Here is a 229,060-nt window from a genome sequence, read left to right as displayed (position 1 = left end):
GAATGTGTTCATGGCACATTAAAAAGGTAATGCACTTTTACAGTTAAATTACATGTCTTTACTATGAAACCCATACAAAATAATTGTGCATGCATACACAGGAGGAGCGGGGGTGAGGTCTCAGATTAGCCTCTGCCTGGGGGACTCCAAATCACTGAGTCCGCCCCTGCCTAAAGGTTTATATAACAGAGCAGCATGCAGTCTTTAAGGTATTTGAAATTATTAAAGTTGTATAATGTTCTCTGACAATATGCCTAGTTGATGTTTCCTGGATTTGAGTTCAGTATACTTAACACGGTATAAATGTTGTTAGTGTTGCTGTCTCACCAGAGTGAACCACCCATGAGTAAAAGTTCAGAGTAAAACCTTTCAATCTGATCCAGCCCTGAGTAACACTGAGGACAGCAATCTGGCACTGAGAACCAACATGTCTGACTGATCAATGGGCTTCCATGCATGGCAAGGGAAACTGTAGTCACTAAACGTGGTCGACGCCTACAGTTGTGTAGTTGCACATTTACATAGAAAAAAGCCTAAACGTCCCTTGTCTGTCACGAATGTTGAATAAAATCATATTTGAACATACTCTGCCAATTGTCTGTGGCGTTGATGCTTCAGCTGGTTGAAATTTAAGACAGAACATCCGTAGGAAAGTATTGTTAAACCGACTTCAAAACACAGGTCTATGTGTGTGGAAATCAAGATGTGTTTGCTCATGACCGAAGGCTTGTCCACAAGACGGCAGTATCCAACCATGTGTTTACATGGTTTTGCTCATATGCCAGGTGATAGACATTTCAACTTTAGTACCGGCGCTCTAAAAAGTTTGGTAAACAATCCTTTCCTGTGGATATTTTGTCACAAATTTCAAGAAGCTGAAGAACCAACCGCACTAACAACCAGTAGATTGAGTTCAAATGTAATTTTACTTAGCATTCTGGTTTGTAAGGAAAATGTCCACAATTTTGCAGTGCTTTGTTTGAGACTGTATACCAACAATCGTACGCAAAGTAGGGATTCACGAGGAATGTAGAACTCTTTAACCTTTTCTGCAGTGTATCTAAAAATGTGACAGTATTATTAGACAATATTATAATGACTGTCTAACATGTATCCTTATTTTGAGAATTGTATTTCCTTTATTTTTGAAGTAATTCATTGAGATGCAAAATTATCTTTATTTGAGGCACTCTTTTACTTCACATTATTTGCTTGTGCATTTTCCAGCCAAAGTCATTCTGTTTTTTACTTTGCCCTGAATCCCCATACCGGTAACTGGCTTTGATTGAATATGACCCAAGGTTATTTGGACAGTTAAGTACACAGTGCAACCATGTGTCCAACAGACTATCTGCTTTTTGTCCAATCAGCTAACCTCCCATCCCATGTGCTGAGTGTAGTTTGGTTGGATTGATTAAGTGAGTTGCCAAGTGAATGAGTGGGGTACGTTTTATTTTAGAAAGAAGTGTGTATGGTCAGAATCAAACAAAATATTAATTATTTGAATAACATTTGGCAATGTATCAAACAAACATAGGGGGTCAAAATACATGTCTAACACTTAGAAATAGTTTAGCTTAATTTGATTTAGTGTTCTTGGTACAATTGGCAACAATGGCATGCTCCCAAAAGTGCAAACTCCAAATAAAAAAAAACAAAGCCAACTCAAATACTTTTTGACATATATTCACATTTTGACATGACCCAGACTTGGTATCATATTGACAGGCAGTCCTCACTTTTGATTAGAACAATTAATTTAAAGTCAGTTTTGCAGTGGCTGTCCAGTCCTAGCACTCCAGTATTGAAGGTGTGGGCAATTCAACCTAACCGGGGAAAATTCAAACTTTCTGAACGTTGCAGTAGAACCCCGTTTGGGTGATATTACTCTAACAATTGAAATACATGTCACATCAGGTGGGGCCATTCTAGCCAATGAGAGGGAAGATACATGTCAGAAGAACAACGTTTGTTTTTGCCAGGATGTCACGTGTCCTATATCAGTACACCCCTAACAACTACGAAACAAATGTTAGATTAAATAAGCCTCACGTAGCAATTAAGCAATTCCATTTATTTGTAGACCAAATTCGACACTCTCTTTGACCTCTATACTAAAACTCCTCGCTGAGTGAGCGGAAAAAACGAAACATCGCCACCTGCTGGAGAAGATAAATTTCGTGCCCAGTTATCCCTCTCGCATCGCCTCTTCCTCATATTGCCGTTCTTCAAGTACAGCTAGCATTAATTTCCCTCGTCGTGGTTCAAACTAACCTGCTGCATCGACTTCAACATCATGCATCGACTTCAACACTTGGCAAATAGATCATTGATTGCTGGTGTTTTTGACCAGTCTCCAGCCCTTGTGCGGACAAAGGCTTGGGAGACCGCATGTTTAGTGCAGTCCATACGACTCAAAACACAAGGACCGGTTGAACAGTATGGACTGAAGCGATTCAGTACAGCTGAGGCAACCGTGATTTTGAGAGAGAACGGCAAGATGCGAGAAAAGACTCTGACCATGGACACCCTCAATCCGCAGGTGAAAGCTGTGGAGTACGCTGTGAGAGGACCCATTGTCACGAAGGCTGGGGACATCGAGAGAGGCTTGCAGCAGGTGAAAACACATTGCCCACCACTTTAGCTACATAGCGAGGTGGGGGATCAATGGGTGAGCTTGCTAGCTCATGCTAACCAGCATTTACCGGCAACTAGCTATTTACGTATCCGTAACGTTGGCACATCCTCCACAGCATATTAGCTAGCTAGCTAGTCATGGATATGTGCTCTCATGCTTTATACTATCAACTAAAATAGCGTATGACAGTTGGGGAAACGGGCAAGTAACGTTAGCTTAGTAGCTAGTTTATCTCGAAGGACAGGTGTAGCGTCTTGGCTCAGTGCTGATACAATGTTGCATCATCATCCTCCAGTCGCGATGCATTCCATCCCGTTGAAACGTCAGGTGTGCGATAAGGAACCAGTCCTGACTCGTGATTTCCTCAGCCATGGTGGTCCCTCGTGGACGTGGCAGTGATGAGCTTTGACAGAGGGGACCAACAGATAGTGAATTTCTAAATCTACCGTCTGGGATTTTTTCTTAGTTTGATTCTGGCAACGGAACCTCAAGTCTGAATGTTGACTACAATTACATTTGAAGTCGCTCTTTCTGTTGTCTGCGTGGTTGGTCCATTTGCAGGTAGGACTTTCGGACGATCCACAGGAAATAATTATTAACAACGTTTCATAGCACTGGTAGTGTGTTCACATGCCTTGCCGAACATGTAGGGTGCGCATGTTTACATGGTTTTACGGCTGCTCCAGGTGACATAATTCTGAACGCAACTCAAGTGCTTTGAACAGTTGGTCTAATAATACGTTCCTGTGGATATATTGGCTGAAACTCCTTCTCGCAAAATAACCAACCACACAGACAACCAGTAGGGTAAACATGTAATTATATTCAAAAATGTTTGACCTGGGAGGACCATTTCCAGGATCAAACACTCAACAACAACAACAACACAAAAAGCTCTGACGAAGGCCTTGAGGCCGATACATAAAGATCAAAAAGTACAGTGATACTAGAAAGAGCAGCGGGCGTGGCTTCTATTTTCTCTCATGTTATTCAATTGTTACCATGCACCTGCACCAAATATAGCTCAACTCTGCAAGTACTTACATTATTTTTTTTTTTTAAATCGCAATCAAACACTGAAGAATCCCAGAAGGCAAAATCTGATTCCCAGGCAATGATGAGCTTAACTAGTGAAAGCTCAACCAAAGATACTGAACTAACCCTTCAATCAGTGGCTCAACTGCTACTCATGTACACATTGTGCTGTTTAGCGATGCCTTTATATTAATATCAGGGCAGAACTTGTGATCCAGACTGTTGTGTGGGGAAGTCGAGGCAAGTTTACTATCATGATGGAGATGAGCAACAGCACAGAGATCCTTTTATTTACATGTAATTCTATGAACGACAAGATCAGTGTACCGGAATTCATTCATTCAGACTAATGCTGTGACTGACCTATAGCCCACACTCCACTTGAACAAAAGTCACCTTCAGATATCTATTCACACTACTCTTCTTTCACTTTAGTCTTGCACTCACTTGTTTCTCTGTCACGTTGGATAAGTTGATTGATGTGTGCCTCGGGCACTGGCAGTTCAACTAATAATAGCCCTGAAACAGGTGCCTTCCTTGGGGTCGGTAGGAGCACGTGATCCTCGTACCACCCTCACAGATACAAGACCACACTAGGGTTGGTCGCTTTGTCATGTCCCCTGCATACTCTTGTCCAAAATATGATTTAGATGTTGGGCCACCACAAGGACATTAACATGAAATGGTAGGCCTACAGCACTTGGGTTAGGCTAATACATCATGTAATGGATGGTGTCAATCAATCACAAATTTGTTTACATCCCTGTTAGTGAGCATTTAATCCATTGTCAAGATAATCCATCCACCTGACAAGAAGCTGATTTAAACAGCACGACCATTACACAGGTGCACCCTGTGCTGGGTACAATAAGGCCATTCTAAAAATGTGCAGTTTTGTCACACAACAAAGCCACAGATGTCTCAAGTTTTGAGGGAGCATGCATTTGGCATGCTGACTGCAGGAATGTTCACCAGAGCTGTTGCCAGAGAATGTAATGTTTATTTTTCTACCATAACCCGCCTCTGCCTAGTGGTTAGAGCGTTGGGCCAGTAACCGAAAGGTTGCTAGATCAAATCCCCGAGCTGACAAGGTAAAAATCTGTCGTTCTGCCCCTGAGCAAGGCACTTAACCTACTGTTCCCCGGGTGCCGAAGACCTGGATGTCGATTAAGGCAGCCCCCGCACCTCTGATTCAGAGGGGTTGGGTTAAATGCGGGAGACACATTTCAGTTGAAGGCATTCAGTTGTACAACTGACTAGGTATCCCCCTTTCCAACGTAATTTTAGAGCATTTGTCAGTACATCAAACCAGCCTCAACCGCATACCACGTGTAACCATGCCAGCCCAGGACCTCCACATCGGGTTTCTTAACCTTTAGGATCGTCTGAGATCAGCCACGGGGCTGATTGGCTGGGCCTGGCTCCCCAGTGTGTCGGCTTGGCTGCGCACCTGCCCAGTCATGTGAAATCCATAGATTAGGACATAATGAAATTATTTCAATTTTCTGATTTCCTTATATGAACTGTAACTCAGCAAAAACTTTGAAATTGTTGCATTTTATATTTTTGTTCAGTATAGTTCTTCATATATGCAGGGATATTTACAAAATTCTAATGTTCTCTCAACATGTATCTAAATGTACCTTTCTTCCCTCCAGGGTCAGAAACATCCCTTCACTGAGGTCATCAAAGCCAACATTGGAGATTCACATGCCATGGGGCAGAAGCCAATCACGTTTCTCCGTCAGGTGAGTGGCAGGGATGTGTCAGGAAAAGTGTGGTCTTGCGAAGTCATATTTATATCACCTGTCCTACCACCATAACCACAACAAGGTGAAATAGACTTCAAATAGTATTCTGGCAGGACGGCTATCTGTTTATTCCCAGTTACTAAGTCAGTCATCCTTGGCTGGGAATCAGTTTGGCCGATGAGGCTGCACATCGACACATCGTTTGTTTAGGCTACTATTGGCACTCTGAAACATTAGAGGAACGTCCTCGGCTCATGGAGAGGTTGGAAACGGGATCACCTTTATTAATACTTAATAATACAGTAATCTCTTAACAGCAGCATAAAATGTGTTATCTATCTCTATCTGGTATTTTAGAAGAAATGCCTCTAAAAACTACTTACTGTTGTATTTCACCCAGCAAATGTGTATTGGATTGGCTAACTGGGCATGGGCAGAATGTGGGGTGTTCTGGTCTCTCCTAGTGAAAGTGCACATTCCAGAGATGGGTCAAAATGATGTCCAGTCTTGTGCTCCACATTGTTATAACAATCACCTAGGGCTGGGTGATATTGAATTCATTTGAATTTATGTTTTTGCGTTATCTTCTTTAAAAAAAAAAAATATGAGCGTTAATGTCTGCTTATTCTCATGTTGTCTTTTTGGTCTCGTCTCATTTGCTCCTTCTGTGCTGTGTGCAATGACTTGTAAGCTGTGCACCTTCCAATATACACACACACACCAAGCCCCTGCCAATCACAACAACAAAGATGAGCGATCACTCCTTCCTTTCTGACAAGCGGATTCAGACAGAATTAGTCAATATAACCTTACCGTGAAATTCTTACTTAGGAGCCCTTTACCAACATTAAAGAGTTTTTTTTTTTCTCCTGCTGGCTCACCTGGGTGGGATGCTTATATAATGCTATTTACATAATATGTCAAATAAATTGGCATATTAAATTGTGAAGGTGTCTGTGTGTCTTGATGTGGTTGAAGTTAACATGGAACACCTCCTGTCTGTATGTTTAGGTGGTGGCTCTCTGCTCATTCCCAGAGCTGTTGAACAGCCCTAGTTTCCCAGAGGATGCCAAACAACGTGCCCGTCGCATCCTACAGGGCTGCGGGGGACAGAGCTTGGGTGTGTACAGTATGCCTGTCTGACTGCGCTGCACTCACATTCCTGTGTTGAAATATAGCCTAATAATATAGCTTTAAATGCTGACCCAAGTGGGAGCTTTGGCCTTCTGTGCACTGTTGATGGGTTCAGAATTGTCACACTGACAAATAACAGGATGCTAGGTTAAGTTCTAATGATGCTGTGGCCTGAGAAATGCAGAACCTAGCAGTGTTTTGGTTACAACAATATGCTTTTGAAACATTATTTCTGTGGCATACCGTTGCTGCAAGATATGGCTAATAGTTTATTTGAAACTGCATTGTACGGTGGAGCTAGAAAGTGTATGCAAGTTGAAGTTATCTAAGCTCTCATTTATTCCCTGAAACAGAACATGAAAATACAATCCAGAGTTGATACCATATTGTGTGTGTTTCAACTCCAGGGTCGTACAGTGCCAGCCAGGGAGTGGACTGTATTCGGCAGGACGTTGCTGTCTACATAGAGCAACGGGATAAGGGCGTGCCTGCCGACTGGGACAATATTTACCTAACCACCGGAGCTAGTGATGGCATTGTGGTACGTCTTTAGTTCTCAATAATCCTCTTACAAACAAAAGGGTGTTAGTTGGTATTTGTTTAATCTGAGCAGTCACTGAAAGTTCATTGGATTTATTAGGTATTTTCATGTTTTTGACAGTGAGTTATTTCTCTTATAACGAATATCGTTTTAATTCTGGATGCTTTCCTACTAGTCGTTGATGTTGTGAAACGATATTCTCATCTGACCATAGAGCATCTTGAAAATGCTGGTGTCGGGCCAGGGCCGGTCCAGGAGTGGTGTGATGATCCCCATCCCTCAGTACCCCCTGTACTCTGCAGCCATCTCTGAGTTGGAGGCCGTTCAGATCAACTACTACCTGGACGAGGACAACTGCTGGGCCCTGGATATCAACGAGCTCCACAGAGCCTACCAGGCTGCCAAGGAGCACTGTCACCCCAGAGTCATCTGCATCATCAATCCAGGCAACCCTACCGGTGGGTCTCACCAGCCAGAACAATGAGATTAGGCTTATGTAATCCATCCTTATGTAATGTGTTTGTCCAGTGTTCAACACATCTAATACCAGTATCACACACATCTAATACCAGTATCACACACATCCAAGACCAGTATCACCACATCCAATACCAGTATCCAAGACCAGTATCCACCACATCCAAGACCAGTATCCACCACATCCAAGACCAGTATCCACCACATCCAAGACCAGTATCCACCACATCCAAGACCAGTATCCACCACATCCAAGACCAGTATCCACCACATCCAAGACCAGTATCCACCACATCCAAGACCAGTATCCAAGACCAGTATCCACCACATCCAAGACCAGTATCCAAGACCAGTATCCACCACATCCAAGACCAGTATAACACACATCCAAGACTAGTATCCACCACATCCAAGACCAGTATCTAAGACCAGTATCCACCACATCCAAGACCAGTAGCCAACATATCCAAGCATGAGCATCTCACATCTATATGTTGCAAATGTTTCCCATGTCCCATAAGGCCAGTAAACATGATGATTATCTTTTAAGAGGTAGCTATGTTGATACCATTGAAACAAGCAACTAGGCCAAGGGTCATGATGTCATGTTGTGTAAGATATTATATGTGGAACCCCCTCTACTCTGCTGTGTCATGTAGGGTAGCTGATGGGTGTTTATAGACCGGATCGGTCTTCACCAGCTGACATTAGGGTAAAGGAATCTGACTCCCTCTTACATAGCTGTAACATAACTCGGTAAAGCTGTAACTTAATAGTCTGCCTGACACCTAAGTCTTCCTGACTTCAGAGTCTCCACTGTTGTAGGCAAGATGTGTTGATAATGAAGTGTTTTTTTCTTTCTTCTGATTCTCACGCAAACAGTCACATTAACAGCCACACAATCAAAGCCCAAGCCAACTTCTGTGTGAATACTGCACTAACAACGGGCTCCTGTCCACACCAGTGTGTCACAGTTCTCCCTCGCTGTGTTCCACGTGAATCGTGTCCGCCAGGCTAGTAACCGTCCGTGAGGCAATACTGTGGTCCTCTGGTTTCCAGCGGCCTCCATAGTACAGTACATTCTGTCTTTTGTAATCATGGTGTCTACATGTACAGATGGAAGGCACATGTAGAGTTGCTCATGTTCTCAATTCCAGCACCTGTGGTGACCGCTCTCCCTCCCCCTCTCTCCCCCTTCTCTCCTTTCTTTCTCTCTGGCAATATTCAGGTCAAGTGCAGAGTAGGAAGTGCATCGAGGACGTCCTCCACTTTGCATACGAGGAGAATCTGTTTGTTATGTCCGATGAGGTAATTATTTGCTACCATAGTGTATTGAACTGAATGGACACTGACTATTTCTCAACTTTTCTAGTCCTATTTTTTTTTTATATATATATATATATTTTACCTTTATTTAACTAGGCAAGTCAGTTAAGAACAAATTCTTATTTTTAATGATGGCCTAGGAACAGTGGGTTAACTTCAGGGGCAGAACGACAGCTCGGGGATTTGAACTTGCAACTTGCAACCTTCCGGTTGCTAGTCCAACGCTCTAACCACTAGGCTACCCTGCCGCCCCTATCAATTCTCTGTTGATGTAATCCTCTTGTGTGTGTGTGTCCAGGTGTATCAGGACAACGTGTACTCCCCAGACCTTCAGTTCCACTCCTTTAAGAAGGTGCTCTATGAGATGGGCCCTGAGTACTTCAACACTGTCGAGCTGGCCTCATTTCACTCCACCTCCAAAGGATACTCAGGAGAGTGAGTATTCACATCCACGGGGTCACTATTTCCCTCAAAGTACCCTTAAAACACCACGCGCTGTCTGTGCTCACTCTGAATTCTCTGTCTGACCCCCATAAGTAGTCACTGACGTACATTACACTTTCCTATGTATCCGTAACCGGCTGTCCAGCTCTTATAGCCCCCTCAGTCTCATGTGTTTGATCTACAAGAACACTATAAAATGTTAGCCGTGTTGCCTTTGCGCGACAGATCTGCTCTCTGCTTTAGCCAACTCCTCTGATTTGCCTTGTCGTGCTTGTGTAAACGTCAGACGGGTTGGCTAAAATCACAACGCGGACTACCAGGCCCACAGAGAAACGACGCCCTTTGTATGCAGACTGACTGGCTCATCAGATTGTCCTTGCCATGGTTTTGATCTAGGATAAAGTCCCGTTTGGTTCTATTGCGTGTGACTGTGTCCCCAACACTAACGCTCCCCTCTCCTCGGTCCTCCTCCCCTGCAGGTGTGGGTTCAGAGGGGGATATATGGAGGTTCTCAACCTCGACCTGGAGGTCAAGGCCCAGCTGGTGAAGCTGCTCTCTGTGAGGCTGTGTCCCCCTGTCTCTGGACAGGCTGCCATGGATGTCATCGTCAACCCTCCTCTGCCACACGAACCCTCCTACCTCCAGTTCCACAAGGTCTGTCACTCAATGTTCGGGGGGCAGGCAATGCTCTAGGTTTAATTTGTTAGTGTTCAGTTTCGATTGTCATCCAAGACCCATATCTGACCTCTGTGTTGTGTATGCGTGTTGTCTTTCAGGAGAAGAGCGCTGTGCTTGGAGCTCTGGCTGAGAAGGCCCAGGTGACCGAGCAGACCCTCAACACGGTGCCTGGGATCAAATGTAACCCTGTGCAGGGAGCCATGTACGCCTTCCCACGCATCTTCATACCCCCACGAGCTGTGGAGGAGGCCAAGGTCTGTTCACCTAACACCCATTGAGAAACCTGCTGAAATGTGATTCCACTCTACTCCCATTTGTCCATTAGTGAATTTGTCACTTCTCAGCTCACTCATAAAACTTGCGTGGTGTAGGTACTGTGCAGCTGACCACAAATTGGCATCGGTTTATAATTGTATGCCTCCACACCTGAAACTAGAAAAACAGGTTTGTAGACTTTGTCTCTCTTCTGCAGTCCCTGGGAATGTCTCCTGACATGATGTACTGTCTGAGACTGCTTGAGGAGACTGGCATCTGCCTTGTTCCAGGCAGTGGCTTCGGCCAGAGGGAAGGGACCTATCACTTCAGGTAACTGTTCAACTAGCAGAAACATTGCTGACCATCATACATTTATAGAGACATAAGAATTTAGAGAAGCCTTTCATGAAGATTGTCTGTGACGACAGTGTTTTGTTTGTCCTGATACACCAGTTGTATTCAAATCAAATTATGACAGTAGCTAGTGAGTTACATTGAAGCATTGTAACCTAACCATTACAGTGCCACATCTACCAGGCTCAAATTGTTCGGCAGTGACATCTCGCTTGCATAAGTAAACTAAAAAGATTTAACTGAGCTGGAAATTGCAAATATTACACTAGTCGGAGAGGAGCTAACTGAATAGCTGGCCTCCATTTATTCTAGCTCTATTTTTATATCTTACAGATGCTGTGTTTACTTTGCATTGATATCTTCCTTCCTGTCTGTCTTTTGCCCGCTAAGGAATCTTTCATGGACAGATTTACGTGTAGCAACATTCGTGAGATTTTTTACTTCTTGCGTAACCGAGATGACCTACTAAATTGTTTTTACATATGATTTCCCCCTAGAATGACCATTCTGCCCACGACAGAGAAGCTGAAGGTGCTCCTGGAGAAGCTCCGGGATTTCCACATCAAGTTTCTGAAGGAGTACGCGTCACTGGAGGAACCAAAGAGATGAGAGTCCAGAGGATGACACTCGGGACTCACTAGAACAGTTCAGATAGTCCCAGTTTGAGAACGTTTAACACGCGTAACAAAAACAGCGTTTACGGAGGTATCGACTAACGCTCATGTAAAGAAAGTAACCCCTTTTTTAACTATACTAGTGTAACCTATGATTGCTTGACGTTTTATCTGATTTTAGGAACAGTACTTGTGTTTTTAAGAGACATTGTGCCTTTGTCAGACGAGGTAAAAGTGTGGGGAGAAACGATGCCGTCTGTACAGAGATGTTAAAGGGGCAATCTGCAGTTGCCACAAACATCTTAGGGCTTATAAATGAAATTGTAAATCGATGTACCCATTTGATTCTTGAAGAATACAACTTGGGCATGCCTCATAAGCTGTCGTACCCGATCATAACCCAAAATATAAGCTTCGTAAATGTAAACAAACACTATATAGCCTTAACATGGTTAAAACTGTAATGTTGATATCATGGATGATCAGTCCTTGCATCCATAGCTCTGGCTATGAATTTGGTTACAATTCTCCAATCCCATCCCTCAGATTTTTATTGAAACTGGCAGTGAGGACGTTTTATTGTAACTACAACTGATTGCCCCTTTAACACTAAAGCAATGTACTTTGTGATGTACTCAAAGGTGCTCTATTATAGAGGAGGCACTGGGAAATGGGACACAATGTTCTGATGACATTTTCTCTAGCACTCCATTTACTTGTTTTTGTGCCCGAGAAGTTTACACTGTTTTGTATTTTCTATCTGTCTTGAGTCTTTTCTGTCTCCTTAAGAGGCATTTTGTGTGAGAGCTCGACGCAATGGGGCACTGTAAAGTGCAAATATTATCTTAGAACCAGCTGTACCTTTTTCAGTGTGCCAAATAGAACAGGGGTTGTTTATGTAGGTCATGGACTCCGGGACAATGAGTGCTGCTACATCAGCTCTTGTCCAAAACCCATTTCTAACATAACATCCTATCAGTCCAAGTCATACAGCTTTGAGCCTGCGTAGCTTCCTGTTGGGCACATGTTTACCCACACAGTACACTGATCTGAGGTGTCTGTTGCACTTGGATAGTTTTTTTTTTTTTTTTTTTTTTTTTTTTTTTTTTTTGGAGGGTGAATGTCTGTACTCTCGGGTGCCTAGTTGGAAGGAAATGCAGTTGTTTTGTGTGCTACTAATTGAAGAGTTAAGGGAAATGTAGGTTCTGGTAATTCTGTATATCGGCCTTGTCCCCATATTAGGCTATTTATTGCATAGATTGTTTACGCTTTTTACTGACGGTGGCTGTCACTCACATTTGTATCACAACTGAGAAAGGGAGTACGGTTACATCTCAGATGGTGGGTTGAATGCACTTTTGTTTTTTTGTTTGTAAAATGTTTGTGGGAAACCTTCTGCCCGTATCTATCTTTCTGCAAACTGCAGGAAATGTCATTGTGAAGTGAAACACTACAATTTAATTTTTTGTAGGTGGGAGATGAGCGCAGTGACCCACATAAGGCTGTCTAAAAGCTTCAGTTAAACCAATGAATTCAGGCAACTTTTATTCTGACACCAAAACATCTCATTTCTATTTTTGTATGCAATTTAATGCTGAATGACCTTGGCAGCCATTCAATGTATCAAACTCGACTGACCTCAAAACATGAATTGTTTTTAACCATTTGACAGCAATGAGGTGCCTTCAATGGTGACAAGCTATAATTTACATTGAGTGGCTTTTGAGAATGTCAGCAAATTGATATTTTATGAATGATTTAAAAAAAAAAAAGTATGCACATTCTGCTATATGTTTGTTTTCATTTGTTTGCCTGGTTAGTATTCATCATTCTTCATGAGCTGAAAGTTAACTGCAACTGGAAAAGGTTTTGGGTTCAACATCAATGTGCTTATAAATATCATTTGAAGTCGGAAGTTTACATACCGTAGCCAAATTTTAAACTTAGTTTCACAATTCCTGACATTTAATCCTAGTAAAAATTCCCTGTCTTAGGTCAGTTAGGATCACCACTTTATTTTAAGAATGTGAAATGTCAGAGTAATAGTAGAGGGAATGATTTCTTTCATCGCATTCCCAGTGGGTCAGAAGTTTACATACACTCAATTAGTATGCATTGCCTTTAAATTGTTAATTTTAGCCCATTCCTCCTGACAGAGCTGGTGTAACGGAGTCAGGTTTGTAGGCCTCCTTGCTCGCACACACTTTTTCAGTTCTGCCCACACATTTTCTATAGGATTGAGGTCAGGGCTTTGTGTTGGCCACTCCAATACCTTGACTTTGTTGTCCTTAAGCCATTTTGCCACAACTTTGGAAGTATGCTTGGGGTCATTGTCCATTTGGAAGACCCATTTGCGACCATGCTTTAACTTCCTGACTGATGTCTTGAGATGTTGCTTCAATATATCCACATCATTTTCTTCCACAAAATAGATGGCATCATGAGGAAGTGCACCAGTTTCTCCTGCAGCAAAGCACCCCCACAACATGATGCTGCCAACCCCCATGCTTCTCGGTTGGGATGGTGTTCTTCGGCTTGTAAGCCTCCCCCTTTTTCCTCTAAACATAACAATGGTCATTATGGCCAAACAGTTCTATTTTCAGTTTCATCGGACCAGAGGACATTTCCCCAAAAAGTATGATCTTTGTCCCCACGTGCAGTTGCAAACCGTAGTCTGGCTTTTTTATGGCGGTTTTGGAGCAGTGGTTTCTACCTTGCTGAGCAGCCTTTAAGGTTATGTCGATATAGGACCCGTTTTACTGTGGCTATAGATACTTCTGTACCGGTTTCCTCCAGCATCTTCACATGGTCCTTTGCTGTTGTTCTGGGATTGATTTTCACTTTTCGCACTGAAGTACTTTCATCTCAAGGAGACCGAACCCATCTCCTTCCGGAGTGGTATGACGGCTGTGTGGTCCCATGGTGTTTATACTTGTGTACTATTGTTTGTACAGATGAACGTGGTACCTTCAGGTATTTGGATGAACCAGACTTGTGGAGGTCTACAATTTTTGTTTCTGAGGTCTTGGCTGATTTCTTTAGATTTTCCCATGATGTCAAGCAAAGAGGCAATGAGTTTGAAGGTAGGCCTTGAAATACATCGACAGGTACACCTCCAATTGACTCAAATTAGGTCAATTAGCCTATCAGAAGCTTCAAAGCCATGACATAGTTTTCTGGAATTTTCCAAGCTGTTTAAAGACGGTAAACTTAGTGTATGTAATTTCACTGGAATTGTGATACAGTGCATTATAAGTGAAATAATCTAATCCAACAATTGTTGGAAAAATTACTTGTGTCGTGCACAAAGTAGATGTCCTAACCGACTTGCCAAAAATATAGTTTGTTAACAAGAAATGTGTGGAGTGGTTGAAAAATGAGTTTTAATGACTCCAACCTAAGTGTATGTAAACTTCCGACTTCAACTGTCGTTTCTAACTGAAATAAGGCTGTTAACCCCTGTTTTTCCTTGTTTTGGATATGCATAATTTTTTTCATAATTCCAGATTTGCATTTTTTATTTCTGTTTTGTACAATAAATACTTTTGAGATCCATTTTGAGAGATGATTAAATATAATTTGTCTGAAACGAAGGATGCATTTACACAGGCAGCCCAATACTGATATTTTTTATCTGTAAAAAGAGATTGTGATTAGTCAAAAGACCAATTAGTGGGAAAAAAGATCAGAATTGGGCTGCCTGTGTAAACGCATAAATGGTCTCTGAAGATGTATCCAGAGATTCAGTTTCATGCGATATGAATTTAATTTAATGATTGTACTTGTGGAAACTACTGAATCTAATGTTTTGCCATTTACCCAAACATCAGAAACTACAATGACACAGTTCAACAATAAACAGTCTACCATCTAATATAGGAGGACAATTCACTCTCCACCAGTCATTGAATACCTGCATGTCACACTTCCACCGAAGAGAACACCAGCTTTCCAGTACTGAGTGCTGAACTGTTGATAGATCTTAAACTTGGCTATATTTTAAATGTATATTAGATTGGTGCACAGTTTTTTCCTAGCCCAGCACTAATGGTTAGTGAGTTGAGTTATTAGTGGCCTCAGGTGGATTCTAGGGTTAATTTAAGGTTAATTGACTGGTCAGGAGCACCTGGTGTCCTTAAGGTTATAAATCAGTGTTCAGGAGATGTGGTAGCAGGGGGAAAAAAGGCACACTGATGAAACCATGGCACCAAGAAGGATAAGGAAAGTCAGCAATCAGTCAGATGGGCAAATTAGCAAGGAGATACGCCAAAAGCAAGGGGTGCTTTTTATTCAACAGTTTGAGAAAGAAGGTACTAATTTCATAGTAGGCCCATCCCTACCGTCCGTTTTCCTCAAATTAACTGAATTCACTATGTTGCCACTTTACAGCACAGGACCGTATAAATGAGATGGAGGCTAAATTGGAGCAGACTCTTGCAACAGTCGATCGGGTTTTTAAAGTGGAATTGATGAAAATGCCACCTGCGCTTCAAAAAACAGTGATAATAGATTTAATTAATGGTGTGATTTTCCAATTGTATTTTAAATATTTATTGGAATGAATGCATGCATGCGTGGTGACTTTATTTCAGTTGTTTCCCCCCCGTCCTTTCCTAGCGGATGACATTTCTGCAGGTGAAGTCACCATCGCCATAAAGGTAGGACTAAACATGGATTATCAGACCGGCTGTAAATGGGTTAATGCTGCTTCCTAGTGGTGTACTGTGGAAATGTGAGCAGCTAACTTTTTAAATTTTATTTCCAGACCGAATCACCCGAGATTCACCAGCCTCTCACTAGGAAGCTTAGTAAAGGTAATGGTTTATTTCCTCTAGTTAAAAAGGATATGAACTTGTCGTTAATTATAAATTTTTCTTATTTCTGTAGTGAAAGTGAGTGAAGGTGCATCGGCTCATAAAAGGAAGGCTACAACAGAACCATCAAAGGTAGCTAGCAATTCAAAGGGCTTTATTGGCATGGGAAACATGTTTTACATTTCCAAAGCACGAAATGGATAAACGATTAAAGATGCAGTAAACATTACTCAAGTTTCAAAGGAATACATTTCAGATGTCATATGGCTATGTAGTGTTATAATGATGTGCAAATAAAGTACAAAAAAGAAAATAAACATGGGTTGCATTTAGAATGCTGTGTTCTTCACTGGTTGACCTTTTCTTGTGGCAACCGGTCACACATCTTGCTGCTGTGATGGCAAACTGGTATTTCACCCAATAGCTAGGGGAGTTTATCAGAACTTGATTGGTTTGAGTTATTTGAGGGACTGTAATGAGGGAAATGTCTATGGTCATATATTTGGTAGGAGGTTAGGAGGTGCAGCTCAGTTTCCACCTCGTGTTGTGGGCAGTGTGCACATAAGCAAACCTGGCTCTCAAGAGAAGACAGGCTATGGCGGCCTCTCAATAGCAAGACTGCTCACTGAGTCGATACATGGTCAAAGCTTTCCTTAAGTTTGGGTCAGTCAGTGGCCTGGTATTCCACCACTGTAGTTAGTTTAGGTCCAACTAGCATTCTAGTTTGTGCTGTTTTTTTGTTAGTATTTCCAATGTTAAGTAATTATTTTGTTTTCTCATGATTTGTGTGGCTGAAGTGGTCTTGGGGCTCTGTGGGGGGTCTGTTTTGTGAACAGAGCCCCTGGACCAGCATGCTTAGGGGACTCTTCAGGTCAATCACTGTCGGTGATGGCTTTATGGAAGGTTTGTTACTTCCTTTAAGGTAGTTGTAGAATTTAACGGTGCTTTTCTGTATTTTGATAATTAGCGACCTAATTCGGCATGTGTTATTTGGTGTCTTACGTTTGTATGTGTTTTTTTGCAGAATTCTGCATGCGGACTCAATTTGGTGTGCTGTATTTTGTGAATTTGTTGGTGAGCGGATCCCAGACCTCACAGCTATGATGGGCAATTGGTTCTAACTGAATGAAATATTATTTCTGCCCAATTCTAATTGGGATGGTAATTTTATGTTCTGTTTGATTGCGTGGAAAGCCCTTCCTGCCTTGTCTCGGATCGTTCACGGCGTTAGGCAGAGCTAGGTATAGTTTAGTTTGACTTTATTTGCGTGTCATTAGGCTGTGTGAAAAGGTAAACTGGGCATTTCCACTTAGAAAAAATTGACTAAATTGTGTATTTTTGTTCACAGGGTTCCAAGAAAGCCAGGTCACTTGCCAATAGCTCCAGCACTGGAAGCCTACGGTAACTCCCTATATTAATCATTCCTGGCGAGCAACTGGTGGTTGCTAGTTGTTCCAGTCCACCACTCAAACACCCGATTTGAACTAATTCAGTCGTGTTCGCTGAAACAACGTCTTCTGGTTGATTCTGCTCATTTGTTCTTGCAGGTGTGCCACACCCACAAACACAAAAAGAACCAAAACTCGTCTTGCCAAAATCAGTGATCAGTCTCCACTGACTGGAACGAAACCCAGGTTTGTCTTCACTTATCAAAATCCCTTATGGAAAAAAAGATTGCAGTCAGTCTAGTATAACTGCAGTTTATCTGCAATTACTGGGTCCAAAATACCAGTTGTCGACTGCAGTTTACAAACTCATCTTTTTAAGGTATGCTTGAGTTAATCAAACTAATTCTGTCCTAAATTCTCCATGTTTCTAGATCTGTTTTGCGCTCAGCCAGTGACGACTACCTGTATTGCTCCCTGCCTGGATTGTCTCCACATGTAATGATCTCTACATCCCATGGAGAGGTAACGTTTCATATTGAGGTTGTTGGGCTTTAAGTTAGGTCGAGCAGTCTAAACCAGTCTCTCATTTTCTCCCAAGACATTGTGCCTCTCGGATGATACTGTTGAAGATGTCGACATCGGGTTACTGGATGACATGGCTGTCCTCCAGATGCAGAAGTTGATGGTAAAATGTGTTCTGTTCATTTAATCTTGAAATGAATCATTTATCACCTGCAATTAATTCTCACTGATCTTTCTCAATTAGAAACTGATGGACTACCTTTTCAACAAAGTCAAAGCGAATCAGCCTCTGAGTGTGCAATGATACCAACACAGCTAATATTGAGCCACTAATGCCACCTATGCATGTTTTACTTATTATAAATAAAGATTTGTATATTCGTCTTGACTGGCTGGTGAGCAATATTTAGCCCCACGAAGTTGGTTGTGAGCATCCTATTGAATGTTTTGTATTGATAATGGCCAAACTGAATGATCTTGCAAGCAGTGCTCGACTTGGGCAAGAGGTCACCTAAAATGTTCTGCTTGAGCTCCTATTCCTCTCAGGTAATTTTCTATAGGGTATTGTGGCACTCCTGCACCGGCACTAATAAGTCTAGCACTACTTACAAATACATACAGCCCAACTTATTGTGCCTGAATTTCAGTTTATGGTAACATCTGCTGGGTGATAATAATTAACTGACCACTCATTTTCTGACCCTAAAAGGACAAATGCTAATACAATTTACGACTTGCTAATCATACGCTGAAGCAGTCCCACTATGACACCGAATTAGATTTTGTGTACGCAGGGGAGAAATCTAATAGAACCGGACAGTTTTGGGTTACTAGAGAAACTGACTTGATCTGATGTTGCAAGCTACAGTGGGGCAAAAAAGTATTGTCAGCCACCAATTGTGCAAGTTCTCCCACTTAAAAAGATGAGAGGCCTGTAATTTTCATAGGTAGACTTCAACTACGACAGACAAAATGAGAAAATCCAGAAAGTCACATTGTAGGAATTTTAAAGAATTTATATGCAAATTAAGGTGGAAAATAAGTATTTGGTCACCTACAAACAAGCAAGATTTCTGGCTCTCACAGACCTGTAACTTTAAGAGGCTCCTCCACTCGTTACCTGTATTAATGGCACCTGTTTGAACTTGTTATCAGTATAAAAGACACCTGTCCACAACCTCAAACAGTCACACTCCAAACTCTACTATGGCCAAGACCAAAGAGCTGTCAAAGGACACCAGAAACAAAATTGTAGACCTGCACCAGGCTGGGAAGACTGAATCTCCACTAGGTAAGCAGCTTGGTTTGAAGAAATCAACTGTGGGAGCAATTATTAGGAAATGGAAGACAACTGATAATCTCCCTCGATCTGGGACTACAAGCAAGATCTCACCCGTGGGGTCAAAATGATCATAAGAACGGTGAGCAAAAATCCCAGAACAACACAGGGGGACCTAGTGAATGGCCTGCAGAGAGCTGGGACCAAAGTAACAAAGCCCACCATCAGTAACACACTACGCCGCCAGGGACTCAAATCCTGCTGTGCCAGACGTGTCCCACTACATGTCCAGGCCCGTCTGAAGTTTGCATTTGGATGATCCAGAAGAAGATTGGGAGAATGTCATATGGTTAGATGAAACGAAAATAGAACTCGTCGTGTTTGGAGGACAAAGAATGCTGAGTTGCATCCAAAGAACACCATACCTACTGTGAAGCATGGGGGTGGAAACATCACGCTTTGGGGCTGTTTTTCTGCAAAGGGACCAGGACGACTGATCCGTGTAAAGGAAAGAATGAATGGGGCCATGTATCGTGAGATTTTGAGTGAAAACCTTCCATCAGCAAGGGCATTGAAGATGAAACGTGGCTGGGTCTTTCAGCATGACTATGATCCCAAACACACCGCCCGGGCAACGAAGGAGTGGCTTCGTAAGAAGCATTTCAAGGTCCTGGAGTGGCCTAGCCAGTCTTCAGATCTCAACCCGATAGAAAATCTTTGGATCGAGTTGAAAGTCCGTGTTGCCCAGCAACAGCCCCAAAACATCACTGCTCTAGAGGAGATCTGTATGGAGGAATGGGCCAAAATACCAGCAACAGTGTGTGAAAACGTTTGACCTCTGTCATTGCCAACAAAGGGTATATAAAGTATTGAGAAACTTTTGTTATTGACCAAATACTTATTTTCCACCATAATTTGCAAATCAATTCATGAAAAATCCTATGTGATTTTCTGGATTTTTTTTCCTCATTTTGTCAGATATAGTTGAAGTGCACCTATGATGAAAATTACAGGCCTCTCATCTTAAGTGGGAGAACTTGCACAATTGGTGGCTGACTAAATACTTTTTTGCCCCACTGTATATACGCTTAACATGGGAGGGGGAGAGCATACAGTAGGCATCCATGCCCAGGGGATGTTTGGGGCCCTAGTAGTTGCCTTAGACAGTCCAAACAGTGTCACCACGAGCATGCCCAGCAGTGGTCGGAACGTTTGTTCCTTCAATGCATTCAACTGAAATTGTTACAGAAGAATGCTGTCCACGCACTATTATACATGACATTACAAAGTGACATTGGCTGTGGTGTGACAAGTGCACAGCGCTGACACTGAGCCATGGTAAGGAAGGCTCTTAATCCTTGTAGGCTCAGGGCTGCGGTCACACATCTTGTGAGGATCCAGGGAGAGACCGAAGGGTAAAATCGCACTTATGCCTGGCCCTGGAAGGCAAACTGCAGAAAACGCCTGTTCCGGTAACACAGGGATGGGAACCATTCCCTTGCGGCTAAAGTCTAGAGAACTTTTTTAAACATTAAATTCTGAACTGGACAAAAGTGTCTGTTTAGGTTGAGTAAAAGCCATCTTTAACTTCTGATCGCGCCCTTCCCCAGGAGTAGGTCAGGTGCTGCTGGGTAAATCGGCCGACAGCCATTCCGTTTCGTGGGGGATGGCGGCATCGCTGTCTGGTACTGGCAAGCACCTGTGTTGGGCTGAGTGTGTGGCAAGGTTCACACGTCATGCCTGGGATGTGGGTTCCAGTGAGTAGCCTAACTTCATTCTACGTTCGATGGCCCGCTCAGCAGGGCTGAAGAGCAGTCCGGGGACCACTAGGAGCTTTCTCAGCGTCCGTCTAGTTATCGGGTTTGGGCAAGCCACAACAAGGATGGACAGTCTAGCTCTCTGGTCATGAAAGCAAACACTTGCAGAGGTCCAGCTGGAGCATTATGTTCTGTGCTAACATGAGCACTGAAGAATTCCTGATGCGGGACGCTGTGTCGTAGGCCTGTGACAGTAGCTCATCTGTGGCCCTGCACTGAGGTCTGTGTCAGCGGGCCATGTTTTACGTTGCTCATGGCAGAGCGTCCTTGCTGCAGGAGCTGAACAGCACCTGCATAATGTATTTTTGCATGAGCCTAGCTATGACCAGAGCTGGAGCATGTTTAGACTTATTTATGCAAAACATGCACGAATGGCTGTTTGGTAAGCAACGCTAACAGTGGCAGCTGTGTGTGTGGGGGGGGGGGGCTAGAACATACCTACCGTCTGTGACAGCATGGGCAATGCCATTGAGGGTACAACTCAGGAAGCATGTTGGAAACCCTCAATGGTGCTGCCCATGCTAAAACATCATTTTGGCCACTAGAGGCCTCTATCATTCTTTATGATATATATCAACATTAATGACAAAGGACTGAGGCGGTAACTAAAATATAATTTTCCTGACTGATTTCCCAGACAAGAACAAGACAGAATCACAGACATCCAGTATTGCTGTTTGAGATTTGAAGAACGTTTATTTAACAACTTAATAAACCTTGTTTCACAGAAGTTATGCTGCTTTTAAATAGTATTTTTTCCCAGCTTCGCTCGATAGGTTGGATGTTTAATCAGTGCAGGAACCAATGCGGTCTTAACATGCACCAGGGTTGAGTACAGAAATAGGTGTTTTCCATTTGTATCACCACTGTATAAGCGCAGCTGATATAAAGCTCACCGACAATCACTTTCATATTATACACAATGTCTTATGTTTGAATTTAATATATAGAAAGGAAAACAAGTAAAAACCTACAAAAAGAAAAATCAAGTGGTAAAAATCAAGCACAGATACATACAAACCTAAAAATGCGATGTTTGTGTCCTGTGTCCTTTCAGGATCTTCCTCCCCTAACTCACACCTCACAGTCCAGAGGCTGAGGCCAAAACGGCATTTTATGGTTGGTTTAAATTAAATTGTAAATACTATGAAAAAATGCAAGTTACACACCAATCAAAGGAGAAATGACTTTTTCCCCCATCTTATCTGGTGTTGCCACAAGGAGAGTGAGGGATGCGTGTTCGGGATGGAAGATTGGGCGGGTGCAACACATACATTCTCCCCTGCGCCAGATGCTACTGGTGGGCACACTGTACTCCAGGGCCGTGGTGGCCTCCCTCGTCGTCTGAGCTGTCGTTGTAGGCCTCACGTCGTCCTCCAGACGAGCCCTGGCTGACGTCGTAGTCCTGCAGGTCCACCTCCTCCGCATCCCCAGACACGATGGGAGCCTCGGCACGTGTTGGCAGCAAGTCCTCCAGCTCCTAGGGGTTGACAGAGGGTCACAGAAAATTAGAAAAACTATGCCTAGTTAGCAAAGCCCCCTATTCAGCATACAGCTATCGTTACAAAACCCTTAAAAATAAATAAGACACTTGTGGGGTACCTTAGCTCTTAAATACCAATCTCATTAGTAATGGTGTTTAAAAGCTGAAGTAGCACAAGTGGCAGATTCACATAAGGGCTGTTTTTTAAAATGATATATAACAAAGCCCCGCTAAACATAACCAGTATGGTTTGGGTCAAAATCCTAATCTGTTAGGAATGATCAAATTGTGTCATTCAATCCCATAATAGAACAAACATTACCATAATATTCAAGCTTGTGACAGAAATGGACACGTCTTTTCATAGTCCATGACTTACATTGAGTTTATCGGGGCTGATCCAGTTGTTTTCTGGGAACTGCACATCAAATTTAATGTATAGGTCCCCCTTTTCAAATGGATTACGGTACTGTGGCATCCCTTCCCCTCGAACAACTCGGACAGAGCCTGTAAAATAAACATTGTATTAAAAGAAACATTGCTTTCACATACTGCACGGATTAATATTCACATGCTGTTGTATCATCTTCCACATGTAAAACTAGAAAAAAGATAAAATTCTTACCTGGCTCAATGACTTTGCCAGCAGCATACTTGACTACAATCTGTCTGCCGTCTAAGTGTTTCAACGTAAACTGGAATCCACAAAGTGCTTCGACAAGGCCAATCTTATGGGTCATGTGCAGGTCATGGGCCGCTCTCTTGTATGTCTGTTGGCATGAGAAAACAGGCAGAGTGTCAATATAGTAAGAGACATGGTTATAGGCCAATTTAAAATCACACTTGATAGAAATGCAACTAACCGATACTGCTGGCACATAAATAATGAACATAAGATAGCAGCAGCAGCCCCTCCCCCCCCAGGAAGCAGTGCATATACACCCTGTCAGGGTATTGTACTGGTCTGTTTTCCACATGAGAGGCTGGTGCCATTAACATGTGTCTGTTCTCCCATCTTCAGAGGAGTGAGTGAGTCTGGAGGTGACAATGGAGTGGAAATGCTAGGACTACAAGATTAGGAACTACGTGCCACTCATGACTATAATTAATACCAAGTTATGCCAGACATGCAGGGGGGCTCAGAGGGTGGGGGGGGACAGTACTGTAAACTGGATTACATTGTGTTCTCATTGGCCTAGCAGCATTGTGCTGTCACTACAATCTGCTCCCAAAGGATCCCAGTCAAGAGTGCTGGAGGACCCAACTCAGCCAGCTGGACGCTTTTGTTCATCCAGCTACTATTCAACATTCGCCACCTATACTATACTCCTCATAGACATGCGAGACATAATAGCTGAGTAATAACAAGTTTACACATCAATGTTGCAGCTTCACTAATATGTTTCCACATTGTAATATTGCCCTTAGTTTACAAGAGCCAGTCTTAAGGTGTGGGGACCATGGTGTCCAGAGCACAGCAGTTAATCTCTACCTCGTGCTCTTTCTCTTGCAGGACGAGGACAATGTCTCCTGGCTCTACCCCAGGCGCCTGGTCGGCTTCCCCTCCGAAGGTGATCTTCTGCCCATGCTTCATGCCTTTGTCGACATGGACCTCCAGGATTTTCACCTCCTTGCTAACCTTCTTGCCCTCGCACTTTTTACAGCGGTCTTTCTCATTGATGACCTCACCTGTGGGTATAACAATAGAAGTCAAAGCCTTTTTGCTAACCACTAGGCTACCTTGGGCAGCAGGTTGCTGGATCAAATCCCCGAGCTGACAAGAGGGGAAAAACATCTGTCATTCTGCCCCCGAACAAGGCAGTTAACCCACTGTTCCCCAGTAAGCCGTCATTGTAAATAAGACTTTGTCCTTAACTGAATTGCCTAGTTGAAAGGTTTTTAGTATTATTAATAATAATAATAATAATAATAATAAATAAAATATATATATATATATATATATATATGATTAAAATCATGTGTATCTGGGTACTACAAGTATAAGGGTTTCTAAACTGTACTGTTACTTACCTTCTCCATTACAATCAGTACAAACAGACTGCATCTGTTGGACCATCCCAGGAGCCAACTGTCTGATCATGATGCGCATACCACGCCCCCTGCAGGCCACACACTTCTGAACTGCGCCAGTCTTTCCACCCTGGCTGTTGAGAAGTTAACTTTTAGTCTAACACACCAACAAACCTACATGATCAACACGTATGAAGCAATAATTGACAAGCAAAAACAGCAAGATCTCAACACTGCTTCATGTGGGCTAGAGAAGTAATTGTGGGAAAATTGTTGCAGATACAAAAGGATGAAAGTGGAAACACTTACCCATTACAAGTGCCACAAAGAACATTCTTGCTCAACTGCAGTTTAGTTGTTTTTCCATTGTACAGGTCTTCCAGTGAAACTCTAAAAAACCAATGCGCATAATTGGAGAGCGTAGCAAGGTCATAGAAACCACGGGTCACTTAAACAGTCAGACAATGAATCATAATATAAAAAACATTTAATTATCACTAAAGAGATCTGTGACACCACCAATCCATAGACTAAGCTTACTTGAGTGGGTGAACCATGTCCTCTCCTCTTCGTCTACCACCATTTCGGCTGCGCCCCTGTCCGCCCATGAAGCCAAAGAGTCCACCACCGAAGATGTGTGAAAATATGTCATCCATTCCCCCACCACCACCACCTCCTTCTCGCAGTCCCTGCTCCCCATAGCGATCATAAAGCTCCTTCTTCTCTGGATTAGTCAACACTTCATACGCAAAGCTGATCTCCTTGAACTGTTTTTGAAGGAGACAGGTGTACAGTAAGTGTTATGACATTTACAGATATTTGTTAACATTCGTTTTGCATCTACTCATTAGTTTAATGAACGATTGAACACTTTCCTCACATTAGACCACATCGTATCCCTTCCCCCCAAAATGTACTTTAAGCCATTTCAATACCTTGTCGCCAGCATTTGGGTTTTTATCGGGGTGATATTCCTTTGCTAGCTTCCGGTATGACTGAAAGAAAAGGCAAGCACATGAATACAACAAGGCACTGGTTTCGATTATTTATGCTAGCTAACGTTAGCCAATGAGTTGTATAAACATTTCCACTTTTTACGTAATCCCAGTAGTGGCCATCAATTAAATAGTGACAGGAATCTGACGTTGCTTTGTACGGTAAGGTTAGTTAGCTGGCCTAAATTAGCTAGCTAGTAAATTGAATTTAAAAAATCTGCGGAAGATAGCTAACTACTATATGCACGTTGACGGGCTAGCTAGCCACTTTCTCACAATGACTAAAGTAAGCTACTGGCTAAACAGTTCAAATGTTTTTCACAACTATTAACCAACTATGAATCAAATTTTCCCCCAACAAAATCAACCCAAAATGTCCGACCTTGGAGATTTGGCCCCAAAATGCCATTACTGTGAATGAATCTGTAAACACGTGAGTTAACGTCGTAGGTTAGCCGGCTAAATAACGCAACTAGCCAGCTAACTCGTTTGGTGGCACACACTACGTTAGCGAAGAGTTAGTTAAACGTTAAAAGATCAAACTGGGGTAACCTTGATATAGTAACTTATCTATAGCAACCTGGTATGAGGCGACTCGGTTGCGTCTTTTATCTGTTATAAGCAGACAGACGCACGAGAGTTAGCTAGCTACTAGCTAGTCATTGTCTTGGTTAACAACCACCAGTCTGGAAAAACGTAAACAAAACTGCTAATCCAGTGCTATCAAACGAGTTGATACAGTAAAATGTTTAATATTTAACAATACAGTGCGTATTATGCGGACTCTAGACATGTGATAGAGCTACCAACCGCATGCTAACTTTTACAAAAAAGATACTCGAAGCCGGTGTTCGTTTTACGAGATGCCATCATTGTTGAAACTGAAAGCTAACGTAAGCGCAAAGTACAAACATCTAAAAGACTTTGCGCCAAAGACAGAGGTAGTTAGCTAAAACATTAAGGCAGAAAAATTGTAGTACAGGACACAGTTGACAAGTATTTGCTGATTGACGCTAACGTTTGTTAGCTAGAAACAGAGCTAGTTACCGTTTCTAGGCCAGACTAGCTTTTAGCCAGAATAACCTATTTCCTGTTTCTACGAACAATTCAAACTCCACAGCACCTAGATTAAATTTAACTCGATAAATCGGGAGCTACAGTCAACGTTACCTTTTTCAACTCATTTTCAGTGGCAGTGGGGGACACCCCTAGGATGTCATATAATTTAGTATCGACAACGTTCGCCATGATGAAGCTGGAGATCGGACCTTCTGCACGGGAAGCGAGAAGAGAAGGAAGAAGAGCCGGTCGAAAACGTCATACGCAACGTCAACTTTAACCTTTCTCCTGGCGTTAGAAAAAAAGAGGTGCATCTCAATTATAGGGTGACTTCCTTCTTTTCGCCTCATATATTTTATCCTCTCTATTATACATGAGCAATTGATTCAGGTATTTTACAAGGCAGCAGCTACTCTTCCTGGGGTCCAGCAACATTAAGGCAGTTTATACAATTTTAAAAACATTACAATACATTCACAGACTGTGTGCCCTCAGGCCCCTACTCCACCACAACCACATAGATACAGTACAAAATCCATGTGTATGTGTGTATGCTATTGTGTGTGTGTGTGTGTATGCATGCATTTATCTGTTTTTTAAATCAAATTTTACTGTTTGCATGAGTTACTTGATGTCGAATAGAGTTCCATGTAGTCATTGCTCTATTTAGTACTGTGCGCCTTCTGGACTTGGGGACTGTGAAGAGACCACTTGTGGCATGTCTCTAAGATGAAACTTTGACAAAATCACAACCACACACATACAAGCTCGCACATGCACTTAAAGACACACAGTATTTGCTCAGTCTTCGTATGTGCTTCAGGAGTCATTTGTCCTCTCTTGGTTGACACAGTCCACCATATCTTTACATCAAGGCCTACAGAATCACATCATTGGGTCTATGTTGGTAGGAATATAGATCATAGATAATTTTTTGTGGGTTTCTCAGGGCTTCGTTGTAGCTTCAGACCCCATTGATACTTGTGGCACTCTGTGTGTGTCCTCTGCCTTTTAAAGACAGATGAAGCCCTAAGCGCATATCGTATTGTCTAATGCAACATGACAGCAGAGAGAGAGAGAGGTTGGGATGTTGGGTGGTGGAGAAAGAGATTCGGCTTCTATGACTGATGTCTGTCTCCGTGTTTTGTGTGTCTCATCTAACAATGGTGTTGCAGTAAATTAAGTGAAATAAAATGTAATTGACATTGATTGCTACAGACACTAATGGACATAAGATCCTATACACTGCATGCTACAGAGTGAATTTTGATTGAAGAGGAATTTTAAAAGGCCCGGTTGCACAAAACTCAGTCAAAAAAATGTTTTATTACATCGGTTCAATGTATAATATAATCATATAAATACATTTTTATAGGACTGAGCAGAGTCAATTATGGTAATTAATTACAATATACATAATATGAATTGGAGACTAATATTACATTTTTCTAAAATGGCTAAGAATACAATGTATTTGTACACATCAACTAAACAAAAACTTAACTTCAGGCTATTTTCAGTAGTTTCAATTCCCATGCTGTTTCATTAAGTTGTTGTGGGGTTTTGGTATTTTTTTTAATGTAGAGCAACTGTTAGTGTTTTCTTATCAAATGAAAGGCAGACACAGGTAAGTGAGTAGGGTCTCTTTTAATGAAACAATGAAATCCTACAACCAGTGATTGAAATAATAAATGGTGGCCCATGTCTGTCTGTCTGTCTGTTTGATTTAAATGTCATATCAGAAGACAAAATCTCATCTGTGTAGTCCTTATTCCACCATTCAGGTAATATCAACATTTCTGAATTAAAAGTTGCTAGCCTATTTAGGCTACTTTCTCACATCACTCTGAATTTATCATCAGCTCCCGAATGACCCTTTTAGCTTTTATTTATCATTTAAAAACTTCATGGATATTCAACCCTGTACCAGGTGTGTTTGTGTCGGCATCCCAATCCCTTTATAGATTCCCCGTTTTATACTCTCTGGGTTCACCAACATAGTCCGCATCTGAACTCAAAATCCCCAAATGGAACCAAAATGTTAAAAAGCACACAGAAAACACATCTATTCCTCTGTCTATTTGATTTATTTTTATTTATCCATTATTTTACCAGGTAAGTTGACTGAGAACACGTTCTCATTTGCAGCAACGACCTGGGGAATAGTTACAGGGGAGAGGAGGGGGATGAATGAGCCAATTCTAAACTGGGGATTATTAGGTGACCGTGATGGTTTGAGGGCCAGATTGGGAATTTAGCCAGGACACCAGGGTTAACACCCCTACTCTTACGATAAGTGCCATGGGATCTTTAATGACCTCAGAGAGTCAGGACACCCGTTTAACGTCCCATCCGAAAGACGGCACCCTACAGTATCCCCAATCACTGCCCTGGGGCATTGGGATATTTTTTTAGACCAGAGGAAAGAGTGCCTCCTACTGGCCCACCAACACCACTTCCAGCAGCATCTGGTCTCCAATCCAGGAACTGACCAGGACCAACCCTGCTTAGCTTCAGAAGCAAGCCAGCAGTGGTATGCAGGGTGGTATGCTGCTGGCAAATATCCTGTAGATATCCTACATGAAAATCTGCCACATCTGAATGTATATTTAGTGTGTTCCCTCAAGACATAGAATATTCATTGGGGCTCTGCATGTGTGTAGATGTGTGTGTGGTAATCATAACCTGCATCACATCATTGTCATCATATATGCACATTTTTATCAAATCAAACAATATCAAATGAATGGGTTAAAAGCAACAACATGAAGCTTGATACTCTGGTTTTAATATACAGTACATAGACAAAAATAAAGATGAAAATAGAAGGATAATATATATGTGCTTGACATGTGAATGAATGTAAATACAGTAAACAGTCAAGTAATTTTCATCTGACTGTGTCTCTGTGTGGCAGTGTCCCGTTATTTTGAGCATACAGGGGAAAGGCTGAATCTGCATGCGAAGAGTCCCCCCTATTAAACTGATCAAAAGAAGGAAAACCAGAAAATAAACTTGAGTAAGGTTCCTCTCCTCCTTTACTTCCCCCTCTCCCATCTTCACCTAGAAGTCCATGGACATTGAACGCTGCTGGGGGTCGACGATGCTGGTGTTATTGCGGCCCCCGTTGCGGGAGCTGAGGGTGCCACAGCCTCCTGGCCCAGCACTTGGCCCGGCCGCTCCGCCGCGGACGTAGATCTCACAGGGGATCTCCTCCATGACACGGTCTTCAATGACATTCTCGGCGCAATCGTGAGTCTGTTTGTAGCCGTAGCAGCTTTTCTTATAGGTGCTGTTAAATGTCTTCATGGGCGGTGGCTTGGAGAAGTCGTTGTGGTAGGAGAGCTCCATGGAGCTGAGGGTGGTGCGGCTCTGCTTCATGCTGCCTCCCGAGGCCTGCAAGCCACAATGGTGCTCGTGGACACAGCGCGACGTGGTGGAGGAGCGGCGCAGCTTGTGGTAGCTCTCCAGCTCCTCTGATAGGTCAGCCAGGTCAGAGGAGATCTCCTTGTCACGGAGGGAGAAGAGCTCGTAGTGGGGAGGGTCAAAGACCTCCTGGAAGCCAGCCTTGTTGAAGACTGGCCGGCGGGCTACCAACTTCTTCCTGGGCTGCTTCATCTGGACCAGGATGGAGATGATGAGTAGGACGAGAACCACGCCTGAGGACACGCCGATCACCGTGCCGTGGGTATTAGTAATCTGATGGAACAGGCCATTGGATTTCTTCTCTGTTTGTGAAGCGGAAAAAACAGTAAGTCTACTATAATGGTTTGGTTGTCGCAAGTCAAGTTACCACATGATAAAAGTACTAAATGATTAAAAGTAGAGAATGGGAAATGTAATTTTCACTCACCCTTACAATGGTTCTCATCCCAGGGGTAGACACAGTTCTGGACCCCATTACACACCAAGGAGTTATTGATGCACATGTTGCTATGGCAAAAAAATGTGTTGCTATTGCACGGGGCTGAAACAAGAGACAAGGTAAAGTTATTAAAGATGAAAACTACTGCGATAAAATGCTAGATGTCTGCAACTTGAAACCATACATCATCATTTACAGCTTGCATGACATGATCGGCAATTGAAATGGCTGCTTCTCCTAGCAAACATGCAGAGTGAAAAAAAAAACAGCGTAGAGTATGGAGTGCAGTAAATCAATTTAGACGGCCATCACGAGGCACAGATGGCCAGGCGCGCTGAGACTCCTGACTAAACTAGCTCTTACAAGGCTAGTCACGAGACAGCTGGGAAGGCTGGTAAATTGAACGTGGCTGCTGGGCCCAGGAGATGGATGTGCGAGGCTGGTTCTGTGGGTCCTAACAGGATGCCCCCCGCCACACATTTACATCCCCCTTCCTCCTGCCCCCCCCCCCCCCCCTGCCTCTCCCACCATTCTACATCAGAGATCTGAGCAGCTTGTCATCCCAAACACCCCCCCCCCCCACACACACACACCTCAAACCCCATCAGACAGTACGACACTAGCCCCCACCAGGTCCCACTGCACCCCTGACACATACACGCTGTTTAGGGCCGAACACCAAACCATTCCCCTCCACTGCCGCGAGGCTAAGCAGTTCTGACAGCGGGATGAAGGGGTCATAACACGCCTTTCGTCTCCCGTTGAGTGCGTAGAGTTCCCCTGACTATGCGCTCACTTCCAAACTGATTAGACATCTCTCGCCTTCAAAAAGCTTGTTCTCTCTCTGCGTGTCAGCGCCGGTTCGTGTTCCCCATCTTCACAGTTCCCCCTTGAGAGAGCCCAGAACCACAGAGGTAATGAAAATGATGATGCACAGTACTCTCTCTGCGTGTCAATGGTGTTCTGAGATGGACAAGGACTAAAATATCCAGGTAAAAGTGCCTTGACTGATTACTCAGATGAATGTCTCCGTTTTGTCCTTTAATTGAACCCCGGTCTATGACGTTGGGACAACATGAATTTGAAATGCAAGACAAACACCATGAAAAATGTGATATTTTTTCATATGCATCAGAATGTTTAAGAGCTCTTAAAAAAACATCTCTGTTGAATTTAAAAGGTAATGAAGTGCTGCAGTGATGGGAATAAAGAAAAATGATATCCAAAATGAAGACAGGAATGAATATATCTCTGATTATTCAGGCATTTAGTTAAACTATTACAGCGTGGTGGAGGAACAACTGAAGAGATTATTTCCAAAGTGCTATATCGACTAATTCTTCACATTTGTGTTTTTTCATGAGAAATGAATGGTTATGGGTGCCTATGTGTGTGTAAAATATTACTCTTCTCAGAATTTTAATTCATAGATTTTCGATGTTTATTTTTTATTTTATTTTATTTCACCTTTATTTAACCAGGTAGGCTAGTTGAGAACACCTTTATTTAACCAGGTAGGCTAGTTGAGAACACCTTTATTTAACCAGGTAGGCTAGTTGAGAACACCTTTATTTAACCAGGTACGCTAGTTGAGAACACCTTTATTTAACCAGGTAGGCTAGTTGAGAACACCTTTATTTAACCAGGTAGGCTAGTTGAGAACACCTTTATTTAACCAGGTAGGCTAGTTGAGAACAAGTTCTCATTTACAACTGCGACCTGGCCAAGATAAAGCATAGCAGTGTGAACAGACAACAACACAGAGTTACACATGGAGTAAACAATAAACAAGTCAATAACACAGTAGAAAAAATTGTCTATATACATTGTGTGCAAAAGACATGAGGAGGTAGGCGAATAACTACAATTTAGCAGATTAACACTAGAGTGATAAATGATCAGATGATCATGTGCAAGTAGAGATACTGGTGTGCAAAAGAGCAGAACAGAAAATAAATAAAAACAGTATGGGGATGAGGTAGGTAGATTGGGTGGGATATTTACAGATGGACTATGTCCAGCTGCAGCGATTGGTTAGCTGCTCAGATAGCAGATGTTTAAAGTTGGTGTGGGAAATAAAAGCGATTTTTGCAATTTGTTCCAGTTACAGGTAGCAGAGAACTGGAAGGAAAGGCGGCCAAATGAGGTGTTGGCTTTAGGGATGATCAGTGAGATACACCTGCTGGAGCGCGTGCTACGGGTGGGTGTTGCCATCGTGACCAGTGAACTGAGATAAGGCAGAGCTTTACCTAGCATGGACTTGTAGATAACCTGGAGCCAGTGGGTCTGGCGGCGAAAATGTAGCGAGGGCCAGCCGACTAGAGCATACAGGTCGCAGTGGTGGGTGGTATAAGGTGCTTTAGTAACAAAACGGATGGCACTGTGATAAACTGCATCTAGTTTGCTGAGTAGAGTATAAGAAGCTATTTTGTAGATGACATCGCCGAAGTCGAGAATCGGTAGGAAAGTCCGTTTTACTAGGGTAAGTTTGGCGGCGTGAGTGAAGGAGGCTTTGTTGCGAAATATAAAGCCCACTCCAGATTTGATTTTGGATTGGAGATGTTTGATATGAGTCTGGAAGGAGAGTTTACAGGAGAGTTTACAGTCTAGCCAGACACCTAGGTACTTATAGATGTCCACATATTCTACGTCGGAAGCATCCAGGGTGGGCATGCGGGTGCAGGCAGCGAACGGTTGAAAAGCATGCATTTGGTTTTCCTAGCGTTTAAGAGCAGTTGGAGGCCACGGAAGGAGTGTTGTATGGCATTGAAGCTCGTTTGGAGGTTAGATAGCACAGTGTCCAAGGAAGGGCCAGAAGTATACAGAATGGTGTCGTCTGCGTAGAGGTGGATCAGGGAATCGCCCGCAGCAAGAGCAACATCATTGATATATACAGAGAAAAGAGCCTGAGAATTGAACCCTGTGGTACCCCCATAGAGACTGCCAGAGGACCGGACAACATGTCCTCCAATTTGACACACTGAACTCTGTCTGCAAAGTAGTTGGTGAACCAGGCAAGGCAGTCATTAGAAAAACCGAGGCTACTGAGTCTGCCGATAAGAATATGGTGATTGACAGAGTCGAAAGCCTTGGCCAGGTCGATGAAGACGGCTGCACAGTACTGTCTTTTATCGATGGCGGTTATGATGTCGTTTAGTACCTTGAGCGTGGCTGAAGTGCACCCGTGATCGGCTTGGAAACCGGATTGCACAGCGGAGAAGGTACGGTGGGATTCGAGATGGTCAGTGATCTGTTTGTTAACTTGGCTTTCGAAGACCTTCGATAGGCAGGGCAGGATGGATATAGGTCTGTAACAGTTTGGGTCCAGGGTGTCTCCCCCTTTGAAGAGGGGGATGACCGTGGCAGCTTTCCAATCCTTGGGGATCTCAGATGATACGAAAGAGAGGTTGAACAGGCTGGTAATAGGGGTTGCGACAATGGCGGCGGATAGTTTCAGAAATAGAGGGTCCAGATTGTCAAGCCCAGCAGATTTGTATGGGTCCAGGTTTTGCAGCTCTTTCAGAACATCTGCTATCTGGATTTGGGTAAAGGAGAAGCTGGGGAGGAAAAATGGGTTTTGTTGCAAATCGCTTAATATCCATTGTTTAGCTGGAATGGAATGTTTGTATCCTGTATATTTAACATATATACTAAACCCATCATAAATCTAACCTAATGCTATAGTGTTTGGTTAGTGTTAGGCCTTGTTCGACAGGGCACCCAAGTCCCTATATAGTGCACTACTTTTGACCAAAGTCCAAATTTCATATTACTGTATTGATTGATATACACTACCGTTCCAAAGTTTGTGGCCACTTAGAAATGTCCTTGTTTCTGAAAGAAAAGCACGTTTTTTGTCCATTAAAATAACATCTAATTGATCAGAAATCAACAACAAATGGGACACAATCATGAAGTGGAACGACATTTATTGGATATTTCAAACTTTTTTAACAAATCAAAAACTGAAAAATTGGGCGTGCAACAAGACAATGATCCAAAACATAAAGCAAAATCTACAATGGAATGGTTCAAAAATAAACATATCCAGGTGTTAGAATGGCCAAGTCAAAGTCCAGACCTGAATCCAATTGAGAATCTGTGGAAAGAACTGAAAACTGCTGTTCACAAATGCTCTCAATCCAACCTCACTGAGCTCGAGCTGTTTTGCAAGGAGGAATGGGAAAAAATATGTGCAAAACTGATAGAGACATACCCCAAGCGACTTACAGCTGTAATCGCAGCAAAAGGTGGCGCTACAAAGTATTAACTTAAGGGGGCTGAATAATTTTGCACGCCAAATTTTTCAGTTTTTGATTTGTTAAAAAAGTTTGAAATATCCAATAAATGTCGTTCCACTTCATGATTGTGTCCCACTTGTTGTTGATTCTTCACAAAAAAATACAGTTTTATATCTTTATGTTTGAAGCCTGAAATGTGGCAAAAGGTCGCAAAGTTCAAGGGGGCCGAATACTTTCGCAAGGCACTGTATATTATATACAGTTGAAGTCCGAAGTTTACATACCTTAGCCAAATACATTCAAACTCAGTTTTTCACAACTCCTGACATTTAATCCTAGTAAAATTCCCTGTTTTAGGTAGGTCAGTTAGGATAACCACTTTATTTTAAGAATGTGAAATGTCAGAATAATAGTAGAGAGAATTATTTATTTCAGCTTTTATTTCTTTCATTCTTTCAGCCTTCCACAAGCTTCCCACAATAAGTTGGGTGAATTTTGGGCCCATTCCTCCTGACAGAGCTGGTGTAACTGAGTCAGGTTTGTAGGCCTCCTTGCTCACACATGCTGTTTCAGTTCTGCCCACCAGTTTTCAATCGGGTTGAGGTCAGGGCTTTGTGATGGCCACTCCAATACCTTGACTTTGTTGTCCTTAAGTCATTTTGCCACAACTTTGGAAGTATGCTTGGGGTCATTGTCCGTTTGGAAGACCCATTTGCGACCAAGCTTTAACTTCCTGACTGATGTCTTGAGATGTTGCTTCAATATTTCCACATAATTTGCCCTCCTCATGATGCCATCTATCCCTCCTGCATCAAAGCACCCCCACACCATGATGCTGCCACCCACGTGCTTCACAGTTGGGATGGTGTTCTTCGGCTTGCAAGGCGCCCCTTTATCCTGCAAAGATAACAATGGACATTATGGCCAGACAGTCCTATTTTTGTTTCATCCGACCAGAGGACATTGCTCCAAAAAGTACAATCTTTGTCCCCATGTGCAGTTGCAAACCGTTGTCTGTTTTTTTTATGGCGGGTTTGGAGCAGTGTTGAGCGGCCTTTCAGGTTATGTCGATATAGAACTCGTTTTACTGTGGATATAGATACCTTTGTACCTGTTTCCTCCAGCATCTTCACAAGGTCCTTTGCTGTTGTTCTGGGATTGATTTGTACTTTTCGCACCAAAGTACGTTAATCTCTAGGAGACAGAATGCGTCTCCTTCCTGAGCGGTATGACAGCTGTGTGGTCCCATGGTGTTTATACTTGCGTACTATTGTTTGTACAGACGAACGTGGTACCTTCAGGCATTTGGAAATTGCTCCCAAAAATGAACCAGACTTGTGGAGGTCTACAATTTTTTTTATTATGAGGTCTTGGCTGATTTCTTTAGATTTTCCCATGATGTCAAGCAAAGAGGCACTGAGTTTGAAGATAGGCCATGAAATACATCCACAGGCACACCTCCAATTGACTCAAATTATGTCAATTAGCCTATCAGAAGCTTCTAAAGCCATGACATCATTCTCTGGAATTTTCCAAGCTGTTTAAAGGCACAGTCAACTTAGTGTTTGTAAACTTCTGACCCACTGGAATTGTGATACAGTGAATTATACGTGAAATAATCTGTCTGTAAACAATTGTTGGAAAAATTACTTGTGTCATGCACAAAGTAGATGTCCTAACCGACTTGCCAAAACTATAGTTTGTTAACAAGAAATTTGTGGAGTGGTTGAAAAACAAGTTAATGACTCCAACTTAAGTGTATGTAAACTTCCGACTTCAACACACACACACACACACACATATCATTTTTGAAAATATTGATGTCACAAATGTATCATTTTTACACACCAATTAATTTCAGAAGTTCTGTAGCCCTTTACACTCATACCCGTTTACGGGCTGAGAATGGCAGATTTGGACACTGATAAGCACCTAAATTCAAACGCAGTGACTGTACAGTAACATGCTATATTTAACTTCAGAGGTCAGGCTCTGCGCTTCACAGCGCTGTATGGGTTTTTGACTTACAGCCATTCTGAACGGGAGCACTGCACGCGACAAGACATTTCCCCCTACCCTTCCCGCTAGTTGGGCAACTCTTGCACATTTCTGTTGTCTGAGTGAGGGAAATGCGATCAATTAAAAATGACAATGCGTTTTGAAAGAGTGGACGTTGAGGATTACAATAAATACAGCTGTGATGTCATACAAACATGGAAAACACCTGAGTCCAAATGTGCACTTTACATTTCCGTGTCATAACACCCATGTCATATACAGTGTCAACATTCAGGATCTTTATGTTTGATGTCCAGTTACAAGATGACAGGGCGTGATGGGTCGTACTGAACAGAAGGAGCCTATGTTTGTCTATTGTGAAGGACATTTGCCGCACAACATGCACCTGAATGCACCTAGGACTCCTTTCTACACGCACCAAAATTACTATCTGTTTCTCTGAATTTCCTTGTGAAAGCCAAAGAAACATTTAAATATAGCCCTATCCATATAGGCCAAGAGTGTAAAGGTTTAAACAAAAAAAAGCTAATTTACTAACATTTCTGAAAATGGATATAGTGTTTTGGAATAAAAGTCTTCAACTGTTTCCTCCAAGGAAATGTTCTGTCATTTACATAAACAACCTTTAAACCACATCTGCCATGCAAAAAGCAGCGCTTTATTCAGAGCATCTGATCCTAATGACATACTAACAATGACAAATGAGTCAGCTTTTCCATTCCTCAATGGGAAGATAAATCCCATTTGTCCATTGTGAATGATGACACATAATTATGGCCAATGCGTTACACCGTTATATGCATATTCAATAACTTGTCATTTTCTTTGAGGTACTCGGGCAAAGACGGTGGGAAAAGAACTGGCTTTGCGATATCACTGCTTAGCATGCCACTTTAATTAACTTTCCCATTTCTAAAATGAGAGTTGAATGTCAGTCAGATATTTACTATTCAGAGGATGTGGATGTCGTCAATAAATCAAGGAGAATAATGGGCAGTTGGCCCCATCTATCTCTTCCAACCTTTCATAAATCTGCTGCGTGTCTGGACAAAATACTGACCACTAAATTGTGAGAATAAAAAAAAAATAAGGAGACAAGAGGACCTGCCAATTGATAAAGTCCCCAGACTGATCTGCAATTATTTATCTCCAAATTAACTCCTGGTTTAGACGGCCCACAATAACGGCAAGTAACATATTTTTTTGGGGGGGGGGACGAAAGAAGGGGAACACTCACGGTCGACAAATGAGGTGAAGAGCATCTGGAAGCGACTGAGTCGGCTCTTCTCGTCGGCCCACATCCGCACCACTCCCACCCCGTTGGTGAGCATGACGTCGTTAGCCACGGTGCTGCAGAACTTGGCCTTCAGGTTTTCGATGGCACTGCTGCCGTCGTACACGGCCACAAAGTTCTTGTCGCACTCGTTGGAGTGCTCCATCTGGTATTCCAGGAAGCGAATGAAAATCTACAGCCAGAAAATCACCACGTTACAACACGTTACCATGGCGACCCAGCTGACACTCAGAAAGGAAATGGTACCCAAAATGAAGTGGAAATTGAAGCATTTATAAAGGGATATTGGTACTGAATGACAATAGACTCATACTTGGATTAAGCCTATCCTCGTAGGCTTAGCCCAATTGTACAGCGCAAAACCACTGGGAATCATTGACCTCAGATTAATAGTTGTAGAACTAAATCTTTTGAGCGCAAGATGTATGCTGTGCACCCGAATAGGCTCTAATCTTAACAAACCTGCCTCTGTATCGCTGTAGAGATCACCTTGTGAATTTAGCCCGGGAACAATCCAGCCTCTTTAGCACATTTGAACTCGTAAGACCGCAGACATCAAGTGACTGCTTTTAGCTTCATTCCCAGTACTGCCGATTCTATTTTCTGCTATTTCTGCATTATTGGCCTAATACCCGCTGCCCTGGTTATTCTACTGCCAATTTGACATACTGCTAATTTGGTTTCCACAGCAGAGAGAGGGTCAGGGGACTGGTATGTCTTACTCCCAGTCTCCTGTGTTCAAATCAATGGGTGTGTTTACGGTGGCTGGACCTCTGCAGTGAGTGACGTGATGACCCATTTAGCCACTGGAGAGAAGGAGTGGGGGAACAAGATGTTCACCTTGGACTGAGGAGGAGCGCGGATGGTCCAGATACAGTCCAGAGCGTCACCAGGCTTAATCTTATCCTCCTCTTCTACCTGACTGGAGCGGATAACACCATCATAGCCACCAATCTCAAACTGACAATCTGAGAAGAGAGAAAGGTGGAGGACAAGGGAGGGGGGGGGGGGGGGTTATGGATAAGAGAAGGATTGCAGAAGAAAAGGTGAGCATAAGGGAAGATATAGAAAAACATGAACAAAGAAACAAGAGATGTTAGAGAGGAAGAGAGAGAGAGAGAGAGAGAGAGAGAGAGAGAGAGAGAGAGAGAGAGAGAGGAGAAAGAGATGTGTCTCTGTGTGTGAGAGCATGTGAGCATGTGTCAGTGAAAGATAGCAGCCAGTAAGCTTTAGAGCACAGAGCTCTTCAAATCGGATCGGACAAACACCGGTGAAATATTGAAGCGCTTACCTGGAATCGGGTTTAACAGTCCACCCACGTGCAGATGAAAATCTGGGTCTGAAATTAGAAACAGGAAAGAACATAAGTCTTGATCCACAGAGCTGGAATTCATGAGTAAAGAAAAGTGATAAGATCCCATTAAAGGAAGTCAGATAAACTGGGGAAGACCAATGGGAGCTAATATCTGTGACCCGATGTGAGACGCTGATTTTAGTGTCTTAGTATATACTATTGGATGGTAACAAACAAGTAAAATGAGGCCCTTGACAGTAAATCTGTGGATGTGCTGTAGTCCTTATTATCCACACCTATGGCTGCGTTTGTAATGAGGATATGCCCATTAGGCTAGCTCTAACTGAGAATGTGTACCTGCTATAAAGGTGTATTTGATACGGAACCCAACACCCTCCAGCTCCTCGTCGCTGGTAAACTTGATCCACATGAAGCGGCCCGTGGAGGTGACCAGGCCTGGGCTCTTCGACCCACAGAAGCGGTCGATGATCGGTGAGAAGCCGAACGGACCATCCCGCACCTCGATGTGATCAAAGCGGCACTCAAAGGAAGGCTCCATGTAGTAGTTCTTATCAAAGGCCAACTGGATTCTTTGACGAGGGAGAGCTGGAGGAGGTGAGAGAGGAGGAGGAGGAGGGGTGTGTTGGGTTTGGTTTCTGCTATAAAAGGCTTTGCTCCATGGACTGTGTTTACCAGTACAGCAGCATCTCAGTCTGCACACAAACTTGTTTAAAAATCTGGTAACAGCTAAACTCCTGTTTTCTACTCATATGCACAGTCAGTTTATGCACGCCTGCATAAATACACAAAGGTACCCAAGCTTAGTGCTCGATTCCATCCATTGATGCCAAAGTTCAGCCCTTACACTAATGCACATGTGCTGATGCATACACACAGGACTTAGCATGACTTGAAACGACTTGACATGTCAGCATGTTTCCTTACAGGTTCTGAACCAAAACACAAAACTTCAACCATACATTTGAGTTTAGAAGTTCATGTCATGTAAATCACACCCCACATGACTGGCTCAAGTAGCCTCCCAGAATCAACATGACTACCACTTGCACATACCATTTTTATTAAAAATCTAGCTCATTCCTGTCTTCATAGATGAATTACATATGCATCAGACTGCCTGCAATGCTAAAATGTCAAACGGTAGAAAAATTGATAAGAGCGGGTAATGCCTTTGAACTGAAACAAATGATACCGCCATTTGAATGACGACGTCACAGCTCAGACACACGCGTAAATACAAATCATGTCACTAGCTCGCCCACACTGACACAAATCATGTCACCGCCGGCACACACACCGAAACAAATTAGCTGTACTTCGAAGGTATGTGGGAAGCAGTAATGCCACTATTTTAAACAGGAATAAATGACGGAAGCCTACCGTACAGATTCAGCCAAACCGGCAGTACTGTTATCAGAACACTAAATCACATGTATATTTCCCCTGGTAAGGACTAGAAACAAGAGCTTTCGGATAAAAGTAGCTACATACATACCACATATAGCTTAGCTTGATAACTCAATACAACAACATACTGAAACAATCAAACAAATACACAAATCGCTAACCAAGAGGCACACCATCTGAGAGACAAGAGAGTCTCTGGAATGCAGTCAACAAGTCATATCTTGTGAAATATAAACCAGGTTGACTGACATTTCTGACCGATCCGTATTGAGTGACTCACTCTCCTAAGACTTTTGGAGATGAGCGATGCCATTCATTATTGGGTTTGAGTCATTTATGATCTGGGGTATTGGCCTCGTTTAGCACTGCTCATTGTACAATGCACACGGATCATTTGGATCGTCAATGCCGTTTTGTCAATGTAGGTTCTATGGCTATGCTAGTTGATGTCTCCACAGGGGGAGCCCTTGAGCTTCACCAAGTCTTCAATTTATCTCCCTACTGACGAAATCCCACTATCAGTTCCTGCAGCCGACTTTGACTGGACTGAGTTTTACCCACAGACATATAGGTTTTGGACTTTTAAGATGACAGGACTCTGATAAGACGCATATAGTGACTGACAGGCTGTTAAAATTGCAACAAGCTAATAAGCAGCTGTTATCCACGTTCAAAGGCACTGCTGAGGCCATTTTCGTTTGAGCGGGCAGAAACGGACATGTACCTTCCAAGATGTAAACACACTCCTTGTTAGGGGGGTATGTGTTGGGGTAGTTGGGGGACGTGAAGAGTCCCCCGTTGATGTTGCGGACCCAGATGCCACATTCGTTAAGATTCTGAGGTGGACTGCCTTCATTCTGAGAAAAGGACTCTGAGAAAAAGACAGTGAAGAGAATCAAGACCATGTTTAAATTGGGAAATGTATGGGATTAGATCAATTTATTGTGCTGCTGCCAGTGAAAGTGTTTTACGTGCAACAACATGACCGATTATTCCCCCCATAAGATGACAACAGAAGACGCACCTTTAGTTCTCTGTGCCAGAGCAAATCCCTCTTCTATCAGAATAAGGAGTACCCAGGCTGCAAGGGAAAAACATTCCAATGTCAATGATTTGCACCGTTATTTTTCCTAAACGGACCATCAAATACGAGTGGAACAGGTACAAACAATTGAATCAAAGTGTTGAAATAATAGGCAATCTAACACACTAGCTCGCACACCCCTCATTAAAAAGCAATTATGTGAAGCTTGAAATCTGCTAGTTAAGATAGGAAATAGTAATTACCAGTTTAAATGAGAAACATGCCTTCTATTCTGTTGGGTGAGATAATTATAAACCTTTTTTTATTTTTTATTTACAAAATGGTGTATGGATGATTATTGGAACAGCAGTGATGTAGGGGCTAGACCGGGCATCAGTAAGAACTATACCCCTACCATATCCATCATAACCTAACATAACCGTGCACGCAAGCACACACATAAGCACACACACTGTGAAAGAGCCAATGATCTACAACACTGACAGTAACATATAGTTAAAGATGCATCTTGCAATTGATGTGTACGATGTACAACAATACTTGACAGAATATTGATCCTTGGGTCTTGTAGATGTATCACTGCCTTGTATTTCATAGGTTGTGCCATTGAAAGCTTATCTAAAAAGCATCGTATCGGAGCCAAGACATATCACAACCAAAAGTCTGAAGCCAAACTCAGATGCCTAAAGAGCTCTCTCCTCCATACTATGTACAGCTAAACAAAGAAGGCTGTATGTCTATGTATGTGTTATCATATTGTCCTCTGATGGTGTGTCAGGGAGCACTCATTGGTTGGCCCGCATCATCACGCCTATCAGAGCATCCGCCAACCCTTCAGCCTCCTGTCCTGAATGAAGACAGAACCAGAACAAATGGGATAAGGCTCACAGGCGGGATGCCATAATGAGAGACAGGCATCCGGAGGCAGCAGCAACAGCACTGCATTGTGTATTATATCTGTGCTAAAACTGCCGTACCCCTGTGCACATTTCAGCCCACGACACCACTGTCTTCTCCAGATAAGCCCGATGTAGGTTTACCCCCAACGGATTTTAATAGACTGCGCTGCTTATATCACATTAAACCATGAGCGAGAGCCTGACTGATGCATATTGAAACGTGGATTGACTATAGCCACCCAGGCTTGCAAAAAGAAATCAGACGGCATAGTTCTCTACTATACAGAATTTAAAACACACATCCATGCGCACATCCATGCGCACATCTCTCTTCCCAGGCGTGATACGCTGGAGGCCAGAAGGCCAGACTGCACATACACACACACACACACACACACACACTTTTCCATGCACGGCCTGACTATGAGGCTATTCACAAAGATTTGCCCTTTCCGGATCCTACTCCGCTATGAGGGACCACTGAAAGACCATAATAACTACCTCTTAAAAGCAGTCTATGGCAGACATTCATTGTAGCACACAGTTGGTTCAAATAGCTTTGAATGGACCTGAAAGTCTGAATTGAAAAGGTTGAATGCCTTTACAAGATAGCCTACACTAATGGAAGAACATGAGTAGGAGTGCATTGTAAATACAAATGGATGGCCTACCAGATTGCTTGGTTAAATTAACCCAAAAAGCATAGATATGGCCTCTTTGAGTGTTTGCTGATGCATTTTGACCCTGCAATTATATTACAAAATAAAACATGGGGCTATGCGGAGTTAGAACGCTACAGTCATTTGTTGATAATTCTAAGACAACTAGACTTTGTGCCCTTCGCGACTGAAATAGCCCAGTCCTACTGAAGTGAACTCAACACGATTTTCTCCCCCTCGGTGATAAGATTCAGTGCAGTTTACAGGCTAGGTGTGTTAAACACTACTTGGCAGTCCCTTTAATAATAGGCCTAGAGTACAGTACAAAACACAATGATTTCACAGCAGAATATATCGCGTCTTAAAATGAGCTGCAAACCTCAGCTGTGGCCTTGTCCCAGATGTGGCGCGATCACCAGGAGCTGTCACTTCAGCACCACCCGCCGTTCAGCTAAAACATGGTGATTTTCAACTCCTAAATACATTAGGCTATTTGCTTTTACCATTTGTATTCATCACACATGACTTGAGATGTTCGGGATGTCTCATGGTCTGACAAACACCGCTCTAGCTCTGTCACCTTTTACCACAGACGCAGAAGTGTTACACATTGAGACGCATCCAATGCAAAACAAAAAAAAAAAACACACATCTAGTTTAAATTAACCGATTTATTTTTTTACAATTTGGATTTTCTTTATGCTAATTAGATTTCCGCGGTGGCGCTGACATCGACCTTAGGCGTTAATAGAAAAGTAGCCAAAATTGGAACGCATTCTTCCGGATTGTGTAGCCTTGTGCAAAGATCTCATCTTTATAAGTTCGGATATTGGCACGTTTCAAAGATGACTCCTTGCAATAGTCTAAAAAGCTAATATAACTGAATAGATGTAAACCTGCAGGTGGCGATGCCATTCAGGGATTTTGGCTTCTTACAAACATGCAGAACACAATAAAAACAACTTGGCGCAAGAGAAAATACAACGGGAGACATCTGGTAAGGGCGAGTTTCGTCTATCTTGCAGAAGAATAAGGGATGAATTATATCACAATAAAAACAACTTGGCGCAAGAGAAAATACAACGGGAGACATCTGGTAAGGGTGAGTTTCGTCTATCTTGCAGAATAATAAGGGATGAATTATATCACACCCGATGCGAGTGATTAATAGCCTTTTGTATCATTTCAGTGGTCCTTAATACGATCCAAAAGCGCTGTGATGCCAAGTAAAACTCACCTCTTTGCATTTCCTCTCCCTGTGTGGTGGTGCCAAATACGTTCTCCTTCTTAAGCTTGGGGAGTTACACGCTTTCTCTCTCCATTTTATGGATCCAAGGCATTGAGTCGCTTTTTTATAAAATCCAACTTTTCATTGACCGCCTTAATTCCATAGTCAGAAAGACAATCATCAACTCCGAACTTCCTCTGAGGAAAATAAGCACTTGTTCTTCAACCACTCCCGATAAGTATTAGATACAACGTTAATTCCATCTAGACAGGTGTCTGGTAGTTCCACATGCAACATATGCTATTATTAAAGTAGGTTGCACTGTCCAGTGAGGTTGAGCAGCAGAGTATCCGAGAGACGCGCACAGAGAGATGCACAGAGTGGTCTGTGGCTGAACTGAAGTAATGGCACTAAACAAGGCTCATTTAAGCTCCGGGCGATGTTTGCGTGAATGAGCCGCTTGTACGCATGCACCCCATCACCGAGTGTAAAATCGGATGCGTTCTCTCTCGCTGCATACAAGTCTCTGCTCTGTTTATGTTGCATTGAAAGATTATATTGGTAACATTGAGCAAAGCCATTTATGTTATAATACAACATGAATGGAGCAAGTTACAATGGGGTTATGTGCTTTGCGCAAAAAAACTGAAAAGTTGACAGCCTACCATTAGGATAATATTTACTCAGCAAGTTGTTGCCAAGAGACAATCGTGAAAAAACATCAACAGACAGTTAAACGTCAACTGCTATTTAAATGATGGCTGCCATTTTATTAGACTACCATTTTACCATAAGTGCCAGATTGCAATACATTACGCTACATGAGCTAAAAAGAACTCAAAACTGTAGGCTATGCCAAGTTGTCACTTCCAATCGTTTCTTTGGTCATCAGCTCACTAGGATAATTCCATTTTTCGGATGGACGTGCCAGTCTATGAAACGGAAGGCAAAAGTGAGACGGAAATACATTTAAATGAATTCAAAACAAGTGAGAACCACCATGAATTAAGCACGATAAACACTTTTAATTTTCAACCCATCATCCCATAAACATTCTCAACAGAAATGATCATACTTCAGTTGAACATTTCCGATTATAAACACAATCCACACACAAACACAAAAATACAATCAATTAGACTGATCACTATCAATCATTATTTAAACCACAGACATGAGATGATAGCATGTGCCCCACTTTAATTCCAAATGAAATAGAATGATTAATAGAAGAAACTTGACATTGGTGATAATATTGATGATTGCACTTTCTGTTGGTTAATGAACAAACATATTTCCCCTTGTAAGTAGAAGTAGTTTAAGTGTTGTGTGGACCATTCTTCAGTTGACCGCCACAGTTTCATGTACGTTTTTAATGAACACATAAGTGTTTGAAACCCCAAGAACACACTGTGTTTATCATGCGAGACAAACACGATTATTAAGAGTGAGAAAGACTAAAAAGCGAAGGATGTGACCAAACCAGAGGCGTCAGTAGTACAGGCCATTCCAAGACCACTGTGAGTGACGGCAGTGGGAGAGTGGGAGAGGTCAAACAAGGATAAGACATTGTGTCAGGGATTTGGAGGGGAATTTGAAAAAAGGAGAGGAAAAATACATAATGAACTTGACACATACAGTAACCCCTCATTATGGACCATGTACTATGTGCATTATATACAGTAGAGCACAATGGATGCATCCAGCGTAAATACCCTGTTTGGGTCAGTGGACTCTATGTGTAAGATCTCACTATAACAGTCCACGGAAAACAATAACCTTTGCAGATTGACATACAGGAAGACAATGGGTTTACAGACATAAATATTCAAGTAGAATTACAATAGCAATGCTTCCCCCAAAACAAACACATCGGTAATGTGTTTTGCAGATCAGGATGGCTTGGATTGAACATTATTGCAAAATTCATGACGTAAACTGTTAGTGCCCATTTGACAACCATACATAATGAGCTGAGCCAAACCATTGAATAAAAAAGTAAACTGGGATATAACTCAGTGTAATTTCACTCAGTAGTCCTGTTTAGATTTGAGTTCATCCATCATTTTGGCCCTTGAAATGTGCAAGTATACCAGAAGTAACCTGTCTGTCTCTTTTACATTTGATAATGTCTAATGGATATATAAACACTTTAAATGGCTCATCGTCAAGAGCCCGAGAGGATCAAATAAATAAACAATTCCATCGACCAGCAAACATAAATAAATAAATAAAACAGAAAGCTGGCATGACTTTTTTTCCCATGGTCCATCTCTTCCTGTGCTCCTTCACATGGCATCAAAATGGAACCGGTGTGCTTCCTGTCTCTTCTCCCGGTCGTCCGCTTTCTGAAACCCACACAGGGCAATGGTCAGGGGTCACGAGTCAGACCAACACAGACAAGCAGAGTCTAACAGTCAGTGATGGAGGGAGAGAGAGAGAGAGAGAGAGAGAGAGAGAGAGAGGTGGGGCTGACATCATTATAGAATTGTAATGAAACCGGCAGACCTACTGAGTGGTCATGGCTACAATCTGAGACAGGCAATCATTATTGCAAGTGTTAACGGGATCTCACTTCCACGTACGATTACGTACCCTCTGCGGATTCATCAGGATCATTCACGTTTATTTTTGAGCTTTCTCTTGACAACAGCACATAAAAGGCACGTATGATGAAAAAAAAAGGGGAAGCTTCAAAAATGCAGCGGAGATGAAGCTGACAGATGTGTTCTGGAACTACTCGCCATACGACAGACAGTCCTGATGGAGGACACCGACATCTAAGCAGAGAGTCTGTCGGCCGTGTCTGTGTTGCTCAGGACTTAAGGGAGCAGACTGTCTTTAGGACTGAGTGTTCAGTTACTTCCACTTGTTCTTATGGTGTGTACACAGTACATGAACATACTTTTATACGCTCCTCAGGTCTCATTCAGTGAACTGGCTTGTAAATCCTGTCAATATTTCTATTTCACTGTGATGTAGGAACACAAAATAATTGAGTGTTCAGGGGATATAATTGTGTCGTTATTCCGTGCGCGATATCCTCAGTGTCATTTATGGAAGGGTCTGAAACCTCCTGATTGAATGTGAAGTTCAGTAACACGATAACTTGACCTATTTGAGAGGTCTACTGTATGCTGTAACCTATCCATACTCTGTGCTAAGGCTATGGGGCTTTAAACTAAGCATAAAAGAAGACCTTTGTCACAATGTATGCATTATGCAACGCGGAGGCATAATGCACCCTTCACTGCTCTGAAAAACCCTGCATTCTGTTTAAACCCACACCAAAATACAAATGGCTCAAACAAACACTGATTGATTCCTCAGGCATGAAACCAAAGTTATCGGATAAGTAAAGAGAATCCAAAATACCTCTCAGATTTACAGCTAGGCCAAAACAGAGAAAGCAGTTTTATTCAAATTTCGACAAGCTTTCTTATCGTTAACAGTGTTCTAACAACACTTCCTGAGCCAGTCTCGGCTGTTGCAGGAGGCACTGTTTCTCCAACCAGCCTCTGACGTCTATTTGATCATTGAGATTTGTGGAACAAATAGCAGGGGTCAGCGTAAATATGAAAAGTAAATCACCCATCGCACCGTGACCTGGTCAACCCCATACCGCAATGCAAATGGAAAGGTTTATGGAGATTATTTCTCTCCAAATGCTATTTTCCCCTGCGTGAAAGGTTAGACTCTCTTATCTAAGAGAGCCCCTTCAATGATGGTGTGTTATTGTGCTGGGCAGAGTGAGTCAGATAGAACAGGAGCACTCAGCAGCAGCCGGGCTCAGATATGACTTCAAGGCAAGCACACTTACAATGCATATGGCACACCCGACTAGACAAAAAGATGACAATGGGTCACGACCCTCCCCCATTAAAAGCAAACAAAGGCAGGTACCCACGCTCAAAAAGACCCACCACAGCGGAGATGTCGGCCATCCCAATACAACAGGAACAAAAACACACAGCCTCACAAGAACTGAGATGTCATACTGACACAAAAACAGGATGCAGATTCAAAAGATGTGACTCATCAGCTGCAACAGTAATAACATGAAGCAGATATAAAGGTAACTGCCAAAATAATGGAAACACTTGATTAAATAAGGGATGCAAAGTATATTAAAAGCAGGTGCTTCCACACAGGTGTGGCACATGAGTTAATTAAGCAATGTATAAAACATGTATTAATCATGAAAATGATCATGTTTAAACATGCTGGGCAGGCCATTATTTTGGCTACCATGGCTATGCCCCCATTGGATGACAATGCCCCCATCCACAGGGCACAACGTGGTCAATGGATGGTTTGATGAGCATGAAGAAAATGTAAACCATATGCCACGGCCGTCTCAATCACCAGATCTCAAACCAATTGAACACAACTAGGAGATCATTGAGCGGTGCCCGAGACAGCATTTTCCACCACCCTCAACAAAACACCAAATCATGGAATTTCTCGTGGAAGAATGATGTCGCATCCCTCCAATAAAGTTCCAGAATCTCTGCCAAGGTGCATTGAAGCTGTTCTGGCTCGTGGTGACCCAACACCTTACTAAGTCACGCTATGTTGGTGTTTCCTTTATTTTGGCAGTTACCTGTATCTATGAAAATGAAGGGGGCTCTGAACTGAAGTACAGATCATCTAAACAAATGAACAGCTAGCTATTACCTGAGCTCCCATTACCTTGGCCATCATGAACATTATCAGTCAATCAACCTCTAATCAACAACGGACAAGGAGCCATGCCTCTGCCTCGCTCGCTTTCTGCTAAAATATAATTGCTGGGCTCAGTTCCTCAGATATGGAGCCAAACATGTTTATTCAATGCAGAGTCAACTCCAATGAAGCTAGTGTTCCCGGAACAGTTCCCTGAGCGGAGAGCAATTATGGCTTCCTGCGTGCATTATAAAGCACCCACAGCAGATGGCTTTGAGAAGACGCCAACGTTGCTCGGCCTCGCTCGATGGAGAAACAGACCAGCCACGGCTGTACTGGGATGGGGATGAATCGCTCCGTGGTGTGTGCACGGTAGGCTGGACACACACCACACATGCATGTCGGCAACAGTTGCATGCAAACACATGCAAATGAGCACAAGTTTGCGAAATTCAAACAATACATGATTACCTTAAAACTCTATGTAAAATTCACAAACACCCACAGGAATGTAGCAAGACAACCAACACACACACACTCCCTAAAGGACATATTTACAGGGATTACGAACAAAATATTTGATATGCTGAAGGGGCAAAACAAAAGCAATTACAGCCGAGCGTCCTCACTCTAACAGCCGTGCTGGAGCTCTGTGGGAGGCTAGAGGACAGGGCCCATCTGCTGGTTCTGACCCATCTGTTCCTCTCCGAGTGAGCCCTGTTCCCACAGCGGGTCTCCTGCTCTCTGGACGAGCACCAGAGCTCCCCAGCAACCCCCTAGGGCCAGGAGAAGAGAAGACCCCCACCAGATACTATGGACTGGCAATGGTGGGGAGGATGAGAGAGGACACACACTGCTCTGACCAGAACATAACCGGCTTTGGCTCAGGCTATTAAGAGGAGGGGGAGGAGAGGATAGTGAGGAGGAATGCAAGGAAGAAGAGGAAAAATGACAAGACAGTACAGCTAATAATGAAGGGGAAGAGAGGAGGTTGATGGTGCTCATTACTATCGATTAAAACAGCAAGTGATGATAATGACGACGATAAACGGTGTAAGCGACGTATTTGTGTCATTCCGTTCTTACCTTCTCCTGCCAGTGGAGGCTGCCAATGATGACCAGGATGAACACACACACTCCGCTCAGAGCGATGGCGGTCAGCAGGACTATGTTACTGGGGGTCAGATATAATTTCGCACTCCAACTAAAACAGGGAAAGGGTAGAGAGAGAGAACGAGCGTGTCAACTACTACGTGACGTGAAACTCGTTCAAAAAAGGCACGTCTCTCATCTCTTCCAACCCTATCAGAACGTAAGAGTCAACGTGCTATAATTTGGCATATTTTGAATTATCAGAGGTGTTATTTGACACTAAAGTTCCTGTAATCACAAAATATGAAAATACCCTGAAAGTATGACGTGTCAGGTCAAAACGAATCGAGAAATGCTACATCCCCGTCAGAGATGAACCATTTCAATAAGATCAAAAACAAACAATGACAAGCTCATTTTACAGTCTTTCGATGCACATATTTTATGACTATTGAAAAGAACGGAGAGTTCATTTGAACGGTTTGACTAAAAACAAGAACAGGCCCAGATTGTGGAGATACAATATTATTCTACATTAAATGGCTGAAGAACAATACATCTGCTCAAATATGAATCAAAAAAACCTCGTGAGAGAACTTCATTAAGACATTCTATCAGAACTAATAAACACATTAAATATTAGTGGTGAAAACAAAAACTACCAATAGCAACGTAGGACACAAAATTAGACACAATATGTTGCGTTAACCTGTGCCCAATAAACATTATGAGACTGAAAACACCTTCTTTACACAGCTATACACTGAGCATTCACGATAATGTAGGAACAGTACATGATGTATGCATCTACCTAATGTGGGTGTGTTTTTCTGAGTAATAAGTTAGTGTAGTAGCTATATACAGTGCATTCGGAAAGTATTCAGACCCCTTGATTCTTTCCACATTTTGTTACCTTACAGCCTTATTCTAAAATTGAATAAATATATGTATTTTCCCTCATCAATCTACAAACCATACCCCATAATGACAAAGCAAAAACAGTTTTTTTTGCAAATGTTTGAAAAATAAAAAACTGAAATATAACATTTTACATAAGTATTCAGACTCTTTACACAGTACTTTGTTGAAGTACCTTTGGCAGCAATTACTGCCTCGAGTCTTCTTGGGTATGACATTACAAGCTTGGCACATCTGTTTTTTGGGGAGTTTGTCCCACTCTTCTCTACAGATCTCAAGCTCGGTCAGGTTAGATGGGGAGCATTGCTGCACATCTTTTTTTCCAGGTCTCTCCAGAGATGTTTGATCGGGTTCAAGTCCGGGCTCTTGCTGGGCCACCCAAGGACATTCCCGACTTGTCCCAAAGCCACTCCTGCGTTGTTGTGGCTGTGTGCTTTGGGTCGTTGTCCTGTTGGAAGGTGAACCTTTGCCCCAGTCTGAGGTCCTGAGCACTCTGGAGCAGGTTCTCATCAAGGATCTCTCTGTACTTTGTTCCGTTCATCTTTCCCTCGATCCTGACTAGTCTCCCAGTCCCTGCCGCTGAAAAACATCTCCACAACATCGCCACCACCATGCTTCACCGTAGGGATGGTGCCAGGTTTCCTCTTGGTTTCATCACACCAGAGCATCTTGTTTCTCATGGTCTGAGAGTCTTTAGGTGCCTTTTGGCAAACTCCAAGCGGGCTGTCATGTGCCTTTTACTGAGGAGTGGCTTCCGTCTGGCCACTCTACCATAAAGGCCTGATTGGTGGAGTGCTGCATAGATGGGAGAACCTTCCAGAAGGACAACCATCTCCACAGAGGAACTCTGGAGCTCTGTCAAAGTGACCATCGGGTTCTTGGCCACCTCCTTGACCAAGGCCCTTTCCAAATCATGTCCAATCAATTTAATTTACCACAGGTGGACTCCAGTCAAGTTGTAGAAACATCTCAAGGATGATCAATGGAAACAGGATACACCCGAGCTCAATTTCAAGTCTCATAGCAACGGGTCTGAATACTTATGTAAAAACATTTGCAAAAATGTCTAAAAACCTGTTTCCGCTTTGTCATTATGGGGTATTGTGTGTAGATTGATGAGGGAAACAAATAATTGAATCCATTTTAGAATAAGTTAAGGGGTCTGAATACTTTTCGAAGGCACTGTATATGCAAGTGCAAGCTTTTGTCAGAGTGTGTGTCTTCCATGTGTTGGTGAGAGAATGTGTTAGCTGGCCATACGGAGAGAGAGAGAGAGGGGGGGGTTCTGCCATCTGCTGGCACTCCTGGGGGTAGAACTACATGTGAATGACACAGAAAACCAATGGAAACATGGCCTGGGCATGTTTGTGGGTGTCCCAAGTACAGATGTATGAGTGTGTGTGTGTGTGTGTGTGTGTGTGTGTGTGTACCTGCGGGGCTCGTTGTGTGGGTATGGAATGACTATGAGCTGCGAGTTGGGGATGATGGCTGTCCACTCCTGCTTCCTCACATCCTGCAATGCAGAAACAGAGAAACTATGTTATTAGTGCCTAGGGGAGGCAGAATGAAGGGGCAATAATGGAAAAAGTCTAGTTCAAAGCAGGCAATATATCCCATACTTCTCAGTGCAGATTCAATGTAGGGCCTGAGTCATTTCCTATACTGCACTACTGCTCTCCGGCTTCAGAGTTTAAGAAACTTCATTCTATGAAGATCAAGCTCAAAAGCTTTTCAAAGCCAGCTTCTATATTAATTACAAAAGGTAATTTTCCCCTCTTCAAGTTGCTACTGGATGGCAATCACTGGCAAACGTTAAATTCATCTTTCTCACAGAGTCCTCTAGGGAAGAGAGACTCATTTCCGACCACACATCTATCATTTGGCAACATTAAGGGATAAGGAAAACACACTTGCTCGCTCACGCACGCAGACGCACACGCAGTGTGTGCCGCCGGTACTTTGCGTCCTCGTTTACCCAGAACCACCCTAATGAGAGCCCAGGGGTTTCAGCTACCTATACCCGAGCTATTTAAAAGCCATGCATTTAAAACACAGACAGGCTAATAAATTAAATAAATGAGGTCTGCTGAAGTATCCCCCTGGTGTCAGCCTACTTCCTACAGTCCCATTAGCTGGACTATCGTTACAATGCTGAGGGTTGTGTGGGTTAGGAAGCCACGCATATGACTCCGTCCTGACACTGAGAAATGTCAATAGAAGTGAGTGACACACCTACATCGCTCAGCGATGCATATACTATGTAAGGCAAAGACTCATAGCGATTCAGAGCTGCAGATTCAGGGATTTTGATTTGCCAGTTGCTAGTGATTGTTAGGTTAAAGGAGAATAATGGCGAACTGGAATGAGTCACCTTGAGTCAGTGCACTGTGAACAGTGTGCTAGTTCATTACAAGTTGCAGTTCTTAACCTCCTAAGCTAACCCTGACATGTTGCTCTTCAATGCAGTGTGGTTTATGCAGAACGGCGGTGAGAGACAGTGACAGGCTGCGCTTCCGGCGCTTTGGCTAAGAGAAGACGCCTGCGTTTTAGAGGAGGAAAGCGTTTCTGGGTTTTCAGAGAGCGTTTCAAAGGAGAGCGCTGGTTCTGAAGTTGGGAGTGAAGTGGGTTTTTTGGGAGGCGAGAGCAGAGCGGGAATCTTGATTAGTGAAGTAAACCTTGTGAGCGGAGGAAAGGATCCTCATGGGATTGAGACAAGTGTACAGGAGGAGAGTAGAAGTAGAACACACTCCTCCTCTCTTTCTCTCTCCCTCCCTCCCTAACTCCCTCACAGGCCTCCTGAATGTTGAAGAAAGGGAGGGTTGAAGAAAGACCTGAGAGAGACAGATAGGAACTATCAGAGACAGTCAGACACACAGCTGTTCATTAAATGTGTACATTTTTTAGGAACACCTTCCTAATATTGTGTTCCCCCCCCTGTTCCACAGGGATGCTGGCCCATGACTCCAATGCTCCCCACAGTTGTGTCAAGTCGGTTCGATGTCCTTTGGGTGGTGGACAATTCTTGATACACGCGGGAAACTGTACCCAGCAGCATTGCAGTTCTTGACACAAACCGGTGCACCTGGCACCAACTACCATTTTCTCAAGGCTTAAAAATCCTTCTTTAACCTGTCTCCTCCCCTTCTACACTGATTGAAGTGGATTTAACAAGTGACATCAATAAGGGATCATAGATTTCACCTGGTCAGTCTATGTCATGGAAAGAGCAGGTGTTCTTAATGTTTTGTGCACTCAGTGTATGTAGCACTGAACACACCATATCCATACACCCTCTGAAGGTAAAAATTGGTTAGCATAATACAAAGCATTATATTTTATTAACTGCTGTGTGGGGAAATGTGAACCTTTGTGGAAACATTTTCTTGCATTACTCAAAGGGTGCGAGCGATAACAGAGCACGTTGCTGTACTTCAGATGCCTTACTCTGTACGAGCCTCGCTCCCAAGGTAGTGAGGTATGGGCAGAAATTTGCAATGCAAATCCGCTATGATGAAGACCTCTGTTCTTTTCTTTGACAGGCGAGGAACGGGAGCCGGCGTCTCAAATTCAAATAAGCCGTGCAGGGGAATCTATCGAGGAACCGACAAACGGCATTTCAAACGGCCTGCGATACGAGAGACAGAAGGCTGTCGCTCCACACAAACCCACACCACATGCCAATGTTTGAGGTAGCACAAAAGTGGGGGAACGAAGAAGATAACAAATTATTTACTGCACAATAGATCATCTACTTATCATATTGCAACAGGAAGAAACATGTACAGCATTTACATCAACCTACAGTATAGTTAGTGTCAGCATCAGTGGCTCTGGGTGTGTTCTCCACATGGGTGCAGTGACTAGAAAAAGTATTTTGATGGTTCATTAACTAAGACCTGCTGTAGCTCCTACTGCATCCTGTCCTGTCCAGTGTTTTGTCTGGCATCTCCCTCCTCTCTGCTCCCCTCCCCCAGTGCTGCGGCGCACCATCCAGTACCTTGTCCCCGAGGGGCCGGGGGATACCCACGTACAGGTGGTCCAGGAAGTTGGCGCTGCGCCCCAGACCCAGGACGGTGTAAGGCAGCTGCAGGGAGAGGTGGGCCGACTGGCTCAGCTGGCCCGCTGCATGGAGGGGAAAACAAAAGGAGCCATTAGAGCCATAAACAAGCCTCATAAAAAGACACAAATCAGACCGTCCTATTCCTACCGTCGCCCAGCCAAGAGGCTTCTACCCCCCCCCCCCCCCCCCCCCCCCCCCCCCCCTCCACCACCCCATCACTGGCCCCACGCACAGGCCCTGCCAAGCGCAGCCGACGTAAATCACCCGCTTTACAGTAAACAAAGAGAGCACCACAGCAACAAATCAAGATAAATGTGGATGGATTGCATGGCTGGTCTGGACCCACACTCAGATGGAAGCCTGTTTTTACATTTACAACGTGCAGCAAGCAAACGCTTCAATGACTGATTATAGTAATATATACAGTCCACATAAAAAAACACACTGTGTTCTGCCTAGCTATTATGTACACACACAGCCTCAGTATAGAGCCTAAAAGCCTGGGGTTGAATGCCTGTCTATCAGTGAAGCACAAGTGTAACTCCATCTTGAGAGAATCTATATACTACCTTCCACCAATCTCCATTGTAACAGTTTGAAACGAGGACCATTAGTCCAGCTCCTCTGAAATAAAAGTGTGTGAGTGAGTGAGAGAGTGAGAGAGAGAGAGAGATTTTGAGCCCTGTTCCTGCTTTTCCGTAATTGATTGCAGTGACGGAGCAGGTTACATCGTGCAGCTTCAGAGCAGTTGCTGTAAAAGCCAAATGTAATCGCTTCAATCATTACAGGTAGAAATATGGTACCGTCTACATTTCTGTTAATAAAGTGGCTTGTCCATTGTAGCGACACTGATTCGGAGGTCCACGTCACAGCGCGAGTCACACCAGCAGGCTGACTGCTAATATGGACACCACACTGATCCCTCCCATCAGCGTTATGATACAATAGCAGGGTATTAACTCTGACACAATGCTATAGTCGTTCATTATAGCGAACAGTGCTGATTGTAGCGTGAGTGGAAGTAGGGAGAACATGCATTTTATGGCTTATAAAAAGTATAAGTGTTGACGGTGCTGAATGACAACTTAAAAACATGAACTTACTCATAAAAACAGCAGCTCTTCTCTGTGTTCACGGAGTCTCTACCAACCTTGCTGTACGTTCAAGGCTTCTTTTTACAGTCTATGGCTCTAAGGAAACTGAGCTGTCTGATTGGCCAGCAGTAGGCCCAGAGGTGCACTTGATTTGCTATCTGGGCCTGACGGGCAGGCAGAGACATGAAATGGTTCAAAATGGGAACATCTTGCCTTCCCGCCGTTAGGGCTGCTGAATCAAATGGCGCCAACAACGCAAAAAAAAAAAAAACAACCAAAGAAAGGCACGCAAATGAATGCCTTGGAGATCGACCAGTTGGTGACCACTGGTGTAGATAAAGGGGCCAAGAGAGGTTAGAGAACGATTTTAAAGCCTTGAGACAGTTGAGACATGGATTGTGCATGTGTGCCACTCAGAGGGTGAATGTGCAAGACAAAATATTAAGAAAGTGCTTTTGAACGGGGTATGGTAGTAGGTGCCAGGTGCAACGGTTAGTGGGTTTCCCACGCTCAACAGTTTCCCGTGTGTATCAAGAATGATCCACCACCCAAAGGACATCTAGCCAATTTGACACAACTGTGTGAAGCATTGGAGTCAACGTGGGCCAGCATCCATGTGGAACACTTTTGAAACCTTGTAAGGTCCATGCCCTGACTAACTAAAGCTGTTCTGAGGGGAAAAGGGGCTGCAATTCAATATTAGGAAGGTGTTCCTAATGTTTTGAACACTCAGCGCATATGTTATGTGTGCAATCAATTTAGTCCTCTCTGGACACTCTCTAAAGACTGTTATGTATGTGTGGTGGGGAATGAGGTGCAGTTTCATTATGTTCTGACCAGGGGGCATCCAAGACCCTACAGCGGGGAGAGACGGGTTAATGATACTATTAAAAAGAAAAACACCCTACCTCTGTTCGGTAAAAAAAAAAAAAAATCACAGTTTAGAGGTGTTACCGTGCTGGAAAAAAGGACTAAGGAAAGCTAATGACTTCATCCATGTACATTAAGATATTGTTTGAATTCTGGGTAACTGTCCTGGCTCTACTTTCTGGCTCTAGAGAGCTGAGGACGGAGTTGCAGTTTCGGCTTTGTCCACTAATGAGAAGACTCACACGAGGAGACAACACATAAACTGACAGAGTAACCTGATTAAGGTGTATATTGCTTCATCAGAATTACTCTTTGGGATAAAGTGATATGGTTCTAAACGTGGACAATGCATAAAGAGATGATAAACAATACTTTTGGGGGGGGGGGGGGGTGTTCTAACTGGGCTACCAGGACCGGACCCAAGGATCTTTATCTATACTGTCAGGCACAGGACCAAAGGTTCAGACACACACACACACACATACACACTAGTCAGCAGAAAGACGTGTGAGCACTGACTTGTCCCCATCTGAACTGTTGTCTCAAAACACACACACACACACACACACTGCAGCTTCTCCCTCCAACTGAATGGCAGAGCGAGCTCAGGAAGGTCATATCTGTTTAGTCAAGGTAATAAATGTTTGAAACTAAGAAACACACACGCACCTCTCTCTCTTCTCGACTTTCAAAATCCTCACTTTAAAACGACCTTCTTTCCTGTGTTTTCTTCCCCCCGTCTCACTAACGTAGTGGGTGAGCACACTAAACCATGTGACACAGACGGGGTGACACGCCACAAGATTCTTCCCTTGATGTGATTAGATAGTTAACTCAAAGCAGCCTTATAAAAGGTTTTCAGTCAGAGATCCACGCTTGCCATACTGAGTTGAAATATCGAGCCAACACATTTTGACTTGAATAACATCGCTCGTGAACTCCAGAGCTGAAACGATTTGACACTTTGGCTTTGGTTAATAAAGGCAAGTACAAACGCATACGAGTGGCAGGCATGGCCTCGGCTGGAGAGTCGACACATCCTGGGTGATGCGGAACAATGTCATCATCTCACTGGCTTCTTCTCTGGCGAGCTCTCATTGGCCTATTACTGACCACCGTTCTCAAAAGTTGTCGTTGCACATCTCACACTACAAGAGCGTTGCAGATTTTGTGCAAATAAAAAAATGGAACGTTCGACAATATCGGGGCGTCTGGGATGGGTCAAAGACAGGAACAGTAGGCTTCTGATTGCGTCTCTGACCCGCTCATATTAAACAAGCATTGGTGACGGCCCGGAGTAGACAATGACATTGGGATTTTGTCTCCGATATCAAAAACGTACCCTAATCCTAAAAATGAGGGCCAAAATCGTCTAGTGCACGCCCAGCTTAAGTAACAACCATCTCTTAGGAAGTATGTGTAAGGTCTGGAGGAGAGGACGGTAGATGACAGACATTTTGAGGTTAACCAGCTACCCTAGCGACAGGCTGTTGTTAACTAAAAGATGTGTCATGTTGCGACTGGTGACAGTGAGGGGGGGGGTCACAGTGGTGCTCGGGACGCTGGCTGGAGGATGTGTCACTCAGAGAGAGAGGAAGCTGGCTTAGGGACTGCCACTCTGCAGGTGCGGAGGCTGGAGCAAGGCAATGCACTGGGGGGGGGGTGCTGGAGGAAGGCTGGAGGTGGGATGGGGATTCTGGCTAGCTGCTGCGGTCTACAGCCTGGAGTGGGAGTCTTATCTCCCTGCAGCGCGGCCGTGGAGCACACAGACAGACCTTGGCCAGGCGCTCCAGCCTGCAGCACATGACTGACAGGCTCCAATCCCCCTCTCAGACCACAGAACAGATTCAGAGCAGCCAGCCAGCCAAACAGCTCCCGAAGAGCAGGTTTTACTCAAGAAACCTTATGCTTCCACAGCTTATCACATTCACTCATTCCCAGGCTCTCTCCAATCTGGGTGTGAGGAGTGTCAAGCATGTTGAAAAGTACCACACACACACACACACATTCTAGAGCCTCTGAGTTTTGTCTGTGTGGCAAACAGAGCAGAACACATCATCACACCCAACAAGTCAGGATTCCTCAGCTCCAAAAGTTAATTCAGAAACATGTGCGAGTACAATACACACAACGCACACACAGTTAGCCAAAGAGACACCTCCCCACCCAGCATTAAAAGCCTCAGAACATAACAGTTGCAGTGCTTGCTCTCCTGCCCCACAGAGTTCAGTTATCGAGTGGAGAGGAAGAGGTGAGGAACTTAGCCAGCTTCACAACAAACGGGAAGGAAAAGCTACTCTCCAGTCTCCTCCCCAACCACTCACTTCCAATGCTGCTCTGGTAAGTCAGGGAACAAGGGAGGAATCTCACAAGTTCAAACATACAGTTGAAGTCGGAAGTTTCCAAACACCTTATTCCCTGTCTTAGGTCAGTTAGGACCACCACTTAATTTTAATGTGAAATGTCAGAATAATAGTAGAGAGAATGATTTATATCAGCATTTATTTCTTTCATCACATTCCCAGTGGGTCAGAAGTTGGCATACACTCAATTAGTATTTGGTAGCATTGCCTTTAAATTGGTTAATTTGGGTTAAACGTTTCGGGAAGCCTTCCACAAGCTTCCCACCATAAGTTGGGTGAATTATGGCCCATTCCTCCTGACAGAGCTGGCGTAAATGAGTCAGGTTTGTAGACCTCCTTGCTCACACACGCCTTTTCAGTTCTGCCCACAAATATTCTATAGCGTTGAGGTCAGGGTTTTGTGATGGCCACTCCAATACCTTGAATTTGTTGTCCTTAAGCCATTTTGCCACAACTTTAGAAGTATGCTTGGGGTCATTGTCCATTTGGAAGACCCATTTGCGACCAAGCTTTAACTTCCTGATTTATGTCTTGAGATGTTGCTTCAATATATCCACATAATTTTCCTGCCTCATGATGCCATCTATTTTGTGAAGTGCACCAGTCCCTCCTGCAGCAAAACACCCCCACAACATGATGCTGCCACCCCCGTGCTTCGGGGTTGGGATGGTGTTCTTCGGCTTGCAAGCTTCCCCCTTTTTCCTCCAAACATAACGATGGTGATTATGGCCAAACAGTTCTATTCTTGTTTCATCAGACCAGAGGACATTTCTCCAAAAAGTATGATCTTTGTCCCCATGTGCAATTGGCTTTTTTATGGCAGTTTTGGAGCCATGGCTTCTTCCTTGCTGTGCGGCCATTCAGGTTATGTCGATATAGGACTCGTTTTACTGTGGATATATATCCTTCCTGAGCGGTATGACGGCTGCGTGATCCCATGGTGTTAACACTTCATTTTTTTCCTGAGGTCTTGGCACAACCCCAAATCCGTAAACACGGGCACCCTCAAAGATATCATCCTAACCACCTTGCCCTCCAAATACACCTCTGCTGTTTTCAACCAAGATCTCAGCGATCACTGCTTCATTGCTTACATCCGTAATGGGTCTGCGGTCAAACGACCACCCCTCATCACTGTCAAACGCTCCCTAAAACACTTCAGCCAGCAGGCCTTTCTAATCGACCTGGACCGGGTATCCTGGAAGGATGTTGACCTCATCCCGTCAATAGAGGATGCCTGGGTATTCTTTAAAAGTGCCTTACTCGCCATCTTAAATAAGCATGCTCCACTCAAAAAAAAAAAAAAACAGGAACAGATATAGCCCTTGGTTCTCTCTAGACCTGACTGTCCTTGACCAGCACAAAAACATCCTGTGGCGTTCTGCATTAGTATCGAATAGCTCCCGTGATATGCAACTTTTCAGGGAAGTTAGGATCCAATATACACAGTCAGTTATGAAAGCTAAGGCTAGATTTTTTAAACAGAAATTTGCATCCTGCAGCACAAACTCAAAAAAGTTCTGGGACACTGTAAAATCCATGGAGAATAAGAGCACCTCCTCCCAGCTGCCCACTACACTGAGGCTAGGAAACACTGTCACCAATGATAAATTCACTATAATTGAGACTTTCAATAAGCATTTTTCTAAGGCTGGCCATGCTTTCCACCTGGCTACCCCTACCCCGATCAACAGCCCTCCACTCCCCACAGCAACTCGCCCAAGCCTCCCCCATTTCACCTTCACCCAAATCCAGATAGCTGATGTTCTGAAAGAGCTGCAAAATCTGGATCCCTACAAATCAGCCGGGCTAGACAATTTGGAGCCTCTCTTTCAAAATTGATGTGCCGAAATTGTTGCAACCCCTATCACTAGCCTGTTCAACATCTCTTTCGTATCGTCTGAGATTCCCAAAGATTGGAATGCTGCCGCGGTCATCGTCCTCCTCAAAGGGAGAGGCACTCTAGACCCAAATTGTTATAGACCTATATCCATCCTGCCCTGCCTTTCTAAAATCTTCGAAAGCCAATTTAACAAACAGATCACAGACCATTTCGAATCCCACTGTACCTTCTCCACTATACAATCGGGTTTCAGAGCTGGTCGTGGGTGCAACTCAGCCACACTCAAGGTCCTAAACGATATCATAACCGCCATCGATAAGAGGCATTACTATGCAGCCGTATTTATCAACCTGGCCAAGGCTTTCGACTCTGTCAATCACCACATCCTCATCGGCAGACTCAATAGCCTTGGTTCCTTAAATGATTGCCTCGCCTGGTTCACCAACTACCTCTCTGATAGAGTTCAGTGTGTCAAATCGGAGGGCCTGTTGCCCGGACCTCTGGCAGCCTCTATGGGGTTGCCACAGGGTTCAATTCTCGGGCCGACTCGCTTCTCTGTATACATCAATGATGTCGCTCTTGCTGCTGGTGATTCTCTGATCTACCTCTACGCAGACGACACCATTCTGTATACATCTGGCCCTTCTTTGGACACCGTGTTAACTAACCTCCAGACGAGCGTCAATGCTTATTTTAAAGGAGCAATCACTGTACAAATACCTAGGTGTCTGGTTAGACTGTAAACTCTCCTTCCAGACTCACATTTAGCATCTCCAATCCAAAATTAAATCTAGAATCAGCTTCCTATTTCGCAACAAAGCATCGTTCACTTATGCTGCCAAACATACCCTCGTAAAACTGACCATTCTACCGATCTTCGACTTTGGCGATGTCATTTACATAACACTCTACTCAACAAATTGGATGCCGTCTATCACAGTGCCATTCGTTTAGTTTTTTTGGGCAAAAAAAGTATTTAGTCAGCCACCAATTGTGCAAGTTCTCCCACTTAAAAAGATGAGAGAGGCCTGTAATTGTCATCATAGGTACAACTTCAACTATGACAAACAAAATGAGAGAAAAAAATCCAGAAAATCACATTGTAGGATTTTTAATGAGTTTATTTGCAAATTATGGTGGAAAATAAGTATTTGGTCAATAACAAACGTTTATCTCAATACTTTGTTATATACCCTTTGTTGGCAATGACAGAGGTCAAACGTTTTCTGTAAGTCTTCACAAGGTTTTCACACAATGTTGCTGGTATTTTGGCCCATTCCTCCATGCAGATCTTCTCTAGAGCAGTGATGTTTTGGGGCTGTTGCTGGGCAACACAGACTTTCAACTCCCTCCAAAGATTTTCTATGGGGTTGAGATCTGGAGACTGGCTAGGCCACTCCAGGACCTTGAAATGTTTCTTACGAAGCCACTCCTTCATTGCCAGGCGGTGTGTTTGGGATCATTGTCATGCTGAAAGACCCAGCCACGTTTCATCTTCAACGCCCTTGCTGATGGAAGGTTTTCACTCAAAATCTCACGATACATGGCCCCATTCATTCTTTCCTTTACACGGATCAGTCGTCCTGGTCCCTTTGCAGAAAAACAGCCCCAAAGCGTGATGTTTCCACCCCCATGCTTCACAGTAGGTATGGTGTTCTTTGTATGCAACTCAGCATTCTTTGTCCTCCAAACACGACGAGTTGAGTTTTTACCAAAAAGTTATATTTCGGTTTCATCTGACCATATGACATTCTCCCAATCTTCTTCTGGATCATGCAAATGCTCTCTAGCAAACTTCAGACGGGCCTGGATATGTACTGGCTTAAGCAGGGGGACACGTCTGGCACTGCAGGATTTGAGTCCCTGGCGGCGTAGTGTGTTACTGATGGTAGGCTTTGTTACTTTGGTCCCAGCTCTCTGCAGGTCATTCATTAGGTCCCCCCTGTGGTTCTGGGATTTTTGCTCACCGTTCTTGTGATAATTTTGACCCCAAGGGGTGAGATCTTGCGTGGAGCCCCAGATCGAGGGAGATTATCAGTGGTCTTGTATGTCTTCCATTTCCTAATAATTGCTCCCACAGTTGATTTCTTCAAACCAAGCTGCTTACCTATTGCAGATTCAGTCTTCCCAGCCTGGTGCAGGTCTACAATTTTGTTTCTAGTGTCCTTTGACAGCTCTTTGGTCTTGGCCATAGTGAAGTTTGGAGTGTGACTGTTTGAGGTTGTGGACAGGTGTCTTTTATACTGATAACAACTTCAAACAGGTTCCATTAATACAGGTGACGAGTGGAGGACAGAGGAGCCTCTTAAAGAAGAAGTTACAGGTCTGTGAGAGCCAGAAATCTTGCTTGTTTGTTATTGACTAAATACTTATTTTCCACCATAATTTGCAAATAAATTCATAAAAAATCCTACAATGTGATTTTCTGGATTTTTTCCCCTCATTATGTCTGTCATAGTTGAAGTGTACCTATGATGAAAAGTACAGGTCTCTCTCATCTTTTTAAGTGGGAGAACTTGCACAATTGGTGGCTGACTAAATACTTTTTTGCCCACTGTACTACCCACCACTGCGACCTGTATTTTCTTGTTGGCTGGCCCTCGCTTCATACTCGACGCCAAACCCACTGGCTCCAGGTCATCTACAAGTCTCTGCTAGGTAAAGCCCTGCCTTATCTCAGCTCACTGGTCACCATAGCGCACCCACCTGTAGCACTCGCTCCAGCAGGTCACCCCCAAAGCCAATTCTTCCTTTGGCTGCCTTTCCTTCCAGTTCTCTGCTGCCAATGACTGGAACAAACTGCAAAAATCACTGAAGCTGGAGACACATATCTCCTCCATCAGCTTTAAGCACCAGCTGTCAGAGCAGCTCACAGATCACTGCACCTGTACATAACCCATCTGTAAATAGCCCATCCAACTACCTCATCTCCATACAGTATTTATTTATTTATCTTGCTCCTTTGCACCCCAGTATCTCTACTTGCACATTCATCTTCTGCACGTCTACCATCCCAGTGTTTAATTGGTATATTGTAATTACTTTGCCACCATGGACTATTTATTGCCTTACCTCCCTTATCTTTCCTCATTTGCACATTTGCACATACTGTATATAGTATTTTTCTACTCTATTATTGACTGTATGTTTGTTTATTCCATATGTAACTCTGTGTTGTTGTATGTGTCAAACTGCTTTGCTTTATCTTGGCCAGGTCGCAGTTGCAAATGAGAACTTGTTCTCAACTAGCTTATCTGGTTAAATAAAGGTGAAAAAAAAAATATATATACATTTAGATTTTCCATTGATGTCAAGCAAAGAGGCACTAAGTTTGAAGATAGGCCTTGAAATACATCCACAGGTACACCTCCAATTGACTCAAATGAGGTCAATTAGCCTATCAGAAGCTTCTAAAGCCATGATATAATTTTGGGAATTTTCCAAGCTGTTTAAAGGCACAGTCAACTTAGTGTTTGTAAACTTCTGACCCACTGGAATTGTGATACAGTGAATAATAAGTGAAATAATCTGTCTGTAAACAATTGTTGGAAAAATGACTTGTGTCATGCACAAACTAGAGGTCCTAACCAACTTTCCAAAAAATTTGTGGAGTGGTTGAAAAACGAGTTTTAATGAGTGTATGTAAACCTAATACTTCAACTATACCTTTAAAACCACTAGCTTTACCCCACACCTACCACATGTAACCCTCAAAAAGACATACACACGAACAATGGCAATTTGCAATACTCCTCACCGAGACTCAGAGACAGAAGAGAGGCACTGACGCCCAATGGTAGAGCAGAGAAGAGACAGGTGTGTGACCCCCCCCCCCCCCCCCCCCCCCCATACAGTGCGTTATTTAGAGCAGGACTCTCGCTCAGTGAGTAGAGGGACAAAGAGATAACTCAGGTCTTGAATTATGTCACAGAGTGTGACTCCAGCCCAGTCGTATTCAAGCCACTTTAGTCCCTCCACTCGCCCAGAGACACCGGCGGTAGAAGAGACTAGTTCTCTACGTGGGCCCACACACACACACACACACACACACACACACACACACATCACACAAAAAACACACCGCAGGCTTTTGACCTTCATTGGTCACAGAGGAATGACAGCACATATCGAACACACAGAGAGTGGTAAACAACGGGAAGGCAACAGCCGCCATCAGGCAGACCCTAATGGAGATCAGCATGAGTATTGGGAGTATTGGTCACCCATAATTACGCAAAAAAAGTATCTTATGAATCATCATCTCAAATGGTGACCAGCGTGACCAGTAGCAATCTTTTAAACACCAGTGTATAAAGAATTCACACTGGCTACATCAAATCCTGCGTAGGTTGCACACAGCGAGACACACAAAGCCTCACCCTCACATCTTCCCAAGGCCCCGGATCATCTTTGGGCAACCTGTTTACGGATAGATTCTCAACATCCGTCGCTATAGAAACCCCCCCCCCCCCCCCCCCCGATAGGGCACTTTCACAGCAATGGAAGGGACGGGAAGGACACATAGGGGCGATTGCGGACACTGCGGCGGCAGGGCCTGGGGGATAAAGGAATGAAGTGGTACACACTGAGCCACAGCTAAGCCTGGGAGAGGAGAGGGGGCCCTCAGCGCCCACACAATGCAAACGGCAGATTCAGACATTGATTTGTGGGGAGAAGCGGGTGTCTGTAGTGGAGGAGATAAGTGGCATGCCCATAGGGCTCCTCTCTTATCACTGGTGCTCTCGCAGGAGGAAAAGACCGAATTAAAGCTCACGGCACCGTGGGTGACACAGTGTTTGCTGAGATCCATCAGCGCGTCACGTCTGATCATCAGAAACACAATGAGGAGACGGTGAATGAAGCAAAACTGAGACCTGGGTTTGACAGATCCAAGACTGGCATTGAGAGAAGAGGTAACCAGAATAGGCGGTGACTTCCAACATGCTGGTTGTTTTCACTTGTTCCCCCATCTCTCCTTCTCTCTCGTTCCCCATCGCTCCTTCTACATATCCATTGTTCCCTCTCTCTATCGCTCTACCTCTTGTTCCCTCTCTCTCTTATCTCTCTCTCTCTCTCTCGTAATTGGACACCAGGCTGCAGTTGAGATGTGCCCTCTAATACAGGTTACTGTGGCGACAGAGCAGCCACTGAGAGGCATGCATATCTATTACATTAGGGGAGCACGGAAGATATTAGGACTGAGACCGTTACCACTGATGGAACACAGTGGTGAACATAACACACACACACCACAGGGAGAAGAGATGTAGAGACAATATTAACACACTACAGGGAGAAGAGGAGATGTAGAGACAATATTAACACACTACAGGGAGAAGAGGAGATGTAGAGACAATATTAACACACAACAGGGAGAAGAGGAGATGTAGAGACAATATTAACACACTGCAGGGAGAAGAGATGTAGAGACAATATTAACACACAACAGGGAGAAGAGGAGATGTAGAGACAATATTAACACACTACAGGGAGAAGAAGAGATGTAGAGACAATATTAACACACTACAGGGAGAAGAGGAGATGTAGAGACAATATTAACACACTACAGGGAGAAGAGGAGATGTAGAGACAATATTAACACACTGCAGGGAGAAGAGATGTAGAGACAATATTAACACACTACAGGGAGAAGAGGAGATGTAGAGACAATATTAACACACTACAGGGAGAAGAAGAGATGTAGAGACAATATCAACACATTACAGGGAGAAGAAGAGATGTAGAGACAATATTAACACACTACAGGGAGAAGAAGAGATGTAGAGACAATATTAACACACTACAGGGAGAAGAGATGTAGAGACAATATCAACACACTACAGGGAGAAGAAGAGATGTAGAGACAATATTAACACACTACAGGGAGAAGAAGAGATGTAGAGACAATATTAACACACTACAGGGAGAAGAAGAGATGTAGAGACAATATTAACACACTACAGGGAGAAGAAGAGATGTAGAGACAATATTAACACACTACAGGGAGAAGAGATGTAGAGACAATATCAACACACTACAGGGAGAAGAGGAGATGTAGAGACAATATCAACACATTACAGGGAGAAGAAGAGATGTAGAGACAATAGTAACACACTACAGGGAGAAGAGGAGAAGAATGACAGAGAGAAAGAGAGGGAGAGAGAGAAAGATATAGTACGCGTGAGAGAACGAGACAGAGTGAACGAAAGGAAAGAGAGCGAGTGTGTCGTGTGGTTTTGTAGGAGAGATAAACAGGAGGAGTTGAACAGGCGGAGGGGTAATCCTGCATTCAATTTGAGACCAATTAACTGGCCTGAGTGCAGAAACCCACAGGAGGGAAATCATGGGCAGAACAAAGCTCTGATCAATAATAATCCTCCCGCCCTCTCCCTCTCCAGTTGGTTAGCTCTGCTCACTTCCACACCTTCCACTGACTTCAGCCTGACAAGACACAGGTCCAGCCCAACAGGTGCCGTGTATGTGTGTGTGAGAGAGAGTGTGTGTAGTGTGCGCAGTGTTTGGTTACCTGGACATCTGTACGAAGAGTGACTTGTTCGACCTGACTTGATCACTCATGAGTGTCGCACAGAGGGTATCAAATCTGTGCCTCTCACAGCATAGAACAGTGATTGTGTGTGTAGGTGTCTGTGTCTGTGTGTGTCTGTGTAGGTGTCGGTGTCTGTGTGCGTGGGGGGGGGGGGGGGGGGGGGGTGTTATTCTCTGCTGTCCTTAATCCTCCATCCTCATTTGCCTAATTAAACAGAGCCTGCCGAAGTTCCCTAGCTGTTTGTTCCTCACCCCTCCTCACCCTCTCCTCCCTCCGCTCCTCCCTTCCAATGAGCCAGCCAAAAGCCCCAGCACCATGGCAGAGAAAAAGAGAGGGACGGAATAGAGAGATAGGTGGACAGAGAGAGCGCATCTCCACTCCTATTTTGTACTTGTGGTACGGTTCACTCACCATCCGTCATTTTTCAAATGACTGTGATTCCTCTGCTTCATTTCATCCAGTATTCTCTGTGCACAGAGAGACAAGCCCTCACACCCTCCTTCCTTCCCCTACGCAGTGGAAACAACACACACAGCCGTTGTCCTGTCAGCACCAGTCCAGGGTAATCGATCTTGTCTGCTTATTATGCCTGACACCACTAGCTTTACCCCACACCAACCACATATAGATTGTACCTTTAAAAACCACAGGGGACTGTAGATTACTCTATATGGTCTACTGATTTACTAACTGTGCAGAACAACAACTCCCTTGATCCAAATTGCACAGAAACCAACAGTACGGAACTCTACCGCTAAGGTCAATATTCATCTCTAATACAGCTGAATTCTAATTCCATAGGGGATAAGGAATGAGGGGAAAGGTAAGCTATTGCATACCAGGGCCTTATATAAATAGCCCGAGGGGTGAGGAGACTAAGGTGAGACGTTCAGATGGAGCATTGGTTCTCTGAGGACCAGACAGCACACAGACAGCACATGCATTGCTGCACAAACAGTAAATGAACTACCCCCCCACACACAGTCAATCAAGTACGCACATACACACAATCAAACACGTATGGTCGCACACACACGCACACACACACACACACACACACACACACACACACACACACACACACACACACACACGGCAGGCAGAGCCCACATTCATATTCTGTTGGTTGATTCACTAGCTCCAGCTGGAGATGTGGAGATGGAGACCGCCTGGGTCCTGGGGATCGATACACATCCAAAGCAGCCAGGCAGAGCAGCCAGGCAGAGCAGCCAGGCAGAGCAGCCAGGCAGAGCAGCCAGGCAGAGCAGCCAGGCAGAGCAGCCAGGCAGAGCAGCCAGGCAGAGCAGCCAGGCAGAGCAGCCAGGGATCATCTGACAGGACCAGCCAGCCAGGCCTTTTAAATCCCCTATGTCCCTTAGCCTCAGTATCACAGACCCAGGCCTCCACAGAACCACCGAAACAGAGACACCACAGGTCACCGAGGCTAATCGGCCACTGCCATACATGATAGTATGACGGGAGCTGCCTGTCCAGCACTAAAACCAAGGCTCAATACCATAACGAGATGGCAGAGCTGGGTCTGAGTTACGTACGCAGGTTCACCAATCAGAACTTGAAGCCCTGTGACACAGCGGTAAGAGCACTATCTGTAGACCACAGCGTAGCGTAGTGTGTAGTGTGCATCCTACTTTATGAACCTTCACTTTATTTCCCCCGTCCCCTCTACTCCCTCGTTTCCATTGACCCAGATCTTCATTCCATTACCCATTACGCACTTGCCACTATTCGCTGCATTTGCTGCTATTTTTCAGCCATTTTAACCTCTCCCTCCACAGTATGTCTTTTCTATAGTCCTTTCCTTCCACATTCATTCATGTATTTGACTTCCCATCCCTCTGTCACCTCTTTTCCCTCTCTTTTAGTGCTGAAGAGTAAATGAAGAGCGTGGGGCCCCAGTAGAGAGAGCAGACAGTCCGCGCATCATCGCTCATTTCTGTCAGTCTACCTGCCTTCTCCCCATGCCCCTAGAATAAATACACTTTAAATCACCCTGCACACACTGGCTTTGTCCCGCACTGCACTTTATTACTGTCAAATAAGGAGTCCTGGGAATAACCCAGCCAGGGCTGACCCAGCCACTCTCCATACTGTACAGTATATCTAACCTATACTCTGAGCATCTCCCTCAGTCAGTGTACACACAGCTCTGGCCTTTCCCTCTCCTTCTCATTGGCTCAGCCTCCAGGAGGGCAGGTGTTGGGGCTTTTTCCTCAGGTCAGCCTGTTAGATGACCTTCTCAGGGAGAGGTGTCTGGTGCACACACAGCTGCTCTTAAGCCCACAGAGCAGAGCTCCAGCACAGGGGTCAAGAGGACAATCCTAAACCGCTGCATGTTGACACACCCGTTGGGTGTTGAATCCCAAATCTGGGCTTTAAATGAATCCAAGTCGTCTTTAAATAGCCTTGACCACAACCCGGAGGCTCAACATCCACACAGAATACAAACATGAATGGGAGAAAGGGAATTCTCCTTTTTTCCCCCCCTTGAAGATTACTCTCTGCAAAGAGAACTATCTATCTATTCTTCTATTCTTCTTCATTCCCTCCAGTCAGACATGTATTATACTAGGTTTACCTCGCCGTTTCCCTCTCCTCTGTCAAGGTTTGAGTTTTTTCAATGTTTCCAAACACTTGAGAGAAGTTTACCTTTAACACAAGAAATAAGAGATTTTTTAATCTCACGGTTTGGTGTCTGAGAGTCCTGCAAAATGTAATAGCGGTTGGGGATTATTGAACAATAAACAAACTGTTTGGAAAGACGGAGGGCTTTCTGACTGTGGTTCTTTTGATTGTTACTCCTTATGGACTGATTGATCTATTCTCTTGCCCCTATAAACGGGGTCCTGTCACAGAGAGGGAGGAGTGTTCTTCTTCTCAAAATTACGATTGTTGCATTTTCCTTTAGTGAATGATTCCAACAGAACAGGATGTAGCTAGATACTAAAATAGATTCTCTGCTTTTTAGGCCTTGCTGTCCTATTCATCGTTGATACCCAGACACACACAGACGATGGATAAAATAAAAAAAAAAAAATGGTGAACAGAACCAAGGCTTTTTAATAGATGGAATTACTCACTGAGGAAATCTTGCAAATACTTGAATCCATTCCTCAGCTTTCTGAAAATAACGTCTGTCCTCTAAGCAATTTTGCAATTTTGTCTTTGAAATGGCCTTGTCACCTCCTCGAGACAGCGGGGGAGACATTAGGCCTAATTCAACTCATCTGTCCTGTCCAGGCAACAGAACTACCTCCCTGAGTCATGCTTTAGCTGGCCTGCTTTTCACTGGCACCAGTCACACCTCGGACCGGACCAACATGGGCAGGTCCAAAACACTTCATTATCAAAAGTGTAACGCTGGTTTTCTATCAGTTCAGTTCTCAGGTGTTGAACAATGAGACTGAATGGGCCTTGGTTTAATGTCTAGTCTGCCTTGTTCAGGCTGAACTAGGTTGGGTGTAAAGACCACTTCACAGTGCAGGTGTGTACTTACAATTCAGCCATTTTAACCAATTTTCAGGTTAAATAGCTCAGTCTGACATTGATTGTTACACATTCCATAAGTCATACAGCTTTGTATTGAGGAATGCGGCTAGCTTCATTAGAGAAATTCTGTCATTCTGTTGAAGCCTTTCTGATGAAGGGGACCTGACTGAGTGACCCAGAACGTGGCAATTCCACCTCTGCCTCCAAGCCACCCAGTCACACAGACGTAGACACAGAACCTTTCCTACAGATCTTTGTTAAGAACTCTATTCTTTCACCCTCCTCTTCACTGAGCCCTTGAAACGTTATCTCGGACGTATAGCTCGGTTCTTTTTCATCAAATCACTTTTATTTTTCCCAAAGGCAGGAGGCTCTTCTCCTCCTCCCTTTCAACCTCCTAACAAAGAGCACAGCAACAAAGCCCGCCGTTTCTTAGCAAGCAAACCAATAGCCCTCTACCCATCATGCCTTTCTCTAGCAGGAAACGCGCTGTGTCAACATTATCAGGCCGGGCGGTGAGATAACCTCCGGTGAGATGGGCAACAGGGCGATTGTCTGGGCAAACACAGAAGCCATGCTTCAATTAAACCCCTGGGGCTACAGCCCTGAAAAGGCCTCTCACCCACACACACACACACTGACCAACACCACAGCCCCGTCACTCAGACCAGCTACCGCAGCACAGATATTATGACCTCCAAGTAGAGGGGAAGTCTGTAGTCAACCCCATTCCCAATAGAACAACTGTCATGGCTGACGGCCCACCCAATCTGCACTATTACCAGAAAGCCTGTACAAGACGGCTGGCCGACTGTCAACTGTACACAGTATCTGTCCATGTTGGACTTACCCGAGGCGTTCTTCAGGTAGCCGTTGGAGTCCACAGTAGTGTAACTAACATACGGTCCAGGCTGGTTCACACCAAACGGCTGCAAGATCAAAACACACACACACACACACACACACACACACACACACACACACACACACACACACACACAATTAGAGACGAACACGCATATTAGTGGATCCATTATCCCTGAAACGACTGATCTCCCACCATTTAATTCTCAACACAGACGCCAAAGTCTTAACACAGACATCTGTCCCCTTCCATGACTCGCCTCAGGAGGTTTTGGCTGTGTGTACAGAGCGTGTGCGAACCCTCCTTGACCTTTCTGAAGCCAATGGGGATCTGGGTGCAAACCCCGGCAGCTCTAAGAAGCTAGAGCTGTCCTCTGGGTGAAATAAAGCACAGGTTCCGGGCAGACTGAGAACAGGCTACAGTGAGCCTGACATCACAGCCAGCTCCATCACATCCTCTGCATTATGCAGTCCTCCCCACTGCTCCTGGTAATCCCTCAAAATGCTAATGAACGGCACAATGTGGCGAATCGGAGATGAATTTTTAAACGGTTGGGAAAAGTAAATTAGACCTATGCTATGTAGCTTTCTCTGTGTCTTCAAGGGAGGACTGGGGAAAGTTTAGGCCTGGACAGAGTGATCGTACATGAAGTTAGTTCGCCTTCTGATTTAGAGCCTATTGTCATCTTCTGGGTGGGTTACCATAGATACCAGTCACCGATGCAGTACCACCTCTGAGCAGATTTCTGAAAGGTCCTTCTCATTGAGGCAGCCATTTACAGATATGTACTGAATTATTATTTATTTTTTTAAACGACAACCAATTTTATTCTAAAGTTGTTGCACTCCAAAGCCACATAAACGCTAGACTTCATGATACACAAGTTGCCACTAAAACGGCTTGGGATGAAATCCACTGCCCTAACAAACTGCAGTGTAGCCCTGGACTGAGTCGAGGCTGCTTGGTAAAGGATTTTCACAATTCTTGACCCACCCAACCGTTTCTCCGGGTTTCCTATCTGAGAGAGCCCTGACCTCTGTGGCCTTCATCAGCTCTACAGTGTACAGTGTACGGTTGGGAATTGCCAGGGACCTCACGATATGATATTATCGGGATACTTCGGTGCCGATAAGAAACACGAAGTGGACAAAACATGAGGAACACCCACTCTTTCCATGACATAGACGGACCAGGTGAATCCAGGTGAAAGCTATGATCCCTTATTGATGTCATCTGTTAAATCCACTTCAATCAGTGTAGATGAAAGGGAAGGAGACAGGTTAAAGAAGGATTTTTAAGCCTTGCGACATGGATTGTGCATGTGTGCTATTCCGAGGGTGAATGGGCAAGACAAAAGATTTAAGTGCCTTTGAACAGTGTATGGTAGTAGGTGCCAGATTTGAGTGCGTCAAGAATTGCAACGCTGTTGGGTTTTTTCACACTCAACAGTTCAAAGATACTTAAATCAAAGCTCAACGGTTTCCTGTGTGTATCAAGAATGTTCCATCACCCAAAGAACATCCAACCAACTTGCCACATCTGTGGGAGGCACCGAAGTCAACATGAGCCAGCTTCCCTGTGGAACGCTTGACACCTTGTAGAGTCCATGCCCCAACGAATTGAGGCTGTTCTGAGGGAAACAAGGGGTGCAACTAAATATTAGGAAGGTGTTCCTAATTTTTTGTACACTCAGTGCATGTATTGCGATTCACACGATTCCCACAGTTCCATATGTAATGCGATTCACACGATTCCCACAATTCCATATGAATTGCGATTCACATGATTCCCACAGTTCCATATGTATTGCGATTCACACGATTCCCACAGTTCCATATGTATTGCGATTCACACAATTCCCACAATTCCATATGTATTGCGATTCACACGGTTCCATATTAATTGCAATTCTCACGATTCTATATGTATTGCGATTCGATACTGTGATTTTTTTTGCTATTGGATGTTCAAACGCATTGCTCATCCTATGTCTGCTGCAGAGAGACAGAATAGAGTTTTGATCAGTCATGGAAATAAAAGGCTCCCTATTTAAAATGAAGTTGGACAACAAGTTAGGAAGGAAACATACTGGAGTTTGGGTTCAAGTACAGCTAACGAGTGCAAAAATAATATTGCAATATTGTCAAAACGACACATCGTCAAAAAATCATATCCAATTTTTTCCATCCACCACTAGTACTGTGGGGAGACGGTTCTCTCAGCATGCCGCGGGGTGGGGGTCTGAGGAGCAGTACATGACCTAGTGGTAATATGGAGGCTGTATGATCTCTTCATTATAGGCCGATGACGCCTAATGAAGAGAGCTTTCTGTCTGCCCCGGTTTTAACAGCCTAATGAAACGCTATGGCAGGCTGCTAGAGAATGCAGCCAGGCTCCCACACCGACAGACCCTCCCACACCGACAGACCCTCCCACACCGACAGACCCTCCCACACCGACAGACCCTCCCACACCGTACAGTATTATACATTGCATGTAGGCCTATAGCTTCATCAGACTGAACAGTTGTACAGTACTGGGATTGGAAATTGAACAAAGGTTCTGTGGAAACTAAAGGGAGGTGGATAGTGATAGACAATGAGACAATAGGTGGGAAGACAGACGGACAGAAGAGGGTTAGAGTGATGGATGTGAGGGACTTAAGGAGGAGGAGAGCGGAGAAAACAGCCCAAAGCTCCAGACATGGGCTCCATCAATCACCCGGCTGAGTCAGGCAATGGTGGGGTGAGTGTGAGCGGACACACAGTGGAGAGGCAAACAACCCAAACAAACACTACGACAGGACCAGCACCAAGCCTGTCTGTCACTAGCTCTGGGGACATTTCCATTTTTAGTCATTTAGCAGACGCTCTTACAGGACCAAGATGACTGACTAGTTACAAGATAAGCCTTTTCACTCTCTCAAAAATCATTCTAGAATTTGTATTTTTTTAATTTCAATATCTCCACGGCTATCTTTTTTTCATTGCGTTACAATGCACACGCATACACAGAGACACTAGTCTTACCTTGACGTTTCCCGGGCAGTCGTTAGAACAGAGTCCACTGAGCACTGAGGTGGAGAAAAGGAAGACTGATTAATTAGCAAGCAACAGGAATTTTATTTGTCCTACACAATCCCATACAGTGTGGGAGTTGTCTGTGACTAACAACACGGCTCGATGACGGCTCGAGTTAGACACTGTACGGTTAACGTCGTCATCCCGGTAGGAAAACCCAAACTTGGTAGACATAAGATAGACCTGCAATGCTTATTTAGTTTTTTCTGTGGATGCTTATTAATGGGGAAGCTAAATAAATTAAGTCATTGCATTAACATCGAACAGCCCCCAGGATATGCAACATTTCAGGGAAGTCAGGAACCAATATACACAGTCAGTTAGGAAAGCCAAGGCTAGATTTTTCAAACAGAAATTTGCATTCTGTAGCAGTAATTACCCAAAAGTTTTGGGACACTGTAAAGTCCATGGAGAATAAGAGCACCTCCTCCCAGCTATCCACTGCATGAGGCTAGGAAAAACTACGATAATCGAGAAATTCAATAAGCATTTTTCTACGGCTGGCAATGCTTTACACCTGGCTACCCCTACCAACAGCTCTGCACCTTGCGCAGTAACTTGCCCAAGCCCCCCCCACTTGTCCTTCACCCAAATGCAGATAGCTGATGTTCTGAAAGAGCTGCAAAATCTGGATCCCTAGAAATCAGCCGGGCTAGACAATCTGGACCCTCTCTTTCTAAAGTTATCCGGCAAAATTTTTGCAACCCCTATCACTAGCCTATTCAACCTCTATTTCGTATCGTCTGAGATCCCCAAAGATTGGAAAGCTGCCCCGGTCATCCCCCTCTTCAAAGGGGGAGACACGCTAGACCCAAACTGTAAAAGACCTATATCCGTCCTGCCCTGCCTTTCTAAAGTCTTCGAAAGCCAAGTTAACAAACAGATCACCAACCATTTCGAATCCCACCGTACCTTCTCCACTATGCAATCTGGTTTCCGAGCTGGTCCTGGGTGCACCTCAGCCACGCTCAAGGTCCTAAATGATATCATAACCGCTATCGATAAAATACAGTACTGTGCAGCCGTATTCATCGACCTGGCCAAGGCTTTCGACTCTGTTAATCACCACATTCTTATCGGCAGACTCAATAGCCTTGGTTTCTCAAATGACTGCCACGCCTGGTTCAGCTACTTCTCAGACAGAGTTCAGTGTGTCAAATCGGAGGGTTTGTTGTCCGGACCTCTGGCAGTCTCTATGGGGGTGCCACAGGGTTTAATTCTCGGGCCGAGTCCTTTCTCTGTATATATCAATGTCGTCGCTCTTGCTGCTGGTGATTCTCTGATCCATCTCTATGCAGACAACAACATTCTGTGTACATCTGGCCCTTCTTTGGACACCGTGTTAACAAACCTCCAAATGAGCTTCAATGCCATACAACACTCTTTCCGTGGCCTACAACTGCTCTTAAATGCTAGTAAAACTAAATGCATGCTCTTCAACCGATTGCTGCCCGCACCCTCCCGCCCATCTAGCACCACCACTCCGGATGATTCTGACTTAGAATATGTGGACAACTACAATGGTTCCTCCTTTAAAAGTTGCGAGCTTACACCGCGGGACTTAGAGGTACCCAGCGTCATGGCTTCATTGCTCCAGGCCACCACAAGGGGGAGTTAGAGCACTCATTATGCATTTGGGACCTTCTGCACACATAGACAACAGCCACCCTCGAAGCATTGTTAGCCATCACTCCACAAAAGCAGAGCAAGGGGAACAGCTAATTCCAGGTCTCAGAGTGAGTGACGTCACTGATTGAAACGCTATGAGTGCGCACCCCGCAAACTAGCTAGCCATTTCACACCGGTTACACCCAACTTGAAGAAAATCCAAAAATACACATTGCGAGATATTTGGCGAAATAGACAGACATGCCTATATTTTCCCCCATAGGAAACAATGGGAAGACCGCATAGTTCCAATATTATTTTTGTTGTTGACATTTTGTTGTTTACATTTGAACTATAAAGCAACGTGAGCAGGTCTCATTGCCAACAATAGAGAAGCAGGCATTGTGACGTTGAACAATAAGCTGGGAATAGAATGTTCGGAAGGCAAGTTGGTGCCACGGTGCTCAATAGAACTAATAGGAGCTGGCAGGGTGAAAAATGCACAAAAATAAGGCCTGTTTTTTCCCGATTACTTCAAAACGGCGGCCTTACCAGCTCTGTTAGGGCGAGTAAAATGGTCAGAGTGGTCTCATTTGTGTCTGGAAGTAGCTAGCCAATGTTAGCTTGGGTGCTTGACTGCCGTTGTAAGGCCAGAATGCTCAAATAAACCCTACTCCTCGACCCGAATGTCCAGTGTGCACTCCGAGAGGGAAATGGTCTGAATTTACAAAACGGACAATTTCTCTCTGAAACACCAAAATATGAATCAAATTATTTAAGCCACATTTCTTAAAATCAATCTCATTTACTATGTTATTACAAAAAAGGTTTTAAATTCTCTGGTAATAATACGGAATACTATCAAATGCTTCTCAAACATGCCCTCTGGTGGTCAAATTAGAAATAACTTGCAGTAACAGAAGAAATAGCTGAGAATTAAATGACGTGCCACAGAATGCTGCAGCAGCACGCAGGGTGTGCCGCAGTATGACACAACTTTTAAAGGAGGAATCATTGTACAAATACCTTGGTGTCTGGTTAGACTGTAAACTCTCCTTCCAGACTCACATTGAGCATCTCAAATCCAAAATTAAATCTAGAGTCGGCTTCCTATATCGCAACAAAGCCTCCGTCACCCATGCTGCCAAACATACCCTCGTAAAACTGACTATCCTACCGATCCTTGACTTCGGCAATGTCATTTACAAAATAGCCTCCAACACTCTACTCAGCAAATTGGATGTAGTCTATCACAGTGCCATCCGTTTTGTCACCAAAGCCCCATATACTACCCACCACTGTGACCTGTATGCTCTCGTTGGCTGGCCTTCGCTACATATTCGTCGCAAAAACCCACTGGCTCCAGGTCATCCATACGTTTTTGCTAGGTAAAGCCCTGCCTTATCTCAGTTCACTGGTCACCATAGCAACACCCACCCGTCGCACGCACTCCAGCAGGTATATTTCATGGGTCATCCCCAAAGCCAACACATTCTTTGGCTGCCTTTCCTTCCAGTTCTCTGCTGCCAATGACTGGAACAAATCGCAAAAATCACTGAAGCTGGAGACTTATATCTCCCTCTCTAACTTTAAGCATCAGCTGTCAGAGCAGCTTACCGATCATTGCACCTGTACACAGCCCATCTGTAAATAGCCCACCCAACTACCCCATTCCATATTTATTATTTTTTTTTGCTCTTTTGCACCCCAGTATCTCTATTTGCACATCATCATCTACACATCTATCACTCCAGTGTTAATGCCAAATTGTAATTATTTTGCCACTAAGGCCTACTTATTGCCTTACCTCCCTAATCTTACTACATTTGCACACACTGTACATATATTTTTCTATTGTGTTATTGACTGTATGTTTGTTTATCCCATGCGTAACTCTGTGTTGTTGTTTCTGTCGCACTGCTTTGCTTTATCTTGGCCAGGTCGCAGTTGTAAATGAGAACTTGTTCTCAACTGGCTTACCTGGTTAAATAAAAAAGGTGAAATATAATTATTTTTTAAATGTAATTGCACTGTAAATAAAAGAGGAAAAAATACCAAGAGAAGAAAAAAAAAATATTGGTAATAAAATAAACACAGAAAATAAATGAGCTCAATAATAAGCTGCAGGGGAAGTGTATTTGGGTATTTGTGTGCATATGGAGCAGCAAGGAAAAAAAATCCTGAATTCTTAAATCAGCAATAAGAGGAATTAATATATTAGCATACTAATTGGCTGGCGCTGGTAATTTGCACATTGAAGTTGAGCTGCTGAATACTTCTTTAATTAGGATCTACCATCATGCATCCTGTACTGCTGCTGCTCACTGACTGGACTCCTTAATGCAGATAAACAAACAACCCCACTCAAAAGTAAAACACATGAAAGTCATTCCTCTTTAGTGCCGCTACTAGGCTTAGTCCCAGAAACCGACCATCACTGTTGGACCGTATAGCCGTGCCGTATGGAACTGAAGGACGTGTTTCGTGTTATCCAATTGGTAGTTACATTCTTGTCACATCGCTGCAACTTCAGTACGGACCTGTGACAGGCGAAGGTAGAGAGCCGTGCGTCCTCCGAAGCACGATCCTGCCAAGCCACACTGCTTCTTGACACACTACTCGCTGAACCCGGAAGCCAACCGCACCAAGGTGTCAGAGGAAACACCGTACGCCAGGCAACAGTGTTAGCATGCATGCTCCCGGCCCGCCACAGGAGTCGCTAGAGCGCGATGGTACAAGGACATTCCTGCCGGCAAAACCCTCCCCTAACCCGGACGACGCTGGGCCAACTGTGCGTCGCCTCATGGGTCTCCCGGTCACGGCCGGCTGCGACACAGCCCGGGATCAAACCCGGATCTGTAGTGACGCCAAGCACTGCAATGCCTTAGACCGCTGCGCCACTCGGGAGGCCCTGAGATGAGGCCCTTTGACCTCCACGTGGAGATATTCGTTGGGTTATATATATATACCTCTGTGGTCGATGGGATCGATACTGCCCATGTTGAAAGGTATATGTTCTGCTGCTGCTGATTTCATCGGTTACAGCCCTAAACAGGACATGAGAATACAGATCTGATCAAACACTGACCTGGGCCCGGTTTCCCAAAAGGATCTTAAGGCTACGTTCATTGTTGAAACCATTGAACTCAATTGTTCTAACGATTAACTTAGCCTTAACATGCTTCTGGGAAACCGGGGCCTGGGATCAGGTCTAACACCTGTCAGCCGTGTGCAGAGGACAGAGCAGGTCACTAGATCATAAAACGCTGGGCCTCTAAACCCAGAAGGGTGTTTCTGTTTTGCTCATTGAAAACCATGCGCAATACTGACCCAGTCTCTGCTTGGGTTGAACCGATCTCATATAGCTAAGGCTATCCTCTCCAAATTCATTTTGATTTTTGGAACTTGTATTACTATTCTCAGCATGCCAAGTTCCCAGAACGCCAAGTTAATTCCAATCCACACTGACCCATGGTGTAGAGGTTGGATTACAAACGCCTTCTCTTTCTAAGTGTTCATAACAAAGATGTGATCCCGAGTCACTCGTGGCCACTATAAAGAGGAGCAAGTGCAACATCTTCTCTGGCTTGTTTAAAGGACTATGGGGACTGTGATCGTGTGGTGCCGTAAATTGGTTAGTAGAATGGGTAAATCCAATCAATGGCGCTGACATAGAGACTCCATAAAGTGCCTGACGCAGGCAGTGATGCGTGGCTCGGGGAGAGAGACCGAGACGGGGAGCGTGCCTCGCCGCTGTCCTTCACGAATCACTGGCCATGCTTCTACTGCTCCAGGATGTGAATGCTTCTCTGTGTGCTAGGATAGACAACTCTCCCTCTCTGACTCTCACAGAGCAACCCCCCCCTGCCTTCTAAGAACCCGGTCTTACTTCACAGCTCGCTTTTTCTCTTTTGTTGTCATTCATTAAACTCGCACGCAACAGGTAGCAAAGTAAGGGTCACATACAGACCTGGGACCGCTAACACAGTAAGTATTCAGGGTTTATCCAGAAATCCACAACTGTGCACACAGACGCTGGTCTGCTGCCTCTACTCTGTTGGATAGAGCTATTTGTCAGAGGGAGCTGCGACAAGGGCAATGTCAATGCTGTCGGCAGCTCCCCAGCAGGACTTGCCCACTGACGTGGAGGATGAAATGGTATGTCAGTGTATTCTGCCTGCGTACGCCTGGGCCTGTCTACTAGTGTGTGTTTGTGTTCTTTGTGTGCACAGATGTAGGATCTTAATTTGATTCAGTTTGCTACAGCAGGAAAATAATCCTGCAGCAACAGGAAATGTGAATTATTATGTGGATTATATTTAATGGACATTGTTGTAGGGGTTACTACAGTTTACATTAGGGCAAATCAAGTATGACATTTCTAAGTGGAAATGACAAACTTTTAGAAGCCTTTTTAAAACTCAAATACACGACACGTTTGCATTCTCAGCAGCACAATAGTGATCAAATTAAGATCCTCCATCTGTAAAAAGTGACTGTAGAGAGTGAGTGCCCTCTAATGATATGCCAGTCTAGAGTGAAGTGTGGGACATACAGAACTCACAGGGTCGGGCTAAGAGAGCAGCTTTAGAGGAGAATAAATAAACATTCAAAAGACCTGATAAAATGTTTTTGATGAGCTTTTTATGGATTCATCTGATGGATAATGCGCTTCTTTATTGCCAGGGCTTTGTCCAAGAGCTTCATATAGCCTATAGTAGAGATAAGGGATTCTAAACACTGCAAACTATGACATCTTCAAGAGGGCTTCACATAATTCTCAACAGACATTCACTGAGGCATTTGGAGAGAAGACTTTTGGGTTTATTGAATGTCTATGCCTGCGAGGGACCATGCAGCAGAATGAGAACTTCGCTATCTCAGTTGCTGGCTGTCGCCATGAGTTAGGTGGGATTTCTTGTGGTGTTAGGATGTATGTCACACTGCTATCATGCTGCAATGTTTTAAGAGGTGGCATGTAGCTACTTTGCCGTCAGGCCGGTGCATGGGCTGTAGACTTATCAGACAGACGGGTTGATAAGGGAATGAGGGTCCGGTTCATCGCTCCGCCTCATTGAGCAGAACACCAAGCATGGCTCGGAGGAAATACCATCATGTGCACAAGCGCGCGCACACATGCATGCGCGCACACACACACACACAATCGCACACACACAGATGAGGACAGCTGTCTGAGCTTTCTCTGACATCCTAATGAGAGCAGTAGAAGATGCCCTCCCTCTGTTCTTGGCTGCATCAGTTTGACCTGAAATCAGACAGCACCATAATTCAGAGCTGTGCTCTGAATGAGACTCTGTTCCATGACTAGAGTGGAGCTAACAAAACAGCAGGGTACATGCATCAGAGTCGGTAGCTGATCTGGGTTGACAACTGCCTTCCCAGGTCCAACGGTCCAAATCCTCCACCAGTCCAGTCCCTCCAGATCCTACCCTCTGGGTGTTGTCTGACGGCTCCCACATTTTAATCGCCTTCGCATCATCATCATAAAAAAATAAATCCATAGGGAACCATGGAAACCGAGCCAACGTCACAAGAAAAGAAGAGCCACTCCAAGCTGTCAGATGACGTCACACACGGAGCTGGGCTGGCTGCCTCTTGACAGGGGGAAGACATGTCATGTCACCACGCCACGCCAGTGGCTACAAATTTCAATCAATGAGCAATCTTACACTGACAGCTGAGCAGTCCGAGGTGCTGCTTTCCTTTTCCTCAAGGCCTAATCTGGGCTGGTGCTGACCCTAGGCTTCTTGTCTGCCAGACAGGCAGTGACACACATTTACATTGACATTTTAGTCATTTAGCAGACTCTCTTATCCTGAGCGACTTACAGGCGCAATTAGGGTGAAGTGCCTTGCTCAAGGGCACAGGCAGATTTTTCACCTAGTCGGGTCGGGGATTTGAACCAGCGACCTTTTCTTTCACTGGCCCAATGCTCTTAACTGGTAGGCTACCTGCCGCCACACACACACAATCATAACGCATGCACGCACACAGTCTTTCTACCCACTGCTCATTCATAGTTGAGTAATCCACGAAGGAAGTGTGTGTGTGTGTGTGTGTGTGTGTGTGTGTGTGTACATAATGTCAATCTCCTCCAAGACGGTTTTGAAGTCTAGTTATCTGTCATGTCGGACTGATCTAATGGTAAGTCATGGTCATACCTCGCCTGCTGCTCTGACATCATTCAACTACCTTTGTTTGAGGCTTATTTGAAGGACACGCTTTAGCTGTCAATCATCTGCAGGCTGCAGACGTGAAATGAAATATTCCATCTGTACTCCCGGAGATGTATTATATTTGAGGGTGGTGGAGTAGACAGAAGACCTTTAAGACCAAAGTGAACGGATGACTACTGGACATGGGAGAATAGTTTACTTCAGCAAAATGATAACACTGGAAGTACTTTCAAAGTTGTGTCAGATTGACAGCTATTGGAGAGGGGAAACACAGTAATCAATATATTTTTATACTATATCCTTGTTTTCCAAATCTTCTTCTCACATTTGATATTTGCCTGTTTGAGCCCTTCACACATGTGCTGCCTATCTCAGTTTAATTCTGTATACTTTAATTCACCACTCGACATTACACACCAAATGCAGAATTAACCAATAAACCAGCAGGGAAACCTCCAGAAATATGGACTTGTGTCTTGAAATTCCAAAAGAGAGCGAAGAGCAATGTCTCTATGAAAGCTCCCTCATCTGTTGAGCTGAATTCAAATGTGAGCGAGGGCGGATACTTCCTGACTGACAGCTTGGCAGAGGCGGAGAGAGAAAGGGAAAGGAGGATGTGTACTGGACTAAACAAAGCCTGCAGATGTTCCTCAATGCAGCGAATCTGCATCTCAACTCGAGAGGAGGAGAACGTAAATCAGCTCACATTGTTCTGGTCGGTCCGTCACTCACACGCACGCACCCACAGACACACAGAACATCTCTGCAACCCCTTTCTAACGTTTCTACTTTGACTCTCAATGTCTCTGTCTTTTTATGAATCATCTGGTAGATCATGGGGGATTTGACTGCTGAACTTGGCTAGTTCAGTGTAGTAAATACTTGTAACATTGTAAGAGCAGTGCCACACTGCCTATTTCTTCAGTCAAAACAGATCTCTGACTTTCTGTGATAGACGGATCCTGGTTTCCCCTAACGGCTGAGAATCATCTTCCCTGGGTCCCGGTGTGACGCTCAGCTACCTGATTAACTCCCCTAATTGAAGGGCCAGTTTGAGTTAACACTGGCCTCAATGAGGCAGTAATTAGAGCCAGTTTTATAGGCCAGGGGTCGTCAAACTTTTCTTGCCATCAAACTTTTCTTGCCCAGGGACCCCCATTGTGCGTTTGTTCAAAATCATCAGGTGAATGATAATTGCAAAGGAGAAGTAATCTACATTTAAAAATGAATAGATTTGGAAAATCGTTTTTCATTATTATAATTGGGAAGCTTACACTGTAACATAGCCTATTAGATAGAAAGGTACAGTAACTCCAAACACATTTTCACTAAGAGCAGCTGTCTAGCTGGTTACACAAATTGGTGCAAAAATTGGCCCAGCGCCGCCTCAGTTAGAGGAGGTTTTGGCTTTACTTGGCTTATCGTGCACTAGCGACTCCTTGTGTCAACTGCGTTTATTTTCAGCAAACTTAACATGTGTAAATATTTGTATGAAGATACCAAGATTCAACAACTGAGACATAAACTGAACAAGTTCCACAGACATGTGACTAACAGAAATTGAATAATGTGTCCCTGAACAAAGGGTTGAGGTGAAAATCAAAAGTAACAGTAAGTATTTGGTGTGGCCACCAGCTGCCTTAAGTACTGCCGTGCATCTCCTGATCATGGACTGCACCAGATTTGCCCGTTCTTGCTGTGAGATGTTTCCCCACTCTTCCAACAAGGCACCTGCAAGTTCCCAGACATTTCTGGTTGGAATGGCCCTAACCCTCACCCTCCGATCCAACAGGTCCCAGACGTGCTCAAAGTGATTGAGTTCCGGGCTCTTCGCTGGCCATGGCAGAATACTGACATTCCTGTCTTGCAGGAAATCACGCACAGAATAAGCAGTATGGCTGGTGGCATTGTCATGCTGAGGGTCATGTCAGAATGAGCCTGCAGGAAGGGTGCCACATGAGGGAGGAGGATGTCTTTCCTGTAACACACAGCATTGAGATTGCCTGCAATGACAACAAGCTCTGTCCAATGATGCTGTGACACACTGTCCCAGATCATGACGGACCCTCCACCTCGATCCCGCTCCAGAGTACAGGCCTCGGTGTAACGCTCATTCCTTCGACCATAAATGCGAATCCGACCATCACCCCTGGTGAGACAAAACCAAGACTCGTCAGTGAAGAGCACTTTTTGCCAGTCCTGTCTGGTCCAGCGACGGTGGGTTTATGGCCATAGGCGACGTTGTTGCCGGTGATGTCTGGTGAGGACCTGCCTTACAACAGGCCTACAAGCCCTCAGCCCAGCCTCTCTCAGCCAAATACAGACAGTCCAAGCACTGATGGAGGGATTGTGCGTTCCTGGTGTAACTCGGGCAGTTGTTGTTGCCATCCTGTACCTGTCCCGCAGGTGTGATGTTCGGATGTGCCGATCCTGTGCAGGTGTTGTTACACGTGGTCTGCCACTTTGAGGACGATCAGCTGTCCATCCTGTTTCCCTGTAGCGCTGTCTTAGTACGGACATGGCAATTTATTGCCCTGGCCACATCTGCAGTCATCATGCCTCCTTGCAGCATGCCTAAGGCACGTTCATGCAGATGAGCAGGGACCCTGGGCATCTTTCTTTTGGTGTTTTCCAGAGTCAGTATAAAGGCCTCTTTAGTGTCCAAAGTTTTCATAACTGTGACCTTAATTGCCTACGTCTGTAAGCTGTCAGTGTCTTAACGACCATTCCACAGGTGCATGTTCATTAATTGTTACTTGAACAAGCGTGGGAAACAGTGTTTAAACCCTTTACAATGAAGATCTGTGAAGTTACTTGGATTTTTAAGAATTAACTTTGAAAGACAGGGTCCTGAAAAAGGGTCGCTTACACACACACACACACACACACACACACACACACACACACACACACACACACACACACACACACACACACACACACACACACACACACACACACACACACACACACACACACACACACACACACACACACACACACACACACACACACACCATTAGAGACGAACACGCATATTAGTGGATCCAACTCCTGTGTTCCAATGGCACGTTGTGTTAGCTAATCCAAGTTCATCATTTTAAAAAGCTAATTGATCATTAGAAAAACATTTAGCAATTATCTGAAAACTGTTGTTCTGATTAAAGAAGCAATAAAACTGGCCTTCTTTAGACTAGATGAGTATCTGGATCATTTGGCTACCTGCCGGGGAGGTTAACCCACTGTTCCTAGGCCGTCGTTGTAAATAATAAGGTTGTTCTTAACTGACTTGCCTAGTTAAATAGAGGTGAAATACATTTTAAAAAATCTGCATTTGTGGGTTCAATTACAGGCTCAAAATGGACGGAAACAAAGTACTTTCTTCTGAAACTCGTCAGTCTATTCTTGTGAGAAATGAAGGGTATTCCATGAGAGAAATTGCCAAGTAGCAGAAGATCTGGTACAATGCTGTGTACTACTCCCTTCACAGAACAGCGCAAACTGTCTCCAACCAGAATAGAAAGAGTAGTGGGAGGCCCCGGTGCACAACTGAGCAAGAGAACAAGTACATTAGAGTGTCTAGTTTGAGAAACAGACGCCTCACAAGTCCTCAACTGGCAGCTTCATTAAATAGTACCCACAAAACACCAGTCTCAACATCAACAGTGAAGAGGCGACTCCGGGATGCTTGCCTTCCAGGCAGAGCTGCAAAGAAAAATACATATCTCAGACTGGCCAATAAAAAGAAAAGATTAAGATGGGCAAACCAGTAGACCAGCAGACCAGTGACCTGCAGAGCACCGGGCGCTGGCACGTTAACCATAATAGCACCGGAGCCTCAGGAACCAGAGGCGGGCGCCGTTTGAAGATGAGTTCAAATAGATCAATCCTGGGCCTAGGCTGGCCACTGAATACAGAAATGAGCTGTGTCTCTGGGTCCCACCCTGGGCCATATCTTATCATTTCATCCCGCAAGTGACCCAGACTTAAAGTCAATACCACAGCGAGGCCGCTCGATAAGAGCTCAGGGGATCTGAAGCCGACGGAAAGCAGCCCCCGTCACCAGGGGGGGCCGCCACCTCCTGATGTACAACACACCAACAAGGGGAGGAGGGTGGGGTTGCTCGGGTCTGAGCCTTGTCAAAAGTCACCTTATGGACTGGCAGCAACAAAACCCCATCCATTATTGATTGCATGTTGGTAGAACCCCAGAAACTGTCATCCTGAATGGACTTCCATTAGGCCAGATCACCTGCTCCTCTTCCATCAATGTCCACCTTCTTCAATGTTCAACACTGACAAGTCTGTCAATCAATCCCAACCTTAAATTCCTTCACATGTTCCCGTTCCCTCCCTCTCTAACCCTGACACCGTCACTCTGTTCACCACAACAACACAGTCAGACTGTGAGTGAACCCCGGGTCCATCTTCCCTCTGCACCCAATCACAGTTTACCTACCCATAATCCTTCTAAACACCTCCGACCATTACTACGTTCACATGCTTTCTTCCAGCTGAGGGCTGGGCGGGAAGGAAGACGCGGCTCGCGTTTCAAACAGTCACAGCCGAACTGCGAGACAGCAGAGTTTGCTCTGCATGCCCACCAGTGTGTGGAGAGGATATCCACACTGCGCTGAGCGCTCTAGCAGACGGGAGGAGTACGTTAGAGCAATAGGCGGACGGCGCTCGTCTCTCTGGGTTCACGGCGTGCGTCGTCAAGAGGCGCATGCACAACGCAGCAGGCCACTTGACGTGTACTGTACGCCACAGCAGGAGAAAGAGGGCACAGGCAGCCTGGGAGCAGTTTGAGATTCATAGTTAATTACCAGAGTGCTTCCTCCATCTCCGGGCCACTTGACAACTTCAGCACACTCCTTATCTATCAGTGCTTTACTGAAGAGAAACAACCAACAGCTCAGAAAAGAGAAGTGGAAAAATCCTCCTGGGGTCAGTCGTGTGAGTTGAGGGAGTGTATGTGTGCAAGTCAGTCTCCGTGTCTGGGCCTGATGTTATAGGCAGAGGAGCAGTCATAGCTAAAAAAAAAAGCCCACCAGTGGGGCTGTGAGGGAGAGAAGGGACGAGAGAATGAAGGAGAAGAAAATAAGTGCTTTTCCTTTAATTAAAACCCAGCAGGCAGGATAAAAATGGCATGAAAGTAGCTTTTTAGGGGACACTTTCCGTTTTCCAAAAATGTCAGCTTCCCAAATGTCCGCCATCACTACAGCCACACTGCTACTTTTTCTTATAGGTTGGGGAGGAGAGCCACACAGAGGAATGGAGGTGAGGAGTTCAGTTAAAACACACAAAGGATGCTGGGAGATGCATGCCCTGCAGTCATTCGTGTTTGTATCGATGCATGTGTGCTGTTGTCTAATGCAAACTAATAGGGATGTAGCCTGCAGTCAACGGAGCGTATGCACCGCTGCCGACTCTTGTCTCAGGGAATGAGGACGTCCTTGTGATATCCTGAAAACAGTCCGATAGAAAAAAAACTCCTGTGCTCTTCTTCGCCCCCCCCCCCCTTATGTTGAGAGGAGTGCATTAAAAAAAAAAGCTTTTATGCAGTGGGGAAAAGGGGAGATTCACTGTCGAGTCTAAACAGAACTGGAGAGAAACAAAGGCATGCACACAGAAAAGGAATACAATGCATGCATACATACAAATGTGGATGTTCACAAACATGGACTCATGCGCGCGAGCGCACACACACACACACGCGCGCGCGCTAACTGCAGAAGTTGAAAAGTTCCGACTCACCAATCACTTTGACGAAGTACGCGTCGGCTTCAAAGTTGTTCTTCAAAGCGTGGATGATGAAGCCCTCTTTCCCCTCCTCTTTGCTGAGCACGATCATATCCAATATTCCCTGCAAATGAGAAATGGTAATACATGACGGACAAAAGGAACCGGGGGCAAAGCTTCCTTTGACGGTCTCTTCTGATGTACCACTTCATCCCCGTTATAAACGGAGGACAAATCCTCCATTACAGCAGTTATCTGCACTTCTCTCACACGCTCTCTGTCAGGGAATTACAGAGAAAATTAGCCAACTCCCAGAGACAGGAGATGGATACCTACTCCCTCCACTGAAACGATGAGACAGGGTATACCGCACTAAAACACACGTCATAAATAAATCCCACAGCCAAAACAAACACATTGATTATGTAAACTCTAAGAAGGCCGTCTTGGACGTGGCAATGAAGGAGAGGGATGCCAGGAGGCAGGCAGTGACGGAGTGAAGTCAGAGCGAGACAGCGCTCTCACGGAGAAGGATGGGGACTGAGGAGTGGAGGAAAACTTTGACTAAATAAGCTGTCCCAGATGGTGAATCTTGGGCAGGATGAAAGCTACGTGTGTGTTTAAAGATTTTAAAAAAGACCACCAGATTTGAGATGCAGCCGAGCCCCACTCTCCAAATCTCCTGAAGAGCTGTTGGGCCCCAACCTGTCTTATCTACACACCTCGTCCACACACATCTCATCTCAGAGGGGGGCTGTGCTGTGAGCTGATTGGGCTCCTAGGGGGACAATGACCGCGCTCCGTCTGTCAGGCCCTGTCGCTACACTGTGCCAGGGCCGGGCTCGCATCCTGCGCTAGTCGTGCCCTGCAGTGACATGCTCGTCTTGGCACACCCTTCCGTCGGCCCAGAGTGGGATTAGGAGAGAGATGCTGCTCTAATCTGCAGGCCAGCGTGGGAGAGAGTGCCTCATGAGCGTGCCATTTCCAGCCTCGGCTGAAGCCTCTCAGGGAGACTGTTGTCAAAAGAGGATCCAAGGCCACCCACAAACAGGACAATTAACAAGACTAACCATACTGGAAGATGCATTGAAAAGAGCCAATTCTTGCAGACATAATGAAAAACACTCCCAATGGATTTCTGTGCCATTCAAATTTGGAATTTGTGGGGGTTGTCATACAAATTGAAACAAAATCCTACTAAACTCTGCTCTGCGATGATATAAATTAGACTACATGACAAACTTGACTGTCAGGGTGATCTAACCTGCCCTATCCACAGCTGCGGGTGGGATCTAGACTACAAGACAGAGAGAAAAACAGCTATCCTAAAGTGATTGACAGCGGCTAGTCTGCCAGTTTCCCAGTCACAACTGGGGTAGTAACAACTCCGCTGCTGGTTAATGATGAGACGCGAGAGCCCGAGGTCACCATTGGTCTTCCTTTAAAAAAAAAATCAGCAGAGCTGTTGGTTGTGTGACAGCGTCAATGCGTGAAGAGGGAAGCCTGGGCTAATTCGAGAGAAAGAGAGCGAGAGAGTGGAGGAGAGGTTGAGAGGAAAGAGGGATGTGCTCACATCCTCATAGATGTCGAAGAAGGTGGCCACGGCGGCCCCGGGGATGGCCCCCAGGTCAGACTGGTCCCAGTGGACACGAAACATGCGGCCCACATCCTTACAGCTGGCGTTGTCACACGGAACATTCTCCAGGAGGAAGGCCTGCTGACCACTACAACACAGAGGAGAGAGGGGGAGAGATGCCGTTAGGGACTGTACAAACACATCCTGCGTTAAAATCGATGGATACTGTACACACACGGAAAGGAACACAGACAAGGTCGGACAAAACAACAGAGGAAAGTAGTCATCGAAAGAGGCTTCAACATAAGTGATCAGAGCTGAAAATTGACTAGAGCAGGGTTGTCAAACTAATTTTGCCCCAGGGGCCGCATTTGGTCTTCACCGAGGTCTGGAGTGCCACACTGAAAAATTGGTTATATTTCCTCGCCGTCAAAATTTGCTAAAATTAGTCCTCTAGCCATCCTTTTGGGAATTTTTTATATTCCCCCTACTGCCTTCCATTTTGGTGATTTTAAGCGAGCTGGACACAGTAAAGAATTTTAAAAGTATATCGAGTTTGTTTCCCCCCACAATTTTTACAAATGTAATTGTATTTCATTTGTTTATTCAAATGTTTTACTCATACCACCCGCGGGCCCGGATTGGGCTGTACGTTTGGCTCCCCTGGACAATGTATCCTCTGCGACAACTTACACACAGAAGATATCGCTGTGTATCGACTATAAAACACACTCATCAATTAGTGAAGCAATACCCAAATGAAAACACAAGTGCGGTAAAACATGTAGAATTACACAGAAAACAGAGAATGGGAGCAACGACACAACAGAGACCTGGGCAGAAAATACTCAGCTAATAGGCAATTAGTAGCACTGTACAATTACGTCGGAGATACAAACATGAGACTTATTTCAATCCATTTGAATGGAGGGGGGGGGGGGGGGGGGGGGGGGTGTAGAACTCCAGACTGTATTGAATAGGGAAATAGTTTGGTTGCAGAGCTTTCATTTCCACACCATTATCCAACATTTGTTAGAGGTGTGTTTTTTTTCCCTTTCTTCTTTCCTGTACCCATTTTCTGTCGAGACGGTTACCCGTGTATACGGAGTGATCAGGAGTGTCGAAATGGAGCAAGCCTAAAAATAGAATCAGCATGAAAATGTTCTCATTTTCCGCCTGTCTTTTCCTTCCATTCTCTCTCCCCCTCTCCGTCTTGAGCATTGAAGGGAGCGAACCAGCGGCTATGTGGCTGATAGAAACTCTCACCCTCGAGGACGGCTTGTCAGTGTGTGTGTGTGTGTGTGTTGAGAGACAAGGTATGAGTGAAAATGTGTTTCCACCTTTGTGTGTCGCAGAAATACTGAGAAATGTGACACCGCAACGAGGTTCCATTGGTATGCTCAACACAGAGCCTAGCGAGATGGAGAGAGATCAACAAACTTGGAGATGGAAGACAGTCTCCCACTCCGACACACACACACACCAAAGCATGTCCTTCCACATTATGAAGCCAGAGGACAAACTCACACATTCCCTATATGCCCAGTCTCTCTCTACTCCCACCAGGACACACACGTCTCTATATTAATTTTACCAGAACAAAAAAAGCACAGCTTCTATCAGACTGAGAGGACCTTGAGACCAAGCTGCTGAAATAACAACCTGCTGTACTTCCAGTACGGAGCCGTCGTCTACCAGCCACTTCGGAAGGGATTGGAAGGATAGGTGAAATTACACATGTAGTGAAGGTTTGCTTTTGACTTCTCTTGTCAGTCAATATGGCCATTTGCATTTTCCTCTCCAACACACCGCATTAGCCTTTAAATTGTTAGAATAACCATCCAGAACTTTCTATTAACATCAGATGTTAAACTAAAAGAAGTCTGAGCAACACAAGGCACTGTCTGGACACAGATTGAAGTCACAAATTGGTCATCAAACTGTTCACTTGAATGATTGACCCGTCATAAAGGCTTTGATGTGCCAAATTCATTAGGGCGTGTGGTGTCACTCCCAATGTGTGGCATGACTAGGTCTAACTAATGCCACTCTGGAGTGGCACCACACGCCCTAATGAATTTGGCACATCAAAGCCTTTATGACGGGTCTATCGTTCAAGTGAACAGTTTGACGCATTACCGTACATCTGAATGGCCATGTTCTGTGCAGCTCACAGAATCTCACGCCTGATACAGGGTTAGAAATGTGGTTGAGGACCTTTTGGCTGTAAAAGCCTAACACAAAAAGGGTATTTTTCCCTCATTCCAAATCGGATAAGGCAGACAACGGTCTGGAATTGTCCCCTGTGGATGCCAGTCTGAGTGAATGCCCCCAGTGCCCAGCCTTCAGGGGTGGGCACAGAGACCTGCAGAGAGGACTGTTACTACACACACACACTCATGTGGACATGCATCCTTCCACAGCTAACCAAATACACACACCGTGTCCTGTTGGAGACAAGGATTCCTTCTAGCTTCCAAGTGGTTAACCACATCAAGCCCAACACCTCCTAGAACAGCATCCTGGGTAAATACAATTCAGCACTCTTGTCAGAAAGAGATTTCCTTGGGAGGACACTCAATCAGTAATATCTATTTGCAATTGGATGAAAGTTCTAAGATTCTGTCTTTGATCGTATCTTCACCCCATAATCAGCCCCACGTCTCAATCGAACTGATGCCTGTGCTTATCGATCTCCTCTGTACAGCTAACGATAGCGTGTGTTGCGTCAGGAGAGTGATGCTGGCATTTAAAGAGTTTCAGGCTGAACGGTAGCGAGAGCACCCATTGTTATTTAACGCTGTGTGGGTGAGTGTGTGTTCTCGCTCTCTGGGCCTTTGTGTCTTCTGAAGAGCCTGTCTTGCGCCACAGGGGATGTGATGGCTGTGATGAGCACATGGTCAGGAGAGGTGCCAGCGTCACTGATAAAGGGCAATAGCCTGAGTGCATTGCAAATCATTGAGGTAGGATACACTAGAGAGAGCGTGCGTGCACACACACACCTAGATTCTAGAGCATCCAAGTCTTGTCTGTGTGACAAACAGAGCAGAACACATGTTCACACCCAACGAGTCAGTTCCAAAAGCTCACTCAGAAACACACCGCACACACACACACACACACACACACACACAGGTAAACAGACAGAGATGCAGTACACAAGTCTTGCTCTCCACCAAGTTCGATTTTTTACCACAGCAGAATAATTCAACTGCAGTCACACTTGTACGAGCTGCACCAAATTGAATGTGCTTCTCAACCCTACACAATTACTTACGGTCACAGAAATTCAATAGTATTACGTCCTATAGACCAGGGTTTTCCAAACTCGGTATACAGTGCATTCGGAAAGTATTCAGACCCGTTCCCTTTTTCCACATTCTGTTACGTTACAGCCTTATTCTAAAATGTATTGAAAAAAATACAGAAATCCTCTACCCACAATACAATGCAAAAACAGGTTTTTAAAAATGTTTGCAAAAAAAAAAAAAAAAGCATCCGGTTCTCATTGATCATCCTTGAGATGTTTCTACAACTTGATTGGAGTCCACCTGTGGTAAATTCAATTGACTGGACATGATTTAGAAAAATTTCAGCAGCATTGAAGGTCACCAAGAACACAGTGGCATCCATCATTTTTTAAATGGAATAAGTTTGGAAAAACCAAGATTCTTTCTAGAGCTGACCAATCGGGGGAGAAGGACCTTGGTCATGGAGGTGACCAAGAACCCGATGGTCACACTGAAAGAGCTCCAGTGTTCCTCTGTGGAGATGGGAGAACCTTGCAGAAGGACAATCATCTCTGCAGCACACCACCAATCAGGCCAAGCATGGTGGTGGCAGCATCATGCTGTGGGGATGTTTTTCAGCTGCAGGGACTGGGAGACTAGTCAGGATTGAGGGAAAGGTGAATGGAGCAAAGTACAGAGAAATCCTTGAAGAAAACCTTCTCAAAAACGCTCAGGACCTCAGACTGGGGCAAAGGTTCACCTTCCAACAGGACAACGGCCCTAAGCACACAGCCAAGACAATGCAGGAGTGGCTTCGGGACAAATCTCTGACTGTCCTTGAGAGGCCCATCCAGAGCCTGGACTTTAACCCGATTGTGGTGCAGCGACTCCCCATACAACCTGACAGAGCTTGAGAGGATCTGCAGAGAACTATGTGAGAAACTCCCCAAATACAGGTGAGCCAAGCTTGAAGTGTCATACCCAAAAAGACTTGAGGCTGTAATAGCTGCCAAAGGTGCTTCAACATAGTACTGAGTGAAGGGTCTGAATAGTTCAATAAAATGTGATATTTCAGTTTTTTTTTATTATTTATACATTTTCAAACATTTCTATAAAAAAAACAGTTTTTGCTTTGTCATTATGGGGTATTGCGTGTAGATTGATGAGGGGGGAAAAAACGATTTAATCAATTTTAGAATAAGGCTGTAATGTAACAAAATGTGGTAACAGTCAAGGGGTCTGAATACTTTGTACTCGTTTTTGCCCTAGTACTACACAGCTGATTCAAATAATCAAAGCTTAATGATCAGTTGGTTACTGAATCAGCTGTGTAGTCCTAGGGACAAAACCAAAACGTGCACGCAGGGTGGGCCCCAGGATTGAGTTTGGGAACCGTGCTATGGGCGAGCGATTCCACGCCAGCGTAGACAGAAAGTATTTTTGTTATCTCCGGTTTGTTTAGGCAATCCTCACAAACTTCATTGGGAGGGAGGAAGGATGTCTGACATGCTTTTTTTTAAACATTTTATCACAAACCATTTCTGAGAAAAAAAATTATGATGATAGTGGTTATTTTAGGCCAGTTTTAGTAGACCTATCCATTCCTCATGTAAGACCCTACGATCTGTGAACCGTACAAGATACAGCTGTTATTATACTCCTTATAGTGAGCTCTAACATTCTGAAATACACAATTTCCCATTCATTTATTCAATTTTAAAACTATGAATATTCATATCTCAAAAGTACTTATCCTCCCCCCAAAAATCCGCCGATGCTGAAAATCGGCCATACAAGGCAATAAATACCCTCTCAGCACAGAGCCTACTTCTGCCATGAGACTGACACTGAACAATGAAATCACACAAGAAACAACTGGAGACTGCAGACAGACCCTCTGAGTAATAGAAAGCCTGAACATCAAAACCCATTTCACCACTCAGCACAGCAGTGTTCGACCGAGGGAAGAAGCATTTTAGCTGTCATCAGCCCCCTGCAGCGGTGGACTGTGGACGCAGAAAGATCCAGACAAATCAATGAAATGCACAGAATCCATATTAAAGATGTCTCAGATCCACTCTCATTAGCAGGAACAAACAGATAGGAGATCAGGTAACTGGTTTTTAGAAAGATGTGTAACTCTTCGACTGTGTGTGTCTATGTGAGCTCAAGGGCTCAGCACTGGGCCTGTTATTTCGGACACAGAGCCCCCGTCCCCTCCAACGCGGGTGCGAGTCCTGACCGGGGACCTGCCGTGCCAAAGCACTCTCGGGCTCCTCACTAATTCGCCACTGTGGACCCTCTGAGAGGCCAGACTGACAGGGTGCCTGTTGCCTGACCTCTCTCTCCTCCTTTTCCTCTCCTCCATCCACCAGCCAGCCCAGCCTGTCTGGAGAGGACACCCATCCCAGGGGGTTTACCAGCCTAGACCAGCCAGCCTCCCCCCGAGGAAGAGAACTCACTGGTCATTGAAACTCAGCAAGACCAACTACTTCTGCCATAGAATGTGTGTGTGAGAGAAAGAGGGGGAAACAGAAAGAGAGAGAGACACAGAGAGCGAACAAGAGATATAGGCAGGAGGGTGTGGTTTTGAAGGGAGCTGGGTGATCCATAGAGGCTGAAAATGACAGAAAGACAGTGTGAGGCTTCAGTTCCTTCCTGTCTGTCCATCCCCCTAAGGGTGCTTCAAAGGGAGAGAGATGGAGAGACAGAGATAGAATGTGAGTGAGACAGAGGTAGAGAGAAGACAAGCCCTTCATAATGACATACTATTCAGCCCTTGCCCATTCTACCCGTAGCATATTCCGTGCCCGTCCACCTAGCGCCTTCCCCTAACCTGGCCAGCCTCCAGCCTCAGCCCCCTCCTTCTGTTCCTCTCCCTGCTACTCCCTGAGCACCATGCCCTCTGATCTTCAGCCTGTGATTATTCATCTAAAAAAGGACACTGGCCCATTTAAAGAGGACAATACACCACAAACCACATTCAGATTCTTTGTTTGAGAGCATGCCCTTTTCTGAGTGCGCCTAAATCTTAAAATCTACAGTAGAGAAATAAGATTACAAAACGTGGAAGGGTCATTCGATTGTTGTTAGGATGAGAGATGTGAGCAAGCATGATCTCTCCTTCGTATGTAGCAAAAACACCTTTCAGTCGACCAAAGGGCAACAGGCATTATCTGTCAGAGTCATAGACTGTATATTATAGTCTGAGTGCTGGTCTACTGAGACGAGATTAGCCCTGCCATTCGACCAGGTAAGGGGCACAACATCACACATGTCAACATACGTGCGCCACCTCTTTCTAGGAAGGCAAGTGTCTATGACAAGGTAACATTACATTTCCACCTCTTCCCGTGAATTTAAACCAAAGCAACATTCATAAACTCTCCCCCACCGGCTCAGACAGACATCCCTCCTCTCTTTTCAAGGTCAGTTAAAGAGAAGCTACGGTGCTGTCGGTGTCACAATAACACACTTCTGTTCACAGGACTCAGGGATTTATGGGTCCATGATAATGTAATGACATGTACAATATATCTCTTTTAAAGAGGTATCAGCTAGTTGTGGCTAAGCCTAACTGACAAAAAAGCAACTCCTGCTTTCCTAGGCTTGCTACCCACGTAAGTGATTTAATGGCATTGCCTAGCAACACCGTGTCTGGCTGTGGAGGACCCAGTAGGGGTGCATACAAATAGAACACCACAAAGAGCCACAGCTCAGTGTGTGAGGACATAGTACTAGTGGAATGGAAGGTCAGTGTGTGTGGATATAGTACTAGTGGAATGGAAGGTCAGTGTGTGTGGATATAGTACTAGTGGAATGGAAGGTCAGTGTGTGTGGATATAGTACTAGTGGAATAGTAGGTCAGTGTGTGGATATAGTACTAGTGTAATGGAAAGTCAGTGTGTGTGTGGATATACTACTAGTGTGATGGAAGGTCAATGTGTGTGGATATAGTACTAGTGGAATGGAAAGTCAGTGTATGTGTGGATATACTACTAGTGTGATGGAAGGTCAATGTGTGTGGATATAGTACTAGTGGAATGGAAGGTCAGTGTGTGGATATACTACTAGTGTGATGGAAGGTCAGTGTGTGTGGATATAGTACTAGTGTGATGGAAGGTCAGTGTGTTTGTGTGGATATACTACTAGTGTAATGGTAGGTCAGTGTGTGTGGATATAGTACTAGTGTAATGGAAAGTCAGTGTATGTGTGGATATACTACTAGTGTGATGGAAGGTCAATGTGTGTGGATATAGTACTAGTGGAATGGAAGGTCAGTGTGTGTGGATATAGTACTAGTGTAATGGAAGGTCAGTGTGTGTGTGGATATAGAACTAGTGTAATGGAAGGTCAGTGTGTTCGTGTGTGTGTGTGTGTGTGTGTGTGTGTGTGTGTGTGTGTGTGTGTGTGTGTGTGTGTGTGTGTGTGTGGATATAGTACTAGTGTAATGGAAGGTCAGTGTGTGTGTGTGTGTGTGTGTGTGTGTGTGTGTGGATATAGTACTAGTGGAATGGAAGGTCAGTGTGTGTGGATATAGTACTAGTGGAATGGAAGGTCAGTGTGTGTGGATATAGTACTATTGGAATAGTAGGTCAGTGTGTGGATATAGTACTAGTGTAATGGAAAGTCAGTGTATGTGTGGATATACTACTAGTGTGATGGAAGGTCAATGTGTGTGGATATAGTACTAGTGGAATGGAAGGTCAGTGTGTGGATATACTACTAGTGTGATGGAAGGTCAGTGTGTGTGGATATAGTACTAGTGTGATGGAAGGTCAGTGTGTTTGTGTGGATATACTACTAGTGTAATGGTAGGTCAGTGTGTGTGGATATAGTACTAGTGTAATGGAAAGTCAGTGTATGTGTGGATATAGTACTAGTGGAATGGAAGGTCAGTGTGTGTGGATATAGTACTAGTGTAATGGAAAGTCAGTGTATGTGTGGATATACTACTAGTGTGATGGAAGGTCAATGTGTGTGGATATAGTACTAGTGGAATGGAAGGTCAGTGTGTGTGGATATACTACTAGTGTGATGGAAAGTCAGTGTATGTGTGGATATACTACTAGTGTGATGGAAGGTCAATGTGTGTGGATATAGTACTAGTGGAATGGAAGGTCAGTGTGTGTGGATATAGTACTAGTGGAATGGAAGGTCAGTGTGTGTGGATATAGTACTAGTGTAAGGGAAGGTCAGTGTGTGTGTGGATATAGAACTAGTGTAATGGAAGGTCAGTGTGTTCGTGTGTGTGTGTGTGTGTGTGTGTGTGTGTGTGTGTGGATATAGTACTAGTGTAATGGAAGGTCAGTGTGTGTGTGTGTGTGTGTGTGTGTGTGGATATAGTACTAGTGTAATGGAAGGTCAGTGTGTGTGTGTGTGGATATAGTACTAGTGGAATGGAAGGTCAGTGTGTGTGGATATAGTACTAGTGTAATGGAAGGTCAGTGTGTGTGTGTGTGTGGATATAGTACTAATGGAATGGAAGGTCAGTGTGTGTGTGTGTGTGTGTGTGTGTGGATATAGTACTAGTGGAATGGAAGGTCAGTGTGTGTGGATATAGTACTAGTGGAATGGAAGATCAACGTGTGTGTGTGTGTGTGTGTGTGTGTGTGTGTGTGTATAGTACTAGTGTAATGGAAGGTCAGTGTGTGTGTGTGTGTGTGTGTGTGGATATAGTACTAATGGAATGGAAGGTCAGTGTGTGTGTGTGTGTGTGTGTGTGTGTGGATTTAGTACTAGTGGAATGGAAGGTCAGTGTGTGTGGATATAGTACTAGTGGAATGGAAGATCAACGTGTGTGTGTGTGTGTGTGTGTGTGAGAATGTATGTTTGTATAGTACTAGGGTAATGGAAGGTCAGTGTGTGTGGATATAGTACTAGTGTAATGGAAGGTCAGTGTGTGTGGATATAGTACTAGTGGAACGGAAGGTCAGTGTGTGTGGATATAGTACTAGTGTAATGGAAGGTCAGTGTGTGTGTGGATATAGTACTAGTGGAATGGAAGGTCAGTGTGTGTGGATATAGTACTAGTGTAATGGAAGGTCAGTATGTTTGTGTGGATATAGTACTAGTGTGATGGTAGGTCAGTGTGTGTGGATATAGTACTAGTGGAATGGAAGGTCAGTATGTTTGTGTGGATATAGTACTAGTGGAATGGAAGGTCAGTGTGTGTGGATATAGTACTAGTGTAATGGAAGTTCAACGTGTGTGTGTGTGTGTGTGTGTGTGTGTGTGTGTGTGTGTGTGTGTGTGTGTGTGTGTGTATAAAGTACTAATGTAATGGAAGGTCAGTGTGTGTGGATATAGTACTAGTGTAATGGAAGATCAGTATGTTTGTGTGGATATACTACTAGTGTAATGGTAGGTCAGTGTGTGTGGATATAGTACTAGTGTGATGGAAGGTCAGTGTGTGTGGATATACTACTAGTGTGATGGTAGGTCAGTGTGTGTGGATATAGTACTAGTGGAATGGAAGGTCAGTGTGTGTGGATATAGTACTAGAAGAATGGAAGGTGAGTGTGTGGATATAGTACTAGTGTAATGGTAGGTCAGTGTGTGTGTGGATATACTACTAGTGTAATGGAAGGTCAGTGTGTGTGGATATAGTACTAGTGTAATGGTAGGTCAGTGTGTGTGTGGATATAGTACTAGTGTAATGGAAGGTCAGTGTGTGTGGATATAGTACTAGTGTAATGGAAGGTCAGTGTGTGTGTGGATATACTACTAGTGTAATGGAAGGTCAGTGTGTGTGTGGATATAGTACTAGTGGAAAGTCAGTGTGTATGTGTGTATGTGTGGATATAGTACTAGTGTAAAGGAAGGTCAGTGTGTGTGTGGATATAGCACTAGTGTAATGGAAGGTCAGTGTGTGTGGATATAGTACTAGTGGAATGGAAGGTCAGTGTGTGGATATAGTACTAGTGGAATGGAAGGTCAGTGTGTGTGTGGATATACTACTAGTGTGATGGAAGGTCAGTGTGTGTGGATATACTACTAGTGTAATGGAAGGTCAGTGTGTGTGTGGATATAGTACTAGTGTAAAGGAAGGTCGGTGTGTGTGGATATAGTACTAGTGGAATGGAAGGTCAGTGTGTGTGGATATACTACTAGTGGAATGGAAGGTCAGTGTGTGTGGATATACTACTAGTGGAACGGAAGGTCAGTGTGTGTGGATATAGTACTAGTGGAACGGAAGGTCAGTGTGTGGATATAGTACTAGTGGAATGGAAGGTCAGTGTGTGGATATAGTACTAGTGGAATGGAAGGTCAGTGTGTGTGGATATAGTACTAGTGGAATGGAAGGTCAGTGTGTGTGAATATAGTACTAGTGGAATGGAAGGTCAGTGTGTGTGGATATGTGTGTAGATATAGTACTTGTGGAATGGAAGGTCTGTGTGTTTGGATGTAACTGACGGGTGGATTCTAGATTTGGCCTAAATCTCCATACACTCTGATTACAAAATGAAGAGAAGCAGTAAACCTTGTTAGTCTTTGATTCCCTTCCTCATTTGCATTGGTTTGACAAGCCAAATTATGTTGGTCACAATAATTGGAAAACAAGTAGGGCAGTCAGAAGTGGGGCAGAGGCATGTTGACCAGGTCACAGGCAAAGTGGAGTCAGGGTTAGTTCTTCTGATAGCCCCACTAAGAAGAACGGGGTACGCTACTTTGATGTGAGAGCAATTACAAGATACACCTAATTAAAAACAAATGTATCGCTGATCGTGTTTGTACTTAGGCAGACTACAAGTGTCAGGGTTTAAATGGATTATGCCTACCCTTTGTGCCAGATTGCCATTGACCTACAGTGCGAGAAGCACCAAATCATAATTTCTGCTGTGTGACTTCTTTCACACCCACCCCACCTCCCCGAAGAGTACACGGTCTCCTCACTGAAACAACACACCTATCACAAGAAATATCCCATCATAAAGCTGCCGTTTATTGATGATTAGCATTCCTTCATGGATTTAGGTGGTCTGCTAACTCTTTCGCTATCCCTTCTGCAAGTGAACGCTCCCTTGAGTTAGATAGCAATCAGGGTAAGCCATTTTCATTAGTGACCTCCTTTCCCTTTCTAGAAATACCCTCCAAGACCGGAGCACACACCTACAGTTCTAAGCGGTGTGACGTTCTTCTCCTGACAGGGGCTCTATTATGAAGCAAGGAAACCATTGCACGTGAAACGGTGTAAAACAGTGCTAACCAGTGAGACACTTGCTTTCTCTGTATGAGAGAGTGGGTGGGTGGACTGCCTGGGTAGAACCAATCTTGTGTAAAAAATATATATAATTGCCCCCTATACGCTCTAGAAATATCCTAAATCTTCAGAGAAAACACAGGTCTTTCATCATCTTTACGAAAACATGAACTCTACAAAGTACTCAATGCTCTCATTGGTATGAGATTACGTCTCAGGTGTGTATAAACCGACGCAACACTGAAACATAGGAAGTGGCATCAGTCATACTTGTATGCTTACAACCCTGTGCACAATTGAGAGGGCTGAGAATAAATGACTATTCCTCAAAATGGCTGCCTATTTACCTGCTCCTTGACGCCGCCGACAGATGCCGTCAGGGTGTAGTAAGACAGGCAGAGGACATCTGAGGAAACGATTAAGAGAAACATGCGTAATGCATACTAACTCTGGAGGGTTGCATGCAAACCACAACGGCCACGTTGCACGAGTGTTTCAAAATACACTACCGGTCAAAAGAACACTTACTCATTCAAGGATTTTTATTTATTTTGTATAATAATAGTGAAGGCTTCAACACTATGAAATAACACATATGGAATCATATAGTAACCAAAAAAGGGTTAAAAAAATCTAAATATATTTTATATTCTTCAAAGTAGCCATCCTTTGACTTGATGACATCGTCGCACACTCTTGGCATTCTCTCAACCAGTTTCACGAGGTAGTCACTTGGAAAGTATTTCAATTAACAGGTGTCCCTTCTTATAAGTTAATTAGTGGAATTTCTTTCATTCTTAATGCCTTTGAGCCAATCAGTTGTGTTGTGACAAGGTGGGGGGGAGTATACGGAAGATAGCCCTATTTGGTAAAAGATTCATAGTCCATATTATGGCAAGAACAGCTCAAATAAGCAAAGATGAATGACAGTCCATCATTACTTTAAGACATGAAGGTCAGTCAATAAGGAACATTTCAGGAACTTTGAAGGTTTCTTCAAGTGCAGTCACAAAAACCATCAAGCGCTATGATGAAACTGGCTCTCATGAGGACTGCCACAGGAATGGAAGACCCAGAGTTACCTCTGCTGCAGAGGAAAAGTTAATCATAGTTACCAGCCTCAGAAATTTCAGTCCAAATAAAAGTAACAGAAAACTCAACATCAACTGTTCAGAGGAGACTGTGTGAATTATTTGATTTGACCTTTATTTAACTAGGCAAGTCAGTTAAGAACAAATTCTTATTTACAATGAGGGCCAACACCGGCCAAACCCGGACAACACGGCCAAACCCGGACAACGCTGGGCCAATTGAGCACCGCTCTATGGGACTGCCAATCACAGCCGGTTGTGAAAAAGCCTCGAGCACTGAGATGCAGTGCCTTAGAGCGCTGCGCCACTCGGGAGCACTAAAAATCAGGCCTTCATGGTCAAATTGCTGCAAAGAAACCACGACTAAAAGGACCCAAATAATAAGAAGAGAGGTGCTTGGGCCAAGAAACACAAGCAATGGACATTAGACCGTTGGAAATGTGTCCTTTGGTCTGGAGTCCAAATTTAAGATTTTTGGTTCCAACCGCTGTGTCTTTGTGAGACGCAGAGTAGGTTTACAGATGATCTCCGCAAGTGAATTTCCCACCGTAAAAGCATTGAGAAGGAGGTGTTATGGTGTGGGGGTGCTTTGCTGGTAACACAGTCTGGGATGTATTTAGAATTCAAGACACACTTAACCAGCATGGCTACCACAGCAATCTGCAGCGATACACCATCCCATCTGGTTTGGGCTTAGTGGGACTATCATTTGTTTATCAACAGGACAATGACCCAACACACCTCCAGGCTGTGTAAGTGCTATTTTACCAAGAAGGAGAGTGATGGAGTGCTGCATCAGATGACCTGGCCTCCACAATCCCCTGACCTCAACAAAATTGAAAAGGTTGGGGATGAGCCGGGCCGCAGAGTGAAGGAAATGCAGCCAACAAGTGTTCAGCATATGAGGGAACTCCTTCAAGACTGTTGGAAAATAATTCCAGGTGAAGCTGGTTGCTCAGACCATGCAAAGCTGTCATTAAGGCAAAGGGTGGCTATTTGAAGAAAATACATTGAGATTTGAGATTTTTTGGTTACTACATGATTCCATTTGTTATTTCATAGTTTTTGATGTCGTCACTATACACTACAATGTAGAAAACAGCAAAAATAAAATAAAACCACTGAATGAGTAGGTGTTCTAAAACTTTTGACCGGTAGTGTACATATACACGTACAGTTGAAGTCGGAAGTTAACATACACCTTTGCCAAATACATTTAAACTCAGTTTTTCACAATTCTTGACATTTAATCCTAGTAAAAATTCCCTGTCTTAGGTCAGTTAGGATCACCACTTTATTTTAGGAATGTGAAATTTCAGAATAATGGTAGAGAGAATGATTTATTTCAGCTTTTATTTCTTTCATCACATTCCCAGTGGGTCAGAAGTTTACATACACTCAATTAGTATTTGGTAGCATTGCCTTCAAATTGCTTAACTTGGGTCAAACATTTTGGGTAGCCTTCCACAAGCTTCCCACAATAAGTTTGGTGAATTTTAGCCCATTCCTCCTGACAGAACTGGTGTAACTGAGTCAGGTTTGAAGGCCTCCTTGCTTGCACACACTTTTTAAGTTCTGCCCACACATTTTCTAAATGATTGAGTTCACGGCTTTGTGATGGCCACTCCAATACCTTGACTTTGTTGTCCTTAAGCCATTTTGCCACAACTTTGGAAGTATGCTTGGGGTCATTGTCCATTTGGAAGACCCATTTGCGACCAAGCTTTAACTTCCCGACTGATGTCTTGAGATGTTGCTTCAATATGTCCACTTCATTTTCCTACCTCATGATGCCATCTATTTTGTGAAGTGCACCAGTCACTCCTGCAGCAAAGCACCCCCACAACATGATGCTGCCACCCCCGTGCTTCTCGGTTGGGATGGTGTTCTTCGGCTTGCAAGCCTCCCCCTTTTCACTCCAAACATAACAATAGTCATTATGGCCAAACAGTTCTATTTTTGTTTCATCAGATCAGAGGACATTTCTCCAAAAAGTACGATCTTTGTCCCCATGTGCAGTTTCAAAACGTACTCTGGCTTTTTTATGACGGTTTAGGAGCATTGGATTCTTCCTTGCTGAGCAGCCTTTCAGGTTATGTCGATATACGACTCGTTTTACTGTGGATATAGATACTTTTGTACCTGTTTCCTCCAGCATCTTCACAAGGTCGTTTGCTATTGTTCTGGGATTGATTTGTACTTTTTGCATTTGCATTTGTACGTTAATCTCTAGGAGACAGAATGCGTCTCCTTCCTGAGTGGTATGACGGCTGTGTGGTCCCATGGTGTTTATACTTGCGTTCTATTGTTTGTACAGATGAACGTGGTACCTTCAGGCGTTTGGAAATTTCTCCCAAGGATGAACCAGACTTGTGGAGGTCTACAGGTTTTTCCTGAGGTCTTGGCTTATCTTTTCTTTTCCCATAATGTCAAGGAAAGAGGCACTGAGTTTGAAGATAGGCCTTGAAATACATCCACAGGTACACCTCCAATTGATTAAAATGAGGCCAATTAGCCTATCAAAGCTTCTAAAGCCATGACATGATTTTCTGGAATTTCCCAAGCTGTTTAAAGGCACAGTCAACTTAGTGCATGTAAACTTCTGACCCACTGGAATTGTGATATAGTGAATTATAAGTGAAATAATCTGTCTGTGAACAATTGTTGGAAAAATTACTTGTGTCATGCACAAAGTAGATGTCCTAAACGACTTGCCAAAACTATAATTTGTTCACAAGACATTTGTGGAGTGGTTGAAAAAAACTAGGTTTAATGACTCCAACCTAAGTGTATGTAAATTTCCAACTTCATTAACTGTATGTTAGTCAAACATTTCACCCACACCTCCCAGCCACGTGAACGAGCGTCTGCATAGCCAAGTGCTAAGAGAGTCATTTGTTTACAGGAGCATACAACCCAACGTGGGTATTTGAAAGATTAACGAGGAGAACGATTAATCATAGATAACCCTCAAAACTTGAGACATCTCTGGCATTGTGTTGTGTGACAAAACTGCACATTTTAGAGTGGTCTTTTATAGTCTCCAGCACAAGGTGCACTTGTGTGATGATCATGCTGTTTAATAATCAGCTTCTTGATATGCCACACCTGTCAAGTGAATATATTATCTTGGCAAAGTATAAATGCTCACTAACAGGGATGTGAACACATTTGAGTACAACATTTGAGAGAAATAAGCTTTTTGTGCGTATGGAACATTTCTGGGATCTTTTATTTCAGCTCATGAAACATGGGACCAACACTTTACATGTTGCGTTTATATTTTTGTTCAGTGTACGTTTGCCAAACAACTTAAAATTAAAGCATGGGCTCTATGTAATCAACATAGATGTGTTCTATGGAAAATAATGAACGACGTGGAAAGTGTGTTCCTAGAAATGCTGCTAGAAATGTGGTAATTTGCTGGTAGAAATGTGTTCAACATCAACTGACGTAGCTAGCTAGCTAGCTAGCAAGCTTACTTGATAGCTCCAGTAGTTACCTTGGTAACCAAACAAGCAGACTTGCTAGTTTAGCTAACCAAACATCACCAGTCCTAGCTTGCTTTTTTGAAAATCGAATTCAACAATGACGTTTTCAATTCGTCTTTTGCTTTCAAAAGCAGCTTAAACATAGAACATGTAAGAATGAACTACTTAACAGCCCTTAAATTCTACCGTGCTGATATACCGTGCATTATAGGGAAATAATGCACTCTAGAATGCCCTTCAAGCCAATCAGTATTAAACAAATAAAAAATAAAAAAAGTATTCAACAAAGCCATTGTATAACATAGCAAGAAGGCCCAAAGGGGTGTGGTATATGGCCAATATTCCACGGCTAAGGGTTGTTCTTAGACACAATGTGATCCCTGAGGTGCCTTACTGTATAAACTGTTTATTAAGGTAATTAGAACAGTAAACAAGTCATTTTGTGTCATACTCGTGGCTTTCATCCAATCAGCATTCAGGGCTTGAATGACCTGGTTTATAACTCAAAATATAACTTTTTGTAGAATATTACAGCCACTATTCCCATGCCTTCTACATATGAGCACTTGCGGCAGCATAGGCTACTATGCACAGACTAGTAAAATAATTGTCACGCCCTGACCGTAGAGAGTGTTTTATGTCTCTATTTTGGTTTGATCAGGGTGTGATTTGGGTGGGCAGTCTATGTTCTATGTTCTATGATTTTCTATTTCTATGTGTTTGGCCGGGTGTGGTTCTCAATCAGAGGCAGCTGTCTATCGTTGTCTCTGATTGAGAACCATACTTAGGTACCCTTTTCCCCCACCTGTTTTGTGGGAAGTTAACTTTGACTTTGTTCAGGGCACATAACCAAACCGCAAAGCTTTGGGCTTTGTCAGCATAATTTTTAATAAAAATAAAATGTACACTTACCAAGCTGCACCTTGGTCCAGTCCTCCAGCCAGCCGTGACAATAATACAACTTAAATGATGATATTCTGTTCTTTTGAAATACAATTGATTTGTTTTTTTTATGTTTCTAAAGAAATGCCTAAACAAAATAATAATGCATTTCTTTGTGATGGTGTATAACACTTGAATTGTGGTGTTATGCATTTCAGGTAAAATAACAACCCATTGTTCATCTATCAGGACAAATTAGCTAGCAATAGCAAGATAGCTACATTTCAATGAATGTCATCTGTGTTTGACATGCGCCCAAGTTAATATAGTTGTTTCACAGTTGGTTTTGATATTTTAACCTGCGTGTTATGATCGTGTCTGGTGTGGATGGACAAAATCAACATAAGCACGAGGATGCAGGGGCGTGTCCGGTGTAGTCAGTATGTTACGGAAGCAAACAAACAAACGCCAACCCACCCAACCACATCCCAGCTAAATCACCCTATCTTTCCCACAGTGAGGGGATGATAGGTGTTTGATGAGTGCTGATGCGTTGTGACATGATTGGCAGCTGAGAGAGTAATCAAGGCGACAGGAAAAGAACACACCTGCTGATCTGCAAGATGTGCATGATTCGATTCACCAGAAAGAGACGATTCACAGCTTCAAAAGCACTGCTGCCAGCTTTATTCAAAGTCTGTCTGTCTTCAGAGACAGCTGGAGATCAAAGACTTTCCAAACAACATTAGCCAGCTGAGACCACAGTGACTGCAACACACCTGTCATTCATCTCAGAGACAAGCTGTAAGGTCAGAGAGTGGTCACACAGACCTAAAGTGACCGGGCCTGAATTGGTCATGGTTGTGGTTTCATGGTCAAGTTCAACTACGTAAGCAACAATATACATAGACCACCACCAAAAGTTAAGTTATAGAAACGCTTCTCTGACAGGTTTGTTTGATTCGAGCCCAGGGCCTGAACTGGGCCTGAACTGTTTGACAACCTGTCCTCTCCTGATATGACTTGATTCGACAAATAAATACAAAATGAATTCTCCTCATCATGTACTTAATAAATAGTTAAATTCATTATGCTAATAGTATTGGACCTAATGTAATAATTATATATGTCCTAGTGTGTGGGGATGTACAGTAGGAGGGACAAACCATTGAATTATGTTACAAAATCAATAAACCAGAATAAACCGACTGACTTGAAAAGGTTTGGGGAGAATGCTGTGGACCATAAGCCCTTGTCAACACCCCCCCCCCCCCCCCCCCCCCCCCCCCCCCCCTCCCCTTGTCCAAACATCTTCACCATTAATCAACATGCTACACCTCTCTTCGTCCCACTCCAGCCATTGAGCCCAACAGCCCAAACCGTTAATGCAGAACGTTAATTACATTTCAAACTAAACGGATGGAGAGCGCCGGCTATTATCTCCGGGCTGAGCTGTGGCGGGGAGTGACTTTGATCTGCAAAAGCAGGGAGAATAGAAGAGGGGGGAAAGAAAGAAAAACACTCACGTTTGAATGGCTCTCCAGTGTGCTAACGGACAGAGGGAGAGCGAGAGAAGACATGTCATGGGAAAAACATATGCGATACTATCCAACGTGATCAATGTAAAGGGAAATCGCTACATCTGGGGATTCTTCACTGTCAATGTTTGTGTGCTCCTGGCTGCCGCTGGGCCGGTCCACTGCAAGTAGAGCTCCTTCCTCGCCTACACAAACTGTGTTGACTTTATTACGACAAACAGCCACTTAATTTGTGCAAAGACTGTAAGTGAGATGCCAACGTGCTGCACAGCAAGATACCTTCCTGATGAAAGAAGAGACTATTGATAAAAGTCGTCTCTTTTACTCCATTAAGTCTATAGACATTACGGAAAATTGAATTATATGAATTAAGGAACAGCAGCAGATGGTGGTGAGCGACTGGCTAAACATAGATATACTTAGGGGACGCTAGCCAAAGAGTGTCGCCATTATCCGAATCAGAAAGCCAAGCTGAGAATTGTATCAATTTCTAGAAAGAGGAAAAGGTCCACGGACCATGGACCCAGGGATGGTGGCGGTTGGCTGAAATGGAGCAGATGGCCCGGATGCTGTCCAGGGATACTGTAACTCACTTGGTTCCTGGCTTTCGGGACACGTTAAGAAAAGCAGATGAGACGTGTCAAGAGTGGTGGTGGGTTGGTCGTTGGCATTGCAATCTGTGTGTCTCATCAGACTCCTGCCCTGGGGAAGGTCACAGGTTAACATGGCAGCAGCTGCTGCTGCTTTTCAAGTATCAATCTCCTGGTAGCAAAGGCATGCTTCACTGTTGATTGTGATCACATGGCTCTTTAATGCACACAACACACTGATCGGGAAGGAATCCCAGCAACATCTAATATTCAAGTGACACGCGCTGAGACCGACCGCAATGCTCATTTGTTTTTAATCGAATCCGAAAACACTGTGCTGTACTCGGATTTGTGGTCTGGATAATTCCACAGCATTGTTGAGGCCAGGGCTTGGTGCTAGTCTATTCATGCTCTGGTTTGGGAGAGAGTGGTTGTGTGTCATTATCCTCAGACAGAGGAGCTCGACAGTGAAGAGGGTTTATACACTAGCATGGCAGGTGGCAGAGTTACATTATGGCATATGTCCTCAAATCAACTGCCAATGTTCCCTCACTGTGAGCGAGGAATCTGGCAAACCCTCTCGTAAACTCACTGCCATTTTGTATGGAAGGAGTCAAGGGTGCAAGTGAGGGGAGAAAGAGACTGGGTAAAATGAATAAGAACAGAATGTAAGCAGAAAGAATGAGAGACTGCCCCTGAGTTTCTCCAGTCTAAGAACAGTCGGTGAGAGAGAGGGAGAAAGTGAGTCACAAGGTTAGCCTTCAGCACAGACAAACAGGTATTGACTCCAGGACAGAGACTGAGTTCAGACTGCAGGTGAACTAGTCTGAAAGGCCTGGGGCCAGTGACACACAGACAGTCCTCTCAGCCCAAGCTCCTGATTGAGTTCTGAGTGCACCTCACCTGGACTGAACCCCCTGCTGCTTCCCCTGAGTGTCTCTCAGCTCCATAAAACACCATTCACAGTTGACACAGATGCCGAGAAGAGGAGTGGAGTAAGGAGCAAGGGAGGGTTGGTGTGAAATGGGGATATAACAGCTCTCTCCTCCTCCTGAGACATATTCCTTTTAGAAATAAGTCGGAATCTGTTGCTCTCCCACTGAGAAAGACTGTCATTAGAAGTCATGCCCAAAATGAGCTGCTGGCATTTTTACATCACCACATTAGTGAATTATATACAGTACCAGTCAAAAGTTTGGACACACCTACAGTACTCATTCAAGGGTTTTTCTTTATTTTTGACTATTCTTTTCTACATTGTAGAATAATAGTGAAGACATCAAAAACTATGAAATAACACATACTGTATGGAATCACGTAATAACTAAAAAAAAGTGTTAAAATAAATCATTTATTTTAGATTCTTCAAAGTAGCCACCCTTTGCCTTGATGACAGCTTTGCACATTCTTGGCATTCTCTCAACCAGGTTCATCTGGAATGCTTTTCAAACAGTCTTGAAGGGGTTTCCATATACGCTGAGCACTTGTTGGCTGCTTTTCCTTCACTCTGTGGTCTAACTCATCCCAAACCATCTCAATTGGGTTGACGTCAGGTCATCTGATGCAGCACTCCATCACTCTCCTTCTTGGTCAAATAGGCCTTACACAGCCTGGATGTGTGTTGGGTCATTGTCCTGTTGAAAAACAAATTATAGTCCCACTAAGCGCAAAGAAGATGGGATGGCGTATCGCTGCAGAATGCTGTTGTAGCCACGCTGGTTAAGTGTGCCTTGAAAAATAAATAAATCACAGACAGTGTCATCAGCAAAGCACCCCCACACCATCACACATCCCCCTCCTCCATGCTTCACAGTTGGAACCGCACATGCGGAGATCATCAGTTCACCGACTGCGTCTTACAAAAACACAGCGGTTTGAACCAAAAATCTCAAATTTGGACTCAGACTAAAAGACAAATTTATGTCCATTGCTCATGTTTCTTGGACCAAGCAAATATCATCTTATTGGTGTCCTTTAGTAGTGGTTTCTTTGCAGAACTTCGACCATGAAGGCATGATTCACCCAGTCTCCTCTGAACAGTTGATGTTGAGATGTGTCTGTTACTTGAACTCTGTGACGCATTTCATTGGGCTGCAATTTCTGAGGCTCGTAACTCTAATGAACTTATCCTCTGCAGTAGAGTTAACCCTGGGTCTTCCTTTCCTGTGGCGGTCCTCATGAGAGCCACTTTTATCATAGCGCTTGATGGCTTTTGCGACTGCACTTTTTCCGGGTTTGACTGACCTTCATGTCTTAAAGTAATGATGGACTGTCATTTCTTTTTGCTTATTTGAGCTGTTCATGCCATTATATGGACTTGGTATTTTACCAAAATTAGGGCTATCTTCTGTATACCACCGCTACCTTGTCACAACACAACTTTTAACAAGGCACACCTGTTAATTGAAATAAATTCCAGGTGACTACCTCATGAAGCTGGCTGAGAGAATGCCAAGAGTGTGCAAAGCTGACATCAAGGTAAAGGGTGGCTACTTTGAAGAAAGTAGAGTAAGAGTTTAAACAGCATATACAGTGGGGCAAAAAAGTATTTAGTCAGCCACCAATTGTGCAAGTTCTATCACTTAAAAAGATGAGAGGCCTGTACTTTTCATCATAGGTACACTCCAACTATGACAGACAAAATGAGAAGACAAAATCCAGAAAATCACATTGTAGGATTTTTTATGAATTTATTGGCAAATTATGGTGGGAAATAAGTATTTGGTCACCTACAAACAAGCAAGATTTCTGGCTCTCACAAACCTGTAACTTCTTCTTTAAGAGGCTCCTCTGTCCTCCACTCGTTACCTGTATTAATGGCACCTGTTTGAACTTGTTATCAGTATAAAATACACCTGTCCACAACCTCAAACAGTCACACTCCAAACTCCACTATGACCAAGACCAAAGAGCTGTCAAAAGACACCAGAAACAAAATTGTAGACCTGCACCAGGCTGGGAAGACTGAATCTGCAATGGGTAAGCAGCTTGGTTTGAATAAATCAACTGTGGGAGCAATTATTAGGAAATGGAAGACGTACAAGACCACTGATAATCTCCCTCGATCTGGGGCTCCACGCAGGATCTCACCCCGTGGGGTCAAAATGATCACAAGAACCACACAGGGGGACCTAGCGAATGACCTGCAGAGACCTGGGACCAAAGTAACAAAGCCTACCATCAGTAACACACTACGCCGCCAGGGACTCAAATCCTGCAGTGCCAGTACATGTCCAGGCCCGTCTGAAGTTTGCTAGAGAGCATTTGGATGATCCAGAAGAAGATTGGGAGAATGTCATATGGTCAGATGTTTGGAGGACAAAGAATGTTGAGTTGCATCCAAAGTACACCTACTGTGAAGCATGGGGGTGGAAACATCATGCTTTGGGGCTGTTTTTCTGCAAAGGGACCAGGACGACTGATCCGTGTAAAGGAAAGAATGAATGGGGCCATGTACCGTGAGATTTTGAGTGAAAACCTCCTTCCATCAGCAAGGGCATTGAAGATGAAACGTGGCTGGGTCTTTCAGCATGACAATGATCCCAAACACACCGCCCGGGTAACGAAGGAGTGGCTTCGTAAGAGGCATTTCAAGGTCATGGAGTGGCCTAGCCAGTCTCCAGATCTCAACCCCATAGAAAATCTTTGGATCACTGCTCTAGAGGAGATCTGCATGGAGGAATGGGCTAAAATACCAGCAACAGTGTGTGAAAACCTTGTGAAGACTTACAGAAAACGCATTGCCAACAAAGGGTTATAACAAAGTATTGAGATAAACTTTTGTTATTGACCAAATACTTATTTTCCACCATAATTTGCAAATAAATTCATTAAAAATCCTACAATGTGATTTTCTGGATTTTTTTTCTAATTTTGTCTGTAGTTGAAGTGTACCTATGATGGAAATTACAAGCCTCTCATCTTTTTAAGTGGGAGAACTTGCACAATTGGTGGCTGACTAAATACTTTTTTGCCCCACTGTATATATATATATATGAGTGTGCTTAAAGTGCATTGAAAGGGCTCTGGGGTGATGTAGACTAATACCCTATTTGATCAGAGCACCATGCACTTCCCTACTTTGTTGGTTTAAAACTGTATAAAGGAGGACACAAGAGTGCAACACTTAAATAAATTAACTGTAAGAATGGAAAATACACTCGGCTGACATTCAGATTGCTCTTGACTGCTTCTGCTTTCAGAGACCACTGGATTAGTGGGTTTCTCCAGGATGCGCTGTGATAAATATGAGGTGTTTTAACTGGTGCCCATTCTTCAGTGAAAGGATACCTCGCTGAAAGGGTCCCATTACACCGTCATCCATAGATCTCAGCATCCCGACCACTCCATCCGAACATATTGATTACGGTCTGTCTGCAATAGCCTCTGAATGCCCAGAGTTATTATGTGCTTGTCAGCTGCTAAATTGGTCAAATGGGTGAAAACCTCTCTCCTGTTGGCATCTGTACAGGAAAGTAGGGCTACATCTGTGTGTTTGTGGAGTGTTGCAATGAACCACTCATCTGGCTTGGTTCATACAAGAACAAACTAAATGTGTGTCCATCTATGAAGAAAGGGAGACAATTTAGGAGAAAATCAAAAAGATTCTTATTCCCATCACTGGCAACTCCTCCCAAAATCCTCTGACAGTTCACCTGGAGGACATGTTATGTTCAGGTCAGAGCATGTGCCGCAGGGGAACAGTCCTTAGATTTACGCATGCAAGCACACACGCAAGCACATGGACACACAGACACATGCTATGAACCACTGTATAAGGGCAGACATTCACTCTTTCTCCTCCTAAACAAGCCGTCAAATTTGTGCTGATGCTCTGGGGAAAAACATCACCTGAGTCATCATGCTGTCATGACTGTTCTGTGAGGATCCAAACTGGTCAGATCAGGTTTGCAATGAATAACTTCAACCAGACCCCCTCTCACCCGCAGAGGGGGGGAGGGGAGGAGAGAACTGGTGGGGATGAAAAACTCACGTCCTGTTGTAAATCAAGAGAAGATCGAGGTCTCCCTCTCTAAATTCACCAAAGGAATGTGCCTTTGTTTCAAGAAACTTTTTCCCGCCGAAACTCTACCATGTTCAAAAGCGGATACTGGAAAAAATATTTCTAACATAGAACGTGCGGAATGGTGTCTAAAGAACACAAATGTTGTTTTGATGTAATTAAAAATGTTAGAAAGGAAATACTGTAACTTGGAAAGTATACCCACGACATGTGTGAAGTGTCCATCCTATGCTTTGTGCATGAAATATGAAAATGATGAATGTGTTTTTGTTAATATTACGATTTTTGTATTTTGAATTTCGCGCTCTGCAATTTCACCGGATGTTGTCGAGGTGGTGTGCTAGCGGCAAGTCTAGTCCAAAGAGGTTTTAAGAGAGGGATGTGATTTTAGGAGCCATAAGAGATAATTGAGTGAGGTGTGAGACTGTCAGCCTGACGGAACCGCCCTTTTGAACAAACTGTATAAAATGATGGGTTAAGAATGAACATATCAGACCAGAAGAGCATGAAGCAACAGCTGCATGTTTAAAGTGGTCTGAACTTTGAATCTCAACACGAGGTAGAAAAAATAAACTCACCTCCCGGACAATCACTGGTATGGCTGATTAGCTGTCCTAAGTAAAGTATCTAGAAAAGCTCATTTAAGTGGGACCATTCTACTACTCTGCTCAAACCATCTTATTAAGCTACTCTCATCATCCCACTGGGAACCATCGACACGGCTGGCTAGCCAATCTTCAAAAGAGGCATCTTCAGGAGCGAATGGAAGGATAATCAACTCTGCAGTTCTGTTCTGGACTACACGACAAGTCACCAGATAACTACAAAGAAGAACAGTAGAAGACTTGTTGGAACCATTTTTGGACAATCAGAACTTTAAAAGCGTGCTGCGAAAAGGCCCAACCCTCTTTCCAAGGCTGCCCTGTCCACCTAGAGAGATCCACGGCAAACCAAGGCATTTCACATAAATACATGAATGATTTCTTACTCCAAGTGGGCGGCGGTTCATCTGCAAAGTATTGGATTACTGTAAGTGAGAGTAGTTTCTAAATGTACCAACGTTAAGTGTGTCTGTCCCTCTCTCTCTCGCCCTCTCTGTGTCTTTCGTAACAAGCAGCCATATTGTTGTCAGTCCGCTCGGGAACTGTTAACGTTTTAAGTGTGTATTTTTATCCTGTGTTACCATTTAATTAGCTAGTACATGTAAATAAATAATTAAACCAATTTGTGTAGTACTGAATCATAAGTAAGGCTCATGTTTTTGCAGATGCAGGAGGTTACGATTGTTCAGAATGATGGCATGATACGAGGTTATGACTAATAAGTTGACTGTTTATAGATGTGATAGGTAAAGACCTTTTAGAGTTGAATTAAATTATTAAACAACCGCTCTCGTGGTTCCCCAGATCCTAATGAGTTAATTGTTTCATGATTCATTAAACCTATTTAGGTAATAAGATAAATAAGTCTTCAGACTAATGTTAGTCAAGTCACGACAATGCTGTCATTCAGACAGTCACAGTCCCACGAACTAAACCACTGAAACACTAGAGCACTACTCTATCCTCAGAGGTATAGAATCCATTCTGTTTGCGTTGAAGAGCTGTGTGAAATATACACAACCTACACTGACTGTACAAAACATTAAAAACATCTTCCTAATATTGAGTTGAACACCCCTCTTTTGCCCTCAGAATAGCCTCACTTGGTCAAGGCAAGGACTCTACAAGGTGTCGAAAGCGTTCCACAGGGATGCTGGCCCATGTTGACTCCAATGCTTCCCACAGCTGTGTCAAGCTGGCTGGATGTCCTTTTGGTGGTGGACCATTCTTGATACACACAGGAAACTGTGTGAAAGTGTGAAAAACCCAGCAGCATTGCAGTTCTTGACACACTCAAACCTGGCACCTGGCACCCTGTTCAAAGGCACTTAAATCTTTGGTCTTATCTAAAGGCTTAAAAATCCTTTGTTAACCTGGCTCCTCACCTTCATCTACACTGATTGAAGTGGATAACAGGTGACATCAATAAGGGATCGCCTTATTTCACCTGGATTCACCTGGTTAGTCTATGTCAAGGGTGTCAAACACATTCCACGGAGGTACGAGTGTCTACAGGTTTGAGTTTTTTCCTTTCAATTAAGACCTAGACAACCAGGTTGAGGGCAGTTCCTTACTAATTAGTGACCTTAATTCATCAATCCAATCAAGTACAAGGGTGGAAAGAAAACCCGCAGACACTTGGCCCTCTGTGGAATGAGTTTTGTACACTCAGTGTATGAGATCAGTGAAGACTGTCGTGGAAAATTGTGAGATTATGTTATAGTGCTTTAAAGATTATATTATAATCTTTGTATTGCATTAGAATGGTTGTTTTATTCGACAGAATATAATCTGTTGTGTTGTGTGTTCAGTGTTCCACTGAGGATGGGACTCTATGAGATAGCACTGAGAGGGGAGATTTACGATGTCTTTGGCCAATAAATCCTAAAGAGCATTCCAGATAGTGAGGTAATGTTTTTGTACTATGAAGTACCAGGAACGAGATTAGAACCTCGTCTTAGAGACCAAACTGAACGATAATTTATAGCGAATGCTATCTGGCTATGGGATACTCCTCTCTCAAGTAAAAGTCTTTCTTTGTGAACAGTTCCTATTATCTGTGGTTTGTCATGTCGACTAGGGGGTGGATCTTTGCTATAAAGGATCTCAGTTGCCATTATGTTGACCACGCAACTTTTCATTAGAGATGCTGAAATGTTGAAAGTTGAAGTTTAAGTATAACTCTGACTGGTGTGTGGTTTGTAATCTCTGCTCATTTGGTAATACAGGAAATTGCCATGACAAGATCCAACATCATGATAATACATTTGGGAATAGCATGAGGGAATATACGACAATGCGTGTGTGAGAGTGTGGACATGTTTTACTATTCTTGTAGTGAGTGCTATAAACAAACAAAAACATTTGACCAACTGGGGAAATTGTGTTAGTCCCCGTGAGGTCAAATACTATTCCTAAGGGATTTAAGGTCAGAATTAGTGTTATAATTACATTAAGGGTTAGTAGCTCGGGTTAGGGTTAGGAGCTAGGGTTAAGGTTTTTGGGTCAGGGAGTACAGGTTAGGGTTAGGTTAATGGTTAGAGAAAATAGGAATTTGAATGGGATTGAATTGTGTCCCCACAAGGATAGCTGTACAAGACTGTGTGTATTTGTGTGCGTTTGGAAACAGTGGGTAAGAAAGTGAGTGACTTGTGTGTAGCCAGCAGAGCAGAAACCTCCATCTGGGAGAAGTGTGATGAAGTAATCAAGTGCATGTTGTATGATGCAGAGAAGCACAATCCATACTGCGGGCACAGTGGAAGAGCCCAAACTGCCAATCTAACTCCCATTGAACCTGACACAAACAAACCATTCCATAAAGAAAACTGGTGTCCCTATAGTATGACAAACCATGTTACACTGAACAAAAATATAAATCGCAAAAAACTTTAATGAGCAAACCTTCCTTCATCAACTGGCCTCTGTAAAATGGTATAGAATCAACTTGATCCCCCCCCTGTCGTAGAGGCTTGGACCTTCTTTTTGATTTAGTCAGTGGTATTGTTAACAAACACGCTCCCATAAAGAAAATCATAATTAAAAACAGGTTCAGCCCCTGGATTGACTGTGATCTTGCAGAGTTACTCCACCTCAAGAATTGCATTTGGCAAAAGGCTCGGCACACGCATACTCAGGCTGACTGGCTCTCGTTCAGGATAATGAGAAATAAGTGCACTCAGGCTATCCAGAAGGCCAAAGTTAGTTACTTGATGGAGAAGTTCTCTCTGTGTGGGTCTAACCCCAACAAGCTCTGGAAAAAGGTTAAACGGTTAAAGACCTGTAGATTAAACCCTCCTCCTCACAGCTGCCCATGTCCCTTAAAGTTGATGATGTGGTTGTTATTGACAAGAAGCACATGGCTGAGCTCTTCAATCACCACTTCATTAAGTCAGGATTCCTATTTGACTCAGCCATGCCTCCTTGCCCGTCCAACATTTCCTCATCTCCCACACCTTTAAATGTGACTATCCCCGATGCGTCTCCCCTTTTCCCCTGCCCCGCTACAAAGTTTCTTCCTGCAGGCGGTCACTGACTCCGAGGTGCTAGAGGAGCTCCTGAACCTTGACCCCATCTGGGTCAGATGGTTTAGACCCTTTCTTCTTTAAGGTTGCTGCCCCTATCATCGCCAAGCCGATCTCCAACCTTTTTAAACGTTCTCTCCTTTCTGGGGAGGTTCCCATTGCTTGGAAGCCAGCCACGGTTCGTCCACTATTTAAAGGGGGAGTGGAAGCTGATCCTAACTGTTATAGGAGTATTTCTATTTTGCCCTGTTTATCAAAAGTGTTGAACAAAAACTATAGTATTCTCTCAGGTATACAATCTGTTTCCCGCTCAGGTTATGGATGTGTCACTGCAATCTTAAACGTCCTCAATGATGTCACCGTTGACCTTGATTCTAAGCAATATTGTGCTGCTATTTTTATTGACTTGGCCAAAGCTTTTGATACGGTACACCATTCCATTCTTGTGGGCCAGCTAAGTAGTATTGGTGTCTCTGAGGGGTCTTTGGCCTGGTTTGCTAACTACCTCTCTCAAAGAGTCAGAAATTCAGAAAATCTGCTGTCTCAGACACTGCCTGTCACCAAGGGAGTGCCTCAAGGCTCGATCCTAGGCCCCACACTCTTCTCAATTTACAGTAACAACATAGCTCAGGCAGTAGGAAGCTCTCTCATCCATTTATATGCAGATGATACAGTCATACTCAGCTGGCCCCTCCCCTGATTTTGTGTTAAATGCTCTACAACAAAGCTTTCTTAGTGTTCAACAAGCTTTCTCTACCCTTAACCTTGTTTTGAACTCCTCCAAAACAGAGGTCATATGGTTTGGTAAGAAGAATGACTGTTCTTCTCTCAGCACATATCAAAGCTGCAGGCTAAAGTTAAATCTAGACTTGGTCTCCTCTATCGTAATCACTCCTCTTTCACCCCAGCTGCCAAACTAACCCTGATTCAGATGACCATCCTACCCATGCTAGATTACGGAGAATTTATAGATCAGAAGGTAAGGGTGCTTTTGAGCGGCTAGATGTTCTTTACCATTCAGCCATCCGATTTACCATCAATGCTCCTTATAGGACACATCACTGCACTCCATACTCCTCTGTAAACTGGTCATCTCTGTGTACCCATCGCTGGACCCACTGGTTGATGCTTATTTATAAAACCCTCTTAGGACTCACTCCGCCCTATTTGAGATATCTACTGCAGCCCTCATCCTCCACATACAACACCCTTTCTGCCAGTCATATTATGTTAAAGGTCCCCAAAACACACACATCCCTGGGTCGCTCGTCTTTTCAGTTCGCTGCAGCTAGCGACTGGAACGAGCTGCAACAAACACCCAAACTGGACAGTTTATTTCAATCTCTTCATTCAAAGAATCAATCATGGACACTCTTACTGACAGTTGTGGCTGCTGTATGTGATGTATTGTTGTCTCGTCCTTTGTGCTGTTGTCTGTGCCCAACAATGTTTGTACCATGTTTTGTGCTGCTACTATGTTGTGTTGCTACCATGTTGTTGTCATGTTGTGTTGCTACCATGCTGTTTTGTCATGTGTTGCTGCCTTGCTTTGTTGTGGTCTTAGGTCTCTCTTTATGTAGTGTTGTGTTGTCCCCTTGTCATGATGTGTGTTTTGTCCTATATTTATATGTAATTAAAATAAAATTCTCCTCCGTCCCCGCAGGAGATCTTTTGCCATTTGGTAGGCCGTCATTGTAAATAAGAATTTGTTCTTAACTGACTTGCCTAGTTAAATAAGTAAATGTAATGTGTTGGTCTCATGTTTCATGAGATTAAATAAAAGATCCCCATATGCACAAAAAGCTTATTTCGCTAAAATGTTGTGCACACATTTGTTTAAAACTCTGTTAGTGAGCATTTCTCCTTTGCCAAGATAATCCATCCACCTGACAGGTGTGGCATATCATCTAAAAATATAATGGAAACCTATTGTTCTTATGTAATTCCACCTCCCAGATTGCAACTCCTATGGCTTCCACTACATGTCAACAGTCTTAATTCAAGGTTTCAGGCTTGTTTCTTGAAAAACGAGTAAGAATTTTGAGTTTCAGTGAAGAGAGCCACGGAACAATATTAGTCTTTCGACATGCGGTGAAGAGGACAAGCGCTTACTAATTTTACTTTCCTATTCACAGACTACTTTCCGTATGAAATATTATAGTTTATTTACATTTTAGGGTACATGAGGATTATGTAGAAAAGTTGTTTGACTTGTTTGGACGAAGTTTAGCGGTAGCTTTTTGGACTCTTTTGTCTGCATGTTGAACAAGTGGATTACTGAAATCAATGGCGCCAACTAAACAGACTTTTTGGGATATAAAGAAGGATTTTATCTAACAAAACAACCATTCATGTTGTAGCTGGGACTCCTGGGATTGCAAAAAGAGGAAGATTTTCAAAAGTAAATTATTTATTTAATCGCTATTTGTGATATTGTGAAGCCTGTGCTGGTTGATGTGGGGCGCCGTCTTCAGACAATCGCATGGTATGCTTTCGCTGTAAAGCCCATTGTAAACCGGACAACGCAGTTAGATGAACAATAATTTAAGCTTTTAAATTATTTCAGATACTTGTATGTTCATGAATGTTTAATATTACGATTATTTATTTGAATTGCGCGCCCTCCAATTTCACCAGATGTTGTCGACAGGTGTCCCGCTAGCGGGATGTCTGTCCCTAAAAGCAGCATGATCATTACACAAGTGCATCTTGTGCTGGGGACAATAAAAGGCCACTCTAAAATGTGCAGTTTTGTGACAACACAATGGCACAGATGTCTCAAGTTGAGGGAGTGTGCAATTGGTATGCTGACTGCAAGAAGGTCCACCAGAGCTGTTGCCAGAGAATTTAATGTTAATTTCTCTACCAAAAGCCGCCTCCAACGTAGTTTTAGAGAATATGTCCAACCGGCCTCACAACCACACACCACATGTATGGCATCGTGTGGGCGAGCGGTTTGCTGAGTGCCCCATGGTGGCGGTGGGTTATGGTATGGGCAGGCTTAAGCTACGGACAAAGAACACAATTTCATTTTATGGATGGCAATTTGAATGCACAGAGATACCGTGATGAGAGCCTAAGGCCCATTGTTGTGCCATTCTTCCGCCGCCATCTCCTCATGTTTCAGCATGAAAATGCACGGCCCCATGTCGCAAGGATATGTACACGCTGAAAATTTCCCAGTTCTTCCATGACCTGCATACTTACCAGATATGTCACTAGTTGAACATGTTTGGGATGCACTGGATCGACGTGCACGACAGTGCGTTCCAGTTCCCGCCAATATTCAGCAACTTTGCACAGCCGTTGAAGAGGAGTGGGACAACATTCCACAGGCCACAATCAACAGCCGGATCAACTCCATGCAAAGGAGATGTGTTGCGCCGCATGAGGCAAATGGCTGTCACACCAGATACTGACTGGTTTTCTGATCCATGCCCCTACCTTTTTTAAAAGGTATCTGTGAGCAATAGATCTGTATTCCCAGTCATGTGAAATCCATAGATTAGGGCATCATGAATTTATTTAAATTGACTGATTTCCTTCTATGAACTGTAACTTGGTAAAATCCTCAAAAGTGTTGCATGTTGCGTTTATATTTGACCTCTAAACTAATGAAGCAATGAGTCTTCAACTGCTAAGGGCCTGAAATTCATATTTTTTGATTGACACCTCCTCAGACGAGTCAATAAAAGCCTGAGGCTGATGGCTCTGGCATAGAGTGTTGCTCATTAAATTAAAACATGATCATACTATTTGAAAAGGTCAAATGTCAATCTCTTTGGCAGGAAATAGGTTGGAGACTGCCATGCTTAAACATTGCGTGCCATGGCGCCTCAAACGAGCCCCAGAGCAGCTATTACCATTCATCACAGCCACTCTGCAGGGACGAGGCCGGCACAACGTTTTCCCCTATTCCTCGTTACATAGGAACTGTTTTGACTTCCAGTTCCCAACACGACACATTGATTGGTTCCCAGAAACAAAATGGCTTTTTGGGCTCATCTTAAAATTCAAATATACATTTATTCTGTAACGATAGGAAGTGTGTGGGCAGGCAGGACTTTCATCCATAACCCAGCTAGAAATAACAAGCGATTGGGAGCGAAAGAATAGAAGAGAAGAAAAAGAGAGTGTGAGAACGAGAGAGAGAGAGAGAGAGTGGGAGGCACATTAAACTGGCCAAACATTTGGTAAGCAGAGTCAGTTCGAGCACAGAGTACACTCAACCAATGAACACCAAATGCGGCACGAAACTGCAGACAATTACAAACTAACGTCAATATGTATGAAAATGTAGGCTCGATCTACACAATGTCACAAACACAGGCCATGACGGGGTCTTGGGATGAAACCGGACCATCTGTTTTGATGGTATTTTTTTACAGTACTACATACCATTAACATGGTTTGTAGTTACTGACAAGATAATCTTTAATAATCGTCACCATCGTCAATCATCACAGCAATCTTCTGTCCATGTTCCTCATCTGGTTTTAAACTATCACCCTTTGGTCATGTATGATGGTTGGTACAGGGCTCAATATGTGATTCAATTCCATGGCTTAGAGACATGGTCTTGGTGGGATTAGAATAGACCTCCCAGGATGAAGGTGACCCAAAGAAGAAGGAGTTAATCTGCCAGAGAGATTCGACTGACCCTCCCCCGGAAATTAAGGTTCACATGTTCAAGTATGTGTGTGTGTGTGTGTGTGTGTCTTTCACCAATGTCCCAGAAAATTTTCCACAGCTTCTTTACTTTGTCTTCGTCTATTATGAAGTCATACAGAAGGAAGAGAACAATCGGCATAAAAAGGCCTAGCTTGGGCCCTGTCCTGACTGATATCTTATCTCAATCTATGGGCTGCTGATAATCCACACATCCTCTTCCTGCTGTCTGTCATCTCGGACCGTGCCACCTCATCCCAGGGTCAGGAGCGTTTTAAAGACTGCTGCTAACTTTGGCTCTTATCGGTCATGTCCCCATGCTGAAGTGTGACCTGGGATTTTCACTTCATCACTGAACATTCATTCCTCTAATCTATTTAAATCTAAAGCCATTCAAGGTTAGAATGACATGTTTTATATGTATATTGACACATAATATTGGCCTTCAACGTATAATCATACTGTCTGTAAACTAATCTAATCCAAAAAGCATTTTGGGTCAGTGAACATAAAATAGATCATTGAAAGTCGTGGAGATTACCAATGTATCCTTATCTAACAGAGCCTAATTTGACCTGGCATGAGACCTCTCAGTGTGCCACTCACCTCCCGCTAGTATTGCGCAGGATGACCAGGGCGTCAGGGAAGCCGTCCATGTTGTAGTCTCCCAGGTGCAGAGTGATGGGGTTGTGGAGCTCCCCAGCAGGAGGGGTAGTCTGGGGGGGCACGAAGCCCCAGAGAGTCTCCCTCCTCTGGAAATCGGTCAGGACTGGCACCCACTGCAACCGGAGAGAAAACAACGACGCTGGTTCAGCTCATTGATGATATACTACACCGGAATGAGACTCGGAGTGAAAAGAAAATGAAACAACATGGACTATTATTAACTGCTGTTGTATTTAGCAGAAATGACATCGCGGTGAGAGCGGGGCTCAGTAGGGTTGCTGAATCATCGCCATTAATGCCACAAGTCAAAAGATAGAAATAAGTGCTAGGGCAGAGGGAATTTCTTCCTTCCTGTTCCCAGCAATAAAACCGTCATTTTCCATCAGAACATATTTTGGATTTGAAAAGAGCTGCAGAATTGAGATATATCACTGTGAAACCTACTGTGACTGTGTGGCCCATCCTTGACCTGCCTTGATTATACAGTACCATGATAAATATTGCAGTGAAAGAGATATATATATATATATATACACACACACACACACACACACACACACACACACACACACACACACACACACTCGCTCCCGCATAGCTCTATCAACACATATTCCACCCCTGACAGCTCAACTGAGTAGTCAATAAACCCTGGGAGCCTATTTCTCTCTGACAGTGACTGATGTTCATCATAATAGAATGTGAATGTACAAAAATCATACTTACTAACTACTGTGGGTAAATTCACATTAAATTATATTTACAAAAACGTACGCACTCACGACTGTAAGTTGCTAAGGATAAGAGCGCCTGCTAAATTACTAAAATGTAAATATTGAATTAGTCACTGAACACGTAACGAATAGTGAATCAAATCCAAGTAAGATTCCGTAATAGAGTGTTGCATCCACTGCTAAAAATGGCAAGTCTCACAGAGCAACATCCTCAGATACCATCATTAGTAACCGTTTTCTGAATGGACGGATGTGAATACGAGAACTACATAAAGAGCTTTAAAAAGAGAGGGCAGCGGAGATAGGAGCTATTCTTTCTGCAGCTGAACGCCTCTCTGTTTTCCCCTCGCCTCCACAAGGCCCACCTATTACTGGAAAGCGCTGGGGAGGCGGGAATGCAGATGCCATGGGTTTAAATATTCATGAATGTTAAACAGGAAAAGCCAGGTGCATCTCTGCACATTATATCCGCCAGAGGAAGCGCCACGAGGGTAGCGGTAATGGCTGCTAATATGGCTGTTCTCCCTCTCTGAATACATAAACACAGTCAACATATTGACAGATGGAGAAAAGAGCAGCAGGAAGAGAGGAGAGTAGAGGTCATAAGAAAGTGTCTCGGAGGAAAGTGTATAGTCCTGTGTGAGTATTTATAGGGGATAGACCTCGGCGCTGTATCAGTACCACATAGGCTCTGATGTATAACCCTGTTGATTTGGCGCCACTACAAGATATGGCAAGGGAAGACGGTGTGATACGTACGGCTGCACCAGGAGGGAATGCGTTAGGGATGAGGGACGCGTGGGAGAGGCAAGTGTTTTTGTCTGGACAGTGTGGGTGAAACAATTGTGAGTGTGTATGATGTATGAGCTATGTACAATTTGTGCAGGGTGAAATGGCATCTCCATCTTAGGGCTCTTGGCCGGAAAGCCTGTCATACAATCCCACCCAGGTGGTTAAAGTCCCGGTGAGACGAGCTCAGACCCATGTCTTTAGCAGGCCTGGTCGGGGAGTTAAAAAAAAAAATTGAGTGATGCGTCATTGGCTGCAGAGGTTGATTGGCCGCTTCCCTGTCACAGGGACTGCCGACAACGATAACTTTAAATAAATGTGAAAGGTTATGACAACTTGACAACTTCCTTCAAGTGATATTAACATGACGACAAATGACAACTTCAATGATGACAAATGACAACAAATGACAACTTCCTTCAAGTGATATTAACATGACGGGTCATGACGAAGTTGAATGATCATTCAGCTTGCGTGTGATGAATACTGACTGGTTTTAATGATGGTTTCATGATTGGCTATGATCATCTAAATACAGTAGAAGTTATGACTGAAACAGCCATGTAAATAAGTCCTAATGATTTGTTTTGGCCAGGTTACGTAGAAATGGGGGTATGAAACCTAAAATGGTGTATTTGAGCTAATTAGTACGCGGTAACAAACGCTGCACCGTTAAATGGACCTGCAGAGCCCACGCACGCACATCCACAGTGTCTCACTTCTCGAAGTGCTCCCAAAAGCACTCTGAAAGCACGACACATTTTTAGAGCTTAACTGCCACTTAGCAACAAACAAACATAAACTATGCTAATGGCAACTTGGGATGAAGCTCACCTTGGACACAGCAGTGCACAGATAACCTTGATCACTCCATTGTGCCACAAAATGGATTACGCTGGGTCACTGGCGAGTGGATCCTAAACCGTTGAGTCTGATAATAAAAAGAGGAACTTCTCTGCATCTTGGCTAGGAGTGCTGCTTCACTGTCAGCTCTACTCACAGCTGGTCTACACCGGGGAGCAGAAGTCTATCATCAGCATTGTGCTGACTGAAGATTTACTAGGTTTCTTAGACCTCAACGCTGTCCACTGTACATGCAAATCCTCCCCATTGATTCATAGACATACTTATGAGAGGGGTGATGGAGAAAGAAATGCAGAGAGAGAACAAGCGAGAGAGACAGAGAGCGAAGACTAAGAGTACGTTAACTAAAGGGATTTCAGACACTTTTTCAATGGAAGACATCCAGACAAAGTTTATAAATAACCGTAAGGAGCTGCCAGGCAGCCTGAGTGCCAGCTGGTCAGTCGTACTGAGGCAGTGGGTGACTCCAGGAGTTGAACAAACCCAAACCATCCCTATCAGACTAACATACTTTCCTGCACAACAATCCCACTAGATTGCCGAAGACGTATACAACACATCAGCACATCATATTCCAGGCCTGCGGCTTGATGAGTCCTGCTTTCTGTTTCCTTTCTAATGCCAATTTTAGGAGGGAGAGAGAAGAGAAGAGAGGAGAAGGAGGGGAAGAGAAGGAGAGGATGTGTTCAGAATACCAACAGGAGGACTGACTGAGCCTCCCAGTGGCAAGGCAGTCTGTTGAGCTGAAGCCTGCTGTAACTGTTCCAGAGCTGCCTACAGAGGCGTGACTGACTGGGGGGAAACAGGGAGGGGTAGCGGATTGCTGGTCCTGGATTTGACAGAAGAAGTGCGTCCATTGTCCCAGTGTCTTTACAGAGATCTCTCTCTGCCACTTTGCCGTAGGTCTGATCCCTCCTGGAAGAGAAAGTAGATTTATGCTGCATGTCGGAGGGAAGGGAGGGGCAGTGCTCCTCTGACGGATGGAGACAATCATCCTTCATTACCCTGCTGGATCATGGCTCCATCTCCATTCACATGAGTCAGTCTCTAGGCCTCCACTTCAGTGTCTCAGGTTTGTGCATAGACACACAGAGGAGCCAGTGCCTAGTTGCACATGGTGTGTGTCCATCTTTCAGGTACCCACAAGCTAACATGGCAACAAAAAAAGGACATGTTCTGGTCTTCAAGGTGAAGACCACTTCTTTGCATTGGGCCCATTTAAAAAGGCACATCACATGCTCTCGTCTGTACCATGACTGACAGAGGAGCAAAGGAGAGGAGTGGAGATGTGACGGTGGAGATGAGAGGAATTGTACATTTTTGCTGCAGGTGTTTGGAGGGGAGAGATCTAGGTCCGGTTTGATCCGACGGGATGTTCTAAAAACACACATAAGGTATTCTCCTTGCGTCTCCCGATCCTCACCGCTCCTGATTGGGTTGATCAGCCTGAGCAGAACGCAGAGGATCAACCCATAGCTTAATCAAGCAGGAACCAGAAAAGGAGAGGCAATCAGTGTCATCCTAGACAACCAGCCTCTCAGTAATTAACTGACTCCGTTAGGGAATTTCCATTTATTTAAACATTTTTGTTGCTATTATTATTATTATTATTATTATTATTATTTCTTCTTGGTCATTAGGGGAAACACACCAACCATGTATTTGCCTTTGTTGTGCCACTCAAGCAAAAACATAGTAATGTCCCCACAAACAGAAACTTTTCCCATACACAGCATTAACAGCAGTTTGGGATGTTTCGAACTCATTTACTGACTAAAATCTGAAAATATTGTTTATATCAGGCATTGAGTCACTGCCAGAAACATCACAACGACTCAAAAGGGTGTGTTCTTCTGAAAGTCAGGCCGACTAGACATCCTCAATCAAGGCCAACACGCAAAGAGGAGCAAGAGACAGACACCACCTTGTAAGAGGTGTGGGTAAAGTAAACATTCCAAAGTAAAATAGGACCCGCAACACATCGAGTGCATGTTGATGGCATCAGCATTATTATTATACAGCAGGTGCAGTGTGTGGAAGAGGAGATCATGCATGATTACCCAGGTAATATGAGTGGTACATTCAGCGAGGCCTGCATTAATAGACTCATAAGGTCACAAAACCTTGAGATAATTTGAAGGGCAGGCAGAGAAGGGAAGCACATTTTAATAATGAGGTGAGCATGAAGCCTAACATACAACAGTATGTTATTGAAATGAAGTTGTTAAACACTACTTATGTGTGTGTAATCATTCAGAGGTGGCCAATTTTTTCGATTTTTATAGGAGTGCCCTTAAACAACTCACTTAAATTCTGAAATTCATTGGATCAAAAGGTCAATGGATTATACATATATCACTGGAAGAGGTGAAGGTGCAGGGACATAAATACACGATCTTATTAAATCGGAATATGGTGTTTTCTCCTCCAATGTAATTCAAAATGTTTGATGGTGAGAGGGAAGCGACAGGCATAACAAATGTCATTTTATCAATCCCAGAGAAATCTCAGCGCACAACGCAGCACACACACACACTTCTCGTCGTCACATTGTTTACTAAAGCGAAAAAAGGCTACAGTGTTAGCAGTTCCGAACTCCTATCGATTCACCACTGCGGAAATAACGGCTCATTAGGCCAAGAAAATAAAATTTCAGAAGCCACGGGGAACGGCAGACGAGGTGCCATTATATCCATAGAGAACACAGGCGTCGCCGCGGACAACATGGTAAAAACATACTTCTAATGAACTCCCTGCTTTATGATCCGCAGTGGAAAACTCATCACATTATCACTGCAAAGCCCATTCCAGTTCATTCACAAGACTGCATATAGCGCGCAGCTGTTTTGTTCTTTCAATTCCCATGGAAAGCAGACTATTATTATAATTTATACCACATTATTGTTGAATAGTCATTTCTGATTTGCTAAAGGGGAATTTTATAGTTGGCATTAAAACCAGATATGGGACAGTTGGAAAAACGTAGCTAACTGGGATTAATTTGTTTTTGCAGCATCTGATGACCTAACGTGGTGAATGATCCGTCAATGAGTACGGTGCGCACAATAATGCAATAGTTCGATTAAAACGTTTACATGCTTTGCCAAAATAACAATTTCCCTAATAATCCTATTTACATCTGAAATCAGGCTACCTGATGGCACTCTGATAAACAATTATGATTTCATGTCTACCTATAATAACTATATAATTATTAATATACACCTACTGTATAATAGCTAGAAAATTAATTAGCTAACTAACGTTAGCCTGGAACTTATGAAGTGAAATGTTTTATTTACACCATTTCCAAAAGCTAACCAAACAAAAACATCATTACTTTTATGAGAGGTGTTTGTGCCACCATGTGCATTAGTAGCACAATTTCGAACATTTTTACTTACACGTGTATGTTGACTTATCCATATTGACGTTGAGGTTTTGAATTTCGGTTTACTTTTCTCATCGGATGTACAATAATCGCGAATTGAATTCTGGGGGGCGTTTCAAACTCCATCAAAAACGAGGGCCGAGGGGCTTATGTTGCGAAATTCCCTTGTTTGGACCGACGTTCAAGATGATGACCTGGATTCCCCAAAATGCATAAGGGTAAGTGGACGAGGGTGTTTTTTTCAATGAGTTTGAAACGCAGCCATTCAGTTGTTCCGAACTCACTTCACTATTGCTAAAGAGGTTCGCTCGGCTGGTGATAGCACATGTGCAGATCAAATACACTACTGGAACGCCAATTAAGGTTACATGTCCTAATATTGACTACTGGTTTATGCCGACTTCGAGTTTGATCTTAAACCGATTTAAGATAAACAGAGTAAGGTGTTTACATGACTATTGCATAATCTGCCAACTGTCATAATCAGTTTAATATCGAATTATTACTGTGCATGTAAATGTCCTCAATGCTGCAGTCATCGTGTAAAATGTCACTGCTGTCAAATCCTCCCACATGTTTCTACACTGAACAAAATTATAAACGCAACATGTAAAGTGTTGGTCCCATGTTAAATGAGCTGAAATAAAAGATCCCAGACATTTTCCATACGCACAAAAAGCTCATTTCTCTCAGATTTTGTGAATACATTTGTTACATCCCTGTTAGTAAGCATTTCTCCTTTGCCACAATAATCCATGTTTAACAGTATTTCTGTCTGTAATAAAGCCATTTTGTGGGGAAAACTCATTCTGATTGGCTGGGCCTGGCTCCCAGTGGGTGTGCCTGGTTCCCCAGTGGGTGGGGCCTATGCCCTTCAAGGCCCATCCATGGTTGTACCATGGGCCTAATGAATTTATTTCAAATGACTGATTTCCTCATACAAACTAACTCAGTAAAAACTTTGAAATTGTTGCATTTATTTTTGTTCAGTATAGTTTCACGAGCTGTTTTCAGCAACTGGTATTGTTGAATTCAGTTGTTATATTGGCAGATTTGCTAGTACCAAACGATTTAGTTGGCTTTTCGCCTAGTGTTTCATTTGCAATGTGATCTCCTGTACTGTAATGAACAGTGAAGAGTGAGTAACTTCTTTGCCAGGTGAAATGGTGAATCATCAGCTCATTGTTATGGATGTATCCAAATAAATGCCACTAGAAAACATCTTATGCAAATGCAGCTACTCTGCTGTTATTCTGGCTGCACTGTTTGACGTGACTGTGCTAGCTATAGTTGGCTAGCTAGCAAGCAAGGGATAAGAACGTTGCCGGCCATCATGGCAACCGAATAAAAGAACGAACGACTGGATTACGTCTTTGGCAACGGACGAGCAACTAGGTCTGGTGGGATGGTAAAAAAAAAAGTATAAATGTACTTATTAAAATATAAATGAAACCCTGTCATTTCTATTCTATACCAGAAATGTGTGCTTTAGTATTGTTTTCTTTGGAATCTGTGGTACTGTATATGCGGGATAAAACCCCTCCACTCTGTATATTACCTTGGAAAAATTAACTCCACAGAGGGACTCAGCAAAATCATCGTCCTAGTGCGTCGTCCATTCATTCCAAGGTAATGTATAGAAAGTTGGCGTTCATCCCTTAAATTGTGTATATAATCTATGATGGACTTCTGTACATTTCTCTCCTGATAGAGTTAGAGATGCAGAGAATTTTTTAAGTCAGATTTGACAAGTTAACAATTGAGGCCAAGATAAAATTCCTTCTAACACAAATGTGAAAAAAAAGTTACAGAATAGGTGAAATGCAAGAGGTGCTAATGAGTGAGGAAGAGCAAAAGAAAAAGAGAAAAAGAGTGTATTTCATTGCCCTGTGATGAATAACGAAACATTGGACAGGTGTCCATGAGAGAGAAAGAGTTTGGGGAGGCAGAGCTGATGACAAAGCTGGTGACAGACTACACCCACATGTCAGCATGTCACAAAGACCGAGGTTATCTGTGGATGTCACCTGGTGCTACCGTGCCCTGTGTCTGGCTGTCTCAGACTGATGGCCTGACTCTTTCACATTGGAAATTTGCCACTGTATATTAAAGCGGTGGGGTGGAGAAAATGGCCATGTCCTGTTCCCACTCTCATATGCATCAAGTGATGTGGGCTTTGGCTGGGATTCAACTGTCTGTTCCCACTCATGTCGTGAGTCTTCAGATGATTGACTGGCCATCCAAATGGATCAAGAAGACGTAGGCTACCTAACATTGTACACACACTCGGTTCAGGAACATATGATTTATCTTCCTCCCAAAAAGAAATACAAAAGAAAATCCAACCAGCTCCAGATACTGTCAAACCTAGGGACAAAGGTTTGGATATGCAGTACATGAAAATGAAATTAATAACAGTGTGGTGCTCTGGGCTGGGGAGGGGAGGTGGAGCTGTACGGGCCAACCCATGTACCCCACTCTCCCTCCCCTGCACATTGGAATTCCTTGCACATCCCTAGGTGCTTACTCATGCCTCCTCAGACAATCTGCCGTTCCCCTCTCCATGTTTTATGGATGGGCTTTCCTCCCGGCACGCCGATTAAGGGACAATCAAATTCTAGGCCACCTCCCGGCCCACGGATCCCAGTGTCTGGAGGAAGGGCCGGCTATAGGTTCCATTAACATGTCTGGATCCTGTCGGAGCTGGGACACGTGACTCCTCCTCCGACCACGGACACAGAGGGCTGGGTAAAATTAAGCCCAGTGGCTTGCGAAAGTATTCACCCCCGTTTGCATTTTCACTATTTTGTTGCCTTACAACCTGGAATTAAAATACATTTTTGGGGGGTTTGTATCATTTGATTTACACAACATGCCTACCACTTTGAATATGCAAAATATTTTTTTATAGTGAAAAAAACAAGAAATAACAAAACTTTACTTGAGCGTGCATAACTATTCACCCCCCTAAAGCCAATACTTTGTAGAGCCACCGTTTGCAGCAATTACAGCTGCAAGTCTCTTGGGGTATGTCGCTATAAGCTTGGCACATATAGCCACTGGGATTTCTGCCGATTCTTCAAGGCAAAACTGCTCAAGCTCCTTCAAGTTGGATGGGTTCCTCTGGTGTACAGCAATCTTTAAGTCATACCACAGATTCTCAACTGGATTGAGGTCTGGGCTTTCACTAGGCCATTCCAAGACATTTAAATCTTTCCCCTTAAACCACTTGAGTGTTGCTTTAGCAGTATGCTTTGGGTCATTGTCCTGCTGGAAGGTGAACCTCCGACCCAGTCTCAAATCTCTGGAAGACTGAAACAGGTTTCCCTCAAGAATTTCCCTATATTTAGTGCCATCCAGCATTCCTTCAATTCTGACCAGTTTCCAATTCTGACCAGTTTCCCCACAGCATGATGCTGCTACCACCATGCTTCACTGTGGGGATGTGGATCCTCGGGGTAATGATGTGTTGGGTTTGCGCCAGACATGGCCAAAAAGCTCAATTTTAGTCTCATCTGATCAGAGTACCTTCTTCCATATGTTTGGGGAGTCTCCCACATGCCTTTTGGTGAACTCCGAACGTGTTTGCTTATTTTTTTACTTTAAGCAATGGCTTTTTTTCTGGACACTCTTCCGTAAAGCTAGCTCTGTGGAGTGTACGGCTTAAAGTGGTCCTATGGACACACTCCAATCTCCGCTGTGGAGCTTTGCAGCTCCTTCTGGGTTATCTTTGGTCTCTTTGTTGCCTCTCTGATTAATGCCCTCCTTGCCTGGTCTGTGAGTTTTGGTGGGTGACCCTCTCTTGGCAGGTTTGTTGTGTTGCCATATTCTTACATTTTTTAATGAATTTAATGGTGCTCCGTGGGCTGTTCAAAGTGTTTAATTTTTTTATAACCCAACCCCGATCTGTACTTCTCCACAACTTTGTCCCTGACCTGTTTGGAGAGTTCCTTGGTCTTCATGGTGCCGCTTGCTTGGTGGTGCCCCTTGCTTAGTGGTGTTGGGGCCTTTCAGAACAGGTGTGTATATATATATACACTGAGATCATGTGACAGATCATGTGACACAGGTGGGATTAATTTAACTATGACTTCTGAAGGTAATTGGTTCCACAGGATCTTATTTAGGGGCTTCATAACAAAGGAGGTGAATACATATGCACGCACCACTTGTACTTTAGATTTTTTTTGAAACAAGTCATTTTTTTCATTTCACTTCACCAATTTGGGCTATTTTGTGTATGTCCATTACATGATAAATAAAAATCCATTTAAATGACAGGTTGTAATGCAACAAAATAGGAAAAAACGGCAAGAGGGATGAATACTTTTGAAAGGCACTGTACACTCAAGAGAGAAACGAATACTTCATGGATATGGGGTGGATTGGTATAGCTTCTGGATGGATATGGTAGGTAGATGTATGGAGTTCCACCTATAGGAGAAAATAGCCTATTCCTTCTCATGCAGCAATTCAATGAGACCCAGTGTGCTGTGCTCATATTCAGAGGGCGTGTACACATGCTGTGTGAGTGAATATAATGGACAGCCTCTGTAAACAGTCTAATGAGTGTGAAGCTACATGTTTACGCTGTCAATGAGCAGCGGATTAGCGTGATAGGAAAAACACACCGCGAGATCAAATGGCCTCGATCAGTGTGGGAGGGGAAAGCAGGGGGAGCCATGTTCCTGCACACACAGACACCTCTCTACAGAAGCATACACACCTGCAGGAACGTACCGGAACGCGTACCTACACAGACAAAAGATCCCAGACACTGATTGAACAGAGCATCTCCTCCTACCAAGCTTCTAATCCAATCATGTCTCGTAGCCTGAGGTCAGAGGGAACTACACAGGCTAGCTGAGAGAAAACGAGCAGGAACTCAGTGGTGAGAGGAAAGAGAGAGAGAGATACAGTTTTGAGTGAGTAAAGGTATAAGTAGCTAGCTAGAGGATCGCTAATGGAATCAACTATGGAAAACTTTTCCATTCTCATCTCTTGACGGCGAAGAACTGCACAGTATGACAACCAAACAAAAGCCAACATATGTTCTGCCATCTTTCTCCTTTCCTTCTCCCTCAGTCTCCCCCTGCTCAAATCATAATTGTCTGTGACAGGCACACAAAAGCAGACGTTTGTGGGGGAAAATGTGAAAGCCGTGCTGACTGTTATCTTCTCTGCAAGACTCTCATTAGTCTCGGAGTGGCTATGAACCCATTTTCTCTATTGTTGTCCTGCCACTTATGAGTGTGTGCTGTCAATCTCCTGGATGAGGGAGGTGGTTACTGGGGAGAGTGGTTCTGAAACTAAGAGATGGGGTGATGCAGGTATTGGCTGTGTCACTCAGCAGCTCTTCTAAAGGACCCCTGGTGTTTTCAACATGACCAAGATGCTCATGTCTGAAAGAAGAAAAAAACAACAACCTGACACTCAAAATGGCAGCCTGTGAAGGACAAAGGCAGGGCTAGTTCAGTTGAAGGATGGAGCAGGATTCGAGGTCTCTTGTCAGGTTTCAATGGAGGAGTACTGTACCTCAGGTTCCCCTGGCTTAGAAAGGTAGATGGCACTCCCGTGGCATGCATCGTCCAGACACACTGGAAGAAGGTGGTCCTGGAACCCATCTCCATCTGGAAGAAAAAAGAGAAAGACACGAATAAAACAAGGAGCAACAAAAAGCAGGATGATGGGAAAAACTGAAATGAACAGAGACAGAACGGAGGGAGGAGTAAAAACATTTCATCAGAGCATTGAGGAAAAAGAGAGAGACAGGTAGGTAGGGAGGGAGAGAGAGATGAGAGTGAGGTAAAAGGTGAATGATAGAGACTAAAACAGTTTCACAAATCGGAGCGAGCTTGTCAGTCTTTTCTGCATTATCATCCACTGGATGTTTATTGTCAGACTAGTAGGATGGCACTGGCTTCCACTGATGAAGCACATTATTATTCAGACAGAGTGTGAGAAGGAAAAGACACAGAGAGAGGGAGAGATAGGAGGAGAAGAAAGTGAGAGGGAAACCGCAGTGCCTGGTGAAGCTCTGATGCAGGGTGACAACCCCATTGGCATTCATAGGATACAACACAGGACCAATAACAATGTAAATCAGAGGCCGGGCCTGCAGAGAAACCCAGAGATTACACACTCTCCACACTTCCTGTATTCCCCTGGCCCAGGGAACCAGCCTGCAGCCAGACACATTACAACACCCCAGTCTGTAATCTGATCTGGACCCTGTCATGCAACCAGACTTGGGAAGGAGGCTCTCTCTGTGTGTCAATGTGAAAAGTTGGACACATTTTTATTTGTGTGTGTGTGTGTTGGTGCGCGCCGATTAAAGAGAAAACGATGTACAAGGCATTATCCTTGAGGACGACCATGAAGTATTTCAGACTTCCTCACGACAATGCAAAAGCTAAGAATAACGTGTGTCACTAGTTTGCCTCTCCAACACTGCTCTCAGAAAAAAAGAGGCAGAGAAGATGAAGTGTACCTCGACAACGTCAGAGAAATATCACACCAGAGATGAACAAAATAATAAATACTGCCTGGGAGAGAGAGGGGGTGGGGGGACCATCACAAATACCCCATTCATATTTCAAAAGCATTACCTGAGAAGACTCTGTGCACATGGACCCCTGTAGTTCTACCACAGAGCTGTCACTGTTAAGACACTAACGGAGAGGAAATACTCCGCGAAGCGCTCAGGTAAAAAAAAAAAAAAAAAAAGTCGTCACCTCAGAAGTACGCTCGTACATGAGCTACCTCCGCTCAGAGAAAAAACAGAACACAAATCGTCACGTCGTCGACGTAATTCCTCTACCTGCATTAGCAGTCAACTCCTCCGGTGGTCCTTAGCTGTGCAGTCTCCATCAATGACTTACGCATCGGCCGCTGTCGCTTTGAGAAATGCAATTACGGCTACGATAAGGCGGACGGGAATGTTTTGTCTGGTGTATGTTGTGCACGCATTAAGACTACGGTGGCGTGGCTACAGTGTGACGGAAGCGCTGCACCAGCGGATGCAGCCGTTAAACTGTGGTTTACGTCAGACATTCTCGTGGAGTCATTCTAATGCGCGTGTCAAACTCATTCCACGGAGGGCAGAGCGTCTGCGGGTTTTCCCTCAAACCTTGTACTTGATTGTTGAATTAAGGTCAATCATTAGTAAGGAACTCCCTTCACCTGGTTGTCTAGGTCTTAACTTCTTCGATATAGGGGGCGCGCTTTTGATTTTTGGATAAAAAAACGTTCCCGTTTTAAACAACATATTTTGTCACAAAGATGCTCGACTATGCATATAATTGACAGCTTTGGAAAGAAAACACTCTGACGTTTCCAAATCTGCAAAGATATTATCTGTGAGTGCCACAGAACTGATGCTACAGGCAAAACCAAGATGAAATTTCAAACAGGAAATGCCCCAGATTTTGAAGGCGCTGTGTTCCAATGTCTCCTTATATGGCTGTGAATGCGCAAGGAATGAGTCTACACTTTCTGTCATTTCCCCAAGGTGTCTGCAGCATTTTGACGTATTTGTAGGCATATCATTGGAAGATTGACCATAAGAGACTACATTTACCAGGTGCTCGCCTGGTATCCTCCGTTGCAATTATTGTGTAATCTCCAGCTGCGTGCATTTTTCCATTTGCTTCAGAGGAGAAACCCAACTGCCACGAATGACTTATCATCAAATAGATATGTGAAAAACACCTTGAGGATTGATTCTAAACAACGTTTGCCATGTTTGTCGATATTATGGAGTTAATTTGGAAAAAAAGTTTGTTGTAATGACTGAATTTTCGTTTTTTTTTTCTTAGCCAAACGTGATGAACAAAACGGTGCGATTTCTCCTACACAAATAATATTTTTGGAAAAACTGAACATTTGCTATCTAACTGAGAGTCTCCTCATTGAAAACATCCGAAGTTCTTCAAAGGTAAATTATTTTATTTGAATGCTTTTCTTGTTTTTGTGAAAATGTTGCCTGCTGAATGCTAGGCTTAATGCTATGCTAGCTATCAATACTCTCACACAAATGCTAGTATAGCTATGGTTGAAAAGCATATTTTGAAAATCTGAGATGACAGTGTTGTTAACAAAAGCCTAAGCTTGTGAGCCAATATATTTCTTTCATTTGCGATTTTCATGAATAGTTAACGTTGCGTTATGCTAATGAGCTCGAGGCTATGATTACGCTCCCGGATACGGGATTGCTCGACGCAAGAAGTTAACTGAAAGGAGAAAAAAACAACTAAAACCTGCAGGCCCTCCATGGAATGAGTTTGACACGCCTGACTAAAGAGTCTTTGGAAGAAAGGCTAACCTTAGTTGGTAACACTGAAAATCACACAATGAATGTAAAATGGAAACAGCCCATCATTACATTATCACCATTTGAAAGCGTCTAGATTAATTTTATGGATGAATTGTTGATGTAGTGAGTAAGGCGATAGAGATGGTGTGTGTTGGAGAAGAGGTTTAGGAGGAAGGTCTCTCCTGTATCCGCCATCTATCACTGAGGTGTATGTGGAAATTGAAAGCTTGGAGTGTGATCAGAATAACTCCCACTCCGATATCAAGCAGACGCGTCACGCTCTTCGTTTTCCTATCTCCCTCTCTCTCAGCTTCATCTGCCTCTCTCTATTCCTCCCTCTTCCAGCTCCATCTCTCTATTCCTCCCTCTCCCAGCTCCATCTCCCTATTCCTCCCTCTCCCAGCTCCATCTCCCTATTCCCCTCTCTCCCAGCTCCATCTCCCTATTCCCCCCTCTCCCAGCTCCATCTCCCTATCCCCCCCTCTCCCAGATCCATCTCCCTTTTCCTCCCTCTCCCAGCTCCATCTCCCTCTTCCTCCCAACTCCATCTCTATTCCTCCCTCTCCCAGCTCCATCTCCCTATTCTTCCCTCTCCCAGCTCCATTCCTCCCTATTCCTCCCTCTCCCAGCTCCATTCCTCCCTATTCCTCCCTCTCCCAGCTCCATTCCTCCCTATTCCTCCCTCTCCCAGCTCCATTCCTCCCTATTCCTCCCTCTCCCAGCTCCATTCCTCCCTATTCCTCCCTCTCCCAGCTCCATTCCTCCCTATTCCTCCCTCTCCCAGCTCCATTCCTCCCTATTCCTCCCTCTCCCAGCTCCATTCCTCCCTATTCCTCCCTCTCCCAGCTCCATTCCTCCCTATTCCTCCCTCTCCCAGCTCCATTCCTCCCTATTCCTCCCTCTCCCAGCTCCATTCCTCCCTATTCCTCCCTCTCCCAGCTCCATTCCTCCCTATTACTCCCTCTCCCAGCTCCATCTCCCTATTCCCCCCTCTCCCAGCTCCATCTCCCTATTCCCCCCCTCTCCCAGCTCCATCTCCCTATTCCTCCCTCTCCCAGCTCCATTCCTCCCTCTCCCAGCTTCCTATTACTCCCTCTCCCAGCTCCATCTCCCTATTCCCCCCTCTCCCAGATCCATCTCCCTATTCCCCCCTCTCCCAGCTCCATCTCCCTATTCCCCCCTCTCCCAGCTCCATCTCCCTATTCCCCCCTCTCCCAGCTCCATCTCCCTATTCCCCCCTCTCCCAGCTCCATCTCCCTATTCCCCCCTCTCCCAGCTCCATCTCCCTATTCCGCCCTCTCCCAGCTCCATCTCCCTATTCCACCCTCTCCCAGCTCCATCTCCCCCTGTCTGTGTTCTATCTGCACACATCCAGCTTTTCTGTGCTGCTTTTTCCTTTTTATTTCTCGCACATTGAAATCATTTGAGTCTTTGAAGCGCCCAGTCTCCTTCTCGTTCATTCCTCTCCCGGAGGTCATACAACCCCCCAGAACAGGTGCTCTGAATCCAATATTTGTCTTATAATTAGATGCTGATATTCAAAAATCGGCACCAAAAGCTCTGTCGACTCCGGGAACAAAAGTGAAATCAAGGATAACGTGCTTTGAAGATCAGTGCAATTAAGCTCTTTAAACCCGTTGCAGGTGTTACAGGCGTGTGCTGGCTTATGCCCCGGTTCTCCTGCCTGCCTGGCATGATGCAGTGACAAGGGCCAAGAGAAAGCAAGCGCAGAAAAATATGGAAAATATGAATTCCGAGGGGTTAATAGAAGGCAACGAGAGGGCAACGCGGAGTAATTGGGAGCTCCAACAACAGCCAACATTCAACACTCATTGAGTTTCATACTATGAATGGTCAGTCCGTCTTCATTCATTCGTCATCCTTTTTCCATTTAAACGGCATCACCTACACATGTGCACAGCTGATCAAAACAGTGACGCGTCACATAAACAAACGGGGGCAAAAGCATTGATGCGTTCCTCCGATTCCCGTCGGTCCTGATTAACCTCCAGAGCCTGAAAGTGTAACAGCGTTGACAAGATATATCCCTCTGAATCTTTAAGGAAAGTCTTTGAGCATCCTCCTCTTAACCTTCCCTAACCATGGTAACAGCTTGAAGTGACATTTCCATAGTGATAAAGTGAAAAGATGATTAAAGAAGAAAAAGTTTGCTCAGATAAGCTTGACATTTGAACAAAAAGGCCAAGTCCGTCAGAAATAAAGAATTAAATAGACACAGAAAACCACATGGGTAATTTCCCTTGGTATTTCCCTGGGCTCAAGAAACATTTGCATTTTTGGGATGAGGAAATTTGTACTCTAAATATTTTATGACACTTCTGACTGTTAAAATATTGATCTTGGCAATGATGTGTATGTATGTATGTATGTATGTACAGTGCCTTGCGAAAGTATTCGGCCCCCTTGAACTTTGCGACCTTTTGCCACATTTCAGGCTTCAAACATAAAGATATAAAACTGTATTTTTTTGTGAAGAATCAACAACTAGTGGGACACAATCATGAAGTGGAACGACATTTATTGGATATTTCATACTTTTTTAACAAAACAAAAACTGAAAAATTGGGCGTGCAAAATTATTCAGCCCCTTTACTTTCAGTGCAGCAAACTCTCTCCAGAAGTTCAGTGAGGATCTCTGAATGATCCAATGTTGACCTAAATGACTAATGATGATAAATACAATCCACCTGTGTGTAATCAAGTCTCCGTATAAATGCACCTGCACTGTGACAGTCTCAGAGGTCCGTTAAAAGCGCAGAGAGCATCATGAAGAACAAGGAACACACCAGGCAGGTCCGAGATACTGTTGTGAAGAAGTTTAAAGCCGGATTTGGATACAAAAAGATTTCCCAAGGAGCACTGTGCAAGCGATAATATTGAAATGGAAGGAGTATCAGACCACTGCAAATCTACCAAGACCTGGCCGTCCCTCTAAACTTTCAGCTCATACAAGGAGAAGACTGATCAGAGATGCAGCCAAGAGGCAGTCGTATATTACACAAATCTGGCCTTTATGGAAGAGTGGCAAGAAGAAAGCCATTTCTTAAAGATATCCATAAAAAGTGTTGTTTAAAGTTTGCCACAAGCCACCTGGGAGACACACCAAACATGTGGAAGAAGGTGCTCTGGTCAGATGAAACCAAAATTGAACTTTTTGGCAACAATGCAAAACGTTATGTTTGGCGTAAAAGCAACACAGCCCATCACCCTGAACACACCATCCCCACTGTCAAACATGGTGGTGGCAGCATCATGGTTTGGGCCTGCTTTTCTTCAGCTGGGACAGGGAAGATGGTTAAAATTGATGGGAAGATGGATGGAGCCAAATACAGGACCATTCTGGAAGAAAACCTGATGGAGTCTGCAAAAGACCTGAGACTGGGACGGAGATTTGTCTTCCAACAAGACAATGATCCAAAACATAAAGCAAAATCTACAATGGAATGGTTCAAAAATAGAACATATCCAGGTGTTAGAATGGCCAAGTCAAAGTCCAGACCTGAATCCAATCGAGAATCTGTGGAAAGAACTGAAAACTGCTGTTCACAAATGCTCTCTATCCAACCTCACTGAGCTCGAGCTGTTTTGCAAGGAGGAATGGGAAAAAATGTCAGTCTCTCGATGTGCAAAACTGATAGAGACATACCCCAAGCGACTTACAGCTGTTATCACAGCAAAAGGTGGCGCTACAAAGTATTAACTTAAGGGGGATGAATAATTTTGCACGCCCAATTTTTCAGTTTTGTATTTGTTAAAAGTTTGAAATATCCAATAAATGTCGTTCCACTACATGATTGTGTCCCACTTGTTGTTGATTCTTCACAAAAAAATACAGTTTTATATCTTTATGTTTGAAGCCTGAAATGTGGCAAAAGGTCGCAAAGTTCAAGGGGGCCGAATACTTTCGCAAGGCACTGTATGTATTTGTTTGTTTGTGTGTTTCATCCAGTCAAAATGTAACAAATAGTTTACTTAGAGTGGATAGGATGCTTCATGATATGGAAATGATTAGAACCCTGTGGCCCATCTAGAAATCCAATCTGATTGTGGACCTACTTCAACTTTAAGATTACAACTCATCTACTGGGACTGAATTTTTACTTCAACGCCAAAGCCAACAAACTTCTGAACAATGAGTAAAGCTGAGACATTCTAACAAGATAGGATGTTGGGAAACCCTGTGCTCTCTCTGTCTGGGAAATCCTATTAGATCAGAGCTGTTTGAAAATGTCATCCCGAAAGAGCACAGACAGTTACGTTTAGGGGCCTTTGAAGACAGACACCAACAATTCCTGATACTGCGAAAGAGCAACGATGGAACTGGGAGTTTAAAAGACCGAATGAGAAAACACGGAAAGAGAACTCACTAAAGTCGACAAAAGAAGACTGGCCAACTTTCTTGACATTTTCTGGTATACTTCCGGGCTGGGTTTTGGTGAAATTCCCATCCTGAAAAAAAAGGAACGTTCAAATTAAAACGTAGATAGTTGGCTACTGTACATTTAAAAACTGAATGATGGACAGAGTGAAAGGACAAATGACATGGTACTTTGACCATCCATTAGTAAGAGGCTGCTTTAATTGTGTGAGCAGGCAGAGTGGGTGATGGGACTTGAGTCGACACAGGGGTGACAGTGGAACAGTAGCAAAGCAAATAACATAGCTGTGCTTTGAGATTCAAGCTGGAATAGTCTCTCTATACAAAAGGTTTCTCTTTACTGTATATGAATATGGCAGGAGTATCAGCGTGTGTGTGTCCTCTCTAGACTCTGGGCTCTTGGGGGACTGGTGTCCAGTGACCCACGTAGTGGCATTCATTAACACAGAGCTCTCAGCGGACCCTGACACAAGGGAGAGCAGGAACACTCCTGTTACCATGTCGAAGACCCTCTGGCCTTTACACTCCAGCCAGAGGGAACACGCTGCACCCAAAAAAGCATGCAGCGAGCTACATATATAGACACACACTAGCAGGCTGGGATACACACGGCACAGTCGTAGGTTCTGCCGGCTTCTTGCAAACCAAACATATGGCCCCTTAGAATGTGAGGTCCCGAAAAGATAACGTCAAATACTTTTTCTCAAACAGGAGTTGCTTTAGTTTTGATACCATAACGTGAACGCAGCAGGACTTCCCTCCCTGCTCCGTGACTCTACACGATGTGGCATAATGAATCGTGTATTTGGTACAAAAACAGAAAAGGGGGAGATATTGGGGGGGGGGGGGGGCTGTAAAACTCTTCCGCTCTCCTTATCTCCTTCTCCCTTTTGGAGCAGCAGATGAGAACCCGGCCCGGTAGGAAAGAGGAGTCCTACCGAGCAACCCATTACTGATTTATGGCATCTGGGAATATTTTCAGAGAGAAGAGGGTAAAAACAAAAAAACATCAATTTTTTTTTCACGATTCTTCCTTTCTGCTTGTGCTTATTTATTACCTGGCATTCAGACAAAAAGTAGGCAGCTTTTCAGACTGAGCGAGCATGTGAGTGTCTCCCGCCTGCCCATCCATCACGCATCTCTCTCTCTCAGTACCTACCTACCTACCGAGCAGCCACGGCATGGCAGGACGCACCGCTCCACAGTGTGGCTCTGCTGATTTGGGTCTGTGTTATGTTACACGGTGATCATCTGATTGAGTCTGGGGTTGACTCATGGAGCACCGATGATGGTGTGTTTGGAGAACAGACACCTGGATGGTTAAATCGGTTCGTAACACACGGAGATGCTCCGAATGAGTGCGTTTTGATTGAGTGTGTCCATGTGCGTATGTGTGTGTGTGTGTGTGTGACTAACTCGTGGATTGCGGGCGTGCTTTAAAAACAAGAAGATTGAGTTGTGGGGGTACCCCGAGTGGCGCAGTGGTCTAAGGCACTGCATCGCAGTGCTAGAGGCGTCACTACAGACCTGGGTTTGTTGCCGGGCTGTGTCGCAACCGGCCGTGATCGGGAGTCCCATAGGGACACAAATGGCCTGGCATCGTCCAGGTTAGGGGAGGGTTTGGCCGGAGGGGCTTTACTTGGCTCATCACGCTCTAGCGACTCCTTGTGGCGGGCCGGGCATCTGCAGGCTGACCTCAGTTGTCAGTTGAACGGTGTTTCCTCCGACACATTGGTGCGGTAGGCTTCTGGGTTTGGCAGGTCATGTTTCGGAGGAAGGGTGACTCGACCTTCACTTCCCGAGCCCGTTGGGGAGTTGCAGCGATGAGACAAGATCGTAATTGGGGAGAAAAAGGGAGTAAAATACCAACAACCCCCCCCCCCCCCCCCCCCAAAAAAAAAAAAAAACGTATGATGCAGTCGGTGTTAACCATCTCTAGAGTATAGTAGGGGAGATCTAAGTCTTTGTGATTGACTGGTGGTGGCCTACTGATTGAGCATTTGAGGCACGGAAGCCGTTCCTGATTAAATCTGTCGTGTCGCCTTTCTGATTGAGTGAGGAGCGCTGATTGAAGTGTGAAGATCCGCAGACTACGGCAGCAGGTTCACGTTTACACACCGTGCATTTGGCGTCTCTCATGCAACGACGTGCTTTTCGAATCCACTTTACTGCGACTACTGAGAAAACCTATCAAACAGCTAATGCATTCCCTGCATGATTGTTTAGCAGGAACGGCTCCTTCAGCTGGTGAATTGACAGATCATATCAGGTATTAAAGTAAAGGGGTTGCCCATGGCTTGGTATTAGCCAATGAAAAGCATCCCCTCTGCCTTTCCATTCTCCACAAACAAAAGGCTGTTCTTGCGTAATCAGAGAGAAGAGCAGAAGGATGCCCGGGGAGTCTTCGGAAAGAAAGTCATTAAAATGAAGTGTTGAAATGGGTGAAAGCACTGGCCTGTTACCTGCAGCTGTTAAACGAAAGACAGCCCAGTAAAGGCAGCAGCCAGGAATCACTGGGGTCTTACACAGAGGAAACCAGGAAATGAGTCTCTGGTGTGTGTCTGTCACAGGGTGTGTGTGTGTGTGTGTGTGCGCGCGTGTGTTGCGTCTGTGAATTAAATCATGGACACACTTCAATAACTCTGTTGCCACCAATCACTGGTGCATTCCACCATCAACCCCAAAACCAAACCCCTCGTCCTCCCAAAATACGTTCTAGAAACAAAAAGAACACCAACAGGAACGGGTAAACCGGCTGGATGAAGGATTTGGTGAACACACCTCTGCTTTTAATCACCCAACCCAATTATCCCCTGCTGGACTGTCTGTCTTTGGCTGATGCACTGTGCAGTGTCCCTACAGGCTGAGGTAAAGCAGCACGGCCCGGGGAACAAAGGGGAGATTACCTCCATAAAAATAGATTATTAAAGCACTGTCAGAAAGGTTCCCTCCAGCTCAAAGACAGACCAGTTGCAGCACTGGAGAGGTCAAACTCAGCAGGAGGTGAACAGGGTCCATCTACAATACTGCACCAAAGAAACTCTTCCTCCCCTATTCCACCGTTTTCATCCATTTTGCCCTCCTTCCTATCCCTCCCTCAGTCACATTTTCCATATCCCTGCAACCTCAACCCTTCCCTCCTCCTCTCTTCTTCTTCTTCTTCTTCTTCTTCACAAAAGGCGGGTGCCCTGCCTGTGCTTCGTGAGCCTCTGCATCCTGAATTTTAAATACCCTAAAAAACCTGAACTGACTGTACCAATGCACTTGCAGAATGCAAACTACCACATCAGTGGAAGCGCTGAATAAAATCTACCAAAAATAATGTCTCTCTGAAATGACTGCTGTGAGAGAAACAACTACATTTACATGTTTGTCATTTAGCAGACGCTCATATCCAAGCAATATCCAAGCAATTTACAGCAGCAATTTGGATTATGTGCCTTGCTCAAGGGCACGTCGGCAGATTTTTCACCTCGTCTGCTTCGGGATTCGAACCAGCGACCTTTTGGTTACTGGCCCAATGCTCTTAACCACTAGGCTTCCTGCTGCCCCAACTAAACTCTACCCATGTTTTCACTGACTGTAGATTGTCATTGTACACCGAGTCAACATAAAAGAGAAATGTGATTGTGTCGTACCTTATTAATCCACGTCTCGAAGCCCAGACCATTGCCAACTTGGGTTGTGAGGAACAAATCTGAAAATATGAGAGAAAGTATGTTATTATTCACTGGGAGCCATTCCTATGGTAGAACCAAAGAAAACCAGAGACAAATGGAACCGTCTGAGGCCTACAGTGACTTTCGCAGAGGTGTAAAATAGAGAACAGAAGCCAACAGTATAGAAACAGAAGCTATAGCAACCCTTGACTATGCAGTAAAAAAAAAAGTTAGGTTGATTTTGCTTGTGGAGCCGGAACGGCTGATGGAAGCAGGAGCCTATCTCCTGTTTCTGTAGAGTGAGTCAGCTTGATGTGCAAGTACACCCCCTGGACAGGATGCTAGTCTATCGCAGGGCCATACCTCAAATATATCGCATTAATGCTGAGTGCCAAGCAGAGATGGATCGGGTGCCATTTTTACAGTATGTGGTATGACTCAGCTGGGGATCTAACTCCCAAACTTCCAATCTCAGGGTGGACACAAACTAACCACAAGGCCACTGAATTAGTAGGTTTGTTCATCATATTCATCACATCTCCTGCATTGTACTGTCCAATCACACGTCAGTTCACAGTGTGACACTGGTAGGCCCTATGTCCAGAGAGAGAGAAAAGATGGCGAATAGTAAAAACAGATGAACACTTTTCTTTTCAGTATCAGTCAAAAAGTTTGGACACACCTACTCATTCAAGGGTTTTTCTGTATTTTTTTACATTGTAGAATACTAGTGAAGATATCAAAACTATGAAATAACACATACTGAAGTGTGAAGCAAATATAAATATAGATTTGATTACAGCTTTGTACATTTGGTATGCCCTCAACCAGATTCATGAAGTAGTCACCTGGAATGCATTTCAATTAACAGGTGTGCCTCGTTAATAGTACATTTGTAGAATTTCTTTCCTTCTTAATGCGTTTGAGCCAATCGGTTGTGTTGTTACACGGTAGGGGTGGTATACAGAAGATAGCCCTATTTGGTAAAAGACCAAGAACAAGTCCATATTATGGCAAGAACAGCTCAAATATGCGTAGAGAAACGACAGTCAATCATTACTTTAAGACATGAAGGTCAGTCAATGAGTAACATTAAGAACTTTGAACGTTTCTTCAAGTGCAGTCGCAAAAATCATCTAGCTCTACGATGAAACTAGTTCTCATAAGACCCAGGGTTACCTCTGCTGCAGAGAATACGTTTATTAGAGTTACCAGCCTCAAATTGCAGCCCAAATAAATGCTTCATAGAGTTCAAGTAACAGATACATCTCAACATTAGCTGTTCAGAGGAGACTGTGTGAATTAGGCCTTCATGGTCGAATTGCTGCAAAGAAACCACTACTAAAGGAAACCAATAAGAAGAGACTTGCTTGGGACAAGAAACACAAGCAATGGACATTAGACCGGTGGAAATCTGTCCTTTGGTTTGATGAGTCCAAGTTTGAGATTTTAGGTTTGACCCAACACACCTCCAGGCTGTGTAAGGGCTATTTGATTAAGGAGAGTGATGGAGTGCTGCATCAGATGACCTGGCCTCCACAATCACCTGACCTCAACCCAATTGAGATGGTTTGGGATGAGTTGGACCCCAGAGTGAAGGAAAAGCTGTCAACAAGTGCTCAGCATATGTGGGAAAACCTTCAAGAATGTTGGAAAAGCATTCCAGGTGAAGCTGGTTGAGAAAATGCCAAGAGTGTGCAAAGCTGTCAAGGCAAAGGATGGCTACTTTGAAGAATCTAATATATCTAAAATATATTTAGATAAGTTTAACACTTTTTGTTTACTACATGATTCCATATGTGTTATTTCATAGTTTTTATGTCTTCACTATAATTCTACAATGTAGAAAATAGTAAAAATAAAGAAAAACCCTTGAATGAGTTGGTGTGTCCAAACTTTTGACAGGTAGTTTACATATTTCAGTGCTTTTTCTTTTCACTTCCGCTCCGCAGAAATTATTCAGTTTTTTTTTCTCTCAATTTAATTCTAAATGACTTTACACTTTTAGAAGCAACCTCCAGTCTGCAGAAAAGCTAATTGTACATGAACAAATGGTCGTGATGAGCACGTGGGCTCCCTGTTTAGCTTAGGGCTGGGGGAACTCAGCAACAACACTAAGAAGGAAGGAAAAAGGATGGAATAACTTAGCCGGGATCCCTATCTCTCCAGTTATTAATGAATCTATTGTGAGACATCGCATGCAAGACAGAATACTAAATTAAACCTCTTAACGTGTCTTCTAACATTACCAGGGTGGCAGGAAAAAAAATGCGTCTTCTCCCTATAGAAATATGCTTGTCATAATAAGTGAAAAGCACTTATGTTCGGGGCACTGTAAAAGACAGCATGATAATTCGGATGGTGTCTTCCAATTCCATAGAGATATTAAACAGGTTTTTGGAGTAGAGTGCTGCCCTTTTCTCTTAAGTCAACATTCCTATTCCACTCGTGCAGTGTCTGCTTCATACCGCCCATGGAAATCCAACATCGAACCGTGATAAGCCTAAGTGTGGCAAAATGGAAGGCACACAAAGAAAACTCCACACACCACATGGGCCTTTAAAAATCGGCCATCATGCAGGCAGATGCCCTTTTCACGGAAGGGAGCGATAATCTCATCCACAGAGAGGCTGCTTTGATCAATAGTCCCACTGTGGGTAGCAGATTCAGAGGGGAGTGGGGTGGAGAGGTTATCCATACAGATAGATAGAGACCTTTGGAGACAGGCACTACTATACATTTCACAGTGTGTTGCTGAGGGAACCGCAGAGTTTAGCTGCATTCTCCCTTTCCATGAGTCTCTCTCTCTCTCGCACTCCCTCTGTGATCTTCAGACGTGTGGCCCGTGTGGAGTGTGTAGCCTCCTGCAGTCTGCTGATGAGGAGTAAACAGGTTCATTAAATCAGGCTGTAAGGAAGCTCTCCCCAGCTAGCGGTGGGTATCTGCCTGTCTGATTAGAGGGGGCATGGACGAGGCAGGGGAGCTCTCCACATCACTGAGAAATCCTGTAAACACTTACAGCCTCCCACGGGACACTCCTCCTCTCCTCGTCATCCTCCTCCTCTCCCTGGTTCACAGTAACGACATACTTCAGTGGCTCTATAAAGACCTCTGCCCAGTAAAATTAAAACGGCTGTATAAACTTCTTCCGTCACTTGGTTTTACACAGTTCTACGTGTATAACACATTTTTATTTATTTATTTATTTTTACAAATGGCACCGCTACTTGAGCAAGAGAGATATCAGGAAAACCCAATAGTAGTCAATATAACACAATATAAATGGGATGTGCTCCCACCCATCCAGTACATCTACTAGAAACAGTGGCAGAGGGAAGGCCCGCGGCATGATCAAAAACCCCCCACACACACACCCCCCAGCCACGAGCTGTCGGGAAGATGGTGTCGGAACATGAGGTCTGATAGAAACTGTCTCTGAGCCTGTTGGTATCAACAAGCCATCAGACTGCTGAACACTTGAACTGGTCTGCCCACCTGCTCTGATTCTCCCCATCTTAGCACACCCATACATCACAACTGCTGCTATCAGACTCTTACAATTATTGCTAAATATTGCAAAATTGAAAATACTTGCCCTCCAATCCCCCCCCTTCCCCACTTGTTAATATTGGACTATAAATTGTGACTTCCTGTATTATACTAATATCATGACATGATTTGATCAATTACATTACGCATGGAAAAGTACTGATGAACATAAAAATGTCATGGTGAAATGATCCAATGTATTTATAATCGAAGTGACTGTGTTATGACAGTTGTGAAAGCTTGGGTTAATTCAAAGTCTGTGAAGACGGCAGTAATTACTCTCCTCCTCTACACAGTGATAATGAGAGTGAACTATGTGGCTTGTCTTCACCTTTCTCATGCCATGTATGAATAATAGTCCTATTACCTATTCATTAGACTTCTCCATAGACAGACAGGTTGCCCCCCTCAACGTATCAATGTTCCGGCTTACACAAGCTTTCACAAGTGGCTAGTTTGCATCAACTACATTCACTAAAATCACTGCTTTATAACGGCAAACTTTGGTATCGGATCGCAACGTTCCAGCACGACTCGTGATTTGTTGGGAGAGTTGTCTGTCTGAGGCTCCGCCCCTGAATGACATTTTTTTTCCTTTTCAAAGTTACCAAGAGAGTCCGTCATTCATCCCAGACCCTAGTCACTGCTGTTGCCTAGGGCCAGAGTTCCCGACAATAATTAATTTGGGAAAGCCATTCATCATGACTTTAAATACAAAACAAATTACAAAAGGTGCAGAAACTTGCAGGTTGATATACACAGTACAGGCAATTGGATAGACTTCGAAACAGACTTGTGCATATTCAACCCGTGACTCCAATGAATGCATAATTCAGGTATGCGTAAAGGCTCTGGGCTCTAAGTGATATGTCATGTCACAGTCTAGTTGCAGGATTGCAACCACAAAGCTAATTAAAGAAAGTCTTAATTATTAAAAAGGTGCCCTATGCAGAAATCGCTCCGCCATTTCCTAGTTGCTAAAATTGGAATAAGTTACATATTGCAGCTTTAAAATAGAGAATATATTGTTTTATTACACCAAGACTTCCAAGCTGTGGCATTGGAGTAAAAAAATCAGGTGCATCTGCGGATGAAAACCTACGAAGCAGCAAATCCCAACAGTGATTTCTAACATCTTAATTGCAAAGTGTTCATCCTTAATCAGTTGATTGTTTCTCCCACCTCCTCTCTTGGATTAGGGGTGATTATGTTTGTTTCAGTTAATATTCTCCTCGTAAGAATAGAATAATCTAAGAAAACACACAAGACCATAAATATGTTCACAGATGAGGTAGGCTAATTGTTACTTGCAGGATAAGCATTGTCGATTTGAGCCCGCCATTACAGATCCAGAGAGTGGGTATCAGTTTACCGCTCCTTTTCATGGAGCCTGATGTAGCCCATTCAATCAGCTCAAATCAAGTGTCCTTTCAGTCTTACTGCCTCCTTAATTGCACAGTGAAAGCCTCAGTCCTCTTCTCTGTGGTTGGTTGTTTGTTTTTCAAGGCCTGCTTGGCATGCTACCTCTCCATTATGGCATGCATATTTCAAAGAACTCCAGGATTAATATATTAACGAGCACATTTTAGATTACACCTTTAGGGGAAACCTGCCATAAAAAGTAAATCCAAAGAGAGCTATTAAAGAAAATATTATTCTATTCATGCCCTGACAGACTTCACACATACAGGTCTACATAGACATGGCTATGCAGCAGCTAAACATGACATGGTATGGGAATTACTTGATTGAATAGTGTCCATGGAATTGACAATTAATCATGAAATGACTATGCAAGCGACTTTGGAGAAAGGCGCAAAGCATGATCCCAAACATAGTTACATAACACACATTTTCAAAAAAAACACATTTATCCATCTGGCTTGCTGTGTTACACACATATTATCTATCTAATACGGATTACAATGACAAACATAAAAAAGCAAAGGGAGGGGACCTCTTGTTTGAGAAGTGGAAACATTATCCCGCAGTTTTGTTAGCAATATTCAGTTAAGCCTAATGAGAGTGTTTAATCGAGAGCACTGTGTGGAGTTCCATCCCCACATCCATAATCTCAGTGCTGGGAATACCAGGCAATACGATGGGTTTGAATGCTCTTCCTTGTGCTCTGCTTTGGAGCAGGACACATTTTGGGAGACAGGGAGTCCCACAGAAAGGGAATAGGGGGCTCAAGGGAAAAGGAGGCAACTCTGGAGAATTCAGTCTTCTTCTCCAACACTCTATACTGACCTTCCCTGTTGCCCATCTTTCTGAGTGGAGGAAGGAGACGACAAAGCGACGAGTTAATTTCTCTGATACATTTCAGCAACTACGGCAGGCAAACAGCATGAGAAGAAGAGTCGGCTGTAGACGGTCTTGAGAAGGTGAGTAAGGAGATTCTAAAGCAAAGCAAATCAATGTTGTTGGCTTCTATATGTTGGGTATACAGATGACTGCGGAAAATAATCTCCAGATCCAATCTAGAAGGAATATAGCTTCTATCTAAATCGATCCTCAATTTGACCTATTTTCAAAGAAAATACTAGCCTTGTGTGTGTAATTGGAGAGGAATGCTTTGAGTTATTCATAACCTCTCAATCAGATTTGATTGGGGGGATTGAAAGCAATTTAAAGCATCGGGGCAGCAGGTAGCCGAGTGGTTAGAGCGTTGGGCCAGTAACCGAATGGTTGCTGGATCGAATCTCCGAGCTGATAAGCTAAACATCTGTCGTTCTGCCCCTGAACAAGGCAGTTCACCCACTGTTCCCCGGTAAGCCGTCATTATAAATAATAATTTGCTTTCAACTGACTTGCCTAGTTAAATAAAGGTTAAAGGTTAAAAAAATGTATCCGCTGACAGTTTGACTTAGAATGTATTATAGCTCTCAATTCCATTATATTATAGGGAGCAGGGATGAAGCGCCACAATATCCCTGCATCACATTACCTTGTAAACAAACAGAGCCACCGTTCTGATCTCTACCCAGGTGGAAGCGGGGCTTTGACACAGTGTATAATAGAGCGGGGTATTCTCTCACTCCCCAACCACCTGCATCGATTTCCCTTTCTCTCACACTTCTTTTCTGCCTGACATCATTTCATTATTGCTGGGTAAATCCTAGACGGGAACCTTCAGCTAAGGATTGAGGATAACAGGTAAGGATAGTTCAATGGCTTGAGCTGGAAGACGGAAGCAAACCCGTAAATAGACTCACTGAGCCGAGGTGGCTGTTATTGGGTTATGGTGTCAGTCGCAGGCCGTCTGCCACTGCAGTTTGCAGCCTTTGGCATGATAGAGCTGCAAGAGTAAGGTAGTGTGAGAATATTTCTTGCTAAATACTAATCAATGGAATTCCAGATTAACCTCATAGTAAATTACCCCAGAGTTCAGGGTATTGCAGTGTCTGATTGCAGAGAAAATTCTCCTCAAACTAATTCTCTGAATCTATTAATGTTACATCCAGAGTTGGGAAAAAAGTTGTTCAAAGTTAAAGACTAGTAGTGCTGAGCGATTAATCGAAATGTGGGTTATTTTTTCTCTCAGTTTTAACAAAACATTGACTTAGGTCAGTTCAATTATTTGAATTCCATTTTAAAATGTATATTTCTATTATGTGAGCTCGATGTGCAGTTTCTGTAGAGATAAATCAGATCAAGACTGAACTGTGGCACGTAGTAGGGAGTTGAGTTGCCAACAGGCCCATATTCGACATAGTTTAGCGCAGAAAACGTGGTACAATGACCATAAATCAATTGCGTGACCGCTTAAAACTTGTCCGGTCTGTGTGGAGCAGACATGGAGACAAAGAAGAGAGACATGCGATCGAGAGGGATAGAAAGCAGTTGCTTCGCGAGGCTGAAAATACATTATCTAAGTCAGGGGTGTCAAACTCATTCCATGGAGAGCCGAATGTCTGCGGTGTTTTGTTTTTTTAAGACCTAGACAACCAGATGAAGGGAGTTCCTTACTAATTATTGACCTTAAATTCATCAATCAAGTACAAGGTTTGAGCGAAAACCCGCAGACACAAAGCCCTCCTTGGAATGAGTTATGTTAACATATGACATATGTTCTAAATGATTGATAGTTGCAATTCAGCAGTCATAAAGTATGGCCTTACTTACTTTGAAGAACTACAACATTTTTGAATTTGTCAGACAGCATAGGGAGCAGCTCTATAGAGATGAGATGACTTGGAATTAAATAAAGTCATCAAATAAAATATTTTATTCAAGTAAAGTGAATTAATGATAGTTAATAAGTGATAAGTAGTAATGGGCAGTCACTAACATCACGGGACTTTTATTAACGGTTTCATTTAGTGTTGTCATAGCATTCAACCCACAATGCATAGTGCATTTGGTGTCAAAAAATACAAAATCTAAACCGAAATTGAAAGCTGTGATTATTTTTTCAATAACCGATCGGAAACCAAACATACCTCAAAAAACACGAATCGCCCAGCACTAAAGGCTAGAAATCACTCCTACTAGGTTATCATAGAGTCAACAGGGAGGAGCAGCAGAGTCATGCCATCAGGCCAAATTATGAGTTTGGGACTAACTAAATGAAACATTAAATCTCCTCCTTCCATTCTCCTACTGACAATGATGATTAAAGCTCGATATACTTCTCTGGGTCAGACACTAAGGACTGTTAATTGGAGAGAGATTCTGTTTGGAGAAAATGAAGGGAAAACAAACAGCAGCAGCTGATGACAAATGGGGGTGAGCACATTTGAAGATAATTATAGTGCATCCACAGCTCAACCTCAAGTTTCTCACAATGCTCACACTGTATGTGGGATGCTCAGCCATCCCTACTGTCTCTAGCATGTGCTACAGCTGGCTGGCGTTGACATCCACTCTCACACAAGCCAGGCGGTTCAGCAAGGTGCGGTGCAGTGCAGTTAATGAGCAGTCTTGGTGGCTTTTCTCTCCCACCATTGTTCATTTATTCAAATAGAGGTGCGTTGTACTTGGAGTCAGAGGAAGGCAGTCTCCTGAGAGGTTTCCTCCATGCCAGACAGAACATCTTCACACAGAGAACAAGGCTAGGCCTAACGAGGAGGAATCAAACTGCTGACAGTCTTCCAACAAAAAGATGTCAAATTAACCAGGGCTTTGTTGTGACATATTTTCTTTGGTTTTCCAACGGGGAAAAAAATACAGTTAATGGGTTGTCTTGACAAAGATAGTTAGTTACATGAATGGTGCATAAGGTATGAGAACAAAGTGCATCATAGTCAGTAATAACCAATCTACAAGATTATCACAGCATCCCATTTCAGAATGATGCAAGTGTTAAAGTTGCATCAACAGGCCAACTGCATTTAGAGCTAGTTAAACCCTGCCTGCTTTAAACCCGTGGTTAATGCCTAAAGCCCAAAGCCTCCTGCCAGCAATGCTGTAAACCAAACAAGACATTCCTCTGCCCCCTCTGCATTAGTGTCCCATGAATCCAGACACCTCCCAAGCCCCACCTGTCTGCAGTTATCACTGCTGCGCCCGCTCCCATTAGCTGAGATGGGGAGCCTAAAAGCAACCCTCTCCTCTCTCCATAGGCTTTAATGCCCCTGAGCAGCATATTTGTTAGACTGTTACTCAGCAAACAAGCTGTGACTCCAATTCCCTGCTCAGTGACAGACGGAGGGGAACAGAGAGGGCGGGGTGAGAGGCGAGCGCTTCACCCCTCAGGCTGGAGAGGAGATGGGATCATGCAGGGCCAAGTGAGTTTGATCTCATTTATCTGCCCAGGGGTTGGAGGCCGGATGTCAATTTGTGTACGAGTGAGGACTCAGAAGGGAAATATGGGTTGAATTAGGCAGCCCATAACGAGGGAAAAATTAAGCCATAATTGTGCTTGTGTGCGGGTGCTAAATATTCAGAGCACTGAGATATGCCATTCCGTTCTCATCGGTTTGTCAATTGCGTTTTCATGCATTGTGTTCTTATACAATGATGGGTAGGCCGTCACTGTAAATAAGAATGTGTTCTTCGCTGACTTGCCTAGTTAAATCAAAATAAATGAAAATGTACCTCCCTACTCCAGTCCACGTTTCTGCTGTTGCACGGGAGAAAGAAGCCTTTGACATTATAAAGGAAATGTCATGTCAGTCATCAGTGAAATGGATACCTCAACCACCAGACATAGGGAGCCTTCCAGAGATAAGCAGGGATGGTAGCTTCAAGCTACTGAATCCCTGCACCGACAAAATCCTTGCGGAACAGTACTGGCGTAGATAGAATTCAGGAGAAAAACAGGCTAAACACAAGGTAAAAACAACTAGGCCAATATCCCAGAGTCAATCCCTGTGTGACATGAGGATCCAGGGTACATCTCTATGAGACTAGAAAGAGACCTTCACCTCACAGTGGAGTGCTCAAATCTGTTATTTTCTCAGGTGCCGGTAAACATTTTTTATTTAAAAAAATTATAATAATTGAATTTCAGACCTGCTGTACATCAGGTAGGCAATGGTTGAAACGTTAGCCATGCCGAATCGATGATAGCCAAATAGCCATTCTGATGAAAATATGCAGCCAGGAAAATCTAAATAAATGAAAAATTGACATTTACTTGAATCATTCAAAAGAATCATTTCTGTGCTGCTGAAAATGCCAGACATTTATGCTCCAATGACTACTGCTTGAGCAAGGACAGACAGGACATGGACACTCAGTGGTTAGAGGTTTACTCGCCACACTACACGGCTACAGTATATATTCTCTCTCAAGGACAGTAAACCCAACACTCAGCCCATTGTCCTATTAAAGAAGATGGGAAGGGAGAGATACAGACTGTCTGGCCAGCTTGAATGAAATGTGGCTCTGTCTTCTGCAGGGAGGAGGTGATCAGACCGTGAAACTACCAATTTAAAACTTGCCAAAGCCCAAAGGAGGATTTAGGCATGACATTAAAAGATGCAATGACAGCATTGAGATACAAAAACCTCAACATATTGTTGGTATTTGTACGATATTGTACGTAGCTTTCAAGGAATGAAAAAAAAACAACAACTAGACAGGCCGGAGAAAAATGCACGAGAGCTGGACTGAGCCGACACTCTTCATGCAATAATCTCTAAAATAAAATACCATATTGTATCAATGTTTTCCCCCTTCACCTCGTTTGTGTAACTGAAATGAAACGAGTTAGGGACAAACCCAAAAGACCGACATGAAGCAAAAAAAAGAGCATGGAGAAGAGCGTGAAATTCAGGGCAGGAAAAAAGTGAAATCCCATAAATAAATCCTCCATAAGCCAATTCCTGTCCATATACACAGTGTGCCTTCAACCCAAAGCACCTCATTCACAAACATGACACAACGGCACCAGAAAATGGAAAGATGCTATTCTGAGGAGAAATAATCTCATAAAACCATTAAAGGGAACAACGTAGGTGCATTATGGGGGATTACACCAACTCCTCATACACTGGATTCCATTTCTCTGCCACTTGATTCTGGGGAGCAAAAACAGGAGTTTAACTGCTCACTGAAGTCCTGTAACAAGCTTAGGAAGCCCACCCTTGCAGTGGAGTATAGCCTACGTACATAGTTAGGCCTATGTGAGCAATGTTATTGTGCCCATGTCGGAGAGTGTGTGTGTGTGTGTACTTGCAAACCTATTTGATTCCTGTAGTGAACATGGCTTTGCTCCAGACGCCCCTCAAGGTTCTTAAAAATCAGAACTACTGTGTGGGTTTGACAAAGATTTTACTTACAGAGAGAGCAGTTACATCTTTCCATGTTGAGTGAGTGCATACGGTAGATCTTTCAATAAAAACTATTTATTCAAACAATTAAGCTTCAGGCAGATACTGCTGTGTGTTTGGTCTATATGGATGAACCCTGTTTGGTATTATGGTAATATACACCACTATAAGCCTGGAGGGGGAGAGTACTACACGTAAGAGGATTGCATTGGAAACAGCTGCACAACCAGAGGCCACAGATACACTGTATACAGTACATCAGTGAGAAATTAGATGCTTTATTTATTCATGCATTCATTTATCTACACAAACTGATGTAAACAAATGTATTGTACGTCTGATACTCTGACAGCTTTCCGGGAAGAGACTCAGCGTAAACATTGCACCTCAAAGCCTGGTCCCTCACGAGCACACTGTGCTCGTTTCGACTCTGTACTTATTCAAATGAGTACCGAACACTGCAAGTGTAGAACACTAGAATGTACGGTTCATTGTTAAGACGATCACAGAGAAAGTTGCCGTGTCTGACCTATGGCAGGTATCTTTTTGGGGTACTGAGCTGGGACAATTTAACCAGCACATAATCATTCATATTTAAGCTGCTCAGGGATTAGAAAGCCATACTCCTTTGGACACGCCAGCCCACCTGGAGAGAGTATCTTAAAGGTTAGACTTCTTTGCTACATCACAGACAGGCTATGTTACAGTTTGGATTATGATTTCTTTCTGTGCTGGGTAAAGGATTGGCACTGTGGGTGTTGACCACCTTCGTCAAATGCAAGCAGGAATGTTACAACTGACAGGTTCAGCCAGTCAGTCCGTTTGAATGACTGCTCGCTGCCTGTTTCTCATATTCATCTTGAGACTGTCGACAAGAGCATCTGTCCTAGTTTTTGTTGTTGTTTGTTGCCTAGGTCTACAGAGAAGCAGAGACCTGAGCCCCGGGGCACACGTCACGCTGGCAGGAGCCTGGCAAGAGTGCCGCGCCCAAACCAGGAGGCTGCCCTGTCGCCGTGGAAACGCTGTAGAGAAAATGGCTGCAGATTAAAAACAGCACAGAAATGTACAATTATATGGTCTTCTGCAGTGGGTGTCTGGTGCAGCCGCGTTTTAGCTGTGAAGAGCTTAGTGTGGGAGTGAGGATGCTGCTTTTCAGGAGGAAATGAATTAGAGAATTAGGTGAATCAGAGCGGTGTCTTTCAACTGCACCTCACCTGCCTGCCTCTCTAAGCATGGGGAGAGAGGGACTGGGATATGACTGTGTCGCCTGCACTAGAGGTCAAGAGAGTGTGCAAAGTTGTTCCCATGTTTTCCAATACCCCATAGCAGTGGCTCCCAAACTTTGTATAGTCCTGTACCCCTTCAAACATTCAACCTCCAGCTGTGTACCCCCTCTAGCACCAGGGTCAAAGCCCACTGAATTTTTTTTGCCATCATTGTAAGCCTGCCACACACACACACACACACTACCGTTAATTTATTCAACATAAAAATGAGTGTGAGTTTGTCACAACCAGGCATGTGGGAATTGACAAAGAGCTCTTATAGGACCAGGGCACAAATAATAATAAATAATTTTGCTCATTATTTAACCATCATACATATAAGACCATATTTGTTCATCGAAAATTCTGAATAAATCACCACAGGTTAATGAGAAGGGTGTGCTTGAAAGGATGCACATAACTCTGCAATGTTGGGTTGGAGAGAGTCTCAGTCTTAAATAATTTCCCACACAGTCTGTGCCTGTATTTAGTTTTCATGGTAGTGAGGGCAGAGAATCCACTCTCTCATAGGTATGTGGTTGCAAAAGGCATCAGTGTCTTAACAGCTCAATTTTCCAGGGCGCAGGCCTATCCAGAAATCTGGCAGTGGCTTCTGATTAAATTCAATATTCACAGAATTGCAATTTTGATGAGGCTCTCTTGTTCAGATATCGGTAAGTGGACTGGAGGCAGGGCATGAAAGGGATAACGAATCCAGTTGTTTGTGTCATCTGTTTCGGGAAAGTGCCTGCGTAATTGCGCACCCAACTCACTCAGGTGCTTCGCTATATCACATTTGACATTGTTTGTAAGCTTGAGTTCATTTGCACACACAAAATCATACAATGATGGAAAGACCTGTGTGCAGTCCTCTTTGTGGGCTATACTTGGCCTTGTCTCAGGATGGTAAGTTGGTGCTTGAAGATATTCCTCTAGTGGTGTGGGGTCTGTGCTTTGGCAAAGTGGGTGGGGTTATATCCTTCCTGTTTGGCCCTGTCCGGGGGTGTCATCGGATGGGGCCACAGTGTCTCCTGACCACTCCTATCTCAGCCTCCAGTATTTATGCTGCAGTAGTTTGTGTCGGTGGGCTAGGGTCAGTTTGTTATATCTGGAGTACTTCTCCTGTCCTATCCGGTGTCCTGTGTGAATTTGCTCTCTCTAATTCTCTCTTTCTTTCTCTCTCTCGGAGGACCTGAGCCCTAGGACCATGCCTCAGGACTACCTGACATGATGACTCCTTGCTGTCCAGTCCACCTGGCCATGCTGCTGCTCCAGTTTCAACTGTTCTGCCTGTGATTATTATTATTTGACCATGCTGGTCATTTATGAAAATGTTAACATCTTGGCCATGTTCTGTTATAATCTCCACCTGGCACAGCCAGAAGAGGACTGGCCACCCCACATAGCCTGGTTCCTCTCTAGGTTTCTTCTTAGGTTTTGGCCTTTCTAGGGAGTTTTTCCTAGCCACCGTGCTTCTACACCTGCATTGCTTGCTGTTTGGGGTTTTTAGGCTGGGTTTCTGTACAGCACTTTGAGATATCAGCTGATGTACGAAGGGCTATATAAATACATTTGATTTGATTTGACCTCATGGTTTGGACCACCACTTGCTATCTTTGTGGCCTGGTCAGCAGCATCACAGAGAGGTATTGTATTATCATGCGCCCTATTCGGGGATGATCAGAGGAGAGTCAACCCCGTGTTGCGACTCCAATTTTAGTTGTGTTTAAAGCTGTAAACATACACGGCCGAGGTGCATCCAGTGACCCTCTACCCACGACTCCTTTTAAGAGATCTGAAATTGCTTCCTGTTCAATGTCAAGGCCTCATTTAAGCTGTAAATTGGACTGCCGAGCAGCCGCTGTCCCCCTCTACAGTATATCACATGACCAGTCTGTATCATGTCTCACCTCTCTCTTCCACTTCTGGTGTTTTCTGTTCACTCCTCCTCATCCCCTATCTGATCTATGTTCTGGTCGTTTATTAAGATGAGCAGCTTGTGATTACTACAGATGGTTAAGTATCCCTGTAAAAATGCTCCTAAATGGCTAATTCTGACACACTTGAGTGGTTCTACTGCTACAAAGATCACCGAGTCAGCACTGACACAATAAGACGAGCAAAAGATGCTTAACGTGACAACGAGCTCTAATAAGCTTCTAGCATCACATAACAACCTTGAGGGATTTTTACATGTAATTGTATTTTGCTCTGTTATATCTTACTACAGTGTGGAGGTTCCCTGGAGTCGGTATCAGTTTCAGATCTCGATAATGGTTTTGCTATGCCGGGGAATCGGAATGCGAGAACTCATTAGAAAAAGGTGGTAATTGCCAAATAATTATAAATGTCATTATGCACAAAGACACCGAACCGATACTATCATATGGCTTGTCGCTAGGCAACGTGGCTTTGCAACACTCCCCGCAGTATCCAATTAGGAATCATTTTTTCGGTTCGAGAGAAGTTGATTGTTGGTGTAATGTAAGGGAAATAGATTTGCCTCATCAAGGTTACTGGAGTGGGACTTCATAAAGGGATTGACTCATTGCAGAACTGGATGATTTTAAAAGGCATATTTAGATGTTTGGCCTGTTTTGAATCACTGTGTCACATTTTGCATGTTAGAAGCATCGTTGTTTTTTTTTTTTTTTTTTTTTTATGTATACAGAATCATTTCTGGTTTTGTCGTGGAATATTCTAATCAAGTGAGAGAGACTTTGTCATTTCTTCTAACAATCATAAGTCGCCTCAGGTTCATCTTGTGGTTAGTGGTAGCCGAGTGGTTAGAGCATTGGGCCAGTAACCGAAAGGTTGCTGGATCGAATCCCTGGGCTGACATGGTAAAATTCTGTCGTTCTTCCCTTGAACAAGGCAGTTAACCCACTGTTTCCCGGTAGGCTGTCATTGTAAATAATAATTTGTTCTTAATTGACTTGCCTTGTTAAATAAAGGTTCAATTAATTACATTTAAAAAAACACACAAAACAACAACCTGGCTTAGTTTCCCAGATGCCAGGATGATTAGGAACAATGAGGGGTTTGCTCTACTCCTCGTGTCTATGGAATGCAGTCTTTAACTCAATTGTCAGCTCAAGCTGTCTCTAGTGATTATATGCCCAGATTAACTGCAGGGAGCTAGAGTGGAGACCCTCCCTTTAAAAAAAACAACACAGCATTAGTAGAATGTCTTACTATTTGTTAAGTATTAATTGTTACCTATTAATATCAAACAAATACATACTTCTATTTCCATAATATTGATTAGGTTACCATATGTTTGCGAAGTGTTTGGCATTGGCCTACCTGTTTTTAAAGATCTATTGTAGGCCTACGTGAAGCATTTATAACATATGCTGTAAATTAACATGATATAATAACCACATAGATTTTATACAGATATTGCAATCATGAAAGGATGAAATTAGTCGATATCTCATGATGGTATTGTACTGACTCTTCCTTAATATGGGATTTGACTTCCTGGGAGAAAAAAAATTGAAAAGTAGTCTAAGTGACAGGTTTGTCGGATGGAATTTTGTGGAAAAAGAGAAATCCAGTAAAACAAGAAGAAGCCGATTAATTTATTCAGTGGTGAGGAAAATGTGAATTCCTCTCTCTCTTAGTCAACTTAAATTGTTGAACTATATTATATTTTAATCCAATTGTTTGGAGCGTAAGAAACTCTTAGGAGAAAGTTTGTACCACACAATAGAAAAAAAAGGGATAATTGCCTTGACAGATCATCTACCCAGCTGTCTCATGAAACTTGTGGAGTAGGCCATCAGGCCGGGACGATACCAGTACCGCGATACTCATTAGTGTCGTGGCAAGGAAAGAAAACACAAACCGGATTGAACTTCTTTAGGAAAACAGCCCTAATGTTGGAAACAAACATTATGTTGTCATCCAGAGTAATTTTTTTTCTTCCAAGCTATAGCACACAATGTTTGGAGTGCTTCGAGTTTGGTCTGCTTCATGTTTTCATTTTTGCGATGGAAAATAATATTGTGATACCGGCCCTAGTATGCCAACATTCTCTCCAAGGGTTGAATACCACAAGGTAACCCACATACTTATCCCAATACTGACGGGAAATCTTTACCAAGTTACTACATCATATCAATTCAAAAAGATATGAAGAGAAGAGGATGGGCTGCCAAGAACAGACTCAAATTCCCTGCCTTTGTATACAGTATGTGAAATGCTGATTTTGACCATTTATAGAAGCATCTAGAAGAGTGCCCAATTACGCAGAATGAACTCACTACTCTTGACTCTAATGCTAAAGAGACTGATCACACAGCCATTAGATTGCTATGCACCACTGTCCATATGTTTCATTGTAGAAAGTGAGTCTATAGACTCCAATCTTGCTGAAGAAATTGAAAATATATTGCACACCAGCACTACACACACCATGTAAAACAATCTAATCAGGTATGGTTCCAAATTAGCTTCCATCCAGCCTGTCTGTAATACCAGATTACTGAGTCTGGCAATGCAAGGTTCCAATAACCCATTTAGGATATTTGTCTACTCACCGGCGGTGAAATCCTTATTTATGTCGATGAAAGCATTGGAATGAGGAATACGTATCTTGACAGGTGAACTAAGAGCTGGCTGCCACACTGCGTTCCTGTGAGGAAAGAACACAACACAACATGATTCATGTGCTCAGCAGACATTCTGAAAAAACACAGAACAACAAAGGTACTATTTTTAACACTACATACATCTACAATATTTCAATTGCAATTGAGTTTTGTCAAGACATGGAGAATAATGTAAAATAAAACAATGTCTATGGGGACTGCAAAGCATTGAGTCACTTTTCGAATCTCCACCTTACCTTCCAGTAAGATAGCAGACTTCAGTGGAGAAATCAGCAGAAACCCCAAAGATGTCTGGAATCATGTCCCCATTGAAGCTGCGTAAGATAATTTCATTTATAAAACCGTCAAAACTCCCAACTCATGAGCAAGATCATAGGACTAAGTTTAGGAAAACAATATTGCTTACATGGAAACTCATCATAGAAAACAACTCCTACAGGTGATTTGTAAAAAAAAAAAAAAAAAAAAATTCCCATGCATAACCTACTCCATTATCAGAGGTTGGTCCACAAATGTCTTATTAAGGTCAACTTGTTCATCTGCAAAACCAGATAAGAGATGTTAATCAGTTAGCTATTTAATAACAGTGAACAGAAGTAATTTTTCTGACTTTATTAGAGTACATTATTTCTTTGTATTCCATAAGCCTGAATCTAGGCCTAATAAAGCAACAATTTACCCAGGGTTTGGTTGTTTCCCCAGAATACAACAACCATTGTGTCTGAGGTGGCCTTGGTCTTGAGCTGAACTGTAAGCAGCACATCCATCTGAGAATCTCCATCGTAGTCTCCGGGAACAACACTGGTTATGATACAATTGCTGAGAGAGGAAAGATGTTTACAGAGTGCCAGCTGTTGACATAAGCCAGTAAATAATAGCATAAGGCTTTTCTCAGTGACAGCTAAAATCATCTTGTGTCAATCTACCCTAACCCACAGAGTTTGACTGGACGATGTGGAATTATTGATGCTTCAAGGTGAGAAGTGATGTGTGCACTAGTACAATTGAGAGAATAAGATCAGAAACTTACACAGGCAAATCCTTTTTAGTGATATGTACTTTTGGCTTGAAGTATGGGGCTTTCAGATCAGCCAAGAATATCACCAACTCAGATTCTGAAAGTTCAATGAAATATGCAATAAAAAACAATGCACACAATACTCAATTTCAAAGTCACCACAGCAGTCACAAACCATATCAACAATGCAGTGACTAATTCACTGAAATACATTCATTGGTGAGAGATCTAGACCCATTTTATGATTTTGTTTCAATCTAGTTACTAGGCTACTGTGTCTTGTAATGTAGGTAATGCATTGAACACCAAACAGCTTTTCAAAGCAGAGAAAATAGATTTCTACGTCATCACTGTTTTCATTGCTAAGCTAGATTAGCTAGCATCTTTGGAACACATGCACAGCAAATGTCAATAATTCAAATATCCTCATCTAGTATCTAGCTAAAGTTTCTATATTATTCACTAGCGAAATGTATCCTATTGAAAAGCCAGCTAGCTAACGTTAGCTACTCACGTTCTCTGATGATGAAAATATCTGTCTGTTTATCCGAGTTGAAATCACCAAAAGCAGCCACAGTGCCATGATTTTCAGACCCAAACAAGTCAGTTGTTACATCTTGAAGAGCAGATGCTGAATACTTCCCTGCAAAATACACAGTAAATGTAAAAATATTGATAAACAATATCCACATCCTCATAGTTCAATTCAAACACAAACTGGAATACTGCAGTGCGTGTTCGGTTTACGGCAGATGGTGAATTGACAGCAAGCAACGCCTTAAGCCTAAATGAGTGGGGTTTGACACTTGTGAAGAAAAGAAAAATCTAGCCTTATTTAGTCGTATGTATAAAGTTAAAGAACATAATTGGTACAAGAGGTAGAAAGACTCTTGACACGTTCAAAGGGGTGGTGTGACGTCACACCTTCAGCGCTTCCTAGTTTACTGCAGTGTCGCAACGTACTGTCACTTGGTAAACACAGAGAACTAACCAACATGTCAAGCTTGGGAGATGTCGGCAGGAAACTCCTGGAAATCAAAGCCAGACAAAAGCGTTCAGGTTTGACAGTGTGTTATTGTAACATGCATTTTTGTTGTATTTCTGCAAACCTCTGAATGTCTTGAGTGAAAAACAAACGAAACAGATTAACGTTATATGTTACTTGCCTGCTATAGCGGGCTTGCATGAGCATGAAAGGTCAAGCTTATACGTTTGCTGCTACTGAAGCTATTTTAGGAACTTCACATCAGGTGTTGCTTCTACCCTTGTCGTTTGTGTTAGGCTACATAAAACAGCAATGTTATCATACTGAACGAGAATGAATGTACATGTAGGCCAAAGGAGGCTGGTGGGAGGAGCAATAGGACGGGCTCATTGTCATGGCTGGAATGGAATAAATGAAACCGAGTCAAACGTGGTTAACGCAATTTGAATACCATTCCAGCGAGCCTCATACTGTGGGGAGAACAAGTATTTGATAACCTGCAAAATCGGCAGTATTTCCTACTTAAAGCATGTAGAGGTCTGTCATTTTTTATCATAGGTACACTTCAACTGTGAGACACGGAATCTAAAACAAAAATCTAGAAAATCACATTGTATGATTAAGTAATTAATTTGCATTTTATTGCATGACAAGTATTTGATACATCAGAAAAGCAGAACTTAATATTTGGTACAGAAACCTGTGTTTGCAATTACAGAGATCATACGTTTCCTGTAGTTCTTGACCAGGTTTGCACACACTGCAGCAGGGATTTTGGCCCACTCCTCCATACAGACCTTCTCCAGATCCTTCAGGTTTCGGGGCTGTCGCTGGGCAATACGGACTTTCAGCTCCCTCCAAAGATTTTCTATTGGGTTCAGGTCTGGAGACTGGCTAGGCCACTCCAGGACCTTGAGTTGCTTCTTACGGAGCCACTCCTTAGTTGCCCTGGCTGTGTGTTTCGGGTCGTTGTCATGCTGGAAGACCCAGCCACGACCCATCTTCAATGCTCTTACTGAGGGAAGGTTGTTGGCCAAGATCTCACGATACATGGCCCCATCCATCCTCCCCTCAATACGGTGCAGCCGTCCTGTCCCCTTTGCAGAAAAGCATCCCCAAAGAATGATGTTTCCACCTCCATGCTTCACGGTTGGGATGGTGTTCTTGGGGGTACTCATCCTTCTTCTTCCTCCAAACACGGCGAGTGGAGTTTAGACCAAAAAGCTCTATTTTTGTCTCATCAGACCACATGACCTTCTCCCATTCCTCCTCTGGATCATCCAGATGGTCATTGGCAAACTTCAGATGGCCCTGGACATGCGCTGGCTTGAGCAGGGGGACCTTGCGTGCGCTGCAGGATTTTAATCCATGACGGCGTAGTGTGTTACTAATGGTTTTCTTTGAGACTGTGGTCCCAGCTCTCTTCAGGTCATTGACCAGGTCCTGCCGTGTAGTTCTGGGCTGATCCCTCACCTTCCTCATGATCATTGATGCCCCACGAGGTGAGATCTTGCATGGAGCCCCAGACCGAGGGAGATTGACCGTCATCTTGAACTTCTTCCATTTTCTACTAATTGCGCCAACAGTTGTTGCCTTCTCACCAAGCTGCTTGCCTATTGTACTGTAGCCCATCCCAGCCTTGTGCAGGTCTACAATTTAACCCTGATGTCCTTACACAGCTCTCTGGGCTTGGCCATTTTGGAGAGGTTGGAGTCTATTTGATTGAGTGTGTGGACAGGTGTCTTTTATACAGGTAACGAGTTCAAACAGGTGCAGTTAATACAGGTAATGAGTGGAGAACAGGTGGGCTTCTTAAAGAAAAACTAACAGGTCTGTGAGAGCCGAAATTCTTACTGGTTGGTAGGTGATCAAATACTTATGTCATGCAAATGAATTACTTAAAAATCATACAATATGATTTTCTGGATTTTTGTTTTAGATTCCGTCTCTCACAGTTGAAGTGTACCTATGACAAAAAATACAGACCTTTACATGCTTTGTAAGTAGGAAACACTGCCGATTTTGCAGGTTATCAAATACTTGTTCTCCCCACTGTAGCTCCTCCCACCGGCCTCCCCTGATGTAGGCTATGTTCATCAGGCTAACTGCCATTACACTTGCCAACATGGCAACCTGTTCACATAGACAGTGCAGGGGTAGGACCTGTTTTTTTTGTCGGTGTGAATCATCTTGAGTCCGAAAGAGATTATATTGGAAAATAATAATTTCATACCTTGATTATATTGAGACACAATCAAATATGGCGGGTAGCCTAGCAGTTAAGAGCATTGGGCCAGTAACCGAAAGGCCGCTGGTTTGAATCCCCGAGCAGACTGGGTGAAAAATCTGTTAATGTGCCCTTGAGCAAGGGGGGTGGGAGGTGTAATCACTCGCGGGCTTTGCCTATGTCCATGTTTTCAATCTGAAGTCATAAAGCTCGTATACTGATTTTGATTTTGATTATGATCAATGGTTAATCAAGCCTGCTGTCAATTAAAGGCCTCATGCAATAGTTGGTTATTTAAGAAATACTTTATCATCATAATAGTTTTCATTTGTTTAGTATCACTCATAAAAAAAACATTATAGTTTGATGAATGAATGCCTGAAAATATGTATACACATTTACAGCAGACTGTATTTGAAAACAGACACATTCAGACATTAGGCTAATTCAAACCGTCATAACTCATCTTAACTATCATATGCCAACATACAAATAATTTCCAAGTAGGCTAATCTTTTAATGATCATTGTAGGCTACATGGCATGTTAATGTGTTGTCATTTGTCTGTTTTGTAGCCACCCAATATTAACTTGCTTTGTGATTTCTGATTGATTTTGTTTTTCTTCTTAATCCGCTCTACTAACCCTCCTGTGAATTGCTGTAGATTTGTAATTTAGCTCAGAGACGATTGCCCTTTACCTCACCTTTTGAAAATGGCCAGTTCGGAATGTGAGATTTCCAAAGCTCCTCGGAAACTTAAAAGACATGGTAAGTAGTGAATTGAGCTTATGTAACTATTCTCCAGGTCGTTGATGTAAATGAGAATGTGTTCTCAATCAACTTAACTGGCAAAATGTTTTTTTTATTTTTTATTTTTTTATAGAGGTAGGTAAGCACACCCAAACCCAAAGCCTTTCAAATTTGGTTGAACTAAATTTTGATTCAATCGAGTGTAATTCTTGTATATCATTATATGAGAAAATTCTCAGGATGACACCACTCCAAATGATACATTTCAATTAATAATCATGCCAGCCAGAGTTTTGTATTACTCTACCACCCTAGTATCATATGTCAGTTTCAGTGGAGGCTGCTGAGGGGAGGATGGCAAGCAGCATACCACCCTGCATCCCACTGCTGGCTTGCTTCTGAAGCTAAGCAGGGTTGGTTCTGGTCAGACCCTGGATGGGAGAACAGATGCTGCTGGAAGTGGTGTTGGAGGGCCAGTAGTAGGCACCCTTTCCTCTGGTAAAAAAAAAATGTCCCAATGCCCCAGGTCAATGATTGCCCTGTGTAGGGTGCCATCTTGCTGATGGGATGTTGAACAGGAGTCCTGACTCTCTGTGGTCACTAAAAGATCCAATGGCACTTATCGCAAGAGTAGGAGTGATAACCCCGGTGGCCTGGCTAAATTCCCAATCTGGCTCTCACGCCATCATGGTCACCTAATCATCCCCAGCTTACAATTGGCTCATTTATCCCTCCTCTCCCCTGTAACTATTCCCCAGGTCGTTGCTGTAAATGAGTCAACTTACCTGGTTAAATAAAATAAAACGGACCGAATGGCATCAAACACATGGAAACTTTTCCGCATCAGGATTTATCACACGCCTGTCCTCCCCAATTAAGGTACCACCAACCTCCTGTGTTCAGTTTTCTTCAGGTGAATGGTATGATATGCTGAAAATGCTGTGATACACTATTAATGCTGTCTTACGTGGCTTGGTCAGGATGCTATACCAATATACCTGTCGTGGATGTAGGCTGCTACGTTCAATTCATGGGGTATATTTTGTGAGGTAAAATATGGTATACACTACTGTATCTAAAAATGATCCAAGTTGTTATAATTCACGTTATAATTCATTTTTTGCTGCAACTATGATTCACAGTCTCTCCCTAGGGTTTCCACCAAAGATAGTACAACTATTGTACTTATATTGTTTAATGGAAATAGAAAATTATACTAACCAGTATACAGTACTAAACCTAGTATTAACAAATATTGAACTCTCTCAGTGAAATTAATCACACAATATTTCCAAGCAACCACATACTTCAATCCGTGTTTCTATTCAGTAGAAATTAAATAAAACCTTTCATTTGCATATTAGCCTCGCACTGCCTTTGCAGAGTTATCTTGAAAAGCGATGGCTTTGTCCCTGCCACTTAAAAGCTGATGGAAATTATGGTAATTTGACTGGAAATTTGGATTTTTTTTTTTTGCCAGTACCTGAGGTATTGACCCAAAGATTGATCCCATTAAAATGTAAATCACTCCAAAGTAAAAATGTGTCTGAAATAGTGGTCCAACAGATGGGGTTCCCCTGAAATTCACTTTGCTCTGAAGAAATGATGGCAAGTTCCATTATATTTTAAATTTGTGCTCAGCGTAGGAAATCACACTTCATGCTGGAGATTTGTTTTGGTATTTGCAGTGACTAAATGTGAGTTGGAAATGGGGCCTTGTCGTGATTGCATGCGTCAATGCATTGTGGTTTTTGTGGGACCAGGACTGTTCATTGTATTCTGACGGAAATCACAAAAAACATGGCTGATACTGAATTATTTTGACCATGTGTTTATGATGATGTTCTTCAGTCCCTTGTGTAGCTAAAGTCTTCATTAACAGCATTATCTAAAAACAACATTCTGTAAAATATGTTTAGCATTTAGGTCTAAATAGATTTGCTTCTGAAGATTTAAGATAGAATTGCTGATAACTAGAAACCTTTTGTAGCATCAGTCTTACAGCCAACTACTCCCCAAGTGTTCATGGGGGTCTTTCTATGACATATATTTACTGTAGTGTGTGGGAAAGTATCACAGAGGCGCCTGAGACATGAACAAATGAACTCCAATTGAGCTCTGGCTCAGCAATTAATGTTCTGTAAATAATTGTGTTTTGTATCTCTCCTCAGGCTCCATCTATGAACCTCTCAAGCTCTCCATTCTCCACCGGGAGGATGAGCCACTATGGGAGAGACTTGACCGTTACTACAATGCAGGTGAGCACTGTGATTATGTTTAAAGTACTTAGTATTTAAAATCCTTGTTTTGAAGATCTCCTCAAAGGTGAGGTCCTTTCAAGTTTATTTTTCTATTTGTAGGTGGTGTACCTTTTGAAGTATTTGTGTTTGAAATATGGATAGAATGTTGTATGTTACTCTGAAATATGGATAGAATGTTGTATGTTACTCTGAAATATGGATAGAATGTTGTATGTTACTCTGAAATATGGATAGAATGTTGTATGTTACTCTGAAATATGGATAGAATTTTGTATGTTACTCTGAAATATGGATAGAATGTTGTATGTTACTCTGAAATATGGATAGAATGTTGTATGTTACTCTGAAATATGGATAGAATGTTGTATGTTACTCTGAAATATGGATAGAATGTTGTATGTTACTCTGAAATATGGATAGAATGTTGTATGTTACTCTGAAATATGGATAGAATTTTGTATGTTACTCTGAAATATGGATAGAATGTTGTATGTTACTCTGAAATATGGATAGAATTGTGTATGTTACTCTGAAATATGGATAGAATTTTGTATGTTACTCTGAAATATGGATAGAATGTTGTATGTTACTCTGAAATATGGATAGAATGTTGTATGTTACTCTGAAATATGGATAGAATGTTGTATGTTACTCTGAAATATGGATAGAATGTTGTATGTTACTCTGAAATATGGATAGAATGTTGTATGTTACTCTGAAATATGGATAGAATTTTGTATGTTACTCTGAAATATGGATAGAATGTTGTATGTTACTCTGAAATATGGATAGAATTTTGTATGTTACTCTGAAATATGGATAGAATGTTGTATGTTACTCTGAAATATGGATAGAATTTTGTATGTTACTCTGAAATATGGATAGAATGTTGTATGTTACTCTGAAATATGGATAGAATGTTGTATGTTACTCTGAAATATGGATAGAATTTTGTATGTTACTCTGAAATATGGATAGAATGTTGTATGTTACTCTGAAATATGGATAGAATTTTGTATGTTACTCTGAAATATGGATAGAATTTTGTATGTTACTCTGAAATATGGATAAAATGTTGTATGTTACTCTGAAATATGGATAGAATTGTGTATGTTACTCTGAAATATGGACACAATGGTAAATCTAAGTGTAGGCAGTAGTGCTTTTGGTTCAGTGGTGTGTCAGAAATATTTTCTCTATTTTCACTGTCACAATTATTAAGGCCTAAAAAGATAACTAAGAATTAAAATTAGAAACAAAACAAAGAAACAACTTGTTTTAAATAGGCTTTGTCACACTTACAGGCCAGATAAGTTCTCTCTGTGGACATAGAATATTAAAACAATGCAGAATATGGAGGGTTTTTACACACATCTATAAATCCAAAGCGGGACCTGCATGGCTAAAATATTGTGGGCCTGCCTACAATGCATAGATAAAAAGTGAATGTCAGCTCACTGTTTTACTCCTGTCAGACTTGATATTTGAATAAGGCTTTGGTGATTTAAGATTTATTTCCAAGCGGTCTCAGGAGCCAAGTCCTTTATCGACAATTGCATTGGGCACACAAAAAAAGCCTTAATTGAGAGGAGGGGAGGTTATGCTTGGTTTTTAATCAAATAATACTAAATGTAATAACATATTTGTTTTTTTATGTTTCTAAATACGAAGTATACAGGCGACCAAAAGCACATTAGGCTACTCTTGTTCCATGGGCAGTGTGCGTCACGGCTGGATCGGCTGCGTTTCCACTGTCAAAATTCATACGGCTAAAACCAGCTTTTGATTGGTCTTAAATATCCCTATCAGCGCTGCCTGAAATTAGCACTTTGGATCATGTTTTTAAGGACACACCTCAAATATTTCCACCATGCCCATCTGAGCGTATGCAAGCTGATATTTAAGACAGATAAATTGACGAACCTGGCATTGGGGCTGGAAAATGCCAGTGCGCCAATTTTTACATGACAAAATTTCAAAGTAACGTGCATTTGACACTAGCGCTGCCTTAACACCAGCCGAAAATAGAGCCATGCAATTGTCACAGGTTACCGTACCATTGGCAGACATGTCACACCCCATTGGTCAGTTGTGATGATGACAGGGGGGCATGGATACAGCCTGGCAACTTATTTCATGGCTTCCTTTCTTTAATGGCACATCTCCCTTTGCTCAGTTTGGAAACAGAGGAAGTGTATTGTATTACGTAGTCATTTTATGAAGGATATTGTGATATGTGCTTTGCTGTGACCTGGGGCTGTGGTCCAAATGCAATATCTATGTTCAAGACAAATTACTTTTCAAGGGCAATACAGCTTCTATTATATTTTATGTTGTGAGCCTATTTGAAGAGAGAAGAAACAAATGTTTGTTCTACTGAAGACGGGCAACAAAGATACTTCAATGAGTTCTCAAAGATGTTCCCCATGTTCTTGGGGAGCATAGTTTATCAATATGGTTTCATGTTTGAAAATCCCAAGGGTTGTATTATGTTTGTATCCCCCTCCCATAGGCTAGTATAAGACAAAGAGACAGCGAGGGTTATTTGAGGATGCTACAGGAAAAGCAGCCAAGTGAAAGACACTAGGGGAGCAACTGGTCCCTCATCTGAAACCAGTGTGAACTCATGGTGACAGACATCCCCAAAGAGAACAACCTATCAGTGTTTCTCACCACCTGAGCTCCCCGGGTGAAAATGAATCACTCTCATTACTCCATGAATTTTGCGTTCATTGTTACCACTGTAGCTTTTATATGTTTGGTGCATGTTTTGTTCTTCACAGTAAACAGATGCAATTTTAGCTTTTGAAATAATGTGCCAGTACACTTTTTGTGATGTAGGCTATATTATAGTAATATTTGACACAGTGCTTTTCCCATGCCTTTTTCTGCTCCGTCAGATTGGTCGAAATTCTGAAAGCTTTAGATTGCCCTTGGTGAGTGATTTTATTCTACTAGCAATGTACGAAAGAGTACTGTGACAGTAACATGCATGTTGCTCTCTTGGAAACGTTCTCCGTGAGATGACAATATGTTGAAATGTTCTTGCTTAATTTTGTGGTCGGTATGCAGCAATTTAAGCAGGGAGCAAAGCAGCAGTTGTTATCGCCAATGCACGTGGGATGAATCCCCCCCCCCCCTTTTTTGTACTTCATGGGTAAATGACGACTCAGATCTTTCTCTATCTACTAAAAAATAGTGCAGTTGTAAAGCCAGTGGCATTACATGCGCTTATGATTCAGTGTGGACCAATTCTCTCTCATTTCTGAGCAAACGACATTAGGGATATCACTGTCCCTCACAGTTTGTCTTATTTTTCTCCTGTGCGGGCCTCAGGTTTCTTATTTATGTGGTAATGTGGCCACACTCCAGTGCCTCTTTATTTTATTCTCCCACTTGATTATAGTGGAGGCGCAGGGCTGCTATCTGACTGGCTCGGGGAGATTTAAGAAATGGTAGAGTAAGTTTTATGTTTTGTTGTGGAGGTCTCTTAGCTCTCATTTGTTCTTTCTTTCTTTCTTTCTTTCTTTCTTTCTTTCTTTCTTTCTTTCTTTTCTTTCTTTCTTTCTTTCTTTCTTTCTTTCTTTCTTTCTTTCTTTCTTTCTTTCTTTCTTTCTTTCTTTCTTTCTTTCTTTCTTTCTTTCTTTCTTTCTTTCTTTCTTTCTTTCTTTCTTTCTTTCTTTCTTTCTTTCTTTCTTTCTTTCTTTCTTTCTTTCTTTCTTTCTTTCTTTCTTTCTTTCTTTCTTTCTTTCTTTCTTTCTTTCTTTCTTTCTTTCTTTCTTTCTTTCTTTCTTTCTTTCTTTCTTTCTTTCTTTCTTTCTTTCTTTCTTTCTTTCTTTCTTTCTTTCTTTCTTTCTTTCTTTCTTTCTACTAACTATCTGGGAGCAGAGGAATGGCCCATTCTAAGACATAGACTGTGTCTAAAGCGTTAGCTGTTGATTTAGTGGGTCATTAGGTCGGTGGATGATATGAGGCTGAGCAACTCCAATCTCAGTTTATTTGCATCTAGAGTGCTGTTGTGTCTTTTGGAGTTAGAGAATAATAACATATTTTAACCGTGGTTTTGATTCAGAGGAGTCTTACTAAGGTGCCATTTTTTCTCTTTGATGTGCCTCAAATACATTATATTGCCGTTAATAACATATGAATCCTAGTCAGAAGAAGCACTGTACTTTTTTTAATGTGTTTTTTCCCAAGCAGCCTCTGGGGTCAAAGTAATTGTCACTTCCGAGTTACTGAAGGGAGTTTATTAATATTCTGCTTAATTCCCCCCACCTCTTTATCCTGGCAATGCTGACTTTGTCTCTTTGAATTGACCCGGACTCCCTGTAACCAAACGATCTCGCAGAATGGATGTCCCCCTTCATTTGCTCTGGCATAACGTGGCGATGAAAAATTAAGGACCCTGTTCAGACAGATTATTAGTCGGTGAGGGAGGACGGGGAAGGGTAGACAAATACATTCCTGTGATTCCAGGCCTTCTGTTTTAGTGTGACTTTTTATTCAAACTAAATACTATTTAGAGGATTTGCATGAAGATAAACATTTGTTTATCTTGTGTCACTCTGTAATGTACAGTATGTGACCTGAAGCCAAAGTTATTGTCACCTTCACATGTGCAGTAACACACCCTGTTAGGATGTCTGGTTTTACAGCAATAACTACACAATATACAGCTGCTAACATACCTTTATATTGCATTCCATTTCACAATTTTTCAGATTTTTTTATATTTTTTATATCAAACCATTTCTGGGTAACTTACTGCAACAGTTGTCCACTACAATGGACTAAAAACTATTTATCAAGCAAGAATTTAGCTAGGACTGTCTGGGACTAGTCTGAGTGTGGAGAGCGGTTTGGAACTCTCTTTGTTATTGGTCTATTAACCAATTAACCACATGGTTATGTCACCACGCAAGCCTAAACTCCCACCCATGCAAACAGGCTGATTAGAAGCTGCTGTGGAGATGGTATTTCTAACCAGCAACTATCAGGAAATAACACTGATCAATGTTAGTTTCGTCAGCTGTTGGACAATATTATGCAAAATACAGGAAAAATATAGTTTTGACTGTACTGAGCCTTTAAAGGCTGAGGGATCACCTGTATCTCCCTTGTTTCTGTCTCTAGTGAAGACCACCATTCTGAACTACCAGAGCCCTACCACTGGCCTCTTCCCTACCAAGACATGTTCCAGCTGCAAGGAAGCCAAGGTGCGGGACTCCCTGTACTGTGCAGCCAGTTCCTGGGCCCTGGCTTTAGCTTACAGGTGACACACACACACACACACACACACACACACACACACACACACACACACACACACACACACACACACACACACACACACACACACATCTACAGCCACCTTAGCTCACTGTATATTAAAGTTGATCTTAGTAATGAATCTAGTACAACCTTAGTTAATGGGCTCCATCAGGGACCGATATTCTTAATCAAAGCAGACGGCTTTTGTAACGCCAAGGGGGTGCTGCGCATTGGCATGTACTGCTGCAGCATCCAGACTACACAGAGTGCAGAAAACATTAGGAACACCTACTCTTTCCATGACATAGCTTTCACCTGGTCAGTCTATGATCCCTTATGGATGTCACTTGTTAAATCCACTTCAATCAGTGTCGATGAAGGGGAGGAGACGGGTTAAAGAAGGATTTTTAAAGCCTTGAGACAATTGAGACATGGCTTGTGTATGTGTGTCATTCAGAGGGCGAATGGACAAGACAAAAGATTTAAGTGCCTTTGAACGGGGTATGGCAGTATTTGCCAGGCTCACCGGTTTGTGTCAAGAACTGCAACGCTGCAGGGTTTTTCCACGCTCAACAGTTTCCCGCGTGTATCAAGAATGATCCACCACCCAAAGAGCATCCAGCCAACTTGACACAACTGTGGGAAGCATTGGAGTCAACATGGGCCAGCATCCCTGTAGAACGCTTTTGGGATCTTGTAGAGCACATGCCCTGAAAAATTGAGGGGGGGGGGGGGGGGGGGGGACTTCAGCTGCACCATATTTCCTTTTAATTTTTCTCTAGTCCCCAGGCACAATGCTCTCGCCTTCAGACATTCTGTTGATTCTGTATCTGATTATAAAACAGGTCACTTTTTTCCCTTTGTGGTAATGTGTCCTTCACTTCATACACTGAGGGCTCAAGTTCAAGGGGAGCTCTGAGATACTCAAAATAGTCAGGGACTTTCTCCACTAGACCTTCTAACCAAGTGCTCTTTCGAAACCCACGGGTGTGCATTTTTTTTCTCCAACGGGACACGAGAGTAAAAATAGAATGTTCAAGTAGACCAGAGGGGCCTACTCATTCGTCATGGTTTCTTCCTGTTAAAATTGTCACAGGAATTTAATTAAGACGACTCCAATCTGACAGCACAGGCCCAAACCATTACTTACCCTCCCATGTGACTAGAGAGGACTGGAGTGGGTGCTTTAGATTGGAGTAAATGGGTGGATGGATGGGCAGATGCCCATGCACTGGTGGAAATGTATGTTTCAAAGTAAGTGAATGTCATTAATGAAAACATACGAGGTCTACTTGCAGTGCATTCGAAAGTATTCAGACCCCTTCACTTTTTCCACATTTTGTTATTTTACAGCCTTATTCAAAAATGTATTCAATAGTTCCCCCCCCCCCCCCCCCCCCCTCATCAGTCTACAGTACACAAAATACCCCATACTGACAAAGCAAAAACAGGTTTTTAGAAGAAAAAAAAATTGAATTCATGAAAAAGACTGAAATATCATATTTACATAAGTATTCAGACCCTTTATTCAGTACTTTGTTGAAGCTCCTTTGGCAGTGATTCCAGCCTTGAGTCTTCTTGGGTATGATGCTACAAGTTTGGCACACCTATATTTGTGGAGTTTTTCCCTTTCCTCTCTGCAGATCCTCCAATGCTCTGTCAGGTTGGATGGGGAGCGTCGCTGTACAGCTATTTTCAGGTCTCTCCAGAGATGTTCGATCGAGTTCAAGTCCGGGCTCTGGCTGGGACACTCAAGGACATTCAGAGACTTGTCCCGAAGCCATTCCTGCATTGTTTTGGCTGTGTGTTTAGGGTGCTGCCACCACCATGCTTCACCGTAGGGATGGTGGCAGGTTTCCTCCAGACGTGACGCTTGGTATTCAGGCCAAAGAGTTAAATATTTTTTTCATCAGACCAGAGAATATTGTTTCTCATGGTCTGAGAGTCTTTAGATGCCTTTTGGCAAACTCCAAGCGGGCTGTCATGTGCCTTTTACTGGGGAGTGGCTTCCATCTGGCCACTCTACCATAAAGGCCTGATTGGTGGAGTGCTGCATAGATGGTTGTCCTTCTGGAAGGTTCTCCCATCTCCACAGAGGAACTCTGGAGCTATGTCAGAGTGACCATCGGGTTCTTGGTCACCTTCCTGACCAAGGCCCTTCTCCCCCGATTGCTCAGTTTGGCCGAGTGGCCAGCTCTAGGAAGAGTCATGGTGATTCCAAACTTATTTTATTCAAGAATGGTGGAGGCCTCTATGTTCTTGGGGACTTTCAATGCTGCAGAAATGTTTTGGTACCCTTCCCCAGATCTGTGCCTCAACACAAACCTGTCTTGGAGCTCTACAGACAATTCCTTTGAGCTCACGGCTTGGTTTTTGCTCTGACATGCCCTGTCAACTGTGGGAGACAGGTGTGTGCCTTTCCAAATCATGTCCAATCAATTGAATTTACCACAGGTGGACTCCAATCAAGTTGTAGAAACATCTCAAGGATGATCAATGGAAACAGGATGCACATGAGCTCAATTTCGAGTCTCATAGCAAAGGGTCTGAATATCGAGAGCATCCTGACTGGTTGCATCACCGCCTGGTATGGCAACTGCTTGGCCTCTGACCGCAAGGCACTACAGAGGGTAGTGTGTATGGCCAAGTACATTACTGGGGCCAAGCTTCCTGCTATCCAGGACCTCTTTACCAGGTAGTGTCAGAGGAAGGCCCAAAAAATTGCCAATGACTCCAGCCACCACAGTCATAGACTGTTCTGTTCTATGTACATATTAACTAAATTACCTTGACTAACCTGTGCCCCCGCACATTGACTCTGTACCGGTACCCCCTGTATATAGCCTCGCTATTGATATTTTATTGTTGCTTCTTAATTCGTTTTTATTTTATTTATTTCTTACTTCAGTTTATTTTAGTAAATACTTTCTTTAACACTTTTTTTCTTAACTGCATTGTTGGTTAAGGGCTTGTAAGTAAACATTTCACTGTAATGACAAATATGATTTGATTTGAATACTTATGTAAATAAGGTATTTCTGTTTTTTATTTACCAAATTTCCAAGAATGTCTAAACCTGTTTTCGCTTTGTTATTGTGTGTAGATTGAGGATTTTTTTTTAAAATCCATTTTAGATTAATGTTATTAAGTTACAAAATGTGGAAAAAGGGAACAGGTCTGACTACCTTCCAAATGCAATGTAGATGCCATTGTTTATGTCAACAGTATACTGGAAGCATTTGGGTCATTTTCAAGTGTGATTTTGATGAGAGGTCAATTGGAATGTAGTATGTCCTTGCTTGTCTTAGGAATAGGAATAACAACTGTCAATAATGTCACAACTGTCATTAATGTCCTAAAATGATTTAAAACCTGTCTATGACTGTGTACAAATACAATAGGTTGTCCCCATGTAATATGTACCATTTAATGTATGCACAGACAGGATAACCAGACCCTAGTAATTTTGTGCGGTGAAAAGTAGGATAAGTTAGGATGATTTAACATGCTCTTCTGCTCGTTGGGCCGTTTTTTTCCCTCCATCTCATTGTGGCACATGGCGGCGATCAACCCTGTCGTGCAGACGCATCGATGATGACATGGGACGCACCCATGAGTTGGAGCACTCAGCCATCAAGTGCATGAGGGGCATCCTCTACTGTTACATGCGCCAGTCTGACAAGGTGAGTCCACAAACGAAACGTCAGACCACAGGAAACACTGTAGTTCATTCTTAGTGATCTAAACAAATGCCATTATCCAGTAATGAATATAGATTTTTAGCAAACACAGAAACTGTCACTAATGGGGGGGGGGGATGAAGATCTCTCCTTTTACTGATCTTCTCTGTTCTCACGCTTCAGTGGTTTATTATCTTGCGCTTGGACTGGTTGTATCTCTATGTGGATGGAATAATATAGATGTTTCCAAATGGTTTTTGCCTCAACAGAACCCTTTTGTTTAAAGCATCTGAGCAGACCGTTCAGTCAAAATATCAGCGTCTATATTGTTTAAAGACCTCTATGAAAGCAGCTTTAGTACAATAGAACACTGGTCTTGTTCTGGTCTGTAATTGCACATCTCTGTTGGCTTTTGAAATGGTTTTGTTTCATTTGCTCATGACCTTGACGACCTAATTTATGGGAAAGCTTTTCTGTGTCTTAATTATAATGCACCGTTTCTTCAGTTAATTACACAGTGCAGCGCTCATTAACATCTGTCTCTGGCATTCACAGAGAACATGCCATTTTTAATGGACCCACAATACAGAGCGACTAGGAAGCACATTTTTTATTTATTTTTTTAAACAACTACAGAGCCATTAAAGAGAGGGCATCAAAGTTTACCACAATGTACCAATGAAACTAAACACAGTCTTAACGAATTAGCCACACGACACAAGCTTCTCAAATGTTTTCTGACAGATTTAGCTCCGGAACCATTTCACGCTAAGATCACACACACTCACTGACACACAGTGACATTTGGCGAGATTCATAAACAGCACTATTGTGGAAATGCACTTTCAATACAAATGTTAGGCTATTTTGGAACGGAACCGTTATTGGTTCAGTCAGTGCCAAATGTTGGCACAAAATAATGTACCGTGTGAAGTAAACTCAAACAGAGTGTAACTGTTCTATGTGTATCACTCAAATCTGACCTGGGATGGTTTGAGGAGGAGAAGTCATATGTGTACATCTTTGGCATGACTCAATAATTGCTTAATGCACCACGATACAAATAAATGGTATGTCTGTTATTCATGCATACCAGCGGTTTGCTCATGTCTTCAGAGCCATTCATTCAAAATTCTAGTGTGTGTGCTAGTGATGACGCAGTGGAATATCCATGAGCCATCCTAGTCCCGGTTTTCACCTCACGTACCTTTTTGTGAGGATAGGATAAATAATTGAAATATGCCCAGTGAGTAAGGTGTGTGTGTATGTGTATATATATATATTGATTTATTTGATGGACTGACTCCTCTTTTATTTGCCCTTTCGTTCTCTTTTTCTCTTCCTTTCACTCTCTTTCTTCACCTTCATTCTATTTCAGGTGGAGGAATTCAAACAGGACCCCAGCCCCTCCAAGTGCCTGCACTCAATATTCAATGTCGACACAGGAGATGAGATTCTGTCCTACGATGACTACCATCACCTACAGGTAAACCCGCTCACAAACATTGTCATGATAATGCATAAAGTCCGAACGGATTCCGGTCTCACGCTCTTCACCATTGTAAATACCGTCTCCCTCCGTCAGATTGATGCCTTGTCCCTCTTCCTGCTCTATTTGGTGGAGATGGTCTGCTCCGGCCTCCAGATCATCTACAACACGGATGAGGTACGGCCCACTGGCCTTAGGCACGTGACCTCTCTCTCAGAAAGAACACGTCTGTCTGCGGAGCACAACACTTACGCAGCATGGCTTCTTCATAGTGATTCGATGGGGGGGGGGGGGGGTAATAGAGTATGATCAACCTAAGGGGAAACCCAGTGTCAACAGGGAGCAGAAACGAACATACGGACAAGACTATAAACAACGCAAGCCAAGAAAGCTCCTGTGTGCCAAAGTGCCCTGAGACAGTTAATCGTAGAGACAGCAGCTGAATAAGCAGTAGTTAACGGTCCATGCATCTTTAGAAACGCAGCTATTTACATGTGATGATTTGATGACTATGTAACGGTTTTAAAATTCAATACACCTGCCTCTTGACTTACACTAACTTATGCAGCACCCTTTTTCATTGGTGAGCAAGTTATTGAGTTGGAGGCCTAGTAAAACGGACAGCTAAAGTAATAGCAACTCCTTCGTTATAGTGGTCCTTTAAGGTGGCTGCAGCCGTAAGTGCTGTTAATTCTCTTATAGCCCTTTGGGAGATTTGAAATTCATTAATTCCATCTCTTAATTCAGTTGTCTGCTCACTGGGAGATTTACTTTTAGGCACAGGGGTGAAATTATTGCCTTCAGAAAAAGCTTTTTTTTTTTTTGATCCAGACTTATCTTCAAAAATAGAGCTGTTCTAGAACATTATGCCCGGAAGCAATTACAGTGAGCATTCACTTTGTTTACAGAAAATTGAAAGCCTCACATTAAATATATATATATATTTTTTTCCCCCAACGGCAAACAAATTGCCTGTGTAGCTTCAATGGGGCCAGTCCTATTTGCAAAGCAGACCTAATTTGCACATTTAAATAGTGCTTATTGAGCTGCGTAATACAAGTAAAGGGCATGAACATGAAATCAACGAGCATGTATCCTTTTATTAATCTACATCAGAACAAATAAACAGGAAATGGGACTCTTAATGTGTGTCATTTCTGCACCGCATTTAAATGCATCTTTTGGTATTCTCATTATTCCAATTTTGGCTCTTAGCAGTGGTTCAGTATATTTTCCCGACTGGAAGTTCAATACAATTGAATCTTGCAGTATTAATACAGGTAGATGCTTTGTGTGTGTGTTTTGTGTATGCGCCCAACGTTCACGATGATACTATCAAGATTCCAGAAAGATACCTCTCAGTCGTTAAGACAAATTGAAAAATCCTATGCTTCTTTCTCTAAATATTGAACGTGCGTGGGTGACAGAGAGGAACAAAATGGCGCAGTTTGAGTAGATAGGGGTGAGACCAGGTGGGTCTGAGCAGGTGTGATGTCGTTGATGTTTGTGTGAGTCGGTATTGTTGTCTTTTGTATGTTTTGTGTTGTACTTCTTTTTTTTTTCTCAATAAAAAAGGTAATCAAGATCATTCTATTAATCATTCTATTAAAGCCCAAAATAAAATAACCCGCAATGTCCTTATTTCAGTGGCTCTGTTTAGTTCCCTGTCTTCTCTCCTTGCCTGTCCCATTTTTGTACACTTTAGGCCCTGTCTGTTTACCTGTTGTCAGTCACATCTCCCCCAGTACTTTCACATTTTTCCTTCATGGCCTCTTAAGTCATAATTTAAAAATATTTTTGTGAAGTTTCCGTCTCTTTTTTTTAATTTCATCTTGATTTAACCAGGTGGGCAAGTTGAGAACAAGTTCTCATTTACAACTGCGACCTGGCCAAGATAAAGCAAAGCAGTTTGACACATACAACGACACAGAGTTACACATGGAGTAAAACAAACATACAGTCAATAATACAGTAGAAACAAGTCTATATACGATGTGAGCAAATGAGGTGAGATAAGGGAGGTAAAGGCAAAAAAAAAGGCCATGGTGGCATCTGCACATAGAGAAGAGCCATTCCTCCTTGTTCCAGATGAAATTAAGGACATGGTTTTGACTACCCATGTGACTGGGTGATGTTTGTCTTTTAACTTGGGGCACACAAATGTTAATTCCATCAGGGGCAAAATGTTAATGTGTTTTATTCAATAAATAACTTACTGAAAATGTGCATGAAATGAGAGTTATTGGAGAATAGTTTATTCCATTTAAATGTGAGTACATTCTTCCCGAAGTTGCATGAGCTCTTCTTTTGACAATATGATTACACAGTACAGTTTAATTCCAGGGAGAAAGCGTTCAATGTTGAGATTGAGAGATCTCGTTCATGTGATATTGTCGTGTTTTCTACCTCTGCAGGTATCTTTCATCCAGAACCTGGTGTTCTGTGTAGAGAGGGCGTACAGAGTGCCTGACTTTGGAATGTGGGAGAGAGGGAGCAAGTACAACAATGGAAGCACTGAGCTGCACTCCAGGTCTGTCTTGTCCTCCTCTAGTGAATACTTTGATTTATAAAGATATGAACACATTGCTAGACAGTCTCCACACATGGAATGTGTTAATCTCTCCACAAAAAAAAAGAGGATATATTTTAGGGTAGTAAAGGTAATGTCGATGACCTATCATTGGAGCAGTAGAACTGCCTCTCCCTCTCCCAAGACCTCGATAATGATTCTGTTTCCTCTGTCCCTTATCTCTGGAAAACATTGGTTTCTTCTAAAGAATGTAGCAAAATTGGTTGCAACTTACCACCATTTCCTAGAGAAAAAAATCTGACTTTGCATTCTACATAGACAATACTTCGACACCATGTCCATTAGTCAAATTCAGAATGACTGATTTGTAGTTCAGTTTCCATAATACACATTAAAATGCAGTAATGTAAACAGAGAGCAATTGCGGGGGCAGAATAACAACTTTTTACTTTCTGAGTTCATTATCTTCATGCGGAGTCATTCACCAAGTTTCAGGGGCGCGGTTACAATGGGGGGGGGGGGGGGGGGGGACTGTTCCATTAACTCAGTGTACCAGACTGCCGATGGGTACGTAGGCCTGTGTGTGGCTGAGTGTCAGGGAAAGCTGTGATGAATGCCTTCATCTAGAGAATTGAATCATGATATTCAAGCTCGGCTGAAAGGAAAATGGCAGTCATTATAAAACAATGTTAATGTCATCAATCCTAGATGGTATTGAGTTTGTGCAAAAATGGCTAAGCTGTAGTCCTATCGAGCTTGGTTACCCCTTGGCAATCTCTCGCCAAGTTAAAATATAGAGCAACTTAATTCTAATATTTAGCTTTGTTCAACTGCGTTAGGTTTCTAACCTATAGTAGGTTTCAACCGAACTGCACTCATTGGGACGTGTTGACAGAAGCTGTCAACATCAGTCAGGATGAATTACATCATAGAATAGTACGTTAGTGTATGTATGTTTCTCCCTTTTGTAAAAATTGTATGACAAGATACTGTGTTGTGCTTGTTGTCTGCAACTTGTTACTATTATCAAACCAATGCCCACCCTGCTCCCTGAAACTACAGCACTGTGTGCACATTCAATGTTTTCAACCTTCGACCAAGGCGTCACGCTCACTCAGAACTGTTGACAGCTCTTACGCATTATGTCCAGGCAAGTTCGGACAGAAAATCAATAGACTTTCAAAAAAGGCCTCATGTTGCTTGATTGTGATCATTGCTGCTGATTTTGTCAGAGAGGGAGCTGAAGTTGTGTTTTGGGAAAGCTGGTTTCAACTATGTTCTGTTATTTTTCTGCATTTTTGTATCGGTTTAGGCCCTGTGTTTGTGGGATTGAACACCTTTTTTACTTGTCGGTGTATCTTGCAACTCTCCTTGCCACGTCGTCATCTTCCTTTTATAGAGACCTATTAAGAGGGAAAGGAAATGCACTGCTATTTTCTCTGCATAGTAAAGTGCACAATGATTTCAGCAACAATTAAATCTACAAGTCATCTGTTTGCATTACATTATTAAACTATTCAAATGTATACTTGTAGGCATTTTACAGTATAATTGTAAGGCTCGTTACAAGGCAAGGAGTGTTTGTTTTGGGAGTCATGTGCCTTGTACATAGGGGGTTCATAAAAAGTTTAACCAAACCCCCATTTATAAAGTATCTCCAGTTGAAGTTTACATACACTTAGGTTGGAGTCATTAAAACTCATTTTTCAACCACTCCACACATTTCTTGTTAACAAACTGTAATATTTCCAAGTTGGTTAGGACATCTACTTCATGCATGACACAAGTCATTTTTCCAACAATTGTTTACAGACAAATTATTTCACTAATAATTCACTTTCACTAATAATTCACTCGCAATTCCAGTGGGTCAGAAGTTCACATACTAAGTTGACTGTGCCTTTTTAAACAGCTTGGAAAATTCCAGAAAATGATGTCATGGCTTTAGAAGCTTCTGTTAGGCTCATTTACATCATTTCAGTCAATTGGAGGTCTACCTGTGGATCTATTTCAAGGCCTACCTTCAAACTCAGTGCCTCTTTGCTTGACATCATGGGAAAATCAGAAGAAATCAGCCAAGACCTCAGAAAAAGAATTGCAGACCTCCACAAGTCTGGTTCATCCTTGGGAGCAATTTCCAAATGCCTGAAGGTACCAAGTTCATCTGTACAAACAATAGAACGCAAGTATAAACACCATGGGACCACGCAGCCGTCATACCGCTCAGGAAGGAGACGTGTTCTGTCTCTTAGAGATAACGTACTTTGGTGCGAAAAGTGAAAATAAATCCCAGAACAACAGCTAAGGACCTTGTGAAGATGCTGGAGGAAACCTGTACAAAGGTATCTATATCCACAGTAAAACGAGTAGTATTGACATAACCTGAAAGGCCGCTCAGCAAGGAAGAAGCCACTGCTCCAAACCGCCATAAAACAGACTACGGTTTCCAACTGCACATGGGGACAAAGATTGTACTTTTTGGAGAAATGTCCTCTGGTCTGATGAAACAAAAATGGCCATAAAGACCATTGTTATGTTTGGAGGAAAAAAGGGGGGGCTTGCAAGCCAAAGAACACCATCCCAACCGTGAAGCACGGGGGTGGCAGCATCATGTTGTGGGGGTGCTTTGCTGCAAGAGGGACTGGTGCACTTCACAGAATAGATGGCATCATGAGGAGGAAAAGTATGCGAATATATTGAAGCAACATCTCAAGACATCAGTCAGTAAGTTAATGTTAGGTCGCAAATGGGTCTTCCAAATGGACATTGACCCCAAGCATACTTCCAAAGTTGTAGCAAAATAGCTTAAGGACAACAAAGTCAAGGTATTGGAGTGGCCAACACAAAGCCCCGACCTCAATAAAGTGGTGATCCTAACTGACCTAAGACATGGAATTTTTACTAGGATTAAATGTCAGGAATTGTGAAAAACGTAGTTTAAATATTAAGTATTTGGCAAAGGTGTATGTAAACTTCAACTGAATATTAAGTAACCTGTGTATGTTAGTCTTGCATATAACTTGGAGCCATGGAACAGATCAGAAAATGTGTGTCCTATGATATTTCAATTATAAATACCATTAGTGCTTTCAGGTTTATATTGGGTTTCTTAAACATGTTCTTTCTTTTGCAGTTCTGTGGGGCTGGCTAAAGCTGCTCTCGAGGCTATCAATGGATTCAACCTGTTTGGGAATCAGGTATTTGATTTATCCTCCAACTTTCATCCACATTCTGTCAAGAGACCTAGCCATTGTCCTCACTTACTCTGAAGATAAGAGTTTAGGATTTTAATGACCGAACTGCGTATGCACCTCTGGTGTAACAGCGTCTGATGCGTTAAGATTGCATTATAGATAGTGTGTAACTGATCTAATGCTTCAAATTGGGAGTCCCATTACATCACCATCCATCTTCAAGATCTTATAGATGGTCATAGTACAACAGTTCTCAGAGATTTAATTAATCACATTTCTTTAATATATATTTAAATTTGATTGAACCTTTTATTTAACTCGGCAAGTCAGTTAAGAACAAATTCTTATTTACAATGATGGCCAAACCCGGACGACGCTGGGCCAATTGTGTGCCGCCCCATGGGACTCCCAATCACAGCCGGATGTGATGCAGCCTGAAGCCGGTGATGTGATGCAAATGACCGGATATCATCATTTTCTGCCTGTGGAAAGTGAACCACACACTCAGGGGGTTTATTGAGTGGGCTTGTGTTGTACTCGGGGCTGACTAGCTAGATGTCTATGCACTAACAGCTTTGATAGATTACTGCTGTTCCCATTTCCTTGATTTCCTTGCTCCTTTCTGGATCAGACATTTTGTAGGTTTAATTTGTTTTTGCTGTCTAGAGTAAAGACGGGAATGTGAACATCCATTCTATGTGCTAATGGATTGGAAAACTGAAAAAAAACCTCCACTTAGCATTCTTGTTTTTCTCAAAACAGATTTCTTTCTCTTCCATTTTGTTCGTTCATGCACGCAGCACGACGCATTTCAAGCAAATAAAGCACAACAACAACATTGTGTCCCGTGTGAACCTACCATGAATAATATCTTACCCCTAGTGATTATACAGTTCCTTCGGAAAGTGTTCACAAACCCCTTGACCTTTTCCTAATTTTTGCTGTGTTATTTCAAATGGATTCAATTGATAGTTTTTGTGTCACTGGCCAACACACAATACCCCATAATGTCAAAGTGGAATGATGTTTTAACAAAATAATTGAAATGATTTCAAAATTAAAAGCTGAGATGTCTGGAGTCAGTAACTATTCAACCCCGTTTGTTATGGCACGCCCAAATAGGTTCAGGAGTAAAAATGTAAGTTGCAAAATGCAATAATTGTGTTTAACATGATTTTTGAATGACTACTGTATCTCATCAGAGGAAGAAACCGCTCAGGGATTTCACAGAGGTTTAATGGCTGTGATAGGAGAAAACTGAGGTGGGATCAACAATAATGTAGTTAGTCCACAATACTAACCTAATTGACAGAGTGAAAAGAAGGAAGCCTGTACAGAATACAAATATTCCAAAACATGCATCCTGTTTGCAACAAGGCACTAAAGTCATACCGCAACAAATGTGGCAAAACAGTTAACCTTTTGTCCTGAAAACAAAGTGTTATGTTTGGGGAAAATCCAATACAACACATTACTATCATGTTATGGTTATGCTTGTAATCATTAAGGACTGGGGAGTTTTTCTGGATAAAATGAAAATCCTAGAGGAAAACCTGGTTCAGTCTGCTTTCCACAAGACACTGGCATATGAATTCACCTTTCAGCAGAACAATAACCTAAAACACAAGGCCAAATCTACACTGGAGTTCCTTACCAAGAAGACAGTGAATGTTCCTGAGTGGCCGAGTTAGTTTTGACTTAAAACTGCTTGAAAATCTATAGCATGGCCTGAAAAATGGTTGTCTAGCAATGATCAATAACCCATTTGAAAGAGCTTGAAGAATCTTTGAAAAGAATAAAGGGCAAATGTTGTGGAAAGCTCTTAGAGATTTACCCAGAAAGACTCCCGCTGTAATCGCAGCCAAAGGAGATTCTAACATTTATTGACTCAGGGGGTTGAATAAGATATCAAGATATATTCATGTTTTATTTTTCATAATAGTTTTTTGTGTATTTTGTGTAGATTGTTGACAAAAATGACAATTAAATCCATTTTAATCCCACTTTGTAACAAAACAAAATGTAGAAAAGTTCAAGGGTTGTGAATATTTTCCGAAGGCACCTTATGATCGTTATAGTCTCTTTTGCTACTGTTATCAGTTATTTAATGAAGGGCTCTTCTTCTTAGCCACCTCCTTCTTCATCTAATTAATCCACTGCCAATGAGGTTAAATTGACTCATTGATGATCAGAGTTTTAGATTAAACTCTGTGCCCCACTGGGTTTGGTTCCTGTCATTAGGCAGTAGTATAGTAGTGGCTGGTGTGTCTGGGGCTGCTGTGTGGGGATGGAGTGGCTATGAGTCATCACCTAGGTTATTAATGATGGCCAGCTCTCAGTGCCCCTCTGACTTCCCTCCAGATTTTCAACTGAGAATAAGCCATGATCAGTGACTCTCCCCAGCTGTGTTTCTTAGAGGCAACAGCCAATCAATGACTAGCCAGAGCACAATGGTCGAGAGGGAGCCAATCACTAACTTTACCCAGCTTTTATGTGTGGGTTGTCAGTTTATTAAGTGACTGCCTGCTTCAGAGCAAAATGTGGAGTGCAATCAATAAAGGTACGGTACTAAGAAGCGTAGGTCACAGTGGAGACCACGTTCTGTGCTGTCACAATCATTTACATCCCATTCCACCAAACCCTGCAGTATGTACAGTAAATCACTAAAGCAGGCCTGATGAGAGTCACTCTGATGGCTAAAAGCTTTGGTTGGCTTGTTCGAAAGCAGCATACATAATGCATTGTGCAGAAACTGCTTTTTTTTTTTTTTTTTGCCTTAATGTGAACATTTTTGAGGTGTCAGTGAACAAACGTGTCCGGGAACATTTGCAACAGACATTTTGTGAGATGTGTTAATCCAGAAATGGTACAGTAAACTAACCCAGAAAAAGCACTCAGACCCTCATTTCAACAGAGGGGCTCGAGGGTAGGTAAATCATACCGTGGGCAAAGAGTTTGCAGTGTAACAACATGATGTGGTATCGAGGTGATTGGATGGCCCTTCATGGATGGAGTGCCCCCGCACTGTGCTCAAAGCATAGAAAAACTAGGCTTTTTAGCTTTGTACCCAAAAAGATCAAATGGTCGGGCAATACTGACTCTTTTGTAAGAGTAAGGTTGTAATATTGCTGCCTTCGTAGCTGGTTTTGCTCAGCAGAGGCCTGCCTCGTGAGACGTTGGAGGCTCGGAGTGTGTGCAGCACTTCATCCTCCGGGCTGGATTCACAGTAACGTAAACAAAACGGGTCTTCTGCCATGTAGAGGATGTGCTATGTCGTGTGTGTGTACACGTTGGTACGTGTATCCGTGAGCGAGTGTCAAAATCAAATCGTATCAAATTGTATTGGTCACATAGACATATTTAGCAGATGTTGTTATTGCGGGCGTAAAGAAATGCTTGTGTTCATGGTTGTGACATTTTGATGTTGTTTCCTGCGTATTAAGGCTTCTTTTCAGGGAGCTAGTGGAAGTGGTGGTGACAGCTGCAGTGCGACAGGCCTATATCGGGTCATGCTGGGAACAGCCAGTAGCTGCCATCCATGCCCTGCAGTCCCATGGCTCACTAGTGGCACAGTTCAACAGCACGGACGGAATGACTATAAATGTGTCCTAGATGTTTTGAGTTCTGATTGGCTGTGAAAGTCGGTGTTCAACCAGGTTTCCTATATGCGTTATGTCCAAACATGTAAGCACATGCAGGCTACATTGAATCTTGCATTGTGACAAAACGGAAGCGCTACAATTTTCATCCACATCGAATCGGTAACAGACCTTGTCTGACCCGCATCAATCTTACAAGCACCAGTGAATATGACTCGTCATCTCTGTGGGTCTGCAGGGTTGCTCTTGGTCTGTCATCTTCGTGGACCTGGATGCCCACAACAGGAACAGACAGACACTGTCCTCCCTCCTACCCAGAGAATCCAGGTCCCACGTGAGTAAAGACAATTAAACCACTCTTTGCTAAATACCACTCCGTACCCAATGATGTATTGGCTCAGTGACCAGTCCAGTCTCCCAGTTCACCAGTAAAGAGGGGGCTAATAATTTTTCTCCGGCAGTAAGAGCAACTAGACAGAAAAGTGCTCCTGTAAATGAATTGGTTTAATTAGGGGAGATGGAAGAAATGCATTGGCGCCACATCTACAACATGGGCTAATGGGAGGGAGAGGTGGGGATGGAGTGAGAGAGGGCTGCGGAGGAAGGAGGGGAAGGGAGTACAGTACAAGGCTTATGCAAATAAAACGTTGAGCATCTTAATTATATATGAGTCTCTGACTAATGTGTTATTAAATGTCAGCCTCTTTAATTTTGGAAAGTGACCATTAGCAGGGAGAGAAAGAGAGTGGGTCCCTTAGTCTCTTAACCCTTTACTAACTACCTGACAGCTGGCACATGGGGGTGAAGGGTTGACTTAGGAAATGATCAAAAACGGGTATCTGTGTTTTAAATGCTCCGCATTTTAAACCTTCTTTGAACCCTAACACAGAATACGGACGCTGCCCTCCTGCCCTGCATCAGTTACCCTGCGTTCGCTGTGGATGACGACGCCCTTTACAGTCAGACCCTGGACAAGGTGGTGCGCAAACTAAAGGGGAAGTACGGCTTCAAGCGCTTCCTGCGTGACGGCTACAGGACCGCCAATGAAGACGAGAATAGGAGACACTACAAACCGGCTGAGATGAAGGTCTGTGGTTTAGTTTAAAAGCCAACCCTGCAGACTGATTGTGATGACTAACATGTGCTACTCTGACTTGGCTTTTTCCATTTCAGCTCTTAAAACCCCTTACGCTCTTCGTGAATTGGCCTATTATGGATAAGGCTAAATTGAAGGGTTTCTTACATAAGAAATACGGAAAGCATATGCATAACAATGGTAGCAATTCAAAGGGAACCGTTTGGAAATTATGGGGAAATTATTAGACGTAAGGTTACGACACAACAGTTCACCTGACATGGTTGGCATAATTTGAAAAAAATGTCTATTGACAAAAGGACTATCTAAATGATAAAATATGATCTTAGTCTTAGGATTTCACTACAAATACAAATACTAGTGAATTCAGAGAAGCAGATATGAATTTTGGTGCGCATAGACTGGAGACACAATTGCATTCTGATGTGTGGTCCGTGGCAAAGTTTCTCCAACAAACAGGCTCATTCTGTTCAGGACAACCCAGGATGTAACACCACGTCATCTTGTAACTGCACATCAAACATGGTGATTATAAATGTTGGCATTACATGAGTTTTATGAGATAGCTAGCAGTTGATGCTGTTCTTCAATAACACAGACCCCAAAGCAAGGGGGAAAAAAGAAAGAAAGAAAAAAAAAAGAACAAATCATAGATGTTATGCTGGGAAGTAAGATGCTCAATGTTAATTGTTTCCTGTCCTCAATGATTCTCCATAGAACAAAGTGACGGGATGTAATTTATAACCCCCAACCCTAGCCTGTGGTTGACCAATTAGAATTCTTTGCAGTAGAATTGGGCCAATGGCCAAATAACAAGTATCCTGTTTCAGGCTCAATTCCTACACAGATTCTAACCAGGTGTTGAATTGAAAAACAATTCCATTGATTGTTATTTCCCTATTGGCCTCTAGTCCTCTGTGTATTATCTTAAAATATTATTTTTAGCAATTAAACACTGGAATTAAACACTGGAGTGATAATTGATAGCAATTAAACACTGAAGTGATAGATATGCAGATGATGATGTGCAAGTAGAGATACTGGAGTGCAAAAGAGCAAGAGGATAAATAACAATATGGGGATAAGGTAGTTGGGTGTGCTATTTACAGATTGGCTGTGTACAGTTACAGTGATCGCTAAGTTGCTGTGACAGCTGATGCTTAAAGTTAGTGAGGGAGATATAAGTCTCCAGCTTCAGAGATTTTTGCAATTCGTTCCAGTCATTGGCAGCAGAGAACTGGAAGGAAAGGGGGCCAAAGGAAGTTTTGGCTTTGGGGATGACCAGTGAAATATACCTGCTGGAGCATGTGCTACGGGTGGGTGTTGCTATGGTGACCAGTGAGCTGAGATAAGGCAGGGCTTTACCTAGCAAAGACTTAAAGATGACCTGCAGCCAGTGGGTTACAGGTCGCAGTGGTGGGTAGTATATGGGGCTTTGGTGTCAGAACGGATGGCACTGTGATAGACTTCATCCAGTTTGCTGAGTAGAGGGTTGGAGGCTATTTTGTAAATGACATCGCCAAAGTCAAGGATCAGTAGGATAGTCAGTTTTATGAGGGTATGTTTGGCAGCATGAGTGAAGGAGGCTTTGTTGCGAAATAGGAAGCCGATTTCTAGATTTAATTTTGGATTTGAGATGCTTACTGTGGAAGGAAGGAGAGTTTACAGTCTAACCAGATACCTAGGTATTTGTAGTTGTCCAGATATTCTAAGTCAGAACCGTCCAAAGTAGTGATGTTGGTCGGGCGGGAGGGTGTGGGCAGCAATTGGTTGAAGAGCATGCACTTAGTTTTACTAGCATTTAAATGCAGTTGGTGGCCACAGAAGGAGTGTTGTATGGCGTTGAAGCTCGTTTGAAGGTTTGTTAGCACAGTGTCCAAAATATTCTTACAAGATGGAAATGTGAACAGACTCTGAGGTGTTTTGGCTTGCTTGTGTGACATCAAAGCGGTATTTCTTATCCTCAACATCTCATCTGTAAAAATACATAGAGTCCTCATAATTTACAGCATTTCCCTCACTCAGACATTTTTTTCTTTGCCAAGTTACCAAATTTAGCGTGAGGAATGAGGCAACTTCTTGTCGCGTTCAGAACGACTGTCAGTCAAAACCCATAAAGCGCTGTGAAGTGGAGACACTGAGCTCTGTCGTCATGTATTGCATGTTACTGTACAGCCACTGCGTTCCAATCTGTGCCCAAATCTGCCATTGTCAACCCATATACGGGTACGAGTGTGTAAAGGGTTAATCCAGATGTTGTTTTCCTACGACAGAAGCCACGCAACTGTGGCTGCTCTGCCGTTGATGAATCCCAACTGAAGGCATATTAACGTCAGGATTAGCTGCTGTGCCTGCAGAGTGTGAATTTGAAGCAGGGCAGCTATTTAACACTGAGCAAATCATTGCATTAGCCGCAGCACTGACCTCCCGGAATTAATGAGCTTGGATTCATCAGGGGGAAACACAAAGGTAGGAAATATGGGAATAATCTGAGCCACTAAACTTTAAAGTTTCATTATAGGATTTAGACTAGGTGCAATCAACAGGTCCCAGTCAGACCATTTTGGAGAAATGGGAGCTGGATATTACACTATAAAATGCTTTGTGATGAATCATTTTGAAATCTCATCCATTACAGTAGGTAAATGTGGTAGGCCATTACATAACATTGTAGATGGAATGGTTCTCTGCACATGCAAAACCTCTTCTTGCTGCCCACTCAAATAGCTAGAAGTCACATGTATGGGACCACGAAGGACGTTGTACATCATATTTTATTGTTGAAAAATTCATTTTCAGGTGGGAGGGCGTTGATTGCAGGTTTATTCAATTTGAAAACGCACACCTTGTTAGATTTTCTAAAGTCTGTAACGTTACCCGCTACAAGTGAAGGAGTGCATCCTGTTGTACAATATAGAGTTTTACAATCTGCGGAATAGCTGAGGCTCCTGGGATAGCTGGTGTTTATACTGCAGATGTAGGCCTCAGTGACTGCTCTCTCCATCCTTGTAACATTTTATTAAATATCTCCATCATTTTGTACCTTATCTCCACTGGCACAGACACGCAAGCAAGCACGCACTCACTCACACACACTAGCATGACCCAGCTGTGTCAGCCTAACCCTTGAGCGATGACAAACAACTCGCAGTACGGTATGCAACATAGCTTTGGTAAAGCTGATAACAAAATACAAGAATAGAGATGGAGAATAGAGATGGCTGGGGGGAATCATATGTTAGATTTCTTTTGATTTGATGGACTGATGGCTGAAGCGGTCCCTGTTATCTCTGCTATAACAGCCAAACCGCAGCCTGGGAAATGTGTGACCACTCCAATTAACAGCCTTTATTTCATTACGTTGTAGTCACTCTCTTATCTCCTATTGCCATGGAGATTGTCTGCCGAGATGGGAGACGGCGATAGCAAAGTCTTAATTGCATTTCAGGAGTCGTTATGCTCCTCCTCTCTCTGAAGGCGAGGAAGCCAAGCATACCACGAAAGTGAGTTGCTGCTTTGGTCCCAAAAAGAGCCCTTAGGTGACTGTCTGAGAGCTAGTCAATTTGAAGAAGGGTTGTTACGTAATGCAGATATATCCTTGGGTCTGTTTCATTCAGTTGTTCTTTTAGTGTGTCCTCGGGTAATTGATCCACTAAGTTTAAATTATTTATATTGCCTTTTTGGTTTGTGAATGCTACATGAAAACTGAACCAAGGACACTATCTGACAAACGAGGAATACCAACAACAACAAACATGTACTTAAGACTTATTACGTCCTCACAGTTACTGTTGAAGTTTCTCCTTGGAAATATTGAAATGAATACATTGCCATTTCGCTCTACAAACATCTCTACATTTGGCTTGTTTTTAATTTCAACCCCAGATGATTTATGGGTATGGGTGGTGAGGTAAGAAGTCTAAAGCTATGTAATGGAGTTTCTGGTTGGCTGGGACTCTGATAGCATCTCAGAAGTAATTGTTTTTGCCTCTGTTAAACTGTTAGAATTGGAAAACGAACTCGCCAGTCTTCACCTGTTAAGAAGTGTTTTGAGTGTGTGTTTTGGGACAGGCCCATCATTTTCTACGTGCTGCATTTGTTCTAAAAGCTGAGCATTTTTATTGTGTTCAATATGCAACCACTGACACAAAGCAATATATTTTGAGATTAATGCACTTGCATGCCATGTTTATTTCTCTTTCGGGTTAGGAAACGAGTGACCTTTTCAGTGTTATGTCTTTTTTTCATTTCTTCAAAGACACTTTTATGAAAATCTAATGTACTTTTCTATTTCAGCTTTTTGATGGAATTGAATGCGAGTTTCCCATATTTTTCATCTTCATGATGATTGATGGTGAGTCGTACACAGTAAACACCACAATAGTTGTGATGTTAATATTGTTTTCAAATGGTTGTGAGTATTCTGTTACATAGAACTTGAATATCTGCCACTTTTTAGCCATTTTACGGTCTCCTCTACTCACCTGTATTTGATTTCCAGGGGTCTTCAGGGGGAACAACGCCCAAGTCAAAGAATACCAAGATCTGTTAACGCCTATAATTTTTCAATCTTTTGAGGGTGAGTTTTCCTCCTCCCTTGGTGATCTGTGTTCTTCTGGAACTACTGTGCACATATACTGCCACGCACATGCACATACACACTCAATTACTCTACCAGTGTTTCCCCTAGGAATTTTTTCAGCAGTGGTGTCAAGGGTGGTGGGGTGAATTGTTACTGGGGCGGGGGGGTGCACTGCTACTAGCGTTAGCATAATGGCATGCTAGCTGTTAGAGCCTAGCGACTATCCATTTCAAAGCGTATCTCAGCAGGACATTTTTTATTGTACAAAATTACATCAGATTTGTTGCGGCGCTGGCAACAATTCAGCAGTGGTGGGCCACCGCTGCTAAATTAATATAGGGGAAACACTTATTTGTCCCTCTCACATACACATTCAAGCTGGCATCCGTGGGAGTCTTTTGAGAAATGCACATACATTTTGGTTGCGAAGGTTACTGTTATTTTCATATTATACACATTACAATATCCATCCATATTCATCTCCCACACGCTGAGTGCACAGAAGCTGTTCACATATTTTAAGGACCAGGCTTTCATATCAGCCTTCACACAAAACTGTATTTTTTTCCCCCAGTAAAGAAACCACATTAAAAGATTCTCGGGAGCCAATAGCCTCTGAAGCATGCATGCTGCTTTAGGAATACATCTCAGTGGTTGCAGACAGAGTTGTCACCTCCTTTGGCTTTGTGGTGTCTTTGCATTTGTTATGCAGAGAAAGCATTGTACTCCCGGTGCGTTCCATCTTGGAAATGTGACATTTCTTCACGTGTGTCTGTTGAGATACCTTTGAATAGATAACTACCACTCCCTTCTCCTGAGCAGCAGACACATAAGCTGCACTCCTTTCTCCTGAGCAGCAGACACATAAACTGCACTCCTTTCGATGTATCAACCTCCTGGGAATTCCATTAGTGCCCTCTATTCGACATGTTTGTAATCACCCAGCACAGTAAAGTATATCTATCTCCCGTCCTGTGTGTCGTGGGTCAGGCCATGCTGTCATCCCGAAGTACTACCGCGTACCTGCCGACTTTGTGGAGGCGGAGCAGAAGAAGCACGGGAGCCAGAAGCGTTTCCCTGCCAACACAGGCCAAGACGGCATGCTGTTCCTGTGGGGCCAGGCCCTCTTCAACATCGCCAGGCTGCTGGGTCAGTCTCTCTGTCTGTCTTCTCTTCACTGACCTCACCTCACTGTCAAATATCTTCTCTTCTCTGACCTCTCGCTGGAGAGGTATTTGCTATAGAGCATGCTCGCTGGGGTGTTCACTATACTGTTGTCACGTCAGACTGCAGAGGTCACAGAGTTCAGATATTCAGTTCAGCATATGTATTTGTTTGTGAAGTTGCTCACAGGTTAATGGGTTCTCATTACAAAGTAAGGACTTTTTGTAAGGAAAAGTAATTTTATGGGGTGTATGTCCAGTATATCAGTTGGAACCTTTCGTGTGCTCTCTGTGTTCACCCCTCCATTTTGCCATGTCTCTTTTCCAGTGGATGAGCTGATCAGCCCCCAAGACATTGACCCAATCAAACGCTACGTACCCCGCCAGGATCAGAGGAACGTCAGCATGAGATACTCCAATCAGGTTTCGACTCCCATTCCCATGTGACCAGCCATGTTTGGCCATCACTATAATCAGAGATACTACAGTGCCTTGCGAAAGTATTCGGCCCCCTTGAACTTTGCGACCTTTTGCCACATTTCAGGCTTCAAACATAAAGATATAAAACTCTATTTTTTTGTGAAGAATCAACAACAAGTGGGACACAATCATGAAGTGGAATGACATTTATTGGATATTTCAAACTTATTTAACAAATCAAAAACTGAAAAATTGGGCGTGCAAAATTATTCAGCCCCCTTAAGTTAATACTTTGTAGCGCCAACTTTTGCTGCGATTACAGCTGTAAGTCGCTTGGGGTATGTCTCTATCAGTTTTGCACATCGAGAGACTGAATTTTTTTCCCATTCCTCCTTGCAAAACAGCTCGAGCTCAGTGAGGTTGGATGGAGAGCATTTGTGAACAGCAGTTTTCAGTTCTTTCCACAGATTCTCGATTGGATTCAGGTCTGGACTTTGACTTGGCCATTCTAACACCTGGATATGTTTATTTTTGAACCATTCCATTGTAGATTTTGGATCATTGTCTTGTTGGAAGACAAATCTCCGTCCCAGTCTCAGTTTCTTCCAGAATGGTCCTGTATTTGGCTCCATCCATCTTCCCATCAATTTTAACCATCTTCCCTGTCCCTGCTGAAGAAAAGCAGGCCCAAACCATGATGCTGCCACCACCATGTTTGACAGTGGGGATGGTGTGTTCAGCTGTGTTGCTTTTACGCCAAACATAACGTTTTGCATTGTTGCCAAAAAGTTCAATTTTGGTTTCATCTGACCAGAGCACCTTCTTCCACATGTTTGGTGTGTCTCCCAGGTGGCTTGTGGCAAACTTTAAACAACACTTTTTATGGATATCTTTAAGAAATGGCTTTCTTCTTGCCACTCTTCCATAAAGGCCAGATTTGTGCAATATACGACTGATTGTTGTCCTATGGACAGAGTCTCCCACCTCAGCTGTAGATCTCTGCAGTTCATCCAGAGTGATCATGGGCCTCTTGGCTGCATCTCTGATCAGTCTTCTCCGTGTATGAGCTGAAAGTTTAGAGGGACGGCCAGGTCTTGGTAGATTTGCAGTGGTCTGATACTCCTTCCATTTCAATATTATCGCTTGCACAGTGCTCCTTGGGATGTTTAAAGCTTGGGAAATCTTTTTGTATCCAAATCCGGCTTTAAACTTCTTCACAACAGTATCTCGGACCTGCCTGGTGTGTTCCTTGTTCTTCATGATGCTCTCTGCGCATTTGACGGACCTCTGAGACTATCACAGTGCAGGTGCATTTATACGGAGACTTGATTACACACAGGTGGATTCTATTTATCATCATTAGTCATTTAGGTCAACATTGGATCATTCAGAGATCCTCACTGAACTTCTGGAGAGAGTTTGCTGCACTGAAAGTAAAGGGGCTGAATAATTTTGCACGCCCAATTTTTCAGTTTTTGATTTGTTAAAAAAGTTTGAAATATCCAATAAATGTCGTTCCACTTCATGATTGTGTCCCACTTGTTGTTGATTCTTCACAAAAAAATACAGTTTTATATCTTTATGTTTGAAGCCTGAAATGTGGCAAAAGGTCGCAAAGTTCAAGGGGGCCGAATACTTTCGCAAGGCACTGTACAACGACGAGATGCTTGTGTCTCCGCCCTAACAATGGGATTCGCTGTCCACAGAGTAGAACGGCAGGCTGTCAAGCTCCTGCCTATTCCTCTCTTTGTATTGGTTGATGCATGTCGTTATTTTAATACTTTTTTGAATATTCTATGAGGAGTGTTAACGTCAACTGCCTGTATCCAATGGAGAGTGAGTGCAAGCCTCATGAATATGCATAGACAGTCTAGAATTTCAGGGAACAACTCTAATATTAAGTGTTGTTTCTCAAAGTAGCCGGGATGTCACTTCAATCAGTGTAAAGAATGATTTTTAAACCTTGAGACATTTGAGACATGGATTTTGAATGTGTGCCATTCAGACGGTGAATGGGCAAGACAAAAGATTTAAGTGCCTTTGAACGGGGTATGGTAGTAGATGCCATGCACACCGGTTTGTGTCAGCAACTTAATATTAGGAAGGTGTTCGTAATGTTTTGTACACTCAGTGTACACTCTTAACATTACAAAACTTCTATTAGATCAAATAAGCCTAATTTATTTTTATCTTGACCAAATTCTACCCCAAATTCTATCTCATTGCCCCCCATACAAAAACTCCTCACTTAATGATCTGCTTAACGTGGACAGATTTTGGGCAGAGTTAAGCCTCTCGCTTCGCTTCTTCCTCTCCGCTATAATTAACCTTATAAACTGTGTAGTTTGGGTCCTGGATGCTGATTGGCTGAAACAGCATTCCAGCCATGTGTAGACAATATACCAGGGGTATGACTCAAAATAACTTGTTTACTGTTCTAATGATGTTGGCGGGCAGTTTATAATAGCAATAAAGCACCTCAGGGGTTTGTTTTATATGAACAATATACCACGGCTAAGGGCTGTATCCAGGTGTTGCGTTGTGCATAAAAACAGCCCTCAGCCGTGGTATGTTAGCCATATACCACACCTTCACGATCCTTGCTTAAATAGTTAACCTGCTATACCGGCACTACTGCAGACTACTATACACCCTCTGCATGTATACATGAGTCTGCATAATTCTATATATCATTGATTCAGATGTCATATATTCTTACTTGCTAGGACAAACTTTGATGTATTATTCCAAACCTGTGTTGATATGCGAGTGCCACAAGGCTCAAACGAGAGGTAAAAAAAATCAATGGGGAAGGAGAGAGATCAGGAGTCTACATAATTTATCTTGAGTTTACCTTTCCTCCTGCATGAAAGTCTAGCTCACCTCGGTGGAAAAACAGGTTGTTGTTTTATTCATGACGCAAATGCTCAGCTAAGCAGCTCACCCTGGAGCAGAGGTTGGAGCTCCGGTACCTTCTCAAGCCTTTCACCCTGGAACGGGGCTACGGTTTGCGTCGTTGGGAGAGCATGCTGGGAGGGGGTTGCATAATGTTCACAAGCGCGTGGAGCGGCTGTCTCGTTGCCTTCTCATCACTATAACCCTTTGGTCTGTGGGGGGCGGCGCCTGCGTGCGTGGGTGCGCTGAGCTTTCACATGGAATCTACTGTTGATTTTTGTGCTCTCATTTCGGCTGAGATACTCTTCGCATCGTCATGCCTCCAATGCACTTAAAGGCACACTACATAAGACCATTCCATGATACATTAGACTAGACCTGCTAAAAAATATTCTGAATAAGTGTCTGAATGGATGGGGGCAGTGCAGCCAGACGCCGCTGTGGTGTAACGGTAAATAGAATAGCACACATTAACACTGCATTAGAATGGCGAATGTGGGGTTACATTTAGATTGGACTGTTCAGCAAGCTTGATGCTATGCATTTAAATGTGTCATGTGATAATACAGCCAGGTGATGCCCTGCGACCTTCTAGATAATTCACAAGAGAATGGGATTCACATAGTTTACGTGTTATTTATGTGATGTTAGTGTTAAACATATTATGAAGAATATAGTGCGACTGTGTATGCTGAGCAGCTCTGAATTGAAACGTCCTAAAATTCCCAGAGCCTGTATACTGTACTTTAAATTGTTATTAACTGATACAAATAGTACACTATTTTTGGTGGCGCACATATTTGATGCACTTCCCAGAGTGTCAGACCCAGTAAGCACTAGACCCAGATCTGTGTGTGTGTGGATCGGGGTAGTTTAGTATTTAGAAACCATTAGGAGAATGTGAAGTGAATGCTCCTTGTCTGTGGTTTGTTCCACATGAGAAGTGATGCGTTTTGCTAGGCTCAGAGGTTGAGTCAGATCAAACGCACCCCAGGGAGTTTCAGGAAACACTCTCCAAATAAACACGGAACAAAAGCCAGAGAGGAGATATCATTAAGCCATATGCCTTAAAATATACACACACACACACACACACACACACACACACACATCATCAAAGCACGCACGCAGCAAACACGTAATACTATACACCAGATTAGCTAATCGGACACATGAAACAAATGCACACATTTTCACTACCGTAATACTGAGTCAAAGAAGGACACACATGAACACAAATACACAAAAGATGGATTCAAACACATAATAATTCATTGTATTTTTTATGTAACCTCAAAGGGCTTTACTTTGTGGGGGGGAACTCACCTCATCCACCACCAATGAAATGAGCAAATAAATACTAGTATTTTCTTTCACTCTCTTTCTACATGCGTACACATACTCTCATAACACACACCTATTCACAGTATCGCATAAGTGTACTGTACAGTTGCTCTCTGGCAGCCAACGCCTTATCGCTCTAGTCCCCACAACAGAAACACAGCTCTCTCTTTAACTGAGTGATTCTGTGAGCCACAGAACAAGGTTAATGGGAATTTCCAAAGCACAGTGCATCCTGGGGGCTGTCACTCAGCCCTGCATCTGTGATGAGGTCTAAAGGTGAGAGGGCTTCAATTGGCCGTCACACTATGAGGCACAAACAAGCCCCTTCAGAGAAAGAGAGGCGCAACATGGAAGGCATTTTGAGGTTGTCGATTTTAGTGTCTCTACTAAATGCACAATGTTGTTGTGGAATTCAGTTTTACAGTCCTGACAGTAAGTCAAAATGTATTTTTCCAACTTTCCAAGCTTTTGAAAGTCAAACTCTAAACCCCCTTGCTCATACCTTTTCTGCATCCTGGGTTCCATACTACAGGTTTGTTTTGTATCACCATATGAAGGGAAAGGGTTCTCGAATCCATTGCAGAACAAAGGAAAACATATTGTGATTGATTATGTAACAAAATAAAATAGAAGAATTAGCATGTTTTAACACAGTAAAACAAACATTAGAGGGACACCATTTTTTAGATGCATAATCCAGACTTCCCTGTTTTGATGTGACACCCTGAATGGTTGTGAACAGATGGATGTTATTTTTTCCCTTGCATCCAAAGATAAATAATATTCATTAGCAGGACAGGGCTGCCAAATGGCACGCTGACAGCACTGTAGAGCAGGGCTGGGCCCCCCTCTTGACAGCAGGAGCCCAGGAGAGATTGCCAGTGACCTGAACCGGCAGGGAGTAGGCCATCTCTCACATAATGGGACAGCAAAAGTGGATCACAGTGTCTGCTTTAGAAACTTTACAAGGCCCCGGTCCCAAGTCAAATCCACATTAATGAGTTTTTTATACATTTGGCCCACTGGTTTCTTCAAGCTCACTGTTTGGTTTATTGGCCATAATGACTATAGTAACTCTCCCAGCCTCTCATACCTAAGGGGAAGTGACCTGTGAGCAGGAGAACTTCCAATTTGTCTTTATTTGTCTTTCCAAAGGCAAGCATCTACAAAGCTGACCACCACCTCGACAGGCAAACACAGTTTGGTCTTTCATCATAGAGCTCCATGCTGCTGAACGTGATTCTTTCTGTGAGTCTCGCGGAATGTGGCCAAGCTCACAGCAGTGATGTAGAGTACAATCGTGTGCTCTCCCTCTCTCCCAGTGCCCTATATGAGAAAGGTCTCTATTTGGGTAAAAACAACAGTTGTGTGTTATCATCCCTATCTGGGCATATCAATTATCTATCATGGGGATCACTGTGCTGGGGTTAGAGCCAGGTCAGTCACATGCGCCAGAGCAGAGACCATTTAGATGGCACAGCCATATGGGTCTCCTAACTCGCCCGTGCTGCTGCAGTTGCCATGCCAATGTTATTGCACACCAGGCTCGGTGCTTAATAAACTAAAAAATGGCTTGTGGGTGGCGAGCTGGAAAAGGGCTTTGACATTATACGAGCAATTACTGCCACGTAGGTGTCTGTCAGTCTCCACATTTACACTCCACGCCCTTCCATTCCTCTATGTCATGCAGTCCCGTCTTCCATCCCCATTTTAATAAGACTTTAATCCATAATGGCAAAACGGTACTTGAATATGGGCTGAACCTGTCAGCTTAGAGGGCTTTATTGTCTGGGCTGGTGTGTCCGCTCTCTGGGTGACGATGCCGCAGCACCCATACAGAGCCTTTCATAGGTAGGCCTGATTTATCAAAGACGGTCTCTCCCAGTCTCCCCAATAGAATCTCAATGGGAATTACATCAAATATAACAGGTTTGACAAGCCCAAGGCTCAAGGAGGCTTTCATAGGGCTCAGCTTAATATAAATTGATTTTTTATTTTTTGGGGGTCATAAGGATTGCCGAGTAAACCTAATATATCTGCGGTGTGCCCAGTGAGAGGGAGAAAGAGCGATGCGTATCAAATTCTCAGCAAGCATCCCTCCGTAATTACATAGCGACGAATCCAATCCCCACCGTTTTCAATTTCTGTGAAGTGATTGTGTCTGTGCCTCCACTATTACATTCAATAAGTCTGCCTTTTTCATGCTACCTGGAAATGTAAAATGAGAGGAAATAAAGTGTGCTTTTAAATGCCAACCTTGAGAAAGTACAATCAAAAACGTGGCTCCCGCTTGGCTGTCTGCGCACTTACAATGTGTAGCACGTCACTGCCGATAGTGAGATAGCGTTGTCTTCGTGCCTTGTCAAGCTTATTTTAAACAACACACTAGTAACACAGTGATGCGAGTTTAGTGTATGTAAATTCAAGTCATTGTCCCTTTGATCTAAACTTGCATGTAAAAAATGCTGAGCAACAACAGAGTGCATTTTATCTGGTGTCCGTTTGTTGTGTGCACACTCATGGGTACATTCATGTGTATGTATAGGATTGTCTATGTATACTGAACAAAATATTAACAAAACATGTAACAATTTCAAAGATTTGACTGAGTTGCAGTTCATATATAAAGAAATCAATCAATTGAAATAAATTCATTAAGCCCTAATCTATGGATTTCTGTTCTGAGGGCAAAAAAATGAGGAAGGTGTTCCTAGAGTGGCGTGGCATATGCACAAAATGCGCGCTAGACATGCTGTGAAGGCTCATGGCCAGTCCCGGTGGAGCTGTGTAACCTTGAGCTGGTTAGCTTAGGTCAGTGGACAGAAGGGCTCAGCAGGGCCTAACACTGAATCACTGAAGACATATTGAGAGGAGAGGAGGGATGGGAGAGGAGGGATGGATGGGAGTGGGACAGGAGGGATGGATGGGAGTGGGATAGGAGGGATGGATGGGAGTGGGATAGGAGAGATAGATGGGAGTGGGAGATGTGGGAGATGGGAGAGGGGGGAGAGGAGGGATAGGATGGGAGAGGAGCGATGGGAGAGGAGGGATGGGAGTGGGAGAGATGGGGTAGGAGGGATTGTTGTCTTCACAAGCTGGACCAACACTGTAATTTTCCCCTGTGAAATTATTCCGTCTCAGTCAAAATTTACATAGTGACTATTCTTTTGAAGTAGTGTTTTTTTCAGGCTATTGACCATGTATTTGGAGTACATTCACAGTTCAATTGCTTTGGGGAGATAGGCCTATGTGTATATTTCAGTTACCTACATTATGCTTTCCGGATGCTTGGAGAGTTCCACTGTGTGAAATGCACTCTGTATGCAAAGGACACGTATTGGTACCCAGCGTTTGGGTAGACACGGTGCAGTGTGAGAAGAAGCCTGAAGGGGCCTTTTCCCTCCATGCAACAATGGAGGGAAAAGTGTAACATTTCAACTCTTTTAATTTGGGAAAATCTCAAATGAAGCAGAGATTAAACTAATGTATATTTGCAGTCTGGGAGTGGCACTCCTGACTAAGCTTGTTTTGCAATTGGGCTTTTACTAGTTGAGATGCACGTTTCTCATGCCTAGAAGCTACTGTTGACGCAAATTGCTGACCTAAATTTGAGTTTTGTTTTCTTATTTTTTTTCTTTTTCAGGGGCAATTTATTGTACTCATTCTTTTCAACAGCTTGTTGTAGAAGAAGAGCATTTATTCCAAATAGTTAGATTTTCTTTCTGACAGCCGTTTCGGTTCTCAATGTATTCATGTTATTACTTTTAGTAGTAGCACACGGAGAATGTAAAATATTGACATTTCAGCTCTCCTTCAGACAGAAGAGCTTCAGGTACTGTATGTACTGCACTATTAAATAAGACCATCATTACACCTAAAAGGAAAACAAATAAAGAACTAAGACACTCTCCATCTATCTCTTCCTCTGCAAACAATACACGTCTTCCTCCAACCCCGGTCAAAATGTTAATTCTTTTGTTTGTGTTTATATTGCCCGACCAAGCAAAAAGCCAGTAACTGCTCATAGCGTGGAACTGAGAAAAGTAGCTTTTATTTACCTTTGTTTCACAGTAACCTAGTGCTCTTACTGCTAATATGACTCCCATTTTCTCCAAAACACAATACAGTAGAGGCAGGATACTTGTCCACATGATTAAGCATGTATTTAATGTAGCAAAAATGACTAACTCATTTTCGACCAAATGAGCAGTTACTGCCGTTTTGCTTGGTAGGGCAGTGTATACAGTATGTGTCCGTTCACACATTTACTGAGCATTGAGGTGGCCTTGTGAGAGACTGTTAGTGTCTCCCGGCTGTAGTGTCGTCAGTGTGTTGTCCCTCCATCTGCTCTGGCCCCGGTTACCTCAGGGGCTGGGGGGCCCATGGCCCAGGACCTAGGGCCCAGAGCCAGATGCCAGCAGGCACGAACATGAGGTGCTAATTGAAGCTTGACCAGTCTTATCCAGGTTTTTTTCCTGAGACATAACAAGATCTCTGCATCACCTATTAAGATGTTCCAGTACATTCTGCTGTCCAATCGAAGCTTTGCTTTAAACCTAATTACCCACCAGGTAGGTATAGTGGTGAGCTGGAGAGAGAGAAGATATTTCCTGCATTATTTTTTTTGCATCTTCATTTCTTATTTTCTTTATTTCTTTCTCTCCTCAAATGATTCCTTTTGTGTTTTGGAGCAGAATGCTAATGAGAGATTTCCATTGCAGTTTTTTGGAAGCCGCTGCTCACAATTAATCAGAAGAGATTTCTGTGAACCTCTCTCTCCCCCGTCCCGGATTCCTCTGATTAATGATAATGAGGGTGTTGAGAAAAACCTGCTCTTTCCGCCCAAACAAAATGGCTTCCAGCTTTCTCTTCTCAGGCTTCCTGCGGGGCCATCTAACGGAGCATTGCCTCTGATGAACAGCCCTCCTGTTAATCACAATATGTTATTTTCAAATGGCCCAGGGATTTTAGTCATTTAACTCCAGTGATATGATTCACTCTGTTTACAAATCACTTACCTCTGAATACATCTCCCGGGATTCAGCGGAGGGAGGCAGAAATGCAATTGCTGCAAATAGAAGAGAAAGGAAGCATGATCCTTAGATCAACGTCATTCGATCCTCAAAGATGACTCCTTGAAAGATTCACAGGTGTATGACAGGCTGTTGTATCATACCTTTCACCTTGTTCAGAGTCAGGAGCTTTATTCGTGTAACTAAATTCTGAAGCAAAGGCACTGCTTCTCTGCATCTGTGACAACGTTTGCATGCACACCAATATCCTGTTATTATTCAGGATGCTCAAGTATTCTGTTTTTGAGCTGACCCATATAAACATCATATCCCGTTTACAATAACCCGAAAAAGCTTGTATCCCGGTTATGTGACGCCAGGATATAATGCCTGGGATATGCTGATCTTAGACGGGATACTGTAAAGATCTTAGTAGTAAACGGGGTGTTTTTTTCTCTCCGTCTGCGCAGGCTCAGTTGCACATTATCATGGGTGTTGTGTGATGGTGATTTCATCTGATTGTCAAACAAATCACTTCAAAAAAGTAGGCTACCTGCGCAGTTCGAGACACCATAATCATTTATTTGTCTTATACTCCGTACTGGGCCGTATAGCATACTGGCCACTTTCACTCTTTAATTTAAACAAGTTTCTGCTTATAATTTCCGACATTTGGTAGGCCATTTGTTTGTCAACTATAGTTAGATATAGGCAACTTCTTACATTGATAGAATGCATGCGCTAACCCCGTTAACACCAGTAAAGTTGTCTGTTTCATTAAGGGACCTTTTCATTAAGGAAATTAAAAGCTGAGAAAACGATTAAACACGTTTCTGATAAGACTTCAAGTTCGTCTTGGGCGCATATTTTATATGGTTGAAATAGTCTGCTTGCATAACAGCATCAAAGATAACACATTACACGCGCAGTCACGTTTACTCGAGATTCTGAAAGAAAGAAATCCGATTTCTCCACTCCTGTAGCCGAGACAAAATGAACATTTGTTGTATAATTTTACAGCAAGAAATGCATAATTCTGCAAGAGTTCATATTATATTACTCTACGAGTGAGAGGTTATAGGCCTACAGTCGGTGCCCATATTTCAGTTAATATTCAATTTAACCCATGTGATCTTACATTAGGAATATTCTGTTTTCTTTTATTTAGATATACTCGTTAGCAGGATATCAAAGGTGCATTCATGTACACAGCTTATCCCGAAATAAGACCTTAAGTGGGCTATGAACTACTATCTGGAATACAGTGCCTATGTAGTCACTGACTCTTCTGATTTACTATGGCCAATCCAACTCCTACGAAATCAGTAGTTTACAACCACTATAAAGATTACCACTGTTCAAACTTCTGTAATGACAGGGTACGGTGAGGTATGGTTCACCTCTCTTCCCTCATCACTCTTTTGTTCCCTCAAACCCCTTTATCTCCTATTCAAAGCTTTCCTTTACAAGTGGAGCAATTTTCACTGCAATGTATTATACAAGATAACATATTATTGTGATTTTGTTATATACTATAAACTGAAATCGTATTTTCCCCTGTAAGGTGAGCGTTCTCTCTCTCTCTCGCTCTCTCTCGCTCTCTCTCTCTCGCTCTGTGTTCCAGGGTCCCATTGATAATGACACGGTGGTCCATGTAGCCCTGATTGCTGAGAGCCAGAGGTAGGTGATGGGAAAGATGAATAGGACACTGTGTGAGGTAGGTAGCTATGTGTCTCTGAGATGAGAGAGTTGGTGTGTGTGTGTGAGAGAGAGTTTGTGGTAGTTCGTAAAGCTGGCTGTTTTTCTCCCTCTCTCCTTCACTCTTCTGTGTTTTGTTGTTGTTGCACTGTGCACATTAAGCGCTTGGCCATTGCATGGTCTTCACCTGTTAGCACCCTCATTTAGCTGTGGAGTCAGAGAGAGGGAGGTTAAAGTGGTCGGCTGGCCAGCTGAAGCCTGTTAACCTGTCCTGCTGTTCCATTCAGACGGCAGGTCTTAACCTAGCACTCGTACTTCAGCCTGCTCATTTCCTCCTAGCCGTTACCTATTGCTGCGTTTGTTTCAGAGAGTTTTTCAAGATGTAGCTTGTACAAAACCCTATAGCTTTAATCATTAAACCCTTATTGAACCGTCTCTCTGGCTAGGACGTGGAGACAAACTCTGTGTGACTTTTCAGCTGCAGTAGAGTTGACCGTCCTCAACCGGACCCTATTGTCCAGTGGCAGAGGCCCAATTCACACCAATGTGTTTAGGGACCAGGTTGTCAGGGAACAGATTCAGCTGACCTGGTCAGCCAATCAATAGCCTAGCCTGGGAGCAGCCGAATCCCACTCTGCCTCTCAACACTTCAGTTTTTTCCAGGAGGAGGGCAGGTTGAGTCAACCTCTAAACTCCCGTCCTCCACATCAACTCACCTTTGAACCTTTCCACATGGACAATCCTTCTTCTGTTCTCCCTGACTGGTGTTTTAGTGTGTTGTCAAAATTACTATACACGATTCACGACAACACTTTCAGTAGTCAAACCTCATTGTTTGCTGTGTGTCTGTTTGGTAATAAATGTGCGTTCGGTACATGTCTCCTACTGGTCATTTACGTCCTACCTCTATCGGAGTCCGCCACCAGTAGTTGGCACTCTTTTTCATAGCTAATATTCTTTTGGCCACCCAGACTGTTGGGCTTCCTAAACAGTCCCAGCTGTGTAGCCTAACAGTGTGTTGTGTTGTGTTGCAGACTGCAGGTGTTCCTGAACACCTATGGCATCCAGACTCAGACACCCCAACAGGTGGAGCCCATTCAGATCTGGGCCCAGAAGGAGCTGGTTAATGTGAGTTATACCACAGAATGAAATAGGAGTGATGTTCATCACTATGGGTAACACCGCAACCTGACCGAGGCCATAAAATGCTCACTGCAAGGAGAGAAGATTGTGGGACGTTTACGTAAATTTTTCTGAAAGTTTTAGGAAACGTACATGATTTTAGAAAGCAATAAACTAATCAGTCAATTTACCTAGATGTCCAAGGCCATCTATCAATATGTCAGCCGAGCATATGGGCTTAGTCAATTCATCTGACTTTCAATCTTTGCAGCCACGATCTATTAAGCTATCCCTCTTGGTTGCTCAATCAGTCAGAGTGAGGCTGGAGATCGGCCAATGGGATTGACCAGTTGACCTGTCCAATATGTCATTTTGGCAACCAGCGTATTCTTCTTGTGGGATGTCTATAGTATCCAGTGCATCAAGACTAAAAGTATTACTGTATTGGTGTAATGCGTATAGAAATGACCACTGCCTTTCCTAATATATTAATACATCTTAGAAAGCTCTGCCTCTGCTCTTCCTCCCTGTTGTTGGGCATGTAGTTATGCAGCAATGGATTGGGTGGGTGTCACGAGCCAGGGCGAGCAGCATGCTAAATATTAAATCACATTTGAATCTGTTAAAGGCTGGGGCAGCGCTCTGCATTGCGTCGCTCGCTTCATCTCTCTCTCTCTGCCGTTCGATTGTGTTTCCAACAGCTGCTTGACGACAGGAGAGCGGCAATTACATCCAGCAGCATGTTATTTATCTCAACCCAGGTGGCACAGCAACAGCGCTGCCAAAATAGCTTCCATTCTCCTTGGTGACGCCTCCCCAACCCATCTGCATGTCGTTTGACCCATCTCCCAGCGATCATGTCTATAAAAGCCAACGGTCGTTCCACCAATTCTTGGTGCCAAGTGGAACTTGGTCCAAAAAAACTTTAGATTTTAACATTGTCATAAAAGGAAACACATTTTCCCCATCTCATGAAGTTAAATGAAAAAGTACTATAGTAAGTGCCTATTAGGTGCCAAATAAACAGGGTTGACGATATCTTCTTAAACCTTAAAATGAGGGACAGATGTAAATGAATACCTAATCACATGAAATATATTATAATCTTCATATTTTTTATTTAACTAGGCAAGTCAGTTAAGAACAAATTATTATTTACAATGAAGGGCAAACCCGGACGACGCTGGGCCAATTGTGCGCCGCCTGATGTGAAACAGCTTGGATTCGAACCAGGGACCGTAGTGACGCCTCAAAAGAACTAGGGCTTTCTAATGATGAAACTGATGGATGATGGAAAATCTTCCTAGAGGTGACAGGGTTGATGGAGGGGCATGTCGATATGCTGAATTTTTGCACTTTAGCGAGCCTTTATTCCATTGAAAATACCATTTGAATTCTCCATGTGTGTCTATATTAAAGTGTACTTCATTTAATATAATAGGATTTTAAAATTCAAAATTGGTGCACAATTTCTACTTTTAAATATCAAAGGCCCCCCTTTTCATGGAACGACCCAGATGTCTAGGAGAGAGGAGAGCAGGTTTTCGATTGATGAACAGAGACACTGCGACACTAAAGCCTTCTGTTACAACTGTCATTCTCTTACAACAGGCCTCATATCACCCAACGTAATGACACGCTCAGAATGTAGCCATCTTGATGGCATTAACAGCAATCACATTAGCAGTTTGGTTGCTTTTGATTGTGGTCTAAATGAGAGAACTTTGATGTGAGCCGTGTGCTGTGTTCATTGGTATTCTTCAGGCAGGGACAGGGAGCCGTGGGTGCAGACAAAGGTTCACACAACGTCTCTCCTCAAACAGGCCACATGGCCAGGGGCGCTGGGAATTTATTGTGCGACTTAATTCTGAATAAATATTTGCCGTCTTTCTGAACTCTGCTTTTTGAAATATTATCATAATATTCTGTTAATTGCTTGATTCATCTATTATCTTTCCTACTTTCCACCCATGTATAATTTGTTTCCAACTCATTTGAAGATGGGAAAAGCAGGAGGAGTGGCAGAGCTCCATCTAGTGGTAGGATATACACATTGCTCTTTGGTAAGACTGGTGATTGCTGTGTATTGAAGCTTGTTAGCTGCGTTTCCTGCAGCGCCACTGAAGTATACAGCCAGTGTTATTGTTTATTGATTGGATTGATTAGGAGGAATAATTGACATGTATAGCCCGGTGTGGGAAGATCAGCGCTGAGTTCATCTCATCATCTCGTAAAGGGACAGTATGACACAGAGGTCACAGGGACTGCAATGTGCCTCCTCACATGCATGGATCAGGTGCTGTAAAATCAATTCCCTTTATCCGCATTGTGGATTGACAACAATTTTCCTCATCACTCTGGCATACAGGTTGTTACCTCTTTCTCTCAGTTTCAGTGTCTTCAGGGCATAGACACTCTGTGACCTTGTACCATTACATAGTGAAAGTGGAATTCAAATATATTTAAAATACCATTAGCCAAGGAAAATTTACACCAAGACCTAACCAGGTAGAAGTGAAAGAATGGGGAGCAGTGAGGGCCGATCCTGACTGACGGAGCCTACTAACTAACTGAGCTACTTGGTGTTGCTTTACAGTAAGGACCTGCAGGGGACCTTTCTATCTCTGCCTTCTGACAACTCTCCATTAAACCCACCGGCACCATGGCACTAAACAGAACCATAGGGGTGTTAGGCTCCACAACAGAGCCATCATAGGCAGGGGCCGTTAGCTACTGGCGCGTCTCAACTTCAGAGGGAGGTAATTTTAGATTATGGATCGCAACAAAAGAAAAATCATTGGGGATATGAGGAGGTTTGATCTTTTTAGAGGTGCAATAACTTTCCCTGCCTGGCATTTTTAAAATGACTCCCATTATGATCTCTGTCATATCGAGCTGAGTGTGTTGTCAGATCTGAAGGCTAGATATGTGTAAGAGAGGAAAGGAAGGTAGCTAGCTAGCTACATGATAGCAGTTCTCTATGGATCTGTGACTTGCCGGAGGGAATAGAAGGAGGGTAATCTATGTTGTGGTCTGTTTGTCAGTTGTAATGTAAATGGTGTTGGTCAATAGGCCATGGTCTAAGATTTGATGTGTAATTTCAAAAACTAGGCTTTAAAAAAAATGTAAAAAATAAACTAAACTGAAATAGGTATGCATTTCTTTCTTTCTCCCCCAGGCGTACCGCTTCCTGGCCGTCAATAAGAAGCTGGGGCTGAGTGGGCGTCCGGAAAGGCCAGTGGGCTGCATGGGGACTTGCAAGGTGAGTGTTCACCACTCATTGCTACCACATACTCCGAGGTCCTGGGCACACCACCACCTTCCTCACTGATGAACATAAACCAGCACTTTTCAGTGTGCAACCACAGCTCAGAAACGGAATAATATTCATTTACATGTACAGATATAATGTACATAGATGTTATACATATTTTTGCCTGACTCTTAACATTGTACAAAGTACTGCTGCCATGCAATCCATGATGGAAATATGTGTCATTCAATTTCGTAATCCACTTTGATATTGTGAGCTGCTGTCATTCAACTGTTGTTGGTATTCCTTCTAGTTGTCCCCAGTGAAGGACATTTTAAATAAGTTGTTTTATTTTTTATTGCCAAATGAATCAATCACAGTTCCAAACCTATTACTAAGACAATTTTTGAATGGAACATTTATGTGTTCTGATGGAATAGGGCGTCCTGCCAGAGGGCATTCTAATAATCTCTTTGTTTGTGTGCGTGGTAGCGCTTGTGCTTTAGAAACGGACAGGGAGAACGAGTGTGCCTGTGCATATGTGTTTGTTTGTAGAGGAGAGGTTGTGTGTTAGTTTTAGGAAGTGTCTGTGCTCGCAGGACTGTAACGTCTATGCGTTCTAGCTTCGGTGTATTCCTTCCTCAAGATCGATGGGTTGTTTTATGTCCTGTCCAGAGTAATGTATATGTCGGTACCTCCGAGCCATCCATCTTGGCCTGCAGGATCAGGTAATGCAATGTGTCTGCTCCACTCCCCACAGATTTATCGGATCCTGGGGAAGACTGTGGTGTGCTACCCAATCGTCTTTGATCTCAGTGACTTCTACTTATCCCAGGATGTCATGCTGCTGATTGATGACATCAAGGTGAGCTGGGGTGAACTCCCCTCATAAACACTTCTGTTTAGAGATTTGTCTGGTTTAATCCTTGTTCTGGGGAATGCACACTCACCACATTGTGTCCCTAACTGTCTGTCTGTTTGGTCAATATAAGTTTAATGTGTTACATATCTTTGTATGTAGAATGCGCTGCAGTTCATCAAGCATAGCTGGAAAATGAAAGGTCGCCCACTCTTCCTGGTCCTCATCAGAGAGGACAACATCAAGTAAGATCTACTTTTGTATTTTCTTCTGTACTGTAATTGTTACTGCTTTTAGAGTGTATTGGAATCTAGCACAGGAGGTATACCTGTATTTGCCAATAATAGTTTTGTTGTTGTCATTTATATCACTTTAGCTTGGGTGCTATGCTGATCACAGCAGTATTGATCACTATCCAAAGAGCACCTTTTTAAATGCAATAAAATTGCTTACCATCCCACAGTAGAGGTTGTGCTAGTGGAGTCCGTGGAAAGCATATACTCATTAGGTTAATATGGAGAAAATGATAACAGTAGAATATCCTTCAGGGGGAGCCGTTTCAACCCAGTCCTGGACATGTTGGCATCGTTCAAGAAGGGGCGTGTCGGTGGGGTCAAAGTTCACGTGGACAGGCTTCAGGTTCTCAACACTTTTACTTGTTTCAGTCCACTCACACTTCTTTGAGGCATTGTGATATCTACCCTCACAGTACTGTTGGTTCTCCTTTCCTTTGGAAATGCATTTAGAAATAGTGAATATGTATGTTTGCAAATCCAATGCCTTTGAATTGCCTTCACCGAGTTCTATTTCCTACTGTTACAATGACTTTCAGTGTCTCTAGAGAGTTCTTTCGATGTTTTGATGTGACGTCTTTTATGAACGACACTCAATATTCCCCTCACACCTAGCTCTAGGAGCAGACACAGGGCTCCATCCCTCATAGTCAATCTCTTTTATCATCTCATTCTTCTGGGAACATAATTCCCCTTTGTACATGTGACTGGCTGTCCTCATATCGATGTGACTTCACCTGAACTGTCCATATCCCATGTAAATGAGATTCCTTGATTTCACTATTAAATCGTCCTTCCAGACCCTGATATCAGGAGCTATTGTGGAGCAGTTGGACTTCCTTCGTGTCAACGAAACAGAGTAAGAGCTTGTTCCTGTCATTTCCGCCTTTTGTGTTTTGTGACACTTTTTTTTTTTTATAGAGGAATCAGCGTGTAAAGGATTTAACTTGCCTGTAAACCTGAAAATACTCCTGTAACTTCCCCTGGTCTAGAATCCCAGAGTTTAAGAACTTTCAGGAGCTGGAGATGCCCAAACACTCCAAGGTGAAGAGGCAGACGAGCACGCCCAATGCCTCAAACCTGGAGCAGCAGCCTGAGATCGACATCGAGGAGTGGAAACACAAATCCACCAACGAGATCATGCAGAAATTCTATGTGAGTACAGGAGTACTGTGTCAATATTAGGACAGCTACAATCAAAAGGAGATGGGTGTTTTAATGTCAGGGCCCTAGATCTGACTCTTAACTGTCTTTACACCGCCATTGGCATGACCTTTGACCTCTTTCTGTGTTTTTGTCTTTCTCAGGACTGTGACTGCCTGGCCAGTCAAGCACAGCTTGCCAGTATTCTCATGAAGAAAGAGGGTCCTGACTTCTTTGCCAAGGATGGTAGGCACGGAAACAAAAACACACGTGCAAAATGGTTTTACTCTGTTAAAGTAACAGTCCAGTGAAAATCTCTTCTTACTAATATTCTGTTTGCTCATACCCAAATAATGTTGTTGACTCGTCCTTTACTTGTTATTGTAGCCAAACATAAATGAGAGAAAAATCTCTCAGTAAAACCGAATCTTAACTTAATTTTGAAACAAACTGTTAAAAAAAATGTGTGAAATTTGCCTGGATAATGACGTCATCCTCTTTGGCAGAGACAGGCCCGTATGTGATTGGTCCAGCAGCTTTTTTGATTTTATATATTTTTCTCCGGTGGAGAGAAGGATCCTTCTCGAGGCACAGGAGTGCACACACTGCACGCACACAAGCAAGCCAGCTAGCCAACAATCCACAGTTGCTGTTATCAAACAACTATCTCGCCAGTCACTTCTATTTCAAATTGCGTGGTTTGTAAGAGTTGGCCTGCTGGCTGTTTAGAAGCAGTTATCTAACTAGCGTGCTAAGGTTTTCTATCGCGGCTAACTGGCTAGCCAACAAGAAAGCAAGTCAAAGCAGATCCTCCACACAACAGCCACCTCTCCATTCCCTTCTATTTTAAATCCTGTGGTTTGTAGCTAAAAGTTTTATGTCAAGAGGAAACCCAGTTAGCTGTTGTTGACTTATATACAGGTAACTGCCAAAATAAAGGAAACACCAACATAAAGTGTCTTAATAGGGTGTTGGGCCACCATGAATCAGAAAAGCTTCAATGCACCTTGGCATAGATTCTACAAGTGTCTGGAACTCTATTGAAGGGATGCGACACCACTCTTCCATTTGGTATTTTGTTGGTGGTGGTGGAAAATGCTGTCTCAGGCGCTGCTCCAGAATCTCCCCAAAGTGTTCAATTGGGTTGAGATTTGGTGACTGAGATCACTCTGTTTCCTAACAGGCCAAGCAGAGGCACAGAGCAAATCTGCTTTTTAACATCCTAATTATATTGTTTTGGAAGGACATCTATTTAATTCATATTGTAATTTATTGCAGGTACTATTTTATTTTCCAAAAAAATTTGGTAACACTGAACAGATACTTTAACACTATTCATCAGAGCCAGACTACCAGGCCAACTAGCCCCAGGGTGGGAATCAGTGCATCACTGTAAATTAAATGTCCATAGCCTAATCCATTTAGCACCCCCGTGACTAACTGATTTAGTTTGGATCTGTGTCTCCTCTGTGTTAGAAATAATACAAAGAACAAATGGGGTCAAATCAACCAAGGCATAGCCTATGCCGCTAGTGTCATGAATAGCAGTGTCTTGTCAAACACTGTTTTCAGGCCCAATCATCCACAGTTTACATTGTTCTAGAATGTGTGTGTATATATATATATATATATATATATATATATATACACACACAATGATTTGCATTGCTCAGTTCACTTACAGAGGCCTTTTAACTGTTTCCAGAGACCCTAATGGAAGACATGGAGAGACTCTACAGAAGAGCTGGGACCAGGAAGCTTTGGTCAGATTTTCTTCTTTCCCTAGCTTCTTTCCCTATCATTCCCTTTTCATTTAATCCTGAAAGAATAGTTTGTATTTTATTTCATGTGGCAGGTAATATCCATCCATTTCGTACCGTACCTCCATGAAGAGTCTTCAACTTTTTTGCCTTTCAGATCATTTTACTAATCATTTCAAGATTGAAGTAACATTTTCTCTTGTTCTCTACTGAATTCCAAACTGTTGTAAACAATGATACATATTTCTATGGGTGTAGGCTGGCGGTGCGTTACGCTGCGGCCGTTATCATGAAGTTTGCCAGTTCTATTGCCCCTCATATCACCACACTGGTGGTCCATGGCAAGCAGGTAATGGAGTAGAGTTGATGTGTAGAGTCTGTGTAGCATGTGTACTGTATTAGCTCAGCTAGCCAGTCAGTCACTGTGCACAGCGTGTACCATTAACTGTGAGTGCTATGCTTCAATCATGCACTACTTCCCTCTGCAGCACTGTCCATTTGCTCTCTATGGACGGTCAATTTCACGTTCACATGCTCCATTGGCCTTTTTGTTCTTGCCGTTGTTGTTGTTGTGGTTTTGCTGTGTCAAGGGAGCTGGTCGTGAGTTTTCATATTGCTCAGCGCTAAGATTGAACATAATTGCAGAGGGACCTGAGAGTCAGAGAGTGGAACAGCCTATAGGCCAGGCTCCACCTTGCTCTGGAACCACATCAATACTCTCATTTATTTAACGTGGGTTGAAATAAGTTCCTTTTATATTACACAACATCAATGGTTTAACATCACACACCATGAGCATTTAGCCTGACATTTCCTGGACAAAATATGTAGAAGTATAAGCCGTAGACCATATCTGTGATAAAAAGATATGAGCACAATTTACAATAAGTGAAAGAATAGATGGCTGGATGTGGTAAATGGGAGGTGAATGTTGTCGATACGATGAAAGTACACTTTTTTTAGGGGGGGGGGGGGTCTGGGTTTTACTAAAACCTACAATTCATTTTAATTTGATTTCTATTGAAATCGTTTTTTGAAGTTGACGTGTACGGCTAAGCAACCCTGTCTGCTGCCATGTACACTCCCCTCCGTAATTATTTGGACAGTGAAGCTAGAACATTTCATTTGTCCCTGTGCTCCAGAATTGGAGGTCAATATGTGTCATATGAGACAACAGCACAGAATGTCACCTTTTATTTGAGGGTATTTTTCTTACGTATCTGTTACCGTTTAGAAGTGAAAGCACTATGTACACGACATGACCAAAAGTACATGGACACCTGCTTGTCAAACATCTCATTCCAAAACAAGGACATTAATATGTAGCTCGTCCCTGCTTGGCTGCTACAACAGCCTCCACTCTTCTGGGAAGGCTTTCCACTAGATGTTGGAACATTGCTGTGGGGGCTTCCATTCAGCCACAAGAGCATTCGTGAGGTCTGGCACTGATGTTGGAGATTGCATGGCTGTGTGCTTGATTTTTATACACCTCTCAGCAATGGGTGTGGCCGAAATAGCCGAATCCATTAATTTGAAGGGGTGTCCACATACTTTTGTGTATATATAGTGTATCTAGTCCCCCCATTTTGAAGGTGTCATAAGTATTTGGACAAATTCCCTTGTAGTGTATTAAAGTATAAAAGTAGTGTATTCAAGTAGTGTATTAAAAGTTAAGTATATGGTCCCATGTTCCTAGCACGCAAGTGAAAAAGTTACAGATGCACAAAGATCATACCTCTAACTTTCTCACTCGTCATTATGCACGATTCATTCAGGATTATCCGTAATCATGATTAGCGTCCTTATTAATGTAGAAGTGTTCAGAAACATTTATATTCTTATTTACAATAAAAGTGACTCCAAAATAACACACTTCATTATTTACCATTAATTTATATTGGGCACAACCCCAAAGAACTGCAAATGCTTCCAACAAGTTTGTAGAGTCACAAGTTTGATGTAATCATTGCATGTTCGGAAAATAGCGACCAAATACTACACTTTTGACTATTTTAATACACTATAAGTGAATGTGTCCAAATGGGGGGAATAGATACATAAAGTGCTTTCATTTCTAAACGGTAAAAACTGATTTCTATTAAAATACCCTAAAATTAAAGGTGACATTCTGTACTGTCGCCTCATATATAAAATCTCATATCCAAAATGCTGGAGTATAGAGACACATTTTAGTGTTTGCTTACTGTCCAAATAAATACGGAGGGGAGCGTATGTACCATAACCACAGCCAATACCTGTTGCTTTTTTCCTCACAGGAACCCAGCAAGCAGGAGGCGACGCATTGCACAGTCACTCTAGCGAATAATGCAATCGTAAATTAGTGAACATTCAAATATGTCTGGTCATTTATTGGACAATCTGGAGGTGAAATCCAGAGTTGAGTTGATTTTAGATTTGTTTTTCCATTTGCTTAGCAATAATAATACAAACATGGACCTGTAGAACAGTAGCATAATACGTCTCTTTGTACTGTATAGACACGCTGGTGGACATGAGTGGGACATGCCACGCACATGACTTTACAGCTTTGTTTTAGAACTTCATTATGTTAATTGCACCTTCAGTAATGTGCCTCAACTCACGTTATACAGCCCATCAGCGTTAATGTCATGGTTATACTGTGTGTATGGTTTTTATGATAGAGAACACAGCAGACTACATTGTTATTGCAGTCGGCCATTATGAACTGTTCCTACTGTCGAGTTAACGTATTGACACATATAGTGTTGACCCTATTAAGGATCTCCTTGTGTTTTGTTCACCAGGGGAGTTGTACGAATCGCAGCCAGTGTGATAACTAAGCTAGTGGACAGCATTGCCCCAAGTATTACTAGTGTTTTAGTGCATGGGAAGCAGGTAAGTGGACATTTTGAAAATGGGGGCCAATTTTTCAGTTGAACCATGTTTTGTTTTTTTCCTCAAGTCAGATGCCTATTTCCACCACAAGCTTTATGTTCTGATTTATCAATGAATTGGATGAAATTATGTCAATTTTGAAAGTATTAGGAACGTTCAGTTGACTGAGCTCCCCCGCATGTTATTGTCCTATAGGAAATGCTTAGTGTTATTGCAGTTGCACGCTTCATATTTCCCAGCTACCTCACTGTGCTTTAGCCCTGTAGCAAGGCTGCTATTGTGTTACGTAAAAGTAACCAGGGTTTAACAGGCTCTATGTATACCGTGACCTGACCTATGACCTAATATACTGTAAGCTCCCCTTTCCCTTGGATCTATATGAAGTGAGCTGCCTTGGCCACTGTTTTATCATTATACTTTTTTCTCTTAAATATTACACAGAGATAAGTTGCTTCCTAACAGTCCCCATTTCTGGCCTCATTTTCCCACCCAAGAGTTTTGGGCGGTTCTTTGCTTTGAAGTACCTCCAAGGTGTGAATCTGCATATAGATTGCATCGTAGCAGATTTAAAAACTGTGATTTGCCATCTAACTTGAGAACATCAGTCTGCAACCATTAGTTTGAAGGCGCTATTTTTCAAAGGGATATTAAAGGATATCTTGTTTGGGAAGAATAATGATTACCCGGGTGTAATTTTCATGTGGCCTTTATGCTTTGAAAATAGGAAATATCACAAGATAATCTTGGTTATTATCTTTTGTCCCTTTCATGTTCTACTCTGTGGGGGTGCAGTTTTACAGTGGCAAGATGGATAGATAGTTTAAGCGAAGGGGACACGGAGACATCAGCATTTCTATATAATATTGCACCCTATCTGGTCAGTCAAAAAGCTTATAGGTAGAGTAATGTCACCCATAATAGAAAATAAAATATAATCTAAGTTTTTGTTTGAACCTTTTTGACTATTTGTTCCTTGTTATCCATGATGTAAACACGTCTATCTTCCTGGTTCATCACTCTGTCCTCTTAGTAAAAGAATCCCCAACAAACAATAACGGCACTGCAGACATTTCTCTGACACTGGCTGGGCTGTGCTCTGTTGCCAGGTAACGCTGGGACTGTTTGGGCATGAGGAGGAGGTGATCTCCAATCCCCTCTCACCTGGGGTCATCAAGGGCATCCTCTACAGCAAGTGCTACGGGGAGAGGGAGGCTGTGCTGCAGCAGGAGCTGGTCATCCACATCGGCTGGATCATCTCCAACACCCCCGAGCTGTTCAGCGGCATGCTCAAGATCCGCGTTGGGTACGAATAGAGCCCGGGAGGAATAGAGCTAGGCAGGCTATAGCCATGGCCATTCGGATCCTACAGCTGGGTGGTTGTTATTCTGTTTGTCTCTCAAGTTGTCTGTTTGTGGATAGCCATCTGTGGTTATGAGATGCATTGTTTTTGCTTCGTATTCCGCTGGTATTGGTGCAGGTGGATCGTCCAGGCCATGAAGCATGAGTTAGAGATCCGAGCAGGAGACATGCCACCCCAGGACATTTACCAGATGTCCCCCAGCGATGTTAAACAGCTGCTGCTGGACGTCCTTCAGCCACAACAGCACGGCAGGTAAACACTCACAAACACACACACACACATTTTTTTATTCAATTTGATTAATTTCCCTATTCGTTACCCATACCAGGTCCTGGATCAACAGGCGTCAGATCGATGGTTCCCTCAACAGGACTCCCCATGGCTTCTACGACCGAGTGTGGCAGACTTTGGAGAGAACTTGTAATGGCATCGTAGTGGCAGGGATCCATCTCCCACAGGTAGTGTTGGTAATTGCAACAGTGACATAATAATCCTTCTTAGTTTACATCCTCAAACTCCACATTTAATCACATCTCTGAAGGACCACACTATAGGCTGGCCATGCTTTCCACCTGGCTACCCCCTACCCCGGTCAACAGCACTGCACCCCCCACAGCAACTCGCCCAAGCCTTCCCCATTTTTCCTTCTCCCAAATCCAGTCAGATAATGTTCTGAAAGAGCTGCAAAATCTGGACCCCTACAAATCAGCCGGGCTAGACAATCTGGACCCTTTCTTTCTAAAATTATCGGCCGAAATTGTTGCAACCCCTATTACTAGCCTGTTCAACCTCTCTTTCGTGTCGTCTGAGATTCCCAAAGATTGGAAAACAGCTGCGGTCATCCCCCTCTTCAAAGGGGGGGGACACTCTTGACCCAAACTGCTACAGACCTATATCTATCCTACCCTGCCTTTCTAAGGTCTTCGAAAGCCAAGTCAACAAACAGATTACCGACCATTTTGAATCCCACCATACCTTCTCCGCTATGCAATCTAGTTTCAGAGCTGGTCATGGGTGCACCTCAGCCACGCTCAAGGTCCTAAACGATATCTTAACTGCCATCGATAAGAAACATTACTGTGCAGCCGTATTCATTGACCTGGCCAAGTCTTTCAACTCTGTCAATCACCACATCCTCATCGGCAGACTCAATAGCCTTGGTTTCTCAAATTATTGCCTCGCCTGGTTCACCAACTACTTCTCTGATAGAGTTCAGTGTGTCAAATCGGAGGGTCTGTTGTCCGGGCCTCTGGCAGTCTCTATGGGGGTGCCACAGGGTTCAATTCTTGGACCGACTCTCTTCTCTGTATACATCAATGATGTCGCTCTTGCTGCTGGTGAGTCTCTGATCAACCTCTACGCAGACAACACCATTCTGTATACTTCTGGCCCTTATTTGGACACTGTGTTAACAACCCTCCAGACGAGATTCAATGCCATACAACTCTCCTTCCGTGGCCTCCAATTGCTCTTAAATACAAGTAAAACTAAATACATGCTCTTCAACCGATCGCTGCCTGCACCTGCCCACCCGTCCAGCATCACTACTCTACTCACTACTCTAACCAAAATAATAAAGAGAACACAGAATACTAAGACCAGGGTGTGACAGTATATCTCTCTGGTCACCCCCAAAACCAATTCTTCCTTTGTCCACCTCTCCTTCCAGTTCTCTGCTGCCAATGACTGGAACGAACTACAAAAATCTCTGAAACTGGAAACACTTATCTCCCTCACTAGGTTTAAGCACCAGCTGTCAGAGCAGCTCACAGATTACTGCACCTGTACATAGCCCATCTATAATTTAGCCCAAACAACTATCTCTACTGTATTTATTTATTTATTTTGCTCCTTTGCACATTATTTCTATCTCTACCTTGCACATTCTTCCACTGCAAATCTACCATTCCAGTGTTTTACTTGCTATATTGTATTTACTTTGCCACCATGGCCTTTTTTTTTTGTTTTTTGCCTTTACCTCCCTTATCTCACCTCATTTGCTCACATTGTATATGACTTATTATTGACTGTATGTTTGTTTTACTCCATGTGTAACTCTGTGTTGTTGTCTGTGTCGAACTGCTTTGCCAGGTGGCAATTGTAAATGACAACTTGTTCTCAACTTGCCTACCTGGTGAAATAAATAAATAAAATATTTATTGTATTTATTTATGTATTTATATTTATTATTTATTGTGTTCTTGCCTAAAGCATTAATGTTAAAATCTTCCACTTCCCTTCCATTGCAGCAACCTACTCTGTCTGACATGACCATGTATGAGATGAACTTTTCTCTGCTGGTGGAAGACACACTGAAGGACATTGTGCTGCCTGAGTACAGGCAGATAGTAGTAGAGGTAAGGGCCAATCAGATTTCACTGTAATTTACAGCTGCATGTTTTCCACACACTGCTATTGGTCAAACGGGTTGCTCGATTGACTATCTCATCCACACATTTCCTCTAACAACGCTTCCGCTACACATTGGGTTAACAATACAAAAATCCTATTGGGGGCCTCCCGGGTGGCGCAGTGGTTAAGGGTGCTGTACTGCAGCGCCAGCTGCAAAAAAAAAAACTATACAAAAATCCTAATTGTACACACATTTTCTCATGGCTCTATTTTCTTACATCTAATCTCCATGGTTGCAGCTGCTGATGGTGGTGTCCATAGTGTTGGAGAGAAACCCGGAGCTGGAGTTCTCGGAGAAGGTGGACCTGGATGTTCTGGTGAAGGAGGCCTTCCATGACTTCCAGAAGGACAGGAGTCGGGAGGGGACGAAGAAACCGGTAGGTGCTATGCTCTGGCCTACCCAGTCCACTGGGCTCACAGGATCAGAGGGTGGGTCAGACCACTGTCACACAAGATTTTTGGAGTTCATATAGCATGCGAGCTTAGCTGTTGTACTTCCACAATGATGTACAGTACAAGTTATCTCCGCTAAGTAGAAGCAGACCTCATATTCGAGGTGAGGATACCTTGGGAGCTTTGGTGATCATTTTTCTGGTCAGTCTACTTAATTAACACTGAATGTTAAGGATGGACATAATTGTGTCACTTGTTTACTTGTAATGCATATCATATATTTCCATTCTGAATAATTGTTCGCTCTGCATGTCGTTGCGGAAAAGCAGTGCTTTGTTAAACAACTTTTTACGGTTCGCACTGTATATAACAGTACCGCTAGTTTACAATGAAAAAAAAAATTTGTCCGCAGGATGACATGGAGGAGTTCTATAAGACACCGCCGATGGGCAGGAGAGGTACCTCCAGTTACCTGACCAAGGCTGTGATGATTCAGCTGCTTCAGGGAGACGTGAAGCCCTCCAAGGATGACCCCTGCTCGGTCAGCTAAACTAAACTCATTCAGCAGAGTGGAGGAATCCACCGCTACTCTACTTTGTCGAACTACTAACAACACGCTAAATTAGTCAGCAGCACTGACTGTTGTTCCACCGGCAATACCCTTCTTGTTCTGTTAGCTTCAAGCTATTTATACAGGATGTATCAGATCTTATCAACACCGTTATTACTGTTAATAACATTGAACTGTTACCCACCTGAAATCCTTGCATGCAGAATTGTACGTATAGCATTAGCATTGTGGGGCAGCCCACATTGTTGATTTGTAGTTAATCAATGGCATGATATGCAAATCTAGAGTTGCATCCCAGTGCACACTTCTTCTTTTTTTTGTCTGTCTTAGTATGTCCGGGTCTTTTTGAAAGCCTGATCGCTGTATTTTTGTGAATGTGGTCATGCGTTCCTTCACTCTATGAAAGTGATATATTAAGTTGTTTAATGTTGATGTGTTTACACGTGGTTTGAGTGTGCCTATCCAGTTTAGTGAATCTGAATTGAACTTTTTCAATGTGTGTGTGTGTGTGTGTGATGTTGGCTGATGTGTTCCGTCACTCTGTCAAGGTGATTTTGGAAGCTCCATACTAGTTTCAAAAAAATAAACTTGAGGCATCCTGTTGATTTATTTGCTTGGTTCATCATTTTTGAATTTTGCGGTGCGTTACCCCTACTATAGACAATTAGCCTTGTATCAGCTAAATGCCCTTGTATAAGCTAAATGTGTAAAAGGCATTATAATCACAACCTGGTGTAACACATTTATTTTTCATTTGGGCTGCAGTTGCAACAGAAATGTCATGATTATTCAAGCGTGTCAGTTCGTGCCTGGTGGTACTGTATGTGTATTGAATCTCACCACTAGTAACTCCCACTCATGTTAGCTTAGCTGCAGTCATACCAATCTCACTGCTGGAGCTGGAAAATAACATAATTTGACATTTAAAAAAAAAGAGGGTTAGACACTGAGAAAAGCAGAGGAATTATTTCTTGCGTAGGACTCGGTACATTATATTTACTTCAGAATCTGTTCTAAAGCTGCTCCATCACTTGGACTGGAGAATGGGATTGATAGTTCGAGAAAAGCTTTAAAAAGGTCATTTCAGTGTCCTGAAGCGAGGAAGTTCATAAATAAGGGTGATATTCAAACCATGAGAAGTATGCTCATCGTACATACAGTACATGTATGCTTTAGTTATTATTAGTTAGAGCAGAGTACGTAGTCTGCAATCTAGATCAGGCCGGTGTATGAAATGACAGTAGCAATAGCATTTGTGGAGAGCAATTTATTAATATGATAGTGTAATTTATTGTACACCTGTGTCTGATGCTTCAAAAATTGACGAAAGCATTTCGTAGGAAAATAAAATATTCTAGTTGTATATGCTACACTAACATGATTCTTTATGACCAGACTCAATTCACAGTTCAATTCGAATCTGCAGAGCAGAACAATCTTTCATATTTACTGAGTAAGGCCTCATCGCTGTAAAAGGTGTAATGTGTTCGCTTAAAGAACACCCATAAAAGTTAACTGTGCATAAAAGTCAGACTATATTTTTTGCTAGCTGCAGTAAAAGCACATTTTATTTGCCTGTCTCAAGTGTTTGGGCCTGACAGTCAGAGCTTTTTTCCTGCTCCATCTGCATCAACACACTGTACCATGAAGGGCATCAAAGACTTGAGCCACTTGAAGATGTCCAGGCCAATGTTTCACGTTTTTTTTGCAACATTATTGTCACTTTATGGTCTGAGGAACCAAAGGGCTGAATAAATAATGAAAGTTGATGTAAAGTGTGTGAGAGAACCAAGGGCTCTCTGTGGTCAGGGTTTGACAGTCATGTTGAAGATACTGACAAGACAGTTTTCTCACCTACTCTTATCTACCACTTCCTGCAAAGCGAATTGATCATTTCACTTTCAATTTTGCAGTTACCATGTTGCCTTGATGCATTTCAGTACTGACCACGTTTGCATGGTTTGAAAGGAGACATTGAAGATTGCTTCAAGCTGCTTTGTGATCATTTTTTTTTTGTTAGATTTCATTCTGTTTCTGCTTTTACCAAAATTGTTGGTCTTTGGTCAATCATGATGAAGCTGTTTACATTTTAAACGTTATCCCAATATAGGTAACCTCTGCACCTCAAGCTGTGGTGCCTCCCTCCCTCTGATTTTAAACGCACACCTCAAATAAAAGAAAAATATAACAATCACAAAGAAGCATAAATGATTGACAGAATTATTACACACCGATCTGAATAGCAGGGTCTGCTCTCTCCCGCTTATCTGGTCTTCTCTGCCAAATTCTCTGAAAGGCAAACGCATACAGAAAGGGGTCCACACAACTGTTAACAAATGTAAGGCACTTTGCAAAGTCCCGAGTCAACTCCGCAAAGGTCGTCAACTTAGCAGATGTAACAGGGTGTGAATACTTCAGTAAGGTGGCTGAGATGTCCACAATGTTAACAACATGACCAGGAACCCAGAGAATGATGAAGGCCACAGTAATTCCAGTGACCAATCTGGTCATCCTTTGGGTGCTGAAGAGGGCTGTCTGGTTCACTCGCTTGTGAAGTAAGAAATAAAAAATCACCAGAATGGAACCCAGAACAAAACCCACCAATGTCTCGAAAAAAAGAACAGCCACTCTTTCCCAGTCCGATTCAGTGTGTCTTTGACATCTTAGACCAGAACCAGTAACCACTGTATTCCTTGTTGCAACAGCAGGCCCAGTTAGGATGCATGCAAGTCCCCATAGTGCAGGTAGCAATACCTTCTCACCTCTCCTTCCCAGCCTGGCCCACTGGTGGGGGTAGAGAACCGACACGTAGCGCTGCACACTCATCACAGTTACAGTCATGATATTGATGTATAGGCTGCAATAGACCATGAAGGAGAAGAACTTACAAAGCCCACGGCCAAGATTCCAACCACACAGGAGGGAATATATCCACACAGGGAGGGAGGCCAGACACAGGATGTCAGAACAAGCCAGATTCAGCATCAGTTTCAGGGTGACATTATCTATTTTTACCTGGCGCAGAATGACCATCACGACAACTATGTTTGCAGGGAGGCCCACTAGGCAGCACAGTCCCAGCAGTGTACTGGAGACAACGTTGCCAGGATTCCCTGAGGTGATGTTGGAGATGGAGATGTTGAGCTGATCCACGGTCATGACTTGAGAGAGATTGTTGTGATGATCAGAGTGGTGTGAAGTCAGGAAACTCACTGTACTTCACACTTGCCCTGTGCATGGTCTATTTTTAAACACATGCAGTGCCTTCAGGGCCGCCATCTGGGTGGGGGGTGGAAGAAATAGGTTTCGATTATGTTTTATTGGTAATGGGGAGATACGTAAATGCCAACAAATACCTTTTCGGTCAGTGTGGTGTGTGTGCGTGTGTAACCTTTATTTAACTAGGTAAGTCAGTTAAGAACAAATTCTTTTTTTACAATGACGGCCTACCCCGGCCAAACCCGGATGACGCTGGGCCAATTGTGCACCGCCCTATGGGACTCCTAATCATGGCCGGATGTGATACGGCCTGGATTCAAACCAGGGAATGTAGTGACGCCTCTTGCACAGATGCAGTGCCTTAAACCACTGTGTCCATGTGTGCACTATTTAACTGTACTAGAATGCTTAAAAGGCCACAACATTTTTAAATATCGGTTATCGGTATCGTTTTTTTTTGGCAAGGAAAATATTCAATATTGGTATCGGCCAAAAATGTCATATCGGTGCATCACTAGTATTCACTGTAGTGTTTTTGCTGACATTACTTTAGTATTTAGTGTAATATTTTTTGGGACATTACTAGTATACCATAGTATTCACTATAGTGTTTTAGAGGACTTTACTGTAGTAGTCACTGTAGTGTTTTTGCGGACTTTACTGTAGTATTTACTGTATTGTTTTCACATACATGACTGTAGTATACTATAGTGTGTTTGCAAACATGACTATAGTACAGTGGCTTGCGAAAGTATTCACCCCCTTGGCATTTTTCCTATTTTGTTGCCTTACAACCTGGAAATCAAATAGATTTTGGGGGGGGTTGTATCATTTGATTTACACAACATGCCTACCTCTTTGAAGATGCAAAATATTTTTTATTGTGAATCAAACAACAAATGACACACAAAAAAACAGAACTTGAGCATGCATAACTATTCACCCCCCCCAAAGTCAATACTTTGTAGAGCCACCTTTTGCAGCAATTACAGCTGTAAGTCTCTTGGAGTATGTCTCTATAAACTTGCCACATCTAGCCACTGGAATTTTTGCCCATTCTTCAAGGCAAAACTGCTTCAGCTCTTTCAAGTTGGATGGGTTCCACTGGTGTACAGCAATCTTTAAGTCATACCACAGATTATCAATT

General features: G+C 43.1%; 6 protein-coding genes and 1 long non-coding RNA gene across 15 annotated transcripts; 3 read left to right on the top strand and 4 right to left on the bottom strand.

Moving 5' to 3' along the window:
- Positions 1-1,850: 1,850 nt before the first annotated feature.
- gpt2 (glutamic pyruvate transaminase (alanine aminotransferase) 2) lies at positions 1,851-13,028 on the top strand. Its single transcript, XM_021585923.2, has 11 exons — positions 1,851-2,617; positions 5,332-5,421; positions 6,436-6,544; positions 6,966-7,099; positions 7,314-7,557; positions 8,805-8,884; positions 9,201-9,337; positions 9,826-10,000; positions 10,123-10,278; positions 10,497-10,609; positions 11,131-13,028. The coding sequence occupies exons 1-11, from the start codon at positions 2,297-2,299 to the stop codon at positions 11,240-11,242; spliced, it is 1,671 nt and encodes a 556-aa protein (XP_021441598.2). The 5' UTR covers positions 1,851-2,296; the 3' UTR covers positions 11,243-13,028.
- A 2,368-nt stretch (positions 13,029-15,396) lies between these two features.
- cdca9 (cell division cycle associated 9) lies at positions 15,397-18,359 on the top strand. Of its 2 annotated transcripts, XM_021585926.2 has the most exons (10): positions 15,397-15,557; positions 15,637-15,768; positions 15,865-15,905; positions 16,013-16,061; positions 16,135-16,193; positions 17,410-17,462; positions 17,609-17,695; positions 17,881-17,971; positions 18,048-18,134; positions 18,216-18,359. In XM_021585926.2, the coding sequence occupies exons 1-10, from the start codon at positions 15,449-15,451 to the stop codon at positions 18,273-18,275; spliced, it is 768 nt and encodes a 255-aa protein (XP_021441601.1). In that variant the 5' UTR covers positions 15,397-15,448; the 3' UTR covers positions 18,276-18,359. The 2 variants fall into 2 exon arrangements, with proteins under 2 accessions (XP_021441601.1, XP_021441602.1); XM_021585927.2 differs by lacking the exon at positions 15,637-15,768 and having other exon boundaries at positions 15,413-15,557.
- A 3,378-nt stretch (positions 18,360-21,737) lies between these two features.
- On the bottom strand, positions 21,738-26,903 carry LOC110506360 (dnaJ homolog subfamily A member 2). The gene is made up of 9 exons (XM_036963416.1): positions 26,747-26,903; positions 25,517-25,576; positions 25,122-25,348; positions 24,891-24,971; positions 24,582-24,715; positions 24,043-24,239; positions 23,176-23,320; positions 22,930-23,057; positions 21,738-22,547 (listed from the first exon to the last, which is right to left on the bottom strand). Exons 1-9 carry the CDS (start codon positions 26,822-26,824, stop codon positions 22,362-22,364), a joined length of 1,236 nt encoding a protein of 411 aa, XP_036819311.1. The 5' UTR covers positions 26,825-26,903; the 3' UTR covers positions 21,738-22,361.
- A 1,039-nt stretch (positions 26,904-27,942) lies between these two features.
- On the bottom strand, positions 27,943-45,039 carry LOC110506357 (neuropilin and tolloid-like protein 2). Of its 2 annotated transcripts, XM_021585920.2 has the most exons (9): positions 44,617-45,039; positions 41,801-41,857; positions 41,501-41,647; positions 39,706-39,954; positions 39,346-39,393; positions 38,895-39,022; positions 37,998-38,226; positions 30,489-30,602; positions 27,943-30,363 (listed from the first exon to the last, which is right to left on the bottom strand). In XM_021585920.2, exons 1-9 carry the CDS (start codon positions 44,624-44,626, stop codon positions 29,699-29,701), a joined length of 1,647 nt encoding a protein of 548 aa, XP_021441595.1. In that variant the 5' UTR covers positions 44,627-45,039; the 3' UTR covers positions 27,943-29,698. The 2 variants fall into 2 exon arrangements, with proteins under 2 accessions (XP_021441595.1, XP_021441597.1); XM_021585922.2 differs by lacking the exons at positions 41,501-41,647; positions 41,801-41,857.
- Positions 45,040-45,612: 573 nt separating this feature from the next.
- On the bottom strand, positions 45,613-165,343 carry itfg1 (integrin alpha FG-GAP repeat containing 1). Of its 3 annotated transcripts, XR_005039670.1 has the most exons (19): positions 164,970-165,340; positions 164,468-164,552; positions 164,117-164,256; positions 163,925-163,976; positions 163,674-163,751; positions 163,366-163,460; positions 146,269-146,327; positions 142,620-142,701; positions 135,453-135,547; positions 124,080-124,252; positions 90,632-90,782; positions 89,074-89,182; positions 75,461-75,504; positions 72,417-72,495; positions 55,280-55,404; positions 52,713-52,795; positions 50,359-50,476; positions 49,902-50,161; positions 45,613-46,955 (listed from the first exon to the last, which is right to left on the bottom strand). XR_005039670.1 is itself a non-coding variant. In XM_036963415.1 (18 exons), the coding sequence occupies exons 1-18, from the start codon at positions 165,151-165,153 to the stop codon at positions 46,896-46,898; spliced, it is 1,812 nt and encodes a 603-aa protein (XP_036819310.1). In that variant the 5' UTR covers positions 165,154-165,335; the 3' UTR covers positions 45,613-46,895. The 3 variants fall into 3 exon arrangements, 1 of the variants encoding a protein (XP_036819310.1); XM_036963415.1 differs by lacking the exon at positions 49,902-50,161 and having other exon boundaries at positions 164,970-165,335; XR_002470956.2 differs by lacking the exons at positions 72,417-72,495; positions 75,461-75,504 and having other exon boundaries at positions 164,970-165,343.
- A 51-nt stretch (positions 165,344-165,394) lies between these two features.
- Positions 165,395-225,303, top strand: phkb (phosphorylase kinase, beta). 5 transcript variants are annotated; one of them, XM_036963412.1, is made up of 32 exons: positions 165,402-165,514; positions 168,332-168,435; positions 170,589-170,675; positions 175,812-175,950; positions 179,533-179,632; positions 181,008-181,115; positions 181,215-181,295; positions 183,533-183,648; positions 186,782-186,845; positions 190,680-190,775; positions 191,331-191,528; positions 195,834-195,891; positions 196,039-196,116; positions 197,110-197,268; positions 197,611-197,705; positions 208,578-208,633; positions 209,686-209,779; positions 212,952-213,035; positions 213,787-213,891; positions 214,048-214,130; positions 214,434-214,524; positions 214,979-215,037; positions 215,171-215,333; positions 215,486-215,567; positions 217,027-217,084; positions 217,340-217,430; positions 221,065-221,261; positions 221,436-221,570; positions 221,647-221,776; positions 223,568-223,675; positions 223,970-224,107; positions 224,536-224,887. In XM_036963412.1, the coding sequence occupies exons 2-32, from the start codon at positions 168,381-168,383 to the stop codon at positions 224,671-224,673; spliced, it is 3,246 nt and encodes a 1,081-aa protein (XP_036819307.1). In that variant the 5' UTR covers positions 165,402-165,514; positions 168,332-168,380; the 3' UTR covers positions 224,674-224,887. The 5 variants fall into 5 exon arrangements, with proteins under 5 accessions (XP_036819305.1, XP_036819306.1, XP_036819307.1 ...); XM_036963410.1 differs by lacking the exon at positions 168,332-168,435 and having other exon boundaries at positions 165,395-165,514; positions 224,536-225,303; XM_036963411.1 differs by lacking the exons at positions 168,332-168,435; positions 217,340-217,430 and adding an exon at positions 219,868-219,958 and having other exon boundaries at positions 165,395-165,514.
- LOC118944408 lies at positions 205,977-207,461 on the bottom strand. The gene is made up of 2 exons (XR_005039671.1): positions 206,960-207,461; positions 205,977-206,867 (listed from the first exon to the last, which is right to left on the bottom strand). It is a non-coding gene; the product is annotated as an uncharacterized LOC118944408 (long non-coding RNA).
- Positions 225,304-229,060: the final 3,757 nt, after the last annotated feature.

This window comes from Oncorhynchus mykiss, chromosome 26, assembly GCF_013265735.2.
Source record: "Oncorhynchus mykiss isolate Arlee chromosome 26, USDA_OmykA_1.1, whole genome shotgun sequence".
In the NCBI taxonomy this organism is placed as follows: Eukaryota; Metazoa; Chordata; class Actinopteri; order Salmoniformes; family Salmonidae; genus Oncorhynchus; species Oncorhynchus mykiss.
This window is presented reverse-complemented; position numbering and strand designations above follow the sequence as displayed.

Bases quoted from the DNA above. Each gene is read 5' to 3' on its own strand.
- gpt2 (XM_021585923.2), top strand. From the start codon at position 2,297: ATGCATCGACTTCAACACTTGGCAAATAGATCATTGATTGCTGGTGTT. The intron at 7,100-7,313 runs GTACGTCTTTAG...ATCTGACCATAG, and splicing joins GAGCTAGTGATGGCATTGTG to AGCATCTTGAAAATGCTGGT. The intron at 10,279-10,496 runs GTCTGTTCACCT...TCTCTTCTGCAG, and splicing joins GAGCTGTGGAGGAGGCCAAG to TCCCTGGGAATGTCTCCTGA.
- itfg1 (XM_036963415.1), bottom strand. From the start codon at position 165,153: ATGAGGATGTGGATATTGTTTATCAATATTTTTACATTTACTGTGTAT. The intron at 124,253-135,452 runs GTACAGTACTCC...CTCCGGTTGCAG, and splicing joins CTAAGCCAGGGGAACCTGAG to TGGGTGCCAGTCCTGACCGA. The intron at 55,405-72,416 runs GTAAGTCCAACA...CCCTCCATGCAG, and splicing joins CTACCTGAAGAACGCCTCGG to CGGGCCAGCTGAGCCAGTCG.
- phkb (XM_036963410.1), top strand. From the start codon at position 165,451: ATGTCAAGCTTGGGAGATGTCGGCAGGAAACTCCTGGAAATCAAAGCC. The intron at 165,515-170,588 runs GTTTGACAGTGT...ATCTCTCCTCAG, and splicing joins AGCCAGACAAAAGCGTTCAG to GCTCCATCTATGAACCTCTC. The intron at 223,676-223,969 runs GTAAGGGCCAAT...CCATGGTTGCAG, and splicing joins ACAGGCAGATAGTAGTAGAG to CTGCTGATGGTGGTGTCCAT.
- LOC110506357 (XM_021585920.2), bottom strand. The intron at 41,648-41,800 runs GTGCGTCTTCTG...TCTTTTTCTCAG, and splicing joins TCTGGCACAGAGAACTAAAG to AGTCCTTTTCTCAGAATGAA. The intron at 38,227-38,894 runs GTGAACATCTTG...TTCTGGCTGTAG, and splicing joins GCGCTCCTCCTCAGTCCAAG to ATTTTCATTCGCTTCCTGGA.
- cdca9 (XM_021585926.2), top strand. From the start codon at position 15,449: ATGGCACCAAGAAGGATAAGGAAAGTCAGCAATCAGTCAGATGGGCAA. The intron at 15,906-16,012 runs GTAGGACTAAAC...TTTTATTTCCAG, and splicing joins AAGTCACCATCGCCATAAAG to ACCGAATCACCCGAGATTCA. The intron at 17,972-18,047 runs GTAACGTTTCAT...TTTTCTCCCAAG, and splicing joins TCTCTACATCCCATGGAGAG to ACATTGTGCCTCTCGGATGA.
- LOC110506360 (XM_036963416.1), bottom strand. From the start codon at position 26,824: ATGGCGAACGTTGTCGATACTAAATTATATGACATCCTAGGGGTGTCC. The intron at 25,349-25,516 runs GTATTGAAATGG...CTTCAAAAACAG, and splicing joins ACCCAAATGCTGGCGACAAG to TTCAAGGAGATCAGCTTTGC. The intron at 24,240-24,581 runs GTAAGTAACAGT...TTATACCCACAG, and splicing joins TACTGATTGTAATGGAGAAG to GTGAGGTCATCAATGAGAAA.